At 37.1% G+C, this 286,890-nt stretch overlaps 20 protein-coding genes across 38 annotated transcripts; 11 read left to right on the forward strand and 9 right to left on the reverse strand.

Moving 5' to 3' along the window:
• Window positions 1-13,364: 13,364 nt before the first annotated feature.
• Window positions 13,365-21,453, forward strand: cabp7b (calcium binding protein 7b). The gene is made up of 5 exons (XM_039658895.2): window positions 13,365-14,360; window positions 15,522-15,665; window positions 16,022-16,134; window positions 16,539-16,686; window positions 18,335-21,453. Exons 1-5 carry the CDS (start codon window positions 14,252-14,254, stop codon window positions 18,460-18,462), a joined length of 642 nt encoding a protein of 213 aa, XP_039514829.1. The 5' UTR covers window positions 13,365-14,251; the 3' UTR covers window positions 18,463-21,453.
• On the reverse strand, window positions 21,135-26,379 carry zmat5 (zinc finger, matrin-type 5). The gene is made up of 5 exons (XM_039658898.2): window positions 26,102-26,379; window positions 24,700-24,762; window positions 24,518-24,598; window positions 24,248-24,359; window positions 21,135-22,334 (listed from the first exon to the last, which is right to left on the reverse strand). Exons 1-5 carry the CDS (start codon window positions 26,226-26,228, stop codon window positions 22,193-22,195), a joined length of 525 nt encoding a protein of 174 aa, XP_039514832.2. The 5' UTR covers window positions 26,229-26,379; the 3' UTR covers window positions 21,135-22,192.
• Window positions 26,380-27,892: 1,513 nt separating this feature from the next.
• arpc5lb (actin related protein 2/3 complex subunit 5 like b) lies at window positions 27,893-32,882 on the forward strand. Its single transcript, XM_039658901.2, has 4 exons — window positions 27,893-28,273; window positions 31,747-31,819; window positions 31,915-32,091; window positions 32,239-32,882. Exons 1-4 carry the CDS (start codon window positions 28,134-28,136, stop codon window positions 32,299-32,301), a joined length of 453 nt encoding a protein of 150 aa, XP_039514835.1. The 5' UTR covers window positions 27,893-28,133; the 3' UTR covers window positions 32,302-32,882.
• A 1,777-nt stretch (window positions 32,883-34,659) lies between these two features.
• Window positions 34,660-67,474, reverse strand: scai (suppressor of cancer cell invasion). Of its 3 annotated transcripts, none has more exons than XM_039658876.2 (17): window positions 67,216-67,474; window positions 57,199-57,310; window positions 48,446-48,541; window positions 48,127-48,213; window positions 47,925-48,023; window positions 47,661-47,757; window positions 47,185-47,283; window positions 44,475-44,627; window positions 44,174-44,314; window positions 43,919-44,020; window positions 41,971-42,049; window positions 40,976-41,075; window positions 40,762-40,843; window positions 40,264-40,336; window positions 39,955-40,128; window positions 39,731-39,831; window positions 34,660-37,564 (listed from the first exon to the last, which is right to left on the reverse strand). In XM_039658876.2, exons 2-17 carry the CDS (start codon window positions 57,303-57,305, stop codon window positions 37,418-37,420), a joined length of 1,737 nt encoding a protein of 578 aa, XP_039514810.2. In that variant the 5' UTR covers window positions 57,306-57,310; window positions 67,216-67,474; the 3' UTR covers window positions 34,660-37,417. The 3 variants fall into 3 exon arrangements, with proteins under 3 accessions (XP_039514810.2, XP_039514809.2, XP_039514811.2); XM_039658875.2 differs by having other exon boundaries at window positions 57,199-57,313; XM_039658877.2 differs by having other exon boundaries at window positions 44,213-44,314; window positions 57,199-57,313; window positions 67,216-67,473.
• A 220-nt stretch (window positions 67,475-67,694) lies between these two features.
• On the reverse strand, window positions 67,695-73,149 carry ppp6c (protein phosphatase 6, catalytic subunit). Its single transcript, XM_039658884.2, has 7 exons — window positions 72,993-73,149; window positions 72,222-72,317; window positions 71,838-71,903; window positions 71,599-71,740; window positions 71,413-71,492; window positions 69,083-69,292; window positions 67,695-68,611 (listed from the first exon to the last, which is right to left on the reverse strand). Exons 1-7 carry the CDS (start codon window positions 73,065-73,067, stop codon window positions 68,363-68,365), a joined length of 918 nt encoding a protein of 305 aa, XP_039514818.1. The 5' UTR covers window positions 73,068-73,149; the 3' UTR covers window positions 67,695-68,362.
• Window positions 73,150-73,649: 500 nt separating this feature from the next.
• Window positions 73,650-94,510, reverse strand: myo1hb (myosin IHb). Of its 2 annotated transcripts, none has more exons than XM_039658862.2 (32): window positions 93,986-94,510; window positions 85,186-85,347; window positions 84,596-84,711; window positions 84,049-84,247; window positions 83,854-83,934; window positions 83,597-83,776; window positions 83,402-83,500; window positions 83,166-83,279; window positions 82,951-83,022; window positions 82,479-82,598; window positions 82,308-82,375; window positions 81,964-82,069; window positions 81,783-81,863; window positions 80,636-80,727; window positions 79,671-79,765; window positions 79,547-79,593; window positions 79,379-79,459; window positions 79,052-79,157; window positions 78,837-78,954; window positions 78,620-78,733; window positions 78,429-78,505; window positions 78,245-78,313; window positions 78,032-78,116; window positions 77,093-77,255; window positions 76,899-76,982; window positions 76,709-76,802; window positions 76,566-76,621; window positions 76,281-76,416; window positions 75,319-75,389; window positions 75,107-75,204; window positions 74,610-74,709; window positions 73,650-74,415 (listed from the first exon to the last, which is right to left on the reverse strand). In XM_039658862.2, exons 1-32 carry the CDS (start codon window positions 94,004-94,006, stop codon window positions 74,389-74,391), a joined length of 3,132 nt encoding a protein of 1,043 aa, XP_039514796.2. In that variant the 5' UTR covers window positions 94,007-94,510; the 3' UTR covers window positions 73,650-74,388. The 2 variants fall into 2 exon arrangements, with proteins under 2 accessions (XP_039514796.2, XP_039514797.2); XM_039658863.2 differs by lacking the exon at window positions 93,986-94,510 and adding an exon at window positions 87,307-87,705.
• Window positions 94,511-94,601: 91 nt separating this feature from the next.
• LOC120469730 (uracil-DNA glycosylase) lies at window positions 94,602-99,674 on the reverse strand. Of its 2 annotated transcripts, none has more exons than XM_039658888.2 (7): window positions 99,515-99,674; window positions 98,604-98,785; window positions 98,413-98,508; window positions 98,227-98,324; window positions 97,864-97,952; window positions 96,293-96,471; window positions 94,602-95,033 (listed from the first exon to the last, which is right to left on the reverse strand). In XM_039658888.2, the coding sequence occupies exons 2-7, from the start codon at window positions 98,751-98,753 to the stop codon at window positions 94,893-94,895; spliced, it is 753 nt and encodes a 250-aa protein (XP_039514822.2). In that variant the 5' UTR covers window positions 98,754-98,785; window positions 99,515-99,674; the 3' UTR covers window positions 94,602-94,892. The 2 variants fall into 2 exon arrangements, with proteins under 2 accessions (XP_039514822.2, XP_039514821.2); XM_039658887.2 differs by lacking the exon at window positions 99,515-99,674 and adding an exon at window positions 98,991-99,134.
• Window positions 99,675-99,729: 55 nt separating this feature from the next.
• svopb (SV2 related protein b) lies at window positions 99,730-102,928 on the forward strand. Its single transcript, XM_089130701.1, is given in 15 exon segments — window positions 99,730-99,818; window positions 100,586-100,649; window positions 100,873-100,907; window positions 100,909-100,987; window positions 101,110-101,159; window positions 101,161-101,207; window positions 101,313-101,395; window positions 101,458-101,522; window positions 101,852-101,973; window positions 102,114-102,225; window positions 102,366-102,397; window positions 102,400-102,431; window positions 102,505-102,590; window positions 102,675-102,773; window positions 102,775-102,928. Coding segments are annotated over 15 exon segments (1,149 nt in total).
• A 676-nt stretch (window positions 102,929-103,604) lies between these two features.
• ssh1b (slingshot protein phosphatase 1b) lies at window positions 103,605-114,309 on the forward strand. The gene is made up of 15 exons (XM_039658864.2): window positions 103,605-104,142; window positions 105,757-105,794; window positions 105,878-105,978; window positions 106,292-106,356; window positions 106,446-106,567; window positions 106,655-106,723; window positions 107,525-107,590; window positions 107,762-107,956; window positions 108,127-108,220; window positions 108,309-108,437; window positions 108,788-108,834; window positions 108,946-109,092; window positions 109,189-109,389; window positions 109,792-110,419; window positions 110,603-114,309. The coding sequence occupies exons 1-15, from the start codon at window positions 104,071-104,073 to the stop codon at window positions 111,533-111,535; spliced, it is 2,907 nt and encodes a 968-aa protein (XP_039514798.2). The 5' UTR covers window positions 103,605-104,070; the 3' UTR covers window positions 111,536-114,309.
• Window positions 114,310-117,215: 2,906 nt separating this feature from the next.
• coro1cb (coronin 1Cb) lies at window positions 117,216-129,496 on the forward strand. Of its 2 annotated transcripts, XM_089130284.1 has the most exons (12): window positions 117,216-118,551; window positions 119,199-120,287; window positions 124,140-124,339; window positions 124,455-124,577; window positions 124,693-124,822; window positions 124,944-125,125; window positions 125,199-125,318; window positions 125,416-125,520; window positions 125,886-126,031; window positions 126,767-126,824; window positions 127,136-127,378; window positions 127,464-129,496. In XM_089130284.1, exons 1-12 carry the CDS (start codon window positions 117,462-117,464, stop codon window positions 127,581-127,583), a joined length of 3,606 nt encoding a protein of 1,201 aa, XP_088986410.1. In that variant the 5' UTR covers window positions 117,216-117,461; the 3' UTR covers window positions 127,584-129,496. The 2 variants fall into 2 exon arrangements, with proteins under 2 accessions (XP_088986410.1, XP_039514813.2); XM_039658879.2 differs by lacking the exons at window positions 117,216-118,551; window positions 119,199-120,287 and adding an exon at window positions 122,089-122,250.
• A 2,927-nt stretch (window positions 129,497-132,423) lies between these two features.
• Window positions 132,424-135,919, forward strand: tmem119b (transmembrane protein 119b). Its single transcript, XM_039658883.2, has 2 exons — window positions 132,424-132,581; window positions 134,090-135,919. Exons 1-2 carry the CDS (start codon window positions 132,555-132,557, stop codon window positions 134,987-134,989), a joined length of 927 nt encoding a protein of 308 aa, XP_039514817.2. The 5' UTR covers window positions 132,424-132,554; the 3' UTR covers window positions 134,990-135,919.
• Window positions 135,920-136,335: 416 nt separating this feature from the next.
• On the reverse strand, window positions 136,336-138,808 carry iscub (iron-sulfur cluster assembly enzyme b). The gene is made up of 5 exons (XM_039658899.2): window positions 138,657-138,808; window positions 138,144-138,257; window positions 137,499-137,609; window positions 137,268-137,346; window positions 136,336-137,105 (listed from the first exon to the last, which is right to left on the reverse strand). Exons 1-5 carry the CDS (start codon window positions 138,750-138,752, stop codon window positions 137,011-137,013), a joined length of 495 nt encoding a protein of 164 aa, XP_039514833.2. The 5' UTR covers window positions 138,753-138,808; the 3' UTR covers window positions 136,336-137,010.
• A 564-nt stretch (window positions 138,809-139,372) lies between these two features.
• On the forward strand, window positions 139,373-155,145 carry pkn3 (protein kinase N3). Of its 3 annotated transcripts, XM_039658865.2 has the most exons (22): window positions 139,373-139,694; window positions 140,856-141,132; window positions 141,752-141,906; window positions 143,882-144,011; window positions 144,927-145,078; window positions 146,626-146,842; window positions 147,851-148,033; window positions 148,302-148,411; window positions 150,197-150,340; window positions 150,455-150,530; window positions 150,767-150,935; window positions 151,054-151,156; window positions 151,258-151,331; window positions 151,495-151,564; window positions 151,651-151,742; window positions 152,061-152,237; window positions 152,633-152,695; window positions 152,900-152,976; window positions 153,079-153,221; window positions 153,396-153,503; window positions 153,577-153,657; window positions 153,742-155,145. In XM_039658865.2, the coding sequence occupies exons 1-22, from the start codon at window positions 139,674-139,676 to the stop codon at window positions 153,940-153,942; spliced, it is 2,823 nt and encodes a 940-aa protein (XP_039514799.2). In that variant the 5' UTR covers window positions 139,373-139,673; the 3' UTR covers window positions 153,943-155,145. The 3 variants fall into 3 exon arrangements, with proteins under 3 accessions (XP_039514799.2, XP_088986411.1, XP_039514800.2); XM_089130285.1 differs by lacking the exons at window positions 139,373-139,694; window positions 140,856-141,132 and adding an exon at window positions 142,692-142,860 and having other exon boundaries at window positions 141,787-141,906; XM_039658866.2 differs by lacking the exons at window positions 139,373-139,694; window positions 140,856-141,132; window positions 141,752-141,906 and adding an exon at window positions 142,336-142,860.
• Window positions 155,143-160,650, reverse strand: zdhhc12b (zDHHC palmitoyltransferase 12b). The gene is made up of 5 exons (XM_039658885.2): window positions 160,179-160,650; window positions 158,339-158,478; window positions 157,523-157,615; window positions 157,036-157,202; window positions 155,143-156,672 (listed from the first exon to the last, which is right to left on the reverse strand). The coding sequence occupies exons 1-5, from the start codon at window positions 160,273-160,275 to the stop codon at window positions 156,357-156,359; spliced, it is 813 nt and encodes a 270-aa protein (XP_039514819.2). The 5' UTR covers window positions 160,276-160,650; the 3' UTR covers window positions 155,143-156,356.
• Window positions 160,651-160,748: 98 nt separating this feature from the next.
• uap1l1 (UDP-N-acetylglucosamine pyrophosphorylase 1 like 1) lies at window positions 160,749-164,995 on the reverse strand. The gene is made up of 9 exons (XM_089130286.1): window positions 164,404-164,995; window positions 164,084-164,288; window positions 163,426-163,601; window positions 163,105-163,277; window positions 162,822-163,015; window positions 162,291-162,431; window positions 162,031-162,216; window positions 161,681-161,747; window positions 160,749-161,313 (listed from the first exon to the last, which is right to left on the reverse strand). The coding sequence occupies exons 1-9, from the start codon at window positions 164,690-164,692 to the stop codon at window positions 161,233-161,235; spliced, it is 1,512 nt and encodes a 503-aa protein (XP_088986412.1). The 5' UTR covers window positions 164,693-164,995; the 3' UTR covers window positions 160,749-161,232.
• A 1,646-nt stretch (window positions 164,996-166,641) lies between these two features.
• On the reverse strand, window positions 166,642-196,161 carry slc25a25b (solute carrier family 25 member 25b). 4 transcript variants are annotated; one of them, XM_039659027.2, is made up of 11 exons: window positions 195,353-196,161; window positions 177,362-177,488; window positions 175,910-175,997; window positions 175,535-175,570; window positions 174,947-175,058; window positions 173,671-173,829; window positions 172,733-172,885; window positions 172,173-172,280; window positions 170,283-170,450; window positions 169,709-169,859; window positions 166,642-169,586 (listed from the first exon to the last, which is right to left on the reverse strand). In XM_039659027.2, exons 1-11 carry the CDS (start codon window positions 195,680-195,682, stop codon window positions 169,399-169,401), a joined length of 1,620 nt encoding a protein of 539 aa, XP_039514961.1. In that variant the 5' UTR covers window positions 195,683-196,161; the 3' UTR covers window positions 166,642-169,398. The 4 variants fall into 4 exon arrangements, with proteins under 4 accessions (XP_039514961.1, XP_039514958.1, XP_039514959.1 ...); XM_039659024.2 differs by lacking the exon at window positions 175,535-175,570 and having other exon boundaries at window positions 195,353-196,160; XM_039659025.2 differs by lacking the exons at window positions 175,535-175,570; window positions 195,353-196,161 and adding an exon at window positions 180,132-180,753.
• Window positions 196,162-199,431: 3,270 nt separating this feature from the next.
• Window positions 199,432-232,968, forward strand: eeig1b (estrogen-induced osteoclastogenesis regulator 1b). 2 transcript variants are annotated; one of them, XM_039659090.2, is made up of 13 exons: window positions 199,432-199,570; window positions 199,765-199,831; window positions 199,919-200,211; window positions 223,795-223,915; window positions 225,468-225,497; window positions 228,705-228,821; window positions 229,352-229,398; window positions 230,062-230,216; window positions 230,394-230,501; window positions 231,613-231,814; window positions 231,956-232,077; window positions 232,221-232,290; window positions 232,616-232,968. In XM_039659090.2, exons 3-13 carry the CDS (start codon window positions 200,066-200,068, stop codon window positions 232,659-232,661), a joined length of 1,164 nt encoding a protein of 387 aa, XP_039515024.1. In that variant the 5' UTR covers window positions 199,432-199,570; window positions 199,765-199,831; window positions 199,919-200,065; the 3' UTR covers window positions 232,662-232,968. The 2 variants fall into 2 exon arrangements, with proteins under 2 accessions (XP_039515024.1, XP_039515022.1); XM_039659088.2 differs by having other exon boundaries at window positions 199,785-199,831.
• Window positions 232,969-237,285: 4,317 nt separating this feature from the next.
• dpm2 (dolichyl-phosphate mannosyltransferase subunit 2, regulatory) lies at window positions 237,286-239,580 on the forward strand. The gene is made up of 4 exons (XM_039659924.2): window positions 237,286-237,348; window positions 238,484-238,573; window positions 238,681-238,783; window positions 238,952-239,580. The coding sequence occupies exons 1-4, from the start codon at window positions 237,346-237,348 to the stop codon at window positions 239,005-239,007; spliced, it is 252 nt and encodes an 83-aa protein (XP_039515858.2). The 5' UTR covers window positions 237,286-237,345; the 3' UTR covers window positions 239,008-239,580.
• Window positions 239,581-239,928: 348 nt separating this feature from the next.
• Window positions 239,929-248,285, forward strand: pip5kl1 (phosphatidylinositol-4-phosphate 5-kinase-like 1). Of its 3 annotated transcripts, XM_089130287.1 has the most exons (11): window positions 239,933-240,119; window positions 240,762-240,825; window positions 241,033-241,218; window positions 242,348-242,398; window positions 242,597-242,751; window positions 243,325-243,449; window positions 243,615-243,649; window positions 243,758-243,813; window positions 244,082-244,194; window positions 244,280-244,442; window positions 246,274-248,285. In XM_089130287.1, exons 3-11 carry the CDS (start codon window positions 241,033-241,035, stop codon window positions 246,707-246,709), a joined length of 1,320 nt encoding a protein of 439 aa, XP_088986413.1. In that variant the 5' UTR covers window positions 239,933-240,119; window positions 240,762-240,825; the 3' UTR covers window positions 246,710-248,285. The 3 variants fall into 3 exon arrangements, with proteins under 3 accessions (XP_039515857.2, XP_088986413.1, XP_039515854.2); XM_039659920.2 differs by lacking the exon at window positions 240,762-240,825 and having other exon boundaries at window positions 239,934-240,119; XM_039659923.2 differs by lacking the exons at window positions 240,762-240,825; window positions 242,348-242,398 and having other exon boundaries at window positions 239,929-240,119.
• A 289-nt stretch (window positions 248,286-248,574) lies between these two features.
• Window positions 248,575-266,079, forward strand: sh3glb2b (SH3-domain GRB2-like endophilin B2b). 6 transcript variants are annotated; one of them, XM_039659747.2, is made up of 12 exons: window positions 248,576-248,738; window positions 250,994-251,135; window positions 252,568-252,696; window positions 254,741-254,874; window positions 256,105-256,197; window positions 260,034-260,096; window positions 261,259-261,282; window positions 262,613-262,702; window positions 263,147-263,247; window positions 263,470-263,484; window positions 263,716-263,962; window positions 265,270-266,079. In XM_039659747.2, exons 1-12 carry the CDS (start codon window positions 248,676-248,678, stop codon window positions 265,375-265,377), a joined length of 1,209 nt encoding a protein of 402 aa, XP_039515681.1. In that variant the 5' UTR covers window positions 248,576-248,675; the 3' UTR covers window positions 265,378-266,079. The 6 variants fall into 6 exon arrangements, with proteins under 6 accessions (XP_088986414.1, XP_088986417.1, XP_039515681.1 ...); XM_089130288.1 differs by lacking the exon at window positions 263,470-263,484 and having other exon boundaries at window positions 248,575-248,738; XM_089130289.1 differs by lacking the exon at window positions 261,259-261,282.
• Window positions 266,080-286,890: the final 20,811 nt, after the last annotated feature.

Here is a 286,890-nt window from a genome sequence, read left to right on the forward strand (position 1 = left end):
CTCCACACAGAGAAACACTTCTCTTTCTACTTCAGTGCTGCATTTAAAATTGCAAATCTTGATTGATTGACTACAAAGTACAAGTTTAAAGTTAAGAGTTAAATTATATTACTTCATTCATGTAAAAAAACACCTTGCTTGAACAACCCATGGAATTACATTTCATTATACATTTCATTTAGCTATATGAAACACCTCAAACGCCATTATGAGCAAAGTATAAATAAAATTGTGCACACACTAGTTCATTTAGTGTACAAGATATGTGCTGCACAACGATTTATAAAGTAATAAACAATCTAAATGCAAAACATTTATTAAATTTTAGAGATTAGTCAAGGTGATTTATTTCAATATAACTAGTGATGCAATATAATGAAAAGAATCATGTTCTGATGTTACAAATTCAAGTTACAAATGGCTGAACCTACTCTTACTTTCAAAATGAGGGGGATGCCAGATTTGAATCTCATTGCTTTAAAATCACAAGAAACTTTTGATCATGCATTAGTTCCACATAAGTCAAGTCTCCTTTATTTATAAATAGCGATTTATACAATACAGGTTGTATCAAAGCAGAAATAACAACACTCTAAAAAATGCTGGGTTGTTTTAACCCAAATTTTGGGTCAAATATGGACAAACCCAAGCGTTGGGTTAAAAAGGTTATTTTAAAATTTAACCCAACAGCTGGGTTTGTCCATGTTTGACCCAAAGTTGGGTTGAAACAACCCAGCATTTTTTAGAGTGAATCAATGATTCAAACAGAAGATAAAATAAAAATTCAGCTGTAAAGCAGCTCTACAGAAGACCTTGATATGAAGCTGTATACCAAAAATAGAAAATGTTTTGCATGTGTACTTGAAAACAGCCACTTTTCTTTCTTCGCTATAGTGCTTTCAATAACTTTTCACAATTAAACCAAATCGGTTTCCCCGCATAATATGTTGTCTTTTTATGTATACCAACAAACCCACTATCAATAACAGAATTCACATGTGGTCATATACGTTCTAAAGATGAAGTAAAGCACATCTTTAAAGAACAAACATTAATATTAGTTTAGAAAACAAAGAGAATAATTGCAGAGCAAATCCTGGGTCTGGCTCTCGGCCAACTTCTGATGCACCTCACGCTTCGGCCGCCCCCACCAGTGGAGAGAGTCACTGTCTGTGTCTCAGTACCCCCAGGACGCCCTCTCATTCAGAGCAGCTGTTGTCTGAGAGCTAGAGGCAGCTCTCTGACACTCTGTCAGACTCCTTTTAGAGCCCTTCCTCTGCATGCCAAACAGCTAGCTAGTGTCCTCACGTTCTCATGATAGTGCTTTCATTAAAAGCAAATATCTTCAATTAAATCACCATAAATGTGCACTGAAGGCATGGAATTGTGCGATGACCCCCGCCGTTTGATCTGTCAGCCCATATTAGGAATGTGACATCTAAAAATGGGATTTTTTTTATTCTAAGCTTTGTTATTATTTGGGAAGGAGAGAGCTGCCTTCTTTCATTGTCAGTTATGTCAACTTTTACCGGATAGGAGTGGACATCATGTCCTTGAGCTTTATAGCAAAGCCGCGGTCCAAAGAAAAGAAATTCATTACACCTCCGAGCAGAAAGCCTACTCCTTCAGTAAACAGCGCAATGTTTCAAAGCTCATGAGAGGGTCTTACTGGTCAGCCTATAAATTCCATTATACAATCATATTGGAGTCTTGGTCATCTACAAAGCTTTCAAATGAGATAAAAACACATTTTCTATCATTTCATTAGCACAAATTAGGGTAACACTTTATTTTGATGGTCCCTTTTGAACATTCTGTTGACTATAAGTAACTTTTCAACTACATGTCAACTAACTCTCATTAGAGTATTAGTAGACTGTCAGCTTAATATTTGCCAAATCTTTATTGTGATGCTCCTCCAACAGACAATCTACTGACTATAAGTAACTTTGCAACTACATGCCAACTTATTCTTACCCTAACCCTACCAGTCTACTAATACTCTACTAACACTCCAGTGAGAGTTAGTAGAGATGTAGGTACAACGTTACTTATAGTAAACTGAATGTGTTAAAGGGACCATCCAATAAAGTGAAACCCAAATTAGAAGTGTTTGTATTAAAAGGAGCTGTATGCAAGAAATGTATTTCAATTAAATCATACATTTTCCCTGATATGTCACTAGACATTAAGGAATCATGTTCACTTCAAATACTTATATCACTGACAACAGTAGTCTGGCCAGGATATTGTCATTTAAAAAGTGAAGTCGCAGCCCTTGACTGATGTCATGTGTTTTGGTTTGATGCGTCACCCTCCACCGATCTACCAATCACAGAATCAGTAGTGTTGCGGCATTCGGGTTGCCAGCTCTTCTCTAGTTACCACAGCTGCAGATACAAACGTGTATCCAACGGAATTGGATAAAAATTCTAATGTTGCAAAACCCCAAAAAACTAGATATGAATCTGAAAACTTTGTTACAAAGTCTGAAATAAATAATTAACAGAAGAAAAAAAACTCACTGTGTAGGACTCGTCACTTGCCATTGGAAGCTTCTTGTAGCAGCCTAGATTCCTGCTGTAACCTGCAGCATATCTGGCAACCTCGAATCATGGGGAAAGGGGGGGGGTACACCCTAATTTGAAAGTGATTGCAGTACCAGTTTTGGCCACAACCTTGCATACAGCTCCTTTAAATATACCATAGTTTGCCATATTTAACTCTGTTCACATTTTGAATAATTCTCTGTCACCGGATGGTCCAAAGTGAGACGAGGATACAATTGCAGAGTAAGGTAAATAACAACAAAATAAAAACAAACTTTAAACAAAACTACCCCATGGGGTAAAACAAGAGAGGATTCAGGTGGAAACGGGAAACACGAGGGAACAGGAAACTTGGACAATGAACCAGCACAGGACTCCAAACATAAATAGGGGAACCAACAGGACAGGAGTGGGACAAATTAAACAATAATCAGATGACAAGATGGGAGGGGCTAGACAATAGACAGGAGAGCACATGGCACAAAGGAAACACTTGACAAGCCATCTGCTCACAATGAACAGATCTAGAACACAAGAACATGACAAACCGGGAATGTCAGAGCTCTGTCACCAACTAAGATAAAACCAGACAGAAGTGACAGAATCCTGACATTCTCTGGCTATAGGTAGAAAACCAAACATAAACTGATTGTATTGCAGACCGTGGTCGATGAGTTCACTTCCCTTGCTGTAAGACCCTGTGTAACCCCTCTGGTCCTACTCGCCCTGCTCCCAGAGGGACTCGAACCAGTGTCTGGCCGAGATCAGGGGAGTGAGGTTTACCTGTACAGCTCTCACTAGCTTGCCTTTGTTACACTTATCCCCCTAAACCACAATCCCATCAGGGTCACAGCACCAATATAACTCCACCGGTTCTACTCGAACCAGAGTCTCCGGTATGGAAGGCAGGCACGCTTACTGATAATAACTGCTGCTCTATTTTATTTTGAGCAAGCATGGCAAGTCAGTCTTTCCCACACTGTCCTATTTTACTCTTGAAAACTACAACTTAGAGAGAAGTGATCACGTTTGACTAAAATATACATTCGGTTACAAAACACCAAGCAGGCCATTTAGAAAAGTTTAAGAAAAAGACCTACAGGCACTAATGCATTTTTGTTCCCAAAGAACTTCCATGGGAATTGTGAGAGCGGAATAGGTCAGATCTAAATGAGAGCCTGCCTACGGTGACAGCTCATACCAGATAAATATTTAAATCACACATGGTAGAAAATATAAAAGTAACTGCAGCACTGCAGTTGAGAACAGGACAAGGAAGAAATACATAAAACATAAAAGTTAAAAGTCACTCATTACGTGTTGGCGACAACGTGAGGCCATGATTTTAGAACATCTGTGCGAAGTGATGCAGATCCGAATGACATCTAACAATTTGGAATGAAAAAGAATGTAAGTGTCAAATTTACTAGTAGACTAACGTGAAAAGTCCAGTTGAAATGACAATTCTAAAATCTACAAAAGCTCTCAAATGCAAAACAAAAATACACATCACGTGACTGGTGGAATTCATTGTAACTGCAGTGCAATCTGTTTTACTGTGACATTTAGAATTTTTAAAGAAATGGGTGTTACATTAAAGGTCAAATAAAACCTGAGATAAGAGCATGTCGCACATTTTTCTATTAAGTGGAGTTTCAGACATGAGCTCCTCTGTAAATCCTTTTAGCTTTTCAGAAGGGACATAGATTTCATACATTTTCAAGACCCTAACCCTAATTATTAATCAGATCATCCAATGTTGTGACGGCAGTTAACTGTACAGGTGATTATTCATGATGAACTCTTTATAATAAGCACCGTGTTATACTGTAAATTGTTAGATAAATGAATTGCTAAAGTAAATATCATGAATCACAAAATTTTAACCATAAATTTTCATACAGTATATTCATGTTTGACATTAAATGCTTTTTAGACAGCCAAGTTACAAGTTAAAGAATTATTTTTTGTACAGTAAAAAAATATTTATATAAATATCATATTAAAATGAAATACAATTGCAAGATATTGGATTTAAAAATGTTATTTTAATTTGTCAAATTTTTTATATGATAGTTTCCTTCCTCTCTTTTCAATCTGTCTGTGCAAGCATCAGACAGCTGTGTTAAACGGTTGTCGCCTCTCTAAAATGTTTCCATCCGCCTCACATATTCATGAGTACAACACAAACACATTAAGTTACTTGCAGCGAGCAGAACACCTTTCAACAAGAGGAAGTTCGCCTTCAGCCCATGCCATTCCTCCAATTAAAGTGTGACATTGTTTCATGGCGGCAACAAGATTAATCGTGCGACAGTAGCTTCTTGAATTAGATATATCGAGGCTCTTGAAATACCCCTTTCAAACTGGTCTTTCCTTGGGATTGCCATTTTAATCTCCCCCCTCTTTTCATTCTTCGACGAGGAGCTCATCTGCTCTGTCTCGGCGTGCCATGAATCAAGCATTTGTGACTTGCATACAGAAGAAGCTTCCTCAGGCTGTTCTCTCATGGTAATCCCTGACAAATGCCTCCCTCCCAAAGAAACTAACATTTAGCCTGATTTTTTGGCGGGTTATGACACAGACAGACGGAGACAAGCAACATTGTCTTTGTTTTGAGAGGCCAACTGGACTTCGGGGCTAGCATTTGACCTTGGGGAATTCATTCATACGTTTAAGGAGATAATAAAAGCATATTGGCCCACTGTTGCAGATCTTTCAGGCAACCAGAGGTGTCCTTTACGATGCCTCTGTGGCAATTGATCCGTCTTTTTGCCCAAACAGGCCTCTTAAGAAAGAAGGTGAATGTAACGAGGAAAGTGGATGACTATGTTGTTCAAACAAACAGTAGTAAAGACTGCCCTATAATGAGAACAATTAATCAGTTCACACGGTCGTAAGGGAGACCGTCCTCTTAGCTTAATTCAAGGTCAAACCCCATAAAATATCAATGGATCACTCAATTAAATGCTCTGTGTTGTTCAATGCATGCGTGAAGGTTGAATAAAGAGGATGCTCATCTACAGCATAACTAGGAGAATTTAAATAGGCCATTTAAAGTTGCTTTTGGTAAAAGTGCAAATGCTTTAACATAGTATAACAATCCGAAGAGCTCAGTCCAGCTTCTTGTGAATAAACCATGAGGTTTGTCCCTTGGGTCACCTTGCAGAAAACAATAATGGTCAGACTGCCTGTATAAACTCCTGGTTGAGAAGGATGGGCTGAATCTACTCAGACAATGGCTAGCAAAGTGGATCCTTGAGGACATTAAATTAGACAAAAGTTTCGAGGCCAAATAATAGAAGACCACAGTGCAATTTACCCCCCAACAGATGAGAGTCTGAAGGGCTTCCTTTCTGTCCATTAGGTCAAGGTTTTATGTTGACATTGTCTGTGTGTAAGAGCATCTAAAACGGTTCACAATAGCCTATACCTGAAAGAAAGAGGAACAACTGAAAAATGTAGCCAATTACACACATAACCTTGAAATGGGAAAGAACGGAGAAATTGATTGCAACGTTAACTGTGCCAGTCCTGTGCTGCATCTAAGGTAGCTTTGTTCACTTTAAGAATAATGCTTTAATTAAAAGAAATTATCATATTCATTTTGTGGTATTCAATTAAAGGCTATGAAATCTATAATCCAAAAACATAAGACTGGGGAGCTAAAGGATGTGCCAGAGTAAATGACATGAAATTGAACGTCAATTCATTCATAAAAACGCCTTAATCCACAAACACATTAATGCAAATTAAAAAAAAAAGGAAAAGTCACCTTCTCTGAGGGTGACCTATGGACACTGACACTGACATAAATGTAACTAGCAATTCATAAAAAACATTTATCAAATTCAGTTGACCTAACCTGTCAACAAAGTCATCCAGAATCCTTTTAAAGGAGGGTAATTGAGTCAGCTTAAAAGGTAAAGTGTATTGAGGTGTATGGAGGCAGTACATTCAAAGCTTCCAGCAGTCAGTCACCAATTTCAACAAAATACATTGTTTTTTAAATGCATGAATTACAATTAACCCAGCTCTGTGCAAGATTTGAATGAGAGTGTGATTTTTTTTGGAACCATTACACCAAGATATAGACGATATTAAACTCCATCAGGCCAAACTAAGGTTAATTCCATGTAATTGTGCAACTCTCTATATATTGAGACCCAAATAAAACCATTATATGCCTTGGACTGGAGGTACGGGGTCAAAGGAATTGAAAAGGACATGTTGTCAAGTCAGTTCTGCTTACACAATTCCCAAGGGTGAGCAAAGATATCACCTCACTCACTACAAGAGCGGCTTGGGTGAAACTCCTGTCAGATTTTGGAAACCTTAGACAGGAACGAGAACAGAGCATCATGTAAAATAGCTTCCTTACTAGTAGTGGTGAGAATTTTCCATAACACCAGTGAGCCAAAAAAAGAACAAACAAACAGATGCTGCTGAGCTTTTCCAAAAGACTGATGTTCAGTACCTTGCTATATCTCCATTTACTTCCTTCTGTTCATTGCAACATATAACATTGTTTTTGTATATAGACATATGCTGTCCTGTGAATGAGAATATAAAATCGCAAATAATTTAAATGGTTTCTCTGCACAACTATTGCCTATATATGTCTGCTAAAATCTCAGTGCTATGTCAGCTAATGCATAGTATCATCCCATAGCATATACTGCAATATATTGCAATATACTGCTACCATATATATATATATATATATATATATATACACCATTACACCACCACCAGCCTGCACAGTGGTAACAAGGCATGATCATGTTCTTATTCTGTTTATGACAAATTCTGCCTCTACCATCTGAATGTCTCATTAGAAATCGAGACTCAGACCAGGCAACATTTTCCCAGTCTTCAACGGTCCAATTTTGGTGAGCTCTTGCAAATTGTTGCCTCTTTTACTTATTTGTAGTGGAGATTACCCGGTGGGGTCTTCTGCTGTTGTAGCCCATCCGCCGTGTTGTGGCTTCACAAATGCTTTGCTGCGTACTTCGGTTGTAACAAGTGGTTATTTCAGTCAAAGTTGCTCTTCTATCAGCTTGAATTAATCGGCCCATTCTCCTCTGACCCCTAGCATCAACGAGGTATTTTCGCCCACAGGACTTCCACATGCTGGATGTTTTTCCCTTTTCACACCATTCTTTGTAAACCCTAGAAATGGTTGTGCGTAAAAAATCCCAGTAACTGAGCAGATTGTGAAATACTCAGACCGGTCCATCCGGCACCAACAACCATGCCATTCTCAAAATTGCTTAAATTACCTTTCTTTCCCATTCTCACATTCAGTTTGGAGTTCAGGAGATTGTCTTGATCAGGACCACACCCCTAAATGCATTGAAGCAACTGCCATGTAATTGGTTGATTAGATAATTGCTTTAATGAGAAATTGAACAGGTGTTCCCAATAATCCTTTAGGTGAGTGTATGCATATATATATATATATATATATATATATATATATTATACTGTATTAAACATAAGGCTTTAGAAGCTTGCATCAATATTGCTTAATTTTCTCACAATTTCCATTCACAGTGCTCTCCTGGAAGTTGCAGTGGCCAATCGTGCACGCGGGAGAGATTGAGCATTGTAAAAAAAAATTCAAATCCAAGGTTTGTTGGACATTTGTTGATAGTGATCAAACTACAGTTTGATCACTAACACAAGCTTCTGCTGCAGGTTTTCTGAGTCTGTTATGAACTTATCTCATAACAGGCCATATCTCTTATGGCCTTTGCCTTAATGTCACCATAGAGAATACTTTTGACCTTTTGTAGTAAGCAGCAGTTATGAGAAAACTATATTACTCTTTCTCTCTTTTTTCTTCTTTGTTCCATAAATATTTGTAACTGACATTCCTGTTATGCTTAAATTGTTTATCAAGCTTTTTTGTAAAAATACTAGAAATAATACTGAGATATGAAATTTGAATATCAATACATTAGGTATCCATCTAAATTCTGCAGGTAAAGAACCTTGAGAATGACACTTTTTTACATTTTGCTTTGATCGTGTGCATCTTCAGAGAGATGTGACTAATAGGGTCAAACTGCAGTTGTCCTTTTCTTGTGATATCTCTCCATGAGAGCCAGATTGGCATCCCTCTCTCCTTGGACTCTAGGAAAAGCACCACTTCCCTTAAATGCTATTAGAGGACAGATACGACAAAATGGAGGGAGGCTGATACAATTATTGTGTGATTCAGATCATCCACAATCTTTTGGCCTTGAATGTTTACAGGTCAATTTCTGCCATGTATGAATGGTTTGAAGTTTTCATATTTCATAACACACAAATCCAGTCATCAAATTGAGACCTGGCTGGTACAGCTCTCATCCAACATTAATTGAACTGAGGGACACTGAGGACTTTTAGGCCATGTATTTCACGCTGTCCTGATAGGACACTAGGGGAGCAGGAGGAGAGAATTGCTTTGATGTGATTCATTTGTGGAGGACAGCGTGCCATACATCACCAATGCCACACTGAGTATATGAGTCTTCACTCTATAAACAATAGATTGCTTAAGCAGTAGCAGTTTTAAGCATCCTCATCTCTTGTGTCTTTGTTTATCCTACACATAAATTCTTGATTTAATTTACAAGCTAGAATTAAAGCTACATTATGCAAAACATAACATTTACTATAATTGTGTCAAATCTACAGTATTCAATTATAAAAATGCTGCAAGTTTGCCACAATACATTAGTTAACAACAAACTGCAATTTTACTGTACCAGTGGTTGGCGCCTTGGTGGACTTTATATTAGAGGCTCTTTTCTGTCATTTAATATTAGTGAGTCAATTCAAGTTTGATTCATTGCTAGATCACTAGAAATGTAAAGCATGATAGCTGAGGTGCATGTCAAGCTAAGGTTAGTTTAGTTAGTTAAAGGTTAGTTGCCCCAGTCCACATGTAAATGAGAGAACACTAATGAAGTTTGTGTTGTACTTCACAAATGAAGTAACGATGCCAGCAGTGAGTGGTTACGCTAGATGTGTAAAGAGATTAGATGAGGTTAAATCAAAGGCAAGGCCAATCTTATCTGATCAGCTTGATCAGAACTGTACACCAGCTCCACCGTTCCAGAGCAACTCTAAATAATTGATGATAACAGTTGAAATGCTCTAATTGCATCATGAAGACATTTACAGACTGTGGGGGTCCTACAGAACTCATATGAGCAAAACACAGAGCCGACAGTAAACAAGGACATTCAAGGACAACATCCAAGCTGTGAGATCTGCAATAAACCAGCAGTGCTCGAAATGATGGCAGAAACAATTTCACCAACCAACACAATCTTCTTATGGTTTACTTGAAGCTTGCCTCCAATAAAGACTACAGGCAGTTAATAGTGAAAGCCCCATAGAGAAAGTCCTTTTAAGGTTGAGATTAGTCCACCAAACAGTGTCGTTGCTCAGTATTTCGAATTGAAAGGCTGGGGGAGAAATTATTTTGAACTGTTTTATGCATTTTTTGTTGTTCAGAAAAAAATTCAACATATAATCACTGCTCACCTTATTGAAATTGTTTTTATTATTTCCTGAAAAAACTGAGAGTGATAGTCAGCAACATTCATGTTCAAATGAGCTTATTTTTCCTATGCTGTGATAGTGCAAAACTTTTGTTTTTGGAATGTCATTAATGTTTGACCTGATTTACCTTTAATAAACATTCGCTAAAAATATCCCGAAGATAAGGTGACATGATGAATATGTCTTTATGATATGTCAGACTGATTTCATCCTATGACTGATTGGAGACTTATTTGCATTATGTCATCGTTCTGCTCTCCTGAGAGGCATATATCTTTAGCGGAGCACATTATTTGGAAGGTTTATGCACTCACCAGGAATCTTATGCAAAATATATATTCTGAAATAAAACAACTCACTTCCTGAGTGAAATCGGCATATTTAGGAGCATTTAAATGACCTTACCATTCATATTACTGAGGTGGGATGAAGATTTTTGTTCATAAAATATAGGTTTAATATATAATTGTGCATTTATTTCAGATTTAAGTGTGATCAATTGAGAAAACAAATTTCATTCACACTATAATTAGGCTATTAAGAGACCCAACACACCAGACTCAAATCGGAAGAATCGGGTAAGATTAAGCAATCACAGTGCTTAAATTATTAGAGCATATTTCGCATTATCAAGACTCGCTAAGCTTCTTTATGGGTTCATTTATCGGAGTCGCCTTTGTTTGATATAACTCAAATCATTTCTGGGCTGAAATGAATCATTGCCCTCTACATGACACAATCTAAGTCATAAATCTCATGCAAATATGCCTTAGTGGAACCGATTGTATTAGAAATTTTAATTTAGAGAGTAATACATTACATTTCTGTTGACAAAAGACATTAGAACAGAATAGGAGGTACAAGCAGAGACAAATTTTTTTTTTTGCACTTTTGTGACGGATCATGACGTATAATGCCATGACATAATAGTTCTCTCTGCATAAAAATTTGAAAGTGATGGGAAAATGTATTGTTCAGAACATAAAAAATAAGTTTATATACATCACATGTAATACCATGCAGTTTTATCATAAACTATAGACACATTCTGCTTAATAGACCCCAAGTTATTTTCTCTCTTGATAAACTGATTATATTCTGGACACATGAGGATTTCTATTTAAAAAAACCTAAAAGTGCCAATGAACAGTCATCCGTGTAAATGCCTCGCTAGGCAATTACAGAGGCAATCAATATTCCCAATAGCATTTGGGACAGTAAATGGTTACAATGCAATCCAGGTTGCATTTATGAGGTTTTGAAGTATCTCTCTCTGCTCTGTTAGTTTAACAGATTACATTTTTTCATGCTGTGAAATATGGTACTGCTTTGTTTTATCAATTATGTTTTTGTCTGATGCATGCAAAATTGTTTAGTCAAAGAGATGAGCAGATATTTTGCAACATCATTTTCTAACACTCAAAAGAAACAGTGCAAGAGCACAAATACAGATTCTATCAGTCGCCTGATCCAGTTTGCTATAGTATTGGATATCTTTAGAAAGTCTTAAAAAACTATAGGCTGAAAGAGCTCAGGAGATTTCACCAAATCAATAGATGCACCTCTACTAGGAGTGAAGAGGAATACAAGAGTTTTATGAAACTTAGAACGCTTTGTTTTCTCCAACTTTAGAAACCAGCCAACATAAGTAATCCCACTGATATTGTGCCTCCTTGACCAAGACATGTAACAAGGCAAAACTGACTACTAAATGCCAAGTTTCAAAGTAAGACCCTTAATGTTTGGGCAGGGAAGAAAAAATGGGGTATAACTTCTCCACCATATTCAAATGCATGCTAACTGCTTCCAGACTTAATGATGGCAGTTGTCAGATGGACATATGAGAGACATTGGGAAAGATTCAGGTGCAGTAGAGAGAAACCAGTGCTGAGACAAGCTGTCAAACAGTTCAACACCACAAGCTGAAAGCCAAGACAGGGAGGCACATTCTGAACCAGAATAATGAGCTGCTGCCTGCCTTCAACACATGCAAAACAACCTTCTTATACAGTGCACATAGAAACGATTACTTGAGGATCATTTCTCTTTACTTAAAATGGTAAGCATACGCATATACACAAACACAAGTCTTCACATAATATCTGACTTATGTGCAGTTAAAAGAAATAAACCACTTGTCAAGGGAAGCGCAAAGAATGGGCCTATAATTTATCCTTATTGAAATCATTCATTGAAAGTCACATTTTAATACTGTTTATAGTTAACTTCTGGTCCTTTATGCTGCCTAAGAGGTAAAGCTAATTACGTTTATTAGAGGCTAACTTTGTTGACCTTGATTCATCCAGATGTAAATTATGGAGACATAGCTAACTCTGAAAACAACACAGAATAAACTTTAGCAAATCCATCCAACTACATTTTTTCCCTCAGAAGTATACACTTCATTAGCCTGATATAATCTTGACAAAGCTTAATAAACCCGCTGAGATAATAAAATAATAGGCTTTAGGCCTACTCACCTGTATGCAGTGTGATTTGGACGACGGAAAGCCAAAACAGACACTCACAATTTTTACCTACCGCGTTTTAAAATAGGCTACACACAGTCGTGTTTGTTAACCTTATTATTAAAGATTGTATTTAAAAAAGAAACTTTTGTGACATTGCACTTAATATTTTCGCACTCTTTCAGACTCCATTCATTGATGTAGAAGTGTATTTTCTTTTAGCCTAAGGGGGGATTGAAACGGCAGAAATTATAGTAGCCTATTTAAAAACTGTTAAATAAAATAGTTTGTTCAGTTCAGTGCTGTTGTTAATTGCCAAGATTAAAAAAATAAAACAATAAATAAATATGGGTTGTGACATGCAAAAATTTGGTAGGCTATCGGTATCTGTTACAAAAAAAAAAATCTTGGCTATCTTTTTTTTTTTTTAATCTAAAATGGTCGATCTTAAAAACACGCAAGGCTGAGACTAGTCAGTGGATCCATACTTTAATACAGTATATATAAATTACACTTCGCACACGTAACATTTAAAAAATGTAAGTGTTTTTAGCCTACAATAGCCTACTTAATTAAATGACAAAGACCCATAGACAGCACAGAGTAGAAACCCTGAATCTACACCTACCAACTTCAGATCAGTTCACAATCAATACGGACAAACAACAAAAATAAAGATGAAAGCTTTTGGGAAACCGAAAGAGTTTGATTGAAAGTGGGCTTTGTAAAGCTCATTTGAGCGCTCGCATATGGTGAGTGAGTGACTTTGGCTGAAGGGACATTATGCACCATGCAGGCGCTCGCGCATTCGTGGATCAGACCTCACCGAGGACACATCTGCAGAGATTTCTTGGATTTTTGTTTATCTCGAATTTCTAGTCATTTCTAGTAGCAAATCAACACAGTAGGCTATTTGTCATTCTGTAATGGAGGATCCCTTTTTTGTGTGTGTTTGTCATTTATTTAAGAACATCCCACAGTTTCTCCGATATGGACAAAAATGATTAGAATGTTAGAAATCTCGGTGATTGGAATTCTTCAGCATATTCTGATTTGTATAACTCGAGACCGTTCGACTACCTGTAGGATTGCATCAAGCGCGTGAGGGAGGCGGTGATGCCCAGGAGGTAATACGCATTAGTAGGCTATAATGTGACACAATTCGGGGTTTTTTTGCATTCGAACGGAGGTTCTTGTGTACATCGTGAAGATTTATACCCGTTAACTATAAGCTAATGGAGCCACCGTTATCTCAAGGAGAAACGACAGCACGTTGTGTTTGAACAGGCGTTGGGAATCTCTACGTTTATCCTTCAAACCCAGTTGAAGATGTGCACAAGAGGGACATTTCCCGCAATATACGCGCACCTGTACCATACAAGCTCCGTCTGAATGGCAATACTCGAATGTTTGAATGTTTCGTGGAATCATATGGCAATAGTTTTTGCACCTGATGCAATGCAATCCGCAATCGATCGAATTAATCATTTCTGCTTGAGTGTGCAGTGACTAATCGCACCTGGGCCACAATAAGACAGGATGAAGATGAATCAGACAAGCGTTGTGAATGTTGGCTTTGAGCTTCCAGAAAGCGCTCTGTGGTAAAGTTGCAGTGGCCGAACTACAGGTGCTATATGAAGATCAGGACACAAGCTTTGGATTGTCCTCGCAGAAATGCCCGTGCGTGCTGTGACTTCCAGGTTCATGTACAGGGGACTTTGCTCTATCCCAGATATCCTCTCCTACAAGGCTCCTGTCAGCCTCCCCGAGGATGAAGTGGAGGGTAAGTGATATTTCATTTTAAGTTGAACGGAGACGTTTTCTGTGGGGATAGCACTTTGTGAATGTGGGTTTCAGCACCACGGAGAGCGCCCTGCGACAGGCTCTACTGTCCACAATGAAGAAAGTGTTTGTTTTTTTCCTTCACACTACTGGTTTATTTATTTTATTTCATGTCTGCAACGAATTGTGGATATTTTCATTTAGATTATGCTGGTTTTGAAACGAGCGTATGAACAAACGCCATCACATGGAGTTCAAAGCTTGCAATATGAAGGGTGAAGGTGGGCGTTCATATTTAAAGACAAATGTCGCAAATGATTTAACACTTGTATGACATTCAACATTTACAAATAACCCTGAATCTTTCGAGTCACATTTACTAAATGACAAATTGCTAATCATTTTGATAGATGCTCACATCTTAAAAGATCAATGTAAACATTTCAAAAAACCATACAATTCTGTCCAATCAAGTCTCAAGTCAAGAAAACACATTTTGTGTGATTTTATAAATATTGTTTCTGTGTACAGCCTTCCAATATCTGCTTGCATGCGATGTGATACACAGACCTAACTGACACTCATTCAGTTCCTGAGAGATAAAGGCCTGTCTCTTAATTTTTCCTTAATTATATATAGCGATATGGGGAATTTTTAAAAACATTTTTCTTTTTGTTTTAGAATATAAAATCAGACACCACATTTAATCTCATGTTTGCTTTAGCTATATTGTAGTCCATTGTGTCCGTATAGAGATAATTTTTTACACCATGTTAGCTGAACAAATTTAGTTGCCAAAATGTGTTCCCAATATTTAATGTTAACAGACTCTATTTGGCATTTTATCTATAATATCCACTATGAGGATGTCATGCCAAATGAAAATATGGCTTGTCAAATGAAAATATTTTCAGAATTACATAAAAATGCTCTTGTGACTATTATTAATGACTTTTAATTACAGTTATTAATGTTTTACTTGATTGTCTCGTGATATTTAAAAGACACTCATTCATCCAATTTTTTCCCCATGTAATTAATCCGGAGAAAGTCAGAAACTGGTTCAACTTTCCAATCAGGCATACTGATGATATAATCAATGTTAACGTTAATATTAGAATCATTCGAAAAGTTTACGGCATTGTATCTTGCGCATCTGCAGAGATCCGTGAAGCCTTTAAGGTGTTTGACCGTGATGGGAATGGATTCATCTCCAAACAGGAGCTGGGAGTGGCCATGCGGTCTCTTGGTTACATGCCAAACGAAGTGGAGCTGGAGGTGATCATTCAGAGACTGGACATGGATGGTATATCAGCCCTCACAAACATTTCATGTGTTGGCCACACAAGCTCTGCACATTTCAGCACATGATGATCACTATGAATTCATCTTGTTCTGATTAGATCTATGCACTGTAATGGGAACATTTATCAGAGAGGTATGGTGGAATTGCAAATTCAATATAAATCAACTGCAAGAGCAACACAATTCAATATTGCAATGCTTATTGTGAATCATTGAACAAAGGCCTGATGTTTCTGATGACGACTCAAAGATTAGAGTCTGGCTGTTCTGCTGGATCAGCATTAGATTACGATCTCCCACAAGAAAAAGGTAACAGTGAAGCTGGTCCATGTGTTTCGTGTGTCTTTTATTTCGCAGGTGATGGTCAGGTTGACTTTGAAGAGTTCGTAGCACTTCTCGGACCAAAACTGTCTTCAGCTGGTATGCCCGACAGGTTCCACGGAGCCGAGTTTGACTCCATATTCTGGAAGGTGTGGAGGTTTTCTTTGAAATAATCTCAATTATTTCCCCACATATATAGTCACTCTCAATGATTAGTTCTGTCTGGCTTCAGCTTTACTTTGTCCCATTGTTCTGTGACTCCCTGTGATTACGGGTGGAAAAGAAGATTATTCATATATTATTCACACTCTGCAATTAACTTGCTGACATTCCTTTGGTAGTAATAGCATTGAATTAAAATTAATGTTGAAAGTGCTGATTTAGTCCATTAAAAGGCAATATTCTCTTAAATGTGCTATTTAGTATAACTCATCTGTGCATTACCCAATATAGTGGTTTTATAATCATTTACAGGAACATTCAGAATGAATTTTAAACATTGTTCCTTTAATGAAAAGGTCACTTTTACTCTTCTTTTTCCTTGTGTCATTAGTGTGACATGCAAAAGCTGACCGTGGATGAGCTGAAGAGACTCCTGTATGACACCTTCTGTGACCATTTGACTATGAAAGACATTGAGAACATTATAATGACAGAGGAGAGTCACTTAAACAGCCCCGAGTGCCAAGTAGATATTGACAGTAAGTATTCATACAGTAACAATTCTCAAAAAACATAAGAAAATTGTTGACCTTGACATGTTTGCGTCTACCATATGCGCTCCCTGTGTGTGCCCAAGCATCCGTTTCATTATGAAGTGTCTGGGCATTATCATGTCAATCAAAATTGTCTGTCAACTCCATTAAAAACCCAGACACTGAGGCCATTGCTGTAGTGTACAAAAACGGTCTATTTTTAGCTGAAATATATGCTGTTGGTAGTCCTGGGGAAATAAAGGAGCTCATAAATCTGTTTGAAGCAGGACAGTGGGGAGTGTTTCTGCAAATGAGTGTATCTGCAAATGAGAACTTGCACACCTCATACTCTTTGGTAGAAAAATCTATTTTTTCCTGAATACCAGCAACTTGTAAATTTGTATTCCTTTTTGTAATAAGTTTATACTCATATCTAAATGAAGCAAAACAAAGTTGAGAAATACAACGTTCGTTCGCCACATCAGCCAGATAATTACAGTATGATTGCAAGTGTGGTTACTTTATACAACAGCTTAATAAACCACAAGTTAAAGCATACATTTTAAACACGATATTGGCAGTTTTCTGTTTTGCGAGGTTGTGTAAAGTTTCAGTTTCTAGCATTTATTTGTTAAATGAATGATTCAATGACTCACTCGCAGGGGCTGAATTCAGATTAGCATTAGCTAGAATGTCCAAACACATAGTATTAAAAAAAAAAACTGTAGGCAAAAATTGCCCGGATGACCTTCTACTTCCACTAAGATTCTTAAGTGAGCATTTGATGAATACTTTACTATCCCGTGAGGTCACTGGAGAGGATTTATGAATGGCGGTGGAGCGACGCAACATTACTTTGACAACATTGCAAATGTAGCACGTCCGAATTTCATTCATCCTACTCATATTCATTCTATATACAACATATTTCTTTATTGGTCGTGAAAAAAAGTTTCAAACCAAATTTAGTAGCTACAGTATGTGATTTTAGACGCTGCGGCAGATTCACTGACTCACTAAAGACATGTCACTTGTCGCCACCTACTGGTGAAACTATGTTAACCTACATAGTTTCAGAAAGGCTGCTTTAAAGGGTAACTAAACCCCTGGTCGGAGCCTGACTCCACCCACTGCCAATATTTGAAAAATGCTGAAAAAGTGGGCAGACCCCAGCAGAGATAAACACTCTATCCTGATCATTTTCAATACTCGCAATTCCAATGACTATAGTTTAGACGAAACAAGCTGGTTTTTATACTGCCAAGGGCGTAGCTCGTACCAAGAGCGTGGTGAGCTGAAACCTGCGTATGTCACGAAGTGCGGAACATCCAATAGGAAAATTCAACTGCAGTAACCACCGTTCAACCTGAGGAGGGCAGCACTAAGACGTTTTTACACCATATATATATATATGACTGGTATTAATAAAGATCCATTCTTACTAAATCATTAACTAAAAAAAGTTGGTTTAGTTTTTAGTTTCTTTTTAAGTGGAGTGATACAAACAGAGAAAAGTCCTAGAGTTGTTGGACTTTATCACCAATCAGATTCAAGGACCTATGTTTTATAAATACATATATTTGTTGAAAGAAAATCCGCCAATAATAATATTTTCTCTTCTATTTTTTCTTCAATCTTCTTTCTGTCCTCAAAGCAAGTCCCATGCAACAAGTCAAGCACACCTGTGTGCGCAAGAGCTTGATTTGTGCCTTCGCCATTGCATTTATCATCAGCGTCATGCTCATCGCAGCCAATCAGATGCTTCGAAGAGGAATGAAATGAACAGTTCTGTTTCTAAGATGACAAATTACTGATGAAAGGAAACAAGGTAAAAATGCAAAAAAGTCCAAATGTAACTAGTTTCTAATGATCATAGTTTTACAGAAACACCAAAGGCTGCACTTTCATTGTACTATAAACTCAAGGTAAAGACGGACTGTTGTTGGACAGGCCAAAAAACAAAACAAAAAAATATATATAGTTTAAAAGTGTCATGGTCATTATTGTGTAGAAACAAAACAGGAGCAATTAGTAATGATCATTGTCCTATAAATTATTACGTTTCCTTGGCATATTTAACAAAGTAGACATCTATTATAATGTAGCACATCATACTTAAGATATTATATTGTATATTGTAATCCACTTTATAATAACACTGTGTCAGAGTCATTATATAACATGACATTATGACATTGACAAAAATATTTCCACAATTTGTAACAACGTTGTGTCAGCGGATCATGTATGGCACATAGTTTTAGATACGGTAGATTTATTTCACAAACATGGTCCCAAACACCTTTTGGGAGATTTGTTTATACAGAAAGAAATGACAGATGACAAAATATTTGTCTATGTCACCATAGTTAGGCTCGGAGCAATTTAAAAAAAGAAAATGAATGTACTATAAATTTACCAGTAATAAACTGTGATGGAAAATAGTGTAAATTTGGTGAAAACCCAAAGTGTTACTGATTCGAACCTGTGCAATTGTCTTTTGTTAACTTGCAAAAACGGTATTTCTTCCAGTCTTGACCCTCAGGATTGTTTGTTGACAGATCTTTTATTAATTTGTCTACTGGTTGTGTGAGAAAAAGCATTGTGAAAAATGCCTGAATATTATAGACTATTCAGATAGTGTGCCACACAAGGCTAAATGTTTTTGTCGGGCTAAATCCTGCAATATAACCGTTTTGTGTGTTAATACATATGATTACATATTTGCATGAAATGATAACATCAGTGTTGTCAGTAAATTATTAGTCTGTATCAATATTAGCATTATTTTCTTCAGCAATGTGTGGTTTTCATTGTTTTGGGGTGTTGTAATCTGTATAATATCAAATTCTTAATTTATAAGTCGTCACGCCATTAACTTCTCTCATCATTTACTTTTAACCTAATATGGGTAACACTTTACAATAAGCTTTTATTTGTTAACATTGATTCATTTATTAACTAACATTAACTAACAACAAGCAATACATTTATTATTGTATATTTCTGCATCTTTGTGAATGGTATATAACATAGTCATTCATTGTTTGTTCAATTTAAGTCACTGTGCATTAACTAATGTTAACAAATACAACTTTTAAAAAAATAATGTATTAGTAATTGTTGAAATAAAAAAAAAAATGAACTAAGATTACTGAATACTTTTGAAGTATTGTTCATTCTTAGTTCATGTTAAAGGGATAGTTCACCCAAAAATGAAAATTCTGTTATCATTTTACTCACCGTCAAGTTGTTACAAACTTGTATGTGTAAGCTAACAGTTGGTAGAGCCCATTGAAGTCAATGGGGCCTCATATGGAAGTCAATGGGGCTCATCAACTGTTGGTTTACCATTTTCTTCAAAATATCTTCTTTTGACATAGAAATGCATACAGGTTTAGAACAACTTTAAGGTGAGTAAATGATGACAGAATTTTTATTTTTAACTAAAGTATGAAACCTTATTGTAAAGTGTTACCCTAATGTCTCCACATTATCCTGGTCAACAAGAAAATAACTGGTTAAGTTTAAAGCTTTCATTTCTTTTAAGTTTATGCATTCGTAACTCAAAGGGAATGAAGCACCAGTACACATTTTTCAAAAGTAATATTTTGAACCTAATAGCTTTAAGTTTGGTGCGAGTTAATGGTAACAAGCAATATTTGGCTTATGCATACACTGAAATAAATGTATGCATCCAGCATCTATCTGTAATTTATGCATTTGTCAGTAATCTCAGTGCCTAAACAGTAAGTTGGATGGTGTTGTTATGTGTGTATTATGTTTGAAGTCAAAAGTCTATATTTTTGTGCCCTTGTATTGAATTCACGTGTTTGTGCTATATGACAGATGGCAATTAATTGATATGAATACATTTCCTCTGACTGAAAAACAATAATATGTCTGTAATGGGTAAGCATTTAAATGGATCTGCAACTGCATGATTAAAATTACAAGTAGGCCTATTGCATTAGTTCAACGAGGTTGTAGAGTGAAAGATATCATTATACAATTAAGACTTGATTCAAAGAAATACTATTAATATTATACATTACAGAAGGTATTTTTATGTTTAATCAGCAAACTCAGACATGCTGGCTTTTTTTACACATGAAGGTATGCTGACATGACGGCACAACCTTCGCGCAAGAAGCAATGACAAAAACCTGTTTCTTTGCAGTTGCATGCATTTGTAATCTTCTGATGTTGTATTGTGTAATGTTAAAGTCAGCCTTTGTTCTCAAAATATGCAACCTATGCTTTTTGATGACAATTTACTAGATATACAAATTGAGATACTGATTTCAGGACATCAGAAACATATCATGCTTTCGATTTCCAAAGCTCAAGCATTTGACCTGCTGTGCAAATTGTTTTTTTACACACTAATAGAGAATATTATTATTTAACATGGCAATATGTTTTTTCAATCAGAGTAATAAATGGGTAAGGAATTATATGAAATATAGTTTTATTTTTGTATTTTCCCAATATTTCTTTAATATAAATGAATCTTATTTCACATGGAAAAATTACAGCACATTTACTTAAATGACATCTATTGCATTTGCCTACACATTGGCAGTTACAAATAAGCTCACATAATTATATTAATGTAGTGATGTAACAGTAATATATACAATGTAAGTAACTTTATATTGCATCATTGTAGCCCTAGAAAACCATCTTGAATCTATGATGTGCCAAAAACGTGCTGATGTTACATTTAAATGTACCATGTGAACAACTGAATTAAAACAGTGGTGATTCTTCTTTGGTCTTTTTCATTATTCAACACATCTTTGCATTTGAGAGAGTAAAATCAGATTGTGAGTATCAGAGACATTACAGAAATTAGTCTGTTAGTGCATTTGGCTTTATAAAATACATGCTTTGGTGGAACAGGTCAGCTATCTTTTCTTTTTTTTTCTGCCTGTGCTGTATACAACTAATGCTGAGAATGAACTGAATGACCAGCAAAAAGTGTTTTTCAGATGACTCATTTTATCCTTGCTACAACACGCATCTAATAGGACTTTTCATCACCAGGTCTATGAACCTAATACATCGCAGTCTAGCGTAACATTAATCAGTGAAGACAACGGGAGTTTACTAAGTCCATGCAAGTAAACAGTACAAAACATCCCTGCAACAAGCAATCAGGACTAAATTGAAAACCCTTGCCTCAACTGAATATCAATCTACACCACAGAAGGCAGACAAAAACAATAGCGTTCAGCCTGAGAACACTCAACTTCTTGATAAAGCAACCAATTATGTTAAATCCTGCCTGAGCTCCTTTACAGACAAATTACAACTCCATATTATGAAATTAATTGTATGGGATTTTTTTCTCTCAGTATATTAAAAAAAAAAATCTTGCTATACAATTTCATAATCATTTTCACTTAAAAAAAAAAAGTATAAAATGTCTTTGTAACCCTAACAGTTGGAACCATATCCTTAGGGCAAAAAATAAAAGCATTAAAAAATATTTTTTACAAACTCCATTTTAACCCCATTCATTTTGCAGTGTCACTTTCCAACCACCATTTGGTGGGGGATGGAGAGATGGAGGGAGATCTGGAATAGACAGCAGATATGGAGGTATCTCAATGTTTTCAGTACATTCTTCCTCTTCTATCCTTAAAACTCTGAAAATGAAAGGAGTAACAAGTTAAACTGCTGAACTCAAGAGCATGTGTGCGCATTCTCTACCACTGGAACCTATATGCAGGTAATTATGCAAATGAAACAGCTGCAGGTATCTCACTTTATTGCGTCAAGGTGACCTCTAAAACAAGATTGTTCATGTATTTTGAATGCTCTGAAGCACACTTGCACCGAAGCAGCTGGAATACCTCATACATAAAGATAAGCAGCATGTTCAATCATAACAGAAAACTGGTTTTAAAAAGTCTCTTTGTATTCACTATAATACTGAACCCCAAAAAACAGATAATGTAGGAGTTTGTCGATTTGATGATTTAATTTTCAAATTATCATAAATATATATATATATATATATATATATATATATATTTGTATATACATTTGTAAATGCTATACATTTACGTCATAGCAAAATTACGTTATAGCTGATAATTCAGAATCGTGGCAGAATTGTGATATCTCATGGCAGAAGAGTGACAAAAGAATAGTCATTTTCAATTTCCAGCTCATTGAATAAAAACAGCATAATTACCGGGTAAAAACAGGGTTGTGAGAAGGCGGGGGAGATCAACTCATTAACACGCTTTAAATTCTGAACATGTTTAGGCAGCAACATAGTTTTTTTTTTTTAAACTCCAATGTCTGTGGTACTATCCTCAAAAAATTAAATTCATAAAATTATAAAAACATCACATTTCAACTATTGTAACTGTCACCGTCCCACAGGTGGGACATTTGCAATTATATATATTTAAAATAATAAATATTAATAATATAATAATAACATAAGTAATATTGACAAACTATACATCATTTAAAAGCCTATAATCTCTAGTTTCCATATTTGGGGACTGGTTTTCAAAATAAATGACAGAGGAGCCATAATTTATCAATTTGCAACAAGAATATTTTCATACTCCTAAGGCGTGTTCAGACCTCTATTTTGAAATGGCAATGAACATGAAAAATCATGAACAAAATGGTAGAAAACTCAGTTTGTTTTCATGGCAAGAGTTCAAAAGATAGCATCCATTCCATTATTTTAGAAAAAAAAAAAGGTCTGAAAATGTTTGAAATATAAAGAAAAAAATATATAAATTCACCGTTTGTGATGTGGCAGGAAGCTATAAAGCACATATGCGTGTTCTTTGTATGCTTTTCTTAGAGGTTGAATTCATATCAAAATATGCCAAACTTCCCATACTACTTCTGAATAGGATGATCTCTACTTTATAACTTTATAAATTGTATGAAAATTGTGGAAATAATGGTTCAAATCACTCAAAAGACATTTGGAAATGGAGGTGCCCCTCACTCGATCATTCTAATCTACACCACATAAGTTGAAGCTATTTATTTGACAAGCCATCTAACGTTAGGCCATTTGTTAAAATGTTTTAATTTTTGAAAACTGACGTATGATTATTTTGCACACTTGTATTTCAGAGTGTGTGAATTGAAACAGCCAATCAGAGCAGAACCCCTCATTACTATTCATGATACTATTCAAGGTAAAAGCAAGCCATTTCATTCTAGGGCCAATTTCTAGTGTTGAAATGGACCTGTAAAACCAATTTACATTTTAAATGCCCTTCAATAAACCACATACCCTCCATGTAGATATCAGAGACAAAATTAAAATATAATTTTAACACATTCTAGGGCACCTTTAAAAAAATATCTTTCCAACTACAGCCCATCCAGTGAATCTCAGCCCTTTCCAGCCCTGCGCGCAAGGAAGAAAACTGATCATATTGTCAACATCAAACTCCTGAGTTTTGATCAAAAGACCTGAGCCCGGATTACCCATCTAGTGAATGAAACATTAATTGGAAACAAACCAGCCTTAATTGAAAACAAATCACCATTCTGTCCAGGATCCTGCATTAATTACCTTCCTGATGTCAAAGCAGCTCGTTTCTTCTCTCTTCTGGAGAGCCATTCATCAATGCTGGACTCAGTAGATGATCTACCTTGGTCAGGGTCTTCCTTCCGTTGTTTTTCATCTGATAGGAAATAGGAAACAATGTACACAGTTTAACAAATTTTGAAAATGTATAAGTGTATGTCACAGCCTGATCAGTATTACGCATGCCTTCTTGGTCAACTTTTTTAGATTATTGATACACCTAAAAGGCATCAGGAGATCACTGTAGCAACTCACCATTAAACTTTTGCTCCAGCATCTGCATATAGCTCTCAGACATGTGTGAAAAACGACAGTTTGCACCAAATACACACTGTCCTGGAAGGCAGTGAGAGAAACAAGCACGCTATGAGGATCATAAAAAAAAAACCATTTAACTAAAGAAGCAACACATCGGTTTACTCAGTCAAATATCTTACCTGTCTGAAGAAACTTTCTGCAGGGCTCCTTTGTCCGCTCTTCATTTAAAACTGTGGCAACATCTGAAAATAAAAATTACAAATTAAAATGCTTTGCCTTAACATAACTGTTCTAAAACCTACTGTTGTTTTCTGTAAGTGGGTCATTTATTATACTAATACTAAAAACTACTTTTTCCTTTAAAAAAGATATCAGTTAATACGTTATCAGAAAATGTGCACATTGTGTGTGATTTGTATTCACAAACACATCATTTTACATTTTTTGTTTTCAGATTCAAATGCCTAAAAAGCATTTTTGTTTACCTTTTTAAAATACTTCATTATTAATACTCCAGAACATTTTAATTGTCACTGAATTATTTGTATGTTTTTTGCTGATTTTATGACATTGTAAAAAAAACATGCAAAACAGGGTGAGGGTGGACTAAGTGATGGAGAGAACAAAATAATAACAGGATGGATGGACGATGGACGTTACAGAATTGTTTTAGGTTGAACTGGACTTAGATATGAAACAATATGTAAAACATTGCCAAAGAACGTTAAATACACTACTTCAACTTTAAACATACATTACTTTCACAATTATGTACATTCTCAGTGTCCACTCTGTTAGGTCTTCTGAGGGGACATTCTGACCTAAAATCAGCCACGGCACCACGTCTAAGCAAAAAGATGCTAACATAGAAGGTTCATCTAATAAATAATTGCATGGTTTTTAAAATTGTGATTCAATTAATTTCAAAATCATTAATTTATGATTTTGTACATGTAGTACATATATATATATATACGTATTGTACATATATTCTGTTTTTTATATAGTTTTTTTCCTTAACATGGTGGACATACTAAGGTTGACTACATCAAATTTGAAAGATAAAATTGGTAAAAATAGACAATTAAAATGTCTCGCTCACTTTCCAGGATGTTTTTCCTTGAAAGAAGTGAAGACAGCTTTATTATTATATGATGACATTTAATTTCGACAGGGTGGGAAATACATTGAGGAACGAATTTAGACTAAACACCTTGATTATAACTGCTAAAATAAATGTAATAATTGAAAATAATATATACATTAGAGATCATCTTTACTGATATAACGTTACCCAACCATGTAAAAAAAAAAAAAAAAAGTTACTTGGGAAAACATAATCTATAGTAAGTGTCTATTATGAAATTGGGATACACAGGCCTGGGAAAATTTAAAATTATGATATATGGTGGCTCAAAAATCCTGCAAAACGTCTTCAAATCTTTTTTAATAATGCTTAGAATTCAAATTGTGTTGTTTATGCCTAAGAAAGGATTATAGTTGATATTGTTCAACATTTTAAGGCAGTATAAGTTTAGACGGGACACAAAAGGCACGGAATCCCAAGAATGCCCCGATTACCTCTGAAGTTGTCAAACCAAGCTTTCTTCGCCCGGTGGTGCTGCACGCCGTACAGGTGCTTCTTTCTGTTGTGCAGGTTGTCCTGAAAGCTGCGGTCGCAGTAGTCGCAGTAATACCTCTTCCCCATTCTTCTCAATGCAGAAAATACTACAAATCAGACCTATATTAAAAAAAAAGAGTTAATTAAGTAAAAATAGACATATATAACTTTCGATGTCGTCTTCGACTAAACACATGATACTTCAGTCAGCCAATATGGCGGCAATAATAACATGCTGGCTGCGCAGACTCAGAATTAAGCGACGTTCTAGCGCCCCCTAGCGCCTCTAGCCGCCTCCAGCAGACGCCTTCTTCTTCTACTTGTCTGTGTTATTTGACGGTTGGCCAACAAACTTTCGGCTTATTACCGCCACCAACTGGACTGGAGTGTGGAACACGAAAAAAAAAATACATAACTCATATTTCTTATAATAGCACTATATATTTCATATTGTTCTGCATGCTCTTTCGAAAGGCTTTCATATCAAATGATCATATAATGTAAATCAACACCCATGTTTCTTAACCTTTCTTTTTCATTCTGTCTGATCATCATAATTCACTAACCCGTTTCATGTTTTCCTATTTTAAACATTGAATGATTTATTCTACTAAGGCAAGTGTACCCTATTCGAATGATCAGACAAACACCTCATTTCACATTTACATTTGAAACTGAATTTAGTGAAAAAGTCAACAATTGTTTGCGTATTTTAGTTATTAACTAATAATGTGCAGACTACCTTGATTTCATATGTATATGCCTGTGTCTGTCAAAACAGCTCCAGAAACATAAAGGAGGAATGGAATAAAAAATATGTCATGAGACATAATGAGGCAGAAAATTCTCAGATCACTTGGACGTGGTAAGAGGTAAAAACGATATAAATACTGTTCATTTTCTCACACAAACCACTCGTTTCGTGTCTTAGGCCATCAATGTGTACTAACATTTACGAGTCATTGAATCAGGTTTATTTTGGACTTCTCTGTGCATGCTCTTTGAGGTGGACCCCATCTCCATTGTATGAATAGACACGAACGATTTGACCTAAAAATATCAAAATTGAAAATACTGCAGAAACAAAGACACCTACAACTTGGATGCACTTGAGGTAAGCTAAAACATATCAAAAATTAATTTCAAAGTGAAGTATCCCTTAACACCATATCTACATGCAACTCTGTGTAATTTATTTTTTACACCATAACCTATTTTTTAGTCTATGACCATAACAGAAATCCAAAAGTCTGCCCACACCGTACACTCACGCACACACACATGTACACTCTCTCAATGTTTGTGTTGAGAATAAAGCATGTTAAATGACAAATACCTATAGCCTATAGATAATGTTTTTTGTTTGTTTGTTTGTTTGTTTTTTATTAGAAAAAAAAAACTGTCCAATCCACTTTTAATCCACTGGGCATTGCAAAGATTTTTTAAATCGTGCTTAATATTTTCTAAACAAGTATTTATTCCCCAAAGACAGTTTTAATTGTGGGTGAACTGTTCCTTTAATTGTAAAATCACTTCGCACACTCCTCAGCTATATTTAGTATGTATTTAATATGTCAATATTGACTGGTATTGACATATAAAATAGTAACATATATATTGACTGATAATGACATAAAAAATACTGGTATGTAATGTCAATATTGACAATTTTAATTGTGGGTGAACTGTTCCTTTAACTGTAAAATCACTTCACACACTCCTACTCAGCAGGTGGCAGTAGAACTCAAGCTTTGCTATCACACCTTTCATATTAAATATGCAGCCCTGCATCATCGGTACACACTGAAACAGTTCATGTGCTGGTGTAACGAGGTGAACGCAACCCATTTTGACTAATCTATTCGTCCATCTTTGGATCTATTTTTAAATGTGGTGTCTCTGACGTCGACTATAACCAGAGACTGAAATCTCCCATCGGAGCACAGACGCTGTTACAGCACACGGGACTGCTGGTGAGTGACACTGGCCCCGATGGCCAAGAACACGCTGTCTTCGCGCTTCAGAAAGGTGGACATTGATGAATTCGACGAGAATAAATTCGTGGACGATCACGATGAGGCTGCAGACCAGCAAGGACCTGATGCGGCGGAAGTCGACAATCTTATCAGGCAATATCCTTTAATATGAGCGCAACGTTTTGGGGGATTGAGACATGAACATGAGCCCGTGTGACATGAGTGCGCGCCTCGCTCGATACAGTACTAGGGCATGATGATGACGTGATGATTGTGCTGCCTTGTTTACAAGATTTTAACATAGCGTTGTTTTGTATTCATTTTAACTGCAACGACACAATTTTTATAGTTTGCAAGTATTAAATGCTTCAGGGTTTCCATAAAAAATATCAAGCAGTACAGCTGTTTTTAACATTGATAATTGTAAGACAAATCTTAAACAGCAAATCAGTATATTATAGTTATGTATTATATAACGAAAGTTAACTTTATAGTTGGTATAATTAATTGAATCCAAAATGCTGGCTTGCGAAATTATATATATATATGTATATATATATATATGAAACAAATGTCGTGTCATTTTTAAAAAGTTTTCAAATGTTATTCCTGGTAACAACTATACATTCCCAATGGCCAGTTGCTCAATAAGGAAAGATGCAAACAATACATTGCCTTTTTTGAATCGTCATCTGTGAGGGGGATCATTTAATGTAACAAGCAGTATTAAAATCAATAAGTTACTTATTCTAACTTAAATTAAATTATTCTAATTTAAATACTTTTCATGGAGCTTTAACAGACAGACATTATCTTTCAGAGAAGTAAACTGGAAGTAACAGCTCGGGTCATGTGAATGTTTACAGCAGCCATGTAAAAATGAAATTATTTACAACTCTGTAAAAAAAACTCTTTTTAGACCCTTAAAACTCAAAATATCCTTTGATTTCAAATGTAACCAATTGGATAAAAATAGTTCATTTGTGTTCAACACTTGTATTAATGTATTCAGCTGCTGAGAACAAGAGTGGTCTGACATTTCAGATACATCATTCTGTCACAGTGTTCCAATTAGGCTAGACTACGCTAATAGGCATTTGAAGCAAACAGTCGTCTGCATTGTAAACAAACCTGTTGAGGAGGGTTGTGAATCCACACGCTATTGTCACATTGCTTCCTTGTACTGTATAGGCTGAAATATACAATGGTGTTACTGTCTCTGTGATCTTCCTGTTTGTTTGTGATTCCATGGTGCCAGTTTTGCTCACAGGTGAAATGTGCCTGAACATGATCTCTAGTTTTTGGATGAAAAGTTTTTGCCAATAATGTGATGATAAAGTTGGCTTGAGAAAGCCAACTTACTGAAATCCTATTTAAACATATTAGTGGTGCTTGCCAAAGGCACCACATACCTATTATTAAGTTGACTTGTGAGAGCCAACTTACTAAAATCGTAATAAACTTATGATTATTCTTCTGACCTCAAATTTCTTAACTCCTCCTAGAGCTTTAACTCTATAAACTCCAAACTTGGGTCAGACCTTCAAACTGTTCTGACTTAGTGTGCTATCTTTTCAGACTGATTTCAGTCTGGCAATTCATTCTAACTAATCTTGCATTTTTCTAACTGATCTTTCTTTTTTCTAACTAATCTTTCTTTCTGTAATTAATCTTTATTTTTTCTAACTAATATTTCTTTCTAACTAATCTTTCTATCCAACCAAATTTATTTTTTCTAACTGATCTTTCTTTTTTCTAACTAATCTTTCTTTCTGTAATTAATCTTTCTTTTTTCTAACTAATCTGTCTTTCCAACTAATATTTCTTCTTTCTTCCTAATTAATCTTTCTTTTATTAAAACTAATCTTTCTATCAACTATTTTTTATTTTCTTTCTTACTATCCTTTCTTTCTACTAGAACTAACCAATCTATCAAACTTAACACTAATTTAAACTTTTTCAAACTCTCTGGTTCTGCTTTTTCAAGCCAACTTAAAGCTTGTCTCATTAAACTTTTTTTTCTAGTTCATTCTGCTATTACTACCCTCTCTGAGCTGTCTAAATGGTTGGGATTTGGCCCTAGCAGGATGTGGAATGAAATTTGGCTGCCATAGAGGCCTGTCACCTCATGACTTCTCCCCTCATTGTGCCACTCCCCCGAGACCTCTTGATTTGCATCAGGCTTCCTCTTCCTCTCTGCTCTACCATGGTACCTGGTTTAGTAAGTTCCTGCTGATGTTATCTTGAGTTGATTTGGTGGAACAGCTGAAACCCGTGAGACTGAATCTTTTATGCAGAGTTCACTTGCCACAACTAGGGGATTCACTGTTCCAGTGTGTCCCACTTAAAATTTCAAACCTGTAATAAGCACTCGTTAACCTTTTCTATGGACAGTAGAATATCATGTGAAGGTCCTCTAATGTGAGACCCTCAGGCTAGATGTGCTGCTTTTGTTTGTGATAGTCTGTCTGACTGTTGGGCATCGGTATCTGACTTGTTTCACAACACTTTTTGGGTGCAGTGGGGCAGAATGCTAAAAGCTTGATCTTGCTGAAGATGCCAGTTGTTATTATAGAGCGCTGAGCCGCACTTTGAAAAACAAGAGGTCCCAAAGGTACCTTGCATGCTCCCTGTTGATTTTGTCAGCGTTTTGAATGAATCCCTGGCAGTACATGCTTTCACCACACTCTTGATATGGGGTAGAAGAGGTTGATATATAATTTTAATGCTAAATAATAATCATTTTTTCAAAATAAAAATATTTTGTAACATTATAATTGTCTTTAATGTCACTTTTTACTAATTTCATGTATCCTTGCTGAATAGTTATTCCTTTCTTTAAAAAAAAAAAAACTATCTTACTGATCCCAAACTTTTGTTAATTGTTTTTGAATTCTTATTTATGGTTCTCTGAGACTCTTATTTTGGGATGTGTTCAATTGTCTTTAGGCAGTAAATGTTTGGGTATCTCTGACAACTCTACAACCTATTATGTCTTATTTTAATTCATGTTTTTATTTTGTTTAGTTGAGAGTGAAATGTTAATTTATACTGCAACTAAAAAACGGACAGCGTCATATAACAATGCTTTAATTGAGAAAAGAAATACGGTGATGGATATGTAATTCCATCCAAACTTAAGTGGAACGTCCTCAGCACAGCAAGAGAACAGGTCATCTGGGGACAAGAAGTTCCCAGATGAAGAAGAAAATATTCTGGAACACAAGGGCGCTGAAGACAAGTGCCTTGAGACTCAAGAGTGTTCTCTGTTTTGCTTCTATTTTGAGGCTTTCTATTTGTATTATTGAGGTCACAGCATCTAAAATTTTAATAGTTCGATTAAAAGTTGATAATTAGAGACTGAAATTAAATTAGGGATAGCCTTGTGTCTCTCGTATTAATGCACTGTTGTTATGAAGAATGTAGTGGCAAGTGGCTTTAGACAATCAATCATCCATGTTCCTGAGAGTTTAGTCCTGTCTCAAAGAATAATTTGTTTTGAGAAATTCCTTATGGTTCAGCTTGAGTGTGTATGTATGTTTGTGACAACTTCATCCGAGAAACCTAGTTCCCCCTAGTCAGCTTCATTTTTACAAAATGACTGTCTTCCTTAACCAGCTCTAATGCACAGGGGACATGATGGCAGCCCTTCATATTGCTCTGAGGAACCCTCCAATCAACAGCAAAAACCCTGCAATAAAGGTACAGACCGTTTCAACAAAAACTTTTTACAATGAAGTGACCACAGATTGCGCAATTTCTAGAAATATGCCGTCTTTTCTGTATTTCTTTCCCAGGAAAGAGCTCAGACTGTGGTATTGAAGGTTCTGACATCATTTAGGGGCAACGATATAGAGCCCGCTGTTAAATCTCTCGACAAGAATGGAGTCGATCTTCTTATGAAGTATATCTACAAAGGCTTTGAGAGGCCTGTAGAAAATAGCAGTGCCATATTGCTGCAGTGGCATGAAAAGGTAAACCTAAGAATTTTGTTTACTCAATTTGTTATGTTTCAGTCAGTAGTTAACAATGTTGGTACAAAAACCATCAGATATGTAATACGCATTTTAGTGGGCTATATATAGCATGAATAAAACTTTCCCCCTTATCTTCGATAACAGGCATTTGCCATTGGAGGACTAGGCTCTATTGTTCGAGTTCTGACAGCCAGGAAGACTGTATGACTACCTGAGCCGACCTGGAAGCAATGTCGCTAAGAGACGCAGAGGACATGAGACAGGTTTGCCTGTTACTTAAAGGAAAGAACAAGAGACCATCGTTTTGAATGCTACTGCCCTGATGAAAAAACAAACTAAAAAAAAACTGTAAACGGTAGAGAAACAACAAAGCACTTGTTTCGAACTGAAAAAAATATGCTTGTGTAAAAGAGAAGCAACGTTCATGTCAATGTATCATAAATTATTCTATGATATACTGGCATCAAAAAAAGTTTTCAATCCGACATGGTTTTTCGAGGGGAAAAAATGGAAAACAAAACAATCCCGGTGTACGTGCTATGAGTAAAATGTGGTGAATAAAGATCAGGTGAGTGTGAGCAGCAAATGTGTGTCAGTACATGAGGTTGTTATTTTATTAGTTAGATTTAATCAATGTTTTATTTTCTTCTTTTATTTCACATCTTTTGTCCCATACTGCTTTGTTTTTGTGCAGAGATTTAATAATGGAAACAGTGATGTACACCAAAGGGGTAGAGTGGGGATCATTGTAAAGTGCCTGCTACAATAAAGTAAATGGATCTCCTTTATGTTGTCATCTGTGTTTGATTTAATTTTAATAAATGATTCATGTGTAGAGTATAACTCATTGGCCATATAATAAAATGGTAATACTGTACAACTGACTTGTCTAACCTGTTTGACTGTTCTATTCGGGATGGTGCCCTACAGAAGCAGGAAGGGCAGGGTAATTAAGATAATACATATCAGGAAAAGAAGATAAAGGGGTCTTCAAAGAATTCTGAAGGATGTAATGTTGATAACTTCTATCATGCCAAGACCAGAGCCCCAGGGATATCATGCATGGAGTGCTGTAATCTCACTGCTGGGCGGCACAAGGAACAGGAGCTGTATTCGTCTATAAATGTCAGATGGTTTTTCATGTGTATGGGCTAAATCGAATATTTGGCGAGTTCCACAACACTTAAATGGCTTTATGCACAGCTGCACTACTTTCTGAACTTCAGCCAGCTACGTTGTTTCCTGTCCAAACTGATTGATCCAGGTGTGCCTGACCTCAGTAGTCACAACAACAATAATCAGTCACACCTGAATTAATCAGCTTGTCCAATAATGACGGACAGGAAACAACGTAGCTGGCTGAAGTTCAGAAAGTAGTGCAGCTGTGCATAAAGCCAATTAGCGATGCACTGATAAAAATTTTGTTGCAATCAATAACTGATTTATGGTCTATTAAATCATACAATATTTTGTCTAAATAATGTTAAAATCAAAGTCATTTAAATGCTACATGTGAATCACATTTATAATGGATATTGGCTTTAAAATGAATATAAATTAGTGTTTTAAAGGGTTAGTTCACCCAAAAATGAAAATTAAGTCATGTATTACTCACCCCCATGCTGTTCCAACCCCGTAAGACCTTCGTTCATCTTCGGAACACAAATAAAGATATTTTTGATTGAATATGAGAGCTGGATCACTCTTCTATAGACTGCATAAGGGACTGGCTCTTGACGGCCCATAAAGTCATTAAAGAAAAGGTTTAAATATTCCATGTGCCTGCAGCGGCTCAATTATAAGTTTATCAAGCGACGAGAATACTTTTTGTGCGAAAAAAACATAAATAACGACTTTATTCCACTATTCCATTACTTCATTATGGGCGCATGCGCGAGAACTCAACTGAAACGAGGACGTTCTCATTCGTCTACTTCTTGTTACCGGCTGCTCACCGCGGAGTTTTACCGCCCCCTACCGTATAAGATGATGTGCTGATATAGCTGGAAGCGCAAAACTTTCTGTTTACAAGCAGAGGAAGATACGCGCTGTACATACGCTTTTCAATTAGCGTATTTTCCGCACTATAAGGTGCACTTAAAAGCCTTTAATCTTCTCAAAAAACGACAGTGTTCCTTATAATCCGGAGCGCCTTATATATGGATCATCATTTTATACGGTAGGTGGCGGTAAAACTCCTAAGCGGTGAGCAGCCGGTAAGGCACATGGAATATTTAAACCTTTTCTTTAATGACTTTATGGGCCGTCAAGAGCCAGTCCCTTAGGAAGCCTATGGAAGAGTGATCCAGCTCTCAGATTCAATCAAAAATATCTTTATTTGTGTTCCGAAGATGAACGAAGGTCTTACGGGGTTGAAACAGCATGGGGGTGAGTAATTAATGACTTAATTTTCATTTTTGAGTGAACTAACCCTTTAAAGATGTTCATTATTACAGCAAAAATAATCTTCATTTAAAAGAATGAAAGGGGTATAACCAAAAAAATATATCTAAAATTACAATGCACAATTATATTATGTTTATATGTATTAAGGAACACCAAAAGTTAAGCAAAACAGTCATAAACTTTTTAATATTCTTAAATAGCATTCTTAAAAACAAAAAGCTTGCATGTTTTGGTTTCATCACTTTTTTTTTCTCTGCATTTAACAACAAACATCAAATATAATTTGGCAACAGATAAGACAAAACAGTTAAGTGATTAAAAACACATGACAATTGGACAATGCAAGTATGTTCAACTAGCAACTCTAGAACCCCTTAACTTATAAAGAAAGAGTATTCTGACCATTACATCACTTTTGAAAATGTTCCCTCCCACAACAGTAGGAACTGGTAGAAATCACCATTACTACACCTTAGATCTGGCCCCATGTTGACAATAGAAAACAAATGCAGTTGATTTTCTTTTTGTTCCATCCAATCATAGCTGCTAATGCATTTACAGCATTCATTAAAATGGTGCAGGGGGCATCAACATTTAACCGATCTGCTAAATAACATGCAACTACTACATAAATGTGGGCAATAGGTAAGAAAACACTTAAATAAATAAAAAAGGGGTATTGCATTTCCCCCTAAATCTTAAATTGGTAGGTTTACTCTGTGGTACATTTCACATACAAGTGCTTAAAGTCCGTATTCACCCCTGTGCTCTCAGATGAATGGTGTGTGGTGTGAATACAGCACTATCCCTGGACAGTCTGAGCGAGAACTTACAGAGCTAATCTATAGGATGCTGTGAAGTTAAGATACTCATACACACATACTAACATAAATTAAATAAGGCAAAAACATTCGACAGTCCACCAGTCAAGGTCAGACAACTAGAGGAGAGGAAACGGTGACATCCACCATCTGTTTCCCTCTTCATCTCCATCCAGCCCTACTCTTTTTGGCAAACTAAAACAGTATAATAATAAAAATTCCAAAAAAAAAGAAAAAAGCTAGGCCATGAAACAATTTGTGCCAGCAAGACTGTAATTTGGGCAGTGGATTTTCTATGTTAAAGTTGATTTTGTTTGGCAGTGATTTGTTCGTTAGCAAACTTCTCTCTTTTTACACAAGAGATTTTTTTTTTAAATAAGTGCGTGGAAGCAGCTATGAAACGTGCTAAAATATAAACAAGAATAAAGGAGAGCGATGACGGTATTTTACGGGACCTTGTGCTCTCCACATGCAAGAATCATTTGGTCCTATTTGAATGTCCATGATAAAACCTGCAGTTCTGGGGAAGAGTTGGTAAACGTTGAAAAATCCATCATTATGTGTTCCGATTTGTACCGGAGATCACAGACGGAGAAAGGGATGAGCTTTTTTGCCAAAAGTGTGACATAACAGAATGATCAGACATGTCTCTTGCCAACCGCACAATAAATAACATCAGAATAAAACTTAAATAGTGCAAGTAAAGTGCAAGGCTGTTATCGTAACCGCCATCATCGTAATGATCAACAATGTGACGTAATGAACCGAACGAAACATTGATCACATCATTTCTTACTAGACCGATGCAATGCACTTGTCCTTGACACAGATGGGTCGTGAAGGAGGGATGCTCTTATGCCATGATCCTTGGAATGTCAGCTGACTGCACTTGTGTGGAGTGGCGGGAAGGTGCGCAGTTGAGACAGTGGCATGGTCCACTCACAGATTAGACAAAAGAACACGGCCCCTGTCACATGCAGAGGGTCATCTTTTCACAGATCTGCCATGACAAACAACCCAGACAGAAACACTTCTCTGCATCACATTGACTTCTTATAGAACTATACACATATTTATATTTATATATATATATAGATATATACACAAATTTGCACCTATATACAGGAGTACGCCTGTACATCTCTGTGACACTATAAAAGAGAACTTTGTTGGCTATTGGTGTCCACTGCACACATGGAATAAGACATTAGGTTATTACATTATGCAAGTATGGGCTTACCACACTACTGAGGCATGCTAAAAATAATCTCTTTTGAAGAAACGCTCGATAAAATGGAGATTCTGGTGTCAAAGTAGCGATTAATTGAGGCCCAGTTAGCTGATTACCAAAACAACCCAAAAGAGGCACAGCGCGATGGACCTCCTTCAAAAGGCCAGACTAAAGTCCACGAAATTTGTGTCAAGACGAAAAACGAACACGTTTTAATGAACGAAAACAAACAAGAAAGGCAAGACAGAGCAAATAAATGCAAACATGCTGCACGCTCCCAATGGAAAAAACTGTGTAAACGTTGCAGAGGCAGAGTGTTGAGAAGGGAAAACAAACTTCCTTCTCCAAAATGTGTTTTGCCAAAGCCTTAGGCTCATCTTTTTGGAAGAATCTCCCTGGAATTACACCAATCGTCATTAAAAAATGTTTCCAAATCTCTTTCTCAAGTCTCCTATGTTATCTTGTGCTTTCTAATCACCTTCAGAAACGGCGATAGCTTCCCTCAACAGGTCTGAACGGCTGTGTGCCTGCGCACATACACTCATGCATGTAGTAAATCTCCGTGTTCTCCTGTATGTTGGGAGCAACGCTTTTGCATCTGGGTGTGTGTGGTTAGTTCAAATCTAGAAATGCATGTGAACTAGACAAACTGTAAATATCTGCCCACAATGATGAGATATTTTCTCTATCTAGACTATCTAGATCTAAATGAGATTAGGTTAAACAACCAGCTTATTCAGAAGAAACTACCTACAACTTGTGTATCCATGTATGGACATGAGCGCCTCTATGTGTGTGTGTGTGTGTGTGTGTGGGGGGGGGGGGGGTACGTGTGTCTGGAAGTTGGCATGGTGCCACCATGTGGTCAATAGTTATCCAACAAGCCATCAGAGAAGAGGTTTTGGACATCCAACATGGCCGCCAGCTCTAGCACATGTTTCTGTAGAAGGCTGCTCTCCACCATCTCCTGTTTCGGCAGCTGGGGGTACGATTCTGGAAAGCTCCTCGCTTCCTGTAACGTGCACAGAAACAGCATCCTCATCCAGCTGCTTTGTGAAAACATCTCGAATAAAACATTGGTTCAAAAACTGTGTTAAACTGCTGCAGTCTCAAAAATGTGATCTCTTGCTGTTATATTCTGTCACTTAAAAAAATTACACTTATCTGAAAGGGTTTGGCTCTAAAAGGTTTGGGCATGTTTTCACCTGGTCACTTCATGTGTTTTTACTGATCGAATAGCTATCTGAATTGATTGGAAAGCTATATTTTCAGAGAAAACACATTAAATGTCCAGTATGTAATTTTTGGCCACCAGGGGTCACTAATCTCTTACAATTACAAAGGCGTACATCGATGACGCAAAGCACCAAGCGGAATTATGGATCTTGTAGTCAAGCTGATGGATCTTTTATGGATGAGTGAATACTTTGGTGTTTTTAACATGACTCTGGGATGAAGCAGAGCACGATTGCTAATGAGAGACGTATACTAAGGTAAATTAGTAGCAAAACTCGAGAGCACGTAGATGTGAACTTGTACAATAAATATTTGTATGTGTACACTAACATTTACACTCACAGCAAAATCTGAACTTGAACGCTGAGATTTGCACTCGCCAACAGGTTACAAACGCATATTCTGAATTAGAATTTTTCGTGACATTTTCGCGTACAATAGAAGTCCCATTTCACTGGCTAGGCGCCAACCAATGAAACGGCTCCGCTCCCGCCCCCCTTCCGCTCTCGCCGCCACTGAGTGGCAAATGCACAAGTTAGTTTTGCACCTCGTATATCGCGAAAAGTGTAGCAAAAGTCGAAGTGCAAAATTTGAACTTGCAGTGACAGATTTGAGAAGTTGCAAGTGACTAATTGTGGTTGTATTGCGAATGTGATTGAACACTATCACACTACACAGCATTTGAGTGTGTTGAATGTTGTTAGGTTGTTTGTTGACTGTATGAAAGTAGCAGTAAGCTAGATCAACATAGAATAACATACAGATCATAGTCTAACATTTCATCATATTGAACTAAACAACATTGATTCGTTTTATGTACATTTGCTCACCTGTCTAATAAAGTGGAATACTCGCATTTCTGTCAAGTCAAAGTTAGCCGCGGAGGTGGAGCTCTCGCCATTTGTCTCAAAGTCTGCTTGCCATGGTCCAAAATGTTTGAACAAAACAACAATAGCATGAGCATCCTGCTAAGCATAACCCAGCTGTCCACGTCTGTCACCATGGTTACTATGGTAGTACGAGCGGAAACCGAGGGTAACGCGGATATGACGCCACTGACTGTTGACTAGTCCCATTTCCTTGGTTAAAATTGCAATTTTCTTACAATTTCCAAATAGTTAGAAACATTGGGATATTGTGAGTAATCAACTAAATAAAATATATAACATTGGCCTAGTGGTTTTGGGATATTTTACTGCAAAAATCCTACATATTGTACCTTTAAGTGACCAGGTGTAATCAGATTGACTTTGATATGACACTGACTTGAATTGGTTCTGTTTCTAGAGAACCTGAACTTGTTCATCTTTTTTTTTTTTTCGGTAATGTGGCTGCAGTTTTCACTCAGTAGTTCTCAAACTGTGGAGTGTGTAGTTCCAATAGGAGGTTAACAACAATACATAAAATGTATGTTTAATGCAGCTTTATATGTCTAAGACTTTGGATAACTCATAATTATTATTGTGGGATACAAAGAGTGAAGTATTATTTTTTATTATATTTATAAAGTATTATTAAAATAATATTATAGTATTTATTAATACTTTGAAGTAGCATTTATTTTTATATTTTTAGTTTTTATTTTATTTATTTATAATTAGTTTATTTTTGTAATCTTTCAATTTAGCTTTATTTTTATTTAAAATTTAGTTTGAGTTATTTTATTCAAAAAATAACAGGTGATATTCTTTTCATTCTTCTTCTTCTTCTTCTATTGGACCTCAACTGAAGTTAATTTCCTGAAGGCAAACTTTCAAGAAACACTGGATTCAGATCTCAGTGTTGAGAATAGTAGCCTATTAATAAATGTCACCAATGTTTTTTTTTAATTGTTGCTTTAAAATAAGTTTAGTGAGACAAATATGACAATTATTTCACTGATTATTGATCAAATTGTGTTTATTATAGCAACATATATAATATTAATTAAATTCAGTCTCACCCGGAAGAGCTTGTGTAATCGGAGCGTGGTGCAGCAGAACACGAAACGGATCATGAGCAGTCGCAGAAACTCATCGCCATAAAACTGTAGAAAGGCTTGATCTGGAAGACAGTCAACAGGAAAACTATGAAATATATATCTGTCCATTGGTCCAACTAGTCAATGATGTATACAAATGTATGAAAGTATAAAAAAAAAGCACAAAGGGCACATATTGGCTTTACCTATAACTCGGGAACTCGTGATCATCTGGCCAATGTCATGGAAAACCTTCCGCAGGAGTTCCTGAGCCTTTTCCCACAATCCATAGCGCATGCTGCTCAGTCCACAGACAGACAGGAAGCCCATGAGGGGGTTGTAGAGGAAGAGAGTAAACAGACTTCCACGCTGAGACTGGTCTACAAGCGAGTAAAACAGAAAAAGTATAGAAATACAAAATGTATTAACAGACACTCTTACTTCAAGGGGGAAAACTAAATAAGAAAAAATAAAAAGCTAAGCAAAAAATATATATATATATATAAAAAGGAGACCTTGCATGCTCTTCGGATATGCTGTTGGAGAAAGCAGGCATACAAGTGGTTGACCGAACAGGTTAGAGAAATTCTGTGAAAAGACAGGAAGAAGTCAAACAGTTAGTTTTACATTATTTTTAATTTTTAACAATACATTTACTCTACTAGTAGTGAATGGTTCATGTGTTATAAATGTACACTAGGGGGCACTCCATTACTGAACAAAGCAGACAACTAAACAAAATCAGTTGAGGAGGAAAAAAACCTGAAACAAAGAGTGATCAAATCAATCTATAATTAAAAAGATAAAAACTACAACAGAGCCGTTAACTCCCTATCCAAGGTATCTTACTTCTCGTGTTTATCCTAGTAAATAAGTTAGATTGTCTTATTTATAGAGCAAGCACATGGCTGCTGTTGAATAATGAATGGCCTCATGATGTCACAGAATACTGCAATGATGAAACAAATGTGAGCATATGATAAAGAAAGGGAGACAGAGAGTTTATGTCTCACCTTATAAGCTGTGCTGTTAGATGAGTCGACAATGATAAACAGAGGTTTCCTGGTGAAGGGGAAAAGGTCTCCTGGGTGGAGGCTGAAAAACACATTTGTGCATGTATGCGTGTTAAAATAACACCTCAGTGTCTTAAATGTGTAGTAAGGACACAATTTCAACTTCTCATGGTTACAGAAGGCTAGCACAGAATGGGTGTCAATGAAGGCTCACCAGTGCATCTCTTTTTGTGCCTGATTTCTCTTCTGCACCATCTCACCATTCACCACATCTCGGTTAGTATTGGTCAAGACACCTCCAAAGTCATAAGGTCCTGTAAATAAATGTTAAATGTGATGTAAAATAATAATGGGACAGATCTTACTCCTCCACATATGCATCCAAATTTAGCATCATGATTCTTTTTGCAGTGGGACTACTTTTCTGTTTCTCCATTTCCAACACTGTTCAAAAGTCTGGGTTCAGTAAAAAAGAAATTAAGGATTTGGATTTGAAATACTAAGGATTTGAATATTAAGGATTTGAATATTTGTATTCAGCAAGGGTACACTAAAACGTGTAAATTAAAACTGACAGTAAAGACATTTATAGTGTTGCAAAAAAAAGTTTCCATTTAAAATCAAATCAAATTTTAAGCAGCTCAACTATTTTGAACATTGATAAATAATAAGAAATGTTTATTGAGCACCATATCGGCATATTAGAATGATTATGAAGAATGGAGTAATGGCTGTCACAGAGATAAATTACATTTTAAAATATAAAAAAGTACAAAACAGATGTTTTAAATAGTAATATTTACAGTGTTTACTAAATTTTTTGATCCAATAAATGCATTATTGTGAACATAAGAGATTTCTTACTAAAACATTTTTTTAAAAATCGTGTGACATCATGCTTTTGAACATTAGTATATATAATTTCTGTGGGTGGTATTTTGTTTTTAAAAAGAGCACCTGGTACTCTCGCATGGATATTTCATGTAGAATATACCCACTTAACAATTTCAAAATTTAAAAGATCATATATTACTGTGCACAGAAAAGGCTGGCAAGTGATGTGTCTTTAATTCCTGTAATTTGATTGGCTTAATGGCATTCCAAGAATGCTTAATTTGTTAGTATTTATGTACATTTTAAGATAAGAATATTCCATATCATCCTGTGATGTCAGACAGAACAACAGTGTGCAAAAACAATTCGGCGTACCTTCACACTCAGAGCGTCCATTGGGGAAAACTCCAGTGGCAGAGAGATACACCAACAGGACACTATTGGCTGGCAGCTCCTAGCAATAAAAGAATCAATGAAAGAAAAGACAACTTTCAGTGACTAGAACAGATAAATTAATCCATTAAATTGGCTTATTTAATCACAACGCTCACATTACTTCAAATGGTAATGCAGTGTCATAGCAAGCAGCTTTTTAAGTTCAGTGGCACACTAAGTGCTGCACAGCCAGAGGATCTCAGAAACAGATGCACAAACCATACAGAATATAGCATTTAAAATGTGTCCATTTTTGCACATAGACACACACACATAGAACAGCTAATAGCAGGAACTGGTTAAAGAAGCACATGGAAATGTCTTATTGTCAACATTTATCTAAACAAAACATGAAGCAAGATGGAAAACAGCCTAAAAATAGGGGTGTCTGAGAGTTAAAAATGAACTGCTTCATAGCAAAAGTGTGCGAGGATCTGAGTCGTGTGCGTGTGGGTTTTCCTCACACTCTCGAGGTGCTACACTACAGCAGAGCAGATAGTAACACGCCAACACCCCCGTAGCATGCCATGCTGCAACTCGCACTCGCACATAAGGGGTGTCACTCCAGACAACAGAACAGAAACTAGTGCATAGGATAGACAATAACTATAATGCAATTATGCATGAAATGCCTGTAAAATTCCCTTGAGATCCAGGGGCTTAAAGGCTCAAAAAAAAAAAACATATGATATGACGTATGTTAATATGTTAATAACATATGTTAATGTGTTTCCTATAGAAACAGGTTTAGATGAGGAATAATAAAGGGTTCCTCCAAGACCTTCAAGACTTTGAGTATCTTACTAAGATACTAAGATAGAAAAAATATTGTTAAATATTATTACAATTGAATTTAATATAACTGCTGTCTATTTTGATATATTTTAAAATGCAATTTCTGTGATGTAAAGCTGCGTCATATGATCAGTGTCACATAATCCATCAGAAGTCATTTTAATATGTTGATGCTCAAGAAACATTTCCTATTATCAATGTAGAAAACAAATATTCTTTTGGTAAATACAATACTTTTTATATCATTTATTGAAACCATGTTAAAGGTGTCAGCTTTCTGAATAAAACATTATTTCTTAAAAATAAAAAAATAAATACTGACCCCAATGGTCAGAGACTTTTGAACGGTAGTTTATTTATATTTGCTTAAAGTACAAATTGTCATTTAAGAGCATATACAGTTGTGCTCAGAATTAATGGCACCCCTGGTAAATATGAACAAAACTGCCTGTAAAAAATAAATCTGCATTGTTTTATCCTTTTGATCTTTCATTCAAAAATTGCCAAAAATCAAACCTTAAATTGAAGTAAAAGAATTGAAAGTGGGGGGAAAATCACATTATGAAATAAATGTTTTTCTCCAAAACACGTTGGCCATAATTATTGGCACCCCAAGATTTTTTTTTACGTGTTAAATATCTCTGAAGTATATTCCCATTAATCTTCACCTTTTTTTTAGCACACCAGGAGAACTAGGAACATGAAATTGTCCAGCTATGACTTCTTGTTTCACAGGAGTTTAAATATGAGAAAACACAAATGCCAAATTCCCTTAATCGTCCATCACAATGAGTAAAACTAAAGAATATAGTTTCTTCAACAATTTAAGTACTTCTTCAATTTTTGTCAATTTCTGGCAATTTTTTGAATGAAAGATCAAAAGGATAAACAATGCAGATTTATTCTTTACAGCCAGTTTTGATCATATTTACCAGGGGTGCCATTAGCATTTTATTTAAGCTTAATCATTATTTGTGAAATGTCACTGCTACAAGGTCTCTATGCAAATATAGAGTCAAAACAGGACAAAAATGTCAGGATGAATTGACAATTAATTGACAGGTGCTAAAAACTGCAATGACATCAAACAAACCTTGAAGGAGGCAGACAGGAAAGTGAAGAGCTGGCTGAAGGTTGGTTTGTAGAGTAGATATTTATGAGGGTTCTCTCTTTTGGCAGGCTTTTCATTGGGCTCCTATAATGAGAGAGATAAATAAGTGAGAGAGGAATAGAGAGACAAAGAGAGCAGATGAAGTGAGATAGAACAGTCAGAGAGAGCCTGAAAAAGGTGAAGTATCCTAATGAAATTGCGAGGGAGGAAGGGTGAAAATACTCAGAAACACTCAACAAAGAGAGTGACAGGGAGAGTGTAAGAGTCTTCTCTTACAAGTGTCCCTGGTTTGGAGCTTTGTGTGGCCAGGTTCACTGGTTCCCTCTCAAGCGCTTGAAGCATACGAAACATATCGATGGTCAGCTCGCTAAACTTCACCTGCAAACCAGATGAAATCCAACTATTGCAAAAACCAGAGTTGTAACCACTGCAACAAGTTTGAAGTGTCTAATCATTTACATAAGAAAGCACCGCTTGAATTTGACATATTATATAACTTGCTCAGCCTGCTAAGTGTTTTGCTGTACTGTACTCCCACCTGACTGTTACAGTTGCCAATGATGAGTGCATCTGCCAAGGTGAGCTGGCCAACCACCATGCCCTGTTCAAGAGGGGGCACACCCCCCTCCTGCAGCCGATTGGATATGACCATCATGGCGTTGTCATCATTTACGATCATAAGAGGATCTGCCTGTGTAGGTAGAAAAATAGTAGATGAGAAAGGCACAACGGTTAAGAAAATATCAATATTTGTCAAAGTCTTAAACAGTGGACTACATCTGACCTTTGTAACAGCAAGTCTACTATTGTACACCTCTTCTGCATTTGGTCAATATAATGCTGGACCTGAATTTATCTAAACCAAATTGCCTCTTCAGATTTTGAAAGCTACACAAAGTCCCCTTATGCAAAAAAAGTACAGTATGCTGTTAAATCTTGCGAAGTCCATCTCTTGAATCTTGCGTCCCATCCTTCAGGTAAATTTGAGCTATTACCTTGCTCCATATCTTAAGTGACAAACATTTCCATAGGTTGCTCAATTCCTTTAATTTGTCCAACAAGTCCTTGTCCCCAATTGCAGCCTGAATTGGAAATTCATCTGACATAGAACCCTCAATCTCTTTCCATCTAGCACAGTAATCTGGGTTGCACCAGCATATTAAGGGCCTCAGTTGAGCAGCAGTATAGTAGTCTTTTAAGCACGGGAGAGCAACTCCGCCCTTGATTTTTCTCAATTGTAAACTCTGGTATCTAATTCTTGGCCTTCGTCCCTGCCAAATGAACCTTGAAATATGCTTGTCCCACTCCTGAAATTGTTGGTCAGGTGTATCTAGTGCAAGAGACTGAAAGAGATACATCAATTTCGGCAAAATAACCATTTAGACAGATTCCACACTCCAGCATTGCAATCTTGACATCGCAGCCTGTTCATTATCTGTATTCATATCAAACACGAATAGAGCGAATTATCCAATAATGTTTCGCAATTCTAGCCTGACTGGCATGCAGATGAAGGGCACTCATTTTCTGCTTATCAATCGCCGGTTATTGAGGACGAATCCACCAGCACGAGACAACGGTATGGTGCAACCAAACTGACACCTTTGCATGATTGCCTGTTAGCGTGTCACTGCCTACGTTGCTAGGTTACCAGAAAGTGAGTGCCTTTGTTAATGCAACCAAACTTGTTTCGCAACCTGTGGTCTCTTCCGACGAAGACAAAAAAACTAACGTTTTATCGAACAAATGTTTTATTGATATCGAGCACGTGTCTATCGCGATACATATCGTTATCGTGTTATCGCCCAGCCCTTTGAGTTACTGTACATGAACAAGGTAAAGTGAAAAATCAAACACCTTGGAGATGACAGGTATGTAGCCTACTATATTTTAGGAATGGCACAAAGGTGTGTGACTGACAAAGCACGAGTTCGTGGGCGAATTTAATAACGCGGAGCGTTGTTAACCAATTGATCCATATATAAGGCACTCCGGTGACTGCTGCTGACTGCTGACTGACTTGTTGCACGCCGGTCTGTTGTTGTGGGAACATTTCCACGCCCCAAAACGTGACGCTGAACGAAACAAACTGTAATTGGTTGTTTGACATGTCGGTCAAACGGCCTGATGGGCGGGCCTTGGCCAAAGAAAGCTGCTATGAATTCCAGTCTGAAGGTCTGGCTACGCGAGACTACTGGATGGGAGACCTGAGAAAACCAGGTTGCTGTTGGAAGAGGTGTTAGTGAGGCCAGCAGGGGGTGCTCACCCTGTGGTCTGTGACGGGGACACTATACTGTCAAAGAACACAGTCCTTTGGATGAGACTTTAAACCGAGTTCTTGACTCTCCGTGGTCATTAAAAATCCCTTGGCCTCTGTCCATCATGGCCTCCTAATAATCCGCATATACTGACTGTCTCCTCTCCACCAGTAAGCTGGTGTGTGGTGGGCATTCTGGTGCAATATGGCTGCAGGTGGATGCTGCACATTGGTGGTGGTTGAGGAGATTCCCCCCTCCATACTGTATGTGAAGTGCTTTGAGGTCCCAGAAAAAGCACTATATAAATGTAACAAATTATTATTATTATTATTTTATTATTATAAATGGCTGAAATAAGGTCTGTTGTAAACACCACCTCAAGACATTTTTACGTTTTATTCTACGACATAAAATACATCAGTATTACCCCATTTTTTTAAAGCTGATACGTGTCATGAAAAAGACGGTTGCTAAAAAGTGTCTAAATGGGAGTTCAGAGGCTGTCGGGGACATTAAACGTCATCACGCCGAACAGGTAAGCTCAGTCCGCTTTTACAGCCAGCTGCTTATAATTGTGCTCTTATAAACTATTCTAACATTGTAAGAAAATGTTTTTACATAGAAACTGAAAGATTTGTTGGAAGCTTAGTGATGGTGATGTTGAAATTGTGGGATTGTGGTGCATTTAGTTTATACCCTAACTTCAGCTTTTTACTTGTGGCGACTACATTTAGGAATTCAAATTCATAAAAGTTGTGTTTTTGTCATCTTTGAAAATTATCTTGATGGACAAAACGATTAAGTATCATACAATTTTGTTGATCACAGAGCTTATTTTTATGATAATCTAAAAGCCTATGGAAAAATCCTGAGAAATCCTTGTCGAGGGAACCAGAGTGATGCTAACTAGCGGTTGGCCTACAAAGTGACGTCATACCACCACTCAATACTGATGACACTTTATGCACATTATAGACTTAAAATTCTTACCTCCACAAAAGCAGCAACTTCTTGCAGCACCAGGTTCCACTCTAACTGGTCCTCTGTGTTGAAGCGCTGGGTGTAGTCCTCAATCTCCTCAGAAAGCTCCTGCAAAAAAAGACACCACAGATGGTCTCAGAAACATCGATATAGACCATACTGGGTTTTTCTTCTCATGAACGGTGAATTGTTGTCAGTATATTTATTAGTCCTTTGCAAAAAAAACAAATATAAAATAAAAAAATCCATTAATTTCTATAAATATGAGTATATGAGTATATGAGTAATGGCTGGAAGTGTGCAATTTTACAGAGCCAAAATTGATGAGGCATGAATTTTGTCTTAATTCCAGCTGCATAACTAACCAACAGACTGTCCATGCTGACTGATCCTTTGTCAAGAACCTCGGTTCCACTGAATATCTATAGTGAGCCATGGACTAAAAATGTTTAACTGGTCTATTTGGTCTGCCGTCCATGACTTACCTTGACTAGCACTTTAACCAGGTCCATTTTGTTGAGCAACAGACAAACAACGATAAACCGAGCGTAATACCTCAGCTTTTTTACAACCAGCTCAGGCCTGTGCAAAGGAAAAGGGACAAGATTAATGAACTGAAGAGAAAACCATTTGGGATATTTACTGCTTTACTTGCTCATAAGTATATTACTTTAAATAACTTTCTAGAACATAGAAATAAAAATCAAGAAAACATCAACTCATCACAGTTCATTATATCGCCTTTTCACCTGTCTTCTTTGTTGACTTGGTGGTAATATGATCGCTGGCGAATGGCCGAGTAGAAAGAAAAGGCTTCATTTAGATAGCTTGTTTCTGAAGTGCGGAGGCTGAAGAAGACAAAATAAATAAAAAAAAATAATGTGAAAATAGTTCTTGAATTACACTGTTTGAAACCAGATGAATAAATATCTGTGTTAAAAGGCTCCTTACTAGTAATGGTAATACAACTGCCCAATTTTTGAGGCCACTTCACCTATCTGCCACCTCTTGAGACCATACCGGTTGTCCAGGACTTGTCTATTCTCCAGTAACATAAACCCAAATAAAAAGAATCAAGAATCATCTGTCATTAATGCTGACATCACAGTGCAGAGGAACTGTCAGAGGGAGGTTTGATCACACATGTTAAATCTTCAGTCTTTTGTAGCTCTAAGGCTACCGGTTTTATTTTTGAGATTTTGGTTAAAAAAAATCAAAAATAAATATAAAAAAAACAGTCCTCTGTTTCAAAAATAGATCTAGGGCTGACCTGTGCTGCTGCTGAAACTTCCACAGCTTGGTGTATACGTCAAATGTTCGGCCAAAATAGGACTGCCACTGCTTGTGTCCATATTGAGGCAGATCCCTGCAGGAGTGTGAGAGAACAAGCAAGAGAAACACAGCCAAATTTACTACAGTAATGCATTCTCCTCATTTAAAGATCCTCAATTTAACAGGCTTTAACAGACAAAATCAAAATAAACCATTTTCTAAGAGCTTGTGTTTACACAGTCAGTATTTGGAACTGACATAGTAAATGATAGGAAAAGTTCGACATTGTTTTTTTTTTAGTTACGACAGTTGATAATGTGGTCAAAATAGACAACATGAATTTCAAATACATAATTTTCTTTTCATTTCAAAGTTTACAGGAGTGTCTCAAAAAAGACAATATAAAAAATTAACTGATATCGAAGATATAGTTGTGATAGATAACCATTATGACACTGACTAAGTAATATTAAAAAAAATGGTGACTTCCATAAGTTAACACTAGAAAATCTCATCACAATTCATTTGATAAAAATTTAATTAAGAGACAAGTCAAATAGAGAGAGTAGAAAATATTTTGAAGAATGTTAGTAACCAAACAGTTTTGGTGACCATTGTATTCCATTGTAGACAACAACAAAAATTATGCTGGCACATTTATCAAAATATCAGTTTTTTTTTCTTCCACAGATGACTATATTAACAGACTTCTATGCAATGTGAATTGCTTTTTACATATGATTGAGGTACTGTGACTCATTGTTTTAATCACTTGATTCTTTTAAAATAACAAATCAAGGTTGTATTAAACCCAAACCTACAACCTTGATACCCACATATCGTTATATAAGGCATTTCTGCCCCTCTGCCTTGACACTCCAATTGCAAGACATCATTTTGGACAACAGCAGATGAGCCTTCCGAATATGCAAGTGGTCATGGTTGTCATGCACTTAATTAACATAATCATGCCAATGATGAGAAGACATTGGTGGAGGGGGAGAGCAAAAACAGAGCAATCAGAGAGTCAGAAAGTGCGAGTGGGTGAGAGTGTTTGGGCAGGGCTGTGGTGAGTCATAGTGCCGATGATGTGAAGGAATTTGACGAGCTATGGCAATCAGCTTGAGAAGTAGCACTTTTGCCTCTATTCGCTCTTTCTCTCTTTATTCCTTTCCTTTCCCCCTAAACCTTCCAAAACCACCTCTAGGCCCTATTGTTATCATCAAAGGGTTGCTATGACAACAGAAGCAGGGAATGTGGAAAGAAGGGAGGTTGCGAATGCAGCAGGTAAATTCACAAGCCCTCATTTACACATGCTCACACGATTACAGTAGATGATGCATCATTTATGAACCAGTGATGGGTCATTCGAGGAAAGGCAAGGGGACAAAAACGAATCTCAAAAATAAAACATGTCAAGGCATAACCTTGAGTTATATACATACAACAAGCACACACACACACACACACACGCATCATGCAATGCAATTAAACACCAGAGTACAAACACGCCTCTTTCATTCATGCAGATTCGATGAAACCCAGCACTGTATTTTGTTCCACAGCTTTCATTTCTAATGTATATTCACACATGCTATAAGGTTATAGAGATGGATTTGTGAGATTTACGGTTCACCCCGTTGCCCTTGTGGGCTGCAAGGGACGAGGTCAGGAAGGAGATAGGAGCAGTCATTAGGCAGCGCTTTAATTTCACTACATGCACCGTTAATTTCCCATCCACTCTGGCAGCATTAATACCCACAAGACAGATTCACTGGGAGAGCACAGCCAGGGATAGACCTGTAAATTCCGGAAGTAGGAGAAAGGAGGGAGATAGAATGGTGTATGAGTGTGCAGATGGGTTCAGATGTGGTGTAGTTGAGTAACAGAGCAATATTACATCTGTATAGTATGGCTAAGGCCTCTGGTACTCCAGTGTTTTGATTAATAAACGGAACTTGAACTATATTCCATTATTCTAGAATATATTCTGGAACTGACTAATTCCCAAAATGTTAGTTTAAACAAACAAAATAAAGTCTACCAACACAAAAGTACAGTTATATTGGTATTTATATTTAAGACATTATTTCAATTTCTTATGAAAAAAAAAAATATATATATATATATATATATAAAGGGATTGAATGATTTTGAGACAGCAGAAGTCATTAAAAGTTGCAATTTAAGTTGAAATTGGGGAAACCACTTGAAACATTTATTGTGTTGAGAATATTTCAATTATGTTTGATTTGTTCATAAACCTGTATAAACCTGATTTACAATAGGGATTACAACTGTATAAACACAAAAACATATACACACACCGAGTGTATGTGTAACACAAGCACATATAATTATAAATGCATATATATCAGTCATATTTATGTAACATTTTTGAAGAATGAATTTTTGCATCTGATGAAGAATATAAATATATGGATATAAAAATGTTAATGCCACTATAAAAGTCTCTTTATTGTGTCAAGCTAATAAATAGATAATAAAGAGGTAAGAGATAGTGAGAGCTATCAAGTAGTGGAAGTATTAGGAAATGAGACCAATTAATAATAGCGGTTTCATTACTGAACTCTTCAGGGTGTTGCTAAGCATCAAATGCAGAATTAGGCCGCTACTGGTTAGACAGCCTAATTAGTATGGAGAAACAGGGCATAGGGTGTGGCCTCATAACAAGCATCTAATCCTGTATTTGTAGACACAAACTATCATTAAGTTAGTAAAAAAATAAAAAAGCGCATAAACATGATCATTGGTAGTGAGTGAAATCATATGAAATTCTTCATCCACAAATAATAAGCAATTAATAATTAAAATGCTACAATTGCTAACATCTGAAAATTGTTAGTGGAATACATGTTTACATTTTTTGGTCTTGGTTTTAAAGGATTTGATGCTTAATTTGACAGCCTTTTATGAATTGAAGGTAAAAAAAAAAAGTGTTTACACTATATAAGAACACTGCAATTTTAAACATGAATACTAGAAATATCCAGGATTAATTAACATGAAAAAAGATACTGGGGATATACTGACCTGCAGGAATTATACCAAACATTGTCCTATAAATTTGCATTGATGCGCAAAAAACCTACCCCAAGAAAATATGAATGTCAGACCATGAGGGCAATTCTATGAAACTAACCTTCTGGACTGTAGCAGTCTCAGGCAGTTATGCAATATAAATGTAACAAACACACATCTGGTACATAAGGACAGGGCCTGGATACAGAGATAAGAGTGGATGGAAGGAATACAAATTTTGAAGACAAGACGGAATGAAGGAAAGAGAGAAAAAAAGAATGGGGGGGGGGGGGGCTAAAAGAGAGGGAGATAGAGCCCACAGCTACTGACATACTTGTCCTATAAATAGTCTTAGCTAAAAATGACTGATTAACTTAAACGCAACCTACTGGCCACTGAGAAATGGTGATAAACACGGAGTGACGTGATTCTTTTTAAGAGTGTGTGTAATGCAGAGACAAACGCTGGCAGATATGAGGAGGTGGAAGAGGAGCGCTGAAGATTCATTCAGATGTAAAACTGAGATCACTTCACCCAGACACTGGAAAATATAAAGGGCTCTCAGTTCCCTACGGATGAACAGGCAAACATCAACAAATACATAAAGCACAGCACAGATGAGACACTAGAACCTGCTTATTTATAGATTAATAATCGACCACACCCACAAAATAGACTACATTAAAGGAGAACTCCGGCGAACAATGAACCTTTGGTCTAATAAAACATCGGTACATAGTCAACCGTTCTCTGAGATTTGTTTTCATGATAATCGATTGTAAAGAGTTTTATCTCTAAAAACTGTTTAGCGTATAATGCTAGTACTGGGGGCATTGACTAAGTAAAAGAAATCGCTAGTTTATACCACTAATAAGGCTCAAAATAGCCCCACACTCACACAGTAATATAATGAGGCTCCATACATGCAAAACGAAGCATTGAGAACTTTGTAAGTGTACAGACCGTTTAATAAGAAGATACTTTATGAAGACAGTTCACTTCGCGTATACAGACAGGAGCCATCTTAAAAAATAGTCTCGATAAGTCGATCCCCGAACGACGTGCTGAGTGATCTGAGCTGTATGAAGTTCAGCGAACTTCTGAACTGTATGAACCGCTTTCGGGGATCGACTTATCGAGACTATTTTTTAAGATGGCTCCTGTCTGTATACACGAAGTGAACTGTCTTCATAAAGTATCTTCTTATTAAACGGTCTGTACACTTACAAAATTCCCAATGCTTCGTTTTGCATGTATGGAGCCTCAGTATGTTTCTGTGTTAGTGTGGGGCTATTTTGAGCCTTGTTAGTGGTATAAACTAGCGATTTCTTTTACTTAGTCAATGCCCCCAGTACTAGCATTATACGCTAAACAGTTTTTAGAGATAAATCTCTTTACATTCGATTATCAAGAAAACAAATCTCAGAGAACGATTGACTAGGCACCGATGTTTAATTAGACCAAAGGTTCATTGTTCGCCGGAGTTCTCCTTTAATACATGTCAATATACGGTTGTCAACCCTGTTTTAGAGTGCTAAATATGATTACATTCACTAGGGGTGTTAGCCTAGAAATCTAGACGCACCCTAGTGGCAGAAATTTTTTATTTTTGTAGCCAGGGTGTCTAACAACTCTCCGTTGGCTTTCGAGCTGGAAAAAACAAACTCTAATCAGGCCAATCACATTGAGTCGGTGGGCGGACTTAACATAATGATGACAGAGTTGTGACGATTCCCTACTACTTGAAAAAAAGAATGGCTACTGCTGCTGGCGAACAGTGGTCTTTCAAATTGGCTTTGGCCAAGACTCTGGAAGACATGAAGTTAAGCTTTTCTTTGAGAAAAGAGCAAAGAACGGCACTTATGTCATTCTTAATTAATCTATCAACTAGCTCCGCTGGTGTGAAAACGCTCTGGGGTGCGTTTCCCGGAAGCTTGGTTAGCCAACTATGGTCGCAAGTTCCATCGTTATCAGCATAGTTTAACGAGTCGGTGTTTCCCGAAACCAGCGTTCCAACGAACATTCGCAAACAGCATCGCAAAGTTGTGTCGTTTGAACGACAGCTCTCGACCTATGGTTAGAGGCATCGTTTCTATATTGCATGACATTTGGAGGTAATAAATCCTTATCTTGAGCAAAATAAGCAAGCTGACATTCAGTACAACCGGTGTCTTTTATTTAGAATACATACAAATGGAATTTACGTCTTTTAGTTTGTCAAAAGATTTGAAGTAACGCGTTTGAAGAGTGCGCATGTGCGAACGTGCATACTATGTAAGAACGAGCCAAATATTGAGTCTGGTAATAAAGCAAAACAACTGAGAACAATTAGAAATAGTCCTCAGATGACATGTCTGTAATTTATATAAAACAAATCTAGCGTTAATTGGATCTCAAACAGTTTCATTAAAGGTAGTTATTACTCCACCACGTGCGAAACCAACGTGGTTGAACGATACTTTGCGACAGTGGGTTTCTGGAAACAGCCGTGACTAGCTAGTTGATTTTTCCAACGATGCATCGTACTATGGTAGTGAATCAGCGAACTACGTCGTTGTACGGGAAACGCACCCCTGGTTGGTTGTAGCGCTATCCTATTGCATGCAGAGGGAATTTGAAAGACAGCCATTTATCCCGCCCCTCTAATTGAGCTCTGCCAATGGTGAGTGCCATTGGGCTTGCCAGGCTTCACACACAGTTCAGTTATAAATGAGAGTGACACCAATTTCTAAAAACAGCACTAACTTCCTTGAGGGGATAGTGAGATGAAAATCCTGTCTTCATTTACAGCTGTGGCCTAGAGTATTGGCACAGACAAATTTTGTTGTTTTGCAAAGTTTGCTGCTTCAGTTGTTCTTGTGTTGATTCATAGTTTCTAGATTATTGTGCAGAGTGATCAGATGCATTTTAAATAATTGCAAAAAGCTTCACACAAAAAAAAAGATATTCCCTATTTTTTGGCCCTGGAACAAAATGACCAGCTAACATCATTTCACTAATCACATCATAATCACATAGGAAAGTGTGAACAAGTATTAGTCAAAAGCAATCACTATATCATTATAAATGGATTATAAACGCAGGCTGATTGATATAAACCAGGAGAGACGTGCGTCCAATCATTGTGTTCTTGTGTTAGCAATGGTTAGCACACCCGAAAGAACCATTTACCGGATCATCAAGAACTTCAAGGAGAGAGGTTCAACTGCAGTGAAGAAGGCTCAGGTTTGATCTTCCTTCTGTTTTCTCCCTTTGTGCTTTCTTCCTGTCTTTTCTACGTGCATTTACTGACAGCTGTTTGTTTCACAATCAGCGCATCCGCTCGTTTGGGCTCACCTATCTTCTCTTATTGCTTGATTTCTCTACTATATTTATGATTCCTTCCCCTTTGTTCTCTCCCAGTGTGTTCTGTACTTCTTGCTGTTGTTCACCCCATATTTTTCTTGTCCATTTTTGTTATTTTAATGTGTTTTGATCTTTTTTTCTCTGCCCAGTTTTGTTGTGGTTCCCTGTTCCTCTCCAGATTTCACTGGTCACGGACTGCTCTCTTGCTGCTGATCATTCGGACTATTAAAGGTGCTGGAATTTTCCTGGGTTACTGTTCGCCTCTATGGACTGCTTTCTGCAATGAACACCTGCCTGTTTCCGATCGTGACTTCAGATGTTTCTGTTCCTTCTGTTTCCTCCTAGCCTGACTATCCTGCTTGTCTGACATTGATTCTCGCCTCATGATTCGGATTTGATTGCTCTGGACTCTGACCCCTGCCTGCCTGACTCTTCTCTACTGTTCCGAACTAAGCTTGAACTGTCTTTATTATTGTCTTTCAATAAAACGAAACTAAGCATTCTTCTGCTTTTGGATCCTCCTTCCTTAGATTGTCACATCACACACTGGCCAAACATGGACCCAGCAGAAGAATCTCCTATCCGATCAGCTATGGAACTTGGTTACCAACCATGTTGGGCCGTCATGAGTAGGAGCCTGTTAATTTCTCCATTGCGAGTCTCTTGCAGCACGAGTTGCTGAGCTTTCAGACCAGTTTAAAGAATTAATTGTCTCGACCCAGAGTCGACAATACTTCAGCTTATGCTGGTTAGCCTAACAACTTTTGCTCCTTTTGCTCCTCTCACTTCAGCCGTGGACCTATGCAAGGTGGCATAGATCATCTCCCTGCTGTTTGGTAGGGCTCAGGTGCTGTCCCAGTTTTGATTTACGACTATCCAAAATGATAAAGGTTTCTGATCGGTCTGTGTTTGGAAAAGGAGGCTTCAAGGCTGTTGGCTGCTTTTTGACAAGGCAAGAGATCGTGGTAGATCGTGCAGCCACCAAGATGGTCCTCACTGCAGAACACGAAATCCAAAGGGATGAGAGTGATCCAGATCCAATTCCTCCCACCTTACATATACCTAAACCTACCCATCTCCACCCCCTTATCCCTAACCCCACCCCTAATCCTACCCATCTCCACCCCCTCCATACTGGATCTCGTGTACTGCAATCAGGTGCTACTGCAGCCACCAGTCAGTGGAATCCTGAATCGCGGTTCCTAGACGGGCTCATTAATGACAACAAAGATGGGATGTATACTTGTGATCCCCAGAACATCTGGATGATCTCATTGACATTGCCATTCATCTCGATTTCAGAATGGAATTACATTGTTGGGTTCGGGGTAAGTTTTCCAGTCATCCGACAGGAATCACTTTTTGATTCTCCTTCCGCTCCCCGGGTACCTGAACCATCTGATAGTGTAGAACGCATGCAAGTTGGTAGAATGCATCTTTCTGCAAAGGAAAAACAGAAGGAGTGCCCTCTGGTAGTCAACCTGGGCACAGCAGCTGGTAACTCAGGGCCATACTTGGGACAGTCCCTTGGGTAATCGAAGCTCGCATCAAACAAACTCCTGGTTCCTGACTTGGTCCAAACAAGCTCCTTGTTCCTGACTTGGTCCATGCCGCCTTTCACTAAAAGGGTCAAATCTTCCAATCTCATGTACCACCCCCGAGAGAGGGGGTCGCTAGCTGCCATTCGCCAGCGGTTTTGGAGGTCCGCCATGGCAGAGGACATCCATCGGTTTGTGGGTGCTTGTGCAGTCTGTGCTCAAAATAAATCCTCCAATCTACCATGAGGTTGTGAAATTTGGTGGTGATCCTGTGCATTTTCCAGCTAGATGGAGCACCATGTCATAAGGTGAGAGTGATAATGAAGTGAATGTGTTTTTGAAACAAAAAGCATGTTGAATTGCACCAACTGAAAAAAATATGCATTGCGTTAACCATGCTTGCATTTTAATCCAAGCAGTGAATATTTCATTTAAAAACATTTCAAACACATTTTCATTATTAAAAATTCAATAATTCATATTCACCTCATTTTAATAATGAAAATGTGTTTGAAATATTTTTAATTGAAATATTCACAGCGTAAATATTCAACCATGTTGAATTTCAGCCCATAAAAATGCAAGCCTCAAAAATACAATGGATTAAAATGCAAGCCGCAATGCATTTTTTTTTTCAATTAGTGCAATTCAACATGCTTTTTGTTTCAAAAACATATGACATTATTTTACTTCCATGAGAAAGAAAGATTGCGCTGAAAGTAAGTTTACATAAGGTCACTGTATGATTTGATCCAGACAGCAATCTGGAAGGCAAACAAAACCACAAACAAACAGCGAAATGCTCAGACACAGAGAAGAGACTGACCTTAAGCCATTGAAAAGTTGTTTGGACTTGTCCAGGAGATAGCAGAAGTCAGTGACAGTTTTCCTCTCACAGAGAGGGATGTCATCCTCTGCCCCCACCCCTGTCATGGCAGCTGCTGTAAACAAAACAAACCAAAATAGTGAATTCAAAACAGTCTGTCGCAGAGTTATGCAAAATCGAGTCGTTAGTGCAAGCACATCGTTCAAGCAGCCATCCGTGGTGTGAGTGAAGTTTTATGATTCACACTTAAACGAGCACTACAGAACTCTGAACTGACATACTGTGGGTATAAGGATCTGCATCTGTGACGTGGGCAGATGTTGAATCAGCTTTGACGAAAACTGACTAATTCCACCTCCAAACCAACTGATACGCTCTGGCGAATTTGCATTTTAGTTGGAAAAAAGTTTCACAGAGGAAATTAAAATAATCCATTTATACGTCTATGAACTTCTTGGAAATGATTAAAACAAGATTCATTCAACATAGGTGTTTTTTAATGTAAAGTTTATCTGTTCCAAGAACAGAGTCCTTATTACATTGCTAGTGAGAAATGTTATATAGCTTTTAAGTTGATAAACTAGGCCTATTTTACTAATAAAATCATCAGAGCTGACAACAGGTTTCTGTGCGAGTGTGTCTATACTGTATTTGTGCGCGTTTGAGCGGGAGAAAGAGAGTATGTGCTTTGCTTTCCATATATCGGTAATAAAACGTAATTTTGTGGCAAAAAACACCCTGTTGTTTACTAGATCTACTGGCTTGGTCAGTGTCATTGAGGGTTTTGGTTCTTCTGCTGTTGTAATCTGTAAAGACCTTTGAAATAACTGAAATCATTTGGCGAAGTGATATGGAACTGTAATGCAGTTTAGACCTGCCTGGAACTACTTTAGCCGTGCGTTTACCTGAAAATAATTGCACACCTTAGAACGTTTGTCAACCAATCAGATTCAAGTACAAACCGTGCCTTTCAGAGTGATCACCAACCCAGTGAGGTGTTATATCACATTTTTGCGCATGTGAAAAGGATGATGTTTTGTGTGGATATTGGAACACGGGTGAAGTACAAATCCTTGTTTACATAAAAGATAATGGTTTTGAATTTGTTTTGGCTTGACGTTTTTATAGCTACTTATATTTTTAATTCTTGTTCTGTGCTGAATACCGTTAAATTGTAAATCGTAAAATGTATGTTTGTGAAACATTTAGCTTTATTTACCATTATTGCTGAATGTAATAATAAAATGTGACTAAAGTCCTGTTTATATCAAGGACTTAACTTACGTAAATGAGAAATTTTCAGAAAGGCGGGCTTTAAAGAGACAGGAACTAAAACATTGTGTTTCAGGGAGAAAAGACGTGCTGCGGCAATTCAAATTATGAGAAAATATTGCAATATGAGAAAATACCTTTTGAGCAATAAATGTCTGGTTTCACAAATCAGGGCTTAAGTCTTTAGTCCCAGACTAAAATTAATGTTTGAACTGTCATAACTCAAAGTAACTTGCACTGGCATATTTTTTTTTAAAAATTTGTTTGTTTCAAGATGCACAGTAAAAGTAAAGATTTTTTTTTGTTTGTTTTTTTGTTTAAATACTTAAAATGTCCTATTTTAACTAAGACCTAATCCTGGCTTAATCTAATATCGGTCTGTGAAACTAGGCCAATAAGCATAATATGGGCACTTCATGATTGTATTTGCAGGAAGAGCCCATATTACTAATTTAATAACACTGTTAAATGTTTTATAATTACTGTATGTTCATTTTCCATACTGTACATTATAGTGGTGTGATGCCTAAATTCACTTGTAACATTTAAAAAGGAAATAAGGTCATTTTTTTCATGCTACTTTTAATCATTAATTTCATTTACTTACCACGATAAATAAATAAACAACTAAAGGACAGGGGAGGTTTAGGTCATGCCAAATGCCTGCTACATATGCCATCACCCACTGAACTTTTCTGGCTGAATAAAGGGATATCTCAATGGCCTTTCCTGTTTAGAAACAAGCTCAAAGCTTCAATGGCCAACAAAGACAGCACATAGTCTACTGTGCAGTTGGAATAATGTCGGCTCTTAACCAAGGGCCAATTAATCTGCATGTTTTCACATAAAACAGTAAGAAAAATAATAATTCCATTTGCTAAATAAATTCTAAAAAACACATTTCAATTTCCATATTTATTATATGGATAGTTCACCCAAAAATAAAAATTCTGTCATCATTTACCCACCCTCAAGTTGGTCCAAACCTGTATGAATGTCTTTCTTCTGCCTAATACAATAAGATATTTTTAATTATATTGGGTAACCTTGGAAAAAATACCATGGAATCAATGGGGCCCATCAACTGTTTTAGCCATACAGGTTTATAACAACTTGAGGCTGGGTTAATGATGACAGTATTTTACTTTTTGGGTGAACTAACTGTGTGTTTGTGTGAGACTAGATGGTGTTAAACAAACAACCCCACACATTTCACCTCTGTGGTGACAAGAGATAAAATCCTGTGGCATAGATGTGTCATAGGGAGGACATGTGCCCTTTTTCTGGCTACACTGGGAGGAACCAGGCGTTGTGTGTGTATGTGAGGGGTGGACTGGGGGGAAAAGAGAGCAAGGGACGTCAATGGCACAGAGGAAAGTATGAAAAAGGGAGTGTGACAAATACACGCCAAAGGCTGAATGTGCAGTGCTTACTGCTCGGATCAGATGTTATATCGGACCAGAGTGGGGGAGAGGTCCCCCAGAGAGAATGAACGTTAATAAAAATCCATAATACACATGTAAAGCATGAATTTTAAGTGAGCTTTGGGAAATGACAAGAAGCTCAGATGAGGTCCATTTATAACTGATAAGATACTCAAATTGCCTTGACTAAATGTTGTCAACAATTCAAATTCACTGATGTTTTTCAATAAAGCATGTCTATGCATGGAAAGCTCTAACTCCATCACATCAGTGAGAATAAATGGGAAATTGGTATGTTGAAGGCCTGTTCTTACCAATAAGAACAACTAGGCAAATGTATGATGTATTATGCTGACATTGGAAGCCACTGCAGGGAAAAACATCATTATTGCCTGAAACGGTGTACAATGTCAGCTTGTGTGTCTGCATGTGGTCAGGCAAACATTCAGCTGTCAGTCTATGGTGGCCTGAATGGAAAAGACCTGGGCATGTCCATCACCCCTGCTCAGCCTCCAGATGGCTCACCATGGTCCACTTTATATGGGCTGTTTCTGCCCACCTTTCAAGTGCAACAAACAAATTCAGATAATATTTTGGGGATATTTCCCCAAAAGAAGAAATTGGCACAATTAAAACAATTGGTGATTTAAATATTATCACAGCAGCAACACCTCATTTATATAAGGTTGTGCATACTCGATTAAAACAATTAAAGAATAACACTGCAATGAAAAAGGTAGTTAAAATTTGTAATGCATTCAAGTTAAGATGCTGAATTTAGTTTAGTGTACAAATGGGGCTGACTCTACCCAAGAAGTAAACTTTGAATTTTAGAATGGTGTGAAGTGACATCATTAGGAGGAGATACTTGAATGTTCACGTCAGAATTATAAAAAAAAAAAAATACCAAAAATCAGATACCATTTTGTCCAGTCTAAATACAGCATTATATTGATTAATTACAAGTAGTATTATTATCAATGGATCTGGGGTTCATTATGACGATCTTTGACCCACAAATCCAAATATAAATTTAACAAAGGTATTTTAAAAGCTAAATTGGGTTTGTACCTATACTTAATCTTGGTCATTTCATATTTGTTTTTTTATTTACAAGTTTATTTGTATAGGGACAGTACAAAAAGACATGATCCCAGTCAAAACTGGAAAATATGTATTGCACATATAGAGTATAGCCAAAGCTAATTTGCATCTCAGTTGTCTAAAAGCCTTTAAAAAAAAAAAAAAAAAAACTACTCAGAATAAAACTACCACAATGTGTCACTTATGGACAATCAAATACCTAAATTATAGAATGGAGCTGTCAACTCAATCATAAAACTTTTACATCCCATTACCATTTTACGTTACACTACACTCTTACGTTACAATTTAATAAAATAAAATAAAAACTTTCACTTATACATTACAATTTTATACACTAAAAAATATTACATTTAAATATGCACACAGTTCTAGTTTATTTTAAACTACCACTTTACCTTCAATGTAAAGGACTACGGTATTGTCTTATACTCATTTGGCAGCAGGTTCCAGAGTTTGGAGCCCTCAGCAGAAAAGGATCTTTGCCCTTGTGTAGTCTTCCAAAAATTAATCCTACAATTCCAACCTGCCGAACTCCGAGTAATTCTATTTGTATCATCCTGTCTCTTTATCAATTTACATAAACCAGATGTTGTTTTATTGTGAAAACATTTAAAAATCAATTTTATATATGACAGATTCTTAATATTTGATTCTTAAAATATTTTTTAAAACGTTGCAGTGATACCATTTTTATACATTATATTTAAGGCTTGATTATACAACATTTAACTTTTTCTAATTAAGAGTCCAAACTTGATCATTGCATGACCATGCAAACATGATCATTGCATGCACAGACAGATGCAACAGCCTCAATTGAGATATATTTTCAGATCATTCTGAAACAGTTTAGATGAACGCTTACCATTTTTGAGAGATTTTAATGTTTATCAAATTTAAGTTGAGTCCAAAACAATACCTAAAAAAATAAAACTCATCTACCTCCTCTATTTCTTTATTATTTACTCAAATTATTGCTTTTTCTTTTTGCTTTCAATTAGAAAAGCACATAAAGACTGTTTTCTTAACATTCAGAGTAACATTCATGATTTTCCTGGAGCCATATAGATATGCTTTTCATTTGTTCATTTAAAACTGCAGCAACCTTGGCAGATGACTTAGCCGATGTATTAATAACAGTGTCATCAGCATAAAGCTGACATTCAACATCTGGACAACAACATAGTAGGTCATTTATAAACAAAATTAAAAAGCAAGGGGCCAAAAATTGAGCCTTGTGGTAAGCCCATTTTGTTTGTGTAAAAAAAGATTTTGTATCCCTAATTTGAACACACTGATCTCTTTAGATTCAAATAAGAGGTAAACAACTCAATGGACTTTATGCACAGCTGCACAACTTCCTGAACTTAAGCCAGCTCCTTGTTTCCTGTCTGCAGTTATTAGCCAAATATATTAATTCAGGTGTGTCTGATTATTGTTGCCGTGACTACTGAGGTCAGGCACAACTGAATTAATCAATTTGGCCAATAATGGCAGACAGGAAACAAGGAGCGGGCTTAAGTTCAGGAAGTAGTGCAGCTGTGTATAAAGCCCATTGAACATTTACTGAAATTAAAGCTGCAGTCTGGCAGTTTTCCTCTTTGTCGCCATCTCTGTTCGAAATCTGCAATTGCAGTTATTTTAAAAAGTCATTCACGGAATTATCAACTTTACGTGAGTTGTTCTCCAACACCCTCGGCTGCAGATGAATACAATGTTTGCGGAGAATGTGAGGCTGTCAGTCGCCGCGCTGGAGTGGATACTGGCATTCAGAATCACAGATTATTATTTTTGGAAGTATGACCAACGTAAGAATTTTCACCGGAAAATGTCATCTGAACTAGTAAGAAACATCCACTTTTGTTCTGGTTCTGACATTGGAATAAATTGCGCTGACTAAATTAAAAATCACTTACAAGTTCATATCATATTGTCATATTGTTTCAAAATATTACACAAAACCATGCAAATTATACTTTGTTTACAAATTGTTAATGTTAACAACGTCAGCATTGCGTGACTACATGTAATGTCCTTCCAATATTATCCTTGTTTTTGCATGGGTCTGGTTGCAGTCTCTTTTTTCCTGTACTGTAGCCACTCCAAAGTCCAAAAAAAGTCTTTAGCATTTTCCACCGAGTGAATCTGTTGTCACTAGTGATTGCAGTTTGAACCTTTCTGGATCCGCCATCAAATTGATAAGTTTAATTATATCAAGTGCTGTGAGAAATGGCTATAAATCTCCACCTCCAACATCCTCACACGCAATATAGCCTACTAGCCGAGACTCCTCCCCTTATGTACAGATGTGACGTAATGACACAAAGACATGCTCGAATCTCCCGCGGAAATCCAAAACAATTAAAAACATTGTTACAAGCTTGCCGCTTTGAATCCAGCCAAGGCTAGCAGATAGTTTTGAACCCCAAAAAAACTACGGACTGCAGCTTTAAAAGCACTCAATTTAGATAAAAGTATAGTGTGGGTTAACTGTGTCAAATGCCTTTTTTAGGTCAATGAATGAATACTGCTCCCATCACGTCCCTGATTCAGAGAATGTCTAGCTTTTTCCAAGAAATAGCATATATTTGGTGGAATGCTGGGCTCTAAAAACAGATTGATGTCTAGGAGGTTGTTACTCTCTAGATAGTTTATTAATTGTTCAGCTACAACCTTCTCCAAAACCTTTGACATAACCGGCAAGATTGATATTGGTCAATAATTTGAAATCAGGCTTGGATCCCCTGATTTAAAGAGCGGTGTAACTACAGCCTTTTTCCATGTATTGGGGAAAACACAGTCTTTAATTGATACATTTTTCAAATGAGTTAACGGAACTATCATCATGGACTCAAGCTATATTTTTTTATCAAATGAATATCTAAATTGTAAACGTCTTTTGCTGTTGAATTCGGTAGAATTTTTACAATTTCAGTTATTCTATTTTCTTCAATTACTTAATATAAATGAATTTGGTAGATCATCCTCCACACGCCTCCACTGGCCCCTACTGAGAATAACCAAGTATATTAAAATAAATGAAAAAAAAAATACACAGATCAATATTGACACACAGATTTCTATTTTCTGGTTGTAACGTGGCAATTAAAATTACCAGGATGCAGGCTACATATATAGACACAGAGCTACAGGGTAAAATCAGCCATATGCTGAAACAAACAACCTGTCCACCAAGACCCTATAGATGTAATCTAGAAATGAACGGAAGGTGGGCTTTAAAGAACGAATGATAAGAGCATGTTGAAAGAAGGCATGAATAAGACAGATCTCCTCGCCTCATGAAGAAAACGCATGCATGCTCTTTCTCTAAAGTCAGAAGTGGTAAAAGGCTTCTGCACAGAGATGTGAGCTTGACCCACATATCCTCTCCTTCTATAAAAATGCATGAGCTATGCATCTGCAGCAAAAGAACTGCAGGATGAGGCAGTGTGTGTATGTATGACCTGTGTGAAGCCAACACATGCAACTAAAAATCAATGCTAAATCAATATCATATTATCACTTTTTGCAGTCACTGCATCACTGAATACATTTTATAAGAACTCCTGAAAATGACTTTTTATCATGTTACAGTAGGTCTACTTTCTACGTGATTTATCAACTATTAAAAGATCAGCCTACTTAAATTAAAAACGAACAATAAAAGATTGATCATTACATGAAATTAAAACTGCAATCACAAAGTTAAAAGAGGTCACGCAAACACATATGCTGACTAATGTATCCATCCTCTTCGCTAAAGCCTACATGACTGCTCAATGTTAATGGGATACCGTCACTGTGAAACGTCAGGAGTGAAAGTGAGTGGTGAATGCATGGTGGACATAGTGGCCCAAGGCTCTAATGTTATTCAGATCCACAAAAGAATGAGGTAAGAAGTATGCAGAGGAAAATAGGAAAGGAGCCACCTATATAACTCACAAACAGGAGCTATAATTATGAACTAGCTTGCAATCTTGCAAGTTATTTCTAAGCTATGCAACAGTAATATCCAGTACACACATTTGATTTGCTGACCAAATTGGCATTTCCTCTCGAACGCCATGTCAATCACTCAGAGCCGGGTTTCTCTCACTACTTGTGTGAGGAGAGCGGGAAATGGAAACCCGAGGAACATTTTGAGAAAATCATTCCGCTCCTTTCCACTCACATATGCTGTTCCAGATCAGCTTTTATCATGTGCATTGTTTTGTGACACTAAGAAAGAAAAAAAAAATACACAAATTGGGCAGCAGAAAGGTGGTTGGTAGATAGATATAAGGCTAGTAATGTGAACTAACAAAGCAAATGTGTCAATATTGATAGCGCACAGACTTTAAGAAATATTGCGCTCACAATTCTGCTGTTGTAACTTGTACTGAATATTAGCATGACCTGTGATGTTGATATTAACTGTAGAAGTCGACATGAAACGCAAGTTTCAATTGTCTTTTTTTCCCTATTGTGATGTATATCCGAGTAAGGTTTCTATGACAAAAAAATAAATAAAATAGGGTGGGACTAGTCAATAACCTATAGGGAATTGAATGGATCATCATTGGATGGTTGTAGTTTGCTATAGTTGTGATTTCATGTGATTGACAGGTTGTCCTGCCCTCTCACCCATAAACACATTATGAGAGAAAAGAAGAGATGTCACTACAAGGAAGGGAAGTTATTTTGATTCAAGATTGTGAGTGTACATTAATTTTAAAAAAATAATAAAAATAACACTTATTGTGTGAAGAGATGAATAACAAATACTGCAAAATATAAGAATCGCCCATTGATTTCATGGTGACTAAAGGCGAAAAAAAACTAAATAGGGTTTACAATGGATTTGAAACGAAATTATCCTTTTAAGATAAACTACACCCATAATTGTACTAAAAAAATAAAATACTCGCATACTAATACCAATAGTAACAGAAGACGAATTCTCGTCCACGAGCTCATTCTTCCATAACAAGTCAGTCTGTATGACGTCATTTCAGCTAAGCAACCTGGCGGCTCTTTCACAGATGATGTGTGATAGAGCTGATGCAAAGAAAACATGCTTGTCTGCAACAAATCTGCCTTTTTGTAGCCTACATATATCGGTTCCAGTCAAATGATCACTTCTCGCATAATTATAGGACCTCGTTTCAATCCAATGCATATTTACGAGACAGCCCTAATAAGCTCGATAATAATACACCATTCGCGCTTGCTCGTACAGTCAGATTATGCACGCACGGCCGATGCAGCCTGAACGTGAACAATAAACTGAGCAGACAGCGAGCGCTCTGCAAAAATCAAAGCCGTGCTGTTGCAGGACAGAATGAACCCGGGAAGCACATACTGTAATTCTTGCGACAGCCAATGATTTTTCAACCGTGTTCATTCAATAATAATACAGAGATGCTTATTGGCTCGTGTTCCATTCACAATATCACTCCCAACTTGAATATCTGGGTGGTCTAAACGGAACAATAGACAAAGGGTGAGATTTACAACTAAACGTGAAGCGTTTGGCAGCGTGCGTCTCTGCGTAACGGTTCATTGACCAGGAACGCGGACTGACTGACTGATCACTGTTGTTTTACATCAATTACCAGTGTGAAGAACAACGGTCATTTCTGTGACCGTTCACACCATCAAGCATATCTAAATCCATTTACTCAAGAGGACAAAGCCCGTCTCACCTCATCTCATCAATAATGACTTTCCTCTCGCGCGACGGCTGTCTCTCTCTTAGATCAGAATGCGGTAATACACGACAACTCTGTGTGACTCTGTCAAAGACGACACTGAATGTTGGATCGTGTAATGGCAGAGCTGTGTTAACATGATTTGTGAACGACGTTTTTGTCCTCAAAATGACCATCAGAGTTGACAAAACTGTGGCTTTAGCAGATGCTGTGACTGCGGTTTCCTGGCAACCTAAATTATGTTGAGCTGATGACTGAATGGAGTTGACGTGATGTTATTGATGGTTTTTAATATATGCACACATGTAAAGGGATACGTACAGCTTTTCTATAAATATACTGGACTTTGACGGAAAGCTACAGCATAAAAATCATATTTTAGTGATTGTGTCTAAGTGACTGGCGCTTGACTATCGTAACGTTAGTCCTCAAAGACGTGATAACTTAAGCCGTGTTTTGTCTATTACCTAACGCATAAACCGCCGAGCAATATCTGTCAAAAAGTCATTGATTTGAGAGCCAACCTGAGCGCTGATCTTCCGTTTCGGCTCCTCAAGAACGGCGTCTCCAGGTAGCGCGCGCCTGTGAATCTCTCCCCGCCACAAATCTAGACATCCAGTGCTGTGCCGCACCGTCGTTTACATCCAGCTCATTCAAATCACCCTCCCAGGGAAGAGCAGGGAGTATCTGCCATTCGGCATCTACTGCAGCAGTCGACAGTTCAGTCTGGCCAGTTGTATCTTCATTGACTATGTTGTGGCAACCCGCTCAAAGTAACATGCTTGTCAGTCCCCACCGGTCTGTTAGTGACGTTCAATACATTCCATTGGTTGGCTGTGTTGTCAATCAGGCTACAACTTACACATAGAGGCGGAGCTAACGTCCGTTGGTTTTAAAAGGGACGTGTGCCGCCCAACGGTGTCGTACAGAAGTGCTTTTCAATTTGTCTTGTATGCAAGACTTTTTCATTCTTCCATTGATTAGTAGACCACACCAGAAAATGTAACTTAACAATAAAGGGGTTTATTTTCAATATTTAATTGGTAAATGGGCTGCTGTTTTCTACAATAATAAAATACAACAAATCTGAGAAAAAGATGATTAAATCAAACAATTATATTAATGTACAAAATAATCACAACCTCCTTTGTCCTGTTGTCTGATCATCATCTCAACCTTTTTCTATACTTAAAAGTTACGAAAAAGAAGCGTCTTTGCCTCAGAGAAAATTAGGAGCAGACTTCTTCAATACAGTTGTTTCAGTGACTTTCCAATCGGTCCTCTAAAAAAACAAAAAGCAAAAAAAAAAACAACACATTTTGTTCAGACCAGGCGAGTTGTTACACCATAAACTTTTGTCATTAAATGGTGAATGGCTGTTAGGTCTATATTTAAAGCCCTGTAAGAAGAGTGACTTTGAGAACAGAATGAGGATGTCCACTTAATTACAATCACACTCTCACATTAAGAAGAATATACTGACCAAATAATGACCAAACTTCAACAGGGTTCATAATCCTGACCATAGTTTGCTGTTGTTATTTTGGAGAGCACTTTACTCTTTACAAAAATATTTGCTTAAAAAAAATGCAACAGAAATTAAAGACAATAAAAGAGTGTTTGACAGAGCATTGAAAAGGAGAGGTCTGGACCAAGGCGACAGTGAAAACCTCAAAGGAAGTAGGGTGTTGTCGTTCGCGGTGGTATGACCCTTTCAGAGTCAGGAACGGCCCGGAACAACTTGGGCTCCCGTGTGTTCACGTCTTTAAAGACCATGATGGAGGCTATGTTACCACAGCGGTAGCAGTAGTTTGGGGCCGACCAGACGGTTACCAGCTTCTCGTCAAACATGAATTTGTAGCCCTCGTGAACCAACTGATGAGCACGGCAAATCAGCTTCAAGTTGTTGATGTGAACAAACTTAAATGGAAAGAAAAACAATTCAGGTTCTGCACAAACAGGTACATTTACTTAACTTTTTTTCTTCTTTTACTAGCCATGTCAGACATTTATGAAACAGCCAATAAATGTAATTAAATGATATTTAGTTAACTGCCAATTTAACTGTCCAATTAATATTTAGCTCACAGCACATTTCATCAATTCAGATCCAAGAAAATTGGAACACAGTTAGTAGTTTTTGCTTTACTACAAGATATTTGTGAGAAACTTCACTGCACTAGTAAAGTGTATGGAAATGCCAACAACTACAACTCCATTTCATAACTCAGATAGTGAGTGACAGCCAAGCAAAAGCGCAATTTCTTAAAGACTAATTTGCATATTTCAACCTGTAATTGCAGAAAAATGTCTCAGGCTAGTGTTTTGTATACACAACAATGAGTGTTAAAAGAACTAAAAACAGACAGTGTATTTAGAGAACGTCCTTACCTCATTGGTAACCTTGGCACCAAACAGCCAGCCAGCACCCCTTGGGCTGATAGCCCAGGTGTCTACGTCCTCTGGATCGGACCAGACAAGATCACAAAATGCTCCCTTGTGAGGGATTTCCTGATTGCGTTCAATGGTGCGTATCTGGTCCAAAGTTTTGATGTCAGGCGAAAGGCCACCATGTACACAAAGGATTTGCTCATCTATCAACTGTGAGAGAAATCAAAACATCACAATAAGTACAGCAGAAGGAAAATACATGTTAAACAGTCTTTTAAACAGTTATAAAGTGCAAAATAGCATTTTCAATTCAAGAGGTTTTTTTAAGCATTAGGCTAAATGTATAGTAAACATATCTCAAGTAAACATTTCATGTTGATTGAGTACCAGCTATACAATTAAACATATTTGATCTTTTGTTGATTTCTCTCACAGATACGCGCACACACACACATATATATATATATATATGGTTTATTTAAAAATCGCAGATAATGTATAAAGCACATAATTTACTTAATTTCACAGTTTGAAATGAGTGTTAGTACAAACTTAGGGAAACATTTATAAAAAAAAAAAAAATTAAGGACATGGACAAATAAAATAAGTGACAAGGAAATAAGAATTGGAAAAAATGTATATGAAGTACTTTTAAAAGAACGGACTACTTGCACAACCACTTCTGTGTTTTACTTATTACAACTATGGTTTCCCATAACAGTTCAGCGCACCTAGGCCTACATACATTATTGCTACGTTTTATGGCTATCAATTAATTTAAAAACAATTAATCATGTCCTCAGAGTTAATATAAATGATCTTGAACCTTCTGAAATGTTCCTATAAATATATTTTCTTTCTAACTGCGTATTCTGAATAATTAATAAAAAATATGCCCCACTAACATGGTGCTTGTCTTCTAATTAACAGCGCTTTCTCTTATGTTAACTTTAAATAAAAAAATATTGATTGCAAAAAAAAACTGTGTTTTCTCTTACTGTTCAGTTTCTTACCCGTTGAGTTTACAGCTTTAAATGAATATGACTGATCAATAGGATTGCTTGTGTATGCTGGAGCTCTTATCATTAATATTAATCAGTAACAGCATAGAGGAGAATGACAGTGATTAAGAACTTTGGGCATAAACGTAAATAACAAAATGATTGCTGATGAGAAATGACAAAATAGTGAATTTTTGTATTCATCACGTCTCACACACTTTAGCATCGGTTAATAGTTTACGCTGTGGCCACACCAAAAGACATTTCAAATCTAATAAGATTTTCAAAATGTGAGAGACCACAAACATGGACAAAAAAAAATCCTAGATTTAACAGTTTTGCTCCTATAGTGTGTGGTTTGCCATAATGTGAAGACAACACACACAAACAGATTTTTAACCAGACTACCGACTGTGAACACGGGAAATCTTGCAAAATCGAGACTTCAGAATAAACATGGTGGACTATAGTCAGGAAAAAAATGTTATTAAAATCGTCAACTCTATTGTGGTATGTTTTACAGGTCACGTTGTATAAACATTCGTGCTTTTGCCACAAATCGACATGCAGAACCATAAGAATATTTCTTTTCCTGTCTCTGAAAATGTCCAGATTTTTAAATCTTGGCAACTTCAGCACATTGAAAATATACAGGACTTGAAATAAATGAGTACCATTTCTCAACAAAAAAAAAAAGTGTCACAAGGCTCAGTGCAAAGCTCAGCATTTTAAAGAAATTGTCTTGAGTACATTTCATTTTCATTTGTTTTTGATGCTTATTTACAAAAAAGTAGGTAAAATAAGCTTACAGATTTATAATTGACTATGAAGTGCAACAACCGGGATCCTTCAAGTAAAAACTCCATTCAGTTTCTCCACAGGAAAAGTGATTTTGAGCAACAACTCATAAACCTTTAAAGACAGACCTACTGTGAGATACGAGGTTACATGGTATTTACTTCTGCTGAAGCTGTCAGTCCACATTATTTCAGCTTATTTTTTACAGTTGTGTTTAACAGCATTATTCCTTGTGAAAACTACATTACCCATATTGCTGTATAGATCATTTCACCAGAGTCAGGAAAAAAGCAACACCAAAATAGCTCTGTAGCTCCACCTACTCCCAAGCAGCACTGCGAATGACGCAATTGCGTTAAATTTCTCTACGTACCGTTGTCTTTGTCCAATTTTTTCAAACCTTTTTTTGCTTCAAATCATAGTGTTGTAATACACCTCATAGCTGATTGGCTTGGTTCACGGCTTATGACTCTTATGGCTTATGACCTTTAACAAAGACTGAAATTGTACATGTAAAATCTTAACACTTACGGCAGCAACAGTCAGCATGTCAAAAACTTTAGTGCAGTATCGCCAGGCATTGGCATTTCCATATTTAGTTTGGCACTCATCTGCAGACAGAAAGACAGGAAATGAAACCCTAAAATGAATGTACAACAAAATCTCAATACAATAAATTCATCATGACAGGCATGCATTTGATTTCTGTAGTCTCACCATAAAAGCCATACACTTGTGTGATCTGCCTGCTCTCGTGATTGCCACGCAACAGTGTGATGCGGTCAGGCCACTTTGCTTTAAGTGCTAGCAAATATGTGAATGTTTCTAAGCTGTAATATCCTCGGTCAACAAAGTCTCCCTAAAGGAAAGAGAACATACTGTTACCTCTTTCATAAATGTCACCAAGTATGAACTGTAATACAATATGCATCACATCATCTTTGAAGATACAATACCATGAAAATGTAGTTTGTGTCTGGTACTTGGCCCCCAGTTCTGAAGAGTTCACATAGGTCATAAAACTAGGAACAAAGAAAAGGTTTCATTCAGGGGTGTCCAATCACGTTTCCACATATCTAAGGTCTTGCTAAATTCAGCTCCATCCCTGAACAAACACAACTGAAGCAGCAAATTAAGATCATCAGGATTACTTGATAATTACAGACAGGAGTGTTTTATCAAGATTGGATGTGAACTCTACAGGTAGGTAATCTCCAGAAAAAGAACTGAGCACCTCTGGTTTATAGCAATATCCAGTATGTTATGGCAAAAAAAAAGAATGTCATCATTACAAGATCTGCAACTAACAACATAGATGCATTAATAGGGCCTTCTCGCACCTGTCCATGAATGTCCCCGCATACAGTGACTGGAGTGGATACTGGCTGTACATTTGATTCTTCAAGTAGCAGGTCACATACATAGTCACACAATCTCTGTCAAAGTAAAATAAGATAGCAGGTTTGAACAAGCTGGCAAATAGGATGGCATCAATTATGATGATAGCACAAGCAGCAAATAATCCAAGGTCACGTTCATTCGTAAGGAAGTCAAAACTGAGCCTTTTTAGGTCGCAGTTTTCAGAATAGCACATTAATGGCTTGGGTGATACAGTTATGGACCGCATTGCTGCATTAAGGACTAATTTAGAAGCCTAATTGCACATACAAGAACTCTATTTTAGGATAAGGGAGTGGGGAAAGGTTCAGGCAAGAATGAAACCTGCTAATACAAGACGCAAATAGCTTTAAATAAGATGAACTAAGAGATAGATGGGCGTTCCAATTTAGTTCGCTTCATAGCAACCACATAGCTAAGTTAGCCACCCTAGGTGTTCACAAGAAATAATCAGTTAAGGTTACACAACTTTATAATGACTAACTGTGGCCATATAACCTGTTATTTCTGATAATATGTAGAAAGTGAATCCCGGAACACAGGCTAACATTAACTGATTAACGCTAGATTCATTTGCAAAGACTGCATTGCTCTGACACACTAACGTTATTATGTTAACGGCCTTTCTCGCGATCTACAAGATTTAATAAATATACAAACAACTAATATCTTTAACATTCTTAGAAAAAGCAAATTTTACAGATGATAATCACCTTTAAGTCGTTCTCTGGAAGATATTTGCACTGCCTCGCAATTTCAACATACTTATCCAGGTCCAGCGGCGCCATTTTAAGAACAACAGTCGATGCGATGGAAGAAGCGAAGAGGAAGCCTGCACGTCATAGAGGGAGGTAATGATTGACACGGAATCAGCCAATCAGTACTTCGAAATGGTCGCTAGCACCACGGCCCCACTTTTTTTGTTTTTATTCAAGTAACATACATTTTGTACAAATAAAACACGTATTAAACATTATACATACAATAAACATGTATGTAAAAAACTATATAAAAAAGAAATGGCCTAAATATCAAAATAAAGGTGCTCCACGGCGCCACTTGCACACATTCGTTTAAGGTGGATAACGTTTCTCGTAATAAAGTTGGAAAAACATATTGAGCTATAGACATAGGAAGTTTGTTTTAAAGGATTAAGTAGTTTGAGGCATCGATATCTAAGTCCCTTAATCAAAACATCCTCCATTCATTCACCACGAGGTGGCAACAAACATCATCTCAAATAAGCCTACTAAAAAAAATCTCAATATGATTTATGAATCATCATATACATGTTTTTAGTTCTATTTTTATGCTTATAGAGGAAACATCGGGGTCTCATGTTGAATCTCCACAAAGAACAACAATTCAAGCATTAATAACAACTTTATTACCACTGCAGTCATAATACACATGGCTGAACTGAATTTGCAGGAGAAAAAACAGACATCACCATTTTTATAAAAGAAACACTAATCATTCAAATGAGTCGAACATCTTGATTATATGAAGTTATACAAATGCTGCAGATTACCGCAACTGCTACAGAAATGTTAATGCACTAGGCAAGATAAAGTATTACTTTAGGACAACTGCTTGTTGTGGAATTGATTATCAGATCTATGCAGATATTACGTGTTCTGTGTCTCTCAATAAGTGGCATTTTTATATTTAAAATGTATATACAAATGTTGTGTATCCCTACTACATGCATGGTGCTCTGGGAATATGAAACTGGTTTCAACTCTTTTTTAGATATTAGTTATGTTAATCCGTACATAGCAGAAGATGGCATGCCCTATGTATCAGATGTTGGCAGTATGGGATAAAGAACGCAATAAACGAACATAATTGACACAATTTTTTTTTTTTTCAATTATTGAACAGAGTAACTAATCCACATATTTGTTTCCAACCCTGTTCCAGAAGTCGCCCAGTATGCATTTCCTCTCCATTATCTGATAAACTCATTTCAGGTATTGGAGTTTATTGAACTGATAAGTTGAACCAGGTGTGTTTGATTAGGAAAACTAGGGCAAATGGTAGTGTTCAAACTTGACTGAAATGCATTAATTTGGGCCATTGAAGAGAAGTTTTGAGTGGTGAAACGTGTCACCGAGATTTTGTCCGTGCAGATTCCTGCAAAGAAAAAATGTAAATGCCTTCAAAATGATGAAATAAATATGTGTAACTAATTTCAACATGATTTTTAATAATATTACACATAATAGTGGTTTATAATGATCCCAAAGATATAAAGATTACACTTTTAATATTTTGTATGTTTCCAATGTATTAATTATGTTTGTATGCATTGCATTATGTGGACCCACCACCATCAAGTGTCCATTCTTGGCTCTGTAGACCATGCATTCACTGCTGCTCTTAAAATCCACAAAGCCCTCTTTTCCAGGCTGGATGTCAAACCTCACACTACAAAATGACAGTGATTCAGTATATGTATTGTATAATGCGCATGCATTTAAATACAATGCTAACACTTTAAAATAAGGTTTCTGCGGTTAACATTGGTTAACTTGAACTAATAATGAACTGCACTTCTGCAGCATTTAATCTTTTTTAATGGTGATTTCAACATTTACTAATACATTATTTACTATTATTAACTAACATGACTAAACAGCTGTCTTTTTTAACTGACATTAACAAAGATTATTAAGTAACAAAACAAATGTATTGCTTTAGTTAGTTTATGTTAGTTAATGAAAACAAGTAAAACCTTATTGTAAAGTGTTACCAATCCAACAAACAATCTATCTCTGATAGCAGGACCAAGTATCCAAAGGCGATTCAGGTAAAAGTATCTCACCTTCCTTGTACAACTTTGATAAGGCTTTGGTTTTTTGTCACTACACATATTTTTGTCAATGCCTCAAACAGATAGCTGCACTGCAAGACCAGGTCCCCCTAAAAATAGAATATTTAACATAATGTAAACAAAATGATTGTTTTTCTTTCAATTTACCACATGACAGCCATTTAAAGCAATCACTCCCTGCACGAAGATATTTGTTCACCTACTTTTTGCTTTGTGTCATCACATGTGACATGGAGAATCAGGAAGTTGTCACTTAAATTGCTGACAGACACTCCTGTAAATAGGCAAATATATCTTGTAAACAAAGTTATTGTATGGTATAATATGGGACTTGACTATTGAAAAATAACCTATTCATTTAAAATGACATTTTAATGAAATAGGATAACTTCTAGTAGTTATATTTATATTAAAATGAATAGACTATATTAAAAATAATATATATTTAAATAAATCCCTCTGAAATTCCATACAATCATAGACTTAATAATTGGGAATCTGTGCCGAGTAGTGTTGATTACAGGTATGTGTATTCTGGATTACATAGATTACACCCACAACTCTCTCCAATCGGTGACATCCATCCGCAGCCGATGTCGAACACGCCTCTAGTCTTATGTGTCCTATTCTGATTGGTCGCTTCAGGTCATGTGTTTCTCTGATCTGTTTTCTCATTGGTTCATTGTTTGATTATACACAGGTGTTCCTTGTTAGTCAGTCATTGTGTCTCTCTGTGCATATACAACCTTTCCATTGTTCCCTGTCTAGCTTTGTTCCCTGTTAAAGTTTTGTTTATCATGTTTAAGGTCAAGTTAGGTTGTCAAGTCAAAACTAACCAATATTTAGCATTTTTTTTCACGTTTTGTTTAAATAAAAGACATGAAAACAAGAACATGAAATAGAGAAACATAAAAAAACAGACGTGACAAATTACAAAATTGAGAGGCTGCACAGCTTTTTATTAGATGGTTTTATTTCGATTTTCTTTACTTTCAAATGATTTATTTCTTCTAATTTAACTTGATTTAAATTTTAGCATTTTCATGTTATAAATGTATTTTTATCATGTAATTTGTATTCAGTAATGGACTACAATTTGTAATCTTACTTGTAAATTTGTAATTTTAAAGTAATCTACCCAGCACTGTTGGACATTAAGATTTACCTTTAAGTGAGCTGTAATTCACCCTCTGTTTAATTTTGGCCTCCTCCACCAGATACGCAGCAGCCTGGGTGAAGATTAGCTGTCTGAAACGTGGCCGAAAGCCATTCCTGTCATACTTAATCACTGGAACACTGTACTGTATAGAGAGAGAGTGTACAATAAGTTTCCTCTGCCCATGATACAAACATCTGTCTGACTGAAAAATAAATGAATATAAATGTTCCGTACTCATAGTCAAACAAGCTCAGAAATATGTACATACGTGTGTAAGTATAGTATAGTTACCTCAATGCCCTCAGGAAAAATCAGCTGCAAGACTTTGACGTTCATGTCCTGTTCACCTGAAGACAATAACATAGAAAGAGCAAAGTTTTGTGATGTTTATTCATTAGGAATAACTTGAGGTAAATCAAATCATAAACTCTTACTTATCCTAGTGTCAGCAAAGGGTTGGCATATGCTCTGAGGGTAGTTCTCTTTTCTGCCTTTGAATATGTCACTGGTCAGTGCTTTGATTTGCAGCTGAAAATGAAATGGAACTGTAAAGGAATTCCAGCCAGCAAATAAAATATGAAAATAAATGTTCAGATAAATGAGAGCTCAAAATGACAATTTTACCTGCACCTTCCGCTGTGCACTGATCCCTCGAACATACTTCCGTACGAGGAGACGTGTGTGCAACTTACGTAAGAGCACTGAGGCCTATAGATTCATTTATAACAATGTAAAGTTTCATTAGTGAAATCATGAACCTCAGTTACAACAATAACTTTGGAGTGTTTCAATGATAACAGGTCCAAAATATGGACTACCTCTTGCATTATTGGTGGAGGAGTCAGCCAGGTAGTTTTGTCTGTTACTGATTTTGGCAGGTACTCTTTGAGTCGAGTGAGGTAGCTCTGTCTGACAAAGGCCAGATATTCCGAGTTGTCCATGCTTACAGGCTGATTCCTGTTCATGAAGCCCTTGATAAACCTGCAAAGATGGGGAGAAATATCTTAGAGTTCCAAAATCTTGATTGTTACCTTAAATAGTTATATACAACCCTACGCATCTTTAAAGTGAGATTAAAGACGCTTTTATTTGACCTGTCGTATGCAAACTAAATGTGGAAGCAATTGCCCTGTGGCTGTTTTTATTTTCATTTTCATTTTTCCCTGTGTACAGCACTTTGGTCAACGGAAGTTGTGTTTATCTGTGCTCTATAAATAAATTGAATTGGAAAAAAAAATTGAATACATTACTGTTCAAATGTCAGTCACTTTTTTTAGTGTGTATTCATTTGTTCAAAATAGTCAAATAGTTTGAAATATTATGATTAAAAAAATTTGTAAATGTACAACATTTAGCCATTTCACTAAATTGTAAAATGTGATAAATTATATAATGTATATAGTATTTTTTTACCCTTTTATTGATGGACAGTGCTCCAAGTGTGAATTTTAGTGTGAAATTGAGCAGCCAATATTGTTTTCAATAAAATAAAATAAAACATTTGCACAAAGTAAGCCAATCCACTTTTCCATGTTGATAAGAGCATTAAAATGAGAAAAAAATAATAGGAAAAAAAGAAATCAAGGGACATTAAGAATAAATAAATATGTGCAATTAATCGTGAGTTAACTATGCGAATAATCGCGATTAAATATTTTAATCGTTTGACAGCACTAATTAAAATAAATCCTACTGATCCTAAACATGTACATGTAAAAACAGAAGCTGACAAAAAGGATCTGACATGATTGTCTCACTTCTTGATGACTTTGACAGCCCAGGCTCTTCTCTCCCTCTCTTTTCTGGCCTGAAGGCCCCGCCAACATGTTTCAATCTTGGTAGCTGTTAAAAATGAATTAAAAGTAATGTTATTTATTTTCTTTCCTATTTTCTATTAAGAACGGTTCTTGTGATTTTAACTGATGGTTTTCGTATTAACTCTAGTGTTTTAAACAAGAAATGTTCGATACCTGCTTCTCTCTGCCTATGGTAGTCTTCTTTCACCCTATAGCCTTTGTATTTGGCCTGGATCCTTGTGGCTGTAACAAAAGAGATTTGAGATATCAACCAATCAGGTCAAAGCTGGCAATGCATGAATCATTACTAGACCTTCAGAGGATCCCAGCCTTCTTTTGTCAGATGTTACTGCCTTACCCAGTTCATGCTTGCAGACCTCAAATGCATCCTCAGTGGCAAAAAGAGTCCTGGGATGGCGAATAAAGATTTTTGTCCTTGAGAAATTAGAGGGAACAAATATTTTATAAAACATGGACATTTTATAGGTAACGGATATTTCCTGGTCCTAGAAGAACAACACTGTATCATTGCAGTAGCCTAGTTTGTACCTTCCCATCTTGTACTCGTTTGGTTTGTAACCAAGGTGTTTGATGAGTTGCTGCACACCCTCTGCTGGTGTCCCATTCCAGTGTGGCCATGTGTCAGGACATAGAGCCTTATATCTGCAATGATCATGTTTGCAGGTGAGAAAAAGTAAGAACAAGCACCTGATCCAAAAGATGAGTCCAAGTTGCATTGTTGGAAACACACACAACGCAAATGCACCTTTTTAGGAAGACTTCATATCTTCTCCTATAAGCAAACCCAGCACGCCTGACTCTCAGGTGCTCCATTAACCCCAGGTACTTGACTTGATGTCTCACCATGACATCATCGAAGTGATCTGAGGTTAGGCGAGTGAGAGAGAGGTCACGGGCACCGTCTAGTAAAACATTCAGCAGACAAAACCACTAACAAGAGGTGTGAAGTGAAAGGCTCACCTGGCTGCTTGCAGTGGTTGGGTTTCAGGCACCGCACATACCATGGTTCTTTGGTCATGAGGATTTCAGTGAGGCCTGCAAGGCTGCTCTTGAACTGGGTGGCTACCTGTTCACAAAAACGGGTCAACAAGGTATTTGGAAATAACATCATGAGTGGTTCTCAGGTTTTCAATCTGCCATGTTATTTCTACAAAAATCTTAGTCAATCAATCTGTAAATGTGTTTCTTATTGCCCGAAAATTAACACAAAAAACATTTTAAATATATAAATCAGGCTGTTGTAATTATTTGTTTTTAAATGATCTATTTAAACATCTTTCACTGTACCGTCTCAGGTCTTTTCTTGCCGTCAGGTTCAATAGCATGGAAGCAATGCTGGATAATACTGTTCTTAGACTGTCGCATGACCTTAAACAATAACAAATAACTTTTATCTTTATGACTATTTCATAGTCATTACATTTTTTTTTAAGGTGAGGTGGGGAAACCTCTTACCTCTTTAATGTTCCTGTACAGAAGATCATTATTTTTGTCAATAAATCCTGACAAAACAAAAAGATCAAGATAAATAAAACACTTAAGATTTAAGACTTAAAACAGTTTGCACTAAGTTTCTTACCAACAACTGAGTAAGTAACTTCTCCAGCGTAGTGTAGGAGTCGAAAATCCCCTCGTTCCAAGGTCTTGCGGGTTTTCTGGTCAGCCAGTTTGTGCCTGAGTTTTAGAGACAATGAACTGGATTCATAAATGAATACAGTACCTTACAAAAAATACAATACCTTTGCATCAGTACAAAAATCTACTGTACCATGGCACTTCAATTCTACTTTGCATGTGAATGTTTTAGCTGTTCAGCTACAGTACATCAGCTTTACAAGTTATATTACATGGCAGATACAGATACAAAATTCATCAATTCAAGTCACCTTTATACAGACCAAAAACATGTTTCACAGAAGTTAATGCTACAATATTTGCATTTTAGTAGTCCTTCACCCTTAGCCGTCTTTCACTCAATCCATGCCCATGAGTCAGTCTAGTATGGCCTAGAGAACACCTAGTATATACAACTTGGTCATGTCTATATTTAAAGGGTAGGTGCATATTTTCCCACCATGGCAAAGGCCTTTTAGCTGAGGCCATTGGCTGCAATATAAAGTCATATTATGTAATAAGTAATTTAATGTAATAAAAGCAAGCAATCTACATTCAGGATCTACAAAATTCGCTATTATTGTTTTTTAAGGATTTAATTTAATGCAAGGGTGTCTAATCCAACTCCAGGAAGACTGCCGCCCTATACAGAGTTTGCCTCCAACACCTGCTTGGAAGTCTCTAGTGACCCTGAAGACCTTGAAACTCCTCCATCTTCTCCATTATATCAAGGTCTTCAGGGTCACTAGAATCCTTCTGCTTTAGTTGTGTTTAATTAGGGCTAGAGCTCTGGAAGGTACAGGGCTCTCCAGGAACAGGATTGGACAATCCTGTTTTAATGCCTACAGAAGAGTCATAATCCAAGTACAATGATAGCACTTAAATATTGGTGTTATGTCCGTTTAAAAATAATTTAAAATGTTTACCCACGTGACAAAATGAGGGTGACCGCACATCTTCTCCTCAAGCTTCTCCAGGAATGTGAAATCTGTGGCTTCTCCAGGACGCAGACATTCTTCATCCTTTAATGCGGGATACATGACATAAAGACTGTGACTTAGGGTGTGTTCACACTTGGCAGGTTTGATTCGATTAAAAGAAACTAAGTGTGTGTAAATGTAAACGCTGCCATCCAAAACCCTGGTATACAAAATACAAGCTGACCGAGACCAAACGAAAAAGAAAAAGGTCCAAACTGTTGGACCAGTGAGAACTGTTGTCGTTTGGAGTGAATTCATCGCAAATGGTTGGGTTATTCAACTTTGGACATTATTTTAATGACCTATACCACCAGATCAATTTACACTTTATTGAATTGTGCAATCTATTGACCAATTCCTGTAAAGTATCTATCCATTACATTATTTTGTTTATTGTAGTTAATTTTCTTTTTCTTGTATTTACTTTTTGGGTGGGAATATAAAAATAGGAAATAGTGTATTATTAATTTGGGGAGCATCGTACCTTATTGAACAACTATTAGGCAAACTGAATCCCCCATTATTGCATTGTATAACTTTGTATTGCATTAAAAATACCAGATGGTTATACAAATGTGTGTGTAGTATCAGCATCAGTTACGTCACTTTACTGCTATTCACAAACCCTCTCCCGTGGCCGCATGGGATAGTAAATGCATCGTATGCAAACTTCAGAATCTCAGCAGAAGTAGTAGGTCATCCCGGTACTTTTTGCCTACTCTTTTATGTGTACTGTGAATTCGGACATACTTCTTTTGTCACATACTGTTTTTCATCTACTATATAGTAGGGAGGAATGCGATTTTGGATGCAGCCTGCATATTTGTGTGTGTTCTCCCTCAATTTCCTGCGTGACTAATGCACTGCAAGCAGAAAGAATTGTCTAATTTCTGCTCGCCTTCATGTTTTTTAGAACATTTGCAGAATGGCAGATAGACACAAGTGCCGTTATGTGCTGACGCTTTGAAACCAAAATATAAAAGTGAGGTGAGCAACACTATGCATTTTCCTGCCTTCAATCGGACCAGACAACTGAACTAAGAGTGAAAGCACTCTTAATCATGTCATATATGTCAGCTTGAATCCATTCTACGTACCAGTACTGATATGATGCCTCTATGTTTCTCCTCCACCAGGTCACAGATGATCTTATTGTTGAAGAATGGCACTGGCTCCCACTAAAACGTCAACATGGGTAAAAAAGTTTTACATATGTTATGTAAAAGCATTTACATAACATTACTATCTGAAACAGCCTTGATGTTGTATGTACTTCACCTCGATTCCCTCCATCTCGTACTCCTCCTGCTCTGATTTGAGGGTGAGCTGGATAAAAAGCTGCTGAAGCTTTTCATTGCAGAAGTTTATACAGAACTGTTCAAAACTGGAGGAACCAGTAATACATGGTAAACAACAATCCATCCAAATTTGTATCTAGTAGTGAACAAGTATAACCTCATCAGAGCAGTGTGTTTCTACTTTAAAGTAATGACACATTTATTTGTGTCTGTGTCTAGAGGGCTTGTTCTGAAACTATATATTGATAAGAAGGTTACTAATTTGTTTGAACAAATTGACCCATTTTAAGAGTTTTCTTGTGTATTGCAATGCTTCCGTGTCACCTGTTCACATCAAACACTTCAAATCCATAGATGTCAAGCAGTCCAATCACCGTCTTTCTGGTTGAATCCTGCATTGATTGAATAAATAGATTGAAAGCCTAATTATCTATTGTCTAATTCATGTATTATTACATACCACTATTAAAAGCAGAATTTGTAAACCATGCATACCTTGTTTGCCAAAGATTCATTAATCTTATTAACGAGCCATGAGAATGTGCGGCCATAGATGGCTTTGGCTAGTGCATCCCTGGCATACTTTGCATGTTCAGCGGTAAAAGGGCTTAGAACCTGAAAACGATAGATAGTACATGATTATGCATTTCCGAAGTACAGAAACATACAGTATCATACTATTCCATCTCATAAATCACTTTTCAAAATGATTTTAAAATTATTTAAAAATAAATGTATTTACCATTTAATACTAATTGTCCAAAACACCTTTGAATGGTAATATGAATGTAAAACATACTTTTTTATGGAACAGTTAATGTGTCATACAATATATTTAAAAATTGCACATATGTTGCTATTAATAATTTTAACAAGTACAAGCAATACTGCAGTAAGCGATAGTTATGTAAACATACAAGTATTTACAATACTAATAGGCCAATGTTCAGAATCATTCTTTCATCACCTCTTCTGCTTTGGCTTCAATCTTCCTGTGAGTCAAACCCTCCTGTAACATATTTGAGGGGATGCCTAGTAACTGAGAAGAACGTGAATAAAGAAGAAATGGGTTGCAACAAAGAAACAAAAGTCAGAGGTCAATATTGGCATTACAGTATAAAATATCCCATTTTGAATGCATAAATATTCCAAAAGCATGATATAAGTGACAGATGAATATACCTGTGACAGCCAGTGCACTTCTGCATTGCTGTTTAATGTGGCATAGCCCAGAGCACTGGCCCCAAAGTGAACATTCCCGAGATGAAGGACACTGGCAATGATCGCAAACAGATGCTAAAAGAAGACCAAGAGTATTAAACAATGACCTCTCTTTCTAAAAATCAGCCTTCTACACTGACCCACCGGACAAAAACTCAAATCAACATACTCGCCCTCTCACTCTGAGAGCATCTTACCTCTATATCTTTTTCACTAAACTCAACGATAGTAAGAGCCTTCTGTACAGTTTTCCAGTCACTCTTGTCATTAATGGAGCTCACTTTGGCACATTCTCCCTGTCCGGACAATAGATTTTGAACAATAAAATAAATATACTTTGTTTATGGCTCTGATAGACAAAATAAAAGCAAAGTAATATCTGTGTTTCTTACCTGAATAAGATAGCGGTAGTTCTGACAGTTTCGCTCCAAACCGAGCCAGCGAAGAAGCTCATCCTCCCCTCCCTCAACTAACTGATAGAAGATGTGGAAGTTCCTCTCTCCATGATTTTGGTGGACCACCCTTGACTTTTCCAGTAAGTAGCTTAAGATGTGGCCACCGACAGCTGCTCCCTAAAAGAATAAGCAAGTATTTACATTTGTAAGGAATGCTTTTCTGCTATTCCGCTTCTGTCCGATTCGGACTTTACCCGATAATCAAACTGTATGTCCATGTACTTTCCAAATCGACTCGAGTTGTCATTTTTCAGGGTTTTGGCGTTTCCAAAAGCCTGTAGAGATAAAGCCCTCAGCATTAATACTTCACATTGTGCTACCCTTTGAGCATGTACACTGAGAATTTTCCAACGTTTTCAACACTGATCATTTTAGACAAAAGTTCTGACCTCCAGCACCGGATTGGAAAGAAGGAGCCGATCTCGTACGTTGTCCAGGAGTCTAGTGCTGGGACAGCTTACTGCATAGAACTGCAGGACTTTCTTAGAGGCCTCTGTCTTACCAGAACCACTCTCACCAGAGATGAGGATGAAGTGGTTGTTGGTTTCACTAACCATTGTCCGGTACACGTTATCAGCAAGAGCAAATCTGAGAGGTCAGAAAAACTACATTTAAAACAATGATCTTCAAAGAAGAAAATAAGTAAAAAAAAAAAAACATAAGAAAGTTTAAGAACAAACAGTAACTCCCATTCAAAAGTTTGGGGTCAGTAAGATTTTTGAATGTTTTAAAAAAGGTCTCTTATTATCATCAAGGCTGCATTTATTTATTTGAAATGTATTTTTAAATAATTAATAATAATTTTAAATTATAAAAGAATGTTTTTTGTAAAAAAGTAAAAATATTTACTGCCACTTTTGATCTATTTAATGTATCCCTAAGGAATAAAAGTATTAATTTGTATATAATTTTTCCTGTGTATATATGCAAACTTACATATGAGGAGGCAGCTCAAAAAAGTTGACTCCCATATAAATGTCCATTTGTTTCTTGGTATAGATACCCAAGTCCTTATATGGATTTACTGACACTAGGAGGGTCCCGATGTAGGTCTAAGTAAGAAAAACAAAGACATTTAAGAAAAAAAATGTCCAGTCCTTTGCCTCAAGAGTATTGAGTTATGATCCGAGTTCAATAAAACATTTTAAAAATATGTTGTCAATTTTCAAAAGTTTGAATGAACAATCTACCAAAAAATATAAAAAAGGATCATAATGAAATATAACTGTCTCAGCAGTTTCGTAAAGGAGGTTTATCTTTGTAAAGTGCCCTTGATATCCTTCTCCATGCTGAATCATCAGCAAAGTGAGTTTCCAGTGCTTGTGACAAGGCAAATGAGATGTATAGAGAACATTTTCACTTAGCAGGATACCTACTGTGTGCAGTGACCTATGTTCAGCATGAGAGTCCACATTATTCTCTCTACCCCATCTCAATAATGAAAGTAACAGTGATACTGGATATTGCATTGCCGGCCTTTATCCCAGTCTATTCTCAGAAGTCACATGAGTGGGTGCAGGACTCACATATATAAGGTTTTCATTGAACCGTTTTCTAAGGTTGTCCATAAATGCCGTCTCACTGGTGTAGGCATCCAGGAGAACAAAGTCCTGAATGCCCACCCGGTCCCGAGCCGTCAAACACCCCTCCATCTCCTGTAGGATCCGCTGGCAGCGCTCCTCTAAACTCTGTTAATCACAGACAAGAAAAATAAAGGAACAGGTGTCGATCAGCGATTGTGTTTTTTACTCATATACATTCTTATTTCAAGGAGAAGATTAAACAGCATAAACCGATTTTTAATCTTTACTTTTTATTTTTATGATTTTTCCTGTTTGATTTACCATTATGTTTTCAGGCTACAAGTTTGTGCAGCAACAGCAGTAGAAGTTGCTTGAAATAAGTGTTTTGTACTTAAAATTTATCTTTAAAACATTTATTTTACTTATTTAATTTACATTCAAGACCATTACTAAATATAAAGTGATAGAAAAATGACTTTTTCCTTCACTCTGACTTTGTTTTATTACTCTGCATAGGCTAATATATCATTTTGGATGTGGCCTTGAACCAATCCTGTCAACAATATGCCATGAACTGTCTGAGCCCAGCCTTACTTATCTAATCTAAAATGTTTTTATGTTTTTTCTGCACAGTCCATCATAAGGAACATTCATCAATCAACACTGCAGGGTCTACCTTGGTCTTTTGACAAACAGGAAGGATATCTTTTAGTGTGTTGATAAAGTCCTTTGTCCTCTAAAAAAAAAGTAATTTAAAAAAGAAATCTTAAAAATAAATAAACTTGTTCGTGGCATAAATTTGACAAAGTCATATTGACATGCAGATTTGTCAGCTACACATCCATGATGTCAATCTCCTTCTACCACATCTCAAAAGTGCTCTATTGGGTTGAGATCTGGTGACTGTGCCAGATCTGGTGCCATTTGAGTGAAGTGAACTCACTGTCATTTTAAATAAAATATTTTTGAGATGAGTGGAGCTTTGTCATGGCGCGTTATCCTGCTGAAAGTTGCCACAGAAGATGGGTACACTGTGGGAGAGATCCCATAAAGGGATGGACAGTGGCTTTAAACAATGCTAAATTGGTACCAAGGGACCCAAAATATACAGAGAAAATATCCCCCACACCATTAAACCAGCAGCAGCAGCCTGAACAGTTGAAAGGCGGGATGATTCTTTACACCAAATTCTAACCCTATCATCTGAACACTTAACGTCACAGCAAAATCAAACCAGGCAACATTTTTCCAATCTTCTATTATCTCATTTTGTCGAGTCTGTGCAAATTGTATCCCGTTCTTAGCTGACAGGAGTGGTGTGTTCTTCTGCTGCCGTAGACCATCTGCTTCAAGGTTTGGCATTTTGTGTATTCAGAGGTACTCTTCTGCTGACCTTGAATGGTTAATTGAGTTACTGTTCCCTTTCTATCAACTTGAATTAGTCTGGCCATTCTCTGGCATCAAAAAGGCATTTTTTGGACCCAGAACTGCAGTTCATTGAATATTTTCTTCTTCTGACCATTCTCTGTAAACCCTAGAGATGGTTGTGAGTGAAAATCCCGATAGACCAGCAGTGTCTGAAATACTCAGACCAGCCCGTATGGCCAAAATCACTTGAATCTCCTTTCTTCCCCATTCTGATGCTCAAATTGAACTTCAGCAGAGAGATCATATACATGCCTAAATGTGTACACGTTTACAGTGTACAAATATAGCAAAAATTCACTATATATTCAAAGGCTAAATCATGTTTTGATAAAGAAAAACACTAGCTGATACAAAATTCTTGATATGACATACATACTATTCTTGAGTCATAGGCTACTACTCCTAAAAACTGTTATATATATATATAAAAAAAAAATAACTGAGTTTACATAGTTTATTTTCAGAGAGACATATCCCAGTCAGCTGTATTTTAGTCCAGCTGCACTGACATGCCCTGCTCAGGTTTCACTTCAGGAATACATTTAAATCTACATTTGCGTAATAAATATTTTGTATTATTTTTTTGGTTCTCTCATATTACAGGCCTATCTTAGACCTCAAACAATATTTTGAAAATATATTTAAAGAATGCACATTTAATATAGTTAAAAGTAAAGTCAAAGTGGGGTCCCTTACCTTCAGTGCAGTGATTGTTTCTGTGTAATGATGTAGGAACTGTGTGGTCTTATCCAGTTTTGTAAAGAGCATCTGTGATTATTTCAAGTACAACAGGAAACAATGTCATATCACACTCACCACTTCCACCATGGGAAGTCATTAATAAAAACTTTGCTAAGGAAACGGGTCTGTGTGTATGTGTGTGTCAAGAAACATCTGTCTAAAACAGAAATCGTTATGGATTTATTGTCTTGTATCCTGAAAAGCTCTGCTCTTACAAAAACGGTTTGTCCTATCTTGGTTCCTTTAAACCCGAGGGCAAATCTATTTCTATCAGAGACTACACGGTTCCTCTCCGTTCCTGTCATGGGATGGAATTTAGGCCAAGGTCACAGGCATACGAAAAATAAATGAACCATTCCTGTCTAGTGATGCTTGATTTACCTCTAAGAACAGACGAGACACACACTCTCTCTCTCACTCTCTCTCTATAGCATCATATTTAAAGAAGTCCACAAGATGTGCACAATAAGTTTCATTTTCCAAACTGTCCAGGCAATATTTAAAACTTTTTGATAACATTAGTATGAAAGGTTACACTTTTTTGATTCGTCCACTTAGACATTCTACAACGTTACTTAGCAAATACATGTCAACTAACTCAGAGTATTAGTAGACTGTTGGGTTAGTATCAATAGACTAAGTTGATGTATGCTTTTATAAGTTGAAAGTTACTTATAGTCAGTAGAATGTCTGTTGGGGGAGCATCAAAATCAAATGTTAGCAGATATTAAGCAGACAGTCTAACTCTAGTGACTGGAAGATAGTTGCCGAATGACTAAAGTTAGTCAAATGTGAAGTGGACTATTAAAATAAAGTGTTATCAAATAAAAATAGCTAAGCAAGCAAGCAGTCAGGCTATTGTACCACCAAAGCAAAAGTGCAGACAGAGATAGGAAATGTTCTGAAAGATAAAACTGGCATCATATTTGAGTTCTGTCTATAAGCTGGCAAAGAGCACTCAAACTAGTGCCAAGAGAGGATGCCAAGATTCTGGCAGTCTATCAGTGTTCCTCTTTCATTACACACATCATGTTATGTATTGCATCTGTTTACAAGACTATCATCATCTTAGCTTTAAACTCAGTGTTTTAAACTTTTCTTTCTTGGTACCAATAACCAACTGAAAGACTTTTTTTGTTTTACTATAAAAAATTACTAGGTTGCAACATGAATATTTAGATATGCATATAAATGATGCATATAAAAGGTGCATATAACTGAGGTCTTAGAGTCCCCTTGTGGTGAAAATCAATGTTTTATATGTAAATGTGGTGTTTTACAAACCATGTGCAAATTCATAAGTCAATAACATTGCTGTGTATTTTCTCCTTAAAACTGCAGTGAAACAAAGACAAATTCTCAAAACAACAAACAAATTCTCAAAAACATGATTTGAAATCATTGGTGTTTCTGACATCCCAAACTACATTGTAACCAATCACATCAACGAGTGGATCTCTGAGCTTGTATGAGTGAGTGGAGGCAGGGCTAATTATCACATTCATAGAACCACGTATTCTAACCGAGGAAAGGGTGTAGAGTTACATTCAAGCTATTTTAAGACATGAAGATTTTTGTTCCAAGGAAAAATTTTTGGTTTTAAGGGATACAATTATTGACTACAAGGGGACTTTCCGTGAGGACTTAGATTTCCACTTTGGTGTCAATGTTATTAGATACATCTTGTTGTATTTCCGAGTGAGTCATTGAGAAATTAAAGCTGATTTTTTCAGGGAGAAGGAAAGTCTATCTGGCTAACTGACCATCATCTGAGAGGCCACGCTATTGTCCCAAAACTTTAGTATGTCACAGGATCCCAGTGCTCAGCTCACAATATGGCTTAAGACTTCGGAAAAAGCTAGAGCTAATCACTGGTCCCACATTCTTCTGTAAAAGTCACTTAGTCTTGACAAATATTTGCAGTTAAATGTCTGATTTTATCTTTTTGAACATATTTACACCATTTACATGGATTTCTTTGTTTCTATTTTTAATAATAATAATATATTTTACATATAAATTATGAGAGAACTCAATTTTACCCTCAAATGGTAACATTCCCACTGTCGTTTGCAGTCACATTTGCATTAAATATTAAAAGTCTCAAATGTGAAAAACAAAAATTACAAGGAGGAACTTATAGAACAAAAAGTTGTGTATTATTAATTTAGCATTCAAAACAAATATGCTTGTAATATGATCTAATTTTCAGTCACAATCTTGAGACAAACGTTTATAAATAGACACAATACTAATTAATCTTAGGCCAAATTAAAAAAGAGCAAGTCAATAAGGATCTGAAACATTCCTGTATTACCTCTGTATCCATTGCTTTTTCCAGAATAGATGAATCTTTATTCTCCTGGTGTTAGTCCAGTGTTCAGTAGAATAAAGTGCTTTCAGTGTCCTATTTGCCCTGTCATGATGGAAACTCAGACCAGAAGAAGACACATCTAGAGTGATTCACTTCACATTCAGTCCTGATCAGTTCTGCTCGCTTTTTCTTTCTAAACGTTCTTCTCTTTCCCTATCTCACGTTTCTATCCATGGTGAAGAGCTCTCGTGACATTATTTCACTTTAAGCACCACTACTAAACTCAGCTCTTGGTCTGCTCCAAGATGCTGAATGATTCATGGAGGGGCAGCAAGAGAAGATCTCATTCAGCACCTCTCCTTAGCGGCCGCTGCCCCACCATGTGTAACACAAGGCTGTGGAAACCTGAGCTAGCACCCTACTCCCTCCCCTCCTACCTGTCTTCTTCTGCACAAAATTACATCGTTGGAGTCTAGTTACTGATCTTTGATTAGGTGGATCAGTTTTCTGCTAATTACTACCCACTCACCAACACGTGGCCCGTGGCTCATAGCCCATTTGGTGTAAAATTGTCTCTGTTTTATTTTTTTTATTTTTTTACAAACTGATAGATGTGTAATTACTCAGACTGCTGGGAGGGTCATTTGAGGTTCTGTGGGAACCTGAGTAAGCGGATGTTTACCTCATTACTGTAAAAGTAAGTACTAGACTTCCTCAGGTAATGTACGGTTCAGTTGCCCTACTTACTTGATGTATTTTTAGTTTCATGTCTTGAGATATAGATTTTTTAGACAGGGCCACTGCCCCTAAAAATGCACTGCCCTGCTTTTGAACCAATAATTTTCGTTGAAAAGGTTGAAAAAGTGCACCAAATAAGACTGAAATGGATTTAAAACAGTTTTTGTTCTCAAACGTGAACTCAAAAGGCAGTAATATTGTCTAAACCGAGTCATCATGTCTGCTTTTTCTTTGCACCAATAAACCACTCCAACCTGTTAAAGTGCCCCAATTATGCTCTTTTAAACAATTATTCTGTTGTCTTATGTAAACAGGTTTAAATCCATCAAAGGTCAAAAAATGCTTTCATTTTCCCAAAATATACACTCCACATCACCACAGTATACTCAACAACTCTTAAACAACTTGTCCGAGGACTAAGTCTCTCTAAATCCCTCCTTTTCGAGAGCCCGCTCTGCTCTGATTGGCCGGGCGGCCCAGTCCTTCAGCTTACAGTTCGGTTACACACGCTTTTACTTTAGCTCTGGAGGCCTCAGTCCTCAGCGATCATGCACACTGTAAAGACAATAACAATGGCATCGATTTTACCACATCAATCCTAGCACGAGTCCGATGATGAAAGATTGGAAAAACTAGTTATTTAACCCAAACCTCCATCGCAAAGGTGACTTGGATGTTTCCAAGAGATACGCTACTCAATTTGACGTATAGATGTTGCAACTGTAATTCCTCACCATAGGCATAAACAAGTATATGTCCATCAACAAACCAATTTTTCTAATTTATTGCAGCACATGTGAACTATATCATTAACTGTACCAACAGCACATATGTTAGCCGAGGACTAACGTGAATGACAGATGTAACATTAATCCATTCTTTATCAATACTCAAAGTAGTAAGAACAGACAATCTGCATTAATGGACACAATGACGGGAACACAAGAACATATTGGGATTGTAGTTGTAGTTTAGTTTAACCTCTGATTCTTTGCATGCAGCATCATTACTGGAAGTGAAAATAAAACAAATGTACTTTCACTGCATAGGACACAGCGTCTTCTCCACATGATGTTAATCAAATGACTACAGCAGACTACAAAGCTACAGTGTTTGAGGGCGGGTCAAGTTGTTTGCCGGCCGACAACTTAAAATATAGGTGGACATTATGGAAATGTTTTACCTCATGATGTGAAGCTATAATATCGTGGGATTCGAATTCTTGACAACTCGTTCAGGAGGTTCAGAAGTGATTCTTTCTTTTGGGAGACAATAACTTTATTTATAGTGCACCTTCGACTACTTTGTAGACTTTTTACAGCTATATTACACATTGCAAGGAAGGTAATATTCAGAAAACCATAATAGGAGCACTTTAAAATCAGATCAATTCAATAGGGTGGCAACAATCTTTTTTAATTTAATTAAGGATTTGACACTTGACACTATATTTTGTATAATTATAGTATTTTACTGTATTCACACCTTAATGGAGCAAGTCTGCTCCATTATTTTTGCAATAGACATATTACATTGATATGTGAATAATTGTTTTTTTTTTTATTCATATTTTATTTAACAAAGATTATATTCCAAATTAAATGTAGCCTGAATCTTGCTATTATCAATCCTTAGCTTGTAAAATTAGTCTGCAAGTTGCAAGCTGGTGACTTGACCAAGCTACTAGATTGGACTAGCTACCAGTTTAAGCTGGTAATAGCGGACTTTTCCAGTCAGGACATGGTGAACCAAGTGCACTGATATGAGAGAATGAGTGTACCAATGATTTTGAATTATGCAGTGAACTTAAAGTTTATTTAATAGCAAAAATGTTTGTAATGTTAACAAATACTTAGGCTATGACAGTAAGTTTTTATGAGCTTGTTTATGTCTGCCATAGTTTTTTGTATTATCAGACACGCAGTGATGTACACCACTGTCTATTGGGTGCTACGTGCAAAACTGTATATCAAATATAAAACCTAATTAACATATCAGTCATTCAACCAGCATTAAATCTAACACTAATGACAATAAGCACCCTTATTATCATATCATAATAGAAAAAAACGTGCCTTATGACTTTTGTGGTTAAATGTGTGAAATTTAACGTGAATGGTTGTCATAATTAAGTGGTGAACTAGTGATGGAGTAAAAAATTGAACCATTTTTTGATCAGACTTCACATCCATGATGTGTACCACACATGAGTTAAATCAAATTTACTTACGAAGCACTATATGTCATCCAAATGTTGCCTTTCTGTGGGAATTCCAAATCAACAAGGATTTCCAGGTAAGTATAGCCTATTCCTGAAGCCTGACTCTGCTTTTATCAGTTTGACATTTATCTCCTTCGCCCACATCATCTCCTACTCCTACTATAAAAGATAAATAAATAATGATAATAATAAAAATAAAATCTGAAGTTTGTTCATTGCCAAAATCTGAAGTTTGTTTATTGCCAAACACAACTGTAAAGCCCCGCTTGTTTCCAAACATGTTTCTTAAACATCTAATTGGTCACGCCAACAGATAGGACCGCCCCCGAACTAATTACCCCATTGGCTGGGGTAATGTTGCTACCAAGGGGATAATCCATCAGCCAGAAGTTGAAGCCTTGTGGGAGCCACCATTGTAGCAGAACTTCACCTGCTCTTAACATTCCATTGACTTCCATTCATTTTGGAATCACTTTTACAGCAAATAACTTTAATTCTGAGGCGTCTAAATACTCCATTTGTCAATTATTTTTTTTCTAAAGGAACACGACAATGTATAAAAGGCTCCTTAATCTTAGCCTGTTAAAAGCTGATAGCAAAAAAAAAAATGAAGCCTGTTAAAAGCTGATAGCCAGGTTACTGCGCAGGCTCGAACTGAGCCTGTCACGTGAGCAACCTGTATGTCTTCCAAAAAAAAAGATGGCTTCACCATCTTGCTTGGAGTGCTCACATAGTAACGGTTGCTATGATGTGTAATTATACAATGGCCGTTTTGGGGGAGGGGCTGGCGAAAGGTCAATTTCGATCGTATTTTCTCCAATGACTTTGCTGTAGACAAGATTCCAAAGGTAAACTAACTTTCCACAAAATCGTATTACTAATTTACCTTTTGATAACACATGGCTTCAAAACATTTCATTTTTAAATTAATAAAATAATACATCAAAGCAAAAAATAAATGCAGTGAACGTCAATTAGCAAATCAATACATCATGGTGTAAAATGATGCGTGGAATCACAGCCTAGCCCTAAAGATCTGATATTCCACACAAAGTGGCCATGTTAAAGTTCCTAGTCCTAATTAATGTACCTGACTACACCTTTGACCTAATTTATACGTTAGTGGTGCAAGCTGATACAATGGTAAAACAGATCCCCTCTTGTAACTAAACACAACACACTTCAGATAAATAGGCACTAAACTGACTGTGATAGTATAGATCCTCAAACATAACATGGTGTTATAAGGTTTATAATGTAAACACTGGAGGAAATTAATAGCTATATATATATATCCACACACAGGACACGCTCAGGTTTCTAGTATCAAGAAATAAGCTTGAGCAGTTAGTTGATCTTACCTTAGAGTTCAGGCAGTACATGTTTTAACGAAGACAAAATTCACGTCCTGCTTGGTTTGTTTCAATTGGGAGTCCCGGGAGAGAATGGGACAGTACCAGTGGTCCAGAGAGGTGTACAGTAGAGTCTGTGCGTTCGTTGGTGTCCAGAGTAAACGACACGGTCCAACTGCATCACCTGAATTTATGGACATCTCACTATGAAACATGCTCTACATGGGCTGTCGTAGTGTCCTATTTTTCTTTTCTTTTCTTTTTTTTTAGTTTGCGACTGGCCTCATTCCCAAATGCTCAAGGCAGACTACACAGTGATCTATATACAATACATTGTGATTTTTTTTTTGTACAATTCAAAAGAAGCTATTGAAATCAGCATTGCGTTGTCTAAAAATCACTAACTTTTTGGGCAATACATTAGTTTTTTTTTCAAAAGGATTGTGTTTAATGCTATTACATGTTTCTTTCTGCTACTTCTGCTACTTCTATCTATCCAAAATTATATCTTAAAATCAAATTTCATCCTGAGCATTTTGATTTAATATTTTTCATCTTAGTTTAAATATCTGTCTAGGCCATCTAACAGTTTTTTTTTTTGTTTTTTTTACTTTTTAATATGAAGCTGAAATATGTGTTCAGTCCATTAAAAATAACACTCCTTTTGGCTAATATGACTATGTAATGAATGACTACATTCATTATTAATTTATTGTCCAAATTATTTTTTATTTCCTTTATAACAACTGGCATGGTGATTACAAGGTCAACTTCACTACAGGGAGTTGTGACCCATTTGCAACAAAACTGCAGCATAAAATGCAACACATTTAACTGTAATGTAGAATAATGGATGTCCACAGCCCCTCTGTTATACAAAACATTTTTTTTAAAGAATAAATAGCGCAATATTATTTCAGAGAGCTGTCCAATCAATCGGACTCTTTCCTTTTGCTTTAAGTAGCAAGTTAGTTTTAGAAAAGTGCCTACATCCAAAGAAGCCGAAATGTGCCGAGTATGGTGATGGATGTGAAGTCTCAAGGACATGATGGCTTTTCTGTGGGGGGAAAAACAGCCAGTCAGATATTCCTTTAAACTACTGCCTTGTAATTTTTAAAGGTCCAGTTTTCAGTGACCAGTGCCACTGTATACCTGCAAATTTAACTTTTGAACGATTCCGGGAAAAACGAAAAGTTAGCCCCGGTTCCAAACGATACTCGATTCTCGATACCCAAGCCTAACCACAACTGCACCATGGCAAGTATAACAGTAAAGGGACACTCCACCCATTTGCATTAAGCTTTCCATTGTTGGAAACACAGTTATACTATTGAATGGTCGTGCAACACTCTCTCATTTTCCCCTGAGACGAGAGAAATCTGCTACTTACCTTTTCAACTTCCTCCTACAATGATGCACAAATCGTCATTTTACGTCATTGTGTGTAAGAGGGGGGGATTTCTGTAAAGACTACAAGCACTAGATCCCACCCTTTCAAACCCACCCATAGGGGGTTGGGCCTAACGCGCTAACAGACCAATCACAGATCAGTGCCAGTGCGTTGATTTCACTGGCAGAAACTTTCTGAAAATATGGAGGAAGGTACTGAATACCCAGATGGATGCATTATGGAGGATTGGGATTATACATAATGTCAGCCATCTTTTTTGGAAGCTTCATTGTTTACATGCACAGCTTTTGTTTCAATCTAACTAAATTCATTCTGATTGGTGAATCTGAATGTAGTGTTTACATGTACGCTAAAAAAGTGATCGGTTGATGTGCGTTTTAACATTGCTAAGAAAATTTCCGCTCCTCCATGTGAGATACGAGACCGATAACTTACGTCTCACAGGTGTCGCTCATCGTAAATCACGCCATCGGCCTCGCGTCGTTCTCCACATGGCCCTAGCCTCGTCCTGCTCGCCACAGTAAACATGATGGATGACGACTATAGAACGCAAAAGCTGAATCCCGGACATTTTGGGTGATCTCGAAACACATTTTCGGGCAGACTCATCACGGAGAATCATTAGTTGCTTAGACTGTTGTTTACCTACTGCCTTGTCATGCATGGCAGGTCATGCAGTCATTCTTCTAGGGCAGAGAAGCAAGTGCATTCTGGGAATTGTTGTCTTTCATCCACATAAGTCAAAAATACATTTTCTGGCTTTTCTCAGTCTAGAGCTCCAAATTCAAAAATAATTTCACATTTCTTCTACATAAATAACTCATTTTAAATACACATTCATCTTTCCAGGGGTGGAGTGACCCTTAAGCATTCAGCATCTTTAAGAAGTAAAAAAAAAAACTTACTCTGTCAATCACTCTGCCCTTTCTCTGAGCATGCAAGCCCCAAAGCAGAAAGACCAGGCCATTGAGGTTCCTGCTGAGCCACAGGACCACAGCATCTGTGAAGAGCTCCCAGCCTTGACCCTCATGAGAGCAGGGTTGTTGAGCCCTCACTGTCAACACTGAATTCAGCAGCAGAACACCTGACAATGGATTTACAATGAATTTAACAAATCAGTTAGGTCTAGCATTCTTTACAAATGATGCTATAACTTGTAACAGGCTCATTCACAACTGTTCAAAAGTTTGAGATCAGTAAGAATTTTAAATGTTGTTGAAAGAAGGCTGTTATACTCACCCAGGCTGCATTTATAAAATCAAAAATACGGAAAAAAAAAAAATAATAATATATTTTAAAATGAGATGGCAAGACTTACTTTTTAAGAAGCCACAGTCTTCAGTGGCATGTGATGCTTCAAAAATTATTCTAATATGGTGATTTGGTGCTCAAGAAATATTTCTTCTTAATATCGATGTTAAAAACAGTTGTAACTGTTCTAAATTCCCTCTATAAGAGTATACAAGAAGTCCTTTTATTATTCCTGCGTTTACTTTCACTTTCAGCAGCCGTTTGCTCTGGTATTTCCTCAGGGGTGTGTGATTGAATGTAAGTTTATTTATTCATACCCAGTGAGCTTTATGCCCAGCTGCACTACTTCCTGAACTTCAGCCAGCTCCTTGTTTCCTGTCTGCCATTATTGGCCACATTGATTAATTCAGGTGTACCTGACCTCAGTAGTCATGGCAACAATAATCAGACACACCTGAATTAATCAATTTGGCCAATAATGGCAGACAGGAAACAAGGAGCTGCCTGAAGTTCAGGAAGTAGTGCAGCTGTGCATAAAGCCAGTTGGAATTGTGCACAGCATCATAATGTGAGAGTTATATACAGTGATTCACATGTATATGGTTGCAGCTGTAATCCTTTGTTACTTTGGTTTATATATATATATATAAATATCGTGTCAATAGTGAGTTCTGTTTATGTTTGTGTAACTTAAAGTTGTTAGACATACACTGATGTGTCTTTGTATTCTGTTTATTCTAGAAAAAACACATTCAATACCTTGTGTCAACCTAAAGAGTACCCTATTTCTTGTCACGCTTCTTACCGGAGCCCCCTAGTGGATGAGCATTCACCTACCTATATTCAAACCTTACATTCCCCAACATTAATTTTTTAAACATTATAACATTATGTAAAATGTTATGCCATTGATGTAATTTTTGATCAATTTAAAGCTGCAGGTCATAACTTGCTTCATGATTACATCATGAATCCATTTTCTTTGCGGAGTAATACTTGCATGACTTGTCATAGACATAAACAGATAGAAGTAACTCCGACTACAATGTTCTTCTGCAAGACACGCAGTTCTGTTTATTAACCACTAGAGCACCAAAAGGTACGGACTGCAGCTTTAATGCATCTCTGCTGAATAAAAGTATCAAGACTTTAAAAAAAAATAAAAAAATTTCTCCCAAAAATCTCCCAAACTTTTGAACAGGAGGAGTGTATGTTGATCACCTACCCTGTTTAGCCCATTCTGTGAGATCTCCATGACCTGGGTGCTGGAAACCAATAATATCTTCAGTCAGCTCCTTAAATATGTTTTCTAAACTGCAATAAGTGAAGCAAGTCAACATATTTGAAAATACAGAATTCTCATTACAGATTTACAGCAAGAGGCTGTCCTCGCAGAACACATTATTCCATTCCACTGTGCTACTTTTCTATTGTTTGTTTTTAATAATAAAGACAGACGTGTTTGATATTCGCGTGTCTTGCCTCTTTTTCAGCATATCACTCATGAAACACAATACAAAAACACACTCTGTATGAATTGCCTAAGATTTAATTTTGGGTATTTTCACAGTTCAGTACAATGTTGTACCTTGGAGGAGGAGGTTTAGGCCTGAGCACACTGAAGCCCAAACCATGAGCTTGACCTGGATGGTGATAGGGATCTTGCCCAAGAATTACCACTTTTACCTGTCAACACAAACACAACCATATTGAAATTTCACTATAAAACACTTATCTTTTATACTTCTCCCTTTCCATATATTAAGGAACTTACATCTTCAATTGCAGACAAAGTTGTCCAGTAAAACACCTGCTCAGGGCTGGGATAGACAGTAAAGCATTTCCTCTCCATTGTAACAAAAGACATTAGCTGGAAAAAAGAACAAAACAGGAACAAGTCTTTTTTTACTTTCTCTTCTTACTGTAATTTTGACAATGTCTCACACTGCGGATCGGATCACTTACTTTCGTAAAATAAGGTTTTGCAAATTCAGTCCCAATTTGTCTTCGCCAGCTTTCACCAACAGGTACAGGTACATTTCGTCTGGCCAGTCGTTCCAGTGCGGCGCGTCTGTTTTGCTCTATCTGATGCAGCTGCTCCTCACTCAGCTGCATGTTCTCACCACTAACTTGCTTTCTGCAGGATGCTGTATCATTCACAGGGGAAAACACAACAGGAGTAGCACATACTCAGTATAGCACTCTTTATGAAAGGACTGTAGATATGGTCTGCCAAAATGAAGACCTAGGAAATCTATAAAAGTAATACATATTTTTTTACACTAATTAGGCCTACCTGACTCAGTAATTTAAATACAGAGCTTGTTGGACTTTCTCAGAAACATAACCTACCTTTTGACATGCCAAAAGTAAGATGTATGCAGTGCACTGTTGCCGTTTTTTAAATACTGCTGCATCACTGTTATGCTGCCATGTCATGCAAATTCATGTTCTCTCTGCCATTTGCAAAACTGAAAGCGAAACTTCAAACCTAAACCGTGTTTCCTAAACCATGACAGTTACTGTTAGCTGAAAATAGACATGACAGGTCACATGATCTTGGACATGTTGTGTTTAAATGTAATTAAATGACATTCCTAGTGATATTACCTGTTTGATTTATTTTTAAAAAATGAACATTTTTAACCAAAAGTGAGATCTCTCTTGGTACTCTTTTTTTTTTTTTTTTTTTTTTTTTACTTTACCACTGACTCTTCAACCTTTTTGACTTGAAGGTCTCCCGTTGTACAAGACATATGCTCCCATATGCTAAATATTTCGAGTATCAGGCCTACTTTAATTATGTCAAGGCTGCCTGTTTTTAATTTATGTATTAAATTAACTAATGTAGGGTCATTACAGGAATATACACTCACCTAAAGGATTATTAGGAACACCATACTGTGTAACAGTATGTGTTTGACTATCCTGGTTTCGTCAGGGTCTCGGAAGGCACCACGTTAACTTTCTCGTATTTGAGGCGTGCTTTACGAATGCCCAGAGCCAAAGACATTGAGGAGAGAGTTTCGACACTCCCATAGACCGCCATAGGAACTTAGGAATGCGGAAGTAACGCGTGTCGTGGACTATAATGGTCGTGGAGCCGCCAATAGTTCCAACCACTAATAGTTCCAGCATTGAACCCCATTCAATTTCAGTGCTTCCTAAGTACGCTCGCTGGTAAATTAATGAAATTACTGAATTTTTTCACTTTTAACACATTAAATCTAGTCTGTAGTTATATGTTATGTAGCCACTAGCCAGGTCTAGTAGCCTAAATGATTATTGGAAGGTAATACGTTAATTGCATACGTGACCAACTCTTCACTAACGATGTTAGCTAACTTATGGTAAACTGATGTAAGTAATATTTTTATAGCATATATATCTATTGATCTAGAATAATTGTTGTGTTGTTTATGTGTATATTTTTTAAATAAAATTCAAAAGTCTTTTTTTGATTTGATAAAAAAAAATACAGTAAAAAGGAGTAATATTGAAATATTATACAATTTATTCCTGTAAAGGCAAAACTGAATTTTAAGCAGCCATTTCTTCAATCTTCAGTGTCACATGATCTTTTAGAAATCGTAATATGCTGATTTGTTGCTCGAGAAACATTTCATTATTATCAATGTTGAAAAAAGTTGTGCTGCTTAATATTTTTGGGGAAGCCTTGATACATTTTTTTCAGAATTCTTTGATGAATAGAAGGTTTGAAAATCATTTACATAATAGAAAACTTTGTTTAAACTTTAAACCCTTTCAGGCTTTTTTCGGAGTGTACATAATTGTCTTTAAAATAGCCTACTACAGTATGCAGAAAAAAGGGACATTTCTTTTTTGCCAGGTTTATATATACTTTTACGTTTTTAATAATACTTCATGTCCTAAATGTAATTTTATAATTGTATCTATTATTTAAAAAAAAAATCATTTCCTTACAGTGCAACATTATATACTGAATTCCTCCCAATGAAAACTAGAGGGATGTCCATAATCCTGTTAGGGGTAATTAAGACCACTTTTTATTCAACTATTGCATTTTTTAGTATGAAATTATTGTAAATTTAACTGCTCTCAGTTAGATGGTTAATGTTGTAACTGAGGCAATGTTTTGTAGGTTATTATTAAATATACAGTAATATTTTTTTTCTCTCATAATGAGAATTACCAAAGTATGTTCTTATGATCTTGATAATTAAAAACATGAATTAATCTGCTTTCATGATAGGTGTTTGAAGTGTTATTGGCTATGATGATCATGCCCATTAGGCTGGAAATGGCTACTAGCTTTCTCCACTTTTCCTCTTGTTATCTTTGCTGCCTCCTGCTGTGTATGTATGGCTGTAACAATGTTTTAAACTGTTACTTGACACAAGGCTCATGTACAGGTGCCTGAAATTAGATAATGTATTAATTCTACACTTTGAATGCTGATTGTGTGCATATGTCATATAGTCATTACCAGAGAGAGCTATTTGATGTACTGAGAGGCAGCGAGAACAAGGCCCTGAACACAAGTAGCAGCGTCCAATGGGAGCTTTATGCCTACAGGAAGACACACAGGTATATGGAGCTGCCAGTCCTACATCTTTTCTCTACATTGTGGAATGTCTCATTTAGGATATTTATGTTGTAAATTACAGTAGCAAAATTGTGAGTGTGTTATAGTGTTCTAGACTGATCGTGGGAGAATTAGAGATCTTTTTATTCCAGAATAACGCAAGACGACACTTTTGATCTGGTTTATCTGGTACACGTATTGTTAAAAAATGCTAAATCCTTCCACATACAGTAAAACTTCAAAAAACGTACCTTTTGTTTTGTATATTATGGTCTTGTGCTGCTAACCACTGAGCTGTTCGCAGAATCTACTGGTGAGTGGTTACGTACTAATTATTTTGTTTTTTAAAGAAGTCTTGTATGCTCATCTAGGATGCATAAATGCAGTAAATACAGTAAAATTGTGACCATATTTTTTCTAATATGTTTAATATAAGATGCCAAAGAGCTCCAGTAAAATGCTGATATAGTGCTCAAAAAAAAAAAAACTTTTCCTATTATCATCAATGTTGAAAACAGTTGTGCTGCTTAATATTTTTGTGGAAACTATGATGCATTTTTTCAGGATTCCTGAATAGAAAAATCATAAACGTCTTTACTGTCTTTACTGGGGGCACATTTAATTATGTGTGTATTGTGAATGTCAGTCTAATTCCAGTCACTGACAACTCAAGTATGGGACCTCAGTGCAATTTGAAGTACAAATATCTTTTCATGACTTTTCATGATTATAAGGACCTTCTGTGGACCACCTTTGCAGAATTCCCAGGTGACGTGGCACCACATGTCATTCTTCCCTGTCAAGTGTTGTTTTTTAGTTAGCCTAATCAACCTAAATGCAAACATTGTTATACAAGCCACATACAACTAATAGAAAACTGTGTGATTTATGTCTTGATGTTAGAATATGTATTCTGATCTCCGTGTGGATGATTGATCGAATAGGCTGGGCACTTTTCTTTTTAGCATTCTCTCTGTGTATCCTGCCACTGTACGCCTGCATAGATACATTCGTCAAATCATCAAAAAAGCTGTACAGACACTGAAAAGTATTCCAAATAATCTTTGTATTTAAAATAAAAATAAAAAATAGCCTAAATATTTTTCAAGAAACTGTAAATGACATGTTTTTCCTTTACTATTTCCAGGACACTTTTTTACAGTCTTTATTTTCATTGCTCGAGCCTGAATAACAGCTGGCAGGTTGCGTGTGTTTATACACCTGAGGTAAAGCTTAATTGCAAAGCGGCTTATTGTGCTTATAGTCAATCCCAGTAGAATTTTCATTCAGCCATTTCAGGTTTTCCCCACCGCAACCAGGGCTGGTATCGGTACAAGCAGTGGGATGGCTCGTATTGGAGCTCTCGTCACTCCATTTATTGCTCAGGTAGAGCATTCATACAAAATTCCTAGAAGAATAAAAGTTTATTGAACATGTATTGATGCATGTTTGTTTCTGTTCCCCCCTTTGGTACTTCTGAAAACATCAGTTTACCTGACTCTCTCTGCGTATTTAATATGTTGCTTGCTGGGCACAGTAGCATCCTGGAAACAATGGAAACAACCCGGGTGGAGTACAGGAGTCAATTCAAAACACCATGGAAGAAAAACACATAAGGCCACATTGTTCTGAGACAGCCAAGACTTTCAGCAACACGTCTCCAGCTCATGGAAAGCTGAAACCGTTTGACGTCAGGAAGAGTAGTAAAGAAAAACATGTATAATCAGGCCATGCTGGTATACTGAATGTTAAGTGCATCTATATGCACTGAAAAATTCATCAGAGAACCTGTGTTTCTCAGCTTTTTTCTTTTGGTACATGTTTTTGATGCCAATACTTGTGTAACTAAAAGATCCAATGAAATGGTGTGATAAGTGTAGATTTCTGTGCTTTGATATTTTTCCAATAGACCCTAATGCACACCTACTGTCTACTTTTAGCATAAAGGTGGATCGTATTAATATTGGTTTGTCATGTCTTTGACATTTCCGCAATATTTATTTATTTTTTTAGTTTCTATACACAAATAGACTTCAATTGTGACAGCCATTAACCAGGGGGGAGGGATATTCTTGTTCTAAAGAGAATTTGATTGAACAAATGAGTCATCAATATTTTTTGGTGATTTTTCTAGGATTAGAAAACTAGCTGGAGTTGCTAGAATAAGCCCGCCCAAAATTAATTGAAAATAAATTTAAATGTGTATAGCCTATCTGCTTAAACATCAGGACAACATTTCAGTGGAGAGCTTTTATTTATTTATTTTTATTTTTTTCTATCATAACCAGATGTTGAATGTGCATTAAAAAACACACAGCTTCAGTTTTGGTTGCTGAACCATACACCTTTCTCTTCGTCATAGGGAGGAAGGAAAAATCTAGCGACCAAGCATTACGTTAGCTTTGAGATAGTCTACATCATGAGGGTTCTGGTAGTATGTGGATGATTGGGTGATGAGTCTGCATAGGATGCACTGTTGTCAGGGAGAAGTGCAAGTCACCTTCACGCGGTTGGCCCAGAAGCCCATATCTAACACAGACGATCACAGAACTACACCAACCACGGACGGCGGTACCGAAACAAGGTCCATTATGTCTTGTCACTAAATCAACGGTCCAGCCGCGAAGATAGAGCACAGACCGTTGTTTATTAGCATCGTTGGCGTGAATGAGAATTTGCAGAATCGTCGAGGTGGATGACAAAGCCGATGATGATGGGTGTATCGCTCCGCTAAATAGATTTAATGAGCCTCTGAATGCATTAACCCCGTCACTGGCGGGCGCACAATCAGAGCAGGACATCTCGGCGTGTCCTCTTCGGACCGGAGCGCCTGTGAGGTTTCGCTGAAGGCTTTGCATCTCAGCCATGGCTCTGGTGACTCTGCAGCGCTCCCCTACACCCAGCGCGGCATCCTCAGCCAGCACCAACGCGGGGGAGGTGAGTGAGTGGAGGCTGACCGGCGGACGAAATACCGGGGATGCATGTGTAAATAGCGCCTAAACAGCTAATGTTCGCCGGGCATTTTTGCTCTGGGATCAGTTTTCCTTTCTAACGATGTGTAAATGTGATACTACAAGAAGTCACCGAGTTCAACCTGCTGTGTAGGTGATAAGCGCATGGTGAAGTTTTGACATAGCGTGGAGGAGGTGTTCTCAGGCAGTGTATCAGAGCGCGGGCGCGTGGCTTGATGATGGGGATTAACTTGACTTGCCCAAACAAAATAAAGCATGTCAATGCTGATTTTGTTTATATATTGTTGAAATGGTAAAAACAAAATAAACAAAAACGGTGCAGTTGGTTCATTTTTCTGGTAGTCTAGTTATTTTCCTTTAGTGGCCGTAGGCGGCTTGGTGTTACATTCAATAATGTAATCTAATTTGTGTTGCGGATTACAGTAATAAACTTGACTTGTTTAACGTAATAGGTCGATTCAGCCATACCACAAATATACTTTAGAACACTTTCTTATTATTTGATCGCCTTCTGGACTACCAATTGAGCGTTTGCCTCGTTTCGTTTGTGAACAAATTGTTCATTGAGTCGAATCCTTTCCTGCCTGAACGATTCATTCACGAATCAGACTGAACAAATTCGAAACGCACTGAATCGGTCTGAATTGTTCGAGTCAACCGACGGCTCATTGAATTTATTTTAGATCTCTATTCGGGCATATGCGATTCATGAATAGTAATCTAATACATACTGCATTTTGACTTTGAATAATATAGCGCAAAATTATATTACTTTATTTACCGAATAGTAGAAATCTTAGAAATAAAACATACTAGAATGTTAACGACTTTGTGTGGGTTTTATTATCAGCACATATGGAGTGGCCTTTAATAGATAATAATTCTTTCAAACGCATTTTCAGCCAAGAAATTTCAATGTGAATGCAAAATATATTCGGTTCTAAATGACTCTGTTGGCTAAATAATGGTTCCCACTTCCCTGAACTATTGCATAAAAACGTAATAATTAACGCAATTACACCATGACTTAATAGAATAGCCGAATCGTTTTTTGAATTGGTTATTTGAAACGAACTGTTTGAAAGAACCGAGTCTTCCTCTCAGTACTCCCAGTACACTCACTGCAATGATGTCATTGAATAGATACTCTGCCTGGTGACCAATCATGAGTCCCAGAATATTGTCATGTCTCCCCCCAGATTTTGCTATGCAGCTTCTTAGAGACAGCCCACTAATGAACTAGCTTACTATAGCAAAAGCCTACAGTAATGCTCATCATCATCATTAGGCTTGCAGTTTTGATTGTGTCTATCACAAGTGTTTGTGTTTTTCTTTACTTGTGTTTTACTTGATCGTAAAACGTTTCTGCAAACTATTTTGAAAGTCTTAAGTTCAGGGCTTGCATTTCTGTATCCATCGTATCAGTCAGGCTTTTAATAGCTTTGTATGGGCCTGCAAACCACGATGTGAGTGTGAGACATTCTTCATAATTGGCTGATAATAAATGCAAAGTAATTTCATATGGGATGTTTTCTATCAGGGCCCTTTGTAATTACCCTTTTGCTGTTTTATTTGTCAGGATTTAGGCAGTGATGATGACCGAAAAGCAAACCTAAGGTCAGTGCTATTTTATTTAGAGTAATCATTTTTTAACTATGATAATAAATCTTAATTTTGGATGTATGTGTGGCCTATTTCAGCCTCAGTGAAAGTTTCTTCATGGTAAAAGGGGCAGCTCTGTTTTTACAACAAGGGAACAGTGCACAAGGGCCCAGAACACCCACCCATCATAAAAATGCAGGTAAACCACAATAAGGTTGTAAGTAACAGAACAATGTCTTGAACTTTTAAAACGTTTTTTTTTTTTTTCATTGTAACAAGAAACAGAGTAGTGCATAATGTAGTGCATGGAAAAATATTGGCCAATTTAGGGGGGGCTTGCCTTCCTCAATGCCTATGATGGTTATAGCCCTGAACCACAACAGTAAAAGTGGATGTGTGACACATTTCCCTTGATGAAACAACTTGATGAAAATAGTGGTTTATTTCCCATAAGATTATTACTTATCTGATTTTTTTTCTTTTTATTGATCGTTTTGTTGTTGTTGTTTAAGGTGATCTACCACAGCACCTACAAGTAATGATAAACACCCTCCGTTCTGAGGATAGAATTAAATTAGTAAGTGGCATACACTATATCTAGAGCAATGTAGGAATGGCTTCTGCTCTTAACGTGTGTACACCAATGTACACTGTCTCTATCAACAGGTTGTAAGGTTAGAAAGTGGATGGACAGACCATGTGCGCTACATGGTGGTTGTCTACACAAACGGGTGTCAAGACACGGAAGAAAACATGCTGCTTGGGATGGATTTCACAGATAAGGACAGGTAAGAACCGGGTTGTGCTATCTGATAGCCTTTATGCATTCACTGCATTATTATTCATAACCACACCGATTGGTTTGTTTGTTGCAGTAAAAGTTGCTCTATTGGGATGACTCTTCCGCTTTGGAGTGATACCAAGATTCACTTGGATGGAGATGGGTAAGTATCCCAGTTCACTAAAGGTTAAAATGCATGTTATTGATTTTATTGTGAATGAATCATTCATGCATGCTTCATTTTTTGTAATCTTTTTTTTTTAAGCTAGTCATTTTTAATCAAAATGTATCTCTGGTGACAAATGCTGGACTTCAATAATTTTGTCCTCATAAAACCCCATCACTACAAGCTCGCATTCACATCTGCCTTCATCCAGATCCAAGTCCCCCTAACCCCCTAAGTTGCAGGAGTATGGAAGAATTTTTTTAGTTTCCAATTTTTTGTTTAATTGATTGCTCACACATACCATACACATTGAAATAATCTGAATTTGCCATTAGTCAGCCTGTTTATGTTTGGCCAAATTAAAATCACCCTATATGTTATGTGTACAAAGAATGACCTCTACAGGTTCAGTTTGAAATAACATGTTTATGGTCTTGGTGCATGTGATATTTAGAGTTGTACAAGGGGTGGGAAAAATAGCATGCTTCTGCTTCATACCGCTCCTTTTCAGGCATATTGCAATTATTGTTTATAACACTATAGATATTGTTTCTCCATTCGGTATGTTGGAACACACTCATTGTATTTTTATATTTTATTTTATTTTTTGTTCAAAATAAAGAAAGAAAGACCTGGGGATATTGGCAGATATCCACTGATTTGTGGTGTAAAATTGTTCCACTGACCAACCTGGGAAAGCAAAATCCTCTTGCTGCCTGCTTATGGATTCTATATAATCACAAATGATGCCATTGCTCATAATTTGCATGCCTGAACTCCTCTCTTCTCTTCTCCCAGAGGTTTCAGTGTAAGCACAGCAGGAAGACTGCATGTTTTTAAGCCAGTGTCAGTCCAGGCCATGTGGTACGTTGGCTTGTTTTTTATTTGTTGTTTTATGCTGGAAAGAGATTTCAAAGTTAAATATACAAACTATTACATAACCTCTTGTAGTGTGTTTATAACATGTTTTTTTTTATTATTATTATTCTTACACACTTTGTGAATTTATTATATTTGACTTATTGTATATTGCAGGTCTGCCCTCCAGATGTTGCACAAAGCATGTGAGGTGTCCCGTAGATACAACTATTTCCCTGGAGGGATGGCCCTTACATGGGTTGGCTATTATGAGAGCTGCATCTCTTCAGAGCAAAGCTGTATCAATGAGTGGAATGCCATGACAGATCTAGAGACCACCCGGCCTGACTCCCCAGTCATGTTTTCTGATCAGTGAGTAATATGACATTGGATAAAATAAAAATTCTATGATGAATCTTCAAAGCTACATAAATGCAAAAACAACAGATTGATAAACTGATTATAAGATTGAATACTCTTATATGGGACTAAAATCTTTATTAATTCACATATATTGACATTGCTTGTCATATCATAAACAGGCCAACAGAGAGAGAGAGAACAGAATGTATGATCAAAGCCAAACTCCGAAACATAATGATGTTTCAGGACCTGGAAAATATTACTTCTAAGGAGGTATATGTAATTAGGGTTTTATGCCATGCTTTACATAAATGATTCAGCCATAGAAGGAGCATTAAATTGAATCCTTTCACTTCCGTAGATCCGAAATGAGCTGGAACAACATATGAGTTGCAACCTGAGGGAGTATAAAGAGTTTATTGACAATGAGATGCTGCTTATCCTCGGGCAGATGGACAAGGCTACGCTCATATTTGACCATCTGTACCTGGTAAAGCTTCCTCCAAGATTTCTCTGCCATGCTTGGTTCTTGTTTGGTTAAGATTTTTGCTTACCTAAAAAGCACATACTGCTAGTTTACTGATGGGACAGCCTGCATTCACTGATGCATTGCAACTTTTTATTTTATTTTTACTTAGTTTTTAAACAATCATTTAGAAATGTATTCATTTAATTGGCATATATTTACACTGAAATCAAAATTGTTGAACACACGCTCAACTTGCATTCCCTGAAAACAAGAACCCCTTAAGTGCACAACAAAATGATGGTTATCGACAGGAGCTTTAAGACTCTAGTAGCTAATAAAGCTATTGTTGTTGTGCATGTCATTAATTTCAGGGCTCAGAATGGAACGCATCCAACTTGGAGGAGCTTCAAGACTCTGGGTTAGTGCTGATATATATATCGACCTACTGTGTGTCGTTAAAGATTACAGTATGTGTGTATTTAACACAAATCTGCAGTATACAGTCTAACTTTGGTTTATTTTTATGCAGGGTGGGGTATATCCTCAATGTCACAAGAGAGATTGACAACTTTTTCCCAGGTACCTTTTGTTATTGTAACGTCCGTGTTTATGATGATGAGACTACAGATCTGCTGGCGCACTGGAACGAAACCTACAACTTCATAGTTAGAGCCAAGTGAGTTACTTTTCATGGTTAAAAAGATATTGTCGTGATGTTTCACTCAATAAAGGACCCTTTTATGACTTGGATGCCTGTGTGTCTTTCATATAGGAAAAACAACTCTAAATGCCTAGTACATTGCAAGATGGGAGTGAGTCGCTCTGCATCCACTGTCATTGCTTATGCTATGAAGGAGTATGGATGGTCACTTGAAAAGGCACACAGTTTTGTTAAACAGAAAAGGAATATAGCACAACCCAATCCAGCTTTTATGAAACAACTGGCTGAGTACGAGGGGATTTTAGATGCCAGGTAGGAAAAGCCAAGATAATGAGAAACATGTTCTTTTTAACATCATCATTTTTTATATTTATTAATTTAGCATACACATTTTATTCAGAGCATCTTACTTTTTAGTATGTATGTTTGTTGATTATTGAATAATGTGAAAAAGACCAACTTTAGAACAGCCTGAATTTCCATGCTGGTGAAGCCAGTCAACCAGCTTGGTCTTTCTGGTCAAAGCTGATTGAACAACAAAGACTTGTTTAAGTAGCCTGGTGGGGACACAAACATCCTACACAGTTACTGGTGACCATGAAATAAAAGGACCAAAACCTTTAGCTTTTTTTGTTTTGTGAGATTTCTTTGGTTGTGTTTTCTCTTTTCACACTGTCAAGAGGTGACTGCTACCTTTGTTTTCTGTCATTGTAGCAAGCAGAGACACAACAAACTCTGGCAACCAGATGGTGATGAGTATTCGCTGGAGGGCCTTCAGGCTTCAGCTGCCAGTGATGACCAGACTCCACAAATTTCGTCACTACACCCTGATCAGGTGGAGATGGCTTGGGGCCACGGAGGAGCAAGTGCTTCCTCCTGCTGCGGAGAAGAGCCAACAGACCATCTGAATTACAACTACTACTTCCGGCGACTCTCGGACACTGCTCTGGACAGCGAACCCTCCACGCCAGTTCGAGGTCCTCCGCTTTTAGGCATGGAACGTGTCTTTATTGAGATTGAGGACGTGGAGAGGGATGCGTTGTTGGACGATGAGGGTTTCCCCATGGCTCACTTGGCCCTTCCTGGGGAGGGGACGGCAGCCCAGACCTGCGGCCGACTGGAGCCCTTGGAGGACATGCGCATGCGGCTGGAGTTCAGCACGGTGGAGGAGGAGGATGAGGAGGAAGCACAAAAGGAGGAGGCAGAGATGGCTGCCTTAGCTCGTGGTGAGGAGACGCAGAGGGAAGACGGGAGCCTGGCTAGCTCTAACCGCTTTAACAACGAGAACGCCAACAACAGCAACAGGCTGGCCGGGAAACGCAGCTGCCCTTCTGGCTTTGACGTGAGTATGACGTCTTAGCTGTAGCGGCAGCTCTCCTGGCTTGTATGCAAGCTTATAGCTCAAAGAGCTATTTTCTGTGAATCCATCCTAAACGCTTTACTTTCTCTAAAGCATCCCGTACTCTTACACCTTTAAAAAACCTAACCATGCATTCTCCCTGCCTGTGTGTATTCATCGGTTTAGGACAGTGCTAGCATTGGAAACCCCTACAAAGTGAAGCCCTCATATCAGTCGTGCCGAGACTGCCTGCGCCTGCCCAGCGGCCGCCGCTGCGAACGTCGCACCCATCGCCTTAACCTGCCACGTCATGCTGGCCTTCCCAGTCTCTCCATCAAGGCCCCCGGAGGACACAAATTCAGTCCCGCCTCCGACAAAAAGGTGCCTCCTCCTGCCTCTCGGCATCACTTGAGCAGCGGGCACTGCCATTGCTCCAGTCGGTCCAACTCGGACACTTACCTCAAGCAACCAAGGTGCGAAGACCTTCCTCAGGATTTGCGTTTTTCCTTGGAGACTGAGGACAAAATGGAGGGGGAGGACGAGGGGAGCTTCAGCAGTACTGTGACCGAGCTCACTCTCCTGAGGCTGAGTCTGGGTGGTGAGAGGCCTTTGGCGGAGCTCAATCAGGGGGCCCAGCCGGAGACACAGCTGGTGCACCATAGACTGGAGCAACTGTCCGGTCCTCAGTCAGAACAGATGGACTTGAGTGTAGAGGACACTGCCATGGAGGACATGGAAGTGGATGAGGGGAGCTTTCACAACTTGCCCCCTGGCTCCAGTGAATTCCAGAGAACACTTGCACCGGGCTCATCCCTGACGCGCAGCTCCAGCAGCGACAGTCTTCAGAGAATTCGGAGAGGCCAGCCGGGCTTGGTACGCCAGAGAGCCCAAGAGATTGAGACCCGTGTTCGGCTCGCCGGACTGACCGTGTCCTCCCAACTTAAAAGGTCTAATTCGCTGGCAAAGCTAGGTGACTTGGCCATTTCCACAGAGGACCTCACGCTTTCTGCCACAGTCTCAATTGACTATGAGGAGCAAGAGCCTTCACTTTGCTGGGAAACCTCTTGCTCTCCCAAGCTCTCTTTAACTCCAACTCTGTTGCAGAGTTTGAAAAGCTGACTCAGCGATGTCAGAACTGCTTTCTCAGTGAATGGGACTGCTCCAGTCCCACAGCCATTGAAAGCAACCGTGGAGGCTGAAGCTGCAAGACTCCTCATGAGAACAATCAGGCCAGGCTTGGACATCCTTCCAGCAGCCCTTTACATAACTGCACTGCATTCTTCATGTGTCTGTCTGCTTTAACTAAGATATATATTAAAGCATGCTCTGGCTTGGACATTCATTAACGGCTTTGTTGATATTGCATTTCTTTGTCTTGCTAAAGGAAGCCCAACCTATTATAGGTTTACTATACGTGTGGCCCATCGACAGGTGGCATAATAAAGACCTGGTTAAATAAAAAATAGCCCATTTTAATGCCAACTAGTAGGTTTTATTTCCAACAACAATATTGACGAAATTTTGCCTCCCAGTTTGACCACCAGCAAATTTATGTGCTATTGCAGATAAGCCAATTGAGATGATTATTTACGAGTAAGAAATTTTATTAGATGTAGATGCTGATGCATGACCATGATAACATTTTAGCGATGGCTTTATTAAAACAAGATACAAAATTTTGCCCAAAGTAATGAATATTTTAAACTTTGTTGTTCACTTGAGCTTTTGTCTTTAAAAGCAGCACAAACCTTTGTGAAAAAATTGTCGTCAAAATTGAAAGTTTAGTCTGAAATTTGTGAATGTCACTGTGTCATTCCGAACTGATCCTTAAATGTTGCCGTTTGCAAAAATGACATCAACAAAGCCATATAATTATTGTCTATTTCCAGAGAAGAATGCAACATGAATGTCGTTGGCTATTCGTCTTACAATTCTCTAATTTGCTTCTCAGCTGGTGTTTATCAGATCAACTACATCTGAAATATGCTACAAGGGCATAGCTCCTGTTATGTAATTTAGCTTAAGCTGTTTATTGTACAAATTGTAGCCTGTGATGTGCAAAAAGGCTTTAGCAGCAACACATTAGTACAATACAGTTTGATACAAGTTGATCAGAGGATGTTCAAATGTGTCACTATCGTCCTTTAAAAGGTCCTTTTAAAGTGTCTCCTATACAAAATGACATCATGGCATCTGAAAATAACAGTAAAGTGCGTTAAGTATTCACAGGTACGAACAGTGCATTATCTTATGATATTGTGGCCATAGGGACTTTACTACCATGATGGTGTCTGATATGTGTAAAAGAACACAAAGTTTGATAAATTCACTGGCATAACTAGTAAGTATTGGTTAAACTTGACCTTATTTTTTTTCATATATATGTAATTTAATAATTGTCATTTAAACTGTTATTTATCTTTGTTGTCTATTAAGCTTTTTTTCTCACTTTTTTTGTGGAAAAAAATTTAAATATGCAAAGTGGCCTGTGCAATAAGTGTAAGCAAGAATTTAAAGAGAATAATTTTTATTTAGTAACTAGTTTTCATTTAGAAGAACGGAAATCAGATGCGAGAGAAAAGCACCTTAAGTGAGTTTTGAGTGAAAGCTTTTTTTTCCCATATGGTCCACATTTCATCCGTATTTTAATGAGGACATTCCAATTTCAAACTGTATAGGTTTCGGGTGGCATTACTGCAAATCAAAATTATTACGATTGCCAAAAAGGATGGCCTCCCATAAAAGACTAAAGTTGTAGTTTTGTTTTCCGCTCATGGCTCATACCTCCTCCCAGCTGCTGCTGATCTGAGTACAAGACATTTCATTTCTTCAGACATGCAAGTGCCTTACCTGTTGCCATTTGCAATCAAACAGTTCTTCGGTACAAACCGCTTGTTTCACAGAGGTTTTGTCTTCACCTGGTTGCGGTCTTTATAGTGCAACGTTTATTTGTGGCTTATTTTTGGGCTTGTTTGTCTTTTCATTTTGATACTACATTTCATATTTGAATAGAAGAGACCAAAGTCATTTATTTATTGTCGTGTTTTGACATGTTTGAACACACTAAGCTAACAATAAAATCAACTGGAGAAACTGTAAGATTGCCTTTAGCCCTAACTTAACGGCTCTTAAAAGAGACTGGGAACATACATCAGATATTGTACTTAATTTTGACCATTTTAAGTTGTGTTGCACTATGTTTTATAATGTAATGTTCAGTTAATTATGAAAAAAAATAAATTGTTTATTGTCTGCATCAGAAATGGACCAGTATTGCATTTATTTACAGCCTTGAGTTCCTCATAAGGAGAGAGAGACATGTTGATAATTATTATTTTTTTTAAATGTATAATAATAATGAACTTCTTAGTATGAGGGCATTTTCTAAAAAATGACAGTAAATTAAATTACACATTAATGTAGAAAAAGTGCTGCTTTGTCTGACCTTTGAGTGCCTCACAGAGGGAAATCTTATTTAATTAGGCAAATGTGATTTTGACATCACAAGACCAGCCTAGAGCAGTCTAGATCCAAAGACGTATCTGCATCATTGGTGAGGATTTTTCTCCTTAGGAATACATGAACACGGTGAGGTTGTCAGCTGTATTTCTTTTGCTTATGTTAAGTCATGTAACATTTGCATTTGCCAGTCATGTGATTTCTGCTGTATTGTAATCAATCTGGGCAGACATACATAAATGTAAACGTATTTGTGAATTACTTGTCTGGGGAAGAACTGTCATCTTGGGGAAAAAACTAGTTATAAAGATAAATTTAAATGTGAAACTGACTTTTTATGATTTAAAAATAGGCCTACAATTAGTCTCTGTATTCATTGAACCTTGTCGCCTTGTTCATTGTTTTGCATAGATAATAAAGACAGTTATTGAATAAGGAAAGTTACTGATAGTTGTCATTTGAATAGTGTGTGAGCAATTCCAATAAGTGTCTTAAAAGCTCAAAGACAACCAGTCTTTCATCACCAAAATTACATATTTAAGCATTTTTTCTTGAAGGTATACTCCACAGTTTTTTTTTTTATAATAAACAATGTTATTCCCTTAAAGTCCCTGTAAAGGCACAATATAAATGTTAGAAATGTATTACAACATATTACAAAGACTGTGAACTGTGAAGTACTATATTGTGGAGTTTTTCACAGTTTTATCATTGCTAAGTTCAGGATTTTATGGGCGGGGCTATAGCGGAGGCTCCATTTTGTCACCATTCTTGGTCGAGTTACACTACTCGTGTAACTGCATTTAAATAGGGAAAACGTGGAGGTGTTTGGTCACATCAATCCTAATAAATGAACTGAGCTAAGCTAAGTGCTATCAAAGTTTCGCCACAAGACAGCGATTTAGTGCACGCACTGAGACAAGAGAGGTATGTATCAACTTGTCTTAGTTAAGGGAAAAATAGTTTAATATGAAAAAACGGTTGAGTATCCATTTAATAAATTTTCTTCATGTCTTTAAATAGCTTGATTGTAACTCTACACCCAACAACCCAGACAGCAAACTGACATTGAATCAACGTGGAAACGACGTCTCTCATGACATTGAAACAACGTTGATTTGCTCATCGAATTAACGTTGAACCAACGTCAGACGCGGCATTCTTCAAAGCTAAATAAAATCGAAAATTGGTTTGCTTTCATAACGTTGAAACAACGCGTTGATTTTATGTTGATTTTCCGTTAGTTTTGAAAGAATGACGCGTCTGACGTTGGTTCAACGTTAATTCGACGAGCAAAACAATGTCAGATCAACGTTGTTTCGATGTCATATTTCCACGTTGATTCAATGTCAGTTTGCTATCTGGGAAGGCTGTGCGTGTGGGGTGTCCTCGTGTCGTGTGTGTTCCATTGGATAATATATCGTATTTTTTTTTTTTTCAGAATTTGTCAAGCTACAGATTTCAATGAAGGAATGTCTGTTTATGTGCGTTTTGGAGTGAGTGATCTCTTTGAGGCTTGAACCCCTGGCTGTGTGTGTGTGTGTGTGTGGTGTACACAACGTTCCTTCTTGCCGGAAAGGGAGAAGGTTTTGCGATGAAACCGTCTGTGAAGCTGGCTCATCGTTGGTTTTATGTGTGTTTTTGCTTTAACTCACATTCGTTATGAAAGTGTCAATGAATTCCATTAGGAAAAGACTTCCTGGCGCTCGCTGATGTAGTGTTAGTGGGCACTGGGTTGTGGGCACATTCACTACATTTAATGCACAATCGACATGGGTCGATTTTATTTGTGCAAGCCCTGTATTGTAGCTGGTTGTGTGTAGAAATGAACACTGGGCTGTGGGCAATTTTATTACACTCATAACATCATCGGCCGTGGCCGGAGGAGCAGAAATTACACTCTTTATGTGATTCATCTGGGTCGCCGTAAAAACGGCGTTTGCCGTTTATGCAGGCAAGTGGGCTGTTCTACCGATTTGCTTACTGCAGAATACACTGGAACAGTCGAATTTTCTGGAACTGAATGAGCGAAAAGCTTTGGTGGAAGTCTGGCCGCGGCGAGGCTAAACACTGTCGTTTTCCTTGGAGGGCTAGGAAGACTATATGGCCTCAGGCTTTATCTCAATCTTTGGGTGGGGCCCACGTGGAGAGGGGTGGTGGCTGGCAGAGTGAGATTGGTACTGCGTAATATCTTATGCTGCATAAGATATTACACAGTACGAGAGAACCTCTCATATGGGAACTCATTTTATCGCTAACAAAAGAGGACAGAGAACTAACTTGAACTGAGGGCTAAAATATACAGAGCAGACAAAAGAGCTCATGAGATAATTAATGAGGCAACAGGTGAAGGGGATTATAAATCAAACACACTGGGAAACTAGGTCAAACATAAAAAACAGAACCAAAACACAATGAAACATAGAACACCTAAGTAAATATAATTGTTACAACATGAAACATGAAACAAGTTTTATCCAACACAACTAAAAAATAATATTTTTTTCTCTTGCATTTTTTATTGCATGTGTGTGTTGACATTACTTGAGCATTAAACATTGTGCTCAACCTGTAAATTCATTCACATACTGTTTTGGGTAGGGCAATGAAGCTAAACGAAAAGAGTCTGGTTTTATGGATGGCCCTTCCCATCTGCTTGGGCTATTGCAAGCTGAGGCCATCAACCTCAAAATAACCCGCGCAGTGCCTGAGCAATGACACAACCATAATATAATTTTGCCATTCATTCAGCAGCACAGCCAGTTGAGCATTTACCTCTACAGCTGACATTCTCAGACAGAGTCAACACAGAGCGCTGGACCCTTAAAATATCCCATCATGCTGAGAGACAAAAATGAGATGACATTTCCTGATAATGTAGAGCCATATTTATTCATGTTTATATAGACAAATCCACATACATAAGCTGTGTTGTGTACCGCAAAATATGCTAATGACAAATATACTTACTTATGCTGTAGCATGACATCATTTTTAAGTAAAACATGGTGCTTTCTTGAAGTCTGAGGGCATAGGACAAACCATATATTTAAAAGTCTTTAGACTATTTTTCCTATGAGACACATTGTGACCCTACAGTGAGCATTATGGCTTACTTCTTACACTCAAACCACTCAAGAAGGGCAATAAAAGTTTCAGAAGGTCATTTTGAGAAAGTAATAATTAATTTCACTATATATACACACACACACACACACACATTTACTTGTAATTCATTTTAATGGTTATGCATTCAAATAAATAAACTAAACTCACAACTTAAATGGAAACAGTAGTTTTGTTGTCAAGAGCCATGGGATATGTTTGGAGTACATGGGTTTTCCCCTTTCATGTCTAATGTGACCTTCGCACCTGGTAACTAATCTACTCTGCCAGTTGCCATTTTGGTTCTCTGACTCAGTGGCCCCATTGAGAGCCATTTAATTTTAGGCATTGCAACATTCCTGAAAGAAGTGATGTGAGAGGAACAAGAGAGAGCTTGAGATGGGAGGGGGCTCATTATAGATAAAGATATACGGTCTGTTCATAAACTCATGGGTGGTGATATGTGTTCTTCACAGGGGTGATGGGACAGAAACCGGTCAAGGAGCTAGGAAGAGAAGACGTCCTGACCAATGCTGTTAGTGACTATGAGATCCTAAACCACAGTGAGGAGGAAGCACATTCCAACAACCCAGAAGAAACAGACCAGAATTTTTTTGACTTGGACACCTCCATACTAGAGCCTTGTCCTCAGGAACCAACAAGACCTGATGACAACAACACTGTGCCCTCTTTCGACCAGGGAGGAAAAAAGATCAGTCAGAGTTATGACACGGATCTTTCACAGAATGCCAGGACACCAAATCCTCAACTGAGCCTGGCAGGAGGTCCATGTGCCTCAGAATTCAAAACAGTCACGAGCGACGCAACCGCCACAGATATATCTACTGCTGTGGACCAGCAACAACCTGACAAAACAGAAGGAATGACTAACAAAACTCACGTCACGGATACTCCAAACATGTTAGAAAGTTCTTGTCAGGGGGACTCAACAGATGATGCCGTGAGCATAGAGAAGAATGAGACACAAACGTTGGTGGACAGACACAATGCGACGTTAGACACAAAGGCAATGACAAAGATGGGTGGTAACGTTGAAATAAAGAAGAAATTCTCTTTGGAATCAGAAAATGCTCATTTACTTGAAAGACAGCCATTCCAGGAGTTTCGAGTTTCAAAGGGTAAAGATAAAGAGAAAGTTCAGACACTAAGTAGTGCTAAAATTAGTAAAGGTTGTGAAAAAGTTTGCAAAGAAAGTGCTGGAAATGTTCAACACAAAGAAAGTCCTGATCCAGACAGATTTGAGGATTTGGACAAAGCTGATTCTTTATGTCTGGAGACATATGTGACTATGTGTCCGCCAATCCGCCAATCACATTCAAGTCGCCCGTGGCTCCAGAATGCAAATAAGCAGGATAATTTACAGGAGGACAAAAATATCAGTCCAGATATGTCAACATGTATTTTAAAAGGAATACCTTATGATGCCTCACAGACACATTTTGCAGTAACACCCAAAGAAAACTTCAGAAAAGACAAAAGAAATGCATCTTTCCATACACCATTTTGGGGGAAAGAAGAGACTGTAGATCCTGCATGGGGTGAAAATGAAGGTAAGGACAAAATCTTGCATACTCCCTTCGATTAACTTTGTTTATTAAAATCTAGAATGAAAAAATTCAACTCTAACTCTAAGATTGTTACTGAACCCACAAATGCAAACTCAGTTAAGGATTGAGGAGGACTCTGAACAAAAGTCATTAAGCACATTCTATTCCGATTTGAGCCAAAGCATTACTTTGTTTCACACTCCGAAGAGAAATGATGACAAAGGGGCATTCACTGTCATGGAAAAGCACTCAGCAGTCGTGTCATCTGAGAGTTTAACTGAATCCAGTGCTAAAAAAGTCCTTGTTAGCAATGCGCCTCACCCAGCCAAAAAGGGAGTGTGGGGAGCAGATGCACCATGTGTGAAAAGAGACAGTAAATCTGATCATCAAAAATCTGTTCAGTCAAATTCCATAGAAAGCAGGAAAGATTGTGATAGTCATTGTAATGGAAGGCACAATACTTCACCTTTATTTGTTTAATTATCAGGAGAAAAAGGTAAAAAATCAAGAAGTGCATCTGAGCAAAAGATTCTGCGATCCAAAGATCTATAGGCTGGATGCTTCAGAAACAGGGGTCAACAAGAAGTTTTCCAGCAGTAAATGTTTAGATCAAATTTTTGTTGACATTTTAAACTCTTTTTCTCACTCAGATTTTGATGGTGGTGATGCCGCAAGAGTCACACAGATGGCTTCTTTGAAACGGGAAAAAGAGCCTCTCTATTTCACGGCTGTGATCACACCACCACTTCGGATTCATACATTTCCTGATCAGGAGGCGAGGAAGTCATCTGACATCTCTCATATGTATGTTCCTAACACTGAAATACAGAGCATGATCCCTGATGTCTTACCCACAGACGCTCAGACAGAGAATAAGCCCAAAATCAAAGGACCACCACCACCTGTTCCAAAGAAACCAAAGAATCCCTTTAAAAAAGCTGTTGGCCACAAGAAATCTGCTTCTCATTCAATAGACGAGCCGAGCAAATATTTGGACCTGCTGCTGAAAAATATCAAAATGGGCAGAAGGCAGGAGGCACTGCAGGATTTTAATGCACATGCATCATGTCTTGATATGCTGCCTTATTATGTTGAGCCCCCATCCTACATGTGCATGTCCATAGAGCCTGAGGCTGCTGATATTCCAAGATATTATTTAGCCCCACACGTTGAAATTGTTGCACCTGACTTGATAGAAACTGTCGATGATAGAGAACTAAATGAAATGGATATGTCTCAGCTGAGACCCTTATTAAAAAAAAGAGCAAAAATAAAGGGCCCACCGCCACCTGTACCAAAGAAGCCTCAAAATCCATTTGCTAAAACAGACACGGAAAAGATACAAGCAAGCAAAGACTCAGTTTTGGAAAATATGGAACATCCTTTAAAATATGATAGACGTGACTCTGAAAGCTACATGATGGACAATGAGAATGAAGAAGACTCTAAACCCACTGCAGTCCCAACCAGATATCCTAAGGCCGCCTGTAGAATTCCAAGCAGTGATTCTTCTGCTTCAGAAGAAAACGAAGTGTCCAGATACAGACCTGTCTCCGAACTCATCAGAGACAACAACACAATCCAGAAGAAAGATGTACATCACAGCAGGACAAACATAATGGAAGCCAGGTCAGAAATGGGCATGGGAAGCCAGACTCAAAAAGTATTGCAAATGAAGACAGCCTTTCATGTACAAACATCTTCACATAAAATGGAAAGAAGATCCTCGCCAAAGAAAGGTAAGACAGGTTTTCATGCTAACTGCATTCCCAGTTTTAATACAGCTAACAGGGCTATAAAGAGTCTTATCAAATTTCAGTTTTAGGTAAGACATGCAGTTATCCACAATGTCTGTCAGATGAGCTTTATTATAGCATATATATTATATATAAACACAACAGTAGATGAACATACAAATGATACCATTTATTAAAGTACCTGTAGCATCACAGTTACACCAATTGTATGATCTAACATAAGACTAACAACAACCCATTAAATGCACTTCTACAAAAGGGTGAGACCATAACAATGATTCTTTCAAACAACATAACCAGTCAATGAGAAAACTATACACAGTTACACTGATGTTGTTTAGAATTTTATTTTCAGTTTTTAAATTAATATTATTAATAATAATATGTTTCATCATATTATCAATAGCTCTTACAGCTGGTGACCATCAATCTTCCTCTTGATCACATTCCAGAGGTTTTCAATGGGGGTCTGGAGATTAGGCTGGCCAACAGGGACTTGATCTAGTGGTCTTCCATCCACACCTTGATTCACCAGGCTGTGCGTATTGGACCATTGTCCTGTAAGATAAACCAATCCTTTGAGTTGGGGACATTTTTAGAGCTGAAGGAAGCATGTTTTCTTCCAGGATAACCGTGTACATGGTTTTTTACCTTAAAAATTCTGATCTTCTCTGATAAGTCCAGTTTTCAGCTGGTCCTCTAATGGTTAGAGGCCCAGGACATGCCTACAACTCATAGTCTCTCACACCCACTGTGTAATTTGGTGGAGGACTGGTGATGATCTGGTGGTTGTTCAGTAAGGCTATTGGGGAGATACGTCTTTCCGAAGGACGCATGGGACAATAGTACGTGGCTGGAGTTGCTTTGTTCTGCTCTGACATTGTTCTACAATGCTCCAATCCACACAGCCAAGTGTGGTCAAGGTGTACAAAGGACCACCAGATCAAGACCCTGTCGTGGCCAGCCCAATCTCCAGACCTGAACCCCATTGAAAACTTTGGGATGTGATCAAAGAGGAAGATGGAAGGTCACCAGCCATTAAATAAAGCCAAGCTGCTTGTTTTTTTTTCGCCAGGAGTGGCATAAAGCCGCCAATCAGTAATGTGACAGAAGGGAGCATGCCAAGACGCATAAAGCTGTGATTGGAAATCAGGGTTATTCCACCAAATACTGATTTCTGAAATCTTTCTAAGTTAAAACATTAGTATTGTGTTGTTTAAAAATGAATATAAACTTATTCAAGGTCTGAAAACATGGCATCTTTTTTTGTTATTTTGACCAGTTGTCATTTTCTGGAAATAAATGCTCAAATGACAAATGCTCAAATGACAATATTTTTATATGCAAGAAAGAGGGGACATGCCAGGGGACCTTTAAACTATATATATTTGGTTTTTGATATCACAAAGTTTGACAAGCTCTACACTGAAACAGAAAAATAAGATTCCAAATGAGATTTTAGGGCACACTGCACTTTGTAATCTAATCCAACATGAGTATGACTTCATCCTTTTTCACTCTTAACATAATTACCTCTCATGTAACATTATTAGCTCCGTTTTTAGCAACGTGTTTAAATACACAATGGTAAAGCTTGGAATCAATGAATGTAGTGTTTGCAAAGGAGAGATGCTCAAATATTTTTCCACATATAGCCTAAGTCCTTACCATTTAAACCGCAGTGACCTGTCGGCCAGTACGGTACAATTTGTACACCTCTCATTCACACACATATAATTGATGTCCATGTAGGAGGACATGAGGAGGAGGGGAGGGGAGAGGAGAACAAGGGCGTTTTCTCCCGTTCATTCAGAATAAAGGAGAGGAGGGAAGCTATTGTGGCTAGCCGCAATTCACTGAGACAGTCACCAGCACAAACAGAATCTGTGAGAAAATAAATTAATGTTTTGAATTTGACGCCCTGAGAGACCTAGTACTGATAAAGGTAAGCGTTTTGCGTTTGGTCATATAAATGCAAGGCAGGTCAGTGTTGCACTAGCCTCTACTGGAATGCTAGCTCGATTTTAGCAAGCATCACTGATTTAAAACAAGCTCTGGAAACAGCTCGTACCTTACCGGAAAAAAAACTTGCGCTCGTGCATGTGCATTTGCTGCATTTAGCGGCAATGTGAGACTACATCCAGCCTTTGATGATCATGCATATGGCTAGATAAGCAGAAATAGGGAGATATTAATTGAAAGTTGACCATCATGACCTGTGCCGGGTTGATAGCACGCCTCCACTCCAAAGCGGCACGTCGCATTTCGCCAGCGCATATAAAATAAAACATGCTCGGCTCAAAACAAGCTGCAGTATTCGTCCTTGTTTGGCTTTTTTTATTCATTTGTTCGGTTAGCGATTAGGTTTCATTTTCTCACACCAGCAGAAGCCTGCCCATCTATGATCTATCCATTTCTTTCCATTCTCACTCTCTTGCACTACATGCGAATATCTTCTTTTTCGTATCCAAATGATTTATCTCACACTCTTTTTCTTAATTGATCATTTAGTTGACATTTAATGTGTTTTTTTTTTCCGCCGGTATGCTCATCATCATCAGCAGCAGCAGCATCATCATCACCATCATCATCAATAACGCAGCTCGGCCATTAGAAAGCAAACACTCACACCGCCATACATCTGACCTATTTCCAAAAGCATATCCATGGTTTTATTGTGATGACCACATTTTATTCTCTTCTTTATTCACAGCTGTTTGGAGTCATCTTAATTTATTAACATTGTTATTAATGATAGTTGCTATTATTTAGAAAGGCATCGTCACAAATCAGGCTCATCCCAGCAAGTGCTTCAGATAATGCACATAATGCATTAATAAAAACGACTCATATAACTATTGATTGTTAATGTTTAATTATGAATATCAATTAGTAGGCCTGGCTATATATGTTATACTCTTTAACACTGGTCAGGAATAAACTCTGTTTAAAAATCTGCAACTAGACATATATTTTGGGAATCATTGATGTGTGCATCCATTTTTAGTATCTTTGGTGTGTGTAGCATCATAAGAAATGTCTATTTTGGCAGCTCATTGGGATTTTATTAGGTTTCATTAGATTATGTTGAATTGCATATTTTATCCGGCATGATAAATAAACTACAAATTTATATTTGTTCAAGAAAGTTGTTTTTTTACTTTTATAGTTTGATGCGTGCACTTTCAGACACTATAAAACAATTTTGTCAAGTAAGCTAAATATGTGCTTCATTGGATTACATGTAAATTAAAGGAAGGAAATAAATTATTTTGTTTGAGAAAAAATGAAATAGATAATTGTGCTAACAACCCATTATATTTACCAATTTATTCCAACTTAATTAAACATAGGATGTATATATATATATATATATATATATATATATATATATATATATACTGTATATATATATTGAATGTTTGAAGTGTCAAAGTTATTTTGAACAAAACCCATTTTTGACTTAGAACATATATATATAGATTCAATAATTTAAACAAACTGTCATCAGAGCATGGGATTCTCAAAACAAGTATCTACACAGAGGCTCAATGAAATTCACACACACAAACTGCATTTTGAATAGCTTATACAGAGTGAAATGGAAAACCATTTCCCAGTGCTCTCTAGCTGACTGCTCATCTTACTCTAATATGATACACTGTCAGTATTATATCTGAAAAACAACATTGAACATTTATGTCATTAGGACTGTACTGCAAAATATAAACTGTCAGGTTTGTCAGGTAAATATTGAATTGCTAGAAGTGTTATTTTAAATCTAAAAAAATCATTATGACAAGTAATAACAAAACATTTGTCTTGTATTTTCAGAAATGATCAGACGAGTGGTACGACAGAGTAAATTCCGTCATGTGTTTGGTCAGGCGGTGAAGAATGACCAGTGCTATGATGACATTAGGGTTTCGCGGGTTACCTGGGACAGTGCCTTCTGTGCAGTAAACCCCAAATTTGTTGCTATTATTGTAGAGGCTAGTGGGGGTGGAGCTTTCCTTGTTCTACCTCTGCAAAAGGTAAGCCATACCTGCATATGAAGTAAATGTCGCCATTTTTCCAATCATAGTTGTTCAGAATTATCCAAGATGAGACATAAATTCATGCTCTCTGCCCCGGCTTTGTGTTTTGCAGACAGGTCGTATTGACAAGGCCTACCCCACTGTTTGTGGTCACACGGGCCCTGTGCTGGACATCGACTGGTGCCCAAACAATGATCACGTCATTGCCAGCGGCTCTGAAGATTGTACAGTAATGGTACTCCCAGCTCCTTCGCTACATCCTCTCATAGAAACCATGCTCAGAATCCAAAATAAAAAGTTAAAAAAAGAGTAATTATTATTATTCAAATATCCCCATTTTTGTTACATAGGTGTGGCAAATCCCTGAGAACGGCCTCGCCTCACCTCTTTCTGAGCCAGCCGTGGTGTTGGAGGGTCACTCCAAAAGGGTGGGCATTGTGACGTGGCATCCAACAGCTCGCAATGTTCTGCTAAGTGCGGGTAAGAAATTTGAAAAGCAAGTGCGCTACATAAAAACCTTTGCGTTTATCATCTTGAGGATCAATCTGTTCAAATGTGTGACTGAATGATAAAAAACAAACTGCCATCTCTCCTCTTTCAGGATGCGATAATCTCATCATCGTTTGGAACGTGGGCACAGGAGAAGCTCTGATCAACCTGGAGGACATGCATCCTGACGTGATCTTCAGCGTGTGCTGGAGTCGCAACGGCAGCCTCATTTGTACCGCATGCAAGGATAAGAAAGTGCGCGTTATCGATCCACGCAAGGGCAAGATCACTGCGGTAAGTGAAAACATCACAAAAGGACTCTTTGATTTCACAGTTCTGAGTGTCTTACTGGCATTGATGATCACAGGAGAAGGATAAGGCCCATGAGGGTGCCCGGCCCATGAGGGCCATCTTCCTGGCTGATGGAAACATCTTCACCACCGGCTTCAGTCGTATGAGTGAGCGGCAGCTGGCCTTATGGAATCCAGTAAGCCCAAACAAATGGATTTTCTCTGTTTTAGAAAAAGCTTGATTTTTTATTTTTTTTATGCACTATAATGAAATATTTTGATATGCTTTTTAAGAAAAACATGGAAGAGCCAATATCAGTGCACGAAATGGACACCAGCAATGGGGTGTTGCTTCCCTTTTATGACCCTGACACTAATGTGGTCTACCTGTGTGGAAAGGTGAGCACGTTTTTATGTAACCCAAGAAGTGCAAGAACAATAAGTCATAGTCTCTCCTATTTGAGCTGATATGTACCTCTGACAGTTTTTGTATGTAATACCATTATGTCAGTTTAATCTTAGACATCTTTATTTTGAATTTTAATTAGGATTATGTTAACTAAATTTAAATAATTTGGGGCCCCACTAGAAGTTAGCAGAGGCCCCCTAGTTGTGAATCACTAGCTTAACATCAATACTGGGATGTCATAATAATTTTATTAGTGTGTGTGTGTGTGTATAATATATATTTTTAATAAGATAAAAATTGTGAAAAGGACATTGTGGAGAAATCTGCAAAACTGTAAGCTTGTTTTCTGGTCCAGGGTGACAGCAGTATCCGTTATTTTGAGATCACAGACGAGGCACCGTATGTGCACTACCTCAACACGTTTTCCAGCAAGGAACCTCAGAGAGGCATGGGATACATGCCTAAAAGAGGCCTAGACGTCAACAAGTGCGAGATAGCCAGGTATGCGCTGTTTTTACTGGACAGGTATTTTAAGTTGGGCTGAATTGTTTGAGGTGCTGATGGCCACCTTCAGAACCTGGACATTTTAGAGAAACTAAAAAGACCTTCAGCATTGTTGTGATTATGTTTCTCAGTGGTGTGACTTGATTGATGCTAGTTTCATTTTTTGCTGCTAGTTTCATTTTTCTTCTCCAGTAGGGGGAGGCATTAGCCTGTCATTGACTGTAAAATCTAATGGGATGGCAGTGTGGCACTGATCATGCTGTGGCTCATAAAGGTCATTGAAATGTTATTTGACAACTGATTATCACTGTATGGAGCATTAGTTTTAGTATCTATATGTGTGTGTGTGTGTGTGTGTGTATATATCGATTTTTATTTTTTTTTTTATTTTTTTTTTTAAATATGTAATTTATTCCTGTGATGGCAAAGCTGAATTTTCAGCATCATTACTCCAGTGTCATATGACCCTTCAGAAATCATTATAATATACTGTTTTGCTTCTCAAGAAACATTTCTTATTATCAATGTTGAAAATTGTTGTGCTGCTTAATAGTTTTGTAGAAACATGTTTTCTCAGGATTTTTTGATTACAAGAAAGTTCAAAAGAACAATATTTATTTAAAAAAATAAATAATAAATAATAAAAAAAAAATTGAAAAAATCTTTTGTAACATAAATAAAACACCAATAATAACACAATGGCGCCAATAACATGTCTGTTGTTTCTCACAGGTTTTATAAACTTCATGAGAGAAAGTGTGAGCCAATTATCATGACCGTCCCTAGAAAGGTACTTTTTACTGTATTATGTTTATGTAGTTATTCTGTATGATATTGTTATTCCTCATTTTAATCCTAAAATCTCCATTATTAAAATAATTTTAAAGATGTTCAGTTGATTTAGTTTTAAGTTAAGTGTTACTGGCAAAGCTTATTAAAAAGTGTGATTTAATGGTCATTAATTGATGAAGAAAAGGGAGGCACATGATTTCATTTAACATTAAAGCAGCAAATGTTTTCAGAGAAAACAAACAGCTTGAATACATTCTAAAATTCTAAAATACTCATTATGGTATTTCCTGTCTCTTCTGTTCTTGGCAGTCAGACCTCTTCCAGGACGACCTCTATCCGGACACAGCAGGTCCAGACCCGGCGCTAGAGGCTGAGGAGTGGTTCGAAGGCAAGAATGGCGAACCAATCCTGATCTCGCTTAAACATGGTTATGTCCCGGGCAAGAACCGTGACCTCAAAGTAGTCAAGAAAAATCTGCTGGATAACAAGGCAACCAAGAAGGTGGAGGAGCCAGCAACTCCTCAGAAACCTGCCTCTCCTCAGCTAACCAGAGTAAGGGTAATGCTTCATTGGCTTGTTTGTATTTCCCCTCTAAAAACTGCTGCTAAAACACTGTTTCTTTTATTCTGCTCCGCAGAAGAATGAAGTGAAGTTAGAGGAGCTGTTGCGAGAAGTCAAGTCCCTTAGAGATCTGGTCACGCTGCAGGACAGGAGAATCGCCAAACTGGAAGAGCAGGTGGCTAAAGTGGCAATCTAAGACACTGGTGGTGGTCTGAGCCATAGCGTCAGTAAGGAGAGAAAGAGAGAGATTCAGGTGGGCAGGGGAGGTCAGTCACTGCCAAAATTTCTCAATTTGACTCGATCATTCCGCTTGGTGTTTCTCACATGGACAACTTCAAGCAACATTCCAAGATGGACTTTTACTTTTTGTCAAGTCTCCCCCAAGCATTCGCATAACAGAAGCATAATTGTGGCAAAGAGCGCTCACTGGTTTTAACTGATGTTTTACATTTTGTTAAAAATGTTCTTACTTTTTTAGTTATTGTAACATTGTTTCCATGAGTATTCTGATATTTACCAGTATGTTGCAGAGTGTCGTTGTATATACAAATCAGTATTTCTCTTTCCTTTTTAGTTGTGCTGCCAAATTTGAGGTGATGATGGTCGCCTCTCCTTTTATTTCTACTTTTATATGTTTTTCCCAGTTGTAGATAGTGGCTTATTGAAAAACATGAATTTACATGTCATACTATTCAAAGTGGGACATAAGAAGAAAAGGCAGTAACGTGTGATTGTAAAGGCCATTGGTACTTCATAAACGAATCATTGGTGATGATACGGATATGATTTAAGGCTGGCCCACATGATCATAAACATGATGATAAAAAACATAATTTCAACCGATTCCATTCACAAAAACCAAAAAAAAACCCAAAAAACTGATCCCAACCGTGAACACTGGAAATCTCGCAAAATCTTAAAATGTGCTTTGAACCAATCGGATTGCTTAGGTCCTAAGGTGGGACTCATCTCTATGGTGGGACTCATCTCTTCACCACACCGGCAGCTCGCTTTCTGATTTTGTATCATTTCGTTCCAAGTTACAATCTACAGAGTGCATGCGTGTGTGTCTTTGGGATTCCCCTCACACAACAGAACTTCTGATCGTATTGGATACTTCTTGGATATTTACGATTTGAGATCAGTGTGGTCCCGAGCAGATTCAATCACCCTTAACGCACCTCACACCACAGGAAAATCTGATAAGATAATCTGTCAATAATCTGTCGGATAATCAGGACTTTACCTGGGATTGTCGGAAGAGGAGAATTGGGCCCAAAATCGGCCCAATTACCTTGTAGTGTTTGGGTTTTTCTAGTGAAACCTAAGAAATGCCCATAACCATTAAAGTTCAACATTTCGGATTTTAAAATCGGTCCATATACTGTTCATTGCGATGATCATGACCACTGAAGTATTAAGCACATTGTCTTCTCCTCCATTGCCTGGCTGTGAGATCATCATAATTGATTATAAAGCATCCAACAACAGGGTTTTTCAAAATATAACACAATCAGTTACAGTTTATCCAGAAGCAATAACGGTAACGTTGCAGAATGAATGTGAACTTAAACCTGTACTTGTTCAAAATATATTAATCATGCATAGGCATCATAAATCAAAAACCTACCGCTGTAACTTTATAGTAATTATGAAATTACTGTTGCACCTCAGGAAATCAAACACTTTTAAGTCAGAAACATTGGATGCTCAATACTTGCCATTTGCATGACTTTATTTGTCCACAGAAATAGTATCAAATGGCTATTTTTTTTGCTATCATTATCTATGTTTGCCCCCACTTTTGAATTATTCATCATGTTTCAGAATATTGGGCTGACACATGCTCTGATACATGAACTTGGCTTTACGAGGCAGTGGCTACCTGCGAGCTCTTCTGATGTATATGTACTGTAAATGTATTGGTGCCTCTATGTGTGTTTCTGGTTTTAGACAGACCTCCTCAGTTGACCACTGCTGGAGGACATCATCCATGAATCTGAGCACTTATCTGTGTCCTAAACAGTCTTGTGCATGCATTCCAAACTTCACCTACAATAAAAAAGGTTGACACTACAATAAATCCTTTCATTAATATTTCTTCATGAAGTTTGTGGTCATTTTCTTGGTGTTTGTAGGGCTGTTTACAGTGATGTTAAACAAGAATCCTGGATCACACTTGTTGTTACACATCTGTAGGAATAACTATAAATTATGAATAATTACATGCAACCCTGTAGTAAGTACATGTAGTTAACTATTATTACACTGTCCTTAAATGCATAATTACAATACAGTGAACTGATTTTGTGGTGAGGTAAATACTACAGAAAAAAATATATTATTTACATGGAAAGAGTACTCAATTCAAATGTGTAAAAACGCATAAATATCAAGGTTATAAAATTAAGTGAAATTACAACAACAAAAAAAAAACAAGCAAGAGTGGAAAATGCTAAGCAAAAAATAATTTAATGTAATTTTTAATAATCTGGACTTAAACAAGTCACGTTGTCCGATTAGGATATAAAAAAGGACGAAGTCATTAATCTGTTAACTACTGCCACTGCAAGTTTAAAACAATTATCCAATACCTCACATGATGATCTAATGTTGACAAATGATAGCCTATGAAACTTAGGAACTTAAAGGGTTAGTTCACCCAAAAATGTGTTTATGTGTTTATTTGTTCTGCTGAACACAAAGGAAGATATTTGGAAGAATGTTTCAATCAAAGAGATCTCATTCCCCATTGACATTGTATGTATTTTTTCCTACTATGGTAGTCAATGGGGAATGAGATCTGTTTGATTAAAACATTCTTCCAAATATCTTCCTTTGTGTACACCAGAACAAATAAACACATAGAGGTTTGGAACAACATGAGGGTGAGTAAATACTGACAGAATTTTCATTTTTGGGTAAACTAACCCTTTAAGATTCAGCCTGTGAAACCCGTTTTGAAATTAGATGTTGCTTTAGAAATGGTACTCTAAATTCTTTAATCGGCTTCCTCCCCCTTTGGCATCGTCATATTTCATAATTTATTAACCCAGCAAACAAATTTAGGTTCTGGGAACGTTAGTTTTTGATTCCTAGAACGTTCCTAGAACTTTCCCTTAAGTTTAAGAGAACGTTCCCAGAATGCGTGCAATTATTCAGTGTAAGTCACCCGGTGGCTATTTTGGGTATTATGCCTAAATTTCATGGGAACTTAAATCTTTATGATATCAGCTTCAAATTTGGAACACAACTTGGTTAGAAATATGTCTTTGATTTTATAGTCATTATAGTAATAAATAAATAAATAAATAAATAAATAAGTACAGTAGGCTATATTTGATTTACTGTACGTTTAAACTTCCATAACTTTTTCATACTTTCAATAGGTCTATATTCAAAAGGATTCTTGAATTACATTGAACAGTGTTTGAATAGTGCAGTGTATTTTAAATAGAGCTAGTATACTGATTTCCCTTGTTTATACCCAAAACAGGCAACGTGACTCAGAAGACATACATTTCAAAACGTGCTAAATAACAACATGAGCAACATGTTGCTTAATTTCCTCCTTTAGCACCTTAAGAGTCAATTTTCGCAAATAATGTTAGCAGTATTCTTCTTTTTTCAGAAGAAATGTAAGTTTAATAGCCTATATATTTACTTATCTCAAAATCTGAATGTTCTGCACCACTGGTTTGGTTATAGGTCGGGCTGACCATGATGTCTGGGGCTGACTAATTGATCACAAAAAAAATGAAAGCAAATCATGACCAGCATACTCAAGACAGACCAGGCTGTCATAAGTGATCAAAGGATTTGATGGGGGAAAAAAAGCCCCAAAAAAGACAACAAAAACGTTATGTCTTGTGAGACGTTGCCATTAGGGTTAAGTTAATTTACTTTATTGTTGTTGTTTTTTTTTTTCATGAAATGTTGAAAACTTGATTCTGATCTATTGTCCCGTTAATCAAACAGATGTTTCCTAATATTCCTAATAATGAAAAAAAGTGAAAATGACCTCAAAAAACTTCTGCATTATTTTCAATGTTCTTGTTGTTTTTAGGCTAATAGTTTACATTGACTTTTTTATTAATAGATTTAAGATAATATACGCAGGTACAATTCATCCCCAAATTTGTAATTTTTTTAAAATCATTATTGCAAAATAAACCTCTTTGGGGTAATTCAAGACCCCTATCCCAAGATTCCGAAAAGGACATTATCTCTCACTTATTGTTAATGCACGTAAAGACTATTTTCTAAGTCTGTTCTCAGCAAAGTTTATTGAAATAAAGAAAGAATGACAAGAAAAAGACACACTACATCCTTCATCCTCAACTCTCTCAAGATAGCTTAGGTGCTCTTAAAGCAGATGTTTTCATGATCTTGTAGGTCTTGACAAGTCATTAAAAGTCCTATGCCTCAAAGGGCTGCCATATTGAAAACTAAGTCTAAGGGACCATAAGATAGCAGACAAATATTCCTATAATTGTTTTGGGATTTTTTTAAAATACTGAGACAGTACCCTTTAGCCTTTCCATCATTTTCAGCTCATTATATTGCTATTCTTTGGTTTTGGGGCAAACTGCAGCCCTATATATTTCTGCTCTCAACACCCTGTCCATTGTTCCAGCAGTGGCTCACGGCACGTGTGCCCTCTACCCCCTGGTCCCGTGAGCACAGGAAACATAAACCTCTTCCTCAGGGATCTGATAGCTTCTGTTTGAAGACCAAACACAAACCCAAAGTATTTTACAAGAGACTCTCAATGTCTGTATTTCACCCTCAAACAGATTTGATGATTTAATGATTCGTAGAATGGGTTTAATCAGGGTTTTTAGATTCAAGATAATGGATGGATGAAAGTAAAAATCTAGAGAATATTCTTTAGAAATAAACTGGTACATCTGGTGGCTTGAAGTTCTCCAGTGCACAGGCAGGAGGAAAAAACCCCAGCTCTCCCCCCAACCAGCCTTTAACGAGAACAGTGTGTCTGGAACTGCAGTCAGTCTTTCTGGGACAGAGTAGAAGCAGAAGAAAAAAAGAGGAGGAGGGGAGAACTAGAGTTTCTTCCCCCCTCACCAATCCAACTGTTCTTCATCGTGCAGTCTGTAACAACAGACATTCAGCTTGAGAGGAGGAAACAGCAGAAGCGTTCTTCTCCATGTTAGATCATCTCCAGCACTTGAAAGTAAGTATGAATTCAGATTTCAACACTTTACTCTGTTTTATATTTTTAGTAATGCCATTCCTGTCCATCTAACGATAGACAGATGACTTGCCTTACAGGAATGCACAGCTTTAAAAGGTCCATGTCCAGATGTGGCAAACCAAGTTTAAAACTGTTCTCTAACCGTTTGAAAGGTTCTGTGACATAGAATCGTTTCTGAATGCACTTTTGCTGTTGACTTTTGCAAGTTGACCCTAAAAGATAGAGATTTACATAAAAGGAAGTTAATGAGATGTGGGCAGAACTTTGAAGCTAGCATTAAAGCACTGATAGACTAATATTAATGCTGTGTGTGTGTGTGTGTGTGTGTGTGTGTGTGTGTGTGTGTGTGTGTGTGTGTGTGTGTGTGTGTGTGTGTGTGTGTGTGTGTGTGTTGGAAAATGAGGCACCACATGAGCTTGATACTATTTCCATTGTGCAAATGCCCAGTGATGATTATGGTCGTCAGCTTGAGCACAGATGGCACAGAGCAGAGAGACCTCTGGTGAAAGATCTTTGTTTAAAGAAACGAATCGTCATCATTTATTTTGTTGGTTGACCAGCTGTTTTGAGAAACTATATTAGTTATACACTATACCTAAATAACTGTAAAAAGAGATCAGTTGACTTAACTTAAAAAAGTGAGGAAACCCATTGTCTTAAAATTATTATGTAAAATAAATCAGGCATAATTTAAAAAAAAATTAAGCTATGTGTTCACATTACTTCTTTTTTTTTCTCCCAATTTTGCATGCAGTTTATTAACTTAATTTTAAGGCAACAGGTTTCCTCCTTTTTAAGTGAAGTCAACTGATCACTTTTTACAGTGTATAGATATAATTAAGTGTTAAGTTGTAGAATTTAACATTATTTATCCTAATCAATACACCTAATTATGAAGAAACACAAATTAACAATTAACTATAGTACTTTTTATAAATGAACATTTAAGATTGATAAATCCTTTCAAATTATTGTTTATTGTTAGTTCTTGATCTGTGCATTACTAGCCAACTGTTAATAAACCTTAAATAAAAGTATAAGTACTTATAGAAATATTCACTCAAAGTAAAAGTAATAATCTTAATAGTTAGTTAAATGTATGCAATTAAAAAACTACTCAAGTCGCGTTAGCTTCGCAAACGATTTTCGCATTTCGCCCACTAGTGTCAGTAGCACGGTACTTTGAAAATGTTATTTCTGAATCTTCACAGTTAATGTTCTTTTTTTTTTTTGTATGAAAGGCATTTTCTCTCGGTTTACAAATGTCAGTAAAAACGTGAAAGGAAAATTAGAAGTTATTATTTTGCCAATGTTACTTAACCAAACAATCTATATAGCATTCATAACTCAAGAACCTTGTAAACAAATGATAAAAATAACAAATGTTAGCCAAAGTTCTGAGAAGATTCTCGGCTAGCTGGGATGTTTAAAAAAAAAACAAACGTGGTTTAAAAATGTAAAATTGAGTGCCTTTTTAACCATCTCAGGTATTCAGTCACAGGATGGACCACTCAGCTCTCCGATGCCTCATCGGCCTGTCCGTCACTCTGCTAACCAGGCACTCTGCGAATGGCACCCCAGTCATTTTAAATGACTCTATGGAGGGCAGTGGGCAGTGGGAATCTGAGAGCACAGACCTGATCCCTACACCTAGCATTTCCTCCTTCCTCAATGAATCGGTGAAGACCACCTCCATATATGGAGAAAAACATACCAAATCGTTCTTGAATCAGATGGTAGACTTCTTAAAAGAGAACCACCTTCCCATAATTGTCATTACCACTTTACTTTTGCTCATCCTCACCATCCTCTGCTCGGCTGCCATCTTGAGTCACCGACGTAAAGTCAGCACCTACTACCCTTGCGCTTTCCCCTCCATGATGTATGTGGACGAGCGAGACAAGACTGGAGGAGTGCGCATCTTTAACGAAGTACCGGAGAAAGCCAACACCAGATCCACTGTGGAGCCGGTGAATTCAGCCAGGCAGCTCCAGGAGGACATCATGCTGGCTACCAAGAACCTCCGAACTCCATCCAAGAGTCCATGGAAAGAGAAGAATGAAACGGCAGAAGATCAAAAATCTGCCGATGACAAGGAACGTCCTCAGTGCGACAAGAGTCAAGAGAATGGCTGTGGCCTGCTTGAGGACAAGACCACAAATCAGTCTGCCATTGAGGATTCTGTGGAAAAGAGCAGCCCCAGCAGGTCCCAGGACAGCGTCCCTGCTTGTGACATGGAAAAGACTGACCCCTCGGACTCTGGGCCCCCTGAAGAGAGCAAACATCCATCTCTGCCAGAGAATTCAGAGATACAAGAGAACACGAACAAACAGGAAGTTGCTACTTCAGACTCACCATTTATCAGTGAAGAGAAAACAGCATTTTAGTTTGGAAACACTTAGACATAAATATTGACAAAAGAGTACTTATCGAACACATTGTTAAACTAAAGAATGCAGTATGAAGGTTTATTGATATAATCGGTAGCACTTTATTTCACAGTCCTGTTCCTATGTACATACTATGTACTTATTATAGTAATTGCAATAACTGGGTAATAACTAGGTACTAACTCTGAATCTACCCCCAACCTTAACTCATTTAATTAGCTTATATTACCCAATACTTTTTTTAGGTAAGTACACATGAGCGCACGTACTGTAAAATAAAGTGCAACCAAATTATCTGATTTTCTTCAGGAAAATGTATGACTTTAACATTTTGTTTGTGAGTGTTTACTTTGATGTACCAAATATAAATGTACTCTGCTTAAAATTAGTATTTCAATTTACTTAAATGTAAATGATATGAACAGATGCCATTTGGGCAAGACTTTACCATAAAAATGGCATTTTAAGCATTAGTTCTTGTGAATCTCTTTTCATTTGACGTGTTGATGACTATTCTTGTTTTCTTTACTCTTTTTTTATTAGTGATGATGACATTCATAAAGACGGGAAGGCTTATACATGAAGAATGCTATTTTATGTCATTTAATGCTGTCTTTTCTAATGTCTCACAACTTTGCAATGTGCCGCAAACACACACACACACACACCCAAAAAATAAACCAAGCACATTTGCTACTCCAATTAAGGAGAGGAGCCTCAGTATAGAAAAGCTTTGCTGTGAGCCAGGTTATTGTTTACATACTCTGGCTCTAAATATTTCCTTTCAAGGTCGAGCGGTATTGAGCCACAGCTGCTGAATGCCACAAAGTCCCAGTTTAGTCTAAAGATCAGTTAGTCTCAACATGTACTTTATGAAGAGCACAATATCCTCAATAAATCAATAAACTTGACTTGATCTTTATGGGACTTGACCAGTTGAGTCAAACTTCTTAATTTTAATGTTCATGGTAAAAAAAACACACACAAAAAAACTATGTCTAGATTTTGTTTGAATGAAGTCAATAAATGCCATTACTTCACTCACTACAACCACTGTTTTTTAGATCTACACCTTACAGTTCATGAAACAAATATGACATCAGTTTTACTCAAACTGAAATTACATTAATAAAAGTTATTACAAAATTCTTTTCTTATTTTAGACCTGATTCAATGGTGGCAAAACAGCACCACCTATGGTGATATTGTTTTTCCACACAGAAAAGAAGAAGAGTTCTTCTGGAACTTATGAATATTTCTATTTTTTAAGGCAGAATGGATGACAGTTTCAAGTGGACAGGCCATATAATAGCTATGCCGAAACCAAGAGCAAAATCACTTCATCACATTAAATGTGCTTCATATTTATTGATCCCATTGGTAAGCAGCATTAAATCCAATGATGTTTACAGATGCTTTATTCATTTAACAAATGAATGTTTGAAAGACCATTGAATAAAAGACCAGCAGGATAAGTTACCATCAGAATCACATTTCCATTCCTTCAAACTAAAAGAGAACAAGATTTGTGCGCATTCAGCTAGCAAGTGAAACCACTAATACATATCAAACAACATATCTAAACAAATATGGCTTGGACATAGTAACAGTCTATAGGTCAGTACTTTTATATTGTGCGTTTAAAAGACTTGAAACAGTGCAAGAGTTGGAGAGCTTTGGTCTAAACTCATAAGGAGGATTTAAAGCAGTGGTTCTCAACTGGTATTTTTTCAAGACCTAGACTTTACATTGGGCATCAAATAGTGACCCAAAGCCAAACCCTGAGATTAACTAAAATTATCATAATCTGTGTAGACCAAATAATATGTAAAATCAATTTATTTGCATAATGGAAGAAATTAAATGCATTATTCTCTTCCACGTCAATATTTAACTTTGGGACGCATTTTAACACTAGCATTTGGTTTTATTTTCCTGCTGCCCAGACAGAACAGAAACAACATTTGGTTGTGAAGAACCAGTTGAGAACCACTGATTTAGAGGATCAAGTGCAGCTCCTAGTTGCAGGACACGGCGATCTTCTCACCCGGTTTACCTTCCTGTTTCAGACGATAGTCTGCCAAAGCTGCTTTAATGGCATCCTCTGCCAGCACTGCAAAACACAGAGAACCAGGTCAGTAATAGAACAAAATCCTCTTAAACATACAATTAAGATTTGCATTATACATATAAATGTTAACAGTTAATGTCAACCTGAACACCAAAAACAATGCTAGAAAATATTGTACAAGCACAGATGAATCCGAAATCTTACTTGAGCAGTGCAGTTTGACTGGTGGAAGACGAAGCTCCTTAGCAATCTGAGTGTTTTTTATCTGGAGGGCCTCATCAACCTGTACAAATGAAGATCGTTGGTTTGATACTACTATTTAGGACAACAATTTTCAGTTACAATCAATCAAGCTTTGTTACAATACAGATTGGAAAAAAGGATAATCCAGAGCAAGAAGAACTGTAACTAGCAAATGTGACAATTTTGGCTTACAGATTTGCCTTTCACCCACTCAGTTGCCAAGGAACTGGAAGCAATAGCAGAGCCACAGCCAAAGGTTTTGAACTTGGCATCCACAATCTTCCCAGCCTCATTCACCTCAATCTAGGTGAGAGAGAAACAGTACACTTAAAAATAAATAACCACTGTGTGCCTCCAGGGTGGCATGAAATGAGTTTCCATCATCAGTATTTGGGAATGAACCACTGACTCTCTCTGTAATGAATAGTTTAAAAAATAAAATAAAAACTAGATCATAATGAAAAAAAGAAAAAATTAAATACTGCTATAAAAATTGGATTAAACAACAAAATCGCATGATCAATAACTTTTAGCGTTTACATATTGGTTATTTGTTGACTATGCGAGTTTGTATAACCGTTTTAAATTTTGGATTGTCTGTTGATCGTTTTAGAAATAATTCTTTAGTGCAGATTCATCCTGTTTAAATCCTCAATCCAACCCGAGGCTTCAGACATGTCATGTGATGAAGAATCCTGCAAGATTCACCTATTTAAATAATGATAAATGACAGCCAATAACCCTACAGTAGTAAACATACCCAGTCACTGAATAAATGTATTATTTAGGATGAACAAAGCAGTCATTCATTAGTTAGTCGAAGCTAGAGAGGATTACCTGCAGTTTCATCACATCTCCACATGCAGGGGCACCAACCAACCCTGTGCCCACATTTTTGGCATTTTTATCCAAAGATCCAACATTTCTTGGGTTCTCATAGTGGTCCAAAACCTTTAAAACAAAAATACATTTTAGGGGAGGGGACAATTGAGTTATTTAGTTCAAAGTCAGTATCATGTGTCGGTGCGTACAAGACAAATAAAAGACCATACTGATCTCCAAGGGCACCCACATTTTTTAACTAGTTAGTTTAGTACTAAGTTTCCCGTTAAATTAAAAAGTTGTCATTTGCATTTTGCATTTATACAAATGTGATATGACACAAAGACTGACTTAAAGCATTAAAACGAAACCATGCGAAACATGCGACGTCCTATTTTAGTGTTGATAATACAGTGCCAATTACTGTCATTATGTATCAAGCTCACAGGAAGCCACTTGAATTAACAGTTACAACAAAGCAAAAAACGTTAGTAACTTAGTCGATTGGCATGAATCATACTAGCTTACCTTTATGTGATACCCAGATTGCATCGTCATACATGGAGCTGAAAGCGTTTTGAGAAATAGCGGAGACGCACATTTCTTCGCCAGCAAAGCCGCCATTATATCTATTAATAATGACGCACTTGAAAACTGAAATAGCGGATTTATACGCCGTTGAATCTCGTAGGCTACTTTTCAACCATCGCGAGACATGAGACAAGTGGAGCCCGAATTTAAATGAACGCTTAAACCTCATAGACAGTAAAAGAAAGCTATACCTTTATTATTATCATTGCATACTTGTTCTTATTCAACTTGAACAGTTTATACGTTTTAAATAGGCTATAAATATGTAGGCGTTCATTTAAAAAGTTTACCCCCATATAGTGAATTAACGACCATAATAAGAATTTTAAATAAATCGAAACTGATCAACTCAAAATTGCAGTTTTGTAGAGAAAGACAGTGTTTTTTTTGTTTTTTGTTTTACTTTTATGCAATGCCTTTGTTGAAACTTTGCAGCTTCCGTGGTGCATTTATTGTGTATATTAAAATATTTATGTAGGATTTGAGGATTTGTAGTAAGTTAGTAGCTAGACCGTAAAAGAAATGTGCTATTGGTCTCTGCACCAATGACTTCAGTGGAACACTTGTGACTGACAGCGCTGCCAGCCAATCATTGAAAAGGGAGGCGGCGAGGATATTTCAAACCTCAGGAAATGGGAAAGGCAATGCAACTTCCATTAAAAAAAAAACAAAAAACTACCGGCGGTAATTCGAGAGCCGTCTAGCCTCCCAGCTGACAGACAGTCACCTGTATCTTCTTTCCAGTATACAGCAGCACAACACTTTTTATTCCCTTTGAATGTCTTTTTTTGTTTGAGCTCTCTCAGATTCACTTGGAAGTCTGGATATGGTTTCTGTCATTCAATCAGGCACCGCGTGAGCCAGAGCCAGCCGAGAGCTCGAGCGATTGAGCGAAGAGTCGGTTAGTCCGAGCAGCATCAGTGTCTGTCTGCGTGTGTCGGACTCTCTTTCACAATGTCGGGCGTGACGCTACAGGTAAGAAACAAATTAGATAGTCTTATTGATTAGACAGCCTTATTGATACGGCTACGTTTGAAAAACGGAGAAGTAACTTAACTGTTAACGTTACTGTTTGAAGATCAAATAAGCCAAGCGGTCAGATCGTTAATGTTCGTCCAGCGTCATACGCTCATGTTTACATTAACTTATGGTGAGTCCCATTGTTTTTGATCGAGTAATGCAACCCAAGTCACCCACAAGTATATTTTTAATAGCGAAACTAGTATAAAATAAAAATTTAGAAAACAATTAGATCTGTCTCATTCTATTATTTTGCTTTTATATATGGTAGTATTGGATAAGGTAATGTCCAAACAATTAAATACACTAAAGATTTTCAGGTTGAACAAGTTTGACAGGACTTGGCTTCCTCTTGTGTCCTTCACCTGAGGCTTAAATGTAACTGAAGTTATGTGTGAATGAAAAAAAACTAACCTTAGTCACATTTAAGTCTTTAGTGATTTAAAGTAGCTGAAAAGGTTATAGTTGACAGTGTCTCTTTATTTTTAAGTGCTTTGCCTGTTTTTCCAGTTTTACTGCTGTGTTAAGAAAGTCCTGTCCTGGCTGCTAGACCAACTCTACTGTACAATTTGTTGAATACTTCTATTATTAAATTAATTATGGGACGTCATAATCTTTACTCTATGTAAATTGATTCAATTTTTGTTGCGGGGACAGTCAGAATGTGTGAAACACTGCCCTCTATGTGTTTCAAAGTGAGATGCCGTATCAATGGCTTGTTCAGAAAATAGGCAATATGTAGAAAAATGTTGGTTTCCTCCTTTTATTTAGCTCTTTCCAACCACTGCAGTTTGAAAATATGTAAGTGTCTGTGAGTATTTGCGATATATGTGTGTTTGCCTTTATGGTGTAACAGCTTATATCAGTAAGTGACCTTATTTTCACCCAGTCCGACTTTGCTTATAGTAAGTCTACTTTATCGATATATCAATAATATCACCTTCACACATAATGGATTGTTTGGTTCGTTTAGTAAAATTCTATGTTTACTTAACCTTTTTAACAGCATCTCATATGCTTGCCTTACTGTTTTTATCAAAAAGGCTGACATAAACAAGCAAGCATATTGACTTTTTTTTATACTGCTTTTCTCTCAATGTCACTTGAACACCACAGGGCAGCTGTCTGCGGGGTCTGGCTGAAGGTGACCTCATGGACCCTGAGTTCCAGCAGCGTGTAGAGGATGCCATTGCCCTTCTCCGGCAGGAGATCCAGAGGGAACTGAAGATCAAAGAGGCGGCTGAGCGACTGCGACGGGCGGTGACCAACCGCAAGAATGCTGCCGATGTGGACGGTCAGCTTAGAGCCTCTAGCCGCAAACTCGAGCAGCTCCACTGGGAGCTGCAGGAGCTGAATGCACGTGCTATGGCCACACAGAAAGAGACTGTGTCAGGTGAGACATGAGGGTTATGTTTGGCCTTTGATCTATTGATATATTGAGTTTTAATAATTTTTTATTTGTATATATTTTAAATGTTGTAGATTAAACTGATTGAACTGATCAGGTTTCCACCCTATTTTTCCCCCTATTCAGTCTTGTGAAATATTATTAAAGCATGAAATAACTTTTAAAATGTAATTTATTCCTGCAATAGCAAAGCTGAATTTATAGCAGCCATTACTCTTGCTCATACATTCTCTTCAGTATCACAATTTGCTGAACATTATTATCAATGTTGAAAACAATTATGCTGCTTAATATTTTTGTAGAAACCTCAATACATTTTTTTTTGCAAGGTTCTTGGATAAATAAACTTTTTTAAAAGTAGAAATGTTTTGTAACATTATAAATATCTTTACTGTCATGATCAATGCTCTTTTGATCAATTTAATGTGTCCTTGCCGAATAAAAGTATTAATTTCTTATTTAAAAAAATGACTGACCCCAAACTTTCCAATTTTTTATTTTATATTATTTTTTATAAAAGTTGTGGCCTTTTAGTTTTTATGCATTGCATTTATGTTTTTTTTTTAATAATAGAATAGATCTCTGAAAACCCTTGTTTTCTCAGACGATGCCACCTCTCCAGACCCTTGCCATTGGGAAGAGGTCACGTCACCCTTGGGCAGCCGTGTCCGTACTTTGAAAAAACAGCTTACCATGGAGCTCAAAGTAAAACAAGGAGCTGAGAACATCATCCAGACCTATGCCAACAGCTCTGTCAAGGTGAGGATTTCCCCTCATGGTCTCTTTTTATCTCCTGTGCATCTTGGAGATGATTAACTCGCATTCCACTGCTCTGTGTATTTAAATCAGTTTGGGTCACTGCCAAAATGCTATGAAACATGATAATATGCACACAAAGGAGGTCCCAAGTCCCCCCCACCCCCCATTCTTTATTACCCTTTTAGAGTGATAGTCTCATGAACTCTAGCTAGCCGTGAGTGTATTTGCCACTTATTCTTTGAGTCTGTGCATTTCTATCAGACAGGGCTTCAATAATGCTGCGGCGTCTGGCTGAGAACACTGTGTGCTGGCAGCTCTGTGATTTATGTTTGTGCTGGATTCAGACAGCTTGAGTACCGGGCCTCGATCTCACACACACACACACGCTCAGAACACTCATTCGCACACTATAACATCCTCTCTTTGAGTCTGAAATGGAAGAGCTTGCTGGTACTGAATCGGTTTCTCCGGTCCTAGGCCTGGCGACAGCAGCAGCCCATGTGACTTTGTGCCGACCAATGCCGAAGCATTCGGGTTTGGGCCAGCCAGGCAGGGCACGGCAGCAGCAGCAGTTAGAGGTGGCTAACTCCTCTGGAAGGAGATTTGTAAACGGAGTGAGGGAGAGAGAGGCTGAGAGAAAAAATGTAAAAAGGGGAGGGAGGAGGAGGAGTGGTGAGTGAGCGAGCGAGATACAAGGACAGTAGAACAATAAGAAGAAAGAATGGTGGCTTCCTGGATACTGATCCTTGATCTGCTATGTCTGAGGCTCAGTGTCTGCTATACAGGATAAACTGACATGAGCAGTTTTGAGGATGGAGAGAAAAACACGTCAGGAGGGAACGTCTGATGGGGGTCAAAGAAGAGCAAGGGGATGTCAACCAGCCATCTGAAAGTTCACAAAACATGACAGATGACCTCTTGAGCTGCATTGAGAGGGGGAGAGCGCTATGGACGGTATGGTTTCGTTCTTCCTTTACCTCTTGAATGGGTCTTTTCTGCAGGTTTCAGAGAAGGTCACATGTTTCATGTTGCAACATTGTTTACACTGGGGCTGTATTAGGCTGTTTTGGGCATCGCAATCAGTCAGTGTGTCTCTTTCATTTGCATAATGTAGATGCTGCATTTCAGGATATATATATGTATATATCTGTTGTGCGCTCCTAAAGCTCTGGGGCGAAAATTGCACAGTCAGTGTTTGATATTTGAGTATGTTTGGGTGTGGAGTACACCTGGCTGCTTCTCATGATCATTAAGAGAAGAGTTTAATGAAGACTACTGGACTTTTGGCCTGCTGGTCTTCATGGTAATTTCTTATATTGGGGAAGCTCAGCTCTAGTGTGTTTTTTTTTTATTGTGTGCCTGCTAATAAAGTAATAATCATCAAATGGAACGGCAAGAATATGCCTGCTTTCTCAAACACTCCCCTTTTGTTTCTGTGTCAGGCTGGTTGGGATGTTCGAACAAAATTGTTTGATTGCTCCACAGTGTTTACATACAGTGTTTTGGGACATATGAATGCTGTTGTGGCTGGATATTATTAAAGGGTTTCCATGGTTATGGAAAACACATTCCCTGGAAAAATCAGGACATTTTTGTTCCTGTAAAAGTCATATCAATTTCTGTAGTGAATACAAATTTTACATTTATATTATGCTATAAAATATTTCGTTGGCTAGAAAGGGATAGATATTCATTGGCTATACATTGGTGTCGTAATAATAAATAATCTAAATCTGTTAATTTTTTTTTTTAAATGATCATCATAATGATAATGACCTGGAAATTAATGGAACAAATTATGAAATTTAATTGGTTAAAATATGTGGGAAACATGATGGATCTTGGATTTCTTCATATTTCTTTCTTTGTGGTCCCTGACTATTTATGTTGTTGTTGTTGTTGTGTCTTTACCATTTGTTATAATGCAGTTGCAAGGTTTACTTATTGATCTATTGTTTCTCTTGTCACTCTCCAGGATCGGAAGATGTTGTCCACTGCCCAGCAGATGCTGCAGGATAGCAAGACGAAAATCGAGCTGCTTCGCATGCAGATTGTCAAAGTCACCCAGGCCAGAGAAGGAGAGCGGGAGACCACACAGCCAGAGGGTAAGCAAACATTTTCAATCAGTAAAGAATACATGTAGGAAATTATGATTTTTATGGATTTTTCAAGCTAAATATGTCCTCACAAGACATTGTCCCTTATACAGCCAAGATACAGCACTAAAACAGTTTTCAGGATGAACAAAATCATAGTCTATGGCAGAGTTTCCCAAAGTGTGTTTGAAGGAGAGTCGTAACTTTCTTGAAAAACATTATTCTTACAATGACATTGATCTTTAAACTTGCAATGCAAACCAAATTCTCAAAATAATAATCAAAAAGGGAACAGTTTGCCAAGGGTACAGTGTGTGTGTGTGTGTTGAGCCAAATCTCCTCAAGCATTCAGACATAAATCACAGCCTTGACATCAGCAATACAGCAGAATCACCCAACTTTTTAGATGAGTTGCTTTGAAAGAATTGGATCTATTATTATATATTTTGAACTTAAGCTTAAATGTCAATTTTGTATTAGGGTAACCTTTTAGTATTGACTTTGGGTGTGGTTTACCAGATGCATTGGAAGGAAGCTAGTGGCATGGCATGACACGACTGAATTCAATGTTTCCCTTTTTAATAGATGCTGTCTACACTGTTGATTATAAAGTGGGTGATATACTTTTGTCATGTTGTGATACTTCTAGTGTTGATTTGGTGTTACTTGGTGCATAAAACAGACCTAATTAGAATGCATTAACAATATTTGTTTTTTGCTCACGTTTTATATAGAAATACTTGTTTTTTGTGATTAAATACACATTTATTATATCTATTAAACAATAAACATTTATTATTTTGTGAAATGTTTGAAATTAATTTTTTCAGTGAAATTGTAAAACAGTAATGCAATTTGCTGAATGGTTATTCACTATTTTTTATGTGTGTGTGTGTGTGTGTGTGTGTGTGTGTTTTTGTGCAGGTCGCCCTTCTGAAACTATTAGTTCGCTTGATTTGCGGTTGGAGGAGCTCAGGCACCATCTGAAGATTGAGGCAGCTGTGGCAGAAGGTGCCAAAAACGTGGTCAAGCAGCTAGGAGTACGCAAAGTGCAGGACCGACGTGCTCTAGCAGAGGTAATTTTATATATTGGACTTGACGTACAGGCTTTTCAGTAACCAACACGCATACGTGACTCATTCTGTATGCACTTACTGTCAGGGAACAACACTGTTGTCGATTCTTTCTTAATGATACAATTGATAATGCTGTTGATAATGAATGGTAACGATGGCGTCAGGTTTTATCGTATCAACTTGAGCCTGAATCCTCATCCTTTGGAAATGCATGTAATGTGTATTTGCTTTCGCACGCAGCGCAGAAAACCGTGTGTTCTTAACATGTTGATCCAAAAAAGTATAACAGCTGGACTTTAAATAAAGAGATGAATTGGCTAACACCTATGCATGTGAATTAGTAACAGTGATAAACTTTTAAGTGGTTTTTGGAAGTATTTTGATTCACTCCTGAGAATTGAGTGTGTACCTGCAGTGTTGCTCAGCTGTGCGTGTTTAACCTTGAAGCAGCACACCCAGCACATTATTTGTCACTAAGACAGACAAGACAGAGTCTACTGTGAGTGATAAAATGAGAAATTTGTGCTCTAACATTGCTCAGATAACCTGCTGCTGAAATGACCTCACTAATCTTTTTTTTTCGATTTACACTTTGCATTTTGAAGACCAGACTCATTTACAATCACTTAGTTTGTATTAAAACAGGTTACAATCCTTCCCTGTCCAGTCATAACTAAAGATGCCCTGATATGAAAATACGATACAATAACCGATAATTCATATAACGCACATACATCTAAATCCAAATTTTGATGTAATCTGAGAGCTTGATTACAAAAACAAATGTCTCATTATTAAGAGAAATGTCCTAAGAACTTTAACATAAATCAAACATATACAGTACAGTATAGTCTGAAACAGTTTTAATTTTACACTCCTATGGCCAACTTTGTTTATCAAAAAAGTATTGCCTCACAAAGAAATAAAAATCATGCCAAAATAATGCAAACATGTATATTACTTGCGTATAAAGAATCCAAATGCACGTGCACGGGATAAATACTGTAAAATGGAATAGCTTGTGCACAAACAATAATTAAATAATTTTAATTAAACCATTTTGTTGAGCCAAATTCTCCGGGCGGGCAAAGCAGAGAAAGTGGAGGTAACCTTTCCTCGTTATGACGTAATAACTAGGAGATTCAAGATCAGCGCGTCTGAGCTGCAGAGAAGAGAGAAATAGCCAAAGCTCGGTTTACACTGATTGAAAATTCTAGACACGAGTGGACCAAATACAGGCTAGGGGAACTAAAATTAATGTTAAAAAACCTCAGAAAGGGAAAATTTCATGTCAGGGGACCTTTAATATATCTTCCTGAAATTCCCTGAATTTATTATTGGGACAATAACAATTACAGAAATTTGTATCACTTGTCCTACCTTCAAAAAGCCAATTTTAGAGTTCCTGATACAGGAAATATAGTATATAAACTCTATATAGTTACTGTCAGTGGCCTTGTTTCACTCTACTGTCATTCATAAATGTAGCTCACATCTGTTAGCTCTGAGCCTCTTTTGTATTTTTGAGCATGTCTTTCTGTGTCCAGGCTCAGGCCCGTTTGCAGGAGTCCTCTCAGAAACTGGACCTTTTACGCTTGTCTCTAGAGCAGCGGCTTGGAGAGCTTCCACATGACCATCCCAAACGAGCTGCCATTAAAGAGGAGCTAACAGTAGGGTCCTCGCCTGTCGTTGGGTTGCATAGAGATCGCCTGCGTTCTTCTTCTTCAGCATCCTCTTCACTCTTCAAACCATCCAGCCTGACAGGTATTGACACAGTTGAAAGTTAGCAGGAAGGTTATGGTGTTAAAGATGTCAAGATAAATGTAGTTGTGATGCCACAATATGTAAATTTAAATTAGTGAAAAGTGTCTTTACTTTTAGAGACTGAAGGCCCTGTTGTACTACTTTCTGTACCATCAAGAGCATATTAAAGGGTTAGTTCTCCCAAAAATATAACTTCTGTCATTAAGTACTCCTATAAAGCTGGGCCGGATTAAGAGTTCAGAGGCCCCTGGGCACAATGTCTTGTAGGCCCCCTCTTAAGCAGGCCAAATTTTGACATTTTAATATGGCATATGGCAACATGGTTATACTGACTTAAAATGAACTTTGTTGTACTGCTGGAGTAAAGTTCATAAATGGTTGTTCTTTCCCATAGGAATTTGTAAAACTATCTTGGGTTTTTTAAAATTTTGTACATTTTAAGGTTAAATGCATCAATATCGTGCTCTTTGAGATATCAAAATTAAGAGCTTCAACTCATGAACTGCTCATTGAACAAAGAAAAGCATTGATTTGTACCAGGACAATAAAGAGGGCTCAAACATCTTTTTAGTTATGAGAGTCTCAGTCTACATTACATTTATCAATGGTGTTTTAGGATGTAATGTATTCCTCTAATGACAGCTGTTTAGTAGAAAACAGTCATTCAAAATGATAACATTTCACAATATTGCAATTACTATATTATTAATAAAAATAAATGGAGCCTTGGTGTGCATAATAGACTTGTTTAACTGTACTGGTCACTTTTCTCGGTCTGATATGGCTCTTATCAGACCTATTATTACCCACTTATGCATAATTATATTTGCCATTGAGCTTGTATTATAAAAACTTTGTTCATATTTGCACTTCTGATTGTTATAATTGTACAAGCATAGAGGCTATAGAAGTGGAATGTATGCTAATCTTTGTTTTTGTGCAGATTTATTTTTATGTGCATAAATATGTGTGCTTTATTGTGTAAAACCTGCATGCATGTGTTTTCAGGGCGACTGGAAGTCAGGTTGATGGGTTGTCAGGACCTGCTGGAGTCAGTTCCAGGTCGTTGTCGGGTAAGCAACATGTCCTCTGCCCCTGGAAGTCCCTCTGAGTCCAAATCACTAAGGATGAGAACTGGTCTCTCCACCCGCAGTGCCAACGGCAAGACCACCAAGACGGACGAGCTCTCATGTGAGTCTCTCGGGAAGCAGAGTGAAATATAATGGATTTCAAATATAATTTAAACTCCGTCTCGCTGTTGAGAGTAATACGAGGAATCTGTATTTTCCTACCTTGTACCTTGTCTAATGACATTATTAGAATGTCAGACATTATTAGTCATTAGAATTCAAGTTACTTAATCTTTTTTTTGATTCCAAATAAAATTTTGATTTGATTCCCCCCCCCCAGTAAGATGTTTCTTGAATTGTTTTCTTTCTTTTTATGTGTTTTCTCTCAGCTGAGATCAGTGCTGTATTGAAGGTGGATAACAAGATAGTTGGTCGCACACATTGGCGGCCGCTGAGTAAGGAGGCTTGGAATCAGAGCTTTAGCATTGAACTCGAGCGGGTCAGTGCCAACAAATTCTACTGCATATTTCATAGACATATCTAGTAAGTAAATAATCGTTTTGAATTCAGATAAGGAGCTCACACTTAATGGATATCACAAACTCATGGTCTGAGTGCTTTTACAGCTTGCAGTTTATAACTGTCAGTCATCCCAGGCAACACTTACCATGTCTGGTTTATGGAAAGTGCCCGTGAGGGCATTGGCTGAAATCTTTTCCTCACCTTCATTAACGCAGCTTTTCTCCCAGAGTGCAATCAACCGCCTCCAGAGTAATCCAAACTAATCCCGCAACATTACTGTAATCTTTTGCTCACCCCTTGGACACAAACACTCAGCCTGAATAGTGGCCAAGTGAGCCTGCAGCTCTCTCCATGCTGATTCAGCGTTTCCGGTGGAAAATGAGAATTTATTTCATTATTTTTTAGGGCTGTGCAAAAATTAATTGCGATTAATCGCATCCAAAATAAAAGTCTGTGTTTACATAATATATTTGTGTGTGCTGTATATAATTATTTTGTATATATAAATACACACACATGCATGTATATATTTAAGAACATGTGTTATTCATATATAAAATATTTATATTTATATAATATAGATTATGTATCTATACAGTATATATATATACAGAATTTAAGTGCAAATAATTCTTAAATATATATATACATGCATGCATAGGTATTTATATATACAAAATAATTATATACAGCACACACAAATATATTATGTAAACACAGACTTTTATTTTGGATGCGATTAATCGCAGTTAATTTTTGCACAGCCCTATTATTTTTGGATTACTGTTGCAGTTTTTCTTTCAAAGGCTGTGATTCACATCTCTTTGATTGTTTTAGAAAAACATTACTTGGTGTCTGACTTCTCATCATTCACATTTAGATGAATCTCTGTTGAGGGGAAAAATAGCTCAAACTGCTTTTTTAAATCATACAATACTTAAAGGGATAGTTCACCCAAGAATGAAAATGATGTCATCATTTACTCAGACTCAAGTTGTTCCAAACCTGTATGAATTTCTTTCTTCTGCTGAACAAAAAATGACATATTTTGAAGAATGTGGGTAACCAACCCGTGACTTCCAGAGTCCATCAACTGTTTGGTTACTGACATTTTTCAAAATATCTTTGTTTGTACTCAGTAGAAGAAATCGATTTAGACAGGTTTGGAACAACTTCAGGGTGAGTAAATGACATAATTTGTGGGGGTGAACTATCCCTTTAAAAGGCATGTTTCAGTTTTAATCATTGTAATTGCCATAACTTTTATTTTGTCATGTCAGTGGGTCTGTGAGAATTTATTTATTTATTTTTATTTATTTCATTCAGCAAGTATTTATTGAATTGATCAAAAGTGACATTAGACATTTATACTGTTACAATTCCCATCTCAGATGAATTCTGTTCTTTTAAACTTTCTATTTATCAACAAAGCCAAAAAATGTATCACGATTCCCACAAAAATCGTAAGCAGCACAACTATTTTCAGCATTGATAATATAATGAAAAGAAATGTTTCCTGGCCACTAAATCAGCGTATGAGAATGGTTTCTGGAGGATCATGTGACACTAAGTAATGATGCTGAAAATTCAGCTTTGACAGCCATCACAGGAATAAATTACATTTTAAAATATATTAAAATAGAAAAGTTGTTTTAAATTGTAATATTCCCCAAATTTACTTTTTACTAAACTACAACTACAGCTGGTGTGTGTATGTTATTTTTTTTTTTCTGCATCTCATGTGACTTTTGACCCCTTGTAGTCTCGGGAGCTGGAGATTGCAGTGTACTGGCGAGACTGGAGGTCCCTGTGTGCCGTAAAGTTCCTGCGTTTAGAAGACTTCCTAGACAACCAGCGACACAGCATGTGTCTTTATCTAGAGCCACAGGGCACACTGTTCACAGAGGTAAGAGAACCTCGCAATACCTTCATCCTAGTGCCAAATCATGCTAATAAACGGAGCCAAGTCTGGTACAGCTAATGCATATAGTCAGCTGTTTATTGTGCGGTTTGGTTTCAGGTGAGATTCATTAACCCTGTCATTGAGCGGCATCCTAAACTACAACGACAGAAACGGATTTTCCCAAAAGAAAAAGGTGTGCTTGCTTGACACATTTTCTCCAGTATTGTCCTCGTAGTGGGTCTGTATAAGGGATTGTCATAATCTCTCTCATAAGCACTTGAATGCTTTCAAAACTCTAAAGAGTGACATTGTGGAGCTATTAACATGACATGTAGAGGCAGTGCTGTGAAGTTCAGCGATTAAGATTGATGTTTCAGAGTAATGCGTCATTATTTGTATATTAGAGAGCTGATTTAATGCTTTTCTCAGGGAAAAATTTCCTGCGGGCAGCGCAAATGAATATGAACTTTGCCACTTGGGGGCGTCTAATGATGAGCGTGCTGCCCCCCTGCAACAGCACCATCACCGCCCTGAGCCCTCCGCTGCCCGGCTCTGAACCCATTTCCCCCCCATCCGTATTCACGCCCCCTTCCTCTGGGTGAGACTTGCTCAGGTGTCCCTGGGGTTTTGGTCGATTCAGATTTGTTTGAGGAAAATATGTCCATTAATCATTGTAGAAAGTGATTCTCTTTCTGCGTTGTGGCTGTTTATCACAGAGAGTCTGCAGTTGTTAAACTGAATTTCAGTGAGGAGCGTCCTGCCAAGCCCCCACGCCTCCTCTTGGCAAAGAACCCTACAACTGACGAATCACTTTCTGGGGTACGTCTTGTGGACAAAGATGTGCTTTTAATTTGAAGCTTCATTTATTGCTCTGGTCAAGTTAAAGTTGTAATTGTTGTGATTTGGGACGTGTTTCCCAGACTTGTACCAGAGTGAATTCCTGTGAGGATCGACAAGTTTTCAAAGGCAGACCTGCATCCCAGCCTACACCTCAGTAAGTCAATATTTTATTTATTAATGCTATTATTATTGCTCACTTCTTGGATTAAGGAATATTTTGGAAGATCCCTTACCTTAAGTCTTAAATTTCAACATGTATGCCCTCTCACATTGTGTCTTTCTCTTTCACTGTATGTTTTATATATCCCGTTTCACAGGAGGAAAGAGGGGATGCAGATGGAGGACTTCAGCTGCATTTCTGTTTTAGGAAGAGGGCACTTTGGAAAGGTAAAACTGCAGATGTCCTTCTGTACTGTAATCAGATGATTCTGGGGGTTGGTGTTGATGCAATATCTTTTTGTCTTTCATTGAAGGTCCTGCTGGCTGAGTTCAAGAGAACTGGGAAACTATATGCCATCAAAGCTCTGAAGAAAGGGGACGTTGTGACCCGGGATGAAGTGGACAGGTGAGGTTCTGTATCCCTGTGTCGGGAATGTCTTCCTGTGCAAATAGCACCATGAATTGGATATGGTAATTTATAGTTTTTTGAGATTTATTTTTCAAACATTTAGTATTTATTTCTGTATTACAATGGCAATAATTCTGGAAACTTCTTTAAGGGAACACGTTTTTTTACACTGTATATAGTAAATGGGTTTATATACATGAAAATATAGACCTGCCTATGCTTGTAAGGGTATCATTATTTTAGTGGACAGTTTTAGTGGACACATTAACTGTTCGGCTTGTATTATATTGTGAATTCATTTTATTCTTTTTATAGTTTAATGTGTGAAAAGAGGATTTTTGAGACCATCAATGTGTCCCGTCATCCTTTCTTGGTGAACCTATATGGGTGTTTCCAGACACCTGACCATGTGTGCTTTGTGATGGAATATTCACCTGGAGGAGACCTGATGACACACATCCACAATAACATCTTCTCTGAAAGGCAGGCTAGGTAAAAACACATACATACGCTGGGTTTTCCACATAATGATTTTTATGCTGCACAAACTGTATATTCAAACCCTAATCTCACCCCAACATTTTTACATTTTCATAAAAAAAATAATTTAGTATGTTTAGCTTCTGCTATCTTGCAAATTTAGTATGTTTAGTACTGCTATCAATATATTTTTGGAGACATTTGGTTACCAGGTTCCCCCCAAACACACACACACACACAGACACACACAGTGTGTTTTATTACAGAGCATTTACATAAGTGCCACACTTGTTCACGTAGTGATGTTCTCAGAGTCAGACGCACACACTGAATATTTTTAGCATTGTTATTTTTAGCATTGACGTGTTCATCTGTCTGTGACTGTAAACTGAGGGTTTTTCTGGCAGGTTTTATTCTGCATGTGTATTACTGGGCCTGGAGTTTCTGCACCAAAACCGGATTGTCTATAGGTAACTACACTATTACTATTATTGTCTATAGGTAACTACACTATGACTATTATTAGTCGGTCTCTGTGGTCCAAAAGGAAACAACTCATCCCTTTAATAGAACTGAAATTGAAATTCAGTTTATTCAACTATTACTAAATTCCCATATTATATGCATATATGAAATAATAATGCATGTATGGTTTCGCACTTTCCTTTTTGTAGGGACCTAAAGCTGGACAATCTGTTGATGGATTCTGATGGCTTTGTGAGAATTGCAGATTTTGGACTTTGCAAAGAAGGTATATTTAAACGTAATATGATTTGTCCTGTGGAAAATGTTTTTGTTTGTTTGTCTCAAATTACTATTTGAGCAGAGTCACCAAAGCCTTGCCTCCGATTAGGTATGGGACATGGCGATCGCACGTCAACCTTTTGTGGAACCCCAGAGTTCCTGGCCCCGGAGGTTTTGACAGACAGCACTTACACCCGCGCAGTGGACTGGTGGGGGTTGGGTGTGCTCATCTATGAGATGCTAGTGGGAGAGGTCAGTTCTGGTCCTCAGACTCGCAATACAGCATCACCCACCCCAAATTACATTGAAATTTTTTTTTTTTAATTTAAACTGTGATAATATTTCACAATATTACAGTTTTGATTTTTGATCAAATAAATGCAGCCCATAAACTTTGAGTGTATACTTGTATCCTTTCTATTCCAGTCTCCATTCCCCGGTGATGATGAGGAGGAAGTGTTTGACAGCATAGTGAACGATGAAGTGCGCTATCCCAGGTTTTTGTCCCCTGAGTCGGTCTCTTTGGTCCAAAAGGTAACAGCTCATCCCTTTAATAGAAGAACTGAAATTGAAATTCACTCCCTGACTCTGTATCTTTTCATTGCAGTTGTTGCAGAAGAACCCAGAAAAACGACTAGGAGCAGGAGACCAAGATGCCAATGAAGTGAAGAAACACAGGTTTTTTCAGGTAACAGTCACTAATAGTTTCGACGACCTTAGAGAAGCTTATTTTGAAACGTTCTTTTTAAAAAAGGCTCGTTCCTCTCCACAGGGCATGGACTGGGAAGCCCTGTTGGCCAAAAGAGCCAAACCTCCGTTCCTGCCGTCAATAAAAGCACCAGCAGACGTCAGTAACTTTGACGAGGAGTTCACGCGCCTGAAGCCAGTCCTGACCCCTCCGCAGACTCCATTCTTCCTCACCGCCGAGCAGCAGGAGTTCTTTGCAGACTTTGACTTCTCTGCTTTGCACTGACTTCCACTCGATTACACTCCGAAGGGGTTGTGACATATCAAATCTCTGCTTTCTTTTCTCTCTGTCTTGTTTATCCAATTATTCTCTCCCTTGAGTTATGCAGTCGAATCAAGTGAAGCTGGCCCCGTGTCACCCTTTAAAAGCTGCTGTACGATTTTTCCATGAAGCTGGCTGCAGATTTGTGCTTAAGCTCCAAAGACTGTCCAGACTGGACTTCAAAACCAAGAGGAAACCATGTGATCGCCCCCGACCAAAACTTTGCGGCTACCACTGTGAGTAAGCTCAGACCTGCTCCGACCATCCCTGATATTTATACATGCAGTTATAAACGTATATTAATGTTATTTTTGGGATGTTACACTGTTTGTCGTGTGCAGATGCCTATTTTTAGTCAGCTGTTAAAATAAAGAGAAGTCTTCCTGTTACAAAGAACTATGATGCCAAAATATACTTGCACTCTTTCTGAACAGATAATGATTTTCCGAACGCTGTGCCGTTTTGAAAGATTTCTGATGTAGCGCTGATCCGAGCGATACATCTTAAGCTCCTTAAGTTCCAGGCTGTAACTATGGGACTGTGTGCTCGGTGTTAGATCATGCAAATTCTTCCACGCTCAGTCTATGTGATGTATGTTCATGTTAAACCCTCACGTTTTGATCTCTGGTTGTCCCTAATCTGGATTTGATTTAGGATTAAATGTTGCTTGTTGATTTTGGACCAGTTCTCAACTTTCCAAACCCAGTACTTCCAGACGTCTCGTGACTTTTTGGCTTTAAACGGCGACTTGCTCTATCCTGCCTTTCTATTTATAGTCTTCCTCTGGACAAATGTAGGACTGTTGCATTAGACTAGGCATATTCTACTCGATGTCTTGGCATGATACGGTTAGCACTTTCACTCACTACTAAGCTGATATTTAAACAGTCCTACTGTTTTGCTCTCTGTATCACGTATTATAGAAGCTGATTACATTGTTCCTTATTTAACATGTTTGTCTAAATTTTACTTTTCTACATCAGGCCACCATTGCATCTTTGTCAATGTGGTTTACTACTGATAGGTTACACTGTGAACAAAATGACACTAAAATATTTAAATGAAATTTGTCATTTCTATGAGCCACATGAAGGATAATAAAATATGTAAGTAAATGTAATTGAATGGGGATGAATGTATTTTCAGAAATAAAATACAATATGATCATGTTGTTCAGTTTATTGAATATTGACGTTTCAAAATATCAGAGGAAGAAAAATTGCATAAATTTGATCAAAACGGCACAAATCATTTATGAAATCTCAGCATAATATGTAGTTAAAAACACTCGAATGCAAAAGTAATATTTTAAAGAAACTGAATTCAAGTCAAAGAAAAAACAATTATTGCTTTTTATATATTACTAACTCTATATTATGCAGATACATTTCTAACTAATGTTTGTTGAAGAAGACAATTCATTACACTGCATTTATCAACCAAACATATTACTGGCCCAGAATTTAACAGTCAAAGGAGTATCACGTTCACTTACATATTCCTCTCTTTAAGCTGACGTGTAATAAGAAATACCCTGTTTATATAAAAATAATGTTTTGCAGGAAAAATGTTGAACAGTACTGCACTGATTATGTTTGCATTCTAAATTTGTCTTCTAATATGTTAATTTCTCATGTTTAATCTATAGATTGTCAAGATAAACCATAACAATTAATATGATAACATCACATTACAAGCATATTGTAATTTCACCACTGATAAAGTGCTATAGGAAATTTAATATAAACTTATTACCCTGTCTACTCTAAAAATTGATCTTAAATGGGGTCAATCCCCCTCCCTCCTCCAAAAAAACCCATGTAAAAATGTGTATATACAACTGACTGTATTTCACAAGTTCAATAATTGCTCAAAAATCGTTGCTGATGTAATACAACATTGGCTGCTGCTATAAAATCAGCTGACAGACTGTCTAGTTAAGTTACTTTTGTCCGACAGCTTGTTAGTACCATGAAAGAGATGATTTGAGCAGAGCCGAGATAATAATAAGCATATAAAATTGTAATTAATCTCATATTGCATTAATGGGAAACCACAATACAGCTCCAGCTGTTGTGATTTTGTGCTTTTTGTTCTGCGTTCGCTAATAAAATGTCCCAAATCAGCACAGACGAATTGTCAAAGTATTATCTGGGCAAAGTATTCACAAAACTATTTAATAGAAATGGTCTTCATTCCAACCTATTTGATAACAAGTTCATGCATTAAAGAAAGAATCACTTTCAAAATGGAATGGGTCGTTCACAAGGAAGAAGTAGATAAGATGTAGTAGCAGATGCAGTTTGGAGCGATTTCCACCAAAACATCAACTTCCATTTAATGGGTTATTTGTCACGACAGTCATGACTCCCGAGGAATTAAATGGGATCGTTGCCTTGCTTGAAATACACATGCTCCCAAACCACTGGTTCCCAAACGCAGAAGAAGCCCCAGAGATTGCGCAGGGTTCCACGGTCAAAAGGGTTTTCGTCTACTCCGCAGTGCTTGAGGTAAGAGATTCTGTGTCGAGACATGAACTCCCATGTAGTGGTATTTAGGGACACCAGGTACAGGTGAGAGCCCAGGAGGAGAAGTACGGTCAGGGATAGGACCGCCACCACCGCTGCTGCTCCCAAGAGCACTCCGTTGGTCCTCAACCACAGCTGCCAGGTGGAAGCGTGACTGAAGCCGGACCTGTACAAGATTTAAAGGGTCCTATTAGGATTTCTTTTACATTTTCAACATTCTTTAGTGTTTAAAGTTGTTGTTGAAGCATGAAAACGGTTTGTGAAGTTCATTACAAGTTCAGAATACATTATTTAGGACTATTTTCCATTAGCGGTTCTGGACATTCCATGCATGATATATAAAGGCCAATTCACACCGCACCGACAGACACTGACCAACACAGTACTTCTCAGCCACTTCTCAGAAATTTTACAACCAAACAAACTCCAACAGGAGAAACAAACTGAACCAACAAAACCCAATGAAGAGTCTGTTGCTGTTGGTTTTTGTCTGTCGGTGCAGGGTGAATTGGCCTCAAGTATTACTCACCAGGCCATGTTGAGTCCCCACAGTAAGACAACAAGCTGGACAGCCAGATAAAGCACAAACCAGCGGTGGTTTCTCTCCCCGACACAGTTCTCTATCCAGGGGCAGTGGTGATCATAGCGCCGCACACAGTGCTGACACGTCTGGCAGTGTTTAGATCTCATGGGTTGCTAAGGCAAAGTGTGCATTCATTTTTACAATGGGTTCATTGTTATAAATGAATAAAGATGTTTTTTCTATGCATGAACACATATGGTTATTATCTTAAACCAAAAGTAAAACAAAAACTTAATTTAAATAATATTTTCATAAAATTAAAAAATTTAAAAAAGGTAATTAAATAAAATGTTCATGGCTCTGACACTAAAACGAATAAAAAATTAGAGTAAATAATATTTCGTTTTTGTTGCAGCTTGTCCTTAAACCTTTGAATGAATATTATAAAAAGCTCTTTATTTATGTATCTCATGTTTAATAAGTGACAGCGCACCTGTACCAGGCAGTGTCCACAGCGCCGCAGCCGGATGGACTTGGTAGTGTGTGGAATCATATCCTGTGTTTCTTCTGCAATACCAAGTGTGAACTGAAATACAGTCAAATGGGGCATTTTTATTCCTGAAAAAATCTGATGACTGTGTAGAGGAGGTAAGACTCGTAAACTTTATGAGGCCTGTATTTCTATTAACTCAAAGTTTCCTAAACTGGAGTTTTTCAAAACAGAAATGCAGGGAGCTTGTGAATAGAGGCAGCTAATAAATCGCATATTAAAAAGAAGAAATATTTTATTTGTTTACCTGAATGTCATGTGATCATTAAAGGTACAATATTTGTCAAAATATCCAAAAAACACTTGCACAGTGTTATACAGTATTTCTTTCAATTGTGTACTTACATTATTGAACGTGAATTCATTAATGCTCTGTATATCTGTGATTCAATGCATCTATGGATATGATATAAAATTACTCTTGCACAAGAACCCTACAGAAAAGGGTAATTCACAATTTGCACAGCTCCTTTGAGTAACCTAAATGTTCTATGTACTTTTTGTCTTTTTTAACTGTCTTAATCTTGTGTTTTTGTGGTGTCTCTGTTGTAACCCTTGCAGCAATTTCTCTAGGTCCAAAACTAATTTCTCCTTGGGGAGACAAATAAAGATACTTAAACTTTGATATTGTAGCTTTAACCAACATATTATTAAATTATTATAAAATTAACTTAAAATTGCAGGGGATACCCTAAGTAAATATTTCAGGTCACAGAAGTTTGATTACCAAAAAATGTGAGAATCCCTAAATGAACTAACCTGTAAGTCACAGTCATCAGACAAGACAAAACCAGGATCCATAAGTGAAACCGCAAAGTACAGCAACACGGACACCAGGACCATCAGCACAAAGAGAACCGGCAGTGTGAGCTCCCCCGTCTCCTCCTGTTTGCGCAGATCTGTGTGGAAGAGTAGAATAGAGCATAACTGAACATGGAAAAGGAAAGGTGGAAAGGAGCACAGCAGTGAAGTAGAATACAACATAGTGGAGTAGGACAGAGTGAAGGAAATTAGAGCATATTAGAGAAACAATTGTGCAGAACTGTGGAATCCCATTTACGCCACTTAAATTCAACACAAAATTGGCACACAAAGTTTAAATTATGACATAACAAAGGCTGAAACACTGCATCATACTCTTGTCGGCTTTGTAAATAGTTAACGTTACAGAGAAAAATGGGCAGCATAATCTAAACGACTGGAGATCACACACTTGCAGACTTTCAAGTCATTCCAAATACAAAGACATGTGCTTTATTGCTTCTAAACATAACAAATGAAAACATACTTGTAACAGTAATCAGATGTCCAACTGAACCGAACTGAACCGTCTCCAGACGTTACGCCGGAAGTGATCTCTTGTGCGTCTACGTCACGCATTGTTTACACAGAGATTTTGGGAGTTTTACCTTTCACTAAACATATTTAGATTTCTAAATATGTTTAGTGAAAGGTAAAACTGCCGAAATCTCCGTGTAAACAATGCGTGATGTAGACGCGCGAGAGATCACTTCCGGCCTAACAGCACGAGACGGTTCAGTTCGGTTCAGTTGGACATCTGATTCAGATCAGTCCGACGGCTGTTAACAAGAGGTAAAAACTATATAAATACTGTTCATTTTCTCACACAAACCGCTCGTTTAGCGTCTTAGGCTATCAATGTGTACTTACATTCACGAGTCATTAAATCATGTTTAATTTTTACTTCTCTGTGCATGCTCTTTGAGGTGAACCGAGGGAGGACCCCCTTAACCTCCAGTGTATGACTGACAGACAACAACGGTTTGACCAAAAAAAAATGGCAAAATTGAAAATGCTGTGGAAACAAAGACACCTACATCTTGGATGCCCTTGAGGTAAGCTAAAACAGCATATCAATTTAATTTCAAAATGAACTATCCCTTAAAAATATGGAACAAACTTGATATCCCCTGACTGGATGGATCATAGTCTGAAGCTAAAAAGTTAAGTCTATGCCCATACGTGATTTTCAGCGAAATTTGTTAACACTGACTTCCCATAACCTTCAGGCTAGCTTTTACTTTCAGCAAAAGTTGTATAATGTATTCCAGCCATAAGTAATTCATGAGATAAAAATTTTAAATTATGAGCTAAAAAAAGAGGAAAGTCTAATTTTTATGTAGTAATTATGTGTTTATGTTATAAGTGTGACTTATAATAATCGTATTATTAATAATTTTATAATCTTATAATTATGACTTAGTGTGTCAAAATTTAAACTTTTTATCAGATACAATTTAGTATCTCACAATTTTGACCAACATCATAATTACTATGTTCCAACACCTTAGGCCTAATCACATCATGAGTATCTCATAAGTTTGAGACTTTTACGTCATCATGAGTCTCATCGTTTTAGACTTTTATATCACAATAAATTGATCATTTTGACTTTTTGTCATATCAATAAATATAATGTAACAGAGAGTGCTAGAGTTAGGGATCATGTAAACGTGGATCCTTGAACACTCAGTGATGCAGATACCGGTGTGCAGTAGCATTATGTACATTATACAGCTGATGTAGACATAAGACGAACATACTCAGAGTACAATCAGCATCTGTTAAGAGCACTTACCGGTGTCGTGGAGGAAGAGAATCAACGTTATAACCCATGTCAATATGACATGAGCGGTCCTCACCAGGAATCCGGATCCGAACACATTTTTGAACATCCTAGCATACTTCTATATACACCTAAGCATGCATCTGCTGTGTGCTCGTAATGAAATGCATCTTATCCTCAGACTCACAGACCTCTATAGGCAGCTAGCTGTGTTAGCCAGCTCATAAGAAACCCAGTTACATTCCAGCTGTCAAGTGAGCTCCTACGCGTCCTACGCTAAATTCCAGAACAAGAACCATTTGAACCAGATTATTTCACCCTATAGCGTGGAGTCTGTATGCTGAACATCTAAACGCATCTGGCTATAGCTCTGTAATGCAACAGTAGCGCGGTACTTCATTTAGATACGGCGTTTCTTTCGCTCTAATAAGCTTGTTGATTGTTCCGTTCCGCTGCTTAGACGTGAATCGGGTGGATGTTACGTTTCCTATTGGTCAGCTGTGGTCACGTGACGTCTCGGCTCGAAACTGGGATGCAAAGGCAAAGCCGAGGGAAAAGAAAACACATCCTCTTGACTGCAAGTTGGATTAGTGTGATTTTATTGCTATTGTAAAGTCGTATCAAACGAAAGGCATTACAAACTAAGAAAAATATTACACTGTATTTTAACATTTTATCTTATTATCATGAGTAAATTGTACTTTAACCTTTTACAGAATTTCAGTAATGTACTTTTAAAATATATTAATCAAACTATCCTGGAAAAAGGTATCATGGTCTCAAAAAAAAAAAAAAAAAAAAAAAAAAAAAAAATTCCAGAACCACTGTTTTTGAAATTGAAATCAGCATATTAGAGTGATTTCTGTAGAATCAGGTGACTGAAGACTGGAGAGAGAGAAAAAGAAGTATTTCACAAAACTACTGTTTTTACATTTTTTACTGTATTTTTAATTAAATAAAGACAGACATTTCATTAATAGCATTACTACTTGTAAACATCCCTTTAATTTCCTTACAAAATTTCCCTAAACGTGATAGGATCCTAAGTTAGAATTTGGAAACACTATTACACAAGGTTCTTGGCTTCATTCTCATCAAGTAGAAAAGGGGAATTCAAGTTCTTCTGTTCCAGGAAATGTTCCAGACCCTGTAAAACACATGCAGCAGATAAAATGTATCCATGCTATATAGAGATTTACTGAGGGCAAGAAATTAATGAAAAAAGGAGAGAAAGTGATGGAGTGTAACAGCTGTCTCTTTAGCTCTCATGCATGAGAACAGGAACACTACTCTGACATCATTCGCTCTGTTTCACATCATGCTCCATATGTTCACACTGGCCTGTTATCCTTTTTTCACTCTGTGCCTCAGGGCTAATCTTGCCTCTTTTTGTACTAACTCTAACATTTTGTAATTTAATGACTTTTGTGCTAAACATGTTAACCTGAGATCCAACAACTTTTATCAGTATTAGCAGCTCCAGTTTAAAGTAAAAGTAGTACTTCCATGTTTACCTCGCCAAAGTATGATACAAGTGGAGAGATTTCGCAAATTGCTGGGGGGTCTTCATTCTGTGCCATACTGCAAAAGAAAGAGTAGACCAAGTCAGCCATTGTAAACCACACATCCTGTCCATTTTAGGAACTGCCTTAATTTTCCGCATGGTCGGGTAAATTCCTTTGGAATATTCCTTTCAGGTTAAACCAGTTGGAAGGTATTGGATTCATAACGAGAATGAAGACACGAGAATTTTTTCTAAAAAAATAATTAAAGTAAATTTGAAGAAGCCATCCAAAACAATCTTAGGTAAAAAGTAAATGACTTGATATTTTCTTATTTTCTGAAGGGTATTTTGTGTTATCACCTGTGTTTTGAGGGGATGGGTTTATCTTGTTCATCCTGGAAGCTTGCACCAGCTGCCAGAGCCCAGCGGTAATGTTGCGCTAACAAGGATCGGCGTGCTGTAGTTGGTGTATCCAGAGGAGCCCCATCAGCATTTTTCAGGGGTGAGAATTCCTCTTCTCTCAACACCTCAAAGGCGACAAATTTCCTGCAAGAAAAGACTATGATAAGGAAGATGTCAATTTCTGAACTTGCCAAAATTAACACTAGCAGTAAACACACTTCGAGAACTTAAAGACGTCAAAGACAAATTTCTCCATTTTGATGCCATTGGGTTTGGTTGGTTTCACCAGGTTTCCCTCTCCATCCACAAATGGCACTTTTTTGATTGCCACATGCTGCTTCAGCTGACACTCAAACTTTCTGCAAGGAAAAAGCATTGTAATAGGGATTATTTTGTACAAAGGGCTTTGTTTGCAGATTAATCCGAGATAATACGTTGCTAATTCTTTATTAAAATGCTCTTAATCTGAGAGTATGTGCTTTTTGGGATTAACCTCAAAATTAACTTTAACTATATGTATTAGGATATACAAAGTGTCCCTGTACAGGTATAACTAATCTTGTACCTGTACATTGACAAAAGTCGATAAAAGTTCTAGTCTTCTTGATATTGCGCATCCTACTTCTTGTTGTTATAATACAGTATAACAAAACATTAAAATGTATTATATTATAGCAAAAAAATACATTTATGGACCATGGTTGAGTTTACACATGAAAAACACTTTACACATATTGTCGATGACATACTCAGCCACTTCCTTTAAGAAACCTCGTGTAAAAAAGTGGTTGCAGATGTTCCCAGCACTGAACAGAAGCTCTCCTCCTGGGCCTCGCAGCTCTGAGGTCTCTGGTTGGATCTCACTGTACTCAATCACCTGATACAGACCGTCCACACGACATACCACTCCAACAGGCTCTGCGGGATAGGCCTTATCTACCACCTGACCAGAGGAAAAGGTAAACATAGCTAACTGGATGCAAAAACATAAGGATGGTATCTAATTCAGGCCTACAAGCAGTATATTTTTACCTTGGCACCACAGTCTGCTCCTTTCTTTACACAAAAGCCAATAAAGACTGGGTCTGCCAGCTTCACCAAGATGTTGTCTACACAGTACACGTGAAGATACTCCACACCCCTTCTTTCCATGTCCTCTAAAATCTTGTTGTCCACTAGGGCACGATAGAGGCCACCGTTTCCATCTGAAGTGGACAAGAAAAATATAATTTTATTTAAATGTATTTTACTTTAATCATTCCTGAACTACCCATTACTAATTAAAAAAAAAAAATAATAATTAATAACATACAAAATTAGTATTCCTTCTGAAGCCAAACAATTTTTTCTGACCTGGTGCCATGGCTATTTTGTTTTTCTTCTCCAGGATGATCTTTCCATCAAAGCCAACTGCTGGTATCATCCTTTGCTCAAACATGACCACATTAGATGGACATAGACCGAAATATTCATTGTCTTTAAAGAAGTTCTCTGTGGGTCCCAGGGTAAATTCACTGGTCATTATGTACCTAAACACACATAATTTTAAAACACATCATTTAAAACAATTCAATACATGTTATTTGGAGGTTGTTTATGGATAAATGCATTAGAGTTTCTTCAACTACAAACACTGTCCTAGGGATAACAGATCTTTCTTTTTATAAAATATTATATTACCACTTCAGAAGGCTATTATATTACCACTTTCCCAGACCCAGACTTTCAAATATGAAAACCCAACATATAATTATTATTTATTAATAATTTCCACAATTAAATTATGTTACATTTGCATTTATGCATTTGGCATACGCTTTTATCCAAAACGAATTACATTGCATTCCAAGGTACACATTTACATTCAGTTGTTGTTTTCCCTAAACACATAATTTCCACAATGTGGAGGAAATTACAGCCTGGTCCACAAAAATGACCCAACATCCACAGGGCTAAAAGTGTTTAAAATTGCAAAACACACACATGTGAACTGCAACTAAAAGATCCATACCATGGTACTGTGCATTTACAACCATGCTTCACTTTGGCCAGCTCTTGCACCTTCCGGATACGCTCAGCCTGGAGCTGGTACAGGGTTTTGCCACTTGGAAGTCCAACATTGTACATGCCCTTAGGATATGACACTCCAAGTCGAGTCCCCTGACCACCAGCTAACAGCAAAACAGCCACTCTGCCCCGTGAAATCTGTAATAACCCTGAAGAAGAAAAATATTTTAAGTGTGCATTAATGCCATGCTACTTTTGAACACATTGCAACAGTATCGTAAATTATTTTGAACGTTAGAGTCCAAACGAGCTCTTGTAGGCTACCTTCATCACTCCACATCTGAAGTGTTTCTTTGTCACTTTTACGCACACTTCCAATGAACTCTAGAGGAACGGGCTCCATCCGCTCGTCTAGCCGATCATCAGCACTCGAGTGTCGGCTTGCAGCCGCTGTAGCTGCTCGGCAATGCTCGAGTAACTCTTCGGGCTGAAGCTGAGATATCTCCTCCAGAATTGTATCCCTTTCTTCCGCACAAAGCTCAGCCCAAAACTGTAAAACATGACTCTGCCCTGCAGTTTCTAACCTCGCTTTAGCTTCCTCGAATGTCAACATTTCTCTATAAGACTAACATCAACACAACAATTTGACAATAGCCCAGTCGAGTCGACTCGCGTATATGAGTTCGGATCCTGTTTTCACTGCCTGCAACTCGTGACTAGTGAACATTATTGCTGGAGTTGAAATAACAGAAAACCAGTCATGGAACTCCCTTTAGGCATATAGTAGCTGACTGTGCCTTAAAACCTAGCAGGCTGCCTAGCTCTTTACTCGCAGCTCGAATCAGTCATGTGCCGTCCCAAATGCTGTCTAGGTAGGCAGCTCAACAGGTTTCGAAACACATCCAGTATTTACTCAAGAACTGCGGATGAATGACTTCCTCAGAGAGCAAACCACTGTCATGTGATTAGTCCTGCGCTTGTCTGCTGAGTCTTCTTCTTTTTAATCATTCAAATATTACCACATTAACCCTGTAAAAAACAAAATGAACTAAAACTGTCTAGAAAAAAACGTGTTGTGTTTATATTCAGTTTTTAAAGGGTCACTTCACCCATTTGCATTAAGCTTTGTATCTTTAGAAACCCAGTCATATTTTTGAATGGTCATGGTTTATTCCCTTATTTTCCCCTGAGATGGGAGAAATAAGGATTTAAGTGTTTTATTTCCTGCTTATCGTGACGTAAAAATCGTCATTTTGCGTCACGATAAGCAGGAAGTCACATTTCATTGAAATGTCAACAGACTACAATGATTAGCTCATTATTATTCAAGGGTGTGGCACCCACTCACCCACAGGCCTATTACAGATCAGTGGGTGGGACTTCACTTGCAGAAACTGAAATCAATATCCGCCATCTTGTTTGGAAGCTAAGCTAACAAGCCCTGTGGAGATATGAAGTTATGATAATGGAAGAAACTAAACATGATATGGAAGAAGAGGGTTTTAAAAGTCTGCTGCTCGAATCCGATGTTCGTGGCTATCTTTACGAGCTGCAGTATAGTTTAGAGCAGCTGAGGCTGATGGAGGAGCAGGAGACGCCTGGCTGTCGGTCGAGACGCCCGGACTGGGTCGAGCTCGGCGGCCTGCTGTTGCTTGTACTCTCGCTGCGTGTCACGGCCTACGGACACAGAGTCCGTCTGCTGCAGAGAATTTCAACGATGGCAATTTCTCCTGGAGGAAATCTCTGAATCAGACGAGCACACGGACGTTTGTGTTGTGATAGTTTCGCCTTCAGAACATCCAGGTATCATGCAGTAATTCACCATACAGAAATAAATACAAACGCGGAGTAATTCACTAACGTTAATGTGTTTACAAATGTAACGTGAACGGGGTTTAAGGGTGTGGGAAAAAAGAGGCATGAACCGGCGAACATTTAAACATTTTAATAGTAAAATGAACAAATACAATACGAAAGTAAGCCAGCGTTACACACAACAGAAACAAAACATAAAATCAGGCCTGTTTCTCTCTCGATCTGCCGTCGTCGCTCCCCATTTTATGCATTCGCTCCTTCTATTCGTGAGAGACGCACCGGCGCGCGCCGTTACAGGTGTCTTTCATTATCACTCACGCCACCGGCCTCGCGCAGCGCGCCGTCCTCTTACATCCCTCGCCCTCGATCGTCCTGCTCGCCACAGCCAACTAACGTTAACTAGACATTTTGTTTGAAATGAATTTCAAACTCTTACTCTGGCAACAGCTATGTTTGCGTCTCTGTTTGCGCTGTTCCGGTGGGTGGGTTAGTGGGTGTGTCTTGCGGAGCTGTGCAATGTTGGGGAATTCTGGGAACTGTAGTTTTTTAACACAAAGGCGCCCCTTGGTTATTTTCTGTCTTTTCTCAGTCAAGAGGGCACCAAATTAAAAAATGATTTTACATTTGGACTACATGTATGATCCACTTTCAATAAAGATTAATGTTGCAATGGGTGAAATGCTCCTTTAAATAAACGTTCAAAGAATAAAGTTTCATATAGAAGAGCAAAATGCAAACCTCCATAAACAGAATTAAGAACAACTTTATTTAACCATTATTGTACAAACATAAATATTTCCACTCTACATTCAGTTTATGCATTTTACAGAGGACAGTTTATTTTCCTTTATTGTTCCGTAAACATTCTTGCATTGATTTGCACATATCAGCATCAAATAAAACTTCACAGATGTGTCATCACATCTAGATATGTTCAGATATGTTTTGTAGTACAGATATATGGATATTTCATTAACATGTATGTTTATGATATTCAGGGGACCCAAGCAACAGTACATTTTGATATACATGGCAAAAACACTGTGCATTCAAACTCACAGAAGCCGTAACACGGCTACCAAAACAGCCGAACGGTAAGGCAATAGATTACAGGGAGTCTCAGAGCGACATTCCTTGATCGTGTTGAATGCCAAAAACAAACATAAATCTAAAGCCTTTAGTCTCAGGACTACCACACAAATGGGTCTAGCCCACTAGTTCAGGAGCAGTCCAAAGACTTCTCCTGTAAAAGGTGCAAAATGCAAAACAAACAAAAAAACAGAAAGCTGCATTCATTATGAGCAGGCTCAAATACAGCTTTTAAAGCCTGTAAAGACTCCACAGTGCAATTTGTGCATATTCAGACAAGACACAGATACATGCATGCATATCAAAGATTGAATTGATTCAAAGGGAATTGGGCCACAGCCGAGTTCAGTTCAACTACCATCGGGTATTTGCTTTTTTTCACCGATCAAAGTCATGTATTGAAGCTTGAAAAAGGCAAAATGTTAGGCCTGCACAAACTCAGTCATACAAGTTATACATGTTTATATGCAGATATCAGTTCCAGAGCCCAGTGGAGACGAGACTCAGGAGGCACATCTGCACAGGAGCATTGGAGACCACTAAATCCTCCCTGAGAATCAAATCACTACAAAAATATTTCAGTCATTAACATCATCATCCTACGTTACCCCGAGAGTCTAAAAGCAGCTTTATTTTATTTATAATGAAGGCAACTATATACTAAAGTTTTATAGAACAACAAAGGGCAAAAACCCATTGAACTGGAGGGATTTGGGGCTTCATATGCAATAGCTTTAAGTGCAACTTTTTTTTTTTTAAATAAAAAAAATGCAAATTTGAAACATTGGGGTGCCTATCCTGACAAATGTCATATCCAAATATACAAGATATTCCCCAACTGGCTGCAGAGTAGTCATTAGCAACTACATTTTACAAAACAAATCCTAACTTAAACCTCTTTTAATGCTAGTGTTTTCTTTACAAAAACTTAACCCCACCCCACCTGATACAAACATTAAACATAAATGCTGAAAATGATATATTTACTTAAATCACAACCACTACAACTACTGAATATCATTCCATTATAAATCCTCCTAAAAATTCAAGTCCATTTTATTTTTTTATTAAAATAAAGTGCTTAAATATGTTCCTTGACTAGAGTGTTGTAGTCCTGTTTGAAATGTTAACAAACTAATACTGGTGAGAAGTTACATTTACACCGCAGTTGAGCAGATCATTTATCAGTTAATTACCCAGGATTGTTTTAATGTAAAAACAAATCAAATAGTAGCATTGCTTTCTCCAACTTTAGACCATACAGTGTTTACCAAGACATGAAACTCAACCCAACACGTTTAAGCTTGTGCTGAATTCTCAAACCCAGGTCATTTTATTCTCAAACTGACCCAGTGTTGAAACTTTTTTCTTAACGCTTGATTAGCTGCCAATCGCCATTAGGAGTGTGTGCACATGTCTAGTATTCTTGACTTCATGGAATCCTTTTTTATAGTAACTTTCAATGAATATTGTAAACATTTAAAAAAAACAACAACAATGAGAAGCCCTCAACAATATTATTTGGACCATTTGATGAATAAGAATAATTCTCTTGTTACACTTACGTAACATTTAAGATGTCATAACTGGCATGTCAGTTAACAATAATACAAGTAATAAATGATGTGAGCGAAATGCAAGCATGTGGGTGATCTTATAAGAAATTGAGACTAAAAATCCCACCTTACATATACCTAAACCTGCCCACTCTCTGCCCCCTGATCCCTAACAATCTCCCCACCCCTTAGACCAGGATCAATGAGGTGCATCTGGAAAAATGGGAGCCTTGCCCTGCCAGCCCTTTATTACACAACACTGCCATCCAGTGGAAGAATGAGTCAGGATTACTAGCATCATATCTGCCAAAGCCTTTAGCACATTCAATTCCAGTTGTGCAGTTTAAATGAATAAATTAATGGATAAAGTGTTATTTTCTTAGAGAAAAGTTGCATATACTAAATGCTTTAGTAAATCTGGCTCTTTGAATCCATCAGGTGTCGGGCCCTTCCTTTCCAAAAAGCATATCTTGCAAATTCTTGTCCCTGCTAAAATATAACTACCACAACCTGGTTATCTCACATAAACTCAGGATTGAAATTAGGGAGTGTTGGGATCCAATACAGATGCCATTTTGAGGTGCTCACATTTTACTTGCAGCTAGGATTGCATTTTTTTGTCCTGTTCTAATACTGTATATTCCAGTTGCTCTTACATTCACAGATCAAATTCAAACGTTAGGTCTTTGACGCAAAGGTTTCTTCTTCCCATTATGCAAGCTCTTTCTTGGCCAAGTGTTGCTACACTTTCCTTTGAGTGCAATCCGGCACCTCTTGGACGATCTCTTTCACTGGTCCAAAAGAAAGTTTGAGAGGAAAAACAAAAGCCATTAAGGATTTAACACTCTTTGGTTTCCCCTCACCGGGATTGGACGCCAAGGGTGATCTTTAGGTTCTCATAAACCACATAGCTGATGCTCACAGCAGGGATGACCTTCATAAAGTTGGGCGCCAAGCCTCTATAGAGTCCAATTGCACCCTCTGTCCGTACAATGTGTCTGAAGAGACCAGTCATGGTCATCTGAGGGCTGCCTTCCTGAGAAGCCGCTAACCGATGGAGAACGAGAACAAAAAGCAAGTGAAAATAAATCCATTAGACTGTGACAGAGAAACAATAATAGTTTACTAAGTGAATGATAATAGTAGTATTTGAGAGTTTAAAGACTTACCTTGACCCTGCATACGTGTCCTCACTAAGGCTAATGGGTAGCTCGCTAACTGTCCACAAGTACTAGACATTGTACCACAGGCTAGCAGCACAAACACACCCGGATTGGCACTGTCCGTAGCAAACCTCTGCAGCCACGAGTTCTTTAGTGTCTACAGATAAAAAAATAGAATAATATTTACAATATAAATTAAATCATAAAATAATTATTATGTTATTATGTAACATACATTTTAATAAATATAAAACATTAAATATAAAATATATATAAACGTTCAAATAAAGTTGTTTTAGCATTATTTATTTGCAACCACAAGTCCTTTAGAGTCAGTCTACAGATTAAAAAATTAAATAATAATATTTACAATCCAAATTAATAATAAAATAATTAAATAACACATACTTTTTATTAAATAAAACATAAAATACATGACACACTTACACACATTTAAAAAATAATCAAATGTAGCCCAGTGTTATTTTAATATTATTTATATGCAATTATATTATTTGTTAATATTTTGAATAAGCTTTTATTTTTATATTTTCATATTTAATTTGAGTGCTTTTCTTACCTCATAAACAGCCAGGTCTATTCCAGCATAAGGAATGATACCCAGCATATTGGGAACATAACCCTTGTAGAAGGCTGCGAGACCCTCCTTCCTAAATATATATTTAGCACAGCCCGCGATACCAGAGTACTGACCCGTCCTTCCCAGGGCAAGACGAGTCTTTAAAACCTTTAAAAACACACAAAAGTGTTTTGTTAAAACTCCAAGAGATCAGAAAAAAAGCAATACTTTGTTTGGTGTAGAACGACATCACCTGAACTTGATTTAGTTTCAGACTCTGAGATGGCAGTTATTTCTTAAAACATGATAGAAATAATGCATGGGAGGTCTAGTGAAAGAATATGATTCATATACAATTATTATCTAAATCAGTCATTCCCAAAGTCGGGGTCCCGACCCACACGTGGGTCGCGGGAGATTTTGTCTGGGTCGCCAAGTCGAGCACTATTTTTCAGTGTGTTGTAGGCTACTCTCTAGATATGGGCTATTCAATTGGCGGCCCGCGGGCCAAGTGCGGCCCACCAATCATCTCCATACGGCCGAGGGCACCCCAACCTCCCTCTCCTCCTATTTTCTGGTGGTGCCGCGCGGCTAAATTTGGTTAGATATGCGCGTGGACGCAGTGGCGCGTGCAGCTGGATGACTATACGCACGCACTGTGTGTGTACCATGAGCACTTCGACTGACCTGAGAGAAAAGTTTACAGTCCGAATATTTCAGCAGTTTTTATGTGTGTCCCGTATTTCTGTCGACTGAACCAGCGATAATAATCATTCGTTGGTTTGATTATTTCCTTTCCATGAATTGGCCATTGGCCAAACGCGCGTGCATAACGGTCTGAAACGATTCGGATTTGTTCACCTGAAGCGGTTTCTCGGTAAGTAACAACAAATAGAGAACAAAATAGCGCTGGTTTCAGTCGTTTCACTAGTTTACTTTGAACTAGGCAGCACGGCCCAGTGGATAACGGAACGCAAAGCTTAAAGGAGTTGCGTTTACTCCCCGTCCCGGACACTATTATTAAACAACGTTGCGCGACATCCTTTAAGAAGCGTCGGACACGTACTCCTCTCTCTTACAAACCACACATCACTCAATGATTTTAACTAGTTTTAAATCGGATGAAACAGTCTTAACATTCCCAACACTACTGATGAGAAAAATAGAAGAAACATGAATAAAGTTAGAAGACTAAATGCCCTAATCACCCCCCTTACAAACATTTACCATGTAATAGCCTGAATGTAATAATTTACCATGGTTTGGGCATAAATGTGGAATATTTATATTGAATGCTATGTTATAGTCATTTATATTGCCTTAGATTTATTAGGAGGGTAGAGGAATATGTATTTAATCGTGTGTGTAGTTTTTTTTTTTTTTTTTTGTGCCTGTTTAGGCATTTTTATGCAGTGGTAGTGAGCCATGCATGGTTACAAAGTCTCAGTGTCAGAATATTTTAATTTAAGCCTATAATAATTATTATAGTAAATTATGTACACTGTAACTATGAGAATATGAAAACAATGAGATGCCCTGTCAACTTTTCCTTTCTCATTTCACCTCTGCATATTGTCAACAACAGGTTAAACAAAAAAAGTGCTTTGTCAAATATCTGTATCTCTTTTAAATAGTTAACTGGAAGCTTAAAAAATGACCTTAAAAAATGGTCATACATATTTTGTTAATGCATAAATTCTCTTCGTGATATATGAACTATATGGGCCTAATGTTTTTTGGGTCACAAGGATTTATCGACTTTAAAATGTGGGTCGCCAGAAAAAAAGTTTGGGAAACACTGATCTAAATGACAAAACAGAAAGCTTACAGTATATTTATCTTTCTCAAAGCAGTGCTTACATTTTTTTCTTAAATTATTGTTTATCTTACCTCCATGGGGTAGATGCTACTCTGGGCAATTGCTCCTGCTAGAGACCCAGCAACCAGCCTCTCCAGGATCCCCAAAGTCTCCTGATTACTGCCAATCAGCCGCTTAATCTGAAGAACAGGCCAAAAGAGCTTTAGAAATCACAGCTATAATTGCTGGGAGCAACATACAAAGTGTTATTCAGTTTTTTTTTCTGGCTAAAGACACCAAGATGGATAACTATAAAGATAAATATTACTATATTTATGTCCACACCAGCGAAAAATATGGTTCTGTTTATTCTACTTTTGTTGTCTGCAGCTTTAAATGAGGTCTTTAAAGAAGGATGGAGAACTATTTGTTTAGAACTATATCTTTATAGTTATAGTTAATATTATCCTTGGTGTGCACAGAGTTGTCAATGTAAACAAATTAACAAAAGAGATGCAACCATTTTTTTTTTACAAAAATTGTGGTTATCTACATTAATATTCTTTAAATATCCAGGATTTTGCACATTTCAAATAGCTATGCTAAAATATGTTTTTGTGTAAACATATTACATGTTTGAACAACAAGCTACCTGCTCATATGCCATGAATTTGATAGCAGACTCAGGTGCAATCTTCAAAACGTTGATACCGTTCCCTCGCCACAGTGACCGGATTCCACCCTCACGGATCATTTGGGCGAATCCTCCGGCGATACCCATGGAATTGCTGCGGGTCGAGTGAACCTGCCAACACCATTCCAGTTGTGAAACATCGCAGTTTGCTCATGAATTGTTTCACTTTAAGGTACATTTACACCAGACAACCGCTGTACAGTAATTTGAAAGTGATTGCAGTACCAGTTTTGGCCACAATCTTACATATGGCTCCTTTAAAGAAGAACAACTTTAAAACTGAAACATCAAACTGAAACTAGGCAATTTTTAATGTGCATGGTCATCCACCGAAGCACCCATTCAAAGAACAGAACATCATGTACTTTAGTGGCTTTACAGTACACTCACATTACATGGGATCACCCACTCACACTCACATTATCTATTTCCAATATTGCTCTTCTTTTGCACTTTCTATTTATCAGAAACCTGAAAATGTATGTCTCCACAAAAATTAAGCAGCACTTTAGCTCAGCATGTATAATAATGAGTTTCTTGAGCACTAAATCAGCATGTTAGACTGATTTCTGAAGGATCATGTGACACTGAAGACTGGAGTAAAGCCACTGAAATTTCAGCTTTGACATTACAGGAATAAATTACAGTATTCAAAAGAGAAAACAGTTATCTTAGATTGTAATAATGTTTCACAATAGTAATGCTTTCACTGTATTTTTGATCATATATATATATATATATATATATATATATATATATAAACCCTTGGTAACCATAATAGACTATACTGAATGTACATGAGAGGTGACCAAAAGAAATAATATCACATCATACATAAATTTTGGTATTATTCAGTAATCATATGATGTGTGCAATGTTCTATACATGTCTCATACCTGCATGAGAACTTTTAGGCGGTCTAGCGGTGCGGTACAGGTACGGGACACAGCACCTGCTCCAGCTCCTGCTACCAGGTGTCGCCACAACATGCCCATTTTCTTCTCCTCTGCTGTAAACTCATCAGGGACTATCATACTTTCCCCTACATCAAATATCTGTGCAGAGGAAATGACATCATGTACAGTGCGAACATAATGAACAACAATCAGTGATTTATCATTAGTACGAGATATATTTTTACATACGTATATGAAAAGCCGGGTTCACACTGTATGATGTTGGACGATTTGGCCGTCTGAGACCAACTTTGCAAATCCTACAAGATTCCTCTGATCCTAGGCTAAAATCTGAAGTCTTTGACAGTTAGTTTGACATGTTCACTGACAGCCGATTAATGACTGTTGTGATCATATTTTGCATCCGACGAAAATCTGGCAAAGTCAGAATAGTTGACTCACAGTCCTGCAGCGTGACTTCTACGACGAGCGTCAAATTGTCTTTGATTTTCAAGACAAGCCATGACAAAAATGTGTTTTTAACGTGTCTTGACTTGACAACTGAGATCTTATAGTGTGGCATGGCTTACAGTGAGGATCATGATCATACAGTCTGACATGCAACAATCGTAAATGACCATTATAAATCGCACAGTGTGCACCTGGCTTTACTCTTTTTAAGCACTTATCACATTTTTAAATGTATCTTTTTTGTAATATCCATTTTTATTTTATTAGTTTTAGGGGGCTATATTTTATTAATTTTATTTATCAAATAACATACTGAATTTATGATAACATACCGGTAATGGAAATCCAGAAATAATTGGCTTTTTTTTTTTTTTTTAAATCAAACTGATATTACTCTTTTGTAACACAAGTGATTTATGTGTTCATCTGGGTATGCTAGAATAATCCATGAGGTGGAAAACATCTACCTCTCCTGTGTCAAAAAGCTCATGTCAGTAAAGTAAAAAAAAAAAAACTGTGATCTGTTTTCCTGTTGATGGGACGTCCTATTGTCCCATTCATGGATTATTTCAGGTGCAAGGAAACAAATTTAACTAAGCAGGCTTAGTAGGATCGAATTACTAAGGTGTTGGAGCATCTCCAGTTTTAATGAGATGTCCGGTGTACAGTATGTCAGTGATGCAAGTAAGGGCAATTTACACAACAAAGAGACTATAAAAAGTACTGAAACCTTGTAAAAGGAGCAAGCTGAAAGCAAAGCTGGGAACTTTGAACTACATGGCAGGACGGTGTGGTTGTGTTTTACCGTGGAGTGTTTCCAGTAGAGGATGATTTCAGGAATGTTCTCAGCAGGGTGAAGCAGGTGGTAATCTCTCCACTCATTCCAGTCAATCGTCATCGTACCGTTTTTATCCATACTATTCAAATAAAGAAAAAAAACAAAGAGAGCAAAACTAAATAAAAAGTCAATTTCTTGCAAATGCACTTTTTTGGCTCTTGGTATCAGCCGTTCATATTTTAAATAAGGCCTGCACTTAGATGAGAAACTACTTAGACCTGCATTGCTTCTACCAAAATTAAGCATATACAGTCAAGCGACTAGAAAATAAAAAATTATTTCCATGCACAAACATCCCTTTATATTTTGAATTCCTTTAATAATGTTAAGAACGTTTTCTTTTGCTGAAAGTTGTATTATTGACTTTCAAAAAACCCTTAACAATATAAATCATTGGCTTATTCAATATTTCAAACGCATCACCCATATGGAAAAAAAACAGCTTCTGAGAGAGAAAAAGAATATCAAATATGCAACATGAAATCACAGAGAGGAAAGTAGATGAAACGCAAATGCAGAGCAAGGCAAACATGCAGGGAAAAGACAACTACTTACTACATTATAGGGGCACATATATTACCCCTCCTTATTCTGATAAGATGAGCAGAGAGAGAGTGGGTGTGGGATCACAAGAAGGAGAGAGTGATAAAGAAACAGCGTACGACCAAAGACACGTACACAGTCACACAGACAGTAAATAAAAAAATAACTTTTATTATAGTAAGTGCTTCGTTTAATTTAAAACTTTTTGGAATTGACTGGTCAAAAAAATGTCAAAAGAAACATGCTGAAAAATGAGAACTGTATAAACTGTGCTGGTTAAGGTTTCTCAGTCACCTCAACACTATGCGGATCGGTTAGGCCTGAATCATTAGCTAGGTATTAACGACTTAAGAGAAAGAGGGAGATGGGAAGACAAAAACCAGTTACCTCTTGAGGATCTTTTCGGCCTGTTCCTCAGATATATGAACCCCAAGGTCTCTTAGTGACTGCATGATCTCCTGTGAGTCTATGCGACCTGCAGATTTAAAAGAATATGTGGTGAAACAATGGTCCATTTTAAAGGAGTCATGAATTGAGAAATCACATTTTTGATCTTTCGACATATAAGTGGTATGTCAATAATTCATGAGGTATGTCAAAAGAGGTATTGTACAATAAAAAATATCTTGTAAATTTAAAAACTCGAAACCTTAAAAATAGCCTTAAAATACCTTGAAAGGATCACCCTTGCGTCATTTAGTATACTCTGATCCATAAACATGCAAATTATTCCCGCCTTCACTCGCTCAAACCAGCTTATGAGATTCACTCGGTCAACTTACTGAGGTAAATATACTCAACAATGGAATAATTCCATTTAACATCTAAAATTGTGGCTCTCAAAAAGGAGACCACTAGAATACCTCAGCAAACTTCCAAGGCGGTCTTAAGATGACTTAAGACTTAATAACTACTAAAAATGAACATACTATTTAAATTCACCCTCTCAACAACTATTCCACTGTTTGAAATTAACTGGATGCATGAGGTAGCCTAATTTTAAAAATGTTTTTTTTTTTTTTTATTGGGTAGAAAATGTAATTGTAATTTTATCTAAAATCCTTATCCAGTAATTCACGTGATGTCACCGTCGGCCAGAGAGACTGCTGTTACGCCCACTGAGTGGCAAAAAAACAGTGGCAGGATTGGTTTTCAGCGTGAGTCCCACAAAAAAAAACCGAAAAAAAAAAACCACACACACAAAACACATCTAAACTTGCGAATAGCTTTGAGATTGACTGTAAAAATAGATTTGACATGAAATCTGAAGTTTATTTAGAAGTACATATCTGTGAAAGCTACAGAAAAGAGAAGCAAATGGATAGCTGCAATTTACAGAAACAACTGGACTCCAGGAAGCGAAACGTAGATTTGCACTTATCATTTTGTCAATATGCTGAATTTAGGGGTAATATCATATCCTATATATTGTACTGTTATATACTGTATTGATAACTCATCAATTATAAAATCTTTCTTCTGCTGAACACAAAGGAAGATATTTTGAAGAACGATTGGAACCAAACGGTTGTTTGGCACCATTGACTTCCATAGTAGAAAAAAAAAATACTATGGAAGTCAATGGTGCCAAAGTTCTTCAAAATATCTTCCTTTGTGTTCAGTAGAAGAAAGAAACTCATACAGGTTTGCACCAACTTGAGGGTGAGTAAATGATGCCAGAATTTTCATTTTTGGCTGGAGTATCCCTTTAAGCACATGAGAACACTGTTACACAATCTTGTATGTAAAAGTACTGATGCTGCATGATACATGCAGTCTTTCTGTACATTGGTTTGTTTACCTTCAAAAAGATCTATCATGGCATAAAAACTAACTTACCATCGTTCTTTCTGTCAAGACTCTTGAAAACCAGCCTCAGTTTCTTCTCATGGTCCCTCAGGTAGTGCACAAACTCCTCAAAGTCCAACTGGCCATCCAAGTCTTTGTCTCCAGCCTTGACGATTTTCTGAAACACATATGCAGAAATCAACATCAAAACCTCACGAGAGAACAATTTATTTGCGGACAGTGAGCCAGTGTTGTTCGGAGTGTTGAGCTAATGAGACACTAGGGACAGACATATGGCCTATGTTTGTTGAAGATAGCATCGAATGGACCACCATGTTTAACAATCTCATGAGCATCAGCTTTATGAGGGCCATCTTGACAACGTTTGACCTTAAGGACACAAGCTGTCTGAACCATTGAGCAGCATATAATTGGAGGTAATGGAAGGAGATGGAAAAGAAGAATTAATCATTGACATGAAGTGTTCTGGAAGGACAGAAACAAAAGAGAAAGTGTTTCCAGTTTTAAAGGCTGATGTTGCTCAGACAGTGTGTGTTATGTGGTGAGTTGGTGACAAATTCATTGGTCTGTCTACTACTACACTTTTTCAACCACAAGCAGACAAATGATCACCCCACCCAGTGACATCAGCACTTCAGAATGAGCCACTGAAAACTAGAACACGGAGTCAGATCATTTATGTTACTTTCTATTATGAGATTAGAGACAAGTGCACAATGATTCCTTAGCTAAAAAAGTGCAGAAGTGCATGAATAAACGAAAATTCCCCCTCTACTGTACATAGACTACAAGAACTCATAGCCATACAAGCACATTCAGTCCATAAATAGTCCTTTTTTCCATGAATGAATTGTGCTCATTAAAATTATACCACAGGAGGTCATACTGTTAACTATATATAGTAAGCAAACATGATAACAACAACAATTATAATAATCCATTAATTAATCATCATTCAAGAGAAATTGCTGATTAAATACATGTAATCAAGAAGCCATTCAGAATATGTCGTGGCTGACAGTCTAATGTGCTTGCCTTCATTTCAGACCGTCAAGATCACAGGCCTCCAGCCAAGTCTCAAATAGCCCTGTCAGTGTAAAGTAGCTTAAAGATAGCCATCGTCTTCACACACTCAATCCGAGAGCTGCAATGACTCAACTGCAGACAAGTGGCTCATGAATGGAACAAGATTTGGTGGTTATAGCCTTCTGAAGTTCAGATGGTCAGTGACAACAACAACCATCAATTCTCTAATCTTGAATCTGAAGAACCAGAAGGGAAACAGAAAGAAATGCTTGCAATCTGACAATTCAATTATATAACATAAATATTAAAGCTCCTTTAAGTTTACAATATTGATTACTGACATTTTGTGCAAATAAAAGGACATTTGATGTCCAAGCCATTTAAGCATAAACATAAAGTGAGCTCAATCTCTTTAAAAGACACATGACGGGATTCTAAATGCAGTTCAAACACGGAAGTCAAATAATCTGGATTAAACTGATTCATGATCCCATTTCAAGTCTTTACATGAATGCACAAGAAGACACACAGGTCTTGGGCTCATAAGGACTTTTTTGACATTGAAACTAATTTTCCTCAATTTCTATAAAACACCAAACCCATAGGTTACGGTTTTGGTAACTAACACCATTACTAACTAGTTTTCGGTAATTTGAAAGTAACTTATTTTTTTATTTTTTTTATTTTTAGAAATGTTAGCTTGGCAAGTAACTGAAACAAATAAGTTTCCATTAGTTAAAATTTATTGAAATAACAGTTATAAAAGTGAAATTACAGTAATAAAATTACTGATAACTAAACTGAAATAACACTAATTAAAACCCAAATAGAAAAATGATAAATGACTACACATACAAAACAAAAACGAATTTAAAATGTTAATAAATATTTTAATAGTATAATTAATACTAAAATAAAATAGTTTGAGGCTAGGCAAAACCAAATGTTATTACACCAAGAAACACACAACACAATCTTTTTTTAACATAATAATACAGATAACATACCTTTCGCCATTTCCTGTAAGAATCAAACTCTTGTGATGGAAGAAATAAACTCAACTTAAAAAGGGACGTCAGCTGTGCCGGTAAACTATCAGACTCAAAATACTCAAATTCTACCCGTTCTGAGATATGGACAGGCACGTAAAGGTACAAACACAACATGTTCACCTTAAGAAAAAAAAACATGAAAACTAAAAACTTAAAGGCAAGGTAAGAAAGATATGTACACAGCTCTTGAATGTTCTTGAAGTAACCAGGACTATAAGGCAGGTATTTCATACACATGGGATTAGGGGACGTATAAAACCTGCCCATTTTAAGGCTTGAACTGCAACCTGCAATGTAATTGGCTCAAGTCATATGGCATCACCTTCTCACAAGGCTTATCAGCGTATCAGTCTTAAAGGAGTAGTTCACTTAAAAAAAAAAACTTTTGCTGATAATTTACTCACCCCCATGTCATCCAAGATATCCATGTCATTCTTTCTTCAGTCGAAAAGAAATTAAGGTTTTTGATGAAAACATTCCAGGATTTTCTCCATATAATGGACTTCAATGGGAACCAAACGGTTCAAGGTCAAAAAGACAGTTTCAGTGCAAACTATTCAAAGGGCTTTAAATGATTTCAGACGATGAATAAGGGTCTTATCAAGTGAAACGATCGCTCATTTAAAAAAAAAATAACAACGTTTAAGTTTTATAAGCTAAAATGGTCTTTATATATGCATGCGCTTTATAAAGACTTGATGTGGTAATTCTCTTTGTAATACCTGCTGGAGATCCTTAGGAGGTGCCACCATAATCAGCACAGTAGTTTTCCTTGTGGATGTGCTCTTTACTTGATCGACTGAATCTGCCTGTGTACCTGGTTCCTTCTGGCCTTCTTTTATTGCAGCATCTTCTACGTTTCGCTCCTTAAGTCCATCAAGTGGCCCTGTGGCACCATGCTCGCATGCAGTTACTCCCAGAAACCACTGGGAAAGGGACGACCAGAGTTCCTTAAGCATCTTCGTGAAGATGCTCCAAGTCTGTTCACTCTTGAGAACTTGAGAATGAGTTTGTGTATTATTTGATCAATCACAAGTTCACAACATCCAGCAGTGGTGTGCGTTTTTGTTGTCTCTTGGTATTTGTAAGATTTATCAAAATAAGTCTACAATTTTATCTGAGTGTATAGAGAGAAACTGCTTAGGCAGTCAAATGTGAGGCCAGGAGGATGAGGGCAGATGAGGACACTGCCGCACAATTTCCAAAACTCACTGGCATATCCGACAGAATTTCCACAGTAACCCAGTGACCAAGTCAAAACTTTGAAATGCAGTAGATCACCAGTTTCAATAACTGCTCCCAAAATCATCTCAAACCTAGACCATCTTTCCTAAACAAACTGTTCAGAAAACTTTACAATTTAAAAAAAAAAAAAAAAAAAAAAGTTCTTCGCAGACTGGAAAAACTTGCAAGTAAAAAAAAAAAAAAAATCATTCAGTCTTCAAGTGACTTCACTCCACAATCTTGACACAGCAAAGTAGCCAAAACCATGAAAAAAAGACAACTTAACTAAAAGAATCTGAAATCCTCACAATCAATTTAACTATAAAAGATTCCTTGTTTCAAATGCGTGTATTCCTTGGTGTTTCTGCAGGTTGGCAGCATCTATAGCGGCAAAAAGTGATGCAGTGAAAAAAGCTGCAACCTCACTGCAGCTATGCCTCAGCCAATCAGAGCGCTCCACACTGACTGCCCCTGTCTGACAACTCACAGGCAGCCAATCAGAGGATGAAATACAGCAATTTGATGGAGTTATCTCTCACACACCCAGCAAAGAGGAAATTCTGCTTCTCTTTTTTCTATCATCATCAGGATCTCCCCTGTAACGCCTCCATGGTGATTCCAAGCACTTCTAACACTTTAATACTCACCTATACAAATCTACCTCATTCATTCATTCATTCATTTATCAACTTGATGAAACCAAATCTTGTTTTTAATGTCTCTGGGCATGCACAGCACAGCAGGACATTTACATTTTCCCTCCTTCATTTTCCTTGTAAATGACCAGATTTCAATACAGCTCATTTGAGGGACAATCTCTTTCTATTGATCAGACTAAAACTGCAGCTGCACCACAATGTATTTCACAGGGAGGTCTAAATATTCACAGGCAGGAACCTAAATATTTTCATTTCATTTCAGTTCATTTCATTTTCAAAAATGAAAATTCTGTCATTAATCACTCACCCTCAAGTTGTTCGTTTCACTTCTTGTGGAAACTCGAACGTGACGCATTAAACACCAAGTCAAGCGAACTTGCTTGAGTTCACACAACATTCACCACATACATTCACCACAACTGATGTGTGAGCTGATGAATGTTTATATGTGACTAAAAGCCTAAATTATTAAATCTGTTCATCATATAATACGACAGTGTCTCTTTGGAAAATTTGGACTAAATAGCTACATTTTAATGGATTCGTTTTATGAGCTCTTTATGAACGTTTTGAAGCATCAAAGTAGTAATTGCAGCTGTCAATGGAGGGACAGAAAGCATTCAGATTTAGCCTAATTAAAAATATTTATTATTTGTTTGTGTTCTGGAGATGAACAAAGTGGATAATTAAGAAGTGAGTGTTCTAGAGTAAGTAATTAATAACAGAATTTAATTTTTTGGGTGAACTAACTTTTTAAATACAATAAAATCAGCAAGTGAGAAAAGCCTGTCCTCAATAGACCAATAGAGGAAATGCACAAAAAACTGGACTTCATATGAGGTTCAGGTGCACGTCAGTGATGTTACTGGTAAATAAATAATTTTCCCAATCACTGTAGTGGTGACTACAGGGGGCCCTTGGACTCCTAAACTATTAATATATGACGACAGAGAGAGAAACTAAATTATTCACCCAGACCTCTGTGATGAGAGGTCTGGCTGCCAGCTTTTACTGGACTTAATTAAAAAGATAAAACAAAACAAAAAAGTTGAAAATAAAGAAAAAAGCATGAGAAGGCACAAGTATGCACATATCTAAACAGAACAGAACATGGGATTCTACTGAAGATCAATATTAGCAGGGTTTCTATCACACTCTTCTTCTATGAGTGGAACTGGATAGCTCTACATGTGGCAGGTTTAACCTTTAAACAGTTACTGTGCGATAAGCTGAATGAAAATAAAGGTGCATGGATAAATGTGAAAAAGTGTCTACATTATATAAACTGCGCCACAAACAGTAGAGCAGCTCCATTAACCTATTTAAGATTAAAGACCTAGGCTACAGCTTCTTATGTTTCTTTAACCTCCATCTTTGAGTGTCTTTGAATAGAAAAACTATGAGTCAGGTCTGTTCTTACATCCGGCTAATGCTGTATTATTTGCATTTATTTTCTCACTACATCTGCAAATTCAGCACGCAAATTAAGTCAAGCATCCACAAGTGATCCACCCATGATCATTAAAGTGCTAGGAAGTTATTTTTGCCCTCCATAATTGAAGCAGCAGATCTCATTCATCTGTGGGAGAGAGGTTATGAATTATGCAGTAAACTCTCTTGACCTTCATAGTAAAACATTTAATAACACAATACTGGTCTATTTGAGCAGTGCCAACAAATCTAAGCTAGTCCACTATAGAGGAACTTTCGGTTTTGTTCAAAGTGCTTTTGTTAGTTGTCAAACAAAAGAATTCTTGATGCGCAAAAAACTGCAGCCAGGCTTTTGTCCAAGACTGCCGCCATCCCAAAAAAAAAAAAAAAAAAAAAAGTCTGACCGTAAGGAAACCAAGTCTCACTCAAACCATCAAGCTTTATAAAACACACCCAAAGATCAGTATCAGTATTGTGGAATGCAGAACATGATTGTCTTCATTATAAGCCAATGAGTAAACCACCTCTGAAACGCCCCCTCAATTCCTATTCTGATAGCCTTAACATTATTCTCTCTGTAAGTGATAAATTTAGTCACTTAATCAACCTCCAACCTGCAAAATTACACTGAACTCTTACACTGAAGTAGAAAACAACATGTCTGTATAATGGGCAAGAAAATTTCACAGTGTCTGACAGCTATTGTTCCAATAAGGATAAAGACATCTTTTATTGACTAAAATTAAACTAACTATGGCTCCTTAAATGTATATTTTGGGTGGACAGAAACCCACAAAACTGCCCGAAAACTACACAAACTGCAATTCATATCATTGCTGGTGTTTACTGTTTACCAAATAATAAAGGTCTTTTCTTTGCCATATGTCTACATCAAACATTGAAAACAAGTGTAATCCTCTCTAGGAAAAATACTAATAGCAATCCTCATCACACAGTGGAGAGAAAGGAAAGGCACAGCTGTCTTTTGTGGCACTGTATTAAGCAAATATCACTCAAATCTGCTGGTTTAGTGAACAGCCTCACACGAGAGCAGTGAAAGTAAGGATCTAATGTTCTGGAAGTACAAAACTTCTGGGTTTAATAAATAATAATTTAGAATCAAAATGTTATATTAAAGGGTTAGTTGTTCCCCATTTAAGCCATAATGGGTGTCTATGACTTTCTTCTTTCAGCCATATCCTAGCTCTTCCGAGCTTTATAATGGGAGTGAATGGTGCTAGTTTTAAAACCAGCTTCCAGTAACGGCCGTACGCAAGTCAAGTTCTGGCAGAAAATTGACCTCTGACCCGACGTATGACAAAAGATGTAGGAGTAGCGTAAGCTTACGCAACTCTTGTGGTTCAAACAAATGGGGCTGGGCAACAGACTCAAGCTTCTCTTATATCGAAATCCTTAAACATTTCTCTTTACAAATTTTCATTTTAGACTTCTAATTTGTGGTGGTTCATTTTGCTCTATAAAGTTGCAAACAAAAATACATCACTTCGCTTCAGAAGGTCTTTATTAAAGGTGCAATGTGTAATATTTCTGAGGATCTATTGATGAAAATGCAATGTAAGATCCATAAGTGTTCAGTGGTGTATAAAGACCTTACTCAAAGAACTGTAATGTTTTTATTACCTTTGAATGAGATATTTATATAATTAACCGCGGACACCCCCTTCTATGAAGGTCGACATATTGTGACGTCATGTTTCTACTAGGGGTGTAACGCTTCACGAAATTCAAGGTTAGGTTCGATACGAGACACTTCTGTCATGGTTTGGGTGGTACGGTTCGGTATGTTTTCGATACAGCAAAAAGAAAGAAATGCCAGAGAAATTTGTTTGATTTAATTTTTTTTATTATATTTTTATTATATTTTTATTAAAACTAACATCAAAGTTTTTTTTTTTTTTTTTTTTTACTTTGAGCAATGAGCTATACTTGACTTTGCTTAGAAGCATATAAAACAAAACAGCTCCTTGGACAAAATGAAATGTAATTCTGTAGTAGTAATAAACAAAGGTTTATTTTAGTTCAGATTAACATTTGAGGGCAAGAAATGTCAAAATAAAACTGACGTAATGTTGTTACGTAAAAGCATTATAGTCTACTATTCCAGCCAAACTTCCATTATTACAGTTAGTGTTACTACAGTAAATCCATGATGAATGTTGCTGATCTGTGGATAACAACAGTTCATTCATGGCTCAATGTTTCTTCCTCATTTCCACGTCAGTGCTGTTTGATCTGTTAATAACAGAGAAATGTGAATGTTTCTAGCAGCGATGGTATTACTTCAATGGCGATTTCAATTTTTTTTCTTTACTGGATCTCGCTGTATAGTAACAGTGCTGCTTGATTAAGATCGGTACGCACTGCATTGTTCCAAACTGATAAACGGTCCGTCAACGAGTAGCTCAGTTTCATTCCTCAACTGACTATGGCTTTGTAAACTTTATCCATGATGTGGCTTATAATGAACTGTGGCACTATTTTCTGCTGTCTCAGACGATATGTTTGTCCCGTTTGAGCAACCGTAGCTTCTTTGAGCAGTGGGCTGAGCCCTTAGTGCAACTGTCGCTAAAAAATACACATTGCAGCTTACGAGGCTGACTCCAGCTCCTTTTTCGCCAGCTCCTTATTCGCCGAACTATTCGTTCCACCTTAAAAATGTTGGATGGATGTTAACCCCTCCCCCTCGGTTCTTTTGCCCGTATTTCTTAAAGGAACAGTTGTATGGGGATTATGAGCCTGTTGATCGGGCAGCATTTGTCATTTAACAGTGCATGTATATGTATACTCTTGTAAAAATATATTTTATGCCTCTGTAAATGGTGTAAACTACGTGGTAAATTCAACCAGAGGACTTATTTTGTATTTAAGTTCCATCTCTTACTAAATGTATTTTAAAAGAAAGGAGAAAAGTGACATTATGTTTCTAACTGAAAATTAATGTTATGTAATTTATATTCTTTATTAGAATTTATTATATATTTATTAGACTGGAGTAATGGATAACTTCTAATGAAGAATATAAATTACATAACATTAATTCTCAGTTGCAAACATAATGAAAAAAAAAACAGGAATGTGCAGGTGTAGATAATTCATTATTAAATCGAATCTTGCATTACAACATTTTCTGATGTGTTATTGTTGAAGTATGGCACCCAGAAAAGTTCTCAAAAAAAGGGGAACATAGAGGTATAGATAAATTCATTATTAAACGAAATCCTGCATTACAAAATTTTCTGATGTGTTATTGTTGAAATATGGTACCCAGAACATGCCTCACCATTGAAACTTTACATATGCTGACAGAGCATACTGGAGGTGTCATTTCTTTATTTTTTTCAAAAGTTCTCAAAAAAAGGCGAACATAGAGGTATAGATAAATCCATCCTTAAACGAAATCCTGCATTATCACATTTTCTGATGTGTTATTGTTAAAATATGACACCCAGAAAATGATTCTCCATTGAAACTATACGTGCCGACAGAGCATACTGGAGGTGTCATTTCTTTATTTTTTCAAAAGTTCTCAAAAAAAGGGGAACGTAGAGATATAGATAAATCCATTCTTAAACCAAATCCAGCATTTTAACATTTTCTGATGTGTTATTGTTGAAATATGACACCCAGAACATGCCCCACCATTGAAACTATATGTGCCAACAGAGCATACTGGAGGTGTCATTTCTTTATTTTTTCAAAAGTTCTCAAAAAAGGGGAACGTGGAGGTATAGATCAATCCATTCTTAAACCAAATCCTGCATTTCAACAATTTCTGATGTGTTATTGTTGAAATATGACACCCAGAACATGCCCCACCATTGAAACTATATGTGCCCGCAGAGCATACTGGAGGTGTCATTTCTTTATTTTTTCAAAAGTTCTCAAAAAAAGGGGAACGTAGAGATATAGATAAATCCATCCTTAAACAAAATCCTGCATTTCAACATTTTCTGATGTGTTATTGTTGAAATATGACACCCAGAAAATGACTCGCCATTGAAACTATATGTGCCAACAGAGCATACTGGAGGTGTCATTTCTTTATTTTTTCAAAAGTTCTCAAAAAAAGGGGAACGTGGAGGTATAGATTAATCCATTCTTAAACCAAATCCTGCATTTCAACATTTTCTGATGTGTTATTGTTGAAATATGACACCCAGAACATGCCCCACCATTGAAACTATATGTGCCGACAGAGTTCATTGGAGGTGTCATTTCTTTATTTTTTTAAAAGTTCTCAAAAAAAGGGGAACATAGAGGTATAGATAAATTCATTCTTAAACCAAATCCTGCATTTCAACATTTTCTGATGTGTTATTGTTGACATATGACACCCAGAACATGCCCCACCATTGAAACTATCTGTGCCCGCAGAGCATACTGGAGGTGTCATTTCTTTATTTTTTCAAAAGTTCTCAAAAAAAGGGGAACATAGACGTATAGATAAATCCATCCTTAAACAAAATCCTGCATTTCAACATTTTCTGATGTGTTATTGTTAAAATATGACACCCAGAAAATGACTCTCCATTGAAACTATATGTGCCGACAGAGCATACTGGAGGTGTCATTTCTTTATTTTTTCGAAAGTTCTCAAAAAAAGGGGAACGTAAAGGTATAGATAAATCCATTCTTAAACCAAATCCTGCATTTTAACATTTTCTGATGTGTTATTGTTGAAATATGACACCCAGAACATGCCCCACCATTGAAACTATATGTGCCGACAGCATACTGGAGGTGTCATTTCTTTATTTTTTCAAAAGTTCTCAAAAAAAGGGGAACGTGGAGGTATAGATAAATCCATCCTTAAACCAAATCCTGCATTTCAACATTTTCTGATGTGTTATTGTTGACATATGACACCCAGAACATGCCCCACCATTGAAACTATATGTGCCGACAGAGCATACTGGAGGTGTCATTTCTTTATTTTTTCAAAAGTTCTCAAAAAAAGGGGAACATAGACGTATAGATAAATCCATCCTTAAACGAAATCCTGCATTATCACATTTTCTGATGTGTTATTGTTAAAATATGACACCCAGAAAATGATTCTCCATTGAAACTATACGTGCCGACAGAGCATACTGGAGGTGTCATTTCTTTATTTTTTCAAAAGTTCTCAAAAAAAGGGGAACATAGACGTATAGATAAATCCATCCTTAAACAAAATCCTGCATTTCAACATTTTCTGATGTGTTATTGTTAAAATATGACACCCAGAAAATGACTCTCCATTGAAACTATATGTGCCGACAGAGCATACTGGAGGTGTCATTTCTTTATTTTTTCGAAAGTTCTCAAAAAAAGGGGAACGTAAAGGTATAGATAAATCCATTCTTAAACCAAATCCTGCATTTTAACATTTTCTGATGTGTTATTGTTGAAATATGACACCCAGAACATGCCCCACCATTGAAACTATATGTGCCGACAGCATACTGGAGGTGTCATTTCTTTATTTTTTCAAAAGTTCTCAAAAAAAGGGGAACGTGGAGGTATAGATAAATCCATCCTTAAACCAAATCCTGCATTTCAACATTTTCTGATGTGTTATTGTTGACATATGACACCCAGAACATGCCCCACCATTGAAACTATATGTGCCGACAGAGCATACTGGAGGTGTCATTTCTTTATTTTTTCAAAAGTTCTCAAAAAAAGGGGAACATAGACGTATAGATAAATCCATCCTTAAACGAAATCCTGCATTATCACATTTTCTGATGTGTTATTGTTAAAATATGACACCCAGAAAATGATTCTCCATTGAAACTATACGTGCCGACAGAGCATACTGGAGGTGTCATTTCTTTATTTTTTCAAAAGTTCTCAAAAAAAGGGGAACATAGACGTATAGATAAATCCATCCTTAAACAAAATCCTGCATTTCAACATTTTCTGATGTGTTATTGTTAAAATATGACACCCAGAAAATGATTCTCCATTGAAACTATACGTGCCGACAGAGCATACTGGAGGTGTCATTTCTTTATTTTTTCAAAAGTTCTCAAAAAAAGGGGAACGTAGAGATATAGATAAATCCATTCTTAAACCAAATCCTATGTGTTATTGTTGAAATATGACACCCAGAACATGCCCCACCATTGAAACTATATGTGCCCGCAGAGCATACTGGAGGTGTCATTTCTTTATTTTTTCAAAAGTTCTCAAAAAAAGGGGAACGTGGAGGTATAGATTAATCCATTCTTAAACCAAATCCTGCATTTCAACATTTTCTGATGTGTTATTGTTGAAATATGACACCCAGAACATGCCCCACCATTGAAACTATATGTGCCAACAGAGCATACTGGAGGTGTCATTTCTTTATTTTTTCAAAAGTTCTCAAAAAAAGGGCAACATAGACATATAGATAAATCCATTCTTAAACCAAATCCTGCATTTTAACATTTTCTGATGTGTTATTGTTGAAATATGACACCCAGAACATGCCCCACCATTGAAACTATATGTGCCCGCAGAGCATACTGGTGTCATTTCTTTATTTTTTCAAAAGTTCTCAAAAAAACGATAATGTAGATGTATAGATAAATTCATTCTTAAATGAAATCCTGCATTACAACATTTTCTGATGTGTTATTTTTGAAATATGGTACCCAGAACATCCAACTTTATGTGCCGACAAGCATACTCATACTTTATTATTTCATAACTTCTCCAAAAAACAATAAACTTAAAAAAAAAAAAAAAAAAAAAAAACGAGCACATATAGGTGCCGATATTACTTTTTTTTTTTTTTTGTAGAACTTGTGAAATGATAAAGTCATATTTCACATACAGTTGCATGTTCTGGGTACCATATTTCAACAATGACACATCAGAAAATGTTGTCATTCATAAAATTCGTTCAATAATGGATTTATCTATGTTCCCCTTTTTTTGAGAACTTTTGAAAAAATAAAGATATGACACCTCCAGTATGCTCTGCGGGCACATATAGTTTCAATGGTGGGGCATGTTCTGGGTGTCATATTTCAACAATAACACATCAGAAAATGTTGAAATGCAGGATTTGGTTTAAGAATGGATTGATCTATACCTCCACGTTCCCCTTTTTTTGAGAACTTTTGAAAAAATAAAGAAATGACACCTCCAGTATGCTCTGTTGGCACATATAGTTTCAATGGTGGGGCATGTTCTGGGTGTCATATTTCAACAATAACACATCAGAAAATTTTGAAATGCAGGATTTGGTTTAAGAATGGATTGATCTATACCTCCACGTTCCCCTTTTTTTGAGAACTTTTGAAAAAATAAAGAAATGACACCTCAAGTATTCTTTGTTGGCACATATAGTTTCAATGGTGGGGCATGTTCTGGGTGTCATATTTCAACAATAACACATCAGAAAATGTTGAAATGCAGGATTTGGTTTAAGAATGGATTGATCTATACCTCCACGTTCCCCTTTTTTTGAGAACTTTTGAAAAAATAAAGAAATGACACCTCCAGTATGCTCTGTTGGCACATATAGTTTCAATGGTGGGGCATGTTCTGGGTGTCATATTTCAACAATAACACATCAGAAAATTTTGAAATGCAGGATTTGGTTTAAGAATGGATTGATCTATACCTCCACGTTCCCCTTTTTTTGAGAACTTTTGAAAAAATAAAGAAATGACACCTCCAGTATGCTCTGTTGGCACATATAGTTTCAATGGTGGGGCATGTTCTGGGTGTCATATTTCAACAATAACACATCAGAAAATGTTGAAATGCAGGATTTGGTTTAAGAATGGATTGATCTATACCTCCACGTTCCCCTTTTTTTGAGAACTTTTGAAAAAATAAAGAAATGACACCTCAAGTATTCTTTGTTGGCACATATAGTTTCAATGGTGGGGCATGTTCTGGGTGTCATATTTCAACAATAACACATCAGAAAATGTTGAAATGCAGGATTTGGTTTAAGAATGGATTGATCTATACCTCCACGTTCCCCTTTTTTTGAGAACTTTTGAAAAAATAAAGAAATGACACCTCCAGTATGCTCTGTTGGCACATATAGTTTCAATGGTGGGGCATGTTCTGGGTGTCATATTTCAACAATAACACATCAGAAAATTTTGAAATGCAGGATTTGGTTTAAGAATGGATTGATCTATACCTCCACGTTCCCCTTTTTTTGAGAACTTTTGAAAAAATAAAGAAATGACACCTCCAGTATGCTCTGTTGGCACATATAGTTTCAATGGTGGGGCATGTTCTGGGTGTCATATTTCAACAATAACACATCAGAAAATGTTGTAATGCAGGATTTGGTTTAAGAATGGATTAATCTATACCTCTACGTTCCCCTTTTTTTGAGAACTTTTGAAAAAATAAAGAAATGACACCTCCAGTATGCTCTGTCGGCACATATTGTTTCAATGGAGAGTCATTTTCTGGGTGTCATATTTTAACAATAACACATCAGAAAATGTGATAATGCAGGATTTCGTTTTAGAATGGATTTATCTATACCTCTACGTTCCCCTTTTTTTGAGAACTTTTGAAAAAATAATGAAATGACACCTCAAGTATTCTTTGTTGGCACATATAGTTTCAATGGTGGGGCATGTTCTGGGTGTCATATTTCAACAATAACACATCAGAAAATGTTGAAATGCAGGATTTGGTTTAAGAATGGATTTATCTATATCTCTACGTTCCCCTTTTTTTGAGAACTTTTGAAAAAATAAAGAAATGACACCTCCAGTATGCTCTGTCGGCACATATAGTTTCAATGGAGAGTCATTTTCTGGGTGTCATATTTTAACAATAACACATCAGAAAATGTTGAAATGCAGGATTTTGTTTAAGGATGGATTTATCTATACGTCTATGTTCCCCTTTTTTTGAGAACTTTTGAAAAAATAAAGAAATGACACCTCCAGTATGCTCTGCGAGCACATATAGTTTCAATGGTGGGGCATGTTCTGGGTGTCATATTTTAACAATAACACATCAGAAAATGTTGAAATGCAGGATTTGGTTTAAGAATGGATTAATCTATACCTCCACGTTCCCCTTTTTTTAGAACTTTTGAAAAAATAAAGAAATGACACCTCCAGTATGCTCTGTTGGCACATATAGTTTCAATGGAGAGTCATTTTCTGGGTGTCATATTTTAACAATAACACATCAGAAAATGTGATAATGCAGGATTTCGTTTAAGAATGGATTTATCTATACCTCTACGTTCCCCTTTTTTTTAGAACTTTTGAAAAAATAAAGAAATGACACCTCAAGTATTCTTTGTTGGCACATATAGTTTCAATGGTGGGGCATGTTCTGGGTGTCATATTTCAACAATAACACATCAGAAAATGTTGAAATGCAGGATTTGGTTTAAGAATGGATTAATCTATACCTCCACGTTCCCCTTTTTTTGAGAACTTTTGAAAAAATAAAGAAATGACACCTCCAGTATGCTCTGCGGGCACATATAGTTTCAATGGTGGGGCATGTTCTGGGTGTCATATTTCAACAATAACACATCAGAAAATGTTGAAATGCAGGATTTGGTTTAAGAATGGATTTATCTATACCTCTACGTTCCCCTTTTTTTGAGAACTTTTGAAAAAATAAAGAAATGACACCTCCAGTATGCTCTGTCGGCACATATAGTTTCAATGGAGAGTCATTTTCTGGGTGTCATATTTTAACAATAACACATCAGAAAATGTTGAAATGCAGGATTTTGTTTAAGGATGGATTTATCTATACGTCTATGTTCCCCCTTTTTTGAGAACTTTTGAAAAAATAAAGAAATGACACCTCCAGTATGCTCTGCGAGCACATGTAGTTTCAATGGTGGGGCATGTTCTGGGTGTCATATGTCAACAATAACACATCAGAAAATGTTGAAATGCAGGATTTGGTTTAAGAATGAATTTATCTATACCTCTATTTTCCCCTTTTTTGAGAACTTTTGAAAAAATAAAGAAATGACACACCTCCAGTGAACTGTCGGCACATATAGTTTCAATGGTGGGGCATGTTCTGGGTGTCATATTTCAACAATAACACATCAGAAAATGTTGAAATGCAGGATTTCGTTTAAGAATGGATTAATCTATACCTCCACGTTCCCCTTTTTTTGAGAACTTTTGAAAAAATAAAGAAATGACACCTCCAGTATGCTCTGCGGGCACATATAGTTTCAATGGTGGGGCATGTTCTGGGTGTCATATGTCAACAATAACACATCAGAAAATGTTTAAATGCAGGATTTGGTTTAAGAATGGATTTATCTATATCTCTACGTTCCCCTTTTTTTGAGAACTTTTGAAAAAATAAAGAAAAGACACCTCCAGTATGCTCTATCTGCAAATATAGTTTCAATGGTGGGGCATGTTCTGGCTGTCAAATGTCAACAATAACACATCAGAAAATGTTGAAATGCAGGATTTGGTTTAAGAATGGATTTATCTATACCTCCACGTTCCCCTTTTTTTGAGAACTTTTGAAAAAATAAAGAAATGACACCTCCAGTATGCTCTGCGGGCACATATAGTTTCAATGGTGGGGCATGTTCTGGGTGTCATATTTCAACAATAACACATCAGAAAATGTTGAAATGCAGGATTTGGTTTAAGAATGGATTTATCTATACCTCTACGTTCCCCTTTTTTTGAGAACTTTTGAAAAAATAAAGAAATGACACCTCCAGTATGCTCTGTCGGCACATATAGTTTCAATGGAGAGTCATTTTCTGGGTGTCATATTTTAACAATAACACATCAGAAAATGTTGAAATGCAGGATTTTGTTTAAGGATGGATTTATCTATACGTCTATGTTCCCCTTTTTTTGAGAACTTTTGAAAAAATAAAGAAATGACACCTCCAGTATGCTCTGCGAGCACATGTAGTTTCAATGGTGGGGCATGTTCTGGGTGTCATATGTCAACAATAACACATCAGAAAATGTTGAAATGCAGGATTTGGTTTAAGAATGAATTTATCTATACCTCTATTTTCCCCTTTTTTGAGAACTTTTGAAAAAATAAAGAAATGACACACCTCCAGTGAACTCTGTCGGCACATATAGTTTCAATGGTGGGGCATGTTCTGGGTGTCATATTTCAACAATAACACATCAGAAAATGTTGAAATGCAGGATTTCGTTTAAGAATGGATTAATCTATACCTCCACGTTCCCCTTTTTTTGAGAACTTTTGAAAAAATAAAGAAATGACACCTCCAGTATGCTCTGCGGGCACATATAGTTTCAATGGTGGGGCATGTTCTGGGTGTCATATGTCAACAATAACACATCAGAAAATGTTTAAATGCAGGATTTGGTTTAAGAATGGATTTATCTATATCTCTACGTTCCCCTTTTTTTGAGAACTTTTGAAAAAATAAAGAAATGACACCTCCAGTATGCTCTGTCGGCACGTATAGTTTCAATGGAGAGTCATTTTCTGGGTGTCATATTTTAACAATAACACATCAGAAAATGTGATAATGCAGGATTTCGTTTAAGGATGGATTTATCTATACCTCTATGTTCGCCTTTTTTTGAGAACTTTTGATAAAAATAAAGAAATGACACCTCCAGTATGCTCTGTCAGCATATGTAAAGTTTCAATGGTGGGGCATGTTCTGGGTACCATATTTCAACAATAACACATCAGAAAATGGTGTAATGCAGGATTTCGTTTAATAATGAATTTATCTATACCTCTATGTTCCCCTTTTTTTGAGAACTTTTCTGGGTACCATACTTCAACAATAACACATCAGAAAATGTTGTAAAGCAAGATTCGATTTAATAATGAATTATCTACACCTGCACATTCCTGTTTTTTTTTTCATTATGTTTGCAACTGAGAATTAATGTTATGTAATTTATATTCTTCATTAGAAGTTATCCATTACTCCAGTCTAATAAATATATAATAAATTCTAATAAAGAATATAAATTACATAACATTAATTTTCAGTTAGAAACATAATCTCACTTTTCTCCTTTCTTTTAAAATACATTCAGTAAGAGATGGAACTTAAATACAAAATAAGTCCTCTGGTTGAATTTACCACGTAGTTTACACCATTTACAGAGGCATAAAATATATTTTTACAAGAGTATACATATACATGCACTGTTAAATGACAAATGCTGCCCGATCAACAGGCTCATAATCCCCATACAACTGTTCCTTTAAGAAATACGGGCAAAAGAACCGAGGGGGAGGGGTTAACATCCATCCAACATTTTTAAGGTGGAACGAATAGTTCGGCGAATAAGGAGCTGGCGAAAAAGGAGCTGGAGTCAGCCTCGTTTGCAGCTTTAACCCCCATGGAGCCGTATAGATTTCTTTTAATGATGGATAGATCCGATTTATGGGGTTTCAAAATCTATGGTACCACTCTCTCCCAATATAAAGCTTGGAAGAGCCAGAATATGTTTTAATATAACTCTGATTGTGTTTGGCAGAAAGAAGCAATATGCACCTAAATTATGGGATAATTTTCATTTTTGGATAAAGAAACCTCTTTCCTACGCCTATCCCATCATGAACCCATCATACAATTGCATCATTTAATTCAATAATTCAATCGTGTTGAATATAAAGGAGATAAAGTCACTCACCATAAGTTCATGTTCAGTGCGATGGACGCCCAACTTTTTCAGTCCGATGGTCAGGTCGTTCACACAAATTCCTCCGTCCCTGTTAACATCCAGGATCTGGAAGAGCACCTTGAGTCGGTGCTCCTGCTCGGGTCCCCCGCACACCGGGCACGGGCAATGATGCGGGGAGTCGCAGGACTCATCATATCCGTGGTCTGAGAGTGATGTTGCGGCCAGTGTGGAGCCCACAGTCCGGCCACCACCTCCGGGATCCGAGCCCTGATACTCCGAGCGGCACTGGCAGAAAACTCCGCTGAGCAACGGAGAAACGAAAGAGCCACGCTGATGCATTTCACAAGGGCTGAACTCCTGACAATGTCACGTAGCGTCTCTGTACGGGGAGCGTGAGAGCCTGTAGCTGGTAACCCAACCGTTTTCAGTCTAGATGCGTGACAGATGTGCACCGAGATAAGCTTCCAAATTCGCCCAAGAGTTAGCTATTCCACGGGAGCCTTTTTACTTCAACAATGAGTTTGATATGTTTTGGAGTAAGGTTCAAAATGGATCGCCCAATTTCCACGATTCACTCGCGGCATTCAGATCTCCGGGTCATAGTGATGAGCTGGAAGAATGTCCCAACAATACTCCGGTATTTTAGAATGTCAAAAAGCACAGATAAATCGGCTTACCCTGCCATATACATTGATCCGAACCTCTTTCCGGATATAAATCCCTTAGTTTGTGAATTTCAAAAGGTTATCCGGTTTGAATTGGCGGTCTGGATGACAGCTGATGCAACGAGAATGCCGGCCGGCCGGCCGGTAAAGGCAGTAGGCGGGAGGAGTCTCGTCTCGTATTCGACCGGAAATGAGTAATGAAAGGGGAGGGGCCAATGATGTGAGTGATGGATGCATGCAGTTACAATCACCTTTGTTAACTTCACGCACCAATATTTCTGTATTTCCAACTGTAATTAGATAATAACAATAAAAATAACAATAGACATATTATTATTAGAATTACTTGTAATCATTGTGAATTATGATTTTTTTTTTATCTAGCAAATTTTATGCTTGTGTGTGTATACTGTGTAATATGCTGTTAAATTTGACTCTGAAACCCTATTTTTAAATATTCCAGTGGGCAAATACCTACATTTACCCGTCATCACTCACACGCTAGTGATCAAATTCCCCCCCAAAAAGTATTTAAGAGAGACACCTGCTGGGCAAATCATATAATGCCGTTTTCTGCTGTTTAAATTAAGATTTGAATTTCCTTTAAAGACAATTTCCTAAAGTGCCATTAGTTTTTTTATTCGGGGGAACACACCAATAAGTTAATAATAGCCTAATAGCTTTGTGTCTGCGGATTATTGATATTGCACTGCAAAACAGTCTCTGCCTTAAATTTGTAAGTAGCCTACAATGAACTTGGATGTTTAAGTCATTTCAATTGAATTTGACTTCACTTTTTTAATACTGTATAACTTATGAAAACATTTAAAACATTTTTCTGAACAAATAATGAAGGCCAGTTCAGCCACAAGAGTTGAAGGATTTAATCAAATTATCCGGCAGACTTTACCAAAAGCAAATTTGTGATACAACAAGCATCTTCAAAACAATGGGTTTGATGAACTTTAGAACAACCTGATTCATACAATGTTGCATTGGCATTAAATATATATGGGAATGATATAACTGTAACAAAGATACCACAAGTTTAATCTTTTCTGAGAAGTTGAAGCCAAAAAAATATCCTATAATTTGTATCCATTGTCAAAGCAAGCAGTTCAACTGCAGCAGACCATGAGCGGGCTAGCTAGCAGCTCATTGGTTCGCTCAGAGAGAACTGCCACAGCCTATGGGAGAACTCGGCTGAACTCGCGGCCAATGAGAAGCCGACACGCTCTCTTTGCGTCAAAGCCCGCCAAAATGGGCGTGGCTCGAGTGTATAAATACTCGAGATCTCCAATTGTTTTATTGATAATTCATCACTTCTGTGAGGTTACACGGACCCGCTGTTATGAGAAGAAGCCGTCGCCGTCGAGAAGGCATATCTCTAATGAGCATTTGGAGTGTGAGGAAGCCGGCCGTCTTCGCCACCGTCAGCCGTCCTGCAAGCTAGCGCTATCCGGCGACTGTTTTACTCTACTCTGCATCTAATGGAGCCGAGCGTCTTTTGCAAGATGCCTCGCATTTCCTGCGGTTCTTGCCGCGCTCCTCACGAGGACGGAGATCACCACGTCATCTGCGCTAGTCTCTGCCTTGGATTGGAGCACGCGGAGCTCGCCCTCGCTGAGGATGCGACCTGTGCGAAGACCTGCCGTTGTCCACCCTGCGGGCTCGACTTCAGGCCGTCAAAGCTGCATCCGCGCCGCCTCTCACCTCGCCGCGGAAGAAGAAACGCCGCTCCCAGAGGCCGCCGGGACCCTCGATGGTAGCGTTTATCCCGCCGGAGCCGCCTCTCGCCTCCTGCTCTCCATTTCGGCCCCCGCCGGACGTACAGTTGCCGCCGAATGGCCGCTCTGTCGCTTCCGACGACGCCGCGGATGTTAAGGACACTTGTTCGCTTCTCGCCTCAGACAGTGAGGACTGGTCCGAATCTCATTAGCTACTCTTTTTCAGCCAGAGACTCGACCGGGACTCCAGGGGGGACTTATGCGCCTCCTCTCTAAGGCCGTCGACCGCCTCGGGCTCGAGTTGTCTCCGCAGGCTCCCGCCCCCCGGCATGGGCCTCGTCCGAAGATTGGGCTGAAGCCTGATCAACGAAGTCTGCTTAGCACAGCTGAGAACGACGGCTTTCTCCCGCCGCGGCCGGACCGCCGTCAAAGCTTCACCCTCTGTCAGTCCCCACTCATCTGGCTACTACAGCAGTGTTTACCGCCACAAACAAGCCGGTCTCTCCCCGCTTGCGAGCGTCAAAACGCCGTTTGCACGGCGACTCGTAGAAGTCTCAAATAGAGCATAAAAGCCACTTGTGTAGAAAATGTGCCCACAATCCTGTGTTCATCCACACACGAAAGCACCACATGTCCCGTGTATCTCTCAGAGCCCACCCCCATAGAGCGGACAAATCCAGATAAATCCCCGTCACATGCCATTCTACGTTTCGCCTTCGATGGTCAGGTTTTATCAATACACCGTTCTCCCGTTCGGCCTATCCTTGGCACCTCGTACGTTCACGAATCATGGCTCATTCCACTAGAACGAAGGCCCGCTCTGCGTGGCTGAAAAAGTTTATTATCTGTAAATGTTTATTCTGATTAAACTGTCTTTATTCTTTTCTCTTCTGTACATAGAAGCTTCAACAGCAAGGTTAATTCCTTGTGTGTGCAAGGCAAGCACGCTTTAATCTTTCTGATGCATATTAAGCCAATATTAAACCAATATGTGTTAGTAGTGTTCTTAATAATAAGTTCAACACTGCACTGTTAGAACAGCCGAGTGTGTCGTAATGAACTTTTAAAATAAATTTAATTTCAACAAAAAGTTTGAAATACAAAAATCTTGATTGTAAACTGTTTGTAAATTAGTTAACAGCTAAATAATTAATGTATAAATTAGTTGTCTTACACACTGCCTAGCATCTAATGATTTACATTGTATTATCTCTGTATGCCACTGTCTTTTATGTTTGATATTGAGGCGGCCACGAGATGGCGCTAAAGTCATTTTAGAGCAAAATCTAAGCAAATGGGCAAATCACACAAGCGCGCGAAATCCTCATTATTATTAATAACTACTAGGATTGTGATTATCATTGACAACACGAACGTTTGTTTTCGTCCTCCCAAGAAGCCGGTTTTATTGGCTTTTAAGGGTTTTGTTGGTTAATTGTTGTATTATTGATGTATCTACAATAATAACCTACATAGCTAATAGCAAAGCTAAATAACGAGCCTGAACTGAACACAACGAGCGTTTTTGGCTTTACAGTAAAGTCGAATCACTGTTGCGGTCTTGTGGATGTAACGGGAGTTTCAAACGCTCTCTGTGACCTGAACTGCTGGCTGTATTTAGGGAAATCCACGCGTCCATGGAGGCGGCGCTTATCGGAGTTCACTAAAAAGCCAGAGACTGTTTCAGTCCTGAGCTGTCAGCCTTTCGACTCAACACTAAACAGTTGATTTCGATACGATTTACATCTGGTTAGTAATTATATTATGGGTCGTTTTCTAATTCATTCCGTCCAGTGATTTCTGCCCTGGCTTCCATATGAAAACTGCTCATCGACGTAAGTATTCAACTGTCTCTATTCAAATTTTCACTTACGACATGAAACAGACGGCTGCTTTCGATTAAAGAGAGAATATTGCCAGTAGCTCTCAAGGAGCATACTACATATTGCTTGATTATGTGAATGTTGCTTGTGGATCTTTTCACCTGGATAAAACGGATTTCTTCAAGGTAACTAACTTAACTCTCCAGGAAATGTGTTTGCATTTCAGCAAAGACTGTAGCCTTCCCACAGTGCTGTCCCTGTATTGTGTGCAAGGTAATTAAGTTATGATGTAGTTTCTAATGTTTACTTGGTCGAATGTCTTTCTAATGTCTAATGATTTTCCACTGTTTTACACCCCAGGTTCCTCTGGACAGCGTCAGTCCTCTCAGAGATGCTGAACCAAAGCACATACTTTGAGAAGAACTTCCAGGCACCCGATTAAGAGAAACTCATTCCCCTGTATTCGTCTACCTCTGTCTTCAAACATCTAAAGTTCAGTCTCAGAATATGGCGTTTTTGATAAAAAAGAAGAAGTTCAAGTTTCAGATACACTTCACCCTGGAGGAGCTCACGGCTGTGCCGTTTGTGAACGGGATGCTCTTCTGCAAAATCAGACTGTTGGATGGTGGAGACTTTTCCATTGCATCATCCAGGTAAGATTTGGGATCCACTCTTGACTGTATTGGGCCCAACACAAAAGTTCCCATGGTTTCTGCCAAATAAAACTGTTGCTAGGGTAATAAAGACTGTGGTAACTCTTTATCAGACCCCACTGTTTCTTTACACTCTGTTTAAGCAGTGCTTAACATGGTATGATTTTTGATGGACGATGATCCGTTGAAAAGTGATCTATGGCCTTAGGGTGGTTGGAAGGACTTTATTTTTGCATATTATTGTTATTGTTCTGCTGTTGTCTTTGGTGTAGGTTTCACAAGGAACACTTATTCAGACCTTGCGCTTTTACTCGGCCCGCCCAGCAGCTCTGAACAGTTTTTGAGTCAATTTAAATGCACTTAGAAGACCACACAGGTTGCTTTGGGGGTTTCTTGAAAAATGTCTCGCATCAAAAGCCAAGACATTTTTTAAAGGTCAGGGTCAAACCACAATGCCATTCTTTACATTGTTTACCCAGGTAAAGGATTTTCTCTTTTGATCGTTGCACAAAGACAGCCTGAATCACATCAACTTACACGATTTCGCTTGCTCGTGACTAATTCTAAACACATTCCTGAACTTTGACTGTGCTTTAAGATGATAGAACACACATGTCAGTGGTGCGGTTGTTTATAAATTGAGGATTAAGCTCTTAGGTTAAACTCATAGTTGGGCAAGTATAATCAGACACTGCCTAATTAGAAATAACGTAGGTCCATTACTAAATCTGAGTGAATCAGCAGTCTTATGTGATGATGACCAGTGGGGTTATTATTCTAGCATGAATGCCATAAACACTGTTGCACGAGTCTTGCACCTGAGATGTTGAATGCATTATTGTTTCTTCATTTTAAAATGTTTTACCCTATTCTGAACTCAAAACAGTTTTGCAGCTCTCTGAGATAGGTCATAATTTCGAGATAATTGGTTTGATAATTTTTTTTTGAACGTAGTTCTAGTATTGAAATCTATTATTGATCACAAGTATCGAGAGTACATTTTATATATTTTTTATGTAATTTTTTTTGTATTGAGAATAAAATGGCTGTTTGGTGGTAGACTTGATATGAGATGAATGTATAGGCTATAATATTTTTTATAGATAAATTATATATTTTCTCAATTATTCGAATAACAATTATAATTTAAAAATGCAATTTTATGTGTGTATATATATATATATATATATATATATATATATCTGCGTGTGTACACAGAGATAGATAAATATATATTTTTTATTCAGCAAGGGTGCATTAAATTGATCAAAAGTGACAGTAAAGACTTTAATTTTACATTGTTACATAATTATAATAAATTATAATCGATAAATTATATATTTTCTTAATTATTAGAATAATGATTATACTTTAAAAATGCAATTATATATATATGTCTGTGTGTGTACACACACGGAGAGAGATAAATATATATATTTTTTATTCAGCAGGGGTGCATTAAATTGATCAAAAGTGACAGTAAAGACTTTAATTTTACATTGTTACAAAATATCTTAATTTTAAATAAATGCTGTTCTTGTGAACTTTCTGTTCATCAAATAATAATCCACACAAAATGTATAGTGGTTTCTCCTAGACCACCTTCAGCCACACTATTGAAGAAACCGTAACTCTAAAGGCCAAAAATGTGTCAGTCTATTTGAAGTTGTCTTGTGTTGTGAAGTTGTTTTTAGTGGCATATGACTGGGGGTGGTATATTGTGTGGGCGCATTGACTTGCTAGCGGTGCCAGGCACAGTGAGTGCTCTGGTTGTAGTGCACTGAGATGCCCTCCGCATTCATTCGGCACAATGCCTTGTGTATCTAATGTGAGGAGGGAGAAGAGGGTTATGTCATGAATGTCCCAACACCATCATTCCTCAGATGTATTGATAAAGAGATTAGATTGGATAGATAGAAACAGAGTGTGTGGTAATTTCTAGAGAGATAGTGGGAAAAAAAATTGGATAGGAACTGGAAGTGGAATGCAAGATGGATGGAGGAGTAATGCACGAAGGACAAAAAGAGGGTGAGAGAGAGTAAGCGAAAAACGGGACAGAGACTTCAGTGATAGTCCAAACAGAGAGCTGTTTGTCCGACTAAGCCACGGTCCTGTTTCCCTCTGCCCTCCTCCCCTCGCTCATTCTTTTCTCTCACTCTCTCACATTTCTTCATCCTTCTGTCCTCTTTATCAGTGTGGATTGAGTTCAGCTCACATCTATCAATGTGGAAGATCTTGCCTCTTTAATACGATCTCAGACTTGTTCTCCAGCTTTTCCACGGTTCAGGTTTGCATTTTAACTAGGAGAAATCAGATTGACGTGATGATAAAAATTCCTGGGATGGATGATGAGGATGTAAACACAGAAGTCATTAGTTTCCAGAGGTGTTTTGGCTTGCTGAGTGGACAGAGGGCAGTGAAGCTTGAAGGAATAGAGGGTACTGATAGGGTTTGCTTTTTAATGGTTGGTCTGCATAGATGCGGGCACATGCAGTTAAAGGTCCCATTCAGACATTCACAGTCATGATATGTGAAATACATCAACTTATGCAAACCGTAATCACTGCTGTTGGCTGGTCATCTTTTTTTGTGCTTCCTGTTTGTGATTAGCATCCAAACCTTAAAAGATCTTGCTGAAAGATTCTAGGTTGAGTTATAAATCCTTCTTGTTGCAGATTTTCTTAAGGTGTATCATTATTGTGGTGGAGATTATACAGCAGCAGTGGTTTCTAAGGCAACTGGTGCATGTGTGTGTGTGATTGCGGTGTTCATCTCTGCCTTCCACAGACGATAAATAGCAGCCATGTCCCTTTGATTCTCACAGGTTTATTTCTGCAGAAGAATTATAATGATAACTAAAGTCTTATTCATTTTAATTCTGTGCACACTGTCATTCAGTCATGGCATTTTGGGATTATTGGCATTGGCCAATAGCTAGGTATCAACACACATTTCACAATTTAATTCGATTTTGATTCGGTTTGCAATTCGGTTCAATTTGATATTGATGATTTGATTTGGGGTATGTATCGGGTATAACACATGGCAAATTTTCTCAAGGGAAAAAAGAACTATACAGGAAAAACCCAATTTACATTACAATTATTATAATAATACTAAAGGTAAAAATTAACTGATTTGAATAGGTTATTTACATTTAAATTACACATACATGTTAATTACATTTTAATGACCATTGTATTTAGGCTACTTGTTTTTGAAATAGAAATATTTAAATGTTGGCTGTTAGGGATGCTCCAATCGATCGGCCGCAGATCACTATCAGCTGATAATCATTCTATGCTAATAAACAATGACATTCTATGACTCGATCGGGATTTACTAAATTTGGCCGATCTCGAAAACCGATTGCAATTTGATGAGGTAAAACCATAAAAATGATCTGCCGACGCACATGTAAACTGATATACAGATTAGGTATGTAACTTTGCGATTAACTTTACAATATTTGGTAACTTCGCGAAACATTAGTAAACCATTAGTGAATCACACTTATTTTATTAGAGCAGTTTGTCTTGATTTAAATGAGCCCACACACAACGTAACATGATGTGTATGTTTTAAGAAAATCCTTACGGACTAACATGACATGCTGCTTGGCTACTACAGCTATTGGACTTTTGGGATCTGGTTATGTTGCGAATCGCTATCGTGTTTTTCAATGTCGTTTGACAGTTCAACCAATGGAACGACTGTATTTCGGGTCGTGTTGATGCCAATCAGACATTGTTTTACTGCTGGAGCGCGCTTGGATTGGTCTGATCGCTCAGATTGTAAGGTCTTGACTTAACGTGTGCCATAGAAAAAGAGCGCATAGAGGAAACAGCACTGAAGAACAAACCTGTGTACTTGATGATACCTTGTTATTAAATATTAAAACTAAGCCATTACTTTTAAGTACGCCGCTTGAAATCACGCAAAATCATTAAATTCATTTAGTGTGGGTTAAAAGTGACTGCAAATTAACACACAAATTACACACATTCTGGGAAATTTTAAAATATTAAAGGTTTTTAAATAAATGCTGTTTTTTTTTTTTTTACTTTATATTCATTGAGGAATCACTGTTTCCACAAAAATTTTAGGCAGCACAACTGTATTATAAATATTGAATAAAGGTTTCTTGAGCAATTCAACTTTGCCATCACAGGAATAACTACACTGTAAAATTGAGCATTTAAAACATTGGAAAAAAAAATGTTTTTTAAATCGTAATATTTCACAATATTACAGTTTTTACTGTATTTTAATCAAATAAATACAGCTTTGGTGAGCCTAGGAGACTTCTATCAAAAACCCTGAAAAAGAATGGTAGTGTACATATTCTAATTACATATACATTAACCTTGTCTAGATATGTAGGTATTGGCTTAGGCCACTGTACAATCAGTTTCGTTGACCAGTCCACTACTTTCTAAAGATGTTTTTGTTTCATATTTAATCTTTTGGTGCTGATTGACGTTCTTAAATGAACAAAGAGAAAGCTGAAGAAATAAGAGGATCGGGTTTCTTTCTGCTCAGTGTGTGTTATTTGCATCATGGCGGCTTTGACAAATCGAGCAGAACCTCATTCTTTAGATTCCACGGGAAGAGTTACACCCCGAAACAGACACACAGATTATGCTAAAATTGACAATGTGAGATTAAAAAAACAAATCAATCTCTTTTTCATTGCCTAGAACCCATTCATGTGCGTTCAGTCTGTTTTGTGTTTAGTATCTTAGCAACAGGGTATCAAATGAAACCTTTGAGAATGTGGCACTTTGGGTATACAGCAGCACACACACAAACACGCATCCATAAGGGTTGTATTGCCCATGCACCTTTAAGGAGCCATGTGAGCTAAGAAAGGTAGTGAATGATTTCCACACCTTTTCTTCCAGACCATCCTTTTTGAGTTAGGCTGCAATTTGTTTAAGGTGATTTATTAGTGTTTATAGCTGACTGATACGTTTTACTCTGACTGCTTTTCCGGCTCTCGTACACTCATTAATGTCAATATTATAGTTCTACCATATATTATATGTCTTATCTGAGACTCCAGATGCAGTCAATTCATACACATATAGCGCATAATGTTAATGAGGTGCTTATCTCGCTCTCCCACAATGCACCACAAAAACAACACATTCTGTCTGCAGTTTACAGAGTCATGCTCAATAGTTTGTTGCATTACAATCATGAATGGTGATTTTTCCAACACAGTCTCATGAAGATGCGTATCTATACCACGAGTGTCATTTCTCGTGGCATTTATACGCCAAAAGTGTTTTTTTCGTGTATATGGTACGCACTAAAAAACCCTGGGTTAGGTTTAGGGGGGAGGGGGGTGGGGAGTTCGTGCGTATTATACGCAAAAAAGTGCGTATCATATGTACGCGAAAATCGCGTGCCAAATACACGCAAAAACTGTTTTTGGCGTATAAATGCCACGAGAAATGACATTCGTGCCATAGACACGAACTTTCATGAGATCGGGCTGGATTTTTCTCACCTGCTTGTCTAATTTTCTCTTTTCACAAACATAAAGTGGTCTGTAAGATCTGTATTGGGATTTCTCATAGTTCAGAAGTTCAGTTCTTCTGGTGACTATACACACCATAAGGTTGCTAGTTAAGTTCCTGGCATGTGCTGCCAGCTTGCTTTCGATGCACAAGTGGACAGATGAACAAGGGTCTCATCCCGTACAGGTCACGGTGTCTACAACTACTCAATGAGATTAGCAGCTGAGACTCAGTGGTGCACCTGCTCTCAGTGGGGACAGACTGAGGCTCTTAAACTGCCTTCTGTAAACACTTCATGAAATAGATTGCTGCGAACCAAACAGATGTATAGGTAAACAGTTGGGGTGTCTTAACTGGACTTTGCATTGTGTGCCTTCCTTTAGACATCAGCTATTATTTTACAATGATTAGTCAATGATTAGTGGTGATTGCTCCTGTTTGCCTGAACATTGGCTAAACATCTAAACTTAGCTCTTATCTTATCTGCTATAAAATGAAATTGTGTTGTTGTTTTTTTGTTGAGGAAAATGTGCTATTACTTTTCAAAGCAATTGGACTTTCGATTTTTGCTTAGATGATAAAGCTGGAAAAAAATCCATTCAACTTGCATTGGGTGTTTACATGCACAACAATTCACTGATAACTATCAAAAATCTGCTTATTTTAAAAACTAAAGAATACCAGCGATAAATTGTGTTGTGAAAAAGCAAAACACAATTGCAGAGATCTGTCTCAGAGATCAGACATACAGAGATCAATAATCCTTACAATCTCTAACAGAAACATCCAGACTTCACTTTTCATGTTTGTAAGATAATATAAGAAAACGATTGTATTAGTACCACAGGGATATTATTACAGCAGCAACACTTAACATTCATGTAGCTCAAACAGTAGAGCATGAAAGTACCAACAGCACCATGAGTTTGATTTACAGCGAATGCATGATGAACCTGATCAAATGTATATGCAATGCAAGTTGCATTGGATAAAAATGCCAGGCAAATGCATTTATGTAGAATTTATGCGTTACTGTTCAATGGTTTGGGGTCAGTTACATTTTTTTTTTCACCCAGGCTAAATTTTAAAATGAGTTTAAATACATTTTTACCATTATCTATTTTGCTAAATTGAAATGTACGTAATTTATTCTTGAGATGGCAAAGCTAAATTGTTACTCTAGTCTCCAGTGTCAAATGATCCTTCAAAAATCATTCTAATATATTGATTTCGTACTCAAGAAACATTTACAACATTTTTTTGTTGGATGGAAAGTTCCGAAAAAAAATCATGTTTGAAATCGAAATCTTTTGGAACATTCGAAATGTCTTTCATGTCTTGTTTTAATCAATTTAATGTGTATTTGATTTTGAATAAATGAATTTTACTTTGTATAAAGATGAATAAAAATATTACTTTCTTTAAAAAAAAAAAAACGTGTTGACCCCAAATTTTGAATGGCTATACACACAATAAAAGACATACAATAAACACAATAAAATAAAAATAATACATTTTCACTATACTGTCATAGTGCCATAATAAAGTGCAGTAATGCAAATGGATAAAATAGTGTATATAAATCATGCTCTCACAGACTAATGGCATTAGGCAGGAAGAAGTTTCTCTCAGTGGTAGGGTTGGGTATCGTTTGAATTTGAACGATTCCGATTCCTTGTTTCGATTCCGGTTCCTAACGATTCTCGATTCCGATTCTTTTAAGAGGCAGGGTCAAAAAAGTTTAGCTAACCTTGCTAACCAACGGCCTTTCTGAAGGAAATACTCCTTATGTAAAAATACTCCTTTTGTCACAAATTTTGCATTTTGCCGAGATTTCGTTATTTTTAGAAAAGTGAAGCCACACTTTGGATCGCCGACGTAAGGTACTCATGTTCGACTCACGTGGTTTTGCCAACACTTCCGGTAGACGCTTCTTCGTTGGTGTTTTTCAGCGGTTTCTTCTTCCGCTCGGCGGACTGTGAATATTGAAACTAGGAATCGAAATTTTAACTTTTGAACGATTCCGGGAAAAACGAAAAGTTAGTCTCGGTTCCAATCGATACTCGATTCTCGATACCCAACCCTACTCAGTGGTGCATTAAAACATAAGTCAAGAACTATCTCTCATTTACTCATGGATTCATGAGTCTTTGGGAAAATATGGAAGAAAGGGGAAGACTGATAAAAAGTGAACACCTTCTGGAGGGGAGTTTTACACAGAAGTAGGTTAAATGAAGTCCTGGCGGAACAGAAGGGTGGAGGGACAGAGGGAATGAGAACAAGCTTTTCACAAAACATGACTGGCCCTTTTACCTCTCTATCAATTAATAGTTTTAGATCTAGTTTGCTTGTTTTGCCACAAGCCTTATTTCTAGGGATGGGGCCGATCCGATCCAGTATCGGTATCGGGACCGATACCAGCGTAATTCACGTATCGGATTTTTCCGATCCAACCTGCGGAGAAATCCGATATTTATGATCCATGTATGCGCTTTAACGTTGGCTGCTGAAATGACTCCAAAAGGGATTCCCCGGGGCTGCTAGTCTGCTAGCCTAGCTGGCTGCAAACTGAGGAATGGATATCCTGAACGGAGGTGCAGCTCAATCATAGACTGTAAAAAATAGGGCTCAATGAGACACACAGACGCCCGCTCAAGAAATCCATTCCGCAGTTTGCAGCCAGCTAGCAGGATAGCATTGAGCTACCAATATGTTTGCTGTGTGGAAATCCTATGGTGGAAATACTTCACACTGGAAACACCGCAGCAGAGCAAGACAGCAAAATGCAATGTTTGCAAAGCCGTATAAATTAAACTATTTGTCTGTGATGCATGTTTGCAATTCGCAGTCCAGAAGAGAAAGAGAGAGAGATCTCTCACGCGGTGCCACAGCACGCACAACACGACAGCCCTGCTTAATGAGTGACGACAGAGAAAACATAGCCTGGTTACACTTTAGATCTGTGATATTAGTCTGATTTCCAAAGATTAAAGAATATATTGAGGTAAAAAAAAAAAACATTAAACAATAGCCGCATTCTGTGTAGCCAACTTCCTTCCCATCGTCATTTCTCCGTAAAACTCAAACTTTAAGACAGAATCAGCACGATCGGTAATTGTTGTAAAATGCCGTCTCTGCTGTTGCTAAATTGCGGGACGCTTTTAATAATAAAAAGAGCTATTAAAAGCACAAAAGTTGCGCAAGAGGGCGGCGCGCGCTCCGAAACAGACAAGCCAATTATACTTTGGGCTTCATATGCGCGTCTAAACGATCAAATGTAGCCTGCACAAAAATGTCAAAACGACCGGCTTGGAGATTATCACTTAACTACGTTCATTTTAGACATAAACGGTTTATGGAAATAGTTGGGAGAAAATATGGTGCATCAGTAGACTATGAAATCCGCACTAGTTCTTAAAGGGGCAGCAGTATAAATGTGACGATTGCGACATTACTGCGAATCAAACAACAAAAGGCAAAGAGAAAATAACTCACAGCTCTTGAATGAATAACTTCAGCTTTAATAAGCATAAATCTATCTATGATAAACTTTGCAGTGCTATTTTACTTTTGATTACTTTATTATAATTCTTTTTAGACGATATACCTGAATAATGTTAGTAGACCTTCCTGAAATTAAAGCACTGTGTAGGCCTGTATAATGCGTATATCTTTGTTTAATTGTCTATCTATTGTTTAATATATCTATTATATATATATATATATATATATATATATATATATATATATGTATATAATGACATAGGCTACATACGTACGTATCATCCTTGCTTGTAGAGAGGTGTTTATTTCAGCATCATATAAAATCAACAATAATGATAAATAATGTTAAAGCAAACACAGGTCTGGTATCGGAAAAGTATCGGTATCGGCCGATATCCAAAGTCAGGTATCGGGATCGGATCGGAAGTGAAAAAATGTGGATCGGTGCATCCCTACTTATTTCTCATATTGTATATATATCGTCGCATTACCAGATCTGTTCAAGTATATGTGTTTAAGTTACGTTCTCGCAGCTTTTTTACAGCTGTCTTATGCTCCCTACTTTTGCGTAGTCACAGGTTTCCAGGGGTCAAAGTTCAGTTGCAGGATGTGTTGCAGGGTTTCACAGACAACATATAGCTTGGAATGTCCAATTGATTAACCTCTCTCCCCTTCATACGTTCCTCTGTCCCTCACAGCACTATATGCAAACACTCCAGTGCAGACGACAGTATTTCTTGACAGCTTTAATACACTCCTCAAATCTTCAGTCAGCCTGTTTAAAACGTTTCTCAAAACGGCGTAGACTAAGCTGTATTATCAGCACAAGAAACAGACATTATCTCTGTCCACACCTGTTACAGTTACTGTATTAAATTACAAGCCTTGATATTGTGTTGCCTACTATTATGAAAATATAGCCACAACAACCGTTTTTTGTGTGTGTGTGTGCAAGCTTAGGGCAAACTTGTACGATAAATACAGTCCCGAATAGCACGAAACATGATATTGTTACCATTCTGGTGATTCTAGTACTTTCTTTGTCTATTTCAGCATCTGACTCCATATCAGTGTGCTTTATGGCCATTTTGTTGCAATACAGTGTGGGACCAATACTGTCTAATAGATTTGGGTTATATTAAATGAACATGTGCTTTGATGGCTTGAAAGCCATCAAAGCACAGCACTACCATCTGGATACTTGATTACATGCACCAAACCTAAATTACAGCCTTTTGTTCAGAGAGAACATACCACAGAAAGAAGAAAACACCTTAGTTGAATAATGCCTGACATTAAGCTGGCTGTAATGTTGCACCAGTATTTTATTATTTCTGGCTTAAAGTACACATTTGAACATTCAAGAAAATGAATTACTTAATGACTTTGCACCCTGCTGGCCATACATTTTGTTTTTCTTGCAAATTGTAATCCGTTTAGACTTGTCTGTCTTTTCCCTCCATCAGTTTTCTTATGGTTTTGGCTCTGCATGTTCAGAGGCAAGGCTAATCATTGTGCTTTATCTTCTGCTCACTCTTCAATCCATTCCTGTCCTCTTCAGATGCATGTGCAGTCATACACACCATCTGCGCTTTGATTGCAATCTCGGAGCAGTAAATCTGCTGTGCCTCTCAGAATTTGGACTCTCATTCATAGACAAGCTCGGAGAGCTTGTGAGATCAAAGGTCAAATTCTTTTTGAGGCATAAAATTGGTTACTGTGAATTTACCCCCCCACACACACACACACACACACACACACAGACACTCAATGCAATTTGCGAGGGAGAGGGAAAGTATGTAGTACATGAATTATGTTCATAAATAAAAAATTCATAACAATCTGTCAATTTAGATTTTATTGCAATTTTTTTTTTTTCCTAGGATGGTATGGGAAGACTCATAAATGGTATTAACCCTAATGACGGGTAGGTTTAGGGACGGGGTTGGGGTAGGTCTTATATATTTATATATACAGCAATGTAACGTTAAGTCAACGGCGTTCATAAACACGCTGAAAAGCGATTATGCGTGTTGATAGCACGCCAAAAATGCAAATACAAATTGGCGTGTCATACATACACCCTTTTCATGAGATCAGTCTGAAATATTAGATATGTAACGTGACAAGTCTTTAATTTCCCTGCTAGTCTTTCATGTGAATTCAGTGTCATTCATTTAATGTCAAACACCCTTAAACATAACTCAAAAACAATGTTAGGCTGTTTAACATTCCTCATGACACACACACAGATTTGTTAATTACAGTAATTACTGAAGCGTTTTGCCCATTGGCAACATGGAGAAAGTTTAGCCTTGCCTGTTTTATAGAGAATGCCTGACTGAAAAGATGAGCAGCTGAATGAGGAAAACACAGCTGGCACTTGTCAATTCCTATAGAATTAAAAACCACTTTTATCTATATTTAATTCTGTACATTATGCGTGTTATTTATACTTGATATAGCAAATGCAAATCTTTATCAAATTTATTTTAATTTATGAATCATCTCTCTGAGGTCATGTTATACCATTTGACTTGAGTTTACACTCTAAACAGGCTTACTTTAACAACCGGCAGAAGAATTCTTTGCTTGATTAGTAACAACAATGGCTTCTGACTTACAAAAAGCTCCACAATTTCCCAGAACTATTAAGGGTTGCTGGGAATAATCAACCAGTGACTTTAAGTACAAATGGTTTGTATCTGTCAATCCCAAAGTGGTGTTCTTACCAACCCTTCATTTTCTTGTGTGTGTGTCTCCATCTTTCAGTCAGCTAAGAGAGCCTGAGTCAGATCCATGGACACGTGAAGGAAAGAGAAATAAAGAAGGAAGGGAATGGCAAATTGGCCTATACAGGGTGATGGCAATGAAATGTGACTAACATCAGAAGACACTGCAAACATGCTGGTCTGTATGATGTAGAGTTGATTTCAAAGAGTTTCAAAGATTTCAGTTTAGTCTGATGCATTTTTCTTTTAAGCATTCTGTTTCTATCAATCTTGATGACTTTGTTTTTAGTTGATCTTATATTTGTTTGTTTTCCATGTGACCAGAGCTCCCACAGCAGAGGCATTTCATATTGTTTGGCTGCTTGTACAACAGTTGTTGGAAGTATATCATCTTTAAAAAGTGTGAGCCGAGTTTTCTCATCTGGGTGTTGATCTGTGTTTATGGGTCTTCTCTGAGCGTCTGGCCTGTCTTGTGGGTCCTGATCCATTCCAGTGAAATGACAGATGACTAAAATCACAGAGATCCTGGAATGAGAGCAATTCTCTATTTTGACCTCCAGACTTCAGCTCACAGCTAAATGTTTAATTGATTACTTATTGATAAATGTTTAAACATGCTTTTTCCAATTGGTGTCCCTATCTATGTCACCAAACCTCATCCATACCAACCATTCCAATAACTGTGACCTTCTGAACGCTTTCAATCAGTAATCGATTAAAGTGAGGTTTTGTTGGTAAATGTAGTCCACAGGGTCCACTTACAGATTTGTAGAGGGTCTGATTTCAAAACCCAGTGATTAGAGCCTCTGTTCCAGTGAATAACACTGCACGGTTGGTTACATGTGTGAAGTGCATGTAGGACTGGTCTCCACTCCAGCCATTCCTGTGGCTCTTATGCAACAGCTAACAATGATAATGTCAAGAGGCCCCCAGCTGGTATTTGCATAGCTTATCAGAGAGGAAAAGAGCCAGGTTATGATCCAATGTTCAGCGTGTTGGATCTTTGTGGTCAATTCTGTGATTGTATGTCTGTCTGTAGTCAGGACTACCCCTGACTAAAGATTTTCCTAGTCGTTCGTTTAAGCCATTAGTCGATTAGTTAGTGGAAAAACTCTTTGTCCACGTTGTCAGGGAGAAGTGAGCTCTGTGTTTCTGTGAGCTCTGTGGAGAAGATGGACTCCGATGGCATTGATGTGGAAGTTAAGTTAAACATGTCATGCAGAAACTGCGTTTCCACACTCAGCTTGAACACTTATATACGTCTAATATTAGCGCACAATTATTTAGGTTAACGTTAGAGCTACGGCCATGTAAAGTGGCTAACGTTAGCCAGGTTACTACTTGCATGTTTTAAATAAGTCATGTTTGAGGTTGCACATCACCATGTGGTCATTCTTTATTTTCTCGAAATGTTCCCACAGTACATTTTATTTTCTACCCGACATATTACACCATGGACAAGCCGTGAGTATGTGACTGCCAATTTCTATGGAGTTTTTTTTTTTTTTTTTTTGTAACTAACCGACTAATTAAAATTTAGTCGCCAGAGCCTCATTCTTCTACCTCATCGCCTAATGTTTAATGCTTAGGGAGCAGCCCTAGTAGTCTTTGGATGTGCTGACAGCGACAGACAGTGACCAGCGGCAAAGGCACATCTGCATGCACATTTTTACGCCATCATAAGCACGTCCCCGATATGTTGGCTAATCTATCTGTTCCGGAATTGAGAAAATGTAATAAAAGGATTAAATTCCTAGGTAGTGCAGAGGTGAGAGAAATGTTAACTTGGAAAACTTAAATGTTTAAACAAAAGCATCCATAAAAATTGTTCCATGTAACCACAAATTAATTTTTACCCAATATTTGTGCGTCATGTACTTTTATGTTTAATAGAGTATTGTGCTGTTAGCTTAGCAACATGTTAGCAACACTCGAGGGCGTTCCCACTACTAGTTGCCTAGTAATGTTTGTGAGTGACATTCACGGATGTTACTTTATGTTAGACAACAAATACGTTTATTTTAGACAACAAATACGCTCTTTATTTGCATAAAGTTAAACAGATCTCAACTTTGTTGTGTCGCCAGACACGTCTGCTTGCCATTGAAATTATTGGTATCGTGTCGCTTTGTCGTTTGTTGTGTGATCGGTGTAAGGGGGGTTACAGAACGGGCCCTAACACATTAGTTAGAACTTGTTTAAGATTACTGGTCCTCTAGTAAGAGTAGATTTTGTTTTTAGTTGTCACGCCTGTATCTAAAACGGTATTGAATTGCAGCTTTGAGAGAGATTTTTGTAGTATCTGTGTGTGACTGCCTGGATCTGTGAGATGTCAACATCACAGGAATCTCTAAGGGCTGGATTGCATTGCAAAACCACCATTGCAACCTCCGTCCCCCATTACATTTATTTATTTAGCTGACACTTTTATCCAAAGCGACTTACAATTGCTATATATGTCACATGGCTCTGGAGCAACTAGTGTCTTGCTCAGGGAGTGTCTTGGTGTCTCACAGTGGATTCGAACTTGGGTCTCACACCAAAGGCTTGTGTCTTATCCACTGCGCCATCATCACCACCCCTCAATGCATAATGCAATAAAAAGCAAATCCCTTTGTGTGACTAAATCAGTAGATTGATTTAATCTTGTTTGTTTGGTCCAGGTAAACCATACAGTTGGGGTCCCAAGTGGCCCCAGAAGGATAGTAAAACCTGATTTTTTTTTTTAAACTTTATATTACTGTTGTCACTGTATTTTTGCTAAAAAAAAATCAGCCTTGGTGAGCATAAGAGACTTTCAAAAACATTTAAAAAATCACACAGATCCCAAAACATTTGAACATATTTGGTTCACTTACAAAAGGCAGTGTGAAAGCGAAACCAAACACACCAAAAAAAAAAAAAAAAAAAGATGAACTTTGTATTTGGTCTGGACCAAAATTCTTACTGACTCCCAAACATTTGAACTGTAGGCCGTGTGTTTGATAGCGGGGCACTAGATGCTCCACTAAGCTAATGAGCTCTGCAGAGTGATGAAATATAGATATCAGCCACTCCAGTGCCTCGCATCACAACATGATGGAGAGAACTGTGAATAATTCATTAGTTCTGATAATCTTTGTGAGTTTAATGCATTTAAACATGAGACGGTCACGTTTTAAGATCCAGCACGTGTTTCCCTCGTACGGTTACAAAACAGCCAGTTTTTCGAATGTCGCACTCAATTTTCAGTGGCAATGAATCCTAGCTGCAGCTTTTAAAGCAAGTAGTGGGGTCTCATCAACCAACGGGCAGAAAACTTTACACAAAAACTAACACATCAAGGGCCTGTAAAATGTTTTTCACCTCATTACATCCCAAGTAAGGTCCTAGGTGTGACTCGATAAAAAGGAAGAAAGCAAAGTGATATGTTTTCCTTGTGAAATCCCATTGGTCTAAATTCCAGCTCCCCCCATACATTAAAGTCAGTATAAAATGTAAATTCCATTTTTTGTCCCTAGGTTGATTGGTTATCAGAGTGAAACAGCTTCTGGGACAAGAAAAAATGTAGAGCTAGAGCTGTCCCACACTTGTGCCAGTAAATGCGTCAACAGAGAAGAGATGTCATTTCGAGAGGGACAGGAAGTAATTTTGATTAGAGATAATAACAAGGTACTCCGTACAAAAAAAAAAAAATTGGGAATTTTGATTTCATTGCGACTTAAAACAATATCTTTTCAATGTGCCCTCCAAAAGCTTGCGTTGCCATCCAAAAGAGGCACGGAATCACATTTACAGACCTTTACCATGACTGTTCCCTGCTGGTGGAATGATAACTCAACCTGAGCTGCGGAGTCTTTAGCCATTTTCAAGAAAGATCTTTTTGTCAACACTTGACCCATTAATTACTAACACTTTCTATTTCTAATAGAAAAAAATGCTATGGGTACTGTGCTAGACTAACTAGGACTTGTCACAGCACTTACATATTGTTGCTCTTTTGTTGGTTTAACTGCTTCTATTGTTCTCATCATTTGTAAGTCAGTTTGGACAAAAGCATCTGCTAAAATGATTAAATGTATATGTGATATAGTGTTACACTGTTTTCATGTCCACGTATTCATGTTGAGTGCGGACATGATTGTCACATTGCTCTTAGGCCCTGTTTACACCTGCTATTAATATGCGTTTTGGTCGATCAGATCACAAGTGGACGATGACAAACGCAGTCGTTGTCTAAAATGTTTTGAGCTTGTTCACTTTTTGACCACTTCCAAAGATAGTCGAAAACGCATTCGGATTGAAAATCCACATTTTTCCCCTCATAGAACTCGTGAATGAACACATACTTCCCCTCGTATAAATCCATACAGAAGTGGTTTAAATTGGACAAAATAGACAGATTAAAACACCAGGTGTAAACGGGTACGTCTCCTTCGTCTACTTGTGACCCAATAAACCAAAACACATCTTAATAGCAAGGTGTAAACACGGCGTAGACATGTTTAAGTTTCATTATCCAGACCTCTGTGCATCCATATATGGAAAGTGTGTGAGCATATCTTCTCAATACATCTATCTTTTGTGCTCAATATAGACCCTTGTGGTGAGCTCACTTGTAAGTGATCACTGCACATCCACGTCAAATCCATTGTTCTTTTCAGCAGCCAACATGACCTAAGTGCAACTTAATATATCAGTGAAGTAGGTCATGTTGTTTATTTTCCTAGTTTGTTACATTTGTACCCATATGCTCCTATTGTACTATGTGATGTGTCTGTATTTTGTGGATGCTTGTGAGTGTATATGTGCATGTGGTTGTATGTTGTGTATGACTCATATTTTCATTCCTCTCACCAGCTTGATTCCCTCCTTCGTCATTCCTGTTCTCCCCAATCCAGATGAGGAATGCATCTGCTGCCTCTCTGATCTCTGTTACAGATTTTACACAGATGTGCTTGTGTGTGAACATACTTAAGGGGACATATCAAGGAAAGCAGGATTCTTCTTGCTCTTTTGATATAAAAGTGTTCAATGTATGCTATTAAACTTTCAGAAATACCTGCCAAGTCCACTTAGGGGGAAAAACTTAAGCTGAGCACAGTAGAATTTGATCGCTACAGAGCCCCAAAAGGGACATTCGTTTGCAAAAGTTTTCTGTTCCTCCAAGATACTTGGCATTCACTTTCAAACAACACAAAAATTGTGCGAGCGAATGCAAAGTTTCTTTGGGAAATGTAAAAGCTTTGCAAGTGAACACAAAGGCATTATGAAACATAAGTTTACTCCCAGCTCAGGCTATGTAAATTGCCCGTGTTGACATAACAAATGTCAGCAATGTGAGGAGAGCCTTTTACATGCAAAGAGGTTATCCAGTCTCAACAGAGATCACTTGCATATTATCATTTATGAGCTAAATTTGCAGTAGCAAAAACAGCCTGTTTATAATTATTGGGGTCAGAGAGGGGGTGCTTTTGCTGCCAAAAACTTTCACCAACATTATAATTGGACTTCAAGCACACACAAAATGAAGAAACTGTAGAATGATCTTTTAACCGTCTCCGTTATAAGAGCTCAAAATCCCAGTGTGTACTGAATAAGGATGCACAAATGTACATATTTTTAAAACCATCTGGCCAGAATGACCTATTGACAAATCCGACTTTTAGGAGCCTTGTGTAATTTTCGGGGTTTTAGGTTCGCCGTTTCTAAGGGTGGAGCTTTAATGTGTTCAAAAACAGCTATTCGGTGTTAAAAATGCAAAACTTGTGGCATTAGACTGTAGCTGTGAGCTGTTATTTACATTATGTTTACATTTGCGTGCTCTGCAGGTTTTTTTGACTTGCTCCGTCGTGTTTCGTCATGTCTGAGCCTAAGCCTGTTTGCACCTGCCTGCATGCTTTGAAGTGTTTTCTAAAGTTTTTACAAGTTCGAAATGAGAAGGAGAGAGAGGTTTGCGTGTTTGCTCTGTTTCTGTTTGCTTTAAGTTGAATGTCTCTCATTGGCACTTGCATGAGTTAGCTTTAGTGTAACCAACTATCCCTCATGAGTGGCAGGTGAGTAACAAAAGAACAGGGTTCCAGAGTCCAGGTTATGCAAGAATGACTCTTTCTGGAGTGACACGGCACTCCTGTGGGAAGGGCCTTATGTAACAGTGGAGACTAACTGTAAATTTACTGAGTGTGTGTGAGTTTAGAGAAGAAGAGAGAGGAAATTTAGATCAACCTGCAGAGAAAAAGGGGATTTCATTAAAATGACTCTCTTGAAGAATTGGCTTACCGTTTCATTACTTTTCAGCTGCATTAAAGTCAAATATTGTTGTTTTTTAAATATTTATGCCGCAATTTACTCTCTCCACCATTTAACGTTTGAGTTTGGTAAGATTTTGTAATGTTTTTGAAACAGGTCTCATAATACGCACCAAAGCTTCATTTAATTGATTTAAAATACAGTAAAAACAGTAGTATAGCTATTTTAATATGTTTTAATTTAAAATGTGTTTATTTTCAGCATCATTACTGAGTCTTTAGTGTCACATTATCCTTTCGAAATTATTTTAATATGCTGATTTAGCAATTGTTAAACACTTCTCAGAAGGATTCTTTGATTAATAGAAAGTAAAAAAAAACATAATTAATTTGAAATAGAAACATTAAACATTTTTACTTTTATTTAGCAAGGAGGACCCATTCAGTTGAAAAATTAAAGTATTCATTAAAAAAACAAATTTACTGACCTGAAGCTCTTAAATGGTAGTGTGCATACACATATTTGCTGTTTTATATAATATATAAAAAAATATATATATAAAAAAAATATTTATATTAGCAAAGCGCTATACAAAGCAGTGCTTATGTAATTTGAATTTCCACTCTAAACTTCATTCCACATGTCCACAAGTGGGCCAGAGAATATTTTGTCTGGGCATGTTTGCGGTTATAAGAGGTTTATGAATTTTATTATGTGTAATGATTAAAAGTAGCTTCCTAAAGCTAAGGGGATCAAGATTACTGATGAACAGTGTCTTCACGTTGTTTTTGCCTTCTCTTTCTTTCTGATTACTCTGTCAAGGTCAGTTAGCCCACTGGAAAATTACATAGACATGCCTTTTTAGCATTAAACTATGCAAGTTATTTTCCCAGCCAGTTAGCTGCAAAAATGTCTTCCTGAAGCAGCAATCCTTTTGTATAATATGAATTTGAGGTTAAAAATTAAAAGAGGAAAAAAGTTAAAGTATGTGCTTCTTGTCTGTGCATTAGCACTTATGCTAATTCTTAGTTATTCTCAGTGACTGTTAATGTGATGTTATGCAGTTGCTACGATGTTTTCTAGAGCATTTCCAAATGTTTGGTCCAATTCAAATAATCCCACACACCAAGTCTGTATTATAATAATTGTCATTTCTTGGGTCCCTCCTCCAGTGTAAATCTGTGTGTGTTTTGTCTGTATTTATCATACACCATTGGAAAATTGTTAGTCTAGTTACTTAGAAATGTGAACATCTCCTCATTATGCTTAATGTCTCTTGAAAGCCTATAGAAAGAGGAAGACAGAGCAAGCGCAAGGTTGTGACATAAAAGACCATCCTCTGAAACAAAAGCTGTGAAACCAGACCCTTAACACCAGATACCGATGATAACGAGCAATCTAATCATTGTTTTGGAATTGAGATGTGAGTCCAGAGAGGAGCCATTCTTGTTTATTAAACTCTAATGAGGTCTATGAGGGTTTACGCAATAATGAGCTTGCTATCATTTGATTACAATTATGACTAAGGAGGGTCACATAATTAGATGTTATGATATTATGGCAGTTATAAAACAAGAAATAGTCAGTTGCTAATCAATATAACAGTCTCACAAATGCCATATATTGCAGCCCTTTTATGTGTTTGGACAGTCCCGCTTGAGCATCCAAGGGTTCACTGCTTTCCTCAAGGGCACAGCATTTATAACTCACAGATCATCCCTCATATGATTCAAACCTACCAGTTGTGATGTTTAACCACACTTTCACACCATCCCATTATGTTTTGATACAGAAACAGTGGATCTGTAGAGTAAGTTAAGTTATTCACAGCTAGCTGAGTTGGCTGGCTTATTTCTTTTTTCTTTTTTTTCAAATTTGTCAAAAGAAGTGACAAAAAGAAATTACTTCATAATGGAAAAGTACCTACTTTGTCACCTAATTGTGAAAAGATGGAAGTTTTATCAGCTTTGCACACGTCACAGATGTAAGTAGTTGTTACAGTAAATTTAAATGTTTTCATTGCGGCTCAAGTGACTTAGCAGGCATTTATTGCTTGCCAGGTTACTCACAACAGATTATTTTTCCATTCTGAAGTGTGTTTAGTAATAACGACTTTGTAGTGGAGTGTAGGTCTCTCTCTCTCTCTCTCTCTCTCTCGCTCTCTCTCTCTCTCTCTCTCTTTGTGGTTTTATGGATCCATGTAGAACCAGGGTTAACCTAAGCTCCAATCTGCATTTGTTCAGTGAATCAGGGGTGTTCTGAGTCAGGCTGACTAAATATCATCTGAGAATATCTAGGACACCACTTTAACAGTCCATATCTGAGTTTGTTGGTTTGTGTATGTGAGAGGGAGTGAGTGAGTACTGTCATTTAATCATTCAACATGGTGGCTGGTTGTTATGTCTTTTGCCCTATAGATGACCACATGCAGAGACGCCTTGTCTTTCATCCGTCTTCTGGTTGATGTTCACCAGGGTTATGCGCTTTTCGGTTGAATTTGATTTGTTATTCTAGCTCAGTTGAATTTGATTTGAAGCTGTGTTTGCTTATTTATATAATATAATTAATATAAATTAATTTATGTGCTTAATACATGGGACAGTCAGCCAGAATAGTCCTTTTGTGTAGTAGTAACTTTTGTTTCATATAGTTTTCAAAGCACATTGCAGTTTCAAAGTCTGACCATCTTGTGTAATTGATGTTGTAGAACAAAACTTCAAAGTCCTACCATGTTATAATAACCACTGACGTTGTCACTCATACATTTTGAACTGGTTTTCTAAAAACCCAATAGGAATTCCTGAGGAAGCCTATTGCCTTGTCCTACAACTTAATGTCATGACTGAATTTCGCTATAGTTTTGCGTCATCCTCCAGCTGTGAGCTGACAGGACAGAGTGTTTCAGAGGAACTTGTGAATGTCTGATGTTGCTCGGAGAACAGGAATGAAACACTTTTTCACTCAACTGAACAAAGCCATGGGATGTTACGCAGACTCCGAAAGAACTCGGAGCTAGCGGCTGTAGCTCTAGACGTCTGTTTGTCATGTGGAGTGAGTTTGGAAATCACAGCTTTATTGTGTAATATGAGCTAAAAAGTCAGATTAGTTTGGGTTCACAGCAGAGTTTCCACTTGAAGAAAATGGGTTGAATGGAAAAGAGGTTTTGTTTTACGGACATTTTGAATTGATGAAAATGCCGGTCAAATATCGCCTCTTAGCCTGTCTCCAGTTTTCCTCAACTTGATAATGTAACTTCAAAAATGACAATCAGGTCGGATAGAATGCAACATATTATTATTATTAGCCTAATTTTCAAATAGACAGAAAAAAATATGAATGTTCGATTGGCGTCAATCAACACAATTTTTTTTTTACTATGGTTTCACACACATTGAAACATTGAGGCACGGATGTACCGAATGCAAATAAATAAAACACCTCCAGTTAACTAGCGGATCATTCATTTAGTTGTCTATTTATTAAATAAGAGATCTAGTGCTAAAATATGTTGTTTTAACGCGCTGCGCAGGTTGCGCAATCTTCACTCGGACGCGCGTTTTAATCTATCGCCTTTGCAGAGACTCTCTATTCATTCCATTCATTCTGTTGAAATCACAAAATAAAATGTACACAAATGTGTCCCTGCTTGATATATGTTCCCTGATGTTCCTGATTCACCACCGACTGTCGCGTCTGGCCAAATCTTTTAAAGCTAGCCTGAGCCTGGCCATATATGAAACGTCTCACTCAATCGTTCGTTGTTTAGGTCTATATTACAGCTGTTTTAGGCATGCACTTGCTTTATTTGAAATGCAGCATGCGACGTTGTTTAATAACTTTAAAACGGTAGAGCCTGTTCTTTTATAACATAGCCTAAGGTCGGTGTATTTTTGCTTTATACATTTTAGGCTTATTCTCAAATTCATATTATGTTGGGGAGCGAGCAATTTTAATCGAACAGTTTGACCGGAGAGATTTAATTTTGTCTGACATTACATTTTTTTCCTGACAACGGAAACCCTGGTTCACAGTTTGCTTTGAAGTGGGACAGATTTTCGCGTTGATCACTAACTGTTTAGTCTGGGAAGCAAGTCTATCATTGTTATCAGACATGAGTCAAACCTGTGTGTGTGGCACTGGTGGAGGGCTGGCCCGTTCAGGGTCACACTCGGGTAATGGATGCGCAGTCATCCGCTCTCATTTTCCCTGGCACGCTGGCGGATATCAGGAACAGATGCCTTGGCACCAAGCCCAGGGTAAATAAAGGAAGGAGGCCATCAAATCTGACTCCAGACACTGTACAATATGATGGATAACTTGGTCAGAGAGATTTATCTAATGAGACAGACATGACAGTGCTTGTTTTTGTGATTACAGTCTCCATATTGGGGGCCAAATAATGTTCCTACAGAATTTAGTTAGAATAGCAGCAAATTGAAAATCATGAAAACAGATTTCCCAGGTCAATCTACAGGAGATCTACTATCTTCTCATTTTTGCAGAGTATAAAATATAGATGGATGGATAGATTGATTGATTTGTTCTGGTTGTTACATCTTTTAATAATTTTTATTGCTTTGTGCGTGCATATTCATGTTTACCAATAATATTTAGTCCTAAAAGTGAGATATGGAGAAGTGGCTATGTTTTGCAAAAGTATTTTTTGAGACAAATCTAACTCGTAAATAAAAAAGGCTCCATAACATCATGTGTAAAGCCTCAGTTGATGCTAAGTGGGTACTTCTGAAAAAAATCATATCTTAAAATATTTCAAAGGGTGGTTCCCGAACTAAAACCGATGGATTAAAAAAAAATCCACTGCAATAAGAATGCAATACAAATGCTCAGTAAAATATTATGTGTGAATTTATGCATTTTGACTATGTAATTATACAATATTACTATGAATTATGATAAGAATAATTTTCATTGAATTACAGGTCCTTCTCAAAAAATTAGTATATTGTACAAATTTAAAAGAATGTTTTCTGTTAAAAAATATAAGAAGAAAAAAAAACGTTTTACTATACAGCCTGAAAGTGGTGGGGATGTAAGAGAGTGGCGCAATGCAAAAGAGCTGCAGGAATGGAGGATGGTGAGAAGGAACATAACAGTCAGAAAGTGAAAAGAGAACATACTGACCCACTTTCATCAAAGAGGTTGGGAGAGATGAAAGGGTGACGGTGGTAAAGTTTTCTTTGGGATTTCATACTGTACCATCTCTTTTACAACCTCTACAGTGTGGCTTCGTTTATGACTTAAAGCTCAGCTGTAACGTTCTTGTTTCCTGTGCAAAGTCCTGTTATTTCACACAGATGGATGGTTGTGGTGAAGAGTGATAAGTAATGGTGAATTGATTGCAGAAATCCTTTCTGCATCTATGACCAGACTTTCACAATGATCTCTGACCCTTTGAACTTTCTGAAAACTCATCCAAACTGACTATGTTGTCCATTTGTTAATCGTTATAGAGTTCATTATGTTATTTGTTTTATCTGTGGCCTCCTCAGTAATATATCCACTGGCTGGCTTATAAAGACGGACTAAGATTTATAGTAATGTTGATAACTCCTTCTCTATCGGTCTCTCTACAGGCAGGAGGTTCAGGAGAACTGTGTTCGCTGGCGAAAGAAGTTCTCCTTTGTGTGTAAGATGAGTGCCATTCCTGCCACGGGGGTCCTTGACCCCTGTATTTGCAGAGTGTCTGTGCGTAAGGTTAGTCTCTCTCACACACACACACACACACACACACACACACAGATCTTATCTTAGACCAGTAACACATTCAACAATAACTTTTCAGCTATGCAAAAATAATAATAATGTCTCATTTTAATCTAAAGTAATGATTATTTTCAAAGCACTTTTAGAAGGTGTGGTTGTAGACACTTTTGGCCCTGTGGACTATGGTTTCATGGTTTATTTCATAGACAGCATTTTGTTGGCCAAATTTACTAATAGCTTGTGCCATCGCAAACCCTCTTTTGCCATTAAAAATAAAAGTAAAACTTCTGTTAGGATTTACTGAAGACATACAGTGAAAAATGTGTGCTGAAAAGGCGTGGACAGTTATTTTTGCGGCATAGGAGTTTCCCTTTCAGATGCAAAATGAGAGGAGAGTATTTAAATGAATCAAGGAAGGTGAATTAATAAGGTTTGTGCTATAGTTAATTGGCTTTATGCACAGCTGCACTACTTCCTGAACTTCAGCCAGCTCCTTTGTTTCCTGTCTGCCATTATTGGACAAACTGATTAATCCAGGTGTGTCTGGTGTGTTATTGTTGTTGTGACTACTGAGGTCAGGCACACCTGAATTAATCAGTTTGTCCTATAGTGGAAGACAGGAAACAAAGGAGCTGGCTGAAGTTCAGGAAGTAGTGCAGCTGTGCATAAAGCCAATTTACTGGTATTTGCACCATTATTTAATGTAAAAAAAAACATGTTTTAACCCATTTTGCACCTGTGTTTTTAGTAGATTACCCACGCTTGATTATCAGCTTGTTTGCGACCCTACACTAATTTGCACTGCTCTTGGTAGATTGTGTTGATTTTTATGGAAATTATCCGGCTGTGTCTGTGTTCTTTAATGTGTGTGTCGTCTTTAGATCATGTGCAAAACTTTCCTCTCCCATCAGCGCTTTTTTTGGAATTGCGCTCTCACGCTAATTTGCCCTGTTTAGTAAATCTGGCCCTATGTATCTTAACACAGTCACAGAAGAACGTTTTCACACTTTTTGCACAATAAAAAATAAGATCCACAATAAAAAATGTGCATCTATCTCATCACATGTATGCCCTTCACTGACACTTTTGTATTTTTTGTAACCAATTTCACTAAGCTGGAAAATACTTTATTTGGGGAAAATTGTTGGTGGTTATTAATACTTTTTTTCTCACTATATATATTGAATTGGTTTATTTATTTCTGTATTTGGTTACATTATCATAGTTTTTAAATACATTTTTTATAATGCACTTATAGGGTAAAACATTACAACTTATACATAAAAGGCATTTGGAGCAAAAATTTAAGATGATTGATTGGATAAAATGTACCCGTGGGTGAAGAAACACTCGTATCCTGATTAACAATCTGAGTGAGTTCTGATGTTTGGTTTGCTCAATACAGTGTATCTACTGTCCCATGGCTCTTATTACCCTTCACTCCCTTTGCCTCATAGCTTCACCGCCAATGGCAAACATATTACATAACAAATAATCTCTTACCTGCTTTCTCTCTCTCTCTCTCTCTTTTTTTTACTCTCAGGAACTTAAAGGTGGAAAGACTTTTTCAAAGGTAAGAGCTTTCTCCTCATCCCTCTCTCTTTTTTTCTTTCTCTCCTTATGATTTTTTTTCTTCCACACATTCTGTCTCTAAGGGATCATCACAGATTTCTTTCTCACGCTGTTCTTTTTTCTCAGGGTTTTGTGTTTATAAATGCATATACACACAAGTATGCATACTGTACTCAAAGACACTCACACCAGGAAATACTGCATAAGCAAATATAAATTGTGTAATGCAGTGGGAGGATAGTTTTAGGCATTTTGTGATCTGGTCTGGACCTGTCATAGACATGTGTTTCCACACCTTGAGAATATCTAAATCACACAGTTATCAGGCATTGCTTGTACCACCCTACATTAATTGTACAATTAATTCAAGCAATTAGTGATAATAGACTATAGATAAAAGGCTGAACACACATTTCTAGTAATTACAGAAAAGTCTGTCACAGGCAGGCCATTTCTCTTGTGTCAACAAACAAAGGATGAGAGACGTTCCCTAAACAAAAGCCCTTAGTGTGTGTATCTATCTATCTATCTATCTATCTATCTATCTATCTATCTATCTATCTATCTATCTATCTATCTATCTATCTATCTATCTATCTATCTATCTATCTATCTATCTATCTATCTATCTATCTATCTAAATAAATCACACTAAGGGCTTTTGTTTAGGGAACGTCTCACATCCTTTGTTTGTTGATGCAAGAGAAGTGATTTATAGTGTGATTTATATATATATATATATATATATATATATATAAAACATGGTGCACTTTAAAGAACTGAACATTGTGATTGCTGGTTAAGGTCATCATGGCCAAATTACTGCAGAGAGAGACATTTATGTTTGTAATGAGTTACAGGAGGATGTTTTGTTTGGGAGTGTGCATCCGTGTCCTCTTCTCTTCATTTACTGATCCCTTACATCCTGAACAGGAGCAGTTTGTCAAAACAGTATGCTGATGCTGCAAAAGTTTGAAATGAGGGAGGTCAAATCTATGAACTGTAACCTGGAATGAGGGAGAAACACAGGAAGGAGGGGGTTGAATATGACCTTTAAACGTACAGTATGTAATTTTTGGCCACCAGGGGTCACTCAATCAAAATAATAACAAAAGACGTACTTTGATGACGTCTGGAAAAAGCGTGGGCTCACGGGAGCTGTTGTCGCTGTCAATGACAACCAGCCCTCTGAGGGAGAGGGAGGGAGTGCGCACTCGAACCAGCAAAGCAATGTTCATTGAAAGATGCGCACTATGTCATTCCCCACATTCCTCACTCATTCTAAGTATTCTGACAATCACATCTTTTCGAACAGAATTTCGAATTTTTTTTCGAATTTCGAATATTTTTATTTATTTATTGTTAATTAAAAGGGACCATGTGCAATTAATAACATAAATGTAAACATTTGATGCATTACACCAACGTTTGCGCTTTACTGAGCTGGGTCCAGCAGCAGAACGTGCAGGCAAAGCGTAATTGTGGTCCATAACTATATAATACAGACTAATATAAATATTACATATAATAGTCTCGGTCAAGTTTGGTGCAGTTGCAAAATTATACTAGCTACTACTTTTTTTTTTCGTTGTCGTTTTCTTTGCTTTTATTGGCGGTGTTCCCCTTTGTGTTTGGCGGTTCCGCAGGAAGTTAGAGAAAATAGGGGAGTCAAAGGTTATATGACGCCATAGACAGGCGACGAAACGGCCCGTGTCTTCGAATTGAACTATACATTTCTCCAGATTTGAAAGTTGGTGGAAACTGTCGGGATAATGTAAGTACATATCTAATAGAAATATAACATAGATACGGTTATTTTTGCTATTTTTAAAGCAGAAAAAATACATATTATGCCTTTAAGATGAAACAAAGGGAACCTTTGCTATGACCGATATTTAAATGCTACAGTACATTGACATGAGTTGAAACGGGTGTAATGAGAGTATATTTGAAATGAGTTAACAGGAATTTGATCAATAACTTAGTAATTGTCAGTCAGAAACAGCACAGAAAATCAGCATTGTCTGGAGTAAACTACATAAACCTTTTAAGGACAGCAGTCATTTCTTAAAAGCAGAAGTGTGCCAGTCAGAGGAAATGTATTGTGCTAAAGGTAGCAGTGAAGAAGCAAATATAGATAAGGAATGGCACACATGTATGCACAGATCTGTGAGAAGATGGGAAAATACCCTAATGTCTCAGTCTCTCCTGCCTTTTGCAGTTTGCAGTCATTTAGCTTTGTTACATAATAGGCAATAGGCTGACCCTCACTTTTTGACTGGGATACTTCACCAAAATCTTTTAATTCTGTTGTTGACTCACCGGTTTCTTTATATATATATATATATATATATATATATATATATATATGTGTGTGTGTGTGTGTGTGTGTGTGTGTGTTTTTATCAGATTCAGCATTTAACATGAAGGTTAAAGGGTTAGTTCACCCAAAAATGAAAGTTCTCTTAGTAATTACTCCCCCTCATGTTATTCCAACCCCGTAAGACTTTTGTTCAATTTCGGAAACACAGATTAAGACCTATTCTACGTGTCCTTGCATTAGTCCCTTTGTCCCTTGCTGTAATATCACACATCATTGATTTTTAAAGGCCAGCTGCTCACGTCCACCAGTTGCTGACTGTGTTGTGTTGGGTATTATTCATCCAATAAAGGAAATGGAAAGAATTATATAAGCTACCGTTATATCATTAACCAAGGTTAATAGAACTTTTCGAAGAACATTTTTTTGAGAACGAAGAGTGAGAGAGAGAGATTGCCGAGGAGTGTATGTAGAAAGTAACAACCATGCTTGCCAGTAGTGTTGGAGAAACCTTTATCAAGTCCGAATCAAAGAGGGATTTGATGCATGACTGACTCTGCCAACTTCACATGCCTGTAGTAGTTATACAAGAGCACTCTTAAGAGTTAACCCTTTCTTTTCATGCTTCCACAGCTTCACGACTTTTTTTACTCTGAACAAAATGTACCCTTAATTAACAATTCCAGAAGATGAAAAAAGGATAAATGGGAAAAACAATGAAGCCCTAGATTTATGTCCTGACTCATTCCTAGTGTCATGATCATAAAGCTAATGGTATAACTATAGGGAGGTTCAGAACTCACTTGAAGGCCTGTTTGGGAGTGTTTAGAGCTTGCTTTTTTGTATGGCTGATGTACTGGTGATAAAATCTTTATTTTGTTTCTCCAGCTGGGCTTTGCTGACCTCAACTTGGCGGAGTTTGCTGGTTCAGGCTCCACGGTTCGCTGCTGTATACTGGAGGGCTACGACACCAAGAACACTCGGCAGGACAACTCTATACTAAAGGTGAGTGTGTTCCTGTTTGTGTACATGCTTGTGAGTATAGGTGTGGGTGCTGGTTGTCTCTTATTTCATTTCAGGAGTGAGACTAGACATGTCCCTTTTTATGGGCCAGCAACACACAGTCAGTCAGACCAAAAGCCCTACCTTTTTCATCTTGAAACACCAGGATCCTCTTTCTCTGCATTCTTCTTAGCCTCTTCTGTGTTAATTTTAAAAGGAGGCAGAAGCGCTGTTCTCACCACAGACAGTGTCATCTAGAGTTGCTTCACTGTGTGGGCAACTTGACTGTTCAAGCCTTCTCATGAGTCCCTGAAATGACAGACTGACTGACTCACTGTCTCTTAGAAATGTCAGCAGGAAAAATGTGAAGGAAAAAGCAACAGATAACACTTAATCATAGATATTTTTGTAATTTTGACTCATGTTAATCTAGATTTATGTATATGTTCCCACAAGCAGTCTGTTTTACTATCAACATTTTTTGTTATGATTTTACATTTTCAACTCTTTTATATTGCCATATCTCTTCCCAGGTTACCATTGGCATGACTCTTCTCTCTGGAGATCCCTGCTTCAAAACGTGAGTGTATTGTATAGTGTAGAGCAACTTTGATTTCTGAAATCTGAATCCGTCTAGTTCAGTAATTTTCTCCCAGAGGCCTCAGAAATTTTCTCAAGCCTCAAGTCGGCTAACAATGATTTCAAATAAGGGAAAACAAGATTTAAAACACACTAAAATACAAATTAAGATACTTTTTAATTTAATTCACTGTCTTCAACCACTGTTTTTATGTGCAGAACCAGTGTCTTGGAAGACCTGGATGTGATTTCTGTACCTTGAAAGTCATGTAAATTCTGTGTCATTTTTATTAAGAATGCACTTGTTTCTACTTACATAAAGCTCTAAAATATTTTATTAGGTAGAAATTGTAAGTAAAAAATATTTATACAAATCCGTATCTTTAATCCTTATCCATTTAAATCACAAATTACTAAAAATGTCATACATTGTGTGGTTAGAAGTGTGATTCCTGAAGAACATTCAGCTCTTGAAAGTTTTGAAGTTCTGAAATTGGAGTTCTGTAGAGTTGAGAACCACTGGTCTAGTTAAAAGTGCATTTTTTATTTTATTTTTTTATCCATGGTCAGTACAGCACCCCTCCTGTATTTTAGGCCATAGAGAGAACACATGCACCTGTTGCTCAGTGGTGACATCTAAAGTTGTCTTTCTCTTCCTCCTCAGGCCTGTGAGCACAGCTAAGACCATTGCCATGGCTGGGCAGGACCCCTCTCTGCAGCTGGACCGCAAGGGAGAGGGCACCGCTGACCACTCTTCTGCAACCCTCGGCGGCGGCAGTCGCCGAACAGTCAAAACCAGACCCTCTGTGAACCACTCGGGTAAGGCCAACGCATCTCTTCTGAAATTGTGGTGAACGTTAACAAGTGATAAAAGCTGTCCATTTGTAATTGCTTTCAAAATGTACAGTTTAAATATTTTATTAGGATTTTGTAAAGACTATCTTGAAATAGATATATTTTGGTGTTCTCAGTCAACCTGAAGCTGTTTGTTCACAGGAGGCCTTCAGCAGGGATTGGAGGAGAACCTGTCCAGTCCAGATGAAGTGTTCCACACGGGACACTCTCGCAACTCGAGCTTTGCCAGCCAACATAGCAAAATCTCAGGTGGGACTCAGGGTACGATCAAAAGAACATCAGGTACAGATTATAGCTGATTACAGTATAAAAAAAACCTTCAATCTAAACTTCTAATCATTTAGACTTATAATTGAATAAAATTTTGAGTATAAATTTTGATATAATACAGGACACAAGAGAAATGTTTGTGTTCTAAAAACAAAACAGAGAGAAATTTTCACTTAAAGGGATACTCCACCCAAAAATGAAAATTCTGTCATCAATTACTCGCCCTCAAGTTGGTGCAAACCTGTATGAGTTTGTTTCTCTGCTGAACACAAAGGAAGATATTTTGATGAACGATTGAAACCAAATAAATATTTGGCACCATTGACTTCCACAGTAGAAAAAAAAAATACGATGGAAGTCAATGGTGCCAAAGTTCTAATCGTTCTTCAAAATATCTTCCTTTGTGTTCTGCAGAAGAAACAAACTCATACAGGTTTGCAACAACTTGAGGCTGAGTAATTGATGACAGAATATTATCATTTTCGGGTGGAGTATCCCTTTAAGGAACGTGAGTTTCCTTTTTTAGTTTTAAATGCATACACTACCGTTTAAAAGTTTGGGGTCTGTTAGATTTTTAAATGTTTTTGAAAGAAGCCTCTTATGCTCCCCCAAGGCTGTAAAAACAGTAACGTCTTGAAAATGTATTACAATTTATTTACAATAACTGTTTTAGTTATAAAACAATAGTCATTTAGTTCTGTGATGGCAAAGCTGAATTTTCAGCATCATTACTCCGGTCTTCAGTGTCACATGATCCTTCAGAAATCATTCATGTTGGTAAACATTCATAAACGTGTTTATTATTATCAATGTTGAAAACAGTTGCTTCTTTTATTTTTGGAAACAGTGATACTTGTTTTCTAAAGATTAATTGATCAATTGAAATAGAAATCTTTTTGTCTTTGTCACTTTTGATCAAAACTATTGATGAAAACAGTGAAAAAGAAATTGTTATTTTCATTGCATTCAATCTAACCATAAATAGATTTAGAGTTTTTTTTTCTTTTACATTGGAGAGTTTTCCTTTTCATTTGTACAATACTAAGTCACCGATGCACTGATTTGTGGGTTGTGTTTGTCCTTCACTCAGGCTACAGCACAGAGCACTCTCACTCCTCTAGCCTGACAGATCTGTCCCAGCACCGGCGGAACACCTCCACCAGCAGCAGCAACACGTCAGGAGGCACGTCTACAACTATCGAGAGCCCCGTAGAGCCGGAGAAAGAGGTGGTCAAACCAGAGAGGCCCCCACGTCCCCCTCGGCCTGCTCTGCCCCCAAACAGACCCTCAAGGTGGGCGGAGTCACTCAAAGTTATTTCATCGTCTTATGTTTAACTGCTCGAGCAAAAATGGGATATAGATGGGATATAAACACAGAGTATAACGTGACTGAGTATACTTGAAAGAAAAGAAGTATCTGTCTATCTACACAGGAGAAAGAAGGACTCTGTGGAGAGCCATCCCACATGGGTGGACGACACACGAATCGATGCAGATGATATTGTGGAGAAGATTGTGCAGAGTCAGAACTTTGCGGATGTCAGCAACAATGAAGGTATGTTGAGAAGCAACAGACAACTCCTCTTTAGCCCATTTATTTGGGTTTAACACTGATACAATACTGATACTACAATACTACTCACTTATGAAAACTTCCCATCTCTGAAGCTCATCATTCTGTCACTCTTTCTCTCACAGACAGCAACTTAACACTTTTTATCAGTAGAGATGGTACCACAGCATTAAGTGGCATCCAGCTTGTAAACAGGTAAATCGGTAATCTTTTATATGCCTTTTTAACTTAGTGTTATAAATGTAGAAAAGTCTAGTAAGAACTGAATTATTCATTTATTGCTTATACTACCATTCAAAAGTTTGGGCTTGGTAAGATTTTTTTTTTTTTTTTTTTCATATTTTTGAAAGAAGGCCTTTATGATCACTAAGGCTGCATTCGTTTGTTGAAAAATACAGTAAAAGCTGTAATGTTGTGAACTATTATTACAATTTAAAATAACTGGTTTCAGCAACATATTTGCACTCAGACAGTTATGCTTCAGTATCATGTGTAATCTGGTTCTTTTGTCCTTTGGCAGGGTGTCTGCGGGTGTTTTTGAACCGGTGGTGATTGAGAGCCATTAGAACACTGAGGCCACAGCCATCACTCTTTCACAAAGCCTTTCACAACATTTCACAATGTTTTTTATTTTTTTTTTAAATGATGGAGAGCGCAAGACTGTACGTCAGAGTAGACAACTAACTTTACAAATTGCTCATCTTGTGGGTCTGACTTATTACAACCATAACACCTTAATCATGCATTACAAATGCTGATGAAAATGGTGGTGGGTACGTTTAAAAAAAAAAAAAGAATTAATAATCGTAAATATTTACAGCGGATTATGAGAATACAAACTACTTGAAATGCCTTAAGAAGTGAGGCACGATGGGAACTTCAGTCTAACACTGTGAAATATGAGGGCAGTCCAAAGGATTTAGACAGAAATTCAGTTCAATATTAGATTCAAATTTATTTTGTTTTAAAGAGGGGTCATTTAGTCTCTTTTATTTCGTTGTGATTCATTTCTAGCCCCTGTTATCTGCCGTCAATTTAATAATTCAGTAACCAGTCAATTGGCCTGTGGTAAATATTATCTGAAATCATGTATGGCTGGCCATACAAGTATGTCTTAGGCAGAGAAAACCATTCTCCCCGTATTCAGCCATTTTTTAGTATCTCAACTCTTGTGCTTGTTTGTCCGAGGTGGGCAAAGGGTTTGCTTACCGATGTTCCAGCTGGACTGGTGTAACAGAAATACACAAATATACTGTACTGCCCCCCTCTCTTTCACTTTCACTTTCTCTTTCAGTAAATTTCCTACTTTGCAACTCAGTCTGTCAGTATTTCTCTTTCACTATTCAAATTTTTCCCTTTGCTGCTGTTTTCAGCTTCAAAAATTTGTGTGACTCGGTGCACACAACACAAACACAAACAGCACAGCCAAGCCATTGGTGGCATTCTTTCACTAGGGTTTTTGTCAGTATCAAAATGTTCGAATGACTTGTATCCTAGCGAGATTGTGTATTCAGAAGTAGAGCCAGACCGATATATCGGCAGGCTGATATTAGGCGTTTTCCAAACTATCGGTATCTGCAGTTATAATGGCCGATAAATGAATAATTCAAAAATAAAATAAAAACGGACGGAACACGCTTGAACCATGTCATGAGTGTTGGAGTTGTATAGTTTGTCCACCAGAACTTCAGGCACTCTACACCGTCCCTGTTGGGACACTCGTTGAGTCGGTCACGAGACATACATTGCTTGAATAACAATTAAAAGAACATCCGCATCAGTTCTCTTAACTCTAATAAGCATGACAAAATTTGTGACTATCATGTCCAGATTTGATGCTGTTAAATAAGCAGAGAGTGAAGCGGAATTAGCTAGTATTGGTTGCGTTACGTTGTTACAGTGTAACTGACTGACTATCCTTTTAACTTTTGACAATGTGACTAAAGTTTTTCTTTAATAGTGCGTGACAGTTATAGCAATGAGACGCATCATCTCTCCTTGGCCTGTTATATTGAAAATGTATGTTTTACAATTTGCAGTACGACGTAATCCATTGCTAAATTATGGCTCATCATAGACTAGCTTACCACAAAGCTAGCTAATGCCACTATCATCAGTCTGTTGTGACAATAAAAGAAACAAGTTTCTTTTTAAAATGCATTATCATATTATTTTAGTTAAAGCTCATAAATAACTACAAATAACTAATGTTAGGGAAATCTGTTCATGTTTTGTTGCGCGTTTCTGAAAAAAAAAAATATCGACCGATATATCGGATTTAAAAATAAATCAATAAATATATGTATCGGTATCGACCTTCAAAATCCTTTATCGGTCGGGCTCTATTCAGAAGCAAGAGCAAATGATTTGTAGAGACCGTGTTGTAAGACACAGCTGAACAATTGCATTGTTTTTAGAACTAGATCAGAGACAGTGACTCATAGTCACACGTCTGTCCTTGGCAACTGTGTTTCTGACCGGCACCTGGTGTGCGCTAGGAAACAGTGTACAATAGGCATGACTGAAACAGAGCGGAAAGCTCAGTTTTCTGTTTCTCTGTCATGTACTGCTTGTTTGTCATCTAATTCATGATCTTAATCATGGACATGAATCTTTCTCAGTTGATCTGAGAGCATTGACCACAAATTAAAAACTGACATTGTGAGTTTTTTTTTAACACTCGCATCGCACACTTGTTTTTTGTCAGTTGAGAGAAAAGTGCAATGTGGGCCCGTTGTTTTGTGAAAGCCCATTTTTGAGTTTGTTCAGGGAATTTTTGGCCCTTAAATATTTCACCTGTCTAGTGGCTTAAAAAATGGCGTGCTTAAACAGAATCACTGTTCGCTTTTAAAAGTTTCAAATGTATTTTTAGTTTTATATTTAGTTTTAACGTAACAAATGAGTCTGGCATGTTCCAGCTGATTCTCTACAGGATTAATACTCCTGCAAATGTAAAGCAACACTAACTTTGAAAGGGGGAGATATGCGGTAGTTATGCGGCCTGATAAAGCCTGGTGTTCTGGATGTTTCTAATTAGCTAGTGTAAAGGGATTCTCTAAAGACACTGAAAAATGTATCTAAATGTTTTTGTTGTTTACTCTTTGTACCTGTTGTCTACTTTATTAGCTGTTAAGAACAATAACTCTATTCTGTCGTATATGTTTTTCGAACCAGCTGGCTGGTTCATTTGATGTTTTGTTTTTTTTTTGGGATTTTTTTTCACTCAACCTTGATTCAAAATATTTCACTTGTCTTAAAATTTGTGATGGCATGAAATAATGACCATCCGTGACTATTGTTCTCTTTTCTTTCTTCTCTCTCTTTATCTAACAAAGACTTTTATAATGTTGATGTTTTTAGTTTTTGACTTATCTGTGATCTTTCTAATGTAGATGTGTGTGTGTGTGTGTGTGTGTGTGTGTGTGTGTGTGATCTATTTAAGATGCTGTTGCAGGGAGAATACTGGGGGTCTATATGCAAAAGTTCATGTTGGAAGCAAGACAGATGATGTAATTTATTATAAGTTTTACATTTCAGTAATCTGGATCCCTGTGATGATGTTTACTTGACACATGTTCATTCGCGTAAATCAATATATTGTATTTTATCAGTTTAAAGAAAATAATTAAAAAGACCAAATGGAACCCAGCAAAATATTTGCATGTGTGAACTGTACTGAGTGGCACAGGCTCCAGGATACTGAAAACCTTAGATAAATATGTTTATGTTCACTACAACAGCACTTAAATACTGAGGACTAACTAATGTCACTCACACATTGTCCAGAATGTTGATCTGCATTTCTCCTTTACTATCGTAAAGGATTTAAGCTATGCACTTAGAGAAAGCTTTTCATGATAACATCCATTTTAATAACAGCAAAATTCATTAGAAAATAAAATTGTATTCTGGAGATTTGTTTAAAAGTACATAACATATAAATGAATTTACCACTAAAGTACTATGGAAATAAGTTTATTTTTCTGATTGTGACAAATATTTATATTTTAAGATCACATATAAGCAATGTGGTGTTTCTCCAAAGTTTTCTTGGTCTTATGTTTGGTTTCATGCATGGAGAGGATACTTTCTAACGATGGATCGGAACTATATTTCTACATTTAAATGTGAATGTTTCTTTCTTTAATGTAAATGTCTGATGAGGTTGTCTATATGTATTATGTTGGGAAAATAAAGATAATGTTGGATATTATAATACACAATCTTTGTGTTATTTATTTAACAACATCCAGCTAATTATGAATTATTTACTTGTGAATTGTGTATTTTTTATTGCCAGCATACAGAATAAGTGTCCAAATGAAAAATAAATGTTCAGTTTAAAACTGTAATTTTTATTTACTAGAAATGAAGCTGAAACTAAATGTGTCCAAACTGTCCCATTCTGTTTAGTTTTTGAAATAGAATTAATTTACTTGCCCCCAGTTTCATAGACGATACATAAGCCTTGTCCCAGACTAAAATGCATGAGTTGTTTTAACTGAAAGCAACTTTCACTAACATATGTTAAAATATGTCAGTGCCATTGTGTTTCAGTAGGCACACCAGTAATGTTTTTTAAAGCATACATATATAAGGACATTTTTAAAAGATACTTACGTAAATATCCTAATTAAACTAGGGCCTAATCCTGGCTTAATCTAAGCCATGCATGTGAAACCGGATCTAAGTTTATTAAACTTAGTTCCTCTGAAATTAATTTAATATTGTTGAATATTAATTTAACATTTAATATTCAACAATATTATTGATCCGTGTTGTATTACTTTCATGTTGTCACTGTGAAGCTGCTTTGATACAATCTGTATTGTAAAAAGCGCTTTATAAATAAATGTGACTTGACTTGACTTGAAAGTTTAACTTAGTTTATGTGACACGTAGACGTAATAAATTATACCAACCCAGGCAGTTCCGTCATTTAACATCTTTTTTTTTTTTTGCGAAACTTAACTTGCAGGGGGATTATGCTGTTTTATGTATCCTCTCTTGTAGTTCGGGTAACGGGTTACTTACAACAAAAAAATAAATAAAAATAAAACAGAACTAAAGAGACCGCTTGAGAGACGTTCGCCTAAATATTTGTCTTTGAGCGCCCTCGTGTGGTGAACAATAAAATTACCACAGTGAGATAAAAAAAAACTACATTTCCTAGCACGACTTCCGTTGTTAGTCGGAACTCGGAAGTAGATTTCATAAATTTTGGTTCCATACGGAAGTGGCACGTACATAATGGTAAGATTAACTGAATGGATTTAAAAGTGTTGGTTCTTTGTCGTTTTCACTTTAAATATATTAATATTACACTTTACAGGGCACCACGTTGTTTCTAGTGATTAACTTTCAGACTTTCTAGTAACTGCGATAAATAAGCTACTATTTTTACACTGTAGTTCGTACATAATTCACCCATATTAAAAATAGTTATTTGTCCGCTTACATTGATTTGTTCAACTTCAATATTATACATTTGTTCATTTCTTTATGACCGCTGTTGAATGCATAATTTGCCCTGCCACAGAGATTCGGGCATTTAGTAGATAGCCAATTGAGTGCAGGGATGACGTCAAAACGTTACCTCGAGATCTGCTGGACACCTATGGGGTTTTTATAATGTTTTTGTTTGTTGTTTTCTATTTAGGGGGGAAATACGGTCTGTAACGTTTGAAGTTGTTATGTTTATTTAAATATATATATATATATATATATATATATATATATATATATATGAAGAGTTCAGATGCAAAAGCCTCTAAATGCCATTTGAAATTTTCTTCTAGAATGGTCATTTTTATCAAGCTTGTATATTTAAGTTCAATAATTTCACTTAAATGGCACTGAAGATTACTTATTAATTGCCATTTAAGTGAAATTATTGAACTTAAATATACAAGCTTGATAAAAATGATCATTTTAGAAGAAAATTTCAAATGGCACTTAGAGGCTTTTGCATCTGAACTCTTCATATATATATATATATATATATATATATATATATATATATATATTTCTAGTAAGTTACTAAATAAGTACTTGTGGCGTGTGAGTGTGTGCAGTTTACGTTATTGATTAGAGAAAAACGTTCAATTATATATAACAAAAACCCTTCAAGTATCTTCAAGTTATATTTACCACAGTGTCAGACCTTATTTTAATTAATATTAATCTTTTGTCTTTTGACTTCATCTCTGCACCACTTTATTTTTGCTAGATAAATGTGAGTTATCATTTGTTTCTCAGTTTGGATTATGGAGAACATTACAAATCCTAAATGTTAAATCCTCAAAATGTTATGTTTGTTTTATATATTGACATATTAGAAAAGTGAGACTTTAAACCCTAAAAACTATTTTTTTTTTTTTTTTTTCAGGCAACTGGAGCAGATCAAGCTGTTGGCTTTGGTCTTGTTGGCTTTAGTCTGTTACTGTTCTCATATTACACTATTTGGGTCATAGTCTTGGTATGTTTTTTTTTTTCTTTTTCTTAAGACATGATTTTTTTCATATGTTACTGAACAAATATTGAAATTATCAAACATTGATGCAAACTCTTCTGCCCTTGTTCCAGCCTTTCGTAGACAGTGACCATGTGATCCACAGCTATTTTCTTCCACGAGAATATTCAGTCATACTTCCTGGAGTCGCAGCATTAATCCTCTTACTATTTGTTGGTAAGTAAAGCAAGCAATATGTCACAACCATGTTAATTACTCATGCCTCAGGACATACTAGACATAAGAGTGAATGAGACTTAACCATTAAATCTTTATTATTATATTATTTATATTATTATATTTCTCTGTTTAATCTTGTGATCAAATTTACCCTAATTTTTTCAGGCACTTTCATAGGAGTCGTAACATGGAAGAATCGAAAGCCTAAGAAAATGGATTAGGACCCTTCATGCTGCTGTGATTGATCTGGTCAGAAGAACGAACTGTGTTGATTTCACTCATGTACCACTTCCTGTACACAGCCACGTGAAATGCTCTCCTGGATTCCAGTCATGTTCATGTGTTTGGTAAAATAAAAATAGAGTTCATTTTAGTAGCCAAAAGCAGTATTGAACATTTAATTAAACAGTAGTTTAATTGAGCTTTGTACATCTCGTCTCCACAACCTTGACTTTAGACCACACTGGTTGTGAGATGTTCAGCTTTGGAGATTAATGTCCATAATCAGGAAGTTAAAGGGAAGTAATACATCATACAATACATACATCATACAATACATCATAATTTCGTTATCTAAGACAACAGGCTAGATATGTATGTACTTTATATCTGGATGGCTTCTAAATGGAATTTCAACTGTTCTCTTATGTTGTAAATAAACATATTTATAAAGTAGAGTGCTTGCTTCTTGCAGCAAAATAATTTAGTACAATAATCTAAAAAGAATGAGAAAGAGAACTTTCTGTAAAACCATACACAATCCCACATAAAAATAATAAAATATGCAACATTTAGTACAATGTCATGTGTTTGTTTCTCTCACCCATTTTATATGTTTTACTTTATCTATTTTTTATCTATCGATATATCTATAAAACTCAATGCGATACAATGCGTGTCATATATCATAAACTATTGTATGAGATTGATTTATTTCTCGACAGGTGACATTACTCTGTATTTTGTGTAGTGGGCTACTTGGCTATATTATATATAATGTAAATGTATATTTAAAACATATGGACTTATCAATGTTGCACTTTATATTCATATTTACTATTCAGTGTTGTCTATACTCTGTCAGTTTGTAGTTGTGGTGTATGTATTCAGTAACTGTGTTTGCTGCTGTGTTGTGGTTGTGGGATGGGCCGCTGCAGTGATGAGAGACTTATCGAGCGCGAGCAGCGGCTCATCACACACACACACACACACACACACACACACACACACACACACACACACTGGCCGTGTCATGTCACGCAGGGCAGAGCCAATGCTCTGATCTTCACGGACGACGACATGTATTAGTGACCACATTATGAATCGCACGGAGGTGAGTACATTTATTTATTAGACTATCATATTCCTTTTTATCGAAGTGAAAGCAAACTCAAGTTCAACAAACGTCTTCCCGTTTTAAAATGTTCTGTTTGTTAAAATGTACATTAAATAGGCTACAAACCACGTCGGATTCACAATTTTATAAATCTAAAACTTTATTTCGGACTTGGTTTTCTCTTAATTCTGTCCTTCATACGAGGATCTGATGACAGAGGTTTTTTAAGCCACAGACCGAGGGAGGAAAAACCTGAAACGAGATTGGAAAATTGAATTTCTTCATACAGAACATCTGATTACCATTTCTGGAGACAAATAAACCTCTGATTGAAAATTTTCTCTGGCATTCAGTTGACAGTTGACTCACTGAGGCAAAATTCTCTACAGTGGTTAGTAACTGTGATTTCCTTGCGTGCAAACAAAATACTGATGTCTTTAAAGAGTAGTAATGGGATGCTAGATTTGTGCTGTGACCCACTGCAGAGGCTCGTTTGTTATCCCATGATGATGGTGCAGTCAATAGGCTACTAAAGACGGATTTCAAATCATTTGATATTTTCCTGTCTGAGTGACTGTACATTAAGAACTCCGAGACACTTGAATAGAAACAGATTTTGACTTGTTTGTCTGTTGTCAGGGAGACAGAATTCTACCAGTTTCAAGATGATGACAAATCCTTGCCATTAAATCATGAGTATAGAGTGCGAAATAACTTCTCACTTTATTATTATTATTTATATAAAACATACATATATTCAATTATTTTTTAAAGTTTAGTTTTGTATATAAAAAGCAATAGGCTACTGATAAAACGACTCAGTGATCAGTCAGTTAACAAACCTTACATCTGTCTGCATGTGGTTTCTACTAAGGCTTTGCAAGAACTAAATGGCTATTGTATGTTGTAGATGGAGATGTCAGGGCCAAGTGTAAGCCGACATGGTCGAACAGTGAAGAGGAAACGGTGGGGTGGACTGAGGCAGCAATTGAAACTGCTGGGTCTGTTTGAGATCGACCAGCAGCATGAGTTCTACAGTCTCACCTGTATGATGAAGGAAGGGCTGTTTGCCGCTGTGCAGAACAACCCTTTACGTGTGAGTATTCCCGTGTTTATGAACCTACATCCCATCCAGTCCCTATTGAATATCACTTTTCCATTTTCAGGTAGCCTAAAGATTACAGAGGGGAAAATGCAGTCAGAGCAAGAGTGGTGTTGCCCTGGGGTCCATATAATATATATAAAACAGAATTTACTTAAAAAAATAAAATAAAAAATAAATCTGACTATTCACAAAGCTATTTTAAAGCTTCACCAAGAAAATCTGGCCTTTTATTGGGGGGAAGAAACCCCTTAATTTAGAGTTATTTTAGATTTTCTTTATTGTTTTAATTGTGTCTTTATTAATCTAATAAATTAATAATTAACTAGTGTTAGCATATCCACCACTCAAACTGCTATGAATAAATGTATATGGACAGAGATGATTGTAATCAAACAGGTTTGGAATCATGAAATCAAAATCAAAAACCAAGTGAACAGTAATCAAGAGAAGCTGAAATGTTAAATCTAAAATCAGCGGCTTCTTGTTAACCAAGAATAAGAGTCCATGTAGAATGCAGATGGTTAAGTAAATAATAATCATAAGTATAATATCTGAGCTTTAGTGTATTTTAGATGAACAAGATACTTTTCCCGTCTAAACTTGAATGCAAGCATTTTTATGTTGTAAACCATTTTATAAAAGGAATAAGACACTCAATCACTTGCTATATTGTGAATATAGTCATGGTTAAAGCGCATCTATTTATCATAGTTAATGTTAATCTGAACATTTACTAATATATATTTTTTTAAAGTCAAAAGTATCTGTAAACATTTGTTAATGCACATGACATTTTGTATGAATTGTTTGTTCATGTTAGTTAATGCATTTACTAAGGTTAACAAATAAGACCTCATTGTAAAGTGCCTTGTTTTGTAGTGTGGTGGCACTCATAGTCATGTGCTCGATCGCTAACAAACACACAGACACAGATGATGTTGCAGACCCCATACTCCATTGAATCCAGTCTGCCTATGCAGCAGTATGACTCATGAATGTGCTGCCTGTTGTCCAGGGCTTAAAGCATCTCTCTCACGCAGTTAAACAACAAAAAGAAAAAAACACTGGTACTACTAAAATATGAATACTCATCATTACTGATCATATATTTTGTTTTTAGGATGAGCTGTGTGAAGATGACTACAATTTTGAGTTTACTCAAATCCATAAGGTACATGTAGATGAATGGAAAAAGCGGACACTGCTTACTATAATTTTAGCTTCTTTTTTTTTTTTTGCTTTACTGCACAAAATGTGACATAATAACTAAGCAGCTGTTTAGCGTTGGCTTGTTTTGCTTTAGTTACACATAAGAAGATATGTATAATTTCTACTGAATCTCATCAGTTGTGTTTGTGTCCGTGTGAAGGACTTCAGGATGGATACGTATGCTGGGCCGGTGTTTTCCAGTCTGCGACGCTCCCTGGGGATGACAGAGAAGGAATACCAGCAGTCCCTCTCTTCCGAAGGCTGCTACCTGCAATTTATCAGCAATTCTAAGAGCAAGGCAGACTTCTTTGTAACGTAAGTCAGCATAAATGTTTTGCTTGCAGGAGCATAAGCAACAGAGACAGCATAAAGAGGACACAGACTGTTTATAGAGGAATTAATGGAAGAAATCACATCGATAGAGGTATTGGTGTATATATACAGTGCTGTGATGAGATTAACATTTTGAGCTTTCTATTCATCAAAGAACCCTCAGAATAATGTATCATGGTTTCCACAGACAGACTGTGTTAAGCAGCTGTTTCAACACGCAGTAAATCAGCATACTACAATTATTTCTGTAGGATCATGTGACACTGAAGACTGAAGTAATGATGCTGAAAATTCAGCTTTGCTGTTACAGGATTGAATTACATTTTAAAAAGTATTAGAATAGAAAATGGCTATTTTAAATTTCTAATACAATTTCACTAAATTACTTTGTACTGTATTTTTGATCAAGTAATAAAGTACAGTGGTGAACATAAAGAGACAGGTCAGTTAAGAAAACCCCTCTCTGTATCTGTAATTAAACTTTGTAATAGCAATATGTGTGTTTGATATCAAACCAAATGTAATTTAACACACATTTGTCTCTCCTCTTACCAGTAATGACAAGCGGTTCTTCTTAAAGACACAGAGTAAACGAGAAGTGCGATTTCTCTTGACTAACTTGAGAATCTACATGGAACATCTGGAGAAGTATCCACACTCTCTGCTCGTCAAATTTTTGGGTGAGAAGCTGCTGGCAGCTGGTAAATTAACTTTAGCAAATGTTACTGGGCAAATATTTTATATAGTTCATTCATATGCATTATAAAATTGAGACGACTTAAAACCCTAAATTCTGATCTTTATCGCGTCCGTTTAAGAAATTGTCATGCTTTATTCTTAAACAGGTGTTCACAGAATTAAAATTGCACATCAGAGGATGGTAATTATTTCATTTATTAAATATCTTTAATTTACTGTCAATATTACTTATTATCTTATGGACCCCAGCGGTACATGTTATTAAACTCTATTGGTTTCCTGTGTGCAGAAGTACTTTATTGTGATGCAAAGTGTATTTTACCCTGATGACAGAATCGCTGCAAGGTAAGGCTTGCTGTGTGTTATACATGGAAATGGTGTTATCGCTCTGTCCATTATCAGTCCTGTAAATATTTAATGTTCCTCATCTCCCCATCACATATGGAACTTTACTTTTGACCTACTGTAATCCACAGCCTTGCATTAATTGGTCATTAAATTGCATTGCCCTTTAGGTGTTACTTTTGGCTTGCACTTATAGTAAGAATAATGATCTAATCCATTACTCCTCCTCTTAGCTTTACATTCATCCTTCACTCTCTCAATGTTTAAGGTATGATATAAAGGGCTGTGAGATGAGCCGGTGGACAGACCCATCCCCTGAAGGCAGCCAGATCATTGTTGTTTTAAAAGATCTTAATTTTGAAGGACAGTTCATTCAGTTAGGTAAGGTCAGTTCCTTGTTGGCAAAGGATATGTGATGTAGACTTCATCTTCATAATCTTATAATAGCTCCTTGTTCATATGACAGATCAACAGCGTCCTTGGCTCCTGCGTCAGGTGGAGATCGACACAGCCTTTCTTCAGACACTCAATGTGTTAGACTACAGCCTCCTGCTGGCCCACCAGCCCCTGCACCAGGATGAACTCAGCGAGAATCTCTCTTTCGGAGCACTCATCATGCGTACCAAAAAGTGAGCATAGTAAAGTTTAGTATACCATGCATATAGTCATCCATAAACAACCTCAGACATTTACAAAGATGTTTTAAATATATTGTACATATTTCAAATGATCCTAGTAAATAAGATCTAAATGGCCAAAATCTAAATTTCAGGCAAGTTAATGTACACTATTACTATTCCCATAAACAGCCAAGGTTCGACCACGTTTTGAAAAGTGAAGGTTAATGTATAGTGAACGGAAACCTTAAACTGACAATGTGTACTTTTTTATGTATTTTATTATTTAAAATCAAAATTTTTATTCATAATTGTGTCCTCAATGGTGTACAAATACCTCTGCTAACAATGCACGTACTCCAGAAAATACAGGGAATAAAGAAGGCATAACTACTATTACAGTAGTTCATGTTTTTCACGGTCAGTAATCGGAAGTTTGTTTGAAATAACAAACCTGTTCAACTGAAGGAACACTCAACAAAGTGCTATTAGAAGACATCCTGTCATAGCTTTTTGGTACATGATGGCTACCGTAAATGCAACGCGCATTTGAAAAATTCACACAATTCACACAATTTGACACAATTTGTTTAAATGCAAAATACATTCTCCCCGCTAGATGGAAGAAATTCCTACACATTGTCCCTTTAAGGGAGATGCCAGTCTTATATTGTCCTGCAATGTTTTTTTTCCCCATTTTTTTCTCATTTCGAAGGCTGCAAATTTGATTCATTTCAGGAAAGTATCTATTTCATTCCAAAGTAAGAAATAAATTACAGTAATTAATTAATGTTTCATAAGGAATAGCAATAGTTATTCTTCAATGATGTATACAGCCAATAAATTGAACCTCTGGAGGGGCCAGGCTTCAAAATGTGAATTTATCTCAACACACTGTGATTACTTAAAATTGTAGTAATCTCAATTATAGTAAGTCTATAGGTTTGTGTAGTTTGGTTTTCAAAATCTATTCTTGACACAGTCAGACGCTACACAGATGCTTACCACTATCCCACATATATATTCAACTGAATGAACTACTCAGACTGATGTGCACACATATGATAGAGATAAACTTTATATGATTAAGAATACTGATGTTTGATTATATGCTTCCATTGTTGTCATGGTTTACAAACAATACTTACTTCTGCTGCCTCGTATCTCTCTTTTTTCTTGACTGTGAATGGTCATGTTCACATCTGTTTCCAGATCCTTTTTCAAATGCCCAATAGCCGGCAGGCATGTAGAAAAATAATATTTAGAATTAATGTAATTTTTTAAAATAATGTCTCAAAGACATAACACAAACTAAATTACTACACTATAATAGCCTACCATACTACCATTCCGTCATTCATTAAATATCATCTCATATACAATATATTATAAAAACAAAATAATTTACGCTACTCATTTTGATTTCCTTTGAAACCTTTATGACTTTGTTTCTTCCATAGAAACCAAAGGACATATTTAAAGCAGAATGTCCCAGCTGCTTTTCCATACAATGAAAGTGAACAGTGATCACGGACTGTCAAGCTTGTCAATAAACAACTTAAATTTTAATAGTTATCACATGACTTCAATATGGGCTACTTTTATGGGTTTTTAGGAGTGTGATGTTTTTGGTCCCCATTCACTTACATTGCATGGAGAAGAGCAACGTGAACAGTTTTGTCTATGTTTGTGTTCCTTTAAAAGCATGAAAAAATCTGCTGCAGAAAAACCAAGAGCTTCAATTGAGAAATAAGCGACAGCCAAATATTTTGATCAAATGTTAATCATTGAGTGGGGTAATGGTCTTTGTTCTATTCTCTGTTCCTCTCTGACTGGTTGTTAGGTCAGTGAATGCAGCATCCAGTCCTTCACATGCTGCAGAGGAAGATTCCGCACTCTCCGCAGGGTTAAATTGTGCAACAACACAGTGTCAGACAACAGAAATGCACAGTGGCAATGGAGGAATGGACAGTACAAGCCTTGAGGGAGACAAAATTGAGCAAACCAGTTGGATGGGAACAGAGTCAGCCAATCTACAAGAGTTGCAGGCCCAGAACCGGAGACTGCTTCCCAACATCAAGAACCCGCTTCATGTCATTGATGGATCAGAGCATCGTTACTTCATTGGAATTATTGACATCTTCACTGTTTATGGTTTCAAAAAGAGGCTTGAGCATTGGTGGAAAAGACTGAGATACCCACAGCAAACATTCTCCACAGTCAGTCCTCCAGCTTACTGTCACAGGCTGTGCCAGTGGGTTCAGGACCATACCAAATAAAATAAGACCGCTTGGAAAATAGAAGGCAGCTTTTAAATTAACCATTTTGAAGTATCTGTTAATGAATAGCTTTGTTTAAATACATACGTATGCTAATGAAAGTACTTGTTTAAACACTGTTCTTCCAGAAAATGCAAAAGTTAAAAGTTGTATTCATTTACAATTAGATGCGCAAGTAATGGTGCAGTGACCATTGTATAATGCAGAAGATACATAGGCATGACAACGTGAATATGTTTAATGAATTGTGTTAAACTGATTCATTGAAAAGTACATTTTGACCACTTGATAACTCACTGCTCAGAAAGAAATGATTTTGAGAGTCAACTAGATGGTAAAGTTCATAGACAAACTTTAAGTTGGCTTGAAAAAGCCTAGCCAGAAAGTTTTAAAAAGTTTAAAACTGTTGTAGCATGGTTTAAAACGATTTATCATGTTTCTATGGCTAACAAGCCCGTTCTCATCCCAAAGCGCCATATAGGACGCTTTTGCAAAAGCGTAAATATCCAACACATTGCTAGCATGATTTAGTATGTTTTAACGTGACCATAGATGGATAGAGAAAGAAAGATTAGAGATAGAAAGACATAAAAAAGAAAGAAGTTAGAAGAAAGAAAGATTAGTTAGAAAGAAAGATTATTAAGAAAGAAAGAAAGAAAGATTAGTAAGAAAAAAAGAAAGAAAGAAAACAAGAAATATTAGTTAGAAATAAATAGATTAGTTAGAAAGAAAGGTAGATTAGTTAGAGAGAAATAAATGTTAGAAAGAAAGATTATAGATGGATGGCTATATAAATAGGCCTATATAAAGTTTATTAGTGCAGCGAATGGTAGTTTAATTGAGTCTAAGGATTCAGGGAGTTTAAATTTGCGTTTTTGTGTTATGCTAGGCCACCGTAGCCTTGGCTCAATTTGAACATTCTGCAATGGAAGTCTACAGGATTTTTAATATTAATTTTTAAGAAAACTGAAAGTCAAAGCAATCAAAGATATAGCACACCGAGTCAGAACAGTCTGAAGGTCTGAGCTGAGTTTGGTAGTCGTAGCTTTAATGGTCTACTCTAGGAGGAGGCACTGTCTAAAATTTGTCTCAAAAGAAGAATAATAAGTTTACATACAATATCAGTAAGTTGGCTTTTCTAAGGCAACTTAATTATACATAGGCCTATCTAACTTAGAACTTATCAACAGCAGCAGGGTCCCATATTTTACAATGTCTTTCATTTTCCACATCTGTTATGTGAAGCTACATAAGTGGGCATTCGAATGTTTTTCTTTCCTCAAAATTATGCAGTAAATAATAAAATAATGTATAAGATCAGTATCTTATATTCTTTAAAGGTTTAGTTAGCCTAGATATCAAACTTTATGCGATTGAAGCCCATCTTGAACAGGTGAGATATCATGTGTTGTGCAACTTGTCAGCAAATCATGAAATGTTGGATTTATATCCCTGGAGCTAGCAGTTTTAATTTTATTAGGTATTCTGTCTTACAGTATACTGTAAGTGAGATATATACTTTTGAATTGCAAATTGTATGGCTTCAACTAAAATAAATGTTACAGCATGCATCATGCTTAAATGTGAATAAATCATGAATCACTAACATCCCAAAAGGTCAATGAAAGGCCTGTGTTTTTTGTTTTTGTTTTTAACAAAGGTCCGATAACTGATTTGACGTGGCCACAGAAAACATTTTTTTAGTATTTATTTTTTCATAAAAAAATAGGCTACTTTTTAAAGAATTTAATTTAGTTAAAATACTCAATATACTGTGTTCAAAATAACTAAAATAATAAAGGGGTTAAAGCAGGCCGTGTAGAGGATGGCTGATGTAACCGATGGTAAGATCATTAACCTCCAGGTTGCACAGTCGATTCAGCTTCATCCTGCACAGTCGATCCTGTTGCAGGGACAACCAACAAGCTGATGTTGCTGAAACGCACACAGTGAAAACGCTGATACTATGGATTTCAATGTCAAGAAACTAGCGTCGGATGCTGGCGTCTTCTTCACTCGTGCTGTCCAGGTATGAAATGACCCAGTGCTTTCTGTTTACTTTTACGGGAGTTGCGTTCAGCTATAAGTGACGTGCGTATAATTCAGTAGGATGGATGAACACAGCAGCGGGCTCGAGTGAATGAACGGGATGAACAGCTTCGCTCTGTTGGCCTTTATGGAGGCATTCAGACACGTCACTTTCTGTAAATTCTAATTTATCTGTCATTGTTCAAGCGAACAATCCTTGTGTCATTTTATGATGATCTGTATTTTCCTCTCCATTGTAAGCCGATAGACGCAAGCCAAGCCCGTATCCATTATTAATGATGGCTGTTCATGTGACAGTCACAGGCTGAATTCTCGCTTACAGAGTATTCACTGTTAACTAGAGACCAGTTAATTGAATTTATTTTTAAGATGCATGTTTAATGTTATAATTTGTTTAAAAATAAATATATATATATATATATATATATATATAAGTTTAAAGTGACAGTTCACCCAAAAATTGAAAAAATTCATCATTTACTCACCCTCATGTTGTTCTAAACCCTTATGACTTTGGTTAATCCGCTGAACACAAAATATGGTTTGCTACTCTTCATGCTAGGTTCCCCCATAAAATGAAAGAGAGAACTGTTCAATTGGACGGCTCCAAAAATTTGAAAAATGCTATCATTTTCATTGTGTCTGTACATCACAAAGCTGTTTATCACTCATTTTATGGTACTTTTTTCAATTATTATTATTTTTAAACAGCATTTAATTGCTGAAAGGAACATCTTAAAGGTTTTGGAACAACATCAGCGAGATCATTTTAATAGACCTTCTTGTATGCAGAGCACTGAATGATGTCTGGCCAGCTGGTGTGTATGTGTGACTGAATCTGTTTCCATGATGTGGGTGGTTTGGCTTAAAAAAGTTTTGTTTTATTTTTTGTTCATTACAATATTTGTTATTTATTTTGCAGGCTGAATCTGTCTGTATGTTGTGACAGATATTTTCAGTAAAATGGATTCATTATTTCTGAAGTATACACCTTGTATAAGTCTATTTTCACACAAAAAAGAAAAGAAAATTAAAGTCAGCATGAAATTTGCTTTTTAACAATTCATCATCGCGAGTTCTCACACACCAAAAACAAATGTCTTCATAATCTCTAATAAAAATCTGTAAATGTACTTCCCCTCTGGAATAGCCTTCCCTGACAGTGAGCTGAATTGAATGGCAATTTTTTCTAAAACCATTTAATTCCCAGTGGGGATTTAATACCCAGTCATGCCTCCTATTTTTCTCATTCTGTTTCACTTGAAAATATGCCACAAGTTGGTCGCAGCTTCCAGTTCACACGGGCTTAATACAAAATGCAAGAATTGTATTTAATTGATAATTAACTGATAACCAATATGTGATGATCTTAAGACATGTATATAGATAAAATTAGTCATCATGAAAATGACATGCATTCCAAGCTGTAAATGTAGACGGAATCCTTCATGCTGAGTCGCAGCGTGTAAATGTGATTTATGTCTTTTTTTTCCCTCTGAATTTAATGCTCAGTCAGCAGGGGTCTTCCCTGTGTGAGAGTGAAATATCAAACACCAGCATTATTATTTTTTTCACCTTGTCAGAAGAAACCATTACTGCAGGTCCATTGATATTCCCGGAGAGCCAGAGAGCATTTTGGTCAACTGTTTGGTCCGCTACTGATTTTCAACAATGATTGAGGTTTTAGCTTCCATATCTGGATATTAAGTCAATATAATCTGCAAAGGCCCACACAAACCCGTGCCAGACAATACTTTTCTGACGCTCTTCCATTTTAGTCGTTATTCTTGTTAACACTGTTTGCCGTCCAGAGACCAGATGGAGGGGGTGGCCCCATCCCTATTAGCCAATCACCTTAAAGCATCCCTGCTTAACCAGTCACTGCTGCTGTACCTGTCAGGGATTTATTTAGGAGCAGATCATTATCACTGAAAGCCACAGATTTCTCATTGAGTTACTGCAGTCAGAGCCAGTGCACATGAGCTGTAGATTACTGCCTATATGTTAGGCCTGCTCTCAGAGAACAGTTTTTTTGCAATGTATGATTGTGTTGGCCTTTTTTGACCTGTTATTTTTTGATAGAAAGAAAGTCAGAATGCCAACAAATCATGTGAATAACTGTAAGAGTTCTTCTCCCTTTCTTGCTGACAATATTCGGTCTTTGAAGAGTACAAGAATGCTCTGATATGAACGTCTGGTTGGTTGAAAGTCTGAATTGTTTCGTGTTTTCTTCAGTACACAGAGGAGAAGCTTGGCCAGGCAGAAAAGACTGAGTTAGATGCGCATCTGGAGAACCTGATCGCTCGAGCAGACTGCACCAAAAACTGGACCGAAAAGATCTTCAGACAGACCGAGGTGCTGCTTCAACCCAACCCAAGTAAGAATCTGGACATTTAATGTTTAAGATTTTGGTTCATATGCCTATGCCCCTGTATTACATTTTCTTAAAGAAGATATTTTGTTAGATGGTTTTAAATGTGTGGCCTTAAATCTGTTGGAAAATGTCTCATGTTGTTGACATTTCCCATTAACATGATGAACATGAACATGTTTGTTGGCTTCTGAATCAGTTTACTTTAATGTATCCATTTGGTTGATTACACCATGTATCTGCAAAAAAAAAAAAAAACCTTTTAATTTGAGAAATCAAATGTCTGCTTAATTCCTGTACAGCCAGCCAGTCAAATTATATAATGCCTGACAACCATCTTAAAACAGCAATGGTTCTCAGGTGTCACCATGTCAGGTGGTTTCCACATCACGTTTTGTGAATGCTGAGATGGACATCAAACTGGCATAGCGCTTAAATCTGAGCAGTTAGCAGTTTATGGTCAGTGTGCTGCAGGTTACTGCAGCGGGGCATTTCCTGTCATAAGTGTACTGGAAGGCACTTCGGATAAAATTGTCTGCTAAATTACTTGTTTCCTAACTACTGTTCAATTTTTTTTTTTAATTAATAATTTTATTCAGCAATGTCACATTAAATGTATCAAAGGTGACGGCAAAGACTTCTACATTCTTACCAACAAATTCTGTTTCAAGTAAATACTGTTCTTTTGAACTTCATATTCTTTAAATCATGTCACACTTTCCACAAAAATATTAGACCGCACAACTGTTTTTAACATTGATAATAATAAGAATTGTTTCTTGTGCTCCAAATCAGCATATCGGAACGATTTCTTTGGTGAACATAAATGAGCATACATTAAACACCTTACCCACCCCAAAATTGTATATCTCTAAATTTAGTTTTTATGTCGGCAGCAAACAACGGAGTAAACAACAAAAATATGATAAGGCCAAGGGTTTCAGATGATTTAGAACTCAATTTTGACTTCAGTACCTTGCAGTATTTAAGTTTTTTTTTAAGTAATTGCAAGAGGTTCAGAAGACCTAGTGATTGTGTACTAGTAAGAACACTAACCTGTTCTTTCTAACTTTCTCCATGCTCCAGTTGACCAAACTGGTAAGTCTTGTCTCTACTCCACATGGCCTGTGCTTTAGATGACCAGTTTAATTCCCAATTAATGGGAATTAAACTGGTCATCTAAAGCACAGACCATCCCCCCAATTAATGATGTTTAGTTTTTTAGACACAATGTGTGGATTTCACTCTTCTCACTATGCCTTTGTCATGCTAGTTTGTTTGAAAAAGGAGGATGAATCTTGTGGTTTTAGCCAGACACAAGCTCAAGCTTGTTATTCAGTCATCTGAATATCTTAACCAGATCTGGTTATCAAATCTGAATAATAAACTGACTGAATAAAGCACGATGTCCATCTTACTGATGTGAATCTCTGTTTAGGTGCCCGTATTGAAGAGTTCTTCTATGAGAAATTAGACCGAAAGATCCCATCCAGAACCACCAATGCAGAGCTGCTGGGACAGTATATGCAGGATGCTGCAAAGGAATTTGGACCAGGAACTCCATATGGTTCGTACAACCAACCAGAGTAAAATGAATATAATATAATATATTTAACCATTTCTCTGTTGTTTTTTTTTTAAATTATCATTTTGCCTGCATTAATGCCAACTGCATACATTTTGGCACAAATTTGTAGTTTTATTGGAATTTTGCTATTTCACCCCCATTTCCTTTAATAAACCTCTTTTACACTAGGAACACAACATAGTTACACTCAGGACCTTAAGAACAAAACTGTACCATTGAAACGTATCAATTTTGAATCACAGGGACATTTAACTGTAAAATGATGCAGTCTTTGCTAATAGGCTTTCATTCTGTTGGCAAGGCTTCAGAATTCAAGAAGATGGTGCCATTTGATCAGGTTTAGCCTATAAAGCAAATGCTTGTTTGCATATGCATACAAACAAATGCATATTATAGAGCAAATACAGTACATAAAGATGATTATAAAGTGTGATGTTAAAAATGATCTGTTTACCTACTAGAAGCTAGTACATATTAATTAAAAAATTGAAAAAAATATGTTTATAAATAAATATATATATATATATATTTATATATTTGGATGCTGTGCCTCATCCCTGACCTTGCCTACGGCACGATGTGAGTCAGGATCACAGCTGCCCAAGTTCTCATCTATTTTTTTCTTCCTGTTTTCCACTGTTTCGCTTAGGACATGACAAAAAAAATGAAACTATGATTTGTTTGATTTTTGACCAGTGATTGTTATATACTATGCTCTATGCTGCATTTTGAAGTAATCTACCAATGCAAGTCTCCAAATCAAGTTAATGTTTTGCTGCAAGCTTTGTGTCACTAGATGGCGCACTTGCAGAGGTTGTTGACAAACAGATTTCCACAGATGCTTTTAGGTTAGATTTTCTTAGTGGTTGTGTATGTCTCTGTGTATGATTCTGTAACCATTTTATATATAACTAGTTACAGATGTATTTTTTTCTCTCAATTATTTTTACGAATCATAAAATTTGTGTAAAAATGTAAAGGGGTGTAACGATACCCTCATGTCACGATTCGATGCATATCATGATACCATATCGTAATCTTGCATTGTGAGTTCAGTAAGACATGGTTAAAGGTTAGCAAGAAATGTTGTATTTTATGTGGGTGGAAATGAATAGGCTTGGACTTGCTTCTGGCAATCCAATGCACAGGGCATTGGTGACACCACAATAAAAATATTTGTGATTCTGAAGCTGAAAATACAGAATTATTTTAGACTAATATGCTTGCCTTCTATCAGTGACTAGACATAATTAAAATAATGTAGGCCACGTTTTACTGGTCTTATAAGACATTTGGCATCATCAGGCGACCCACAAATATTGTATTTTACATTATATATACTGTTGTTGTTTAGTTTAATGTAGTACTGAAACTAAAACTATGTAAGCTTGAATTTTTTTTCTCGCATTTTCATTTTGGGGGAACTCTGGACAGTACAGGTTGCCACTATTCATGATACATATTGTTGCGTTTTTTATTTTATTTTATTTGCAATATATTGTGACATGAAATATTGTTACACTCCTAATAATTTAAAATAGTGATGCCTGTTAAATATTTAAATTAATATAATCATGTCACTGCAAGACACATGTCCATTTTATAAAAAAAAAATAATAATAATAATAATCAGGACCACTACCAAAATAAAAATGAATATAGAAACATGAGGAAAGAAAAAATAGTTTAATTTACATTGAAGCAGAATCAGTGGTTCATTAGTGATTTATTGAGTTTATGATTGTGACTGAAGAATATTCATTAAGCTGAATGATGAAGATGCCTACATGCCTAACAGATGAGTCAAAGATTGTTATGTCTACATCTGATAATCTTATTACACCATGTTCAACTCCCAGCTAAATGAGTTAAAAATCAAACCAAAGCAAATAACTCGAAGCAATTCCATGAAATGTTCATGGTTCGTTAAACAAGTTAAACAGCTTGAATATGATTTGACAAGAAAACGTTGAAAATGTAAGTGGAATTGTATGTAATGTTATGTTTTGTGATTGTTTACCAGGCAGTACTTTGATCACTGTTGGAGAGTTCCAGAAGAGGTTAGGTGGAGCAGAGCGGGATTTCTTACATACATCAGCCATCAATTTCCTCACACCTCTGAGGAACTTTCTAGAGGGTGACTGGAAAACTATTTCGGTAAGTGGAATTCATAATCTTGACATCAGATGGCTCACTTCCGTCTAGTGTGTTGGCTAACATATATTGGCTGATAAAATCTGTTAGTTACATTCAGATTTTTCTTTGGACAAGTCTCTGTAGAAAATAGTTCATAGGTAGGCCTACTGCTTTTGAATGATAGAATATCCTTTAATAGACAAAAGTTACAATTGTACAGTACCTTTTAGTACACAACTTCAAATGTAATATTGAATAACACACTTGCTGTAGATGAGGCATATGAGAGGAAGAAACTGCGGTATGCTCATCTGGCCACTGAGGCAGAACAGCGAGGATGAAGAGTCCAGGTTTATCCAGCGGAAGTGGGTTGTCGAGGATTTGTGGCACACTCTACAACCCGGTTCCTCTGAGATGTCAAAATCTGTGGCCAAGAGCTTCGTCTAAAGAACTTATCTGAAGCAGCGGAAAGGAGCAGCAACTGGCTGTGGTTGAGACGTAAAGATTCTGGCTGGCTGTATGCAGGCCGTCACGCTACGGCTTCGTAGAATTCTTGAAGAACTAAGAGTCTGTTGGTTTATTTGTATAGTTTGCTTAGTAATTACAGTTATTACATTCCTGTGTATATTGCGTGACAGTCTTAGTCAAACGGGTTGAAATCAAACGTACTTCTTTAAAGACTGACAAAAGATTATTTGATTTAAAATGTACTTTAAAGTAAAACATGTTAACTGTTACCCCTCATTTGAACAGAGGTCTGAACTTAAATGTTTGTAATTCATGAATGCTTTGGAATACAGACCTAAGGTTTGCAGATTTGTACAGAAGTGAAAGCACTTAACATGAAAGTTTAAAATTGTAGATGTTTCATTTTACTCTTAGTAAATGTGCTGAACTAAACATTTCCTATTTAATACAAAATATATATTTGACAAAATAATTGCAAAAGTCATATGTCTAACCAAGTTGTGTTCCAAATTTAAAGTTGATATCACAAAAAATGATCCCACTTAAAGGTTTTTTAGTATGCAAAAATTTTGACATTGACAGTAGACAGACTAAATGTGTTAAGAAATAATCATAAAATTGTAATTCCTTTAAGTACACTTAAGTTCCCTTTTATTTTATTAATATTGTCTGCATGGACTGTTTAAAAAAAGTACTTTTGTGATGCGAAGTACAATACAAAACGCTTTCGAAACAGTTAAGCACACATTCTTTTTCTCAAAAATCTGTATGTTTTGTTTTCAGAAAGAGAGAAGACTGCTTGAGAACCGGCGCCTTGACCTAGATGTTTGCAAAGCTCGACTCAAGAAAGCAAAGTCAGCAGAGGCCAAGGCTGCTGTAAGGTTTATTTACACTTATTCAATCATCATCACATACCTCATGTTTATTTTTATGGCCCCTACCACCCACTTATTATCATGAAGCACTTGTGAGCTGTCAATATAGGATTACAATTTCTCAAGGGACAATTCAGGAAGTATGCCATGAATAATCAAGAATATTCATTCTAGCCCACAGCCCAGATCATGAGGTTATCAGTGACGACTATAAGTGCAACGTCTAAATGTGATCGAACAATGTGACCAAACACTGAAAGTTGGATGAAGAAAAAAAAAAAAACCCAGACAGTTAAAGGCACACCGTGTAAAATTTTTGTATCAAAATATCTAAAAAACACTAAAACAATGTTATATATTTTGTTTTGTGTACTTTCATAATCCCAAATGTTTCTAAGAATGTTTAATTCCAGAGAAATAAGCAGTTTTAAGCAGGACACAAACTATGTCCGTGTTATCAATGACATATACCGCGTTACAGTTTTATTTTGTAGAAACCATGGAAATAAGTCGCTTTACTATAGTATGTTTTATTAGACAGTTGAGCAACTATTTGGATACATTCATGGACAGAAAACAAATCGTTGTTATAAAGATCAAGACAGTTCGTCTTTTTGTTTAAATCTGTTTTTCTTTTTTTATATCGCGAGTACCATATTTACCATGCCTAATATCGATCTAGCTCAATGCAGTGTGCAACAAGTGTCTGATATAGTAACCGCGGAGTAGTAACCGCTGAGTGAACGCACAGAGTAGCATTTAAACAACTTAAATATACTCAAATGTATCTAATATGATAAAAAAAGAGTTTCCCCACATATGCATGACCGGAAGAAGGGAAAGCGATCTGCGACATTAAAGCTTCACTGCTCTCAAGGTGTGTGTTGTGCTTGTTTCCCATTAGCAATCGCTCCAGCGGCCTCGTTCCCCTCAACGGCTTTCGTAACGTTAATAAATCTTTAATACATTACTGGTTATTCATGATTTGAAAGTCAAGTCTGTGAAATCAAGGTGTCATTAAGCTAAGCCTTTGTTTTGAATAAACAACCTCTAGTGGCAAAAAATTACATAGTGTGCCTTTAAACCACTACATGACCTGATTCCTATTAATCTGTTTACATAGTGGAAGCATTTTTGAATTAATGTATGCATACTGTAAATTAGATTTACATGTGTAAATTCACCTTGACTGGAAAATGAAATAATCTTTAAAAAACGAACTGCTAAATGTGATGCATGAGGTGATACAATATGAGGTTTGGGTTGTAACCAACAAATGTTGGTTACAGAAATTTTTAAAGCCAAACAATGATCAATAGCACTTTACAATAATGTCTCATTTGTTAATGCATTGTACAACATGAACTAACAATAAGCCATTATTTTTTTACAGCATGTATTAATTTTTGTAAAGGTTAATAAAATGCAGTCGAACTTGTTAGTTCACAGTGTGCACCAACTACTGTCAGATACAGGTAAATTTAGATTTCTAAAATGTACAATATGTTAGTAAATGCAAAAAAAATAAAATAAATAAATAATAAGATTAATAATACATTAAAAAAAATTATTAAAAAAAATAAAATAAGGGCTAATTTGTTAACATTAGTTAACTGCATTAACTAACAATTGTTAACTGATGTTAAAAAATTAGCTCTTATTGTTACTGTTACTATAGGTAATTTTATTCATTAGGCCCCAAAAAAGTGGCCCCTGAGTTCTGTAATTAGAGTCAACCTGTGGTAAAAGTGGTGCTTCTGGTTTATTCTGTTTACCTCATTAAAATGGTAATTTACAGGGTCAAGTTACAGGGTCAAGATATTCCTTGAGTATAGCATTATATGGAAGCATCATTATCGAATGACCCTTTCATATGTTCTCCTTTCAGTTATATGTTTGCTTTTTCTTTTCTTTTCTTTTTACTTTCACTGAAAGGAAAGAGTTTCTTTTCTTTTTTTGACTTTCACTCTGAGGGATGAGTCACCTGCCTTTTCCGTTTCCTTTTCTACATACAGTAGATACTGTTTGCTAAGACACACATTTAGGATGTGATTTTAGTGATTTTCCTCTTGATGCATATCTTGTTCAAATTTTATTGGGGTTATCTGAGGTCAGGACATTAGACTATGATTACCTCAATAAATCCAAATAAAATCTCTACCTCTATAAAGGACCCTGGTTGTTTGTTCCTTTTGTGTATATAAGGGAATACAATTATGAATCAGTCAGGGTTTTTTTTTACTTTCCAATGACCACATACATTTGATTGTGTGCTCTGTGTCGGATCTTTTCCTTTCCATGAATTCACTAACACGTCTCTCTGTTGTCATTTGCACAGTGTGAGGGAGATGTGAGTATCTGAGTTTGTGTGTGTTTTCTCAACTGCCTTTCATCCTCGGCTGGCTCATGCAAGCAGTTACTTAGTTAGGACAGCTTTGATTAACTCTTGAACCACTTCAAATGTTGACTACTGTATATACACTCTTAACCTTTCAAAAGTTAGTCCATCAAAAGGTTCAAAATAAAATGAATCTATGATTAAAAAAAGATGTGTGTATATTAATATATAGTCAGTCCGTCCCAGTCCTGTGACCTGAACCCTATAGAAAATGAGTGGGGTAAACTGAAGAGAAGAAGCACCAACAAGACTCAACTTAATAGTTGAGTCTTGGGGTCAACCTTTTTAATGCACAGGTAGTTCTAAGTCAGTTTTACCCTCGTTCTATATTATTGCGCTGTTTTCATTGAAGCGCACATACACATACATTACTCAGGTACAATCTGTGTACTTGATTCAGAGCGGACAAAATGCTAGATCTAACAAGCCGTAACTAATGAAAATAACGTCTCAGTTACTAATGTAACCCTCGTTCCCTGATTCGGAGGGAACGGGAGATGTCACGTCGAACGTGAGTGACTGAAAGGGAAGTGTAAAATGTACCCTTCCGCTCAAATATTGGGCTGCAAACATCAGTAACAGTAACAGTTTTAAAGGGGAACTTGGTAACTATTTTGATGGTTAAAGGGATAGTTCATGAAAATTCTGTCATTTACTCACTAAAAAGTTAAATGGACCCATTGACTTCCATAGTATTTATTTATTTTTTTTGGAAGTCTACAATGGAAGTCAATGGGTCCATTAACTGTTTGGTTACTGACATTCTTCAAAATATCTTGGTGTTTTTGATTTGTTTTGGTGACCATATGCTGTAAATGACTTTGTTGAATGATACATTTATGAAAAGTATGTATCATTCAACAAGTATTGTGTTCAGCAAACTAATAGATGATGATTCATGCCACAGTCAGAAACAATCTTGTCTATTTTGACAAAAATATAATACCATATAATATTTACAAGAGCTTGTCAAGGCGCATGGAGACCAGAGCATTGTGCTCTTCATGATACACAACAGTGCAAAGTTTACAAAGGAAAAACGGCTTTTGTTGTCTTCGTCCCCATTATTGTTTACAATACATTACTTATGCAAAAGACAAATTACAATAATTACTATTTATGGGAAGTAATGTGTTGGATACTTAAACACAGAGTAAAAAGCACAGAAAACAGATTGAGTAACAATAACGAAATACAAATAAATTGTCACGCTTTATATTTTATTTTATCAGGGTTAAGTGATAAAAAAAAATCTGCCGCTGCCCTCCTAATTTCCATGTTTTGTGTGTGGGAGAGGTTATAGGCTGGTTTGTCGTGTGTGTGTGTTTTTTTTTTGTTTGTTTTTTTTACTTTAATTTGAAAATAGTTTTGTTTGCTGGGTTAGTTCATGTGGACGCATGATTCTCTGTAAAACTCTGTTTTCCCCCCTCCACCTGTAGGCTGCGCCTGACTTTCAGGAGACTAGGCCACGCAATTATGTTCTGTCCGCCAGTGCATCTGCGGTAAGAAGGCTGTAGACCCTTAGCATTAGAAGTCTCTCCCCCACACTCTCTCTTTCTTTCTCTCTCTTTCTACATGACCCTTATTTGTATATATTTGCACCAAACCTTTTAAATTTAGATTAGCAGGATGTCCTCCAACAATCTGTTGGTATAACACTGCACTGTTGTTTTGGATGAAAAGCATTAGCTAAAGGGATAAATGAATGAATAAAAGTCTCCCTGATGACACCTAACAGCTTTGAGCTTTCCATCGTCCCATCATCTCTTACTTTTTCATTCCACGCAGTGGGATAGTGAAGTTGGTGATTCATATCTGAGTGACAGAGAAAAGGTTGTATGAACTTGAATCTGAAGTGAAGCCTTAAGTTAAACCCCTCTTAGAGTAGTGTACTTTGAGACATGCAGTAGGTATTGTGTCTCGTCAGCAGCTTAGTGATGGTAGCATCTCTTTTCAAGACTTGTCAAATATGTTAACTCATTGTATAAAAACTAGTCCTGCTTTTTTCTCAGTCAGTGTTGTGCGTTTACCCCAGAAACATTGTCTTATTTACGTCTCCCGTCTTAGTGTTTAGTGAAGTGTGTCTGTGTGCCTTTCCCAGTGTGACTGATTAATGTTGTGTATTCAGTTGAATAGCAATACATAATAGTGGGTTGTAGTTTGTGTGTGTCCTTTTATATATATATTATATACTTTACAGCTCAAAAGTTTGGACACAGCTACTCGCTCTTTACAAATATTCTTAAATGTGAGAAGTCTTTAATCTGTTAACTGTCGCACCGCCCGCATATATTTGGTTTCAATAAGTATTTAAGAAGCAAATTTAGCTTCAAGCAAGTCCAAACTTTTGACTGGTCCTGTATTATAGTTTGCATCTGTTTTTTGTTTTTTTTTCAAGTCATACTGATGTCATGTTATTGCAGAAGTCAAAACATGAAACCCCCTGCGATGAACATTTGCTGTGGAATGTGGGGGAAAAATACCTTGCTTTTATTCATTTACTTTTATTTAACAAAATGTCTGATTACATTAGATGGTCTCTTTTTTGATGTTACTTCAATTTAACCTCTACATTTTAGTCAATATTTTTCCCCAGTGGGTCTATATTTGTAAAGTTATGTTGTCATCACTGCTCTTCTCTTGTTGTTATGCTGCATGTTCCAGCTCTGGAGTGAGGAAGTTGATAAAGTGAGTATTGGGCATCTGAAGATTGTCTGTTTTTAGACATGTCTTTGTTCACTGTAGTTCTCATGAAGCAATAAATCGCTGCATATTAATTTATGTAACAAATGTTGTTCGTATCCGTTTATAATGATAGTCTTTTGTATATATTTCCATCTGTACACAAATCTATACATCTGTCAGTCTTACAGAAGAAAATTTGATTTAAGACTTTGCTGAATATATAGATGTATATAAATATAAAGCGGTAGGAATTATAATGTGCTCTGTAAAAATGTTAAGAAGAGTAAAAAAAAAGAAAAAGGCAACATGATCATGATTTATGATTGAGTGGATGCATTTTGTATTTGTTATGCTACCTTTTGCCAAAAGAGTCATCCCCCCTCTAAAATAGTGCTTGGTTGGCAAGAAATGTTGCTTTTTATAATTTCATCTTTCTTGTAAATGGGATTTTAGAATATTTACAATTGACATTACATGGACATAGAAATTACATTTTTCGCCTGACCATCATATAAACAAAGCTCATTTGCTATAAACAATTCAATTTTCTGCTAGGTGCATGTTTCATGTTATTCCTAAATGCATTACAATCACTTACAACTCATGAATGATGTTAGGTGAGGGGGTGGCGAGCGGTTAGAGCGCGTGACAAGCAGATGTTGAGGCATGCGTGTCATGTGAGAGATGTGGGTTGTAGTTAAGAAGTGTGCCCTGTGTTGTGTGCGCTATGTCTCCCTATGATTTCCTGTCCTTTCAAAAATGTCAAAAAAACCCAAAACAATATTTTAAAGATTCATAAGAAGATGAAAAAAAGTGATTATGTTGCGGAGTACTTTTTTTCTATAAAACAAGACAGAAATTGAAAAAAAGTTGTCTGGACATGACGAACTTGTTTATTGGCTAAAAGAAACAATTAAAAAACAAATCCAAGATGGCTAGACAGAGTTGTAGACGGTGGATAATGTGTCCTGCGATTTTTCCTTTTTATTAGGGCCCGAGCACTAACAGTGCGAGGAACCTATTGAAACTGTTAGGATTATTTTTTTTTTCTTTTTAGGGCCCAAACACTAACAGTGCGAGGACCCTATTGAAACTGTTGGGATTATTATTTTTTTTCTTTTTTCTGCAAAGTAAGCGCCATTTTCGGGGTCGCAACATGCTCAAAAACTCACCAAATTTGGCACGCATGTCAGGACTGGTGAAAAATTTCGTATTTTGTGGGTTTCGCGAATGGGCGTGGCTAGCGCCACCTAGAAAATTGGAAAAAAATAGCCCCTCGTCCACATTCAACGCAGCTTTAATGTTTGTCTGTGTTTGCTTGTGGCTCCACCAGGCAGAGCATGAGCTGCGCGTGGCTCAGACTGAGTTTGACAGGCAGGCAGAGGTGACACGCCTCCTGCTGGAGGGCATCAGCAGCACACATGTGAGTATTTGCGCTTCTCACACTCACACTACTGTTCATTTTAAACATTGAAAACAGAATAAATTGCAATGGCGGAGTTAGTGAGTTAGTTAGTTATAGTTACACTTCATCCATACATAAAACATAACATTTCCAACTGGCATACATCAGTTATTTTATAATTCTAATAATAGACTGTATACACCTTAGATATGTAAGGGATAAATAAACATTTTAGAATGATTGAATATACTTAATTTTAATTACATTTTGAAAAATATTCATATAGTAAATGGTTATTTTAAATTGTAATAATATTAAATTTTTTAACTGTATTTTTGATCAAATGATTGCAGTCTTGGTGAGCGTAAGAGACAAAAACCTTTAAAAAATCTTACCCCAAACTTTTAATGTGTCTTTCAATTAAGGACAAAGAGACTATTTCAAATACATTTTCTATTGCAGGTGAACCACTTGCGTTGTCTGCATGAATTTGTGGAGGCACAGGCTGCTTATTACGTACAGTGTCACAAGCACATGCAGGACCTTCAGAAAGAGCTGAGCAGGTGAGAACTTCACTGCAAACTGCAAACAACTAACAAACAGTTTGGTAATTGACTTTAGTTCACATTAGTCTATTCTTGTTATGGATAGATGTGACAAAACCCAGGCTTTATCATACCCATTCCCTTTAGGAACTGGTTTCTAGTAAAAAAAAAAAAAATCACAAAACTTTGTTTTTTTTCAACTATTTTTTTCTGTTTTTTTTTTCTTTTCTTTGTTCTCAGTGCAAACGGAGATACGTAAGTCAATTTTTTCATCACTCTGAAACTAAAATTTAAAGGGATTGTTAATTCAAAAATGTAAAAATTCTGTCATAATTTACTCACCCTCATGTCATTCCAAACCCTTAAGACTGGTTGTTAATCTTTTTTTTTTTTTTTTTTTTTTTTTTTTTTTTAAATCTGTATTTACCATATGTGATGCATAAGGGCCTAAATAAAATCTGTCTGATTTTGAATTTGTGCTTCCAGGTTTCCTAATGCTTTTGCTGTGAATGCCTCCACATCAGGGGTGTCGACAGGCTCTTCTCCCCATTCCATTGCAACTCTACCTGGGCCTTCTTCACCTAGTCATCCCCCAAACCCCTCCAATGCCCTGGAGTCCAGCACCCTGAAGATTGAGGAGGTGAAGCCTCCCGCCACTGGCACTCGCAAGGCCAAAGTGCTGTATGACTATGATGCTGCAGATTCAAGTGAACTTTCCCTTCTCTCTGATGAGGTAGGGCATGATCGAAATTGGTTTTCCCTCCTCAACAGTCAATAACATTCATTATATGTGACCCTGGATCACAAAACCAGTCACAAGTAGCATGGGTATATTTGTGGCAATAGCCAACAATACATTGTATGGGTCTTTGAAATTTGATTGATTGAAAACTTTATTGAACAACAATCGACATGAAGTGTTCAAAAGGATGAAAACAAAAGAAAGCCCAAAGGCTTGTTTCCATTGTGGTCCTTCATAGAAGACATTAAAAACTGTGAAGTAAGGGGGCATACAAAATACAAACACAATAAAACAGATAAGAACACACGAAACAAGGGTCAGATTCCCAGTCATTGTACAATTTTTCTTTTATGCCAAAAATCACTAGAATATTAAGTAAAGATCATGTTCCATGAATATATTTGGTAAATTTCCTACCATAAATATATAAAAACATTTATTTTTGTAAATGAATGCAGGACAATCACGAACATAAATGGACAACTTTAAAGGCGATTTTCAAAGTTTTGATTTTTTTTTTTTGCACCCTCAGTTTCCAGATTTTCAAATATCTCAGCCAAATATTGTCATATCTTAACAAACCATACATCATTGGAAAGCAAAAAAAATGCCTATGTGACTGGTATCGTGCAGATGTCATCGATGGGCACTCAGCAAGGTCATGCCCAGGAGGAAGCCATTCCCCATTTTATGTTTTTATGTTTTAATACTTTTTCTTTGCACATTTGGTAGTGTTTTTTTCTTTTTTATATATAAAATTGTTTCAATTCATTTAAATTGAGTCTTTAAAAAAAGAAGATTTAGACTGTGGTATTTAGTATCGATACCGAGGTATTAGGTTCTGGTATCGTACTGAAGCCAAAATTGTGGTATCAAGCCATCCCTACTCTAATGTTATACTGCCAGTACACAAAGATAGATCAGAGTGACATTACATTAACCAACCATTCAGAAACGTCCTGTTCGAGACTCAAGGCATCACTCCACATGTGTTGTATCAAAACGCCCTTATCATTTAAAGGCATATGCAGTGAAACAGCGTGCTGAAAACTGAGCTGTTTTTGACCAGGATAAATGAGGGTTTTCTTACAATACTAATGAGAATGTTTAATTAAAGTATATTACAAACTTTTCATTTAGACTCTAAAGAATCAAATTAACTTATAATGCCATTTTCATTAATGACCCATTTAATACACATCTGAATGTTTCAGGAGGACGCATTGAAACACAGTCAGCCCTCAGTAAAGTGTCTTCTTGATTTTTCCTTCTCTCTGTTTCTTTCTGTTCTTTTGTAGCTGATTACGGTGTACACGGTGCCCGGAATGGACCCGGACTGGCTTATTGGAGAGCGAGGCAACCAGAAAGGCAAAGTGCCTGTCACATACTTGGAGCTCCTAAGCTAGACGCCACATCTTCTCCACAAATGCAAAGTAACACTCAATTATGCATGAACAAATACTCAAGCACTCCTGAACACTGAATTTACCTAGTTTCTTACTATTTCGTTTTTTTTTTTATACCTAGATTTACATTTAGGTCTGTCTTGTTCTGATGTTATTGTGCAGAAATATGTATTATTATTTTTTATGCCCTGGTTCTGTGTGTATGTTGTTTCATTTGGACACAATCCTGAATAAGGAATTTCTTAAAATAACTGATTTGTGACTGCTAGATTTCTATAAAGTCCCTCAAAGTGAAGAAAACAAACTTAAAAGCTTTGTGTTTGAGCTGGATGGAAATTTGTGTGTGTGATCATGTTCTGAAGATACTAAACATCTAGAATTTGCTTCTTTGCATGTTGTCTCACTCATCAAGCTTATATGTTGGTCTTGGCGTGGCATATCAGCGTGTTTGATTCCGAAAGAGGCATTTTTGTGTTTTGTAAAAGATTGACAAGATTGTAAAGGTATTAGGTGTGGTTATGATATACAGTATGTACATCATAGTATGTAATAAGATTGAATTTATTTACCCTCATTAGTAGTTATCCACATTCACATCTGCTCAGTCAGCACCTTCGTCTCTGTGTTCTGTGCTTGTTCCAAAAAGCAATGCATATTGAATGGATACAATTTGAATATCTAATAAAGAGAGTTTTAATGGGTCTTGATCTAGATGTTCTTGTCTAATGGGGGTGGTCGTGTCCAATCAGAGCCGGCCCGAGCCTTTTGGGGGCCCTAAGCAGAATTTGATTTGGGGGCCCCTCCCATGACGCGGAGTCACCTTTGTTTGACGATTATTGACACAAATGTCACGCAATAATGATACATTATAAATGAATAGGTTATGTATTAGGCTACAACAAAATTAATACTTAATAAAAAGAAAATAGATGCCTACTTAAATAAAAAAAATTGTAACAGTCTTAAAACTGTCTCAAAACATATAAAAGAAATTATTTGCTAAAATTATGACAAAACTGAGAAACATAACAACCAGCCTGTTTTTGAAAACTAAAAATATTTGGCCTACTATTTCTCAACTGTCTCAATACAGTGTAACTGTCCTCAAAAGCTTTATTATTATTATTATTATTATTATTATTATTATCGTAAGAGACTTTGTATTACATGACATAATCCAACAAAGTCTGTTACCGGTAATGATGTTCTGGCGCTCGTTGTATGTGTGTATGCAATGTGTTTTTTCCCCTCGGGTCTTGCCCTAGATGGGTCGTGCGCATGGGCTGCGCACTTGGTAGCCGTTTTAGCTTAAATTGTACCCAGCCTTAATCGTCATTAATGCATTTTTACCAGTAAGAATTCTTTACAATTCTTTACAAGCTTTTTAATTTAAGCAATTTAATTCCTACTAGTAGCAATTACAATTATAGAGCTCTCTAATTAAATTCGTACCAATAACAATTACGATTAGAGAGCTCTTTAATTTGATTTTTACTAGTAAGAATATAATTGCAAAGCTCTTTAATTGAATTGCAGAGCTCTGCAATTGTATTACTAGTAAGAATTACATTAGAGAGCTCTCTAAATCAGTTTTTACTAGTAAGAATTACAATAAGAGAGCTCTTTAATGCAATTATTACTAGCTTTGATTTTTACTAAGATTTGTATTACTAGCTTATTACATTCAAGATTATTAAGTTACCGATGACACAATAAAGTCTCCATTTACAACCAGGTAACGTTAGCCTATAATACCGGTATTGTGTTTTATGCATACGAATGTATTTTTGCTACTTAAAAGTGATCTTAATGTCTTTTGAAAGTAAAAGTTAATAACATTTCAGTAATTCATATAGAGGTAACGTTAATGGAAGAATTGGAAGGAGCGTTTAGTCTAAAACTATTTTCTGTCATTTGTGTTTCTTGCAATGTTTGTGCTTGTAATATCGTTTTATGCAGTGCTCGAATTGAGTCAAGTCTTAATAATTCTTTATCAAGCGGTTTTAATAAATAGTATATATTTATGCATATTATGTTCCTATATGCAGTTTCTATATGCATAAATATATAGACCATTTCACAAGATGTAAACAACACTGGTCCAGAAACACTTCCTGTTTCAGTTTGTAACTGTTTTCTTTATTTCACATGTAAAGAAAACATCTTAAAGATGTATGTTTAACTTTTTTATTCAGTTTTAAATGTTCTGTTGGTTGTATTTTATCCCAGGTTTTATGTGGTGTTAAAAAACTGAAACAGGAAGTGCTTCTGGACAGTGTTGTTTACATCTTGTGAAATGTTAAAACCGCTTGATAAAGATTTATATAGGCTATATATATAATTATTCTTTTAAATTACTTACTAAAGGTTTGGATTTAGAGGGCAGCAGAATTTTCACAAATTTTCAGCATCATTACTCCAGTCTTCAGTGTCACATGATCCGTCATTTTAATAGTAATATTATGATCTGATGATCAACAAACATTTATGTAATAAAAATGTTTGGGGTTTTTTTAGGATTTTTTATCAATAGAAAGTTCAAAAGAACAGTTTCTATTTGAAATATAATCTTTTGTTACATTATAAATTTCTTTACTGTCACTTTTGATCAATCTAATGCGACCATACTGAATAAAAGTATTAATTTATTTCCCAACATTTTTTAAAAAATACATTCTTAATGACCGCAAGCTTTTCAAATTTATATTTCAGATCTAAAGGATCATGATGAAGACTGGAGAAACGATGGTTTTCAGCTTTGATCACAGAAATGAACAATATTTTATTATATTATTATTTTAAACTGTAATAATATTTCATAAAATTACTGTTTTTACTGTATTTTGCATCAAATCAATGCAGGCTTGGTGAGCAGAAGAGACTTTTGAACAGTTGAGTAACTACATCCAACAGAATGATTTATTTACAAATGTTGTTTTTAACCTAAAAACAACTGGATGATTAATGTGGATTATGTGACACTGTGGTAATAATGTTTGTTCCAAAAGACTTGATTAAATAGATGAAACTTGTTTATTAGATATTATATGGTGGGGATTTTTCAACTATGTATGCGATTTTTACATAGTTACGTCCAGTAGGTGGTGGGAAAGCACTCAGTAGGTCAGCAACTATTCAACGACCATGATTTCAGTGAAAGGCCGCTTTATTCAGAAACAAACAATGCCATGTCAATCGATGTCAATTATTGCTATTTTAAGACTGAATCCCGCATAACTGCGTATGTAATTCCCAAAACTTTGTGTTTACGTGGCCGATCCTGGCAGCATGAAAAACAAGTTTTATACAAATTCTGAATGGAAATTAGAAAGCACACAACGATCGCTTCTTTTGCTGTTATCCATCTCTGTCGAGATCTCTAGCACTCCCGTAGAAGCAGGACTATTAATAAAGGGGGAAAAAGTAACTTAAGCCAAAATGATTCCAATTTACGCAAGGAATACAGAAGCCCCGATATGGTGTGGGTAGATATAAAGTAGAAATATATAAAGAGAGACAATTACCCCTCAAAAAAGTCGGTAAGAAGCTTTCTCTTCCCTACCTCGAGTGGAGGTTTATCTATCTCCATTTTTTAAAAGTTAAAATTAGCTTCAACGGAGCGGCGCCAATCAAACAGTCCTGTCAGTCAACGATGTCATGGGCGGGCGTTTTTTTAAAGCGACATGGCAACTAGCCAACTTAAAAAAAATATATTGTAAATAATCAATTCACGAAATTTACTGTATCCATTGCATACATTTAATCAGATTTGTCATTATTATTTTTCACTAAAATAAAAATATATGAGGGACCCCCCTAATTCTATTTTTCACTTCTTGTCTCAGATCGGATCCCTTTAAGGCTCTGGAAGGCTCTGGAAGAATCTGAATCCCTAAAATTAAGTTTCTCCAATCTTCTCAAAACTCTGGATTCTGATAGAGGGCCATGAGACTTAAACCTGAGTGCAAAAATGGAGGCTCTAGCCCCTTTCCAGAGCTGAGATATCGAAACTCAAAATTTCGACCCGAAAAAAAAAACGACAGTGGTACCCCTTTTGTTTTTTTTTCGGGCGAAAAATTAAGTTTCTCCAATCTTCTCAAAACTCTGGATTCTGATAGAGGGCCATGAGACTTAAACCTGAGTGCAAAAATGGAGGCTCTAGACCCTTCCAGAGCTGAGATATAGCGAAACTCAAAATTTCGACCCGAAAAAAAACCGACAGTGGTACCCCTTTTGTTTTTTTTTTGTTTTTTGGGCGAAAAATTAAGTTTCTCCAATCTTCTCAAAACTCTGGACTCTGATAGAGGGCCATGAGACTTAAACCTGAGTGCAAAAATGGAGGCTCTAGACCCTTTCCAGAGCTGAGATATCGAAACTCAAAATTTCGACCCGAAAAAAAAACGACAGTGGTACCCCTTTTGTTTTTTTTGTTTTTTGGGCGAAAAATTAAGTTTCTCCAATCTTCTCAAAACTCTGGATTCTGATAGAGGGCCATGACACTTAAACCTGAGTGCAAAAATTGAGGCTCTAGACCCTTCCAGAGCTGAGATATCGAGACTCAAAATTTCGACCCGAAAAAAAAACGACAGTGGTACCCCTTTTGTTTTTTTTGTTTTTTGGGTGAAAAATTAAGTTTCTCCAATATTCTCAAAACTCTGGATTCTGATAGAGGGCCATGAGACTTAAACCTGAGTGCAAAAATTGAGGCTCTAGACCCTTCCAGAGCTAAGATATAGAAACTCAAAATTTCGACCCGAAAAAAAAAACGACAGTGGTACCCCTTTTGTTTTTTTTGTTTTTTGGGCGAAAAATTAAGTTTCTCCAATCTTCTCAAAACTCTGGATTCTGATAGAGGGCCATGAGACTTAAACCTGAGTGCAAAAATGGAGGCTCTAGACCCTTCCAGAGCTGAGATATCGAAACTCAAAATTTCGACCCGAAAAAAAACCACAGTGGTACCCCTTTTGTTTTTTTTTGTTTTTTGGGCGAAAAATTAAGTTTCTCCAATCTTCTCAAAACTCTGAATTCTGAAAGAGGGCCATGAGACTTAAACCTGAGTGCAAAAATGGAGGCTCTAGACCCTTCCAGAGCTGAGATATCGAGACTCAAAATTTCGACCCGAAAAAAAAACGACAGTGGTACCCCTTTTGTTTTTTTTGTTTTTTGGGTGAAAAATTAAGTTTCTCCAATCTTCTCAAAACTCTGGATTCTGATAGAGGGCCATGAGACTTAAACCTGAGTGCAAAAATGGAGGCTCTAGACCCTTCCAGAGCTGAGATATCGAAACTCAAAATTTCGACCCGAAAAAAACCCGACAGTGGTACCCCTTTTGTTTTTTTGTTTTTTGGACGAAAAATTAAGTTTCTCCAATCTTCTAAAAACTCTGGATTCTGATAGAGGGCCATGAGACTTAAACCTGAGTGCAAAAATTGAGGCTCTAGACCCTTCCAGAGCTGAGATATCGAAACTCAAAATTTAGACACGAAAAAAAAAACGACAGTGGTACCCCTTTTGTTTTTTTGTTTTTTTGGGCAAAAAATTAAGTTTCTCCAATCTTCTCAAAACTCTGGATTCTGATAGAGGGCCATGAGACTTAAACCTGAGTGCAAAAATTGAGGCTCTTGACCCTTCCAGAGCTGAGATATCGAAACTCAAAATTTCGACCCGAAAAAAAAACGACAGTGGTACCCCTTTCGTTTTTTTTTTTCGGGCGAAAAATTAAGTTTCTCCAATCTTCTCAAAACTCTGGATTCTGATAGAGGGCCATGACACTTAAACCTGAGTGCAAAAATTGAGGCTCTAGACCCTTCCAGAGCTGAGATATCGAGACTCAAAATTTCGACCCGAAAAAAAAAACGACAGTGGTACCCCTTTTGTTTTTTTTGTTTTTTGGGTGAAAAATTAAGTTTCTCCAATCTTCTCAAAACTCTGGATTCTGATAGAGGGCCATGAGACTTAAACCTGATTGCAAAAATTTAGGCTCTAGACCCTTCCAGAGCTGTGATATCGAAACTCAAAATTTCGACCCGAAAAAACAACAACAGTGGTACCCCTTTTGTTTTTTTTTTGTTTTTTGGGCGAAAAATTAAGTTTCTCCAATCTTCTCAAAACTCTGGATTCTGATAGAGGGCCATGAGACTTAAACCTGAGTGCAAAAATGGAGGCTCTAGACCCTTCCAGAGCTGAGATATCGAAACTCAAAATTTCGACCCGAAAAAAAAAACGACAGTGGTACCCCTTTTGTTTTTTTTGTTTTTTGGGCGAAAAATTAAGTTTCTCAAAACTCTGGACTCTGATAGAGGGCCATGAGACTTAAACCTGAGTGCAAAAATGGAGGCTCTAGACCCTTCCAGAGCTGAGATATCGAAACTCAAAATTTCGACCCGAAAAAAAACGACAGTGGTACCCCTTTTGTTTTTTTTGTTTTTTGGGCAAAAAATTAAGTTTCTCCAATCTTCTCAAAACTCTGGATTCTGATAGAGGGCCATGAGACTTAAACCTGAGTGCAAAAATTGAGGCTCTTGACCCTTCCAGAGCATGAGATATCGAAACTCAAAATTTCGACCCGAAAAAAAAAACGACAGTGGTACCCCTTTCGGTTTTTTTTTCGGGCGAAAAATTAAGTTTCTCCAATCTTCTCAAAACTCTGGATTCTGATAGAGGGCCATGACACTTAAACCTGAGTGCAAAAATTGAGGCTCTAGACCCTTCCAGAGCTGAGATATCGAAACTCAAAATTTCGACCCGAAAAAAAAAACGACAGTGGTACCCCTTTTGTTTTTTTTGTTTTTTGGGCGAAAAATTAAGTTTCTCAAAACTCTGGACTCTGATAGAGGGCCATGAGACTTAAACCTGAGTGCAAAAATGGAGGCTCTAGACCCTTCCAGAGCTGAGATATCGAAACTCAAAATTTCGACCCGAAAAAAAACCGACAGTGGTACCCCTTTTGTTTTTTTTTGTTTTTTGGGCGAAAAATTAAGTTTCTCCAATCTTCTCAAAACTCTGGATTCTGATAGAGGGCCATGAGACTTAAACCTGAGTGCAAAAATTGAGGCTCTAGACCCTTCCAGAGCTGAGATATCGAAACTCAAAATTTCGACCCGAAAAAAAACCGACAGTGGTACCCCTTTTGTTTTTTTTGTTTTTTGGGCGAAAAATTAAGTTTCTCCAATCTTCTCAAAACTCTGGATTCTGATAGAGGGCCATGAGACTTAAACCTGAGTGCAAAAATTGAGGCTCTAGACCCTTCCAGAGCTGAGATATCGAAACTCAAAATTTCGACTCGAAAAAAACAACAGTGGTACCCCTTTTGTTTTTTTTTTGTTTTTTGGGAGAAAAATTAAGTTTCTCCAATCTTCTCAAAACTCTGGATTCTGATAGAGGGCCATGAGACTTAAACCTGATTGCAAAAATTGAGGCTCTAGACCCTTCCAGAGCTGAGATATCGAAACTCAAAATTTCGACCCGAAAAAAAAACGACAGTGGTACCCCTTTTGTTTTTTTGTTTTTTGGGCGAAAAATTAAGTTTCTCAAAACTCTGGACTCTGATAGAGGGCCATGAGACTTAAACCTGAGTGCAAAAATGGAGGCTCTAGACCCTTCCAGAGCTGAGATATCGAAACTCAAAATTTTGACCCGAAAAAAAAAACGACAGTGGTACCCCTTTTGTTTTTTTGTTTTTTGGGCGAAAATTAAGTTTCTCCAATCTTCTCAAAACTCTGGATTCTGATAGAGGGCCATGAGACTTAAACCTGAGTGCAAAAATTGAGGCTCTAGACCCTTCCAGAGCTGAGATATCGAAACTCAAAATTTCGACCCGAAAAAAAAAACGACAGTGGTACCCCTTTTGTTTTTTTGTTTTTTGGGCGAAAAATTAAGTTTCTCCAATCTTCTCAAAACTCTGGATTCTGATAGAGGGCCATGAGACTTAAACCTGAGTGCAAAAATGGAGGCTCTAGACCCTTCCAGAGCTGAGATATCGAAACTCAAAATTTCGACCTGAAAAAAACCGACAGTGTTTTTTTTTTTTTTTTTTTTTTTTTCCCTTTTGTTTTTTTTGTTTTTTGGGCGAAAAATTAAGTTTCTCCAATCTTCTCAAAACTCTGGATTCTGATAGAGGGCCATGAGACTTAAACCTGAGTGCAAAAATTGAGGCTCTAGACTCTTCCAGAGCTGAGATATCGAGACTCAAAATTTCGACCCGAAAAAAAAAACGACAGTGGTACCCCTTTTGTTTTTTTTGTTTTTTGGGTGAAAAATTAAGTTTCTCCAATCTTCTCAAAACTCTGGATTCTGATAGAGGGCCATGAGACTTAAACCTGAGTGCAAAAATTGAGGCTCTAGACCCTTCCAGAGCTGAGATATCGAAACTCAAAAATTCGACCCGAAAAAAAAACGACAGTGGTACCCCTTTCGTTTTTTTTTTTTCGGGCGAAAAATTAAGTTTCTCCAATCTTCTCAAAACTCTGGATTCTAATAGAGGGCCATGAGACTTAAACCTGAGTGCAAAAATGGAGGCTCTAGACCCTTCAAGAGCTTAGATATCGAAACTCAAAATTTCGACCCGAAAAAAAAAACGACAGTGGTACCCCTTTTGTTTTTTTTGTTTTTTGGGCGAAAAATTAAGTTTCTCAAACCTCTGGACTCTGATAGAGGGCCATGAGACTTAAACCTGAGTGCAAAAATGGAGGCTCTAGACCCTTCCAGAGCTGAGATATCGAAACTCAAAATTTCGACCCGAAAAAAAAAAAACGACAGTGGTACCCCTTTTGTTTTTTTGTTTTTTGGGCGAAAAATTAAGTTTCTCCAATCTTCTCAAAACTCTGGATTCTGATAGAGGGCCATGAGACTTAAACCTGAGTGCAAAAATGGAGGCTCTAGACCCTTCCAGAGCTGAGATATCGAAACTCAAAATTTCGACCCGAAAAAAAAACGACAGTGGTACCCCTTTTGTTTTTTTTGTTTTTTGGGCGAAAAATTAAGTTTCTCAAAACTCTGGACTCTGATAGAGGGCCATGAGACTTAAACCTGAGTGCAAAAATGGAGGCTCTAGACCCTTCCAGAGCTGAGATATCGAAACTCAAAATTTCGACCCGAAAAAAAAACGACAGTGGTACCCCTTTTGTTTTTTTTGTTTTTTGGGCGAAAAATTAAGTTTCTCAAAACTCTGGACTCTGATAGAGGGCCATGAGACTTAAACCTGAGTGCAAAAATTGAGGCTCTAGACCCTTCCAGAGCTGAGATATCGAAACTCAAAATTTCGACCCGAAAAAAAAAGTACCCCTTTTGTTTTTTTTGTTTTTTGGGCGAAAAATTAAGTTTCTCCAATCTTCTCAAAACTCTGGATTCTGATAGAGGGCCATGAGACTTAAACCTGAGTGCAAAAATGGAGGCTCTAGACCCTTCCAGAGCTGAGATATCGAAACTCAAAATTTCGACCCGAAAAAAAAAGTACCCCTTTTGTTTTTTTTGTTTTTTGGGCGAAAAATTAAGTTTCTCCAATCTTCTCAAAACTCTGGATTCTGATAGAGGGCCATGAGACTTAAACCTGAGTGCAAAAATGGAGGCTCTAGACCCTTCCAGAGCTGAGATATAGAAACTCAAAATTTCGACCCGAAAAAAAAACGACAGTGGTACCCCTTTTGTTTTTTTTGTTTTTTGGGCGAAAAATTAAGTTTCTCCAATCTTCTCAAAACTCTGGACTCTGATAGAGGGCCATGAGACTTAAACCTGAGTGCAAAAATGGAGGCTCTAGACCCTTCCAGAGCTGAGATATCGAAACTCAAAATTTCGACCCGAAAAAAAAACGACAGTGGTACCCCTTTTGTTTTTTTTGTTTTTTGGGCGAAAAATTAAGTTTCTCCAATCTTCTCAAAACTCTGGATTCTGATAGAGGACCATGACACTTAAACCTGAGTGCAAAAATTGAGGCTCTAGACCCTTCCAGAGCTGAGATATCGAGACTCAAAATTTCGACCCGAAAAAAAAACGACAGTGGTACCCCTTTTGTTTTTTTTGTTTTTTGGGTGAAAAATTAAGTTTCTCCAATCTTCTCAAAACTCTGGATTCTGATAGAGGGCCATGAGACTTAAACCTGAGTGCAAAAATTGAGGCTCTAGACCCTTCCAGAGCTAAGATATAGAAACTCAAAATTTCGACCCGAAAAAAAAAACGACAGTGGTACCCCTTTTGTTTTTTTTGTTTTTTGGGCGAAAAATTAAGTTTCTCCAATCTTCTCAAAACTCTGGATTCTGATAGAGGGCCATGAGACTTAAACCTGAGTGCAAAAATGGAGGCTCTAGACCCTTTCAGAGCTGAGATATCGAAACTCAAAATTTCGACCCGAAAAAAAACCACAGTGGTACCCCTTTTGTTTTTTTTTGTTTTTTGGGCGAAAAATTAAGTTTCTCCAATCTTCTCAAAACTCTGAATTCTGAAAGAGGGCCATGAGACTTAAACCTGAGTGCAAAAATGGAGGCTCTAGACCCTTCCAGAGCTGACATATCGAGACTCAAAATTTCGACCCGAAAAAAAAACGACAGTGGTACCCCTTTTGTTTTTTTTGTTTTTTGGGTGAAAAATTAAGTTTCTCCAATCTTCTCAAAACTCTGGATTCTGATAGAGGGCCATGAGACTTAAACCTGAGTGCAAAAATGGAGGCTCTAGACCAGTGGTTCTCAAAGTGGGGTCCGCGGACCCCTGGGGGTCCGCGAGCTAAAGCCAGGGGGTCCGCGAAATAATTTACAACCTAACGTTTTTTTCCATGCTATGAGTCATGTTTTCTTTATCATCTGAAAACATGCTGTTTATTCCTAAGTAACTTATATAAAGCATTTAACATAAAACAATACAAAGTAGACACTTAAAGTTTTCTATAGATAGATAATCTATGTCTTTGCGTCAAGTAGACTATTCGCTGCTGTTGATTTTGCGGGACGTGCGCCAGAAAGGAGACAGAGAGACGGCATGAACCCGCATCCGGTTCTTTTCTGTATTTTTAAAAGGCATTACATTTTGTAGTCATTTATAATGTAGCCTATACACAAATAAAAAAATTGACACTTTACCGTTTCGGATGATGCACTCTTGTCTTATCTATGACCATAAACAAGAGTATTCCTGTTTCCACTGCTGAGGAAAAATTCCCAGGTAATTGCGCCCCGGCGTCTCGCGTGCGCGCACAATAGTCAGTTCTAGCACTGCTACTGTAGATTTGACATTAGAAGTCTGATCATTATCAAAATAAAAGTGCATAGTGACAGGGCCGTACCCACAACTGAGGTTGCAAGGATGCACATCGCGATGATACTGACCTTCTCGTCTGAGGTGCTTCAGCAGACTAACAACGATAGCTCGTCAATGTCAAAATGTTTGAGTCGGAGTGAACTCAAAGTTCCCCGCACGACGTTTCAGTCAACGGTCATAAAGTGCGAGATAAGATGTAGGCCTTTATTAACATAAACTAAACAGCTGTTTTAGATACAAGTTTTAAAAAACGACTGAAACAATTAGTTTGCAAAGTATTAATCAAGCTCAACTTTAACAAAGGAAAAAGCAGGTCAATAGAAACATACTGTGCCCATGAGATTAACATTATGGATTCATATATTTAACATATACTGTATGTTTTTTTTAGCTAATTACAGTAGCTCAAATTAACAACGCACGCACCTATTAAACATAATGCCATTGTCATTGTATTTATAGGCTTATGGGCTTTATTTGTGTGCAGAATAGGCCTAATTATTGAAACATTTCTTTTTTAAGGCCATTCCTGATTGGAATATGTGATTGTGTTTCGTGACATCTTGACAAAAAAAAAAAAATGTATGCCACTGACTGACATGCTTCTACTAAATCTATAGTTATCCAATTGTGGGGCCTTAAAACACCTTAAAATGCACATGTGTAGATCAAGAACATCAAAAATTCCTAAGTGAGGGATCCTAAGTGATTCCTAGCAAGATCACTTTCGTTATCTCAGTAGGCTATTTAGAAATTCCTGCATAGTACCCTGGGTGGAGACCATTCATTTTGTGCAAAAATATTTCATTTGCCGCTCACACATTAACTTTGTGCTCAATAACTGTTATAAATATGAGGGGGGTCCTTGGAATTTTTTTTCCCCTGAAAGGGGTCCCTGGCACCAAAATGTTTGAGAACCCCTGCTCTAGACCCTTCCAGAGCTGAGATATCGAAACTCAAAATTTCGACCCGAAAAAAAAACGACAGTGGTACCCCTTTTGTTTTTTTTGTTTTTTGGGCGAAAAATTAAGTTTCTCCAATCTTCTCAAAACTCTGGATTCTGATAGAGGGCCATGACACTTAAACCTGAGTGCAAAAATTGAGGCTCTAGACCCTTCCAGAGCTGAGATATCGAGACTCAAAATTTCGACCCGAAAAAAAAACGACAGTGGTACCCCTTTTGTTTTTTTTGTTTTTTGGGTGAAAAATTAAGTTTCTCCAATCTTCTCAAAACTCTGGATTCTGATAGAGGGCCATGAGACTTAAACCTGAGTGCAAAAATTGAGGCTCTAGACCCTTCCAGAGCTAAGATATAGAAACTCAAAATTTCGACCCGAAAAAAAAAACGACAGTGGTACCCCTTTTGTTTTTTTTGTTTTTTGGGCGAAAAATTAAGTTTCTCCAATCTTCTCAAAACTCTGGACTCTGATAGAGGGCCATGAGACTTAAACCTGAGTGCAAAAATGGAGGCTCTAGACCCTTCCAGAGCTGAGATATCGAAACTCAAAATTTCGACCCGAAAAAAAAACGACAGTGGTTTTTTTCAGTGGTCAGTGGTCTTTTGTTTTTTTTTGTTTTTTGGGCGAAAAATTAAGTTTCTCCAATCTTCTCAAAACTCTGGATTCTGATAGAGGGCCATGAGACTTAAACCTGAGTGCAAAAATGGAGGCTCTAGACCCTTCCAGAGCTGAGATATCGAAACTCAAAATTTCGACCCGAAAAAAAAAACGACAGTGGTACCCCTTTTGTTTTTTTTGTTTTTTGGGTGAAAAATTAAGTTTCTCAAAACTCTGGACTCTGATAGAGGGCCATAAGACTTAAACCTGAGTGCAAAAATTGAGGCTCTAGACCCTTCCAGAGCTGAGATATCGAGACTCAAAATTTCGACCCGAAAAAAAAAACGACAGTGGTACCCCTTTTGTTTTTTTTGTTTTTTGGGTGAAAAATTAAGTTTCTCCAATCTTCTCAAAACTCTGGATTCTGATAGAGGGCCATGAGACTTAAACCTGAGTGCAAAAATTGAGGCTCTAGACCCTTCCAGAGCTGAGATATCGAAACTCAAAATTTCGACCCGAAAAAAAAACGACAGTGGTACCCCTTTTGTTTTTTTAGTTTTTTGGGCGAAAAATTAAGTTTCTCCAATCTTCTCAAAACTCTGGATTCTGATAGAGGGCCATGAGACTTAAACCTGAGTGCAAAAATTGAGGCTCTAGACCCTTCCACAGCTGAGATATCGAGACTCAAAATTTCGACCCGAAAAAAAAACGACAGTGGTACCCCTTTTGTTTTTTTGTTTTTTTGGGCGAAAAATTAAGTTTCTCCAATCTTCTCAAAACTCTGGATTCTGATAGAGGGCCATGAGACTTAAACCTGAGTGCAAAAATGGAGGCTCTAGACCCTTCCAGAGCTGAGATATCGAAACTCAAAATTTCGACCCGAAAAAAAAACGACAGTGGTACCCCTTTTGTTTTTTTTGTTTTTTGGGTGAAAAATTAAGTTTCTCAAAACTCTGGACTCTGATAGAGGGCCATAAGACTTAAACCTGAGTGCAAAAATTGAGGCTCTAGACCCTTCCAGAGCTGAGATATCGAGACTCAAAATTTCGACCCGAAAAAAAAACGACAGTGGTACCCCTTTTGTTTTTTTCGTTTTTTGGGTGAAAAATTAAGTTTCTCCAATCTTCTCAAAACTCTGGATTCTGATAGAGGGCCATCAGACTTAAACCTGAGTACAAAAATTGAGGCTCTAGACCCTTCCAGAGCTGAGATATCGAAACTCAAAATTTCGACCCGAAAAAAAAACGACAGTGGTACCCCTTTTGTTTTTTTTGTTTTTTGGGCGAAAAATTAAGTTTCTCCAATCTTCTCAAAACTCTGGATTCTGATAGAGGGCCATGAGACTTAAACCTGAGTGCAAAAATTGAGGCTCTAGACCCTTCCAGAGCTGAGATATCGAGACTCAAAATTTCGACCCGAAAAAAAAACGACAGTGGTACCCCTTTTGTTTTTTTTGTTTTTTGGGCGAAAAATTAAGTTTCTCCAATCTTCTCAAAACTCTGGACTCTGATAGAGGGCCATGAGACTTAAACCTGAGTGCAACAATGGAGGCTCTAGACCCTTCCAGAGCTGAGATATCGAAACTCAAAATTTCGACCCGAAAAAAAAACGACAGTGGTTTTTTTCAGTGGTCAGTGGTCTTTTGTTTTTTTTGTTTTTTGGGCGAAAAATTAAGTTTCTCCAATCTTCTCAAAACTCTGGATTCTGATAGAGGGCCATGAGACTTAAACCTGAGTGCAAAAATGGAGGCTCTAGACCCTTCCAGAGCTGAGATATCGAAACTCAAAATTTCGACCCGAAAAAAAAAACGACAGTGGTACCCCTTTTGTTTTTTTTGTTTTTTGGGTGAAAAATTAAGTTTCTCAAAACTCTGGACTCTGATAGAGGGCCATGAGACTTAAACCTGAGTGCAAAAATTGAGGCTCTAGACCCTTCCAGAGCTGAGATATCGAAACTCAAAATTTCGACCCGAAAAAAAAAACGACAGTGGTACCCCTTTTGTTTTTTTAGTTTTTTGGGCGAAAAATTAAGTTTCTCCAATCTTCTCAAAACTCTGGATTCTGATAGAGGGCCATGAGACTTAAACCTGAGTGCAAAAATTGAGGCTCTAGACCCTTCCACAGCTGAGATATCGAGACTCAAAATTTCGACCCGAAAAAAAAACGACAGTGGTACCCCTTTTGTTTTTTTGTTTTTTTGGGCGAAAAATTAAGTTTCTCCAATCTTCTCAAAACTCTGGATTCTGATAGAGGGCCATGAGACTTAAACCTGAGTGCAAAAATGGAGGCTCTAGACCCTTCCAGAGCTGAGATATCGAAACTCAAAATTTCGACCCGAAAAAAAAAACGACAGTGGTACCCCTTTTGTTTTTTTTGTTTTTTGGGCGAAAAATTAAGTTTCTCAAAACTCTGGACTCTGATAGAGGGCCATGAGACTTAAACCTGAGTGCAAAAATGGAGGCTCTAGACCCTTCCAGAGCTGAGATATCGAAACTCAAAATTTCGACCCGAAAAAAAAAAACGACAGTGGTACCCCTTTTGTTTTTTTGTTTTTTGGGCGAAAAATTAAGTTTCTCCAATCTTCTCAAAACTCTGGATTCTGATAGAGGGCCATGAGACTTAAACCCGAGTGCAAAAATTGAGGCTCTAGACCCTTCCAGAGCTGAGATATCGAAACTCAAAATTTCGACCCGAAAAAAAAAACGACAGTGGTACCCCTTTTGTTTTTTTTGTTTTTTGGGCGAAAAATTAAGTTTCTCCAATCTTCTCAAAACTCTGGATTCTGATAGAGGGCCATGAGACTTAAACCTGAGTGCAAAAATGGAGGCTCTAGACCCTTCCAGAGCTGAGATATCGAAACTCAAAATTTCAATCCCGAAAAAACAACAACAGTGGTACCCCTTTTGTTTTTTTTGTTTTTTGGGCGAAAAATTAAGTTTCTCCAATCTTCTCAAAACTCTGGACTCTGATAGAGGGCCATGAGACTTAAACCTGAGTGCAAAAATGGAGGCTCTAGACCCTTCCAGAGCTGAGATATCGAAACTCAAAATTTCGACCCGAAAAAAAAACGACAGTGGTACCCCTTTAGTTTTTTTTGTTTTTTGGGTGAAAAATTAAGTTTCTCAAAACTCTGGACTCTGATAGAGGGCCATAAGACTTAAACCTGAGTGCAAAAATGGAGGCTCTAGACCCTTCCAGAGCTGAGATATCGAGACTCAAAATTTCGACCCGAAAAAAAAACGACAGTGGTACCCCTTTTGTTTTTTTTGTTTTTTGGGTGAAAAATTAAGTTTCTCCAATCTTCTCAAAACTCTGGATTCTGATAGAGGGCCATGAGACTTAAACCTGAGTGCAAAAATTGAGGCTCTAGACCCTTCCAGAGCTGAGATATCGAAACTCAAAATTTCGACCCGAAAAAAAAACGACAGTGGTACCCCTTTTGTTTTTTTTGTTTTTTGGGCGAAAAATTAAGTTTCTCCAATCTTCTCAAAACTCTGGATTCTGATAGAGGGCCATGAGACTTAAACCTGAGTGCAAAAATTGAGGCTCTAGACCCTTCCAGAGCTGAGATATCGAGACTCAAAATTTCGACCCGAAAAAAAAACGACAGTGGTACCCCTTTTGTTTTTTTTGTTTTTTGGGTGAAAAATTAAGTTTCTCCAATCTTCTCAAAACTCTGGATTCTGATAGAGGGCCATGAGACTTAAACCCGAGTGCAAAAATTGAGGCTCTAGACCCTTCCAGAGCTGAGATATCGAAACTCAAAATTTCGACCCGAAAAAAAAACGACAGTGGTACCCCTTTTGTTTTTTTTGTTTTTTGGGCGAAAAATTAAGTTTCTCCAATCTTCTCAAAACTCTGGACTCTGATAGAGGGCCATGAGACTTAAACCTGAGTGCAAAAATGGAGGCTCTAGACCCTTCCAGAGCTGAGATATCGAAACTCAAAATTTCAACCCGAAAAAAAAACGACAGTGGTTTTTTTCAGTGGTCAGTGGTCTTTTGTTTTTTTTGTTTTTTGGGCGAAAAATTAAGTTTCTCCAATCTTCTCAAAACTCTGGATTCTGATAGAGGGCCATGAGACTTAAACCTGAGTGCAAAAATGGAGGCTCTAGACCCTTCCAGAGCTGAGATATCGAGACTCAAAATTTCGACCCGAAAAAAAAAACGACAGTGGTACCCCTTTTGTTTTTTTTGTTTTTTGGGTGAAAAATTAAGTTTCTCAAAACTCTGGACTCTGATAGAGGGCCATAAGACTTAAACCTGAGTGCAAAAATTGAGGCTCTAGACCCTTCCAGAGCTGAGATATCGAGACTCAAAATTTCGACCCGAAAAAAAAAACGACAGTGGTACCCCTTTTGTTTTTTTTGTTTTTTGGGTGAAAAATTAAGTTTCTCCAATCTTCTCAAAACTCTGGATTCTGATAGAGGGCCATGAGACTTAAACCTGAGTGCAAAAATTGAGGCTCTAGACCCTTCCAGAGCTGAGATATCGAAACTCAAAATTTCGACCCGAAAAAAAAACGACAGTGGTACCCCTTTTGTTTTTTTAGTTTTTTGGGCGAAAAATTAAGTTTCTCCAATCTTCTCAAAACTCTGGATTCTGATAGAGGGCCATGAGACTTAAACCTGAGTGCAAAAATTGAGGCTCTAGACCCTTCCACAGCTGAGATATCGAGACTCAAAATTTCGACCCGAAAAAAAAACGACAGTGGTACCCCTTTTGTTTTTTTTGTTTTTTGGGTGAAAAATTAAGTTTCTCCAATCTTCTCAAAACTCTGGATTCTGATAGAGGGCCATGAGACTTAAACCTGAGTGCAAAAATTGAGGCTCTAGACCCTTCCAGAGCTGAGATATCGAAACTCAAAATTTCGACCCGAAAAAAAACCGACAGTGGTACCCCTTTTGTTTTTTTTGTTTTTTGGGTGAAAAATAAAGTTTCTCCAATCTTCTCAAAACTCTGGATTCTGATAGAGGGCCATGAGACTTAAACCTGAGTGCAAAAATTGAGGCTCTAGACCCTTCCAGAGCTGAGATATCGAAACTCAAAAATTCGACCCGAAAAAAAAACGACAGTGGTACCCCTTTTGTTTTTTTTGTTTTTTGGGCGAAAAATTAAGTTTCTCCAATCTTCTCAAAACTCTGGATTCTGATAGAGGGCCATGAGACTTAAACCTGAGTGCAAAAATGGAGGCTCTAGACCCTTCCAGAGCTGAGATATCGAAACTCAAAATTTCGACCCGAAAAAAAAACGACAGTGGTACCCCTTTTGTTTTTTGGGCGAAAAATTAAGTTTCTCAAAACTCTGGACTCTGATAGAGGGCCATGAGACTTAAACCTGAGTGCAAAAATGGAGGCTCTAGACCCTTCCAGAGCTGAGATATTGAAACTCAAAATTTTGACCCGAAAAAAAAAACGACAGTGGTACCCCTTTTGTTTTTTTGTTTTTTGGGCGAAAAATTAAGTTTCTCCAATCTTCTCAAAACTCTGGATTCTGATAGAGGGCCATGAGACTTAAACCTGAGTGCAAAAATTGAGGCTCTAGACCCTTCCAGAGCTGAGATATCGAAACTCAAAATTTCGACCCGAAAAAAAAAACGACAGTGGTACCCCTTTTGTTTTTTTGTTTTTTGGGCGAAAAATTAAGTTTCTCCAATCTTCTCAAAACTCTGGATTCTGATAGAGGGCCATGAGACTTAAACCTGAGTGCAAAAATGGAGGCTCTAGACCCTTCCAGAGCTGAGATATCGAAACTCAAAATTTCGACCTGAAAAAAACCGACAGTGGTACCCCTTTTGTTTTTTTTGTTTTTTGGGCGAAAAATTAAGTTTCTCCAATCTTCTCAAAACTCTGGATTCTGATAGAGGGCCATGAGACTTAAACCTGAGTGCAAAAATTGAGGCTCTAGACTCTTCCAGAGCTGAGATATCGAGACTCAAAATTTCGACCCGAAAAAAAAAACGACAGTGGTACCCCTTTTGTTTTTTTTGTTTTTTGGGTGAAAAATTAAGTTTCTCCAATCTTCTCAAAACTCTGGATTCTGATAGAGGGCCATGAGACTTAAACCTGAGTGCAAAAATTGAGGCTCTAGACTCTTCCAGAGCTGAGATATCGAGACTCAAAATTTCGACCCGAAAAAAAAAACGACAGTGGTACCCCTTTTGTTTTTTTTTGTTTTTTGGGTGAAAAATTAAGTTTCTCCAATCTTCTCAAAACTCTGGATTCTGATAGAGGGCCATGAGACTTAAACCTGAGTGCAAAAATTGAGGCTCTAGACCCTTCCAGAGCTGAGATATCGAAACTCAAAAATTCGACCCGAAAAAAAAACGACAGTGGTACCCCTTTCGTTTTTTTTTTTTCGGGCGAAAAATTAAGTTTCTCCAATCTTCTCAAAACTCTGGATTCTGATAGAGGGCCATGAGACTTAAACCTGAGTGCAAAAATGGAGGCTCTAGACCCTTCCAGAGCTTAGATATCGAAACTCAAAATTTCGACCCGAAAAAAAAAACGACAGTGGTACCCCTTTTGTTTTTTTTGTTTTTTGGGCGAAAAATTAAGTTTCTCAAACCTCTGGACTCTGATAGAGGGCCATGAGACTTAAACCTGAGTGCAAAAATGGAGGCTCTAGACCCTTCCAGAGCTGAGATATCGAAACTCAAAATTTCGACCCGAAAAAAAAAAAACGACAGTGGTACCCCTTTTGTTTTTTTGTTTTTTGGGCGAAAAATTAAGTTTCTCCAATATTCTCAAAACTCTGGATTCTGATAGAGGGCCATGAGACTTAAACCTGAGTGCAAAAATGGAGGCTCTAGACCCTTCCAGAGCTGAGATATCGAAACTCAAAATTTCGACCCGAAAAAAAAACGACAGTGGTACCCCTTTTGTTTTTTTTGTTTTTTGGGCGAAAAATTAAGTTTCTCAAAACTCTGGACTCTGATAGAGGGCCATGAGACTTAAACCTGAGTGCAAAAATGGAGGCTCTAGACCCTTCCAGAGCTGAGATATCGAAACTCAAAATTTCGACCCGAAAAAAAAACGACAGTGGTACCCCTTTTGTTTTTTTTGTTTTTTGGGCGAAAAATTAAGTTTCTCAAAACTCTGGACTCTGATAGAGGGCCATGAGACTTAAACCTGAGTGCAAAAATTGAGGCTCTAGACCCTTCCAGAGCTGAGATATCGAAACTCAAAATTTCGACCCGAAAAAAAAAGTACCCCTTTTGTTTTTTTTGTTTTTTGGGCGAAAAATTAAGTTTCTCCAATCTTCTCAAAACTCTGGATTCTGATAGAGGGCCATGAGACTTAAACCTGAGTGCAAAAATGGAGGCTCTAGACCCTTCCAGAGCTGAGATATCGAAACTCAAAATTTCGACCCGAAAAAAAAAGTACCCCTTTTGTTTTTTTTGTTTTTTGGGCGAAAAATTAAGTTTCTCCAATCTTCTCAAAACTCTGGATTCTGATAGAGGGCCATGAGACTTAAACCTGAGTGCAAAAATGGAGGCTCTAGACCCTTCCAGAGCTGAGATATAGAAACTCAAAATTTCGACCCGAAAAAAAAACGACAGTGGTACCCCTTTTGTTTTTTTTGTTTTTTGGGCGAAAAATTAAGTTTCTCCAATCTTCTCAAAACTCTGGACTCTGATAGAGGGCCATGAGACTTAAACCTGAGTGCAAAAATGGAGGCTCTAGACCCTTCCAGAGCTGAGATATCGAAACTCAAAATTTCGACCCGAAAAAAAAACGACAGTGGTACCCCTTTTGTTTTTTTTGTTTTTTGGGCGAAAAATTAAGTTTCTCCAATCTTCTCAAAACTCTGGATTCTGATAGAGGGCCATGACACTTAAACCTGAGTGCAAAAATTGAGGCTCTAGACCCTTCCAGAGCTGAGATATCGAGACTCAAAATTTCGACCCGAAAAAAAAAACGACAGTGGTACCCCTTTTGTTTTTTTGTTTTTTGGGTGAAAAATTAAGTTTCTCCAATCTTCTCAAAACTCTGGATTCTGATAGAGGGCCATGAGACTTAAACCTGAGTGCAAAAATTGAGGCTCTAGACCCTTCCAGAGCTAAGATATAGAAACTCAAAATTTCGACCCGAAAAAAAAAACGACAGTGGTACCCCTTTTGTTTTTTTTGTTTTTTGGGCGAAAAATTAAGTTTCTCCAATCTTCTCAAAACTCTGGATTCTGATAGAGGGCCATGAGACTTAAACCTGAGTGCAAAAATGGAGGCTCTAGACCCTTCCAGAGCTGAGATATCGAAACTCAAAATTTCGACCCGAAAAAAAACCACAGTGGTACCCCTTTTGTTTTTTTTTGTTTTTTGGGCGAAAAATTAAGTTTCTCCAATCTTCTCAAAACTCTGAATTCTGAAAGAGGGCCATGAGACTTAAACCTGAGTGCAAAAATGGAGGCTCTAGACCCTTCCAGAGCTGAGATATCGAGACTCAAAATTTCGACCCGAAAAAAAAACGACAGTGGTACCCCTTTTGTTTTTTTTGTTTTTTGGGTGAAAAATTAAGTTTCTCCAATCTTCTCAAAACTCTGGATTCTGATAGAGGGCCATGAGACTTAAACCTGAGTGCAAAAATGGAGGCTCTAGACCCTTCCAGAGCTGAGATATCGAAACTCAAAATTTCGACCCGAAAAAAAAACGACAGTGGTACCCCTTTTGTTTTTTTTGTTTTTTGGGCGAAAAATTAAGTTTCTCCAATCTTCTAA

The sequence above is a fragment of the Pimephales promelas genome, chromosome 4, assembly GCF_988280905.1.
Source record: "Pimephales promelas chromosome 4, fPimPro1.hap1.1, whole genome shotgun sequence".
NCBI lineage: Eukaryota > Metazoa > Chordata > Actinopteri > Cypriniformes > Leuciscidae > Pimephales > Pimephales promelas.

Excerpts from the sequence above, each read along its gene's own strand:
- cabp7b (XM_039658895.2), top strand. The coding sequence starts at position 14,252 with ATGCCCGTGCGTGCTGTGACTTCCAGGTTCATGTACAGGGGACTTTGC. Across the intron at positions 14,361-15,521 it reads CCCCGAGGATGAAGTGGAGG|AGATCCGTGAAGCCTTTAAG; the intron begins GTAAGTGATATT and ends GCGCATCTGCAG. Across the intron at positions 15,666-16,021 it reads TCAGAGACTGGACATGGATG|GTGATGGTCAGGTTGACTTT; the intron begins GTATATCAGCCC and ends TTTATTTCGCAG.
- zmat5 (XM_039658898.2), bottom strand. The coding sequence starts at position 26,228 with ATGGGGAAGAGGTATTACTGCGACTACTGCGACCGCAGCTTTCAGGAC. Across the intron at positions 24,763-26,101 it reads TTGGTTTGACAACTTCAGAG|ATGTTGCCACAGTTTTAAAT; the intron begins GTAATCGGGGCA and ends TTTTATTTTCAG. Across the intron at positions 22,335-24,247 it reads GCTGCTTTGACATCAGGAAG|AGTTTTAAGGATAGAAGAGG; the intron begins GTAATTAATGCA and ends TTTCATTTTCAG.
- arpc5lb (XM_039658901.2), top strand. The coding sequence starts at position 28,134 with ATGGCCAAGAACACGCTGTCTTCGCGCTTCAGAAAGGTGGACATTGAT. Across the intron at positions 28,274-31,746 it reads GTCGACAATCTTATCAGGCA|AGGGGACATGATGGCAGCCC; the intron begins ATATCCTTTAAT and ends GCTCTAATGCAC. Across the intron at positions 31,820-31,914 it reads GCAAAAACCCTGCAATAAAG|GAAAGAGCTCAGACTGTGGT; the intron begins GTACAGACCGTT and ends TTTCTTTCCCAG.
- scai (XM_039658876.2), bottom strand. The coding sequence starts at position 57,305 with ATGACAGGGGTGGGGGCAGAGGATGACATCCCTCTCTGTGAGAGGAAA. Across the intron at positions 47,758-47,924 it reads CAAGTCAACAAAGAAGACAG|GCCTGAGCTGGTTGTAAAAA; the intron begins GTGAAAAGGCGA and ends TCCTTTGCACAG. Across the intron at positions 39,832-39,954 it reads CACGAGTTCCCGAGTTATAG|ATCAAGCCTTTCTACAGTTT; the intron begins GTAAAGCCAATA and ends ACTGTCTTCCAG.
- ppp6c (XM_039658884.2), bottom strand. The coding sequence starts at position 73,067 with ATGGCGCCGCTGGACCTGGATAAGTATGTTGAAATTGCGAGGCAGTGC. Across the intron at positions 72,318-72,992 it reads TTCCAGAGAACGACTTAAAG|AGATTGTGTGACTATGTATG; the intron begins GTGATTATCATC and ends TTACTTTGACAG. Across the intron at positions 71,904-72,221 it reads GCGGGGACATTCATGGACAG|TTTTATGACCTATGTGAACT; the intron begins GTGCGAGAAGGC and ends CTTTGTTCCTAG.
- myo1hb (XM_039658863.2), bottom strand. The coding sequence starts at position 87,378 with ATGCTCTTTACAAAACTGGATAAGACCACACAGTTCCTACATCATTAC. Across the intron at positions 84,248-84,595 it reads TTTGAGCTGCCTCCTCATAT|ATTTGCTCTTGCTGATAACG; the intron begins GTAAGTTTGCAT and ends CTGACCTCTCAG. Across the intron at positions 77,256-78,031 it reads GCTGTCAAAGTCATCAAGAA|GTTTATCAAGGGCTTCATGA; the intron begins GTGAGACAATCA and ends CCATCTTTGCAG.
- LOC120469730 (XM_039658887.2), bottom strand. Across the intron at positions 98,509-98,603 it reads CAAAACCTTATTTTACGAAA|CTAATGTCTTTTGTTACAAT; the intron begins GTAAGTGATCCG and ends TCTTTTTTCCAG. Across the intron at positions 98,325-98,412 it reads CTTTGTCTGCAATTGAAGAT|GTAAAAGTGGTAATTCTTGG; the intron begins GTAAGTTCCTTA and ends TTGTGTTGACAG.
- ssh1b (XM_039658864.2), top strand. The coding sequence starts at position 104,071 with ATGGCTCTGGTGACTCTGCAGCGCTCCCCTACACCCAGCGCGGCATCC. Across the intron at positions 105,979-106,291 it reads CACCCATCATAAAAATGCAG|GTGATCTACCACAGCACCTA; the intron begins GTAAACCACAAT and ends TTGTTGTTTAAG. Across the intron at positions 108,835-108,945 it reads GAGGAGCTTCAAGACTCTGG|GGTGGGGTATATCCTCAATG; the intron begins GTTAGTGCTGAT and ends ATTTTTATGCAG.
- coro1cb (XM_089130284.1), top strand. The coding sequence starts at position 117,462 with ATGGGACAGAAACCGGTCAAGGAGCTAGGAAGAGAAGACGTCCTGACC. Across the intron at positions 120,288-124,139 it reads AAGATCCTCGCCAAAGAAAG|AAATGATCAGACGAGTGGTA; the intron begins GTAAGACAGGTT and ends TTGTATTTTCAG. Across the intron at positions 124,340-124,454 it reads TTGTTCTACCTCTGCAAAAG|ACAGGTCGTATTGACAAGGC; the intron begins GTAAGCCATACC and ends TGTGTTTTGCAG.
- tmem119b (XM_039658883.2), top strand. The coding sequence starts at position 132,555 with ATGTTAGATCATCTCCAGCACTTGAAA. Across the intron at positions 132,582-134,089 it reads ATCATCTCCAGCACTTGAAA|GTATTCAGTCACAGGATGGA; the intron begins GTAAGTATGAAT and ends TAACCATCTCAG.
- iscub (XM_039658899.2), bottom strand. The coding sequence starts at position 138,752 with ATGGCGGCTTTGCTGGCGAAGAAATGTGCGTCTCCGCTATTTCTCAAA. Across the intron at positions 137,347-137,498 it reads AGTGGGTGAAAGGCAAATCT|GTTGATGAGGCCCTCCAGAT; the intron begins GTAAGCCAAAAT and ends TCATTTGTACAG. Across the intron at positions 137,106-137,267 it reads AGTCAAACTGCACTGCTCAA|TGCTGGCAGAGGATGCCATT; the intron begins GTAAGATTTCGG and ends TGTGTTTTGCAG.
- pkn3 (XM_039658865.2), top strand. The coding sequence starts at position 139,674 with ATGTCGGGCGTGACGCTACAG. Across the intron at positions 145,079-146,625 it reads ACCGACGTGCTCTAGCAGAG|GCTCAGGCCCGTTTGCAGGA; the intron begins GTAATTTTATAT and ends TTCTGTGTCCAG. Across the intron at positions 151,743-152,060 it reads ACCCGGGATGAAGTGGACAG|TTTAATGTGTGAAAAGAGGA; the intron begins GTGAGGTTCTGT and ends TTCTTTTTATAG.
- zdhhc12b (XM_039658885.2), bottom strand. The coding sequence starts at position 160,275 with ATGTTCAAAAATGTGTTCGGATCCGGATTCCTGGTGAGGACCGCTCAT. Across the intron at positions 157,203-157,522 it reads GTGGACACTGCCTGGTACAG|CAACCCATGAGATCTAAACA; the intron begins GTGCGCTGTCAC and ends ACTTTGCCTTAG. Across the intron at positions 156,673-157,035 it reads TGGGGACTCAACATGGCCTG|GTCCGGCTTCAGTCACGCTT; the intron begins GTGAGTAATACT and ends AATCTTGTACAG.
- uap1l1 (XM_089130286.1), bottom strand. The coding sequence starts at position 164,692 with ATGTTGACATTCGAGGAAGCTAAAGCGAGGTTAGAAACTGCAGGGCAG. Across the intron at positions 163,602-164,083 it reads TGTAAATGCACAGTACCATG|GTACATAATGACCAGTGAAT; the intron begins GTATGGATCTTT and ends ATGTGTGTTTAG. Across the intron at positions 162,217-162,290 it reads GACGTCTTTAAGTTCTCGAA|GAAATTTGTCGCCTTTGAGG; the intron begins GTGTGTTTACTG and ends CTTTTCTTGCAG.
- slc25a25b (XM_039659027.2), bottom strand. The coding sequence starts at position 195,682 with ATGCATCAGCGTGGCTCTTTCGTTTCTCCGTTGCTCAGCGGAGTTTTC. Across the intron at positions 177,489-195,352 it reads GCACTGAACATGAACTTATG|AAAATCGTCAAGGCTGGAGA; the intron begins GTGAGTGACTTT and ends TATGTGTTTCAG. Across the intron at positions 169,860-170,282 it reads TAGACCTGGCTGTTTATGAG|ACACTAAAGAACTCGTGGCT; the intron begins GTAAGAAAAGCA and ends TTTTATCTGTAG.
- eeig1b (XM_039659090.2), top strand. The coding sequence starts at position 200,066 with ATGGCGTTTTTGATAAAAAAGAAGAAGTTCAAGTTTCAGATACACTTC. Across the intron at positions 223,916-225,467 it reads GCAGAGTGTCTGTGCGTAAG|GAACTTAAAGGTGGAAAGAC; the intron begins GTTAGTCTCTCT and ends TTTTACTCTCAG. Across the intron at positions 232,291-232,615 it reads GGCATCCAGCTTGTAAACAG|GGTGTCTGCGGGTGTTTTTG; the intron begins GTAAATCGGTAA and ends GTCCTTTGGCAG.
- dpm2 (XM_039659924.2), top strand. Across the intron at positions 238,574-238,680 it reads CTATTTGGGTCATAGTCTTG|CCTTTCGTAGACAGTGACCA; the intron begins GTATGTTTTTTT and ends CCCTTGTTCCAG. Across the intron at positions 238,784-238,951 it reads AATCCTCTTACTATTTGTTG|GCACTTTCATAGGAGTCGTA; the intron begins GTAAGTAAAGCA and ends TAATTTTTTCAG.
- pip5kl1 (XM_039659920.2), top strand. Across the intron at positions 242,752-243,324 it reads AAGGCAGACTTCTTTGTAAC|TAATGACAAGCGGTTCTTCT; the intron begins GTAAGTCAGCAT and ends TCCTCTTACCAG. Across the intron at positions 244,443-246,273 it reads CTCATCATGCGTACCAAAAA|GTCAGTGAATGCAGCATCCA; the intron begins GTGAGCATAGTA and ends ACTGGTTGTTAG.
- sh3glb2b (XM_039659747.2), top strand. The coding sequence starts at position 248,676 with ATGGATTTCAATGTCAAGAAACTAGCGTCGGATGCTGGCGTCTTCTTC. Across the intron at positions 248,739-250,993 it reads TCTTCACTCGTGCTGTCCAG|TACACAGAGGAGAAGCTTGG; the intron begins GTATGAAATGAC and ends TGTTTTCTTCAG. Across the intron at positions 251,136-252,567 it reads GCTGCTTCAACCCAACCCAA|GTGCCCGTATTGAAGAGTTC; the intron begins GTAAGAATCTGG and ends ATCTCTGTTTAG.